This window comes from Numenius arquata, chromosome 18 (assembly GCF_964106895.1).
Source record: "Numenius arquata chromosome 18, bNumArq3.hap1.1, whole genome shotgun sequence".
Taxonomy (NCBI): Eukaryota; Metazoa; Chordata; class Aves; order Charadriiformes; family Scolopacidae; genus Numenius; species Numenius arquata.
In genome coordinates, this window is record NC_133593.1 from 4,546,102 (window position 1) to 4,834,459 (window position 288,358).

The 288,358-nt window shown below is 43.9% G+C and overlaps 4 protein-coding genes across 5 annotated transcripts in view; 2 read left to right on the forward strand and 2 right to left on the reverse strand.

Annotated features, from left to right (window-relative positions):
• Positions 1-13,305: 13,305 nt before the first annotated feature.
• Positions 13,306-16,864, reverse strand: IFT22 (intraflagellar transport 22). 2 transcript variants are annotated; one of them, XM_074160714.1, is made up of 5 exons: positions 16,799-16,864; positions 16,428-16,507; positions 16,216-16,305; positions 15,354-15,556; positions 13,306-14,411 (listed from the first exon to the last, which is right to left on the reverse strand). In XM_074160714.1, exons 1-5 carry the CDS (start codon positions 16,835-16,837, stop codon positions 14,263-14,265), a joined length of 561 nt encoding a protein of 186 aa, XP_074016815.1. In that variant the 5' UTR covers positions 16,838-16,864; the 3' UTR covers positions 13,306-14,262. The 2 variants fall into 2 exon arrangements, with proteins under 2 accessions (XP_074016815.1, XP_074016816.1); XM_074160715.1 differs by lacking the exon at positions 16,216-16,305 and having other exon boundaries at positions 13,309-14,411; positions 16,799-16,837.
• Positions 16,865-32,175: 15,311 nt separating this feature from the next.
• Positions 32,176-202,931, forward strand: COL26A1 (collagen type XXVI alpha 1 chain). The gene is given in 18 exon segments (XM_074160721.1): positions 32,176-32,327; positions 57,990-58,112; positions 68,997-69,100; positions 149,044-149,085; positions 160,640-160,665; positions 160,668-160,758; positions 164,112-164,173; positions 176,172-176,325; positions 179,550-179,594; positions 182,710-182,826; positions 184,026-184,178; positions 188,986-189,078; positions 190,533-190,594; positions 193,002-193,064; positions 196,773-196,817; positions 198,215-198,259; positions 199,296-199,380; positions 202,759-202,931. Coding segments are annotated over 18 exon segments (1,635 nt in total).
• Positions 202,932-211,829: 8,898 nt separating this feature from the next.
• On the forward strand, positions 211,830-227,607 carry LOC141473351 (3 beta-hydroxysteroid dehydrogenase type 7-like). The gene is made up of 6 exons (XM_074160803.1): positions 211,830-212,174; positions 216,664-216,819; positions 219,695-219,803; positions 223,947-224,046; positions 224,870-225,032; positions 226,047-227,607. Exons 1-6 carry the CDS (start codon positions 212,027-212,029, stop codon positions 226,484-226,486), a joined length of 1,116 nt encoding a protein of 371 aa, XP_074016904.1. The 5' UTR covers positions 211,830-212,026; the 3' UTR covers positions 226,487-227,607.
• Positions 227,608-285,714: 58,107 nt separating this feature from the next.
• MYL10 (myosin light chain 10) overlaps positions 285,715-288,358 on the reverse strand; it is a 22,346-nt gene continuing 19,702 nt past the window's right edge. The window contains exons 6-7 of the mRNA XM_074160540.1: positions 287,628-287,676; positions 285,715-286,863 (exon numbers count right to left, since the gene is read on the reverse strand). Of these exons, the coding sequence (XP_074016641.1) occupies positions 286,765-286,863; positions 287,628-287,676 (148 nt within the window). The 3' untranslated portion in view covers positions 285,715-286,764. The remainder of the gene's footprint in view (positions 286,864-287,627; positions 287,677-288,358) is intronic.

A 288,358-nucleotide genomic window follows, 5' to 3' on the forward strand; every position in this document is an offset into this window, starting at 1 on the left:
CTTGAGTGACTCCTGAGCCTTTTCTGAGGGCTCTGCCTGTGTCTGTATGTCCAGTGGTGAACCAACCCAAATACTTGCTAATACCAGTTAAAACCCCATATTTTAGGTCAGTGGGCAGACTGAGATAGTCCGACTGTTTCTTATCAGTGCCATCCCATCCTTACGAATCCTTTTATTGCCTATTTTCCCCAGTTTCTCTTAGGTGGTAGAGCAGTGTCTCTGTTTGCCTCTTTATTTTCCTAAAGTGCCTTTTCCAGAGCTATGTCTGTTAGATGCAGACACACAAAATATTTTCTGTTTCTATAGCACATTTCAGAGAAAGAGTCTTTTAGTAGAGCCAGAAGAGAAGAAATTATTTTAGATTTACAGGGTGGGAAGACCTAGAGAGATAGCCTGATTTGCCTGGAGATACACAAAAGACAGCAATAGAGGGGGGAAAGAAATGAACATGTATCTCCTACCTCCCTATAGCTTTTTTTGCCATAAAGTATGTTTCCTATGCTTATTCGCCACACCTTTAAAAATATCAAGAAGTTTCTGACCTTCTTTGAAAAATAGCTTAGGACAAACATTTATTGTCAAATGAACATTTCTTCGCAGGTAAAAAGATCACATGAACGCATTTTCTATAGAAACTCAATTTGATTCTCTCTGAAATGTTTGCTGCTGAGCTACGCTTTCCTGCCTTACTCTTTCACCATTCGTGCAGCAGTAAGAAGCTCCCTTCTCTGAGACCACAGGAGGTTTCACGTTATGTTGTTAACCTCCTTCAGATCATCTCCTCCATGCACAACCCGAGTTACATTTATATGCAGACGTAATGTCATTCAGCCCACTTTGTCACTTACATCTCTTTTGTTGCTATGGGGAACATTGGTAAGGAACCAATCAGCAAATAAAGTATTTGAGGAGGAATGTGAAAGCCACTATTTGATGGATTTGTGTGTAATAGGCAGTGACATTTTATTTGGCATTTATCCTTACCTAGCTGAGCTTCTTCCCCTGCAGCTTCAGTTACATTCTGTGTAGTCAGAACATGCTCTTCCCATAGGACTTAGAAGCTTAGACATGTAACTGGATCTGACCCTGGGGAATTTTTACAATTCTCCTGAGAAGAGGGAGCTTGCTGGCTTTGAAAGTGCTTTTGCTGGCATGAAAATGCAAAGAGCACCATCCAGCGTCTAATCAGAGTAAATACAGAAAAACCCAATGGCATCGATACAAAGGCATTGCTGCGCATCTCATAGTCCAGCTACACCCGGTGGGGCTGGTGATGATCTACATAAAAAGAGGCTACAGTCAACTATAGAAGGAACTTCGAAGGGAAGATTGGCAAAGTTGTCAGCATTTCAGGAAGACATGAGACGACCTGGAAGATCACGTCTTTTAAAGAATAACTGTATTCTGAATTGAAATTATTGATGATTGACAGAGCAAGACACAAGCAGGAAGAAGTGGAGGGGGCAATAGGCAGGGCTGGTCAAGAAAAGTATGCAAACTAAATCCATGAAGGGAAGGAGCTACGGCAGAGAGAGAAAACTGGGCCAGATCCTTATCCTGTGATCCTTCCCCTTTGCAGGGTGGAATCAGCAATAAGAGGCTAGGAAGTTGCACCGGTGGCTGAGAAAATAAGGGAGAAGTGACTTCAGCTGCCACTGCCCAGTCTCAATGGCATTGTATTGCTTGACAAACATAGGCAGTCCTGGGTTTCAAGAAGGAAAATGATTTGGAAAAAGATTTTGCACAGAAGTGTGCAATAAGTAGTAATTCTTCTTATCCTATCACTAGTACCATATCACTAATATATCCTCCCTAAAATCAGACGTTGGGCTGGCATAAGTTAGAAATGCTGTAATCAAAGACAGCTCCTCTGTTGTGTTCAGTGTTCCCAGCAACAGCTTAGCATGTGTTTGCTCTTACGCTTTTTATATTGGACTTGCAGAGCAGAACTCACTTCTTTGATTGATATTACGCCGTTTTGTTTGTGCCCTGTGGCAGAAGTGCCCAGATGGAGTGGTTTGAATACTGAAAACAGGAGAAACATTTAATGTTCTATGAACCTCTGTTAAAGTTGTCTGAATAGAACATCTGGTATCAAATCTTTGGATAAATCAGTTTCTGCAAGTATTTGGACCTGCTCTGGGTCTGTGCTTTGTTCCAGCTTTACATTCCCTCTCTTGCTTCCCTGTGTCCAGAGCCAATAGAGGATGGTTTATTGCCTGGTGCAACCCATTAAAGTCCCTTTGTTGAGGCTTGGCAATTAGTTGAGCAGAAAGAGTATAAAAATCACTTTGGCATCTGTGGGGTTGAAATGGCAACGCCGACTTGATCTCCCTGAAAGGCTTTTTATCTGTCCGCAAGGTGATGGAGAAAGAAGAAAGAGTGTTATCCAGAGACTTAGGGAAGATACTGCCTGATGCGTCTGCAGAGTGTAACCCTGCTGGAGAGTTTTTGTCTGTATAAAACATCTCTGCCCTCCGTGGGGACCCAGTGTGGATATATCCAGGCAAGACCTCCCTGCCAGGGGAAGTGAGCAGTATCCCACTGCCGGTCCTGCTTTATGTGCAAGAAAAAGTCCTGTGGAGTTGAAGAGTGAGAAGGGGAAATGGGAGCTGTTGTCATGTTGTCTGACTGATGCCATACAACAGATGGAAGTGCCCATTCTTAAGAGATCCGCAGCCACAGCCTTCCAAATCACATTCCGCTGTGGGCACAGTGGGGAAGGGCAGGCTCAGAGGTTTTTCACTTCAATAACTGAGACAGCAGAGGTGAATCAAGGGCTGATGCGTACAGAACACCTAATTTAGAGGTGTTTGACATTAACTCCTTTCACTTAAGGAAGTGTTTCCCCTAAGACAGGCTGAGCGTACAGAGCTCCCATTACCCTTCCTGGGAATGAGGATGCTTGGCTCCGCTCCTGGGCAGATTTTCAGGTGAGTGGTGTCGCAAATCGCCCAAATTTACCTGTGCAGAGGCTCCAACTCCTGGAGCTATGAACCAAGCCATGAAGGAGCATCATATGGGAATCCTTAAATTGTATTCAGAATATTGTGAAGCAACTATGAGTTACATTCCTTTATGATGTCTTGCTATGTTTAAAGGGCTGATTTTATTTTCTTTTGTCTTGTTTTCAGGCTTGATACATCAAGCAAACTTCCGTGGAGTTATTCTTGCCTCACACCAATGGTAAGAGGAAAGAGGAGCAACTTATTCATGTTTAATGTTATTTTGTGCCAGATGTTTTGCTGGTAGAAATCCATAGCTCCACAGGCACCAATTTCTTCAGGATCTGGAATGTCTGGCCCAATTTCTTTCTCCATTCTGGACGGTCTGTGAAGGAAACTGCTTTATTTTGCAATATTGAATATTCATGCTGGGAAGTTATAAGCAAAAACAAAATAATGAGAGACAGGGTCTCTAATAAGCTTCCTGTCACATGAGGCTCTGGTTCTGTTGAAGCAGATGTGGTTGCTGACTTGTTTCCAAAATGTTTGTTGAGTGGTGATTAGATTCTGTCATACTGATGTTATCTCTCTGTGATCTCATTCAATACAAGTAGTTCTGCAAACAGTGAAGTCTTTTTTCCTATGGATTTATATCTTGGATTGTGTTTCGGCATGGATTCTCTGATGTTTAATGGGGATTGAGTTCATTTTAGCCTGTTTCTTCAATGACAGATGAATAATCTGACTTCCTTACTTGGCCATCTACTTTCATAAAGCTTGCAGGAATTAAGTATCTCAAGTATGTCAAGTTTGAGTGGGAATTATGAACCAGTTCCAAAGTATTTGGGGCCAACTCATGTAAACAAACATGAACACGAGTCTCATTTTCAAGTGAGAAAGGTCTCAAAGGTAAGAATCAAATTTTTAATATTTTGTCCTTGTATATTACCTGCTTAATTCCATTCTGTTTATTTGTGATCAATCATACAAGATATGATTTATTTGTAAAGCTGTATGAAATATGGGAATATTTTGCCACATTGAATAGAATTAAAACATCATTAATTTATACTTGTTATGGGCCCCACAAAAGATTTTATTGGGTTTTTATTGTCCTTGCTGGAGCACAGGAAAGAGGTGACATGCATTTTACCTGACGTGTTTGCACAAGCAAGTGCAGAGAAAGAACATACTGTTTTTCCTTTAGAATTAGACCTCCCCAGTTCTGATTTGGAAAAGAAGAAAGGAAACCTAGAATTGAAAGAGACCTTTTGGGTTTCTGAGTCCGGTCTTCTGCTTCTGCAGTGAGTCAAGGCCCCACTCTTTTTCATAAACAGATTGTGCTCTTCAAAAATATGTTCTTTCTTCCTTGTCGTCTTTCCTATCCTCCCAGTTTCCTACTTTAGTTGGGCATTTGCTCCACAATTTCCTTTTTTTGATAAGAAGAAACCTTCTAATTTCCATTGTCAATTAATGCATGTTTGGTCTTGTTCCAGGAATGTCCCTTAGGTTGCTTAGTTCTTTTCTACACCATCTAACTAACCTGAGACTGTGCACGTGTTCTGCTGTGTCAAGTCCGGTAAAGGAGGCAGGAGTTAGTGTTCATAGCCAGCCCTTCACTTATTTCCCTCATACTTCAGCTGTTTAGAGCAAATTCTTCATGCATTTTTCACGATATGTCACATTAAGCAAAGAGAAAGTTCCTGTGGATCGTAGATAATTTGAGAAACTGCTCAAGGGTGCTGGGAAGGTCAGCAGCAATGATCTGTTGCACAGCCTAAGGGGTCATAGCAAAATTAAAGATAACATGAAGAAAGTGAGGAAATCGTAGCCATTTTATCTTGTTTGTGCTAAATAAGAGCCTGAAGTCTTTCCCTGTTCCTTCGATGTTGGTCTTTCAGATGTTGAAAACATCCAGTCAAGGCTTCCTGTGGTTTGACAGGGGTTTCTTGGGGCCTGACCTGGGAAACTGTGAGCTTTCTCGCGTTTCACGTGAAGGGTCAGGGGTCTATACCTTCAGCAGAGCTAATTTTTCTTTCATGTCCTTTTCAATGACAATAAAATTCCATCTTGATTTTATTCATTTTACTCGTATAACATGTCTGATTAACCTTATCATCATCTCTCTGATGAATGACCCTACTAGCCATTTAAACTCTCAGCTTATTTTTCACATTGGAAATGTAATTTTTGGTTCCTCTCAATTAAGAAAGGTTTTATGGCTATTAAAAAACATCAGCAAGATTTAAGAAAAAAAAAATTAAAAAATTAAAAGTGCTTCTTTTCTCCGTGATACATTTTAACTTACAAAGAGTAACGGAAAATGACACCTATCCAATTTTCTGCTTACATCTTGAGAACAGACGTGTAAAACAACTCTGGAAGTCTCTCTCACTATCTTTAATCTTCTGTGAGGTTAATTTAGTATGCTTCATGTAAATGAACAATTAATTTAAAAATGAAAAGCATGAAGAGGGAGGGCAGTAATCCAAGAGGTAGAAGAAGCAGATGAGACAAGAAGGTAGGGAGTAGATCAGACAAAATCTGATGTGTTCAGCTTCACTTGTGCCAAAGTAGAAGGTGGCATCTGTTTATGGTTAAAGAGGAGCTGTCATGTGGAAAAAGAACAAGAGCGAGAGATCAGAGCTCACTCTTCTGTTGCGAAGTAGCCAGATTTCTTCATTATATTTTTATAATGGCAGATTAAGCCCTTGAATCTGAGTTGGATCTCTGGAAGGTCCTAAGAAAGATGGCGATGGAAAGTTTAAACCCCAATTTTGGGACTGTGGAGCTTTTCCTTTAGGAGACCTTGGAACCAGTGTCTGTACATTGAAGTGACCCACATGCCGGTCCTAAGCAGCCACGCTTGGACGCTGCTTCAGATTCTTTAGATGTGAGTGATTTCTGAACAATGCTTATGCTGGTCCCCAAGAAAACATATCAGCAGCCAAAGATAACTGGAGTGGAATCTGGCTAAACTCATCATCTTCCACACTGGTCCCCTTCCTCCTCTGAGCCTCACCCTGTCCCAGGGGTCTGCAAGGGTGTGTGTGGCAGGCGGCCATCACCCAGGAATCTCCCCACACTCTGGCAGATTAAGATTGGGAGGGATCTTTCCTGTTTTCTGGCCCCTTTCAGGACTGACAAAAGGAAGCCAGACACAGTCTGGAACTTGTGCTAAAGTCTTCCAAGTCTTTGTTAACTGGCAGGATGGTGGATTATTGGCCAGTGGTGTCTGGGTGTAAAAGAAAAAGGAAGTCAGATGGAGTCTCAAGAGTCTAACAAGAACTGCAGATGGTTGGGGATGAATGTCCCGACTCATTTCTTTGGAATATTAAACTTTAACAAACGATGTAACGAAGGGCAATCCACAGCCACATAGCATGTGCTCATGTTCACCAGAACAGAAGCACACACGCATTCCTGCTCACCACACAAGTGCTGTTAGTGATCTCTTTGCCGTGTTATTCCACCTTCATACTCAACCTTGATTGTTACCCTGGCTATAAGAACATAGAGTCTGCCTGGTTCTCAGCTTGTTTATCTCACCTTTCCCTTCTTAAGCCATTGACCATTTTCAACCACATCTGATAGAATGAGAGAAGTCTCAAAGTTATGAAATTCCTAAAAAATTCATTACTATAGGTAGCCATTCTGTATAGAGAATAAGGGAGGAAGTCTCATTAAGAGGATAGAAAATCTACACCGGTAAATCCTTAAGACACAAGTCTGTTGGAAACGACTTCAACAGCACTTAGCATGAAGTGTTTGTTTATCTAATACTACTAGGTTTTTCTGGGACTGGCAAATGATTATTTAGTAATGGAAACTGTATGTGTATCTATGTGGCTTCTGTGGGTTCATGTTATAGAAAACTGTAGGAGCGTCTGTAGGGATACAACTGCCTAACTTTGTGTGATAGACCCTGTGTCTTAACAGGACACAGAAATTCCCATTCAGCTGAGAAGGGAGCACAGAGTGTCAACTTTTAGCTTTTTTTGCTAATGTTTTGTAAAATAACCTTTATAGTCTGCAGACTCAGACCTGTGCAGGTCTGTGGGACCTCTAAGATTTATTACACCACTACCATATTTGTACATCTCTTTCCAGTTCCTGAATATGAAAGAAATTAAAGGTCCAAAAGTTCAGCTTTATGTTAATAGATCCAGATATGCCCCAGATATGCCCCAATATTTAACTTCCCTGGACAAAGGAGATGCATCAAGGGTTGGCTTGTCCTGTTACGTTGTGAAGGTGTCAGCATTGTGTACTGCAAAGCTTCATGCAACCTTAGGGAAAAAAAAAAGAAAAAAAAAAAAAGAAAAAAAAGTCAAGTGTATGCTTAATGGAAAACAGATGGCGTTTTCATTAGATATTACTTTTAATGATCTGCTTTAAAAGTAAAGATACACCATTCCAAGCAGAAGAAGGGCCTCCTAATAGCTTTGTTTAGGTCCCAGGGTCATTATCTTAGCTACAGATAGGATCACAAGATCTTTGTATCATTAGGAGTTCCAGTCAAATTTCCCTACCATTATTAGAATTCCAAACACAGCAAAACAATTTTGGGGCCTTAACAATATTTTTCCCTAAGATGTATCTTTATTTAATGATTCAGAGTTATTATTATGGGCCTGGCAGTTGGTTGCTCAGTTTCTGGAGAATTACCATTTAACCTAGGTCAGAATGAAAATCCTGGAATATTCATTGCAGTGCAGACCTTTTGCTTCTTTGAGGGCTTGGTCTTCCCAGTCAACTTTGGTGTGACTCCTCCAAGTGGTCTTACTGGCTGCGAGAGGTGACCCCAGCAGTCTAGAAAGCTTGAAGATCCTTCCTAAAAAGATGAACCCTGCAATCTGTGACTGTAGGTACTAAATCAGCTTTTGACAAGTAAAGAACAATGCAGTCTCAGGGTTTTAGGAATAGATGGTTGCTGCCAAACCACAATAAATGCTTTTGTCTGGAACTCATGGAACAGTAACATAGCAATGGAGGGTGTACCCTTGTCTATTATTCCCTCTGAGCAAATTCTCAGAGACATGTTACCAGGATTCAGATAGATTTCATGGAACTAGTAGAGAAGCAGGCTTTCATTTCCTTACAAAGGGAGGAAGAAACAATGGAACCCAGCAAAACATATGGCATTTTTTTTGTTTCTGTCTGAGAGTTACGCAAGCAAAACCCAGTGCTCATCCTCAGACAGTATTCTCTAAAGTGAGATTCACGTGCGAAAATGACCATTACCTTTCTTCTGTTGCTGACAAAGTTGTTTTACTTCCTCTGCATATGTATAAATACAACCTATGTCCAGCTGGACAGTATGAATCTCCAGCTGGAGAGTATGAATCAGAATCCAAGGTTCTCAAAGTTCGAGGAAGTTTGGAGCTGACGTTCTGGTTCACTGGCACCTCCGTAGAAAATAACTACATAAATAAAAAATACCTGCCTGAATAAAAAAGAAATAAGTCTCTTGTTTTCATAAGAGAGGGACTAGAAAGATCAAGTCCAGTGACACTCCATCACAAACTATTAATTAAGCACTGTACTGAAACCAAGTTGGTTTTTCAGCTCTCTTAGAAACCTTCTTCAGTTTCCAGACTAGAGTTATTACTGACTAGTTTCTTCACATCTATTACTGCACCAAAGCTGTGTTTTAGTTTAGATTATATACAAATAGAATGTGAGCCTGAATATTAGGTTTCTCCTGGTTTTTGTCTCTTTCATGGAAAAAAAAAAAAAGAGCATAAATATCAGGTCACCTTGTGTTCAAGGTCAAATTATTTCCTCTTACAATTCAAGGCAGGAGGAGAATAAGCAAAAGGAGCAGATGATAAGAAAGTGCTTTATATTTAGACCTGCATAACTTAGAATGGGCCAGCCTTTTAGCAACAGCATCCCCGCTGTGATGATTGCTCCTGTTATCTATGTCCAGGTAAATACAGTCAATTTTCTTTCTTTGTGATATATTTGCAGAAATCAAGCATGTGCCCCCTCTCTCTCTTTGTCACTACAGTGAAAAAAACAAACTCTTCTCATACAATTGTTTCCTTCTTCTTCAGCCAGGAACTAACGACGGGCCTGTTTCGCACACGGGAATTACCCCCTGAACTGCCTGGAGTAGTAGTAAATGGTATCTTTTATTCACAAGTGCGACAGTGTCTGTGTGCGCGTGAGGAGCGCTGACTAAAGCTACGTGAGCTGCTGTTAGAGTGTTTCTGGCATCTCGGGAAAGGCAACTTCTCATCAAGGTAAATTGATCTGTTGGGGAATCTTTGCTGCACCACTGACGTGTTCCACCAGTGAGGTATTCCACTGGAGAAGTGGCAAGAGGAAATACTCACAACTGATCTCAAGAGCAAGGCGCTGCTCTTGAGAATTGAGTGGTTTGAGATCTGATTGTAAGAGGTCCTGGATACTTTCTAGAAGTTGCTTCCTAAAGTGTCTGCACATCAGCACCCTACATATTTTAAACTGAGCATGCAAAAACTAGCATGGATGGGCACTCTTAAATGTGGTGGCCTACGTGACTTCCTCGTAGTCACTTGGCAGTTCAAGAATAGAAATAGAAACACAGGGTTTCTTATGTCTATTGTGTCCATTAGAACAATACTGCTGAGAGCAACTGAGACCAAAGGCCTGGCCTTCAAAATATATGACTTGAAAGCTGCATTTTTTTGGTAAGGTCCAAATGTATTTCATTCGGCTTTGCTGCTACTCCCAAAGTTTGGTTGTAAACAAGTATGATTTTTACCCTGGAAGCCACACATCTGGATTGCAGTGCCTGTAACTGTTTTCATCATCACAAGTAGTTATTGGCTTCATAATGTTCTGCGTGTGCAGAAAACAGCTTGTATGAGGTAACCTGAGCAAACTCTGCTTTATAATTGAAGAGCTTAAATGTCTTAAATCACCAATCTGCAAGATAGCCACAGCCATTGACTTTCTATATATGACCCTGAAGTCTTAAAATTCTTTATTTCTGGCCCTGCAGAGTTGTTCTGATTCTAACTGGTCCCTATCAAATTTCCATGCTGACTCTTTGTCCAGAGAGGTGGCTGTCCAAAGAGTGATGTACCTGCTACTTTCATGTGAGGTGAGTGTGGACTTGAGTAGAGCTCACCTATAGCCATAAACCTTTTTGTAGCTGTACGGCAATAAAACTTTGAAAATACTGTCTGTACATCCTAAATACAGTGCTGTAAGATGTCAGGATTATCAATACTTAGTGCCAAGTGACAAAATAATGTTGCACCTGAATAACTTGTGTTTAAGTAACAGGTTGTTTTCTCACCGCACAGTTGGTGTGTCCTGGAGTCTTTGGATTCTGCACTGTGGAGGCTGAATGTATTTGTATTAATTCATATTTCAAATGTTCTATGTCCCTGATTCCGGCCTCAGTTCCCCAAACCATGACAACGCAAGTGATCACAGAAAAGCCACTGGAATAAATAGCCACTGAATTCCAGGAGGGACAAGGAGCAAGAAGAAAGGGCCAGGGAACTTGGAGACTTCCCATTTGTGCCCAGTTCATACAGAGGAGGGTCTAGGGGTACGTGGCTGCTGACGGAATGAGAAGGGGACACAAACTGTTCATTCTAAGGGACCGAGGACACCTAGAGAAGGCTGCCTTTGTTTGGAGAAAGTGACAGACCTTGCTGGTTCTCTGCCTTCCCTTCCACTTCTTGGAAAGGTTATCCAAAAAGCCTTTCCAAACTTCCAGGCATGGTGGTAAGGTCCTCGGTGTGGAAGTGTGAAATAGAGTGCTTTTGCTGCAAATTTGCTGTTATCTTCTGCTCCTAAACTGTTCCTACTCCTAATTAAACCTGTGGCTTGCCAACTGACTTCCCTATAACTTGTGGCTGATGACCTCACGTTCCCAGTTTCCTTTACTGGGCAATTCTTTGCTCTCACAAGCCCAAGCATGGACAGTGCTATAGAACAGTCATTTATTAACCACATCGCTTCAAGCAGATAGGACTGCGCACCCCCCGTCTGGGTAACGCCGTGCTGCGGCGTTGGTTGAAGCTCTGCAGAATTCTGGATAGCTCAGGAAAGGGCAGAGGCAGAGACGTAACGTATGTTCCTCTGGCACCTGGCACTCTCACACCCCTCTTCTAACCGGGTGTCTCTGTTCACCTGTTTCATAAATCATTAATAAATGAGACTTCTCAATACATGCTATCTCTGTATCTTCTCCAGTACTAAGGATTAATTTTGCATGGGTCTCTGCATTTATTCTGCTCTTCAGCAGTCACAGAAATGAATCTCTTGGCTAGATTTTATGAATGATGTTCCACTATGACCTTTCTGGATGATATAAAGTCAAGTCTAGGGATCTGTCTTTGGTTCTGTCTAACAGTATTTTTCTTCTCTAACGAACAATGTGTTGCAGTATTTAGATACCTGTCACTTACATCCTTTTTTGAGTTTAAAGTAAGATTGACATTAACATTTTATATGAAGCAAGGTGATGAATAGGGGAGTTCACTGACTTTTCAACCCTGGAATCACCCAAACACTGGTTTACATTCCAAATAAAATACCTGGTGAGTTTCACACCAGTCTTTGCCAGTGTGTATCACAATGTTGCTGTTGGGAAAAACTGAATTTATTAAGGCAGTATATTTTAAAAATTGGCTCCAGCACCACACAGCTGGCAACAAGGAAAAAATAATCTAAGGCAGCATGTAAAAAACTTGTTCTCTAGTTAGACTGTGAATTTTCCAATAGACCACCCTATGACACTGATTGCTAACATATAAAGCCTGATTGTTTCAAAAGTCATATAAATAAAATGTAGATGTTGAAATGCCAACCTCCCACTATTCGCCTCCAACCTTTTCTTTTCATCTCTTACTGCATATTTTGCTTTTTTCTTTCCTGGTGTCCTTCCTCTCACTGATGGTTTCTTTCAGTCCCTCCCTCTCTTTTCCTTTCAGAACCGGGCAGAACTTTTAGCTTTAATGGCAGAAGAGGAGCCAGCAGACATCGAAGAGGAGCTGGGGCAGAGAATTGTGAGTGCACCAAGCGCCTAAAAGCAGAAAAGGGCAGGTTATTTGTGTGTGCACACAACTTCACATGCCACACGTCTGGCACCACCCTGAGCAAACCAGCACATCCTTGGAATTGTAATTCTCTAAAGTATAAGACGAGCTCCCTGTGGTTTGTTATTTGCAGCCATTAGCTTTACAACTGGGAACTGTTCTAAGATTCTCTTTTAATCTTTCACCTCACATATTTTAAATAAAAAGGGCTTAATAATCAAAAATACCTGAGGAAGTGCAAAACGCAACTGGGATGAAGAGGCTTTCAGACGCTAGCAATGTCTTTGTTGATTTTAAGCACGATGATGTAGAAGTGCTTCAAATAGTTCATGAAAATAATTTGAAAAATTTTCTCCTACCTGAAAACAACAATAAAACTAACTTATTTTGAGCTGCTACAGCCAATGATTGTTCCACCACTACAATGAATCCCATGGAAGGGGACTGACAAAAGGGAGTGCCAGTTTTTTGCCTTGAGACGTGTGAACACTTAGAGGAGGCCGGGAGAAGACCTGAGCCGCTGCTGCCAGCAGCCCGTGACAGCACAGCCCACCCTGACCACTCTCTGCTCTCATGGAGGCTTCCTGGAGCAAACCCTGGAGACAGCCCTGCTTGAAGGCCAGGAGAAAGATGTGTAAACAGCTGGGCAGATTTTTGAGGCATCTCTTCCTGTCATCTTGGTAAACATAGTATTTGCTCAAGGACAGGCTATGAAAATACTAAAAATAGTAGACTAACTAACCTACATCACTGAAAAACCCAAGAAGCTACCACTCCTGTTGTCTTAGCTAAAATAGACCTGTTTTATAACATACCTTCTATAAAGAATGTTTACTAAAAGACAATGTTGGTGAGAGGACGAGGCTGTTTTAATATATATATTTTTGAACCAGCTGCAGCTCAAATGCAGCTGTATGGCATGACTATGTAATGAAACAAAACCTGTAAAATTTAGACAATTCAGACAAAGTTCTGACAAGCCATTGAGCTCAGACTTCACAAGGTGAGCTGCAGTACAAGGGGAAATCGGATGCTTCTCAAGGATTGCTGCAGTTCCTGCTCCCAGTCCCTCTCTCCTTTAAATTATCTTCTGAAAAAAAGGAGCACGTGTCAGTACGGATACATGCTTCTGTTTTTCATTCCTTATTTCTTTGGCTATTTGGGTCAGTGACAAGTTTTTATAAACATCTCTCGTTGGAGCTAATTAGCGTGAAATGTACTACAAATTTATCACTGTTTTCCTTACTAAAAATTAAACAAGGTGATAAGAAGACCACAAAACCATAATTAACTTTCCTGTTAAGAACAAAAAGGATGCATTTAAAAGTGTTTTTATTGCCTTAATACTGCGTGTTACAAAAGAAGTGTCTTCCACAGCAAAACACACTAAGAACAGGGATGAGTGCAAACCAAACAAATCTGAAAGTAAATTATCTATGAAACCACTTATTTCAATGCAACAGGGAACAGTTGATACAAGTTTCAAAACAGCTTTTCCTCCTCTGGAGAATGCAAGACTTTTTTTTTTCCTCTATTGGAGCTCCCAACATGGGTCAAAGTATTGCACTACACTGAGATTTCAATTCTTTTCCTCCCAGAGAGACCTAAACATTGTCCTCTAACATGTTGATTTTGTTGGAACAGAAGAAAAACCTAGTCCTGAGAAAGACTGCAGCCTGCTCTGTGTTGCCAAGGCAATAGCTATGCAATGTGCTCTCTTCAGATGCTGGACAGAAAGATACGGAGAACTTGGAACATGAAAATGTGGATTCCACACCACGACTACTTCTCAGATTTCTATTCCAATCAGTTTGTACTGACTTCCAAAAGCGTAACTCTTCCAGGAACACAGGGAACATAAGCACTTTACTCGGATGCTTCAACAGAACTCCACAAATCCTATGTTCCGTCAGGCTTTCTTCTCTTAGCATCTCTATGGAAAGGGATTCTGAAGTGAAGGATGACCGATACCTTTTTATCTTTTGGTCCACACTAACATACTAACCAATACCTTTCTGTACCTCTGATGCCAAATGAAACCAGAGTGCAGCTAAATCTACCCAAATTCCTGGATATGCCTCCATCTCTATGGCACCACAGTTCATCTGATGTCAGCACTTGTTTTTTTCTGGTTAGGTCATAACTTGTCCATTATTTTCTCTGGAGTGTTTATAGGCTAGCAAATTCTCGTTGTGAGGACCTGTTCGCAGGCTAGTATAGCTTACAAAGGGAAACTAATCCTTTTTCTTCCCTATTCAGTACTTCTTTTGATGTTATGAGATAATTGACATTTCTTCCCTCTCTCTGCTCTCATTTATGAAGGTGATAATACTTTTGAAGTATTTCATAAATTCCATGCGGACATCTTCAGGATCATCTTCTAAGTTAGAATGTATTAGTTTTAGCTTGTTCAGCGGGTAAGCTTTGAAGGTAAATAAAAAATAATTAGGTATATTCCTTTTATAAAAGAAACATTCACAATCAAGGTCATGGGATAGCTCGTGGTGAAGTCAGTTGGAATTCAGTAGCTTCCAACATCTGATACCCCAAGTAACATCTAACACATGAAGAAGAAACGCATCATAGCTTGTTAGCATTACAAACAAACACAACTCAGTGCTAGATTTAATTATTCAAACATTATTATTAAGGCTTAAAGTATTGGGTTTGGTCACACATTCAGTTAGGCAGAATCAAGCAATTCAGCACTGAATTGCAATTTTACTATTGAAGTGATATGACTGATTACTTCAAAATTATAGAACAATATTGTTATGTTAAATATGTATTACAACATTAATACTTACAATGAATATGTATTTGTTTGAACACTGGAACAGGTTGCCCAGAGGGAGTGTGTATAGACATTTGTATAAACAGCCACAAATAATTTTGCAGTATATAAGGTACCTATTACTAATTTTAAGAGGAAGTTCATTAGCCTTTTATTTCAAAGGGCTCCTATTCTTTTGATCGATAAAATGCAGGCTTAAATAGCCTCAAAATTTTCAGGTAACAAAAGATAAAATTCAACATAAGAAACAAACTACTAATGATGATATATGGCTACAGACATCAGGAGTTCTAATTCCTGTCTCAGCTACACACTCACTGTGTGACCTTAGAGAAGACACTCAAACTTTTCTTGCCTTTACTTTCCCTTTTCTGAAATAGGACTATTGCTCACCTTCTAGATGATCTTTGAAATTAATTCTTTCTGGTTTTGCAAAGCACTCTAGTATCCTTTGATTGGCAGATTTAAAAATCTGCCAGATTTGAAAAATGCAAGCCATGAGGTATGAACAATTTTAAAGATAAATAGATCAATAAAAAACTCTTGAGTTAAAGTTTTCCATCTTCTTACCCAAGGATAGATTTTCTGTGTCCCCTGCACTGCCCGGCTTGTGATGTGCAACGAGGAGACACTGACTATCAAGCAGTGGCTGTTGCTGCACGAAACAGGAGTACCACATTTCAATTTCTTTCAGGTGACTGGGAAGCTCAGGATTGAAGATTATTATTACGCCATGAGAGTCCTTCATCAGAGCTGGCCAGCATGTTTCAAACCTTGAAAAACAGGTGTGTGGAAAATAGTAAGATTGATAGCTGGAAAACAAAAACGTGCACTCAGACATCCTCAAGGTTTGTTCTTCCCTCCTCAAGAATACATTTCAGTACTTTTTCATTATTACAACATCAGTAATCTTGACAGTGATATATCATATTCCAAATATTTTGACTTACCTATTATGTTACTTGGTTCCGTGATCTGATGATGATGTAGTATTTGGTTAAACACTTACTTAAACTTTTTCCCTAAAAATTCATCTGTCCAGTTCGCAATTGCATCTTTTGGAATTAAGGCCTAAATCATATATATACATTGTTTGAACTCCACTCACATAATACTTCAAGGAGATAAAGGCAATTACAGACTGGGCCTCTGTCTCCTGTACCTGTAATTTCATTCTAAGAGCTGTGGACTTTACTGTTACACTCAGTCCTTATCCAAAATGAAGTTCATTGTCAGCTGGGATCATGGCAGAGTGTACCTGGTATCAGATGCTTTATAGCAGAAACTATAAAAAAAATAAAATGGGGTAAAGAGGCGGGAATACTCCTTATCTCAAAAAGATCATTGGGTTTAGGCCTTAAGTATGAATATTTTTTGCAGACAGAACTATTATGAATTAAGTAGCCTGGAGGAACTAACGATGCTGGCTTACTTTTGATCACCACTGCAATCCCACAGTTCAAATCGACACCCAGCTCCCTTGCTGTTACCGTTCAAGTTTGGCTTCTCATACTCCAGGATCCTGTGAAAATGAGCAGATATACAATGTGTTGTCGCACACCACAGCCGGAAAGCGGGACTTTCTGAGGGGCAGACAATTGTCAGGGTGTTGGTTCAGTCAGCACGCCAGGAGGTTTTGCTCACCTTACGCCTTGCGTCGGGCTGTAGCTGCCAATCCCTTCTGTGCTCTCCGAAACAAAGTTTGCCAACACCGATTTTCCAGACTGGCATAAAGCGGGAGTGAAAGATACCCATAGGAATTTAATGTGTCTCCACAAAGAGGAGCACGGCGTTTATCCAAGCGCCCTGCTCTCCCTCCAGCTGAGGCCCCTGTGCGTGAGGGCCTGCCCCCCGCCCGCTTCCCCTCCTAGGGAACCCCCCCCAGCCTCCACAGCCGCCTCCTCTACACGGCGATGCCTGAGGCAGGCCGCAGGGACGGTGGGCCTTTGGGAGGTCGGACGTAAATAGGGCCTGGGAGAAGGACAGAGGGACGGCGGCGGGGAGGGGGGGCTCACCTCGCGGGGCCCCACCAGCAGCACCTTCGCCTTCAACATGGCGGGGGAGGCAGCTCCTCCCGCCCGCCCGTTGCTTAGCAACGCGACCGCGCGGCGAGGGCGGGGTGTGTGGGGGGGAACAGGGGAAGGGCGCGCTGCGATTGGCCTTGCCTTCGTCACGTGCTTGTGTGAGGGGGGGAGCGGTGCGCGCGCGGACCCGGCCGCCGTGAGGCGGCGCCCAGCCCGGCCGCTGTCCCGCCGCTCCTCACAGACCGCCGGGCCGGGTATCCCGGTGGCGGGTTTACCCCGGAGACCCTCCTGACAGTGTGGCAGCGGCGGGGTAGGGCCCTTGTGCGCACCCAGGGCTCCCGCACGCTGCCCGCAGTGGGGTTTGCAGCGCCTCTAGGGCCTTAAACTCGAACCGGTGTGCTCTGAGGGGATCCCCGGCTTTTGTGGGAGCAGATCCTCCTGTTTTGGGGGAGAGGTGTCCCCTTGGCCTTTCTGTCCTCTGGAAAGCAGAGTCAGGCTAACAGGTACTTAAAAATCGCACTTAAAAATCCCGCTCTAGTGTCCCTCACTAGCTTGAGAAGTGCTGTCCTTGTCTCAGGTTTCATTGCGATTTTAACTCCAGATTCTACTTGAATGGACAATGAAGCCAGCTCTTGAAGCTTCTTATTAAGGCTTGTTAGGGGAAGCAAGAGGCTTTTTTAAATTGCAGCTTCTAAAGAAAAAACCCCAAACATCTGGCAGACAGATGTGCTGCTTCAGAGCTGTTTAGTGCCCAGGTACAATAGCAGTTTTAGACAAGCTTTCAAATAGGGCCTCTAGGCGCTACCATAATGTAAATGTTTATTACTAGTACTACTAATAAATGTGAACTAGAATTGCTCTGCTCTGACTGAGGGGGTAGAGTCTTTGCTATCGCACTGGAAGTTTATTATTTGCTGTTTCACTCCTTACATAGCGATAGCTTAGGATGGTTCAGTGTGGCAGCGGCATCACATCATTCACACAGTATTTTGAACTTTGGAAATCCCTTTATTTTCAGGTTGGTGGGACAAAGACAATGAAAAAACAGTAGTTACATCTAGCACTGAATTTGATTCTGCTGTAGCAGACTGGGTGTGTATTTTCTGCTTGTGAAGACCCATGTGTGGTTCAGGACAAAACGCAAAATGAACTGGGGCAACTTGTAGTTAATCCTTTCTGCATCTATGTCGTTTCCCACATTTCAGACCTACTAACTTCCAAAGAAAAGACAGAAAGGGTGACCCAGAGAGAAGGAATTAGGACAGCCTCTCTTATTAGCTGGCATGTGTTATTAGCTACCACTAGCACATGAAGAGAAATGTGTTATAAAGGGTCCTATTGTGGACAGCAGCACAGAAGAGGGGGGAAAAAAGGAGTAAGAGGTAACTGAAACTGGGTAAATCTGTTTGTGCAGCTGCCCAGAAAGCAATTAGGATTAATTTTTAGATGAAGTGTCAGATAGGGTCTTTGTGTGTTTATATTAGCCACTGAAGACTAAGGAGAGCACAGCTGACTAAGGCTGCAATTTTTGGATTTAGCCATGTGATTTAGGGTTTGAAATCACTTTAGAAAGTGGGAATTAAGCTTCCAAGGCACTTAGGGTGATGTTTTCAAAGGCATCTAAGTCAAGTACATTTGATGTTATCAGCATCTGCCTTAGGCGTATAGGTACAGTTCTGTTAGTTACTGAGGTACTGTTTGCTGAAAGTACACGCGTAAAAATCAGCAAGGCCATTTTGTTTCACTTATTTAAAACCCTTTGTTAGACTCCAGCAGAGAGAAAACTCCAGCAGTAAGTGAACTACTTCCAGACAATACTGGTAATGGTCTGTAAGTCTTGCATTTATTAGATGGCTGTTTTTCCACCATAATGTTTTGGTAGCAAGCAAAAATGATCATGTCCAGATGATTCTCTGTGGACAGATCCTCCTCCTTCCTCCAAAAGCCAAAAGCAATTGCAGGCTATCAATAATATTTCAGTAAAACTGTTCTTCACTCCAGAAATGTCTATGAGAACTCAAACTGAGACATATTGATTGCTGTATCAAGGCATGTGATGCTTGTTGCCTGAACTGCAGATAAGAGGACCTTGCCTCCAAGTTAGAGGCCCACAGGTTTTACTGGAAGCAGCAGTAAAATGTAGTGCCAGTCACCTTCCAGATAATACTTTAGCACTTGCAAATCATTCAGGCTTTTGGCGAATAGTATTTTAAGTTTGCATTATATTTCATTTAATGTGGCATATAAAAATTTTCCTATGAAAACAACTCAAAAAATCTTTCATAAGATTTTGTGGCTCAGTACTGGTACTTTTTTTAATGTATTGTAACAATGTTTCCAAACTTCGGAAAACATACCCTAGAGCACTCAAATGAAGTTGTGTGTGAAAATAATGCCTGGGTTAGAAGTACAACCACATGGCAAGGCTTACCATGAGAATGAATGCTCTAACTGTTTGTTTTACGGTGCATGACATTTATTGTGTGTGTGTAGAAACAGCTTTCTAGTGGGCACAGGCAGAGACCTGCATTACATCCTCTATTTATACTCGTTCATTTGGGGTTAAGGCATAGAATACAAGAATTGAAAGGAAGAAACACCTATTTTTCTGCACTGAAGCCTGTTATTAAAAATTAAGGAGAAAATCAATATTGTTGTAAACTGGAAGCTTGTTGCTTAAGAAGCTCAGGGAAGGGATATGTCTCTGAGGTTCAAAGCCTAGTTGATTAAGTAAATGATGGAGGTTTGGATGAAGTGTGGCTGTCCTCTGGATAAAGTTTTGGTAGAGCTATGAAAAAGAACTGAACACAACCAGGACATTAAGGTGCATGGACAGGAGTGCAGTGGAGCACTGCTCTTTGTCATGAGTCTGTTTCACTTAAAAGTGGCTACTAAGGAGGGGTAAGCACTCATTTCAGTCTTTCTCCAAACACCTATTCTGGAATCAATAGGAAAAGCTCATGCAAAACCTGCTGCTTGGTTCATGCCGACAGATTGTCAAGGACTACAGCTCTGATTTATCTGTGGTTTCAAAGTCCTTCCTAGGGGAGATGAGTATCTTTATTTCCATTTTACAGATGGGGAAACAAAAGCAGAGAAAGAATAAATGACTTGCCTGAGGAACCCACCTGGCTGACAGCAGATCTAGGATTAATTAAAATGCCTCTCAGTGTCCATGCAGGCTGTGGCCGGTCACCAAGGAAGCAGGGAGGCCAATGTATTTTCCTCACCAGTGGACGTGAACTCAGTGACACCTTAAGTGGCCCAATTCTCCCTATGTACCTTCATCAAAGTCAGCGGAAGTTCCCAAGGGATGAATTTGACTTGCTCCATTTATGCAGCAATGTATAAACAAAACACAAGGAGCAGCTGACTACCTCCACACACCCCCCAAGAAAACACACCAAGGTGCTGTAATTTTTGAGTCACAGTATGTGAATTCAGAAATAGGATTTAATTTCTATGGTTTCAATCTTAAGGTACAACTGCAGATCATGTCTCTGATGGAGGTTGCTTTGCTTATTCTAAAGTGGTTGCTCTGATCCCATTCTGTGGAGCAACAGTAACACCTAGTGGCTAAACATGCCAGTCCATTGCCTGCTTTCTTCCCTTCCCTTCAATAAGTACGAGTTGGAGGGGGCATGGTGTGATTGACAGTTTTGACTTGCAAGGCCAACAGTTAGGATCTCCAGGGATTTGCCATTTTCCTTTCAACCCCCCACCATGTTCTGTTTTCTATTAAAAGTGGTAGATGAAATATGAAACTCTTCCTCCCACCTCCCAACCCCCTTTACTTTTCTGGCTCATGGAGGAGGTTGTTCCAGTCCATCTTGATCTGTAGGTGGGTGGGCTGTGAGTGGCCGAGCCTACTGCTTCCAGCTTGGAGCACTCACATTTCTGTAAGGAATCCAAGCTTTTTTCTTTTTCTTTTTTTCCTTCTTCTTTTTTTTTTTTTTTTTTTTTGTCTAAAAAGGATCAAGCAGATCATCTGAGGGAGGTTGGTGACCTCAGTGCATTTGATAATGTGGTGTTAACTTGCCTGCGTTAAGGCAGACCAAACCGATCTGTTCCAAGAAGTACCATTTCTTAAGATGTGGTATGCAGGATTGTTTGCCATGATCTACTGGGACTGCTAATTCATCAGAGACGGACCCCCTAGAAAAATAGCTTTTGAGAGGAAAGAACCCACAGATGTTTATTGTGTTAGCAGGAGAGCCCTTCAGAGGGTCTTCTTTCCCCCTCACAGGGGAAAGCTTCAATTTTTCCATGGAAAAAAACATTAAGCAAAAGTATTTCTGCTAAAGCTCAGATCATTTGCATTTGTAAATAGAGCCTCAACTCTTTGTGGGAATTATAGTACTGAGACATTATACTCTCATCATATTCATGCTGCCTAATTTTAGGCTTCTGGTTTAGGTATTCTGAATTACCCGTTGGAAGCGTCTATTGAGGAGACTGTCTTCACTGCCTGGTGACAGAACTTGGACTCTTAATTTATGCAGTGGATGCATGGTCTGTTACATATGACATAAACTTGTATCACCACCCACTCAAGAAGCAGTATTGCCTCCATCCACGTCCCCAGCTCTCCATCTAGCTTCCTTCCAGTTACCAGTTTGGAGCTCCCTGAGCCTGTTCACTGCATAACTGCACAAAAACCTGGTGCTAACAGAAAGAAGGTAATGAGGACCAGTGGGGACGTTGCCAGGCAGGACAAGTATGGGACCATTTCTTTCGGCTACTGTAGAGGTGTACACCGAATTAAAGCATTTATATAGTCATACCATTAGTCAGACCTCTTAAATTTGGTGTTCTCAATAAGAGCAGTCAAAGAGAAATACAGCCTGATGGTGAGAAAGGAGAAATGTTGTGCTGGGATGTGTTGGGCACCCTTTACTCTTAGAAGAGAGCATGGAGAACATGGCAGTCTTGTTGGGCTGGGAAAAAAAACCTTTCTTTATGTTTGGTAAAAATGGTTTCATAGGTGGTAGACTAAAAGGTACTGAAACAAGACAATCAAAGGATAACTGTTTTTTGTGATTCACAAGTGGTCATGGAACCTTCTCTATTAGACCCGTATATTTTTTGTTTTGATTATAAAATTTCAAAGTAAGTTTTGTTTCTTACTGACAGCTGTGGTGTCTGCCGCCCCTGTTGGTCTGGAAAGAGCCTGCATTTATTAACATTGTCTGATCTATTTATTCACTCAAGGCCAGATTCTCAATGACTTCATAGAAAGCAAGCAAAAAAGCGTGTATTGTCTTTAGAGGGACTGCCATGTGGTCCTATGGGAGAGGAGATCCTACTAACAAGAATATTTTGTTTTCTCTCATTTTCATCCTCTGATGTGACTTATGCGTTACTTTGGAGTTTATGGCCAAACACGGGAGTTCCTTAACCCCATGGTCCTTCCAGGCACGATGTTTCTGCTAACATCCTGGGCCAAATCATCTGTCTTTTCAGATGTCTCACATTCATTTTCCTTTAACGCTCAATTACCTTTTGGCAGTATGCCATTAGAGACAACAGATTTATACCAGTAATTAGTATGTTTTGAGGAGTCTGGAACAAGACCTCAAATCCTTGCTCCTTTGCTTAGGTACCTGGATACCGTGATGAATGCTTAACACTATGCCCTCAACTTAAAAATCTGCAGCCCTGATAATTTTGCCTCGATTCCCTTTGAAACTTGGGAAAAGTAGTACATTGGTTTCCAATGCTTGACTCACTTGGAAACTCCTCATTTGGAAGGCCCTCCTTAATATCTTACAGCTACAAATATATGGATGTGTGAGACTGCCACTTTGACTGAATGCAGCCACTGCCAACTTGCTGCTATAGAAGACCCTTGCATTTCTGCAGACAGGGGTAGAGTCAGAAGCAGCGTTGTTGTACTATGTATTTTAAACACCATGAGGAATGTCTTGGAAATATAAAAAGCAAAGTAGACTGAATACTGTAAAAGAGTTCATATTAAGTACAGATTGTTGATCATGTAGTATTAAGTGGTTCATTATTTTATTTTCTTCAATAATTTGAAAACTTAAATCTACTTTTGGCTTGGCTAGTGATGCTGTCTTGAGCTGGGTTATAAAAATACTATGCTTCACCTAAGCACAGATTGTTATAGTTTTCATCTTAATTAGCAAGCTCCAGATTTAGATGGATTAATACAATCACTCTTTCTTTCTTTTTGCCATAGAAGTTCAGAAGAATAATCTGTCACTTGTGAGAACATAAAGAATTGGACTGGAAGCATTCCAAACTCTTTACTGTAAGTGTTCAAAGATTTAATGGAGTCCTCAGTCATAAAATCTTTAATTTGAACTAGACCTTTATATTCTCCATTCTTAAATTCACTATTTTTACATCCAGGGGATTTCCTGTTATCCAAGTATGTACGGAGGCCCTTTATTTCCCTCTGTGTGTGTTTTTTAATTCAAATCAAATGTAAATGTCAGTGGTTGATTGCACTTAACCTCCTTAGGTTCATATTTCTTATTTAATTGCATTACATTTTAAGGTTTAAGGCTATATATTTACTGCTGTTAATAGCACACCATATTTTAATGAAGCTGTTATCTTCTGCAAATATATGCAGAACAATGGAGATTGATTATACAGGACCTTTCAAAGAAACTGTATCTCAAAGCCATTTAAAATGAATAAACACAGTGGAGAGTTTCGGTTAATGTAGTTCTTTACCTAACACGGCTTCAAAACTAAGGAAATGAATGGCTGGGTTATCAAGACTGTTTGCTCTCCTCTTCCCCAGCCAGAGACCGCACCTCAGTAGGTCACTAGCCATCACTGCAGCATGCCAGGGCATATGTTACAAGCTGTGGTTGTTCTCAGAGACACTCCAGAATCGCAGCACTGCTTTTTCCAAAGTCCACTCACCTCCTCTCTCAGCTGGCCAGACTCCTTCTCTGCCCGACCTCCAGCTCAGCTCTGTAAATCTATTGTCAGTCAGTTCAGGGAAGGCTCAGAACACAGAAAATAATTATCTAATTTTCTTGAAACATCTAAAAAAAAGGCAAGTATTACCTAGAGATCATGTACAGAAAATCTGGGACAAATCTACTGTGCTCCGCTAGAAAGCCAGCCAGCTCAACACCTGTTTTCAATGCAAAAGAGCGCATCACCCTACAGTTGGGGCACTGCACCGTTTTTTTCACAACAATCTTAGAGTTAAATACTCAAGATGTGAATTGAGCCAAAAAAGGTTTTGCTGTGAGCCACTTCTTTCCAGGCACATAGCAAGGCTGATAGCCCTGTCCTACCATTCCATCACATAGCAAAAATCTCCTCAGTCTGGTCAAAAGCTTTTATTTCTATTTTTGGGCAACAATCAGTTTAAACATTTCATAGTATCTTGTAGACTTATCATTTCCTTTCTGCCAAAAAAAAAGAACAATTTATCTCTCTCTTTAGGTTATGTCTCATCTTGCTCTTATTTTTTTCTTCTCTTCTTTCATTATCTTTACTATTTATACCATATCATTTTTATTCCATTTCTATTATCCTTACAATAGCCATGATACATAACAAAGCACTAAACCCTGTGTTACAAAGGGAGGCACTGAGAGATTGCCTGATGGCTCCAGTAGGTCAGGGAGTTCAACCAGATTCTTTCTGGGTGTAGACTGACAGCCCATGTATCCTTCCTTCCTGAGACCCAGTGGCATGAGAGGTTGTGAGCCAGTGTAATCCCAGAGGATTGTTTGGGGATTGGTTTTGCATCTGTAGAGAGATTGATCTCCCTTAGGCAGAAAAGAAAACAGAGAGAGAAGAAGAGCATTTCTTGTGGGAGAGAGAGATCTGTGTCCTATGCGAGGAGCTGGATATTTGCAAAGTACAATTTAGTACTTCCAGTTTAGGTCACGTAGAAATGGAATTGAGGTGGGGAAGGAAATCTGCATGCAACCAGTTCAAGAAGGTGCTCAAACTAAGCTTGTTTGACAAAACCACCCAGAGGCCCTGGAAAAGGGGTGGATTTTGGATACCAAACCCATTAGATGTGGTATCCATTGGTGACAATAGAGTATACTGTGAACACCTAAGCTAGCATTAGTGGACATGTGCATAGCCAAGAAATACTTGGATCCAATTGCTTTGCAGTGAGTGACTTTAGCCTTTAATGCCTACATTGATTCTTTCGTATTTAGCACCTTAGTTGCCTTTTTATTGCTTCCATGGAGGAATCCGTAAGATTCAAGAAAGGAGATTAGGCAGAGAGCCAACTAAAGAGCAAGACAGTGCCACTGAACAGTGTTGGGGTTTACTTACATGATTGCTCCCCTTAGAATGAATAGAGCAAAATATTCATAAAGGTAAATTGATAAATCTGGAGAATATTCTCTTTAAATAATCCCCAGAGCTCTCAGCTAACGCACAGCTGTAGAAAAAAGACCCCAACAACTGGACAGGATGTTGGGTTGCATTACGGTAAGAACAGAGTATATACCAAAAAGGTGTTACTGTTATTACATGAAACACTGGTGAGTTCTTGTTCAGAGTGCTCTTTTCAGTACTGCTCACTCTACCTAAGAAGGATATGATTAAGGGGATAAAGCAGGGAAAATGAGAATAATACTGTGCCTTTCAGCTCTGAGTTATAAAGCAAGACTGAAGAGTTTGGGTATTATCTTGTTTAAAAAGAGCTCTTGCTGCGATTCAGTCAATGATTTTAAAATAATGAAGGGGATTAATCACATTGAAACAGACAAAGTCTATGAAAACAAGGAGACTCAACTTGAAAAATAGGATCTTGGGAGAAGAATGATGACAGAGAAGGGAGAGGCTCATGAGAATGCTTCAAGAAATATGTAATGTCAGTTATCAGTGGGGTTCACTGAATCTAGATGCACAGTGCTTTAGAGCAGAATAAGGTGAAGATAGAACTGTAAGGAAAATACGGGTATGGCAGTTGGATTGTGGCTGAGTGTTCACCAGTAACACATGGTGAAAGCCATGCTGGAGCAGGCTCTGGGAAACACCTGCAGCAAGGAGGAGACAGAGGGTCCTGCAGCCTGTGTGATAAGGTCCAACACAGGCAAAAATGCTGCAGGAAAGCACTGATTGGCAAGAAGCTTGCTGTGTGAAGACAGGTGGCTGGCAGGTTAAGGAGCTTGTGGAACAAGGTAGAGGAGAGAAGAAGGAGAAAGCATATGGCTGCTATTAATCCACCTTAACTGCAGACAACTAAGGTGAAAATACTGGAGGCAATTTCAGATCTTAGCTGGGCAGAATCATGCTGCGGAGGTGTTGGTCCCTGTACAATGGCTACAGTGCAGGGATTTTCAGCGTGCAGCCCAAAAACTTCTGAAGGACCATAGCCAACTTCTTAGGGGGCCTGTGAAAGCCAGCTAAGAAAAGCAGACTATTGTGGTTAGGCCTCATTGTCATGGCCCACAGGGAAAGTTCTTAGGAGATTTGAAAAAAATCAATAAAAGCTGGAAAAATATGGGTTTGCTGTGTGGAGGAAAGGGGACTCCAGTCTCCCTACTTGCATCCCCCACAGTTCTTCTGTTCCTTGGCTCCAAAGGGTGGGTGGCGCAACCTCTGGGGTGTGCAGGAGCTGGGAAGAGGGTACTTATTTCCATAAATCCTTTCTTATCTGTTTTGTGTGCCTTTATTTGTGTATTTTGTCAAGAACAGGGTGAACCCACTTCCTTTTATGTGACTTGCACAATACAGAAAGGGAACTGAGACTACCATTAATATTGGATTGCTCAAGTCAAGCAACCTGTGTCCATGGGGAAATTGAGAGAAGCAGGAGGATTTCAGAGCAAGAGCCCAAAACTGAGACATTCTTTGGTCATGGAAGTCCTTGCTTCTCTGAGATTCGGAGAGAGTCCATGACTGGACTATTCAGCTAAGCGTTTGGATACCACTGGAGCTGGATATCCTATAGTCAGCGACTCCTTTGAAAATTGCAGCCTCATATCTGATAGCTCCTTCCACTGCATGTTATAAAGCACTTTGTTTTGTTGTAGAAGTTTAAGACCATCTGTGGTTTGGAGAGTTTATAAATTCAGTGTTTACATCCTGTACAGCATCAAGCAAGCAGGCAGTCTTCGGTGACTGAATAATGTTTAATGAACAGTTAATGAACAGGAACATAGTTTGAGGATACAGACATGGAGACAGACCTCCCAATGTTTTCTTTAGTGACCTCGGTGGTGGAAGAAGGAGCGTGCTTATTAAATCTGTAGATGAGGCAAAGCTGGAACTGAATGCAAGAACACTGGAAGGCAGGATTAAAATTTCAAGTGATCTTGACAAATTGGTGATATGATCTGAATAAAATAAGATGAAACTCATTAAGGACAACTGCAGGGCACTATGCTTTGGCAGGAATAATTTTAACTAGCAAATGCAGGATGAGGGCTAGCAGTTGTGCAGAAAAGGTAGAGAATCCCAAGCTAAGCATGGATTAACAATGATGTACAGATGTCAAAAAGGCAAATCCTCAGCAGGGCAGAGGTATTGCACAGAAGTATAGGTTATGGGTACCATAGTATTAGATAAATGCAGACCGGCTGGGAAGTCCAGAGGAGAATACCAAAAAGGATCAGAAGTATGCAACATAGGACCTACAGGGAAAGCCTGATGAAGTTGGGATTGTTTTTCTTCTAGAAGGCAAGGAGAAGTGTTAAAACATTTTAAAAAGTGCTTTGAGGAATTAAAAGCTTGTTCAAAGAGAGGAGAAATAGTTTTCTACAACCATAATAGAGAAAGTAAGACATTAAGAGCTGGAATTGCAACAAACCAGACGGAGGTTGGATGTTAAGAAAAGCTACCAGTGCAGAGTGCAAAGCATTGGAATGTGTTTTCAGAAGAGCAGGGGGAGTTTGTGTCTTGAGGTCTTTCAGAAGAAGGCAGAAAAATTTGTGCCAACAATAATTTATGTATATAGATCCTGCCTTCTAGCAGGGAGAAGAAAGAACTACTAGATAACTTGCAGTCCTTCGGCTACTTGTGAATGTTTCTACTCCAGAGGTTTGAGTGCAATAGACCTGGTGCTATTTGTGCCTTGGCTTTATCACACCTGTGTGAATCCCTGCTTCATTGCATTTTTGGTGAGTCTGATGGATCAAGGTGTGTCCACAAACTCTCTGTGCTTGTGCAGATCTGTGCTTCAGTGCATGTCCAGGTGGGAGAATTTTTGCCTGACATCAAAGGTGACATAAATTATCCTTCCCAGGACACAATAATGTTCAGAGTATGTGGAATTCCACCAGACGTAGTCATTGTCTTGCTGATCTTGATTCATCACATTCTCCACCTGCTGAATTATGTTTCAATCTGAGTTATTTTATCCAGTATTTTACTTTATAGTACCCACACAAGTGCTTCACTCAGACAAAGGTCTCATCTAAGGCCATTGAATTTTGCCAAAGTCATGACTTCTGGATGATTTCTGCTGCTTCATGCAATATCACTGTCTCTCGTGTTTACTCTGTGCTAAGCTGCTTGTGTAAGTGTGATTTTTTTCAGCTCTATTCCCTTTTGAGTTTAGCTGTGATTGATTTATTCCAAGTCAAATTCAGGAAATTTTCACACAGTAGCTACATCCTAGCTTAAAAGAAAAACCACCACAGCCCCCTAATATTTCCAGTTTGGCTCAGGTTTGGTTTGACTCCCCAGTAATAGATGTGTTACTATAACCTTAGTAATATTGTAGTTTAGTTTATAATAGAGATCTTGAACTCTTACTGTTACTAAGCTCATGTCCATCTCTTCTAATTTTCCAAGGCTCCTTGACTGCTTTGTTATATCACAATGAAATAATCTAGGCATTTTAGGAAGCTAGAAGGGATTTATCCAAAGTATTTTTGGTTTTAGATGCTCTTATCAATGACTTCTTTCTAACTTAAAAAGGACACTTCATAATTCTAAAGCTCCACAAGGTTATATCCACTCGAACAAAGCTGCTTTTCCTTTGGTCTCCTAGTACCCATATGAAAAGTGCACTCACAAAATCCAAAGGATGGAATCCCCCTGTGCTTCCGTGTATTGTGGCTTCCCAGTCTGCACGCTGCCTTTACCACCTTGAACTGAGTTGGTGAAATACATCCAAATGATTTATTTAGTCCTGATTGCCTGGGCAAATCTTTAATTAACATTCTTATGCAGAGGCATAAAAAGTGTAGCTTTATAGTTTGAAATAGAGTATGTCTGGTTCATAAGAATAGGACTGTTCAGATTTCAAGGGTTCTCTTCTCAGAGCTAGTCCCTCTGATAAATTGAAAGAATTATGTTTTTGTTGGCCCTCTTTGTTACCTCCATCACCGTGTTTCCAATTTATCAACATAGTTTTGAGAAATTATTAGAATATGTTGCACTCGTAAGCACCGTGGGGAGAAAAAATATTCATTTATTACTGCTATTGTGTTTGATTATATTATGCATATCCAATGGACTAAAATAAAATGTCATCTTTAATTCTCCCCTTACAGTAGACAATATCACCCTTTCTTCTCTCTTTCCAAACACAACTTGGAAGTTAATTCTTCATTTTCATTTTAAATCAGCCATACATAGTAGAAGCAAGTGTGCATCAGGGACAGGGCAGAAGTAATGGGAGCCTGGAGATCTGAGCTCTATTTCTGGCTTTGTCTTTAGCTCTTTGCAGTCTTGAGCAGTCATTTGACCTCTGGTCTCTAGTCTCTCAGTTCATGAAATAGGAAGAATATTAGCTTCCTACAGATGTCTCTAATAATTTGCCAGAATCTTGTCTTGTCTAATCACCTATGTTTAATATCTCCTAGGGTCTTGCAAAGTCAGTGAAGGCTGAAGCAGCAAATTTTGCATGCAACCGAAATTAAAATGTTCTTGGACAGTTAAGACTTGAGGGCTGCAAAGAGCTTCTGAAGAGGCTAACCCAAGTCAGGAGAATGGGTCAGAAAGCAAATGGTGCTGTTTAGTGCCATTAAATACTGATAAACGATCTACCCCAGCTTGTCAGGAGGGGGAATGTAGTGTGTTTGGGACAAGAGGCTGAACCAAGCCCTCAGCACACAGCCTGGAGCTGCCACAAACTGCCAGGGGCGGGGGTCCAGCTGAACCCAATTTGGCTGTGCCCACACAGCTGAGGATGATCACTCAGATTAAAGGGCAGGGGAGTTTCACAGACCTGCCTAGTGTTTTAGGTGTGCTGCAGCTTTGGACTGCTTTCCCAGGAGGAGGGTGAATTTGAGGCAGTTTGTAGCCCTACTGAGAGGGGAGATCAGAGAGTAAGCCTCTTTTTTTGTTACCTTGTCAGCCTGAGCAGAGGTTTCCTGAAGATTGACTCTGAGCAAAATGGCTGAGTGGCTGAACACCCTGGGGTAAGTTGCTAGAGGCTGGGTGTATATTTCGGGGGTGGGAGATGGGAAGGGAAGAAATTTCCCTTGCCTGAGGGTGAAGAGGACACTGAAGAGAAGGGTGCTCGTGCTGACCTGAGCCAAGGCTGGGGACAGAGGGCCATGTTATGTCCCAGTTCCAGGCACTGAGGGATTTTTGTAAATAAATACCAGCTGTTTCTGAGCGGGCTTGGCAGCTCAGTGCTGTTGGTCCAGACTTTTTGAGCTCCCTTTGAGCCCAGAGAGTGTTGATCCATTGCCTGCTCTAGCCATGGGTCTGGGACACCCCAAGGGCAGCTGTGGGGCAACCCTAGGGAGGCTGTGCTGAGCTGCGGTGCAGAGCAGCGTACCCCTGCCTACTTGTGTAATTTGCTCCAGTGATTAATGACAGTGGCTGTTTAAAAACCTGGTGCCTCATTTGCAGTCTAAACTTGTCTGGTTACAGGCTCCAGCCAGGGGCTATTTATCTCTGTGTGCAGGCTCTGGAGGTGGGCACCGTGGGGGAAGGGGTAGGCGCTCACCAGCGGGTGGAGGATGAACCCGGCCATTTTCCCAGTATCTTGTAGGAATTATTTTCCAGCTGCAGAATCTTGCAGGCATCATGTTGCCCCTTAGGGGAAGAGTTCTCTGCCCTTGCAGAGCCCCACAGGGAAGCCCCAGGCCCCAAGGATTCCCCAGCAAGATTTGCTTTTGGTGGTAAATTGGGGCTGTCTTTGGCCGCAAAAACAGTGCAGAGGGGGTACTGTGAGCTTGCAGGATCTGAGGGTAAAAGCTTAGAAACACAATTGTGTCATCTTATCCTCTTAAAAATGGAATCCCGCCTTGTGGTGGTTGGTTGAGTTGCTTGCTGGGTCAGTGATCTGCAGCAGCCCGGGTTCCTCCAGAGCTGGGAAGTGGACACTGAAAGGCCAGCAAATGGGGTCTGTGACACTGTCACCAAATGGGGGATATACAAGGGCTTTAAACTCAAATTCAGCTGCTGCAGAGAATGGGAGTCTTGCTGCTGGCTTCCTTCTCGGGCTACTGCCTTTGCAGAGCACCCGCATCCTTCCATGACTGCAAAAACATTCCTCCTGTCTTTGCCTGGGGTTCACTGTGCAATTCTCCAAGCTCAGGGCCATCCTGGGTGCTTATGTGTGATGCCAAAATGAGCAGGATGCACATCCTGAAGCAGGGATTACTTTTTTCACTGGTTACCTTGCGAATGAAGCATCTTTAACAACTATTTTTCTCCTACTTTATCTGTGTAACTTCTAGAGCGCAAACGTGGCAGCGGGCACCAGCTTTTTGGGTGTTTGGGGTGCGGTTGGTTCCCCTGGAACTGGCTCTTGGTTGATGAGGTGGATGCAGGGCCTGGTGATGTTTCACGTTTGGGACTGGGACTCGGGCACACCGGGTGTGCTCCATGCCTGTGCTCAGAACCGCCTGCTGATGGGGGTAGCTGGACCGCAGGCTGCTGCTGAGCCGGGACTTCCCATGGCGATGCTGCCGGCTCTGCCTGGGTGACAGCGTGCCGCCCCGGTGGGTTTCGTGCCCATGCGGGGCCGTGGCTCGCCTCCCCCGGCCCGGCCCAGGGCCCTTGGTTGCCCGGCCGCCCGCAGCGACGGGGGAGCCCCCTCGCAGCGGGGTCTGCTGCGAGGCCTGGCAAGGGTTAACGCTGAAACCCCACGCCCCCTTTGACGGAGTCGGGCCAACCTCGCCAAATTTGAAAAGGCATCCGGGGCTGAGTGTGCGCCCTGGGCGCAAAGAGCCGCGCTGGCCCCGGACCCCCTGCGCGGGCAGCAGCCGCCGCCGCCGGGGCTCGGCTTGCCGAGGGACGAGGCTTCCCCTTCGGGAGCCGGAGCGGCGGTCCCTGTGTCCCGGGCACCCCTGCCCCGTGGTCCCCGGTCCCAGGGGCATCTCCGCGCCGTGGGATCCCGCCGTGACCCCGGCCGGGGGAGGCACGGTGGGGCCCCGCGCCTGCCGTGCCGTGTAAGAGGCAAAAAGGGGAGGCGGGAGGAAAACCCTGTTCTTGCAAAAATGCAGTTCGCTCTTTTCTTGTCCTGGTACTGCTGCCTGCATGGATGTGCGCTAGGGACTGGCTTCCTCTATCAATTCCCAGCATCAACCCTGCAGCACAACTACCCAGAGCAGAGCTCGGGCTCGCCGGGCAGCGGCTTCGCCAGTCGCCGGTGAGTAAGACCGGGTCCGCCTCCCCGGCCAGGAGGCCGGGCCCCGCCGGTGGCTCCCGAGGGGAGCGAGGGGCACGGCAAAACCGCGGGCAGCGATTCCCGCGGAGGCTGCGAGGGGCTTGCCGGGCTGCTGCCCCTCGGGGAGCCGGGCTGGGGTGCCCCCATCCGAAATGGGGTGGGGGAGGCTCCCTACCTGCCCGCAGCAGCGTCCCTCTCGGCGGCAGGGAGCAACTAGGGAATGAAAGAGCTGAGCTTTGGCAAATGAAACCCGCAAACTCTGCCCTTTCTTGTCTCCCCAGCCCGTCGGGGAGGGGAAGGCAGCTTTACCGGCAGCTTTACCTGCTCCGCGGGGCAGCGTGTCCCTGCGCAGCCAGAGCCGTAAACCTCCTGGACCGGGACGCGGGTGATGCCGGCAGAGGGAACTGTTAGAGCCGTCGGCTGCTAGGAAAACCTTGTTCAGCTTAACAAAGGAAAGACCTTAATTACAGATGTCTATTCAAGAGCTGCAGCTTTTAAATAGCTGTTTAAAACCAAACCTCCCAGTCTTCTCCTCTCCCCACATCCCCCCAACCAATTTCTTATAAACTTAATGTAAATCAGTTTTGATTTACTGTATCTTGCTGCTTCAGTAGAGCAAACAATTTAGGTTTCTCCCCCTCCCTTCTGTTTTCTCTGGGTATTTCTCTAGAGGTGAAACAGCTGTTCAGATGAATGAGCCGCACTGTATAAAGCAAGAGAGTGGCTTAACCTGATTCCAGTTGTTCTTGAATTTCACTTTTTTTTTTTTTTTCCTGAAATTCCCCTAAATGGGGACTTGGGAATTTAATATTCAGGGCTCGTCCATCCTGTCTCTACCTCTTTTCCTCCTCCCCTTGCTAATACCTAGTATGCATGCGTTATGCTGTGGTGGAGGAGGGCTTAGGTTAGCACTGCTTATTTAGGCTAGGAATTGAGATAAGGCATCGACACAGCAGACTTACATCGGCATGTCACAGAAGTACAAGAGTGGGCGCTAGCCTTGTGCCTTGCACGGTTCTCACATATGGTGCATATTTCATATCCAAGTGGGGGTGGTTTTGTTTGCTGGCCTGTCAAACAGGCCTCAGTCTGTAGGGGGTGTGATGTTAAACTACAGTAACTGTCAAAGAGTTTGAAATGGCAGAAAATTATAGGAGAGTAATGGGATAAACCTACCCCAGCTGGATCTGTTCCAAGGTACCCCCTTCCCAAAGCATGAGCTGCAATGAGAACCACATGTCATTTGTCTTACATATCTATTAGCCTGCAGATCTTTGTTCAGAGCTACCACGCTTACATGAGTGCAGACTGTGTCTCCGCTCACCAAAGACCTTCCCCAATTCACACTATTGCATGATTTTCCCATGCCTCAGTTGTTTGGATAGCTGATGCTTTGTCAGGGGAACGTGTCCCTCTCCAAATCTATAAAGTGTTGTATAAAACCATCTAAAGCTGATTTAAACAATGATGTCGGGAAAGCTGGTAGATTATTTTTTGGGTTTTTTTTGTTTGCTTGTTTGGGTTTTTTTTGTCAAATGGAACTTTGCCATGTGAGAATCTCCTATTCTAGTTTAAAGCAGAGGGGGGAAATAAAAAATTGAAGGGTAGGAAAAATCACTGGTGGATGTTTTGAAATAAAAATTCAAGTGTTTAGTCAAATATTACACGTTGAAGCAATCTTTGTATGTTTTAATTTCCCCTTGAGTGGTGGAGTTTTGTTGTTGGCAAATGTCTAACAGCTTCACTTTCTGATGGGAAAATCTGTGTGGGAAAACTTTAACCAGCCACAATGTTAGACCTTTGGGGGGAGCCTCCTGCAGGGTGCAGCTTCAGGTTGGGAGAGTTGTGCTTTTCTGGTTTTAATATGGTGTGGGATAAGAATTCACGCCTTTTGCTCCGAAGTCTGACATTGATCTATGTGGGTGTGAAGCCTTTTCTCAGGGGACTAAGACTGGTATAAACTGTTGTTTACGTTGTTCAGTACCCCTTTTGCCATCTAAACAGGGGATCTTAGTAGCACCTGAATTACATGAAGCAATAGCAGCTCTGTCACAGTGGAGCTTGCTGGCCTCTGCCCTGAAGAGGCTGTGGAGGACACAAGATGGTGGGTAGGTGATTACTGTTAACGATGCTATGTAGCCATTCTTGCTTTCTCTTCTAAAACCTTATCCGTGAGTGCTTTTGCTTTGTCCAGTGACGTCTGACAGTTTTCCTGAGTACCACCATCCATGTATAAGCAGGCCAGACCCCTGAAAGTTACTGCTGTAGTTCCAGATTTTGGTACATTGAGGCACATACTGATATGATGCTCTACAGCTGATATGTTTCCTTGATACAAGAGACACTATATTCCTGCAGTTGTCTTCTTCTGTCCTTGATCAGCAAGTGAAGACATGATTGAGCCGTTTGGGAATCTGCTATCTTTTTTTTTTTTTTTTTAAATAGCTTGTCACAGAAGTTGTATTTCTCTGAGGGGACGGGGGAGGAGAAGTTGCTGGAATCTTTTGTCTTCCACCTAGAAAATAGTTCAAAACTCAATAGCTGATATAGTTCTTGGTATTTATGGTTGCAGGCTGTCTCAGAGATGGGTGCCTAAGGTTCCAAGGGCTGCTGAACACTTTTTCTGCCAGAAAACGAAGGCCCTGAACAGTGTAGAAAGCTTGGAGTTGGGTGGTGGTGGTGGATGGCAATTTGGAGGGAAAAGGAAATTATTCACTTCCACAATTTCATTTAGAAGGATTACTTGTTCTGGTGGAATGTTGCTTGCTTTGTTTCCTTCTTTAAAGTGAAAATTCTAGCTTCTGTTTGGCTTCAGTTGACAGATCTTGGTTATTAGACCAATGACACTTGCAGTCTGTCTTTGCTTGAACTGCCTTGAACTTCTGTAAGGACTGTGCCAGTAATAATGACAGACTCAAGCAGCAGTGTTTGTTGGCATTGTATAGATTGCAGCAGCTTCACGATTTTGTTTGAAATTCACGTTCAGCACATGCATTTCTAACTTGCTACTGTACTTAAGCAATGAGAATCAGAAGTGGGTCTTAACCAAAGCATAAGAATGGAGGGGCTGTCTGCCAAGCAGAAACCGTTGTCCTCCAGAGTTGGACAGGAGAAGCTTTGTGAACTGAGTTAAGGGAAGTTTATTCCCGTGCTGGAACTAGCTTGGTTGTCAAAGAATGCCTGCATCTGTATTAGTTGTCTTTGGAACTGCTGTTCTCCCAGCTTAACTTCTCATCCTATTTTCCTGTAGTTTCCAATTAGTCATGCATCAAGTCCTTATGAACTCAAGTGTGGGAGTTAGAAACTTCTGAGACTAGATACAGTCCTTAGACTGGAAACCTCTTTGGATGTGAGGCGGAAGTAGCTGAAAGAAAAATCCCAAACGTGAACCGGAGAGCAATGTAGGATGGTAACCCTTTCTTACAGTTAGCTTTACAGTAGCATCACAAAAGTCAGCTCAGGTGGATGCAAAGTCCAACTGTGATAGACCTTCAAAACACTTGTACCTCAGCCTAAAAATTTCTTCCTGTGAACGAACATTAGAACCATGATGTTACAAATAACAGGACTGCCCAAGAAGGTGTTCTTATCCAGACTATATCGGTAATTACAAATCAGTTTGGTCACATAGTAAATCCTAGTGCTTGCTACACTAGTGATGTTTCTTGAGGATAGATGTGGAGAGGAAAGGAATATTGGTCAATTGAAATCTAGAAGTGAATCTTTTGGTTGCTAGAGGCAGAGGCTTTGATATGGAAGGCCAGGTGGTTTCATCCATTCCTTATTGCCATGTATACGTATGTGCCTCAGAGCACAGTCCAAGAGAGCGAGACCTAGGTTCCAGTTGTGCCTCTACCAATGGTTTACTCCCTGCTGGAGGGTAAATCACTTTGCCATTGATTCAGTGGAACAATTAAACATGCTCTGTGTGCAACTTTGATGTGGCAAAGATATTTAAACCACCATCAGCTTTCCTGTACTATAGCTTGTATTACTTTCCCCCACTGAAAAACCTGAAGTGTTGATGCTTTCAGATGTTTAGGTGATGCTTGAAATATGTTGTCAATTATTCCTTGAGGCTAGCAGTCCCCTAATAGGTCACTTGGATGGCTGGCTTTCAAGATCAAGAAGTCTGGGTGGACCTGTTATAGGTAGATCTGTTCTTTTCAAGATAGGTGCCCATGTTCTGCCTGGTCCTACAGTTACACATTTGCTAGGATGGAATTTTGCCTCTCCAGCCCCATTTGAAGGGCTCTGCACAACTGCACTGCAATGTAACAACCTCCAGCCTCTTGGGTGAGGTTTTAGTACTTTTAAGTAAGTGTGGGTCTCTTTATGTGAGAGAAGCCTGTTCTTGGTATTAAAAGGTGATCTATAAATTGGTATCCTGATCTATGCAGTATGTCAGAGTGCTTTCAGAACATGTATCTGGAGTTTTCCTGACGGTTGTCTCTTAATTCTCTCTTTACCAGAGAAAGATGATTTGAACCTGATTTCAGCCCCAAATTCTGAACCTCTTGTGGCTTTTAAGCGGGTGGGGAATATAATACTATACATATTGGAGAAATGTGGTTCTTTTTCCATTTACTGACAGAATCTTGCCTTCTGAGTCATTCCCTCCATCGCCTAATAGTCTGCTCATTGCCTGAGGTCTCTGGTTTTAGATGGTTTGCTGTGGACTGTGTGAGGATGTCAAGGAAACAAACTGGGATTTGTGTCATGCTGAGTCCTCTGCACTAATTCCCCTTTGAAGTGCCCTACCCAGGTAACCAAGAGGTCAGAAGGTCTGAAGCTCATCACCAAACCCTTGAACTCTCCGGTGTTTGTTTCCTGGATTCTGCAGCCGTATGATCTTCATCTGACTTTTGGGGTTCAGCGCTGTAGCTTCGCAATGCAATTAAAACAGTGAAGCCAATGGTAGTGTAAGGACCTAGCAAGGCTGGAATGGCTTTGAAATACCAGACGTGACTGTAGTTACTGCAGTAAATCGTATTCATTTAGGAAATCTCCTACTGTCTTGCCTTTCCAGCTGCTTGTGTGAATAATTTCCTCTCATGTAGGTTTCATTTACCAGCTTCAGGAAGGAAAAGGGAGCAGGGAGGCAAAGCAATGGGTGGCAGTGAACTTGTGCTCCCCTTGGATAAATTAACGAATGTGTCTCTTTCAATAACCCTTATTTGTTCATTTTCTCAAAGCTGAGCTTGTTAGTGTGTTAAAATCCTAGTTGAAACATGTCAGGTTAGAAACTTCACAGCTTTGCTTGGGGGGAGCGGTTCTGTGACACTTGGATCGTAGAATATTTACTCACATCTTTGTTTTATTGGGCTGTGTATTGATGAAGGAGGGAAAACGAAGAATGACTTTGAGGTACTGATGAAAGACTGAAAGCACAGAGTGCTCTAGGTCTGCTGGATTAGAATAATGGATCAGCTACTCATGCTCTTTCCTGCATTCAACCTCCAGCATGTTTTGTAAAGCATAGACTACTTCTCCTGTAGAGTAATACTAAAATTAATCCAACCTCAGTTCTGCAATATGTTCAAAGCTCTCACCTCGCTTCTAATTAGAGAGATGTAGACAGTGCTTAAATTTACTTTCACTGAGGCATAATGTTTATTTTGAGGCTTTGAGCATAAAGCTAGCCTTTGCCAGCTTAGGTATCACAAAGACTCTATTAAGGATCATAGATGCAAAAGTTAAAAAAAGCATAATGGAGCATAACTGGTGCCCCTCTGCTGTGCCCTGGTGGGGCCCATCTGGAGCACTGTGTCCAGTTCCGGGCTCCCCAGTTCAAGAAGGACAGTGAACTGCTGGAGAGGGTACAGCAGAGGGCTACAAAGATGATGAGGGGCCTGCCTGGAACATCTCTCTTACGAGGAAAGGCTGAGGGACTTGGGCCTTTTTAGTCTGGAGAAGAGAAGACTGAGGGGGGATCTGATTAACACCTATAAACATTTAAAGGGTGGGTGTCAAGAGGATGGGGCCAGTCTTTTTTTCAGTGGTGCCCAGTGACAGGGCAAGAGGAAATGGGCACAAGCCTGAGCATAAGAAGCTCCATCTAAACATGAGGAGGAACTTCTTTCCTGTGAGGGTGGCAGAGCCCTGGAATAGGCTGCCCAGAGAGGTGGTGGAGTCTCTGTCTCTGGAGACATTAAAAACCTGCCTGGACACATTCCTGTGCAACCTGCTCTGGGTGGACCTGCTTTGGCAGGAGGGGTGGACTGGGTGATCTTCAGAGGTCCCTTCCAACCCCGTATCATTCTGTGATAACTAATTGGGTCACTATCCTGCAATTTTTCAGCTTTTTATGTCCTTGAATAAAACTAAAGCTCCCGCTTAGTGTATTTGTCACAATGTGGCACTGATCTGTGTTACAGTCCTTAATACTACTATAGAAAAGAACAAGGGAGGGAACTGTGATGTTGTTACTTATTGTTGTTGTTCCTTATCTCCTTTTTAGGAAGAAACAATTATTTGTTGACTTGCAATTTATTGCATGGAATAACATGGTTTAGATGTTTTGGCTGGTTTTGACGAGTTTAATTTTTTCCTTCTCTTGGAAGTGAACAGATGTGCAAGTAAGGAGTGTGCTTGGGTGAAAGCGTTGCCTGTAATGTGTAGGCCTGGCTATTTGAAAGTAGTTGAATCTTTTTGAGAAGACCAACAAATTAATTATTTCAGTTTTGAGATTCCTTTTCAGCTTCCAAAGCAGGGAAATTATAGCTCTGGCAAAGGAAAAGAACTCTATCTGTTTAGAAATGGCTTTCACCTGGAGGCCCACACAATGAATGCTGCTGAAGGCAGCTTCATAATGTTTGGAACAGGTCAGTCTCCTCTTCCATATCTGTGTGGCTTATCTGGAAAAGAGAATCTGCCACTTAAAATCATAGTAGTTGATTTTGAAACCTCTTTGAAGTTGAGAAGATATCTGTGAGGTTCTCTTATGTAGGACTCTTCCCTTGACTTCTCGGTGGTCTGCTGCTATTTCTGGTCTGTCCTGTGAGAGCTGACTAAGTCAGTCGTTAGCCAGCCACCTTCCTTTGTGCTGAGCGAACAAACCATCTGTCAAAACTTTAAAGCTAATGTGAGGTACCACTACATAGAAATGCATCTATTCATGTCCAATCTTGACATCAGGTTATGTAGTCAGATGTCTTTTTAATTGGTTCCAACTTTTTCTGCCCCTAGGAACTGGGTGGAAGTGATGTTCTTTGCAGTATTTGGACTAGATATAGGCATTTGTTCACTCAGAACATCTTAGAAATGCTGGTGCAATGAAATAATGAGGCAGGGGAATATCCCTCTGCATGTGGTCGTGTAACCAAGTTGTACTGAGTCCAGTCCCGTTTCTTCTGGGTGTCCCCCTGCCTTTTTTGTGTGTGTCTATGCATTATAAAGGGTAGTTGGTTTTGACTTTGCAGATGGACGAGACTCTTGATTCCTGCTTTCCACTTTTCAATGGAATGAAGAAGTATGTGTGTTGGGAAGAGTGCCTCATAAAGGCAGTGTAGGCAGAGGTGTTTTATGAGAGATACCTCTTTCATGTGAGGACAGTTTTGGGGGTGGACCCTGCAGAAGTGAGGAAGAGGGTGCAGCAAATGCAATTGGAGGACCTAAGTACAAAGGTTACTTGGTCTCCTGTTCAGTGTGAGAAACTGGAACAGGATGGTCCTTACACTGTGTGTGTTGGATGTTAGAGCTGTTTAGGACTAAGAAAAGGCAAAAGCATAGGTGCTAAATGAGCTAAATACTCCTCTTGCCCTGTTGTGATGACCTTGTGAAATGGAGTTGCTCAGCAAAGGCACTGCACAAAACCTTCCCTTCTCTCCTTGGCTTGTTTTGTGCCCAGGGTCAATCAACATCTGCTTTTTCCCTACAGGACTTTGCTTATTTAGCCGTTCAAAAGTGTGGTGCTGGGAGCTCTCAGCTTGGTTTGAAATGCTTCTTCTCATCGCGAAAAGGCTTGGGGCAGATGGGCTGCTGCGGCGGTTGGGATGACATAATGTCTCCGCGCTGAGTCTCCCATTGGCCTGGTGCTGCGGTGCTTGGTGGGGTGTGGTAGCCCTGAACGGAAGGGCAGACATTTCTTTTTTGCTGTGTGCTGCTTAGCCCTTATTAAACTCAGATGTTTCTAACCCCTTCCTCCAGGCTTTCATTATTGCTGTAAACACAGCAGAGCACAGGGAGCTTTTTCAAATCCTCGTTTGAGGCAGCAATGGGTGACAGCTCTACCAACAGCTCTCCAGTGGGCTTGTCTGTGAAGGGGGGTTGGCACGAATTTAACACTCCAACCCAAGGGAGATTCTGCTTGTGTTTTCCCTAAAGAAAATGACTGTTCTTTTTTTTTCTTAATCTAATGCCACTTCTCTTCCTCCTGCCTCAGGTTGCTTGGCTTCCTGGCTTTCTTCTTACCTTGATTCCCTCTTCTGCTTCTGCAGAACTGGTCTGGTTTCTGCCACCCTGCTCAACGTGGGCTGTCTGGCTGCTTGTCTCATCACTGTATCTTGTGGAAACTTTTGAGTTGTTTGTGTTTTCAGGTGGCAAAGATAGTGATACCAGCTAAAATAAAGTTTCTGTTGCTGCGCTAGGGTGACTAAAAAAGGCTCTCCTAGAAGAAAACACCTAGATCTAGCCATCGGCAGCTCTGTATCTCAGCTGTACCTGTTCCAGATTTACTGTGTGGCTCTGACAGAAAGCTGTTTTTCAGCTTTCTGTGAAGGGAGAAGAGAGGAGAGACTGCCATGGTAACAGGATCTTAGATGCTTCCTACCTATAAACCGCACTTAACACAATTCCCCTTCAGGGGAACTTACGAATCCTTGGTATCTCTATATATAAGCCATTAACTTTGAGGTGTAACCAGGCTATTTATAACCTTATACGCGGTTCTCCAAGGACTATATCCTTTGCAAATCTACTTAGGAGTCTCAAATATCTGTCCATTTAATATTATTCTTTTTTTGAGCTGAAAAATTCTTGGCCTGGTGAGGTATTAGAGCTGCTTTGTGCACGCCATCTGACTTGGTGAAAGCTGTGTTCCTGCAAGATCTCTGAAGATCTCTGTGAGATCATCTGTGTGATTTGTTCTCATGACTTTTTTGCATCTGCCTCTAGTCATGGGTGCCTTGTTGTAAATTGAGCTAAAGATTCTGGTTCTGAACTGTCAGGAGCTAAGTCGGATGTTAGGAAGATCATTGCCATTTTGATGCTGTATTTAGTCACTGGATGCTAGATTTTCCTTTTGGAAATCATGGCTGTCCCAAGACATTTGAAGATGAGCTACTGTGTTGCAAGGCTCTTGAAATCTGGTCCCTTGCATCTCTTGCTTAGTTTAAATTATCCTTCAAAAGTTTCTGGTGCATGGGAGGTACAAAGAGCTTTTCTTATTTGGTACTCTACATCCCCAAGCAAACACTGATTTAATTTAATTAATGATCATTGCAGCTTTGAGGTGAGCTTTTTATGCTGCTGTTAATGAACTTAAAGCTAAAATGGCAGTGATCCTGAGAACTGACTTGTCAGCTTGTGTCTGTCACTGGCACTAGCAGTACAGGACAGAGAAAATCTGATATGCTTAAGCTTCAGTATTTCAACATGGCAAACCCCACTAACCTAAACACTGAGGGGGGAGCCGCATTCTTTGCTATGCCTAATCTCTGTATTTTGTTAAACATGCATTCCTGCCAGAACTTTATTGGACAGAACAATAGTGACCAGCTGGGCAAGTGACCCTGGCTTTTCTGGTCGGCAGAGGAATTCAGCATCTGAGGAGTTCAGATTCTCATGTGCAGCTTAAAGTGATCTGGATTTAGTTGCTTTTAATTATCAGCTGGCTGATTCATAAGGCTTTGTTTTCCACCCTTTTTCCCAAAGAAAAGACCATTCCCTTAAATGTTCAGTGTATATTCTATAGAGCAGCACAAAGTCTGGGAACTGAGACTTGCAAGTTGTCTTTTTCTCTTTTCTTTCCCCTAAATAAAATGGGAATAGTAATACTTCCCTTAATGTAAGGGAAGGCTCTGGGGAATGTTTTGTGAGGGTGTGGTTAGATCTTGGAGGGAAAGCTGCAAAATACAAAGTATTGTATATGAATATATGCAGAAGTTTATAATAAATCTATGAATGATAATACTTGGCACTTGTGTAAACTTCTACTCTTACAGAATAGAGGTCATTGTGCTCCCTGTTTAATGCACCTCTCTGAGCCTGGATGACTGAAATTAGTCTTTGGGAGTTAGTCTTTGTCTGACCTGTGCAGAGGAGGATTTAGTTTGAAGGGCAAGCTGAGAGGTGGGAGCAGGAGGTGCTGAGCAGGGCAGGCTGGACAGAACAGCAGCAGAGGATTGGGTGATGGCACAGCCTGTGGTACTTTCCTTTCCCCAACTGCAGTGGGAGGTTTGTGGGAGGCTGAATGTGTAACACACATAGAAATAGCTCTGACCAACGGGGTCAGTGCAAAAATGCCAGCAACAACGGGTGCTACCAAACGGTACCAGCCTTTGAGCAAAGGCAGGTCTGGGCTGTGATGCTGCAAGCTTTCTCCATTCCCATGCAGCGTTTGATGTACAGCAGAGAGCAAAAAGGCAAATTGGCTCTGTAGGATGTTACAGCACTTGGCTTAATGCTGCTGTAAATCAGCGTAACCTGCAGCAAAATATACAGTCTCCCTGCAGTGTATTTCAGGATACAGCACTGAGCCAAATGGTTTAAACTATCACACAGTAAAATGCTGTCCCTTGGGCCATTGTTACTGGAAGTCACTAATGTATATCACAAATGATACAAAAATTTTGGATTACAAAGTTGTAGGAATTCTTAGGCTATAGGCCTGAGGATAAGCTTTGAATGAGTGTGCATTGCAAGCAGAAATAATAGGATCCCATTTTGCCAAGCACCAGAAAAATACTTGAGTCCTGATAGTGTAATTAAAAGTCTGCTAAAACCCTTTCAAGACCTCTGCAACCAAAGCCATTGGAAATTTATTGCAAGCACCACAGCAACATACTCATTTTCTTGGGTAATATCCTTTGAAACAATCAAGCTCTAACCACTTGGCAGGGCCTGACAGACATAATTATTGGCTTCTGAACTAGAAGATTTTCAAAGCAGCTTCTACAAATGACTATAAAACTTTGCTGAAAGCAAACTTTCAGCTCCCGGATACCTTTTTGGAGGAGTTATTGCATAACCTTTGGGAAGATGAGGGTGAAGCTGTATCTGTCTGCGCTGGGTGGGAAGAAAGGAGAGAAGTGGGAATGTGGAAATGATAAGAATCGTCACAACTTGTCTCTTGAGCTGAATGCAACTAGAAACTAGATTGGTTTGTGTTGGACATTTTGGCTGGTGTCCTGGTTGAGCCTGGGAGTTGCCTTGCCCTACCCGTGTCTGCTTATTGATTTGTATTTGAGCATCTCTGTGGCCTGTGGAGGCAAGGCTTGCTTTGCAGGGCACCTCTATAAGCTCTGATGTGTGTGGTTGTGTTTTGGTTTGTTGTTTTGTTTGTTTTTTTTAAAATCAAATGAAAAACCAACACCAAACCCCAGGTCAGCGTTTGACTGGAAACGCACATTCTCCACGTGGCCTGTGGCTCAGATATTGCCAGTAGTAATTGGATAAGTGAATAGGCTGTTCCCATGGACATATCAACAGCGAGGGGAAACGGGTCAGTTGTTCTGTCACTCCCTGCTCTGAGGTTCAGGCAACCTTTCTAATTTGTGCATGTGAGAGTGGTTTCAACTAAAACTTGTACCAAGTTTCTTCTGCTGCAAGAAGTACGTGACATGAGTTTGCCACAGCCATCTAATTTGACGTTCAGTACTGATGCGTTCAGTGACTTGGCTGGTGTGTGGCATCCCTAGATGCTTTCTTAGAAATGGGTCAAGTGAGCGCTGTTGTGATGGCAGCTGCTGTCTTTGCTTGCAGGGTTGGCTGTATTTGGCGTCATCTTTGCTGAGATACCGCGTGTAAAAATTTCTCCAAGCTGCACTGAAAGGTGTAAAGGAAAACTCTCATGTATGTGTGTATGAGGGAGAAAAAACACAAGCAAGTTTTAGCTGTGGTGTGTGAAGGCTGTTTGTGTACATATTTAGCTTAATAATAAACAGTAGACTGTTGCTGAGCAGCTGTGTGTCACTCACAGGCTTACTGGTTTGCCCACAGTAAATAAAGCAACAGTATGCTGTTCTTCCCAAACTGCAAAAAAGGTAGCAGAAATATAAAATAACTGTCACCCATCAATAAAATTCAGGTCACAACTGCTTGTTTTAATCAAACTTTTATCTTCCACGCTCTCCTTTGTATCACTCTTGGTGCCCTGAATGTTCTGGTTTTGAAGAAATCTGTATAAATAGGAGGGAAGAAAAAAACCCAACTATTCTGTCTTTAATAGCTTTGCCTTGAACTTGCCACAAGCTTTTGCAAGTAGTATGTGTCTAAAATGGGATGTGGGTATATCTAGTGTCATTCTCTGCCTTTTTGCATACATAGATTGAGACTCTTCTCACCAATAACTCTAGACATTCCCCACAGAGCGGTGAGGGATGCCTGGGAAGCCTTTGCTTTAGGAGGCTGGATCATTTGTGTGCACCAGTTTGCACCCTCACCAAATTTGTGGTTAAAATACTGTTGTGGAGTTTTCCACTCTGCGTTGGTGGAGACAGCTGAGTTGCCCTGCCCTTTTGTATTGGCAGGTAGTTTTAAACTTCAACAAGACCCAAAAAGCCCTACAACCCCCCTATTTAATGGAGTTTGCTATACTTATAATTCCTCACAGAACAGGGCAGGAATTTTTCTGGCTCGATGTCTGTATCTCTCCTTTGGACCTCCTGCTGTCCCCTCGCTCTTGCTCAGTGCTGCTTTCTCCCCATCCGGTTTCCCATGTGTGTACTCAGGAATGTTTCAAGACAGTGTTATCATTCCGAAGGAATCTACTGTGCGTGCATGGGCTATGGAGGGTTTTTTCGGCTGTTATTACTTGGCCAAATCAAACCCCTTTTCCACCTGGATACCGAAATGTAGATCTCCTCCCTCAAGACCATCTCCCTTCCAAATAGAGGCTTCCAAAGCACTGAGGCGGTTTCTTAGGTTGCTCAAGAATTTTTTAATAATAGAGAAAGGTGTTAGTGTTTCTGTTCACAAGAGAAAGGCCTTCTTTTTTTTTAAGATTTTTTTTTTCTAATGAACAAACTGGATTGCAGCAAGGTTTAAAAGGAGAATAAAAATAATTGTTCTTGGCTAGAAGTAAGGGATGGAGACTGCTTCCAAAACCAGTGAAAGCTTAGGAAGATGTGTTAAAAGCAGAAGAAACTTTAAAGTTGAAAATAGGTAGGTAGAGCACTTTGTTTCTAGATGTCTTTGTACGGCCTATCCATAGACAGATATCAAAGAGTGGGTTCTGTGTGATTGAAACGTAAACCATCCGCTTAAGAGTGAGCTTAAAACTCAAGGCAATACAGAGTGTTGGCCAGCAGGGGCTTGGGACTACTGTGTGCAGAAGAGCTGCTGTACAGTAAATGCTATGTAGTTCGTTTTATGGCATTGGACGGATGCAGTCGGCAGAGTGTAAGAGTGGGAGCCTGGGGAAAGGTGAAAAGGAGGTTGCTGGTGTAGCAGATTGTTGTGTGCCCGTAACTACCGCTTCCGAGCTGTGTTATGTTCACGTGGAGCTTTGAGGGAGGCTCCCACTTTATGCAGGCAACACACTTTGAAAGGGCTCGTGACTGGCAACTGCAAAGTGTTTTAGGGCAATTCGTTACTGCATTTAAATGGGCACTGGGAATGACTGGCTTGAGATGGAGGTGAGGCTGGGAAAGATGTGGTCACCTAACCACCCATGGGTGTGGGTGTTAGTAAACTAGTAATACCCTTTACAACACTAAAGATGACTTTTGTGAGTTTTAGGCTGTGCAAGTAGGAATTTATTAACCTTAAAGCTATTGAGACACCCTCCTGCCTTAGCTCACCGTCTCTGGTCTTTCTCCCAACATGCACTAGAATCAGAAATGACTGTTGTAAAGGGCAAACTCAGCTCTCTGATCACACAACAGATCTCAGTTTTGATGTTTCTACTTCCCTACACATGAAACTCCCATGGGTGTGACTGGAACAATAAGATTATTTTCCAAATTATTTTTTATTGTAGTAACGCCCAGGACAGCCTTGTGCCAGACATGGCAGACATGGAATAAAAACTTTTCAATTTAAATAGCAAATTAACACACAGGCTTTGGGTTTTGTTTTTCAGGCTGATTAACGCTTTGAATACCCAGGCAGAGAGGTTTTGCAGGGCTTTGTTTTTACTGAACTCTGGGGCCTCCTGTGGCTCATCTTAGGGATCTCTGAGCTGGGCAAGTAAAAGACAGCCTGCTTTATTTACTCCATGCAAGACAGCCTGGTATTCAGAATGACCTGACGTATCAGTAGAGCAGTTACTGGACAAAAGTGCTTTGCTCCTGGATTACAGGCATGTTGGTAGGGTACAGCTTTCCCCAAAAAATCTTCCTGGAGCACCAGCAGTAGCCTTGTCTCAGGCCTAATGCAAACGCTGGCTGTTAGGTACCTGAACTTCAGTTGCCTCACTGAAAGCAAGTGGCTAAGCTGACAAATCAGAAAGGGAGAAGAGGAATTGTTGGTCTCAAAGCAAGATAAGTAGATGGATTTGTCTAGACTGGCTTATTATTTCTAATCACCTCCTGCAGCACTGGAAACATTAGAAAGCTGTAGGGTTTTGCATTTGAGGAAAAGCAGTTTCTTTTGCGGTTTCAATGAGGATGTTGTCACATCTGGTGCTTTGTGTAGCAGTCACCTGAAACAGAAGTGACACAGAATAAAGCTGAGCCTGCACATTTATTGCAGCTTCACTCTAGAAAGAGGTCCCCTTGCCTCATGAAATCTAGTTCCTAACAATGATGGGCAACCACATGGTAGATCTTTACTCTAGGAAGGTCTGCTGCATAGTCCCTTGGATACCCGAGCCCACAAACTCCTTTACAAGTTGCTGAACAAATTGAAGACCTAGAGTGAATGAAATGATTGTAATGTGCCAGTAGGGAGGACAGGTGGAAGAAGAGTTCTGGGTTCTGTTAATCTGGCACAGCTATCTGTATGGGTACTGCCAGTTGTATCCTAACACTTGTGAATCTGAAGCTGGTGCTTTCATCTGCTTTTCAATGCATTTTGCGCCCACAGGACACTGCTCTGAGTGTTAAAATAACTCAGGAAAACAAATCTGTATTCCCTTAAAGAGAAAAAAGCGATCTTTTGTCTGTGGGATCTCCTTTTATATATATATACACACACATATATACATATATATGTATTTATAGCTATCAAAAGGTTGTACCTGTCTCCAATGACAGTAATGTCTCTCCTGTTCAGCTCCAGGAAAAATCCAAAATACATGGGATGATTAACATCATACAATTAATAAGCAATGACTTGATGGTGCCATCCTAATTTTTTTTCTTTGATACGCTCAGTGGTCTCCTTTTGACATTGCCTTTTGTTCTTGTTGTAATTTGTGGGTTTTGGTGCCAGTATAATACTAATGAGAAACACTGCTTCATTTAGGCAAAGTCCCTGTGTTCCTATCATGCATGTGGCTTTCATTGCTGCTGGTAAGCACTGTGAGTTTGGCAACAGAGGGCTCAATGTGAGGCACAAAGATGCACGTTGGTCTGTGCAGAGCTCTATAAGCAAAAAAAAAAAAAAAAAAAAAAATATTCAGGAGCAGACCTTGTTCACTCCTTGCAGATGCTGTTGATGCGTGTGGATACAGGCCCTGTAGGGCTAAGTAAGTGATTTGAAGGAGATGCTGAAAACCAGCAGGAGCTTGATTTGTCTGTTTTGGAGGACTCAAATTGTGCAAAGTGTTGTTATGATGTAATGTAGCAAGGGGAATGAAAGACAGCTATGGATAATGACTTTATGGATGGTGGAGGAGACTGTGTAGCCACAACAGGAGCACTAGTAAAGCACAGGATGCTGTTACGGGGATGCTGACATGTTATGCTAGTTTTCTTAATGTTTTTCTCCCACGAAGGTTTTGAGGACAATCAGGCATGTGTCAGTGTCCTGGTTTTCAACTTAAAATTCCACCTCCTGCTAATTCAAATTAGAGTTTAATTCTGAGTAAACTTGCGTTGGAGTAAATTTAGAGGTACAGACTTTGATAAAAAGTAGTCCTGCACTTTAATGAAGATCGGGGCCGCTGTTCTCAACTAAAGCAATTCTAGATCAGATCTTCAGAGGAGGAGGACACATAGTCAAGTGCCAAATGTCATCTTTAAACATGGATGTATTTTGGACAAACAGTTAGTGTTCCAAATCCCAGCTCCATACCTTCAATCAAGGTCCTAAGGATGTTTTTTTTCCTTGACCTCACCCCTCCCTTCAAGGTCAGGCTTTCTAGGAACGAACAAACCAGTACTACGGATGTATTGGCAATATGAAGGTAGGAGACCTACCCACAACCAGGTTATCCAGCTGTGCAAAAATTTAGTTTAGACTCAGGTTTTTCTTTTTGAAAGTCTCTAATTCAAGGAGCTTTTATGTTGCAAAAATTACATACTTGGTTGTAATTGTGTGTGATTTCCATGCTGCATGGATGTTGAATGCCAAATTCCATCAAGTCAGTCTAATTTAACAAAGACAGATTCCGTGGATATTTTGGTACGTTTCCTCTTTCCTCTCTCTGTGAACACTGGAAACCACTGTCTTCTCATTGATTGCGATAAGCTTGGGGGAGGGAGCAGCAAAACAGTTCAGTGCCTAGAAGAATGCCTGTAAAAGCAAAGCACTTCAAAGCAGTCAACTCCCCTTTTATTTCTGAGCACTCAGTCATGGCCTAACTTCTTTCATTTTCACGATGAAGGTAATTATGGTTCAGGTCAACCATATTTATTTTTTGATTCAGTTGGAACATACCACTAGCAAACTGAGAGGAGCTGAGTAGTGGGTATAAATCAGAGGGATTTTGTGCTAGAGAAATACTCCTGGTGCCTTCTCACCCTTTTCCCCTTCTCACCTCTTTCCTCTTATGCATAAACAGATACGTAGGCAAAGAGGTGCGTGTATTGAATGTGATTTATTTCTAACATTACCTGACTGCTCAACCTTGTTTTAAGCCCTCATCTGCCTTTGTTATATTCTGCATTTATATTAGTGCTGATGTACAGGGTGGATCTACTGTACAAATGAATCAAGCGTGTGTAATAGATGAGTGCTATCATCTTCAGAGCCCCTCCTTCATTAGTTACAGCAGTTGGAAGGTGCCTTGTGAATGAGGTGGGGGATTGGAAGAGAAGAGGAATGGTCTCATGGCTGAAGAAGCTGAATGTTGCTCTGGGGAGCTGGATTCCCTCCTTGTCTCTGAAAAATTGCACCCGTGGCTCCATGCTATTTGGCTATTCTGCTTCTAGGCTTTTAATAATTCCAGTAGGGAGAGGTTTTTCCCTTAACCCCAGTAACTTCAATGGCTGCAGAAGGATGAGGCAAAATCTTGTGCAGTTTCCTATGAATTGAAGTGAGTTCAGCCCTCGAGGTAACGCTGTTTGGAAGGTCAACCATGCACACAACAAAGCAAGGAAAGCACAGTCAAATGTGCTTGGCTGCAGAACTTGCTGAAGATTAAAGCTCTTGTGCAGACTGAACTGTGTTTTCCTCCTAAGGTAAAGATTCCTCTAGGACTAAACTCCCTCCAGCAGTCTCTGATAATCCACTTTGTGTGGGAAAACTTAAGACTGTTACTGGTAACTGAGTATTTGAAGTGCACTAAGCACAGAACATATTGCCCCCCTGGGGAAGGGTTATGCTGTTGGGAGGTACCTAGATAAATAGTCCCATCTTTTTCTGCTAGCCAGAACTTTATTTTTATGGCCACTTGTTTCAAACTCTTATGGGGTGGAGGTGGTGTGGTGTGTGCAAAAAGACTGGGGTTCCTTCCAATCTTTGTCTGACCAACATAGTGGAGTGGGAGACCTGGAACTTGTCTTATTCCTGTTCGTGCCTCTGGCTCTCTGCTGCTTCAAATGGCTGCTGCTGTCTGGCTTCAGAAACACCAACAGTCTTCCAGTTTTATTCATTTCCCAAAATGAATGGGCTGTTACAAAGATTTTTCTCCCTTTTTCACAGGAGTCAGGGTAACCTCTATTAGTGACTATGAAGTACTCAGTGGGAGTAAGGCATGCGTAAAACATCAATATTGACAACAAGATTACTGTGGCTTGTTATGTCTTCTGACTTGCAGACCCCTTAAAACTTTGTGATGGAAAAGCAGACTCTGCTTTGAACTGAACTTTGCCATCATAAGCTTGTGTACAGCCATACCCTCGCCCCTGCCAGGTGGTCTTTCATGGGTTCCTTAGCAATGGTCCATCATTCAATAGACCTGAATCAATCCATCAACTCTGAACATTCTAATGTTAAGGAGACTGGGGCTCACAGCTGAATTTTGTAGTTGGCTCTTTGCTGGACAACAAGCTGAATGACAGCCAGCCTTGGATCCTAAAACCTAGTTATCTGGGGAGAGCACAAGTAGGGTCAAGAACAGGAGAAACTTAAGCCCAGCTTGGTTTTTATCTGAGCTTTCCAGTAACATGTGATGGGACTGTTTCCTTTTAAGTGAGGTCACAGCAGTAGAGAGTGATCTGGTCACAGCCAACTGAATTAGCTGGTAAACTTGATCCTGATGAGAGTCAAAGCACATTCAGGGAGGTGTGTATTTGTGAGTAAGAAGGGAATTAATATAGTTATGTAGAGCTGGATGGCTCGGGAAGAGTTACCCCAGAGAGCCTGGCAGTCTTTGAATCTGGATTTCTTGGCATGTAGAGGGCAACTTCTGCTCCTGGCCTCAGTGGAGTATATAAATAACTAACCCCTCCTAATGATGGGCTCCAGCACACAACGTATGGATTGCTGTTCTGGCAAAGCAAGTGGGATGCTGTACTATTTATACAGAGAAAAGGGCACAGTTTGCTTTCATTGAGTCAGAACAGCAACTCTTTCCCAGTGAAAGTCAGCGACCTTCTGATTTTATTGAAATTCCTCTCTAGGATTGCAGGGAAATTGATAGCTCCAGTGAAAAATGTTATGAGGAAACTTGGGGAAATCTATCTAGCTATCAAAACACTCCTACTGTTTTCCGTGCCCTAAATGTTGATCTCTGCTAAGTATAACACACAGTGTGTTATCCTTATAGAAACAAAAAGATAATTCAGTGCAGTTGTTTACACAGCACAAAGCTTTAGGGCAAATCACAAGCATCAGAAATGCCAGCCTTATTGAGAGAGTTCTGTAATATTTATTGGGAGTGGGGAGGGTCAGTTCATACCCAAAAGCATGTGACAGGTGCTGATGAAACAATTCTGCATATAAAGTCTTCTCCCGCACCCCACCTGAAGAGCTTGCTTCTCTCTTGGCCAGTTAAGTCTTGGTGATTTGAGCTTTTGTGTTGTAGTGTGGGGCATGTGCTTTCATTGGAAGTACTAAAACCACACTAAATCTCCATTTTACTTAGCTCTACAAGAGCATAAATGGCTCTGTTCAGAGTCTAACTGGTAGGATTGTTTCAACTGGAAGCAGAGAATTTCATCCTGGTAGGAACGTGGTGTGCTATAAGGCCACGGAGTTGTAGCCATGTCCTTTATTCAGCCAGAAGGTCCTGTGTGTGGTAGGTGTTGCCTGCTGTAGGTCTGTCCTTAACAGGGCACGGCAGCAAGTCACTTTTATGTGTGGAGCTGAACTGTGGTCCCACTGAAAGAAGTGATTAGGCAAGAATGTAGGTGCTTTCATGTTCAAGTTGCACGCTCCTGATTAAACAGGCTACTTGCTGAGTCCTGATCAGTTCAGCCCAGTGGTTTCTGACATGGTTCAGTTTGTGATCACTTGTCCAGTGAAACGAAGCCTACTAACAACCAGTTGGCTTTTCTCTTGCAAACCCCTTAGAAGGCCCTCCAGGGACCCCCAGGAGTTGAAGAAGCTGGGATAAAAGCCAGCAGTCTGGAGTAGGAAAGAAGCAAATGTTGCTTTTGAGGATGGCTCTGGAAGTTTGTTGGGGTGTGAGATTTCTGAGCATTCACAGTGGGGGAATGGTTGGAGGGATCCTTTACATACCCTTTGAGTGGTGGGCTTAGGAAATAGTGCTGTGCAAATCCAGATGGTGAGAAGGCGGGAAGAAGCAGCTTGCTGTCTGTCAATGTCTTCCTCTCCATGAAATGATTTCTGGCTAGCATGACTAAATTAGCTGAGAGGAATTAACCTTTGATATGTGAGCATGTGGCTCTTCTGGACCTTGCAGTATTTTAGCTTGAGTATTTGTTACCTTTCGCTTCTCCACCCTCTGCAGTCCCTTTTCTCTCTCACTGTAGAATGACAGGCTGCACAGACATCCACAATCCCCAGAGGATGAACTGTGCATCTAAGTAAGGCTTCTGATGAGGGGTGCAGCAGGTTCAGAAAGCTGGTGGGGTGCAGAATGTGGCTTCCTGCCTGCTGTCTGCCTACAGAAACAAAATGCAGCTCCGTGTGTAAGTCCAGCTGCCCTTTGATGTCCTCTCAGCCTGCTCCCTTCATGCCCTGGAAAGTTGTGTTTTCTTGTTTCCTCCAGTGTCCAGGTGCCTGAGGCAAGGCATCGCTGCTCTCACTGAGTCAGCAGAGAGCGGGCAACTCCCTCCCAGCGTCTGCTGAGGGAGGCGGGAAGGGTCTCTTTAAGCTCGGAATAGTGGTTTTCAGAGTATCTCCAAATGGAAGCAAACTATTGAATTTGTTGCTCTAGTTAGCCAGAAAGGTCCACTGTAACCTACACAGTAAATACGGTTGGATATCTGCTGGCATCAGCGCTCGTATTCCCTTTGGAACAATGTGTTGTCAGCTGTGATCAAGACGTGAGATCTTGGTCTGTAGCCCTGGACTGAAACTGTCTAAATCGGTAGCTTGCAGGCTGTGGTCTGCAGATCCTCAGTTTTCCATAAAAGTCTTCCAAGAATTAAATAGGGTGTGAGAGGAGGGTGTCTCTTTGGGAACGGCTGGGGAAAATGGACCAAGTGAGACTTGCCTTTCTAAGCAAAGCAGTAGAAGACCAATTTCATGAGACGCTGTGGGGCATCGTGCTAAATATGCTGGTGATGAGCATGCATGAGATCTGACAGACCCAGCCCTAAAGGAGCTGCTATTTGGATCATTTTGTTTCCTTGGTTGGAATATTCTTTTTTTGAATAAGCAGCAATATATTCTCTGCCATCCTGGATGCGTGCCAGTGAAAGTCCTAAACCTTTCTTGCTAGCATCTGTATATAATATAAAGGGTCATTTATAATCTCTGTAAGCCATGATGGGGCCTTTCGTCACGTTGTCTGAAGCCTGCTTGCATTCTGGAGACTGTTCTTGCTGACTTTTGGCTTGCAAAGAGAAATCTTGGGCTGGTTTTGTCTGTCTTCTTTCTGTCATAGTCACTGTGCTATTATATTTACAGGGAGTTCCAAGCTATGTATCCTAGTCCATCTTATAATCAGCTATATTCCTGTCTCTGTCTCACCTGCTTCTATGCCACAGTAAAAAGCCAAACACCTAAAATTTGCATTTGTAGGCAAATTATGCTATTTATTGGAAGCCAAGAGTGTGTTGTTTTGTACCTTTCACTTCTGGGTGGGTGCTTTTGTAACCAAACTCTCCCCTCTCTTGGTAAAGAGGGAAGTAGAGAAATCTGTGTTCATGATGGGTTATCTGAGTATCTTTGGGGTCTGACCATCTTTTTTTTTTTTTTTTTTTTTTTTTTTTTTTTTTGCCCTTGTGATCCACGCTGTGGTGGCTGTGCTTTAGAGAAGACTCTAAGACTGCTGAGGTGATAAGTGTTGTGATACTCTATCACTTTCCTTGCATTCTTGGAGCTCCTGCTAAGGAAGGTGGAAGGTTGTGCCTAGATTTGAGTGAAGGATCTTTTATTTTGCCGTGGGCCATCAGTCCTATTTAGCTTGGCAAATCCAGGTGATGGCTCTAGGCAAGGAAAGCAATGAATGGAAAGCCTCAGGGAAGCTTCTTGCTTCCTGCAATGGCTGCTTCCTTTTATAACAGGTCCCTGAGCAGGTCATCTGAAGAAATGAACATGGGAAAGTGTTGGGTTTCTCCCCTGACTGATGGGCAGCTTCTGTCCTGTGCACTATAGCGTGGGAGCAGCCTTTAACCTCCAACCAGCCTCCTAAGGCTCTGTCACTTGTAACAAGGCCTGTCCAGCACGTCTCACTTCCAAGAAAGGCTTTTCCAAGGCAGAAATGACAACTCGACTGCCAAATTCCTTGGACTTGCGAGGGGATACGTGTACAGCTGCTTCCTAGGACCAGGTAGAGCAAAGGTGCAAGACACCTACTCAGATGACAGCAGTTTTGGACTCGTTTGGAAAGAAAAATCTGTGTGCGTGTCAGCAGCACCCACTGAATGAAAGCCCTGGCAAAACCAGCTTTGTAGGTAGCTTAAAATAATCAACACTTCTTGCCACTTTTGACATAGGCAGCCTGCACAGTGCCACCTGTTTAACTCCAGATCCACAAATGTAGTGCTGGACTTCCAAGCTGGTTGAAAATAATCCTTGACGGAGCAAGGTGACATTAAATCTGGGTCTATGCAAGGGAAAGCTAAAGAGTAAGGGTTAGTTTCCAATTTCTTCTTAGGAGTTGCAATTTGGAGCTGCCATTGTACACTAACCAGAGCAGATTGCCTGCCAGATTCCCTCTGGCAATTGCAGAGTCTGCCTCCAATGCCTGCCTTTCTCTTCTGCATTGTGCAGGGGTGTGCAGTGGTGTTCGTCTTTGTTCACCTTCCCACCTCATTTGCCTTCAGGAACATGAAGCTCTCTAGTTTTCGCATCAGATATGAAGGGTTTTGCTCAGAGTGCAGTTAAATTCTTTGTGTGACACAGAAGTGCTTTGTGTGTACCCAAGAAGTGGGACAGGTTATCTCAGAAGCCCTTCAAAATCAGTGGAATAATCAGTGTAGGATAATCCAGCTCCATACCATGGAAACAGCACTTCTTCCCTGATGATGCTGTGATGGGAGAAGGCCAGAGGGGGACACATACAAGTAACGTAGCCGTTAAAGCATAGCATGTGTATATAAATACTTGATTTACTTGGATTTCATTGATAAGCTGGAAAAATGGTCTTAACATGAGGGGAGGCACTTGAGTCTTTGACAATTATGCTCTGTTTTAAAATGTTCAGTAGCTTTATTCTGAATTTGTTAGTATTCATGTCCCTTCGTGCTCTCTTAGATGTCGCTAGTGTGCGTACTGCTGCTTCGTTCCTCTCCTGTGGTGGGACCAATTCCTTTCCTCATCGCTTGTTAATAAGAAGTTTTGTTTTTTGTAATTTTAGGACATATGCTTCTGCTATTTTCCTGTCAGGTTCTGTATATGTGCAGTTTGTTTTGCTTGACACAAAATGCTTTTGCCTGGAGGCTTGTGTAGAAGTGCTGTCCTTCTGATAGCTGTCACTGTGCTAAAAACATGTTTAAGGTAGATCATACAGAGCTGGGGCTTCCCGAAGCCCTCTTTTACTTGCCCTTTCTCCTGGCTGCTCTTCCTTCCACGCTCAACTGGCTGTTCCCATGGCATGAGGAGATCTTATCCAGCAACACCTGCCTGAACAAACCCTATGACTAAGGCTTGGAGAGCTAAAATGGCTGATTGTACTATCTGCGCATGTGAAATTAAAAAGGAAACTTTACTTTGAATTATCACACTTCCAGTCTTTAGCTCCTGTCCTTGTTTCTTCTGGTTTTGCTCCCTAAACTTTGTGCAGAAGTTGTGTAGAACCTGTTAAAGGATCTGCTGTTATGTGATCTGAAGCTTCATTAATCTTTTCTTTCCCCCTGTTTTGCCCTTTGGTTTGATGATGTAGTTGTTAGTAGAGGTATTTGGGTATTGGGGTGTCTGATCCCTATATATGCACCACAGATCCTTAATAGATCTGAGAGAAGTGGTTCTCTAAGATCTCATCACCAGCCTGGGGTCACCTGAGATGTGACTGCAGTTCACACTTCCTAATCATAGAATGGTTAGAGTTGGAAGGAACCTTAAAGGTCATCTAGTTCTAGCCCCCCTGCCCTGGGCAGGGACACCTCCCACTAGACCAGGTTGCTCAAAGCCCCGTCTGACCTGGCCTTGAACCCCTTCAGGGATGAGGAATCGCAAGCAGGTTTACAGTGAGCAGGAGCAGTATCTGCAGGGAAAGCTGCATGGCTCTACCTTGATGCAGCTGATGGCCTCGATGGCACCGGGCAGAAAGCCACCCAGTCTCTGGGTGCCCCAGTTTACCCATCTGGCCGTAGCCGAAGGTTGAGTGAGTAGCCCGCTGGCCCCAGCTTGCCCATTGTGGTCTGCAGTGCTCGGCTCAGCCGCTGGCAATCGTACCTCCTATTCATGGAAATGAGAGTTATCCAGAGAGCAGGGAGCATCCTGCGGAGGTAGGAGGGGAATCCAAAAAGGAAACAAAATATCAAATGCTCTAAATGGTGAATACTGGAAAAACTAAACTGCTGTGGGGAAGGTGGGTTAGGGAAGGAGGAGATGTACAGGTGCCTGTTTCCACTGTGCAAGCAGTTTGATTTTTGGTAAGCAAGGCTGGGGAGCCACTGTGGTACTTGAAGAAGGGATCAACTGCACTGGGGGCTCTTGCTTTAAGATGTATGAGGAGCTGGGACTCTTCTGTATGTGCAGTGAATGCTTACACAAGCGCTTTGTGTGTTTTGGAGCACATGCTGGTGTCTCCACTTCCCATTAGTGACCCCAGTTCTGATCCCCAGTCAGTAGGAAAGTGGCTCTCAAACCTGTTAACTACACTAAGGTACAAAAGCAAAAATATGAACCGGTGTTTGGCAAATACAAATGGTGCTTGCAAAGGGGAAAATGAAAGTATCCTTTTTCCCCTCTTCAAGCTTGACACTTTCAGAGACGATGGAAAAAGGGTTGTGGGCCCTGATTCCCAGGGCTGACGCTGCGGTTCCTGTCTTCTCATACACCTTACAGTGAGCAGGTCTCTCTCACTCTTGTTTTCTTATAAGACAGTGTAATACACTAATCACTCCCTCGCCTGCATTTTCTTTTGCCCATTTTTAGACTGTAACCTCACCAGGACAGCAATATGACTTGTTCGGCACCCAACTTGTTCGAGCCCTGCTGACAATGAGCTCCACCACACCAAAAAGCAGAATTTTCCAACTCGAATGTTGTTCAGAGTGGCAGGAGGCTGGGGAATGATACCATAATGAGCAGGATGAAATTAAGACCAGTACAATTGGAACTGCCTATCAGGAGATTTGGAACACTTATTTTTTTTCTTTCTTTTTTTTTCTCTCAAGTCCTATTGTTTATGATAACTAACAGAACTAAATTATGAACTATAAAACTCTGGTCTCTGAGGACTAAGCAAGAGGCGTTACTGGATCTCTTGTGGTTCAGGTTGGCAGAAGCAGGGAATCTTTCTGCAGCTATTGGGAGGAGAGGGTGGGGTGAGAAATGAAGACTGCAAGTTAGGCTTGCTATGGCTGGCAGAACAAACAACCCCACCCCCAGATATTTTGTCTGTTTTTACTGCAGGCTGATATATGTTGGTTCAACTTGTTGTCTTACTGGGGCTAACAGTGTCCTTTTTCTCTGCAGGCATTGGTGTCACTATACGGTTACACGGACAGTTTCCTGCCAAGTGCAGAATGGGTCAGAAACGGTGATCCAGCGAGTTTACCAGAGCTGCCGGTGGCCAGGACCTTGTGCCAACTTAGTGAGGTAAAAATCTTTCATGTCTCATGTTGCCCAAATTTTCCTGCACTTCTCATTCAGTTGGTGAGCTTTTAAGTACTGCATAGAGGGTTGAGATCAATGGGTCAATGGGATATCCTGCTTCATGGTGGTGTAACCAAAGAATGCCACTGGTGTCAGCTGCAGAGTAATTACACATGAAGGTAAGTGTAGTATTAAGAACAAACTATGTGGAAGTGTAGCTTAGGTCGTAATGCCTAAGTTTGTACTTCTTCACACAGAAGGCTGCTGCTAGTCAGGTATGAAGCTAAATAAATGTCAAGTCCACCATTGTGCAGTGTGATCCAACAGGGCTAGCAGGGATGCAGGACCAGTGTCACCATGTGGCTTGTTGGTATCAAATCTTCATACTCGGGTCTCTCTTGATCACACACACTGGAAAGCTTTGATCAAATTCCTTGCAGCTGGTGATGGACAAAGTTAACATGCACTGGACCTTTCAGAGTGAAATTTCCTTACAGCACCTCTTATCCTGCATCTCAGTATCCTTGAGAAAGGATGAAAGCACCATGTCCCCTCTCCCCAGATGAGAAACAAAGCCTAGAGACAGTGACTTGTCAAAAACTTGCCCTGAGTCTGCTTTGCCTTTCAGTCATTTATGGTCTTGGGATCCACCTACATTTAAGGAAAAAAAAAACGTGTGAAATAGCTATCCCTAGCTACCACCTTTCAATATTCGAAGTGTCTTTGTATTGTTGAGCTTTGCCTTCTCTGAAAGACATTCTCAGAGCAGAATAGTGTTACCCACCCATCTGGGAATTGGTGGGGAAAAAAGCTATTGTGCTCTAAATTTACACCTAGCTTCTATAACAATTTCCCATGTAAACAAGCCCATAATTTAGCTCACAAAGCTTAGTCATTTTATTGTTATTGTTAAAAAATTCACCCACAGGGCGCTGATTGAGGTCCTCTTGTACTTGATAACCTAGCCAGAATGTGGTTGGACTACCATTTAAATACCCAGAGATCCACCTTCCCAATCTCTTCTTGTGACTCTTCATCTGGAATTCGCATTTTCCATGTGGCAGTTACCACACTTGGTTCTCCAGTTTCTACTTGGCCACTGGTCAGTCTAAGTTTTTTCACTTGTAATATATCTGCTTTGGTGTCTCTTTGGTCTTGTTTTATGCAAGGCTGTGGTTGAAACACTTAATATTTTACGCTGTCATGGCCAAACTTCTGTTGAAGCTTTTTAATTTCCCAGACTTTTTACGCACATAATTGTCATTAGAAACTCGTGAGCTTTCACCTTGTCTCCTAAACTTGCCAAAAATCTTGCTTATTTTTCCTTGTTAACATAACTGTAGTTTCCTAAATACCAAACAATTGATCATGTTACTAGTAAAAATCCTTTTTGTGGGCTCCTGCAGTTATTCATATATGTTGATTTTTACATTGTTAACCCGGAGACTTTAGGAGTAGTGTCTGCTGTTGTGACACTGTTATTCATGGAACATTTTCAGTTTCAAATGTAGTTTGGTTCATTTGCCTGACGAGTCCAATTGTTTGGAGACAATGCAGAATGGCAGCAAACTTCTCAATTTTTCTTTCTATGTGAAAATATCATGGAAAGAAGCTGGGGTTATTGATATTTAAGATCTCAGCTGGTGAAAGCTCAGCTGACAGGAGCTGCATTTCTGGAAGATTATCGCCATGAAGAAACCTATCAGAGAAAATGGAGGATGCTAATGCCCTGTTTCCTTTGCAAGTGGGAGGAAATGCAAGCAAAGCAAATGGCACCCTTTCAAGGAAATGACTGTGCTGTCTGTCCTCTAATCATGCATCGTATGACATTCTTGCATGAAGTGGAGAAAAAGACCCCCACACCTCTCTTTCCCAAGGACCTCCAGAAAGGTGCTGACAAATGCTGGAGCCCACCCAGTTATCAACAAAGGTAAAGCAGGAGTAGCATGAGCTGGTTCCTGATTGTTTCCTGTACTGCCATTGTACAAAAGGGAGAGTCCCAAGAACAAGTAGGAATGAAGTTGAAGCCACTGTGGTCCTGAGAATTGAGTGAGCTGTCGGATAAGTTATCCCCACCCCAGACATCTTTTATAAGTGGTTGCTTGTTTTCAGCAGCACATCTGACTTCTGATAACAGAATGAAAAACAGCCGCTGAAAATGATGGATCTTGTGACACGTAACTACTCTGGGTAATGTTTGGGAACCCTGAGTCATGTTGTATTGTTGGGGTCTTATTTCCTGGGCCTGCACAGCATCTTAGGGATGTTATATTGCCAGCACCTAGGGATGTGTGGATAACTGGCTTTCTCTTGTCTGAGTCAAGTTGAGGTTTTAATTTTATTCTTCTTAGCAATATATTTTCCCCTCTTTCACCAAAATGAATATTGCCTCTTCCGGAAACACCAGTCTTTCTCCTAATCCAGAGGAATCCCATCTCCTGTTTTCAGATGAACACTGCCAAGGATAGCAATGAGAAAGACAGTCCCCAAAGTCACAAGGCAGTTGAGTTCCTCTTCTATTCAGTTCCTTGCAAGTTACACTTGTTTTCCTTATTTTTCTGCTAAGAAACTGGCTTTGAAGGGGCTTGTAAACTTATACCAGTGCCCATGCTGTACAACTTCCATCAACAGGTCTCTAAAAATTCCTACATAAGATGAACAGAGCAGAAAAATCAACTCAGGTGCCCTGCTTTTTTTGCTTGGGAGCTGTCCTGGTTTTCTCGGGAATCTGTTTTTTCTTGTGCTGCGCATACTGTCCGTGGTGCAAAGCAAAGACAACCGCTCTGTGGTTAGGGGAAATGTTACCTCTTCTGTGCTTCAAACTAACCTTTCCCAAAGAGAGAAGGATGGATGTGGCGCGGCAGAACTTGAGCCCGTGGGATTGCCCCTTTGCCACCATGGCTCTTGCTAACAGCAAAGGACACCTCTAGCCGTGTTTAATCTAATATTGCTGCTGCAGGATTGAAGTCCAGAAACACTGCAAGCCCTGGTACCTTGCAAGGTTAAGGGATTCATTTCTCAGGGGGACATCTTAGGTAAGAATATCTTCAGTAGATGCCTTCAACAGGGAAAAGCAGTGTGACTGGTATCAAATCTGATTGTGTCCTGTCCCAACTCTTTGCAAAACACAGGAGAGGGCTTATGCTAACCTCATGGAAGTGGAAGCAAAGAATTCCTTGTGTCATTATATGCCTTCTTTATGTCACTAGTCCTTGAGCACGTTCCTGTAATATGAAGGAGCTTCTCTATTTTTTGACTATGGTCCTTAATGATTGCCTGCTGCATTGCTCTACGTGACATGTCCAGCAAGAATGTTTCACAGGACCAGTGCTTCATTCCCATCAAACAATGTTGTTTCTGTTTCCTCTTTACCTTCTCTGTACCAGCGCCTCTGTCTTTTCAGGTTTTCTGGAAGTCTAGCTTCTGGTGATGTCAGGCTTACTCCAGGTCTGGTAGTGCCTAGAAACATTCATGCTCTCTATATCCGTGTGGTTGTTCAGGTAATGTAAGTATATCTGCTTTCCTTTTGCCAAAAAGACAAACTTAAAGATCTTCTGGTCTTCTCCTGTTCTTCTCTAGTGAGATTTCTGGTGCCTGAGCTTGAAGCAGAGGTACAGCCAGATTCATAAGGTGTTACACTTGACTGTAAGCAATGCAAAAATGTTAATAAGCCATTGGCATGGTTTTGGCTTTATAGTATTTCTCCCAGCTGTGACTCGAAACAGTTTTCATCTCCTTGTTTACAGGGCGTCAGCCATATCTGGGAGACCTTTCATTCTGCCAGCACCCGTTATCAGGCTGCTCACTAGCGAAAGGGACGCCAGCCAAAAAAAAAAGGCATCTCTCACCCTCGTGGTGACAGCTGAGAGGAGCTCTCTGTTAGAGAGACTCTGTATACGAGCAGACATCAGTGTGGCCAGACAAGGATTTAATCCATTTCCTGTCTCCCATTCATTCGTGTTATGCTTCTATCCCTTATTGCACAAACTGCAGCTCAGGGTCAAGCCTTTGACAGAGGAGGATCTGCGAGATCCCCAGCCTAACAGCTTCAGCCGTGTGATGTCCTTGCTGTCTGTTCACTTGCTCTTGGGAAGCTGGCAGCTGTGCTTCTTTTGCAGGAGTGTCGTCATCTTGGCTGGGATGGGATGAGCTTCTCTGTTCTTGCCCTCCACCCCAGACTCTTTATTTAGCTTGGGTGCTGAGTTGCTTTGGAGTAGTCTTGGCTGGAGACTTTCCCTCAGCAGATCTATTCTTGAACTCTCTCCATTTGTGTAGTAAAGGCTTCAGCTTCTGCGCGCCATAGGATATGCCTTTGCTTTGTCACACTACGAAGTGAACAGGCAACTTTCCAGCAGTCTGGCTGAAGCTCCTAGTGTACTTAAAAAAATTGCATGCCATTTATCTGTCTGAAGGAAGGGATAAAGTCTCTCGCTTGGTGAGAGACTGGCAACTTAATCTCAAGGTCTCTGCTGCCTGTATGGCTGCACCCAGCTCTCAGTAAACCTAGGCACCTGAATTGTAACCCTTCTCCTGAGCAATCATTTTTCTGCAGCAGCTGCAGGCCAATGCACGATCCTGTCATGCTTAGGATGCTAAGCCCCTTGAGGCTCACAGAGAAGGGTGGTCTCATAGGCCAGGTGAGGATTTAAGACTCGCATTCGGTTGTTGGAGCTTTTGTGACTTCCTGTGCCCTGGGTCAAGTGATGCCACCTCACCTATGAGACAAGAACAGTACTACTTTTGTCTTACTGTGTTTCATGACTTTCAGAATAGGACAACTTCTTGCTGTACACTAATTGGTCAAAATCACCCTGATTTTGATTAGAGTATTTGTGTATGACTGTTGTGGTGGTCGGTATCTTGGGAAGTGAATGAATGTGAAGAAGAGCCTGGCAGATCATGCACTCTTACAGTCTTCAGAAGACAAATGTTTTCTGCTTCAAACTGCTGTTGCTGTGAAAATCCCTCTCTCTGCTCTGGACCCACGCTGCTTTAGATTGTGGCAGGATATTCTGATCACCTCCTACTTGTTTCATCCTAGAAAAATGAACATTCCCAGCACGGTTGTGTGAGGTTTTTATCCTGCTATTTTTAGCTGTACTCAGTGGTCACATAACTATTTCACTCCAGCCTTTGAGCATCCTGTCTCTGCAGCTCTTTCTGGCTTCAGAGAATCTGGAGCTTCCCCTGGAAACCTATAGCTGTCCTGTGCGGGAATGGGCTCACCTGGTCTCCGTACTTTAGCAAGAGCCATTGGAACCCCAAACATGAAGCTACTCATCTGTCACTTCAAACATCACTCAAAAATGAGGGAGATGGAAGGGGAGAACATTCTTGCAGCACAGCACAACTGGGCTGTGATGCCCTTTCCAACTGCAAGTCATTGCTTCATTTTTTCCCTTTCAGTATTGTAGCTGCTTTGGCTTATCACAAATGCTTTGTGCTTTTGATGATGTTTTTAACATAAGCAGGCTACAGATCTTGCATGGATCATTCTTGCTGTTTGGTGTTTTTGAATGTTGGGTTTTCTTTTTTGTTGTTTGCATTTAAACTGAGCACATTTCTGCTCCCAGAGGGATTTTACAAGCTAGTTTGCAGAATAACAAAGAAGAAATTCTGCGGGCTCATCCATTTTGGTCTTCTCTGCTTTTGAAGACTCTATTGCTACAGGGTCAGTAGGAGAAGTTGGGGATCTGTCACCCAGGAGATTGGCCTGTAGCTGATGTTTCTCCTCAATTTCAGAAGCAGTAATGCCACAGGGAAATCCTTCTCTCTCTTTCTTTCTTTCCAGTCAATTGAATAATAAATCCCAGAGCTTATTCCAGTGCATTAGGGTTGCTATTTGAAGTCCTGTTATACACAAACTGGTTTATGTGTTTAATTCCCTTATTTTTCTCCAAGATACAGAGTCATATGCTTGGACAAAGATGCCTGCTCTCCCATCCACATACGGGGTATAAATGTAGGATGAACAGTGACCCTGGGAACAGGATAGATGGAGGCTCTGGGTGCATAAGGGAATAGAACTGTAGCATAAAGATGTGTCCTCAGGTTTAGGATCAGTGTGGATGACTGTGCTTTGAGAAGGGGACCTGTGTGCTGCTGGCTGGGCACGGGTGGAGGGCCATCTGCTTTGTAGATAGTGCATAGGTGCAGGTGTCCTCAGGCTGCTCATTGAAGGCCTTTTGATCTTGCCCAGACATGCTGTCTGGGCACTCTTCCTCCTTGCTGGTAGAAAAGTGCAGTATTGCTCTGTGATAGCACTGACATCTAATTGTTAATAAAGACAGGAGCTGATGATTAATCTGGCGTGGAAGCATCTGTCTTTGTGTCCTTTGTCTTCTTTGAGGGGGACCAAGAGACCGTCAAGTATTGCTCTGTACAACTTGGGATGGGAGGTGTATAAGTTTCTGTTTTCTGGCTTTTAAGATCTTGATAAGTTGTGCAAACCAGACATGCTCAGAGTTAAACACAATCCTCTTCCTTCTCTTTGGCAAAGGCAGGACATGTACAATGGCCTCCAACACTCCTGCAGCTGCAGGTTTTGGTTTTTGTTCAGTGTCTGCAGGAGCATATTTGAAACTCCTCTGGTTACATTCTTCTCTAGGGAACTACTGCCTTTGTGCTAGGGAAGCTGGAAGGGCTGAGGCTGCAGGAAAAAAGGAGCACAGGTCTGAATCATGGAGTGATGGAGTCATGGTCTCTGCCATGCTTGTGGGTCCAAACATGATGGCAAAGGTACTCCTCCTTCCTGCATCAGCTGTGGCACTGGTTTGAGGTGATATTATCTTGTCTGTGTTCCACAGAGAAGCTACCTGGTGTAATCGGTATCTGGTAGGCTGTAGGAGAATTGTTGTAATTGTCTGTCTGGAGTGGGGATGGTGGTGTTGAGAGCCAAATATGTTCTTCATAGCTTCTCTGAGAAATGGACTCTCTGGGTACACCCACAGGATACTCTTTTCTATGTCAATTCTTGCCCAGCTCTTTTTGCCCTTCCTTCTTTCCAGGGCAGTGAAGTACTTTAAGATTCAGCTACTTAACCTGACATATTTGAAGTCTGATTTCAGACCATCCTGATTTTCTGTGGGGAATTCTAGATCCTTGTCTGTAAATCAGGCGATGGGTATCAAAAATTAGAGGAACTGCAATGAGCTTTGTTCTGATATTCTTTTAATGCAGAGGTAGCACTTATTTATACTAAGATGTATTGTCCCTATTTGAAAGACAATGTGCCAGTTATTATGTACAGGGTTGGACAGGGTTGATATGTGACTTCATTGTCATGACAATAGTAGGTAAAAGAAACCTTGGATTCCTTGGTTTCCAGATTCTTTGCAAGTCAAAAAGGCAAGTTCGTTCCTCTGGTTATCCTGAAACCCAACATGAAGTGATGTTGAAACTTGCAACCTGGAACTTGAATAAAAATGAATAGAAGCCTCTGAAGGTCACCAAGGTCTCCTCAGGCACAAACTGCAATGGCTGAATGAATCACACTAACAAAACCATCTCTTGTGATGTGGAAATGAGTTTCACGCCTTCCCTCTCTTGTGGTCTTCGTGTACAAACAACTTTGTTTGTAAGTGTCAAAGGGCAGGGGAAATCCATGAAGGGGGGGAAGGCATTTCCTGTTTGTGACAGGCTGTCCTGCTTGGGTCATGGCAGAGATCACGCCTTTCTCTTTGACCTGACTTTCGAGGCTCTGATCCGAGAATTGTGACACTCTTTCCGTTCCTTGTGTCATGTCTGGCTGTTGTGTTCAGTGACACTTCCTTGAGAGCAAGGGGAACATATCCTTGTGTGCTGAGGTGTGAGACTTGTTGACTGCCATCCCTCAGTGTGTCCTGACCTCTCCAGTATTTCTACCTTCAAATCGGTTAATTGGTCATCTCGTACTCCTTCCCCAAAATACCAATTTCTGGGCGGTCAACAGCAGTGACCACTAATTGATTTTTTTCTTTTTTTTTTTTTTTTCTGGGTTCTGCCCTCAGTGTTTGACTCCTTAGGACCTTGCCATGAGCCTCAGCAAATGTGTTGGTAAACGATGCCCATCTCTTGCAGTAGAGTGGCAGGCCCTGGTTGTTTGCTTCTCTGTGAAGTGCTTGGAAGCCTTCAGCTGGAGGGGACTATGTCTGCTGCTGAGCACATCCTTTGGCTGTCTGGGAAGCAAAGAGGTGCAGGTTGTAGCTCATCCTAACCTCTTCTCTTACTGTGGTTTTGCAGATTTCTGTGACAGTGTTTGTGGCTTGGGTGACATCCAAAGGAAAAGCCTTCCTATTCTGCTACCAATCCCTTTTTCTGCTTGTTGTGTTTTCCACCCATTTTCATTCTGAGGCTTCTAATCTTCAACAGGTATCTTCTTTTCTTCTCCTTTCCCCATGTTTTTTTTTCCTCTCTTCTTCAATTGCCACACTTTAGGTATCAGACAGTGGTGATGCTTTGCTAAAGGAGTTGGTTTTGTTCCCCTCCTGGAATAGCAGTCAGAAATCTGCATGATGTGATGATATCTGTAACAACAGACCTTGGTGCCATGTCATATGAGTGAGGAAAAATGGTGCTATGAAGATCAGAGCAACTTCAGAGCAAATTGGAGCCAGCAAGCTGGGACCACTTCGCATGCCTGACTGCACAATGCTGAACAGAGCTGCAAATGTCAGGACTCTTCCAGGAAATTCAGGGTGGGTGGTAGGCTGTGACAGCTGAGCTCCACGTTTGTCATGCCCTGAGAAGTCCTCGCTCGTTTGAGGATTAAACTGTAGCTACTTCCCCGACACAGAACTGCTGCCAAGATTCCAGTCTGGCTCAAGCCACTCTCCACACTTCATAATGAAGTTTGAGAGAGCTTTAACATCTTGGTGTTGGCAGAAACATGGTTTTAAAATCACGGTGTGGTTGGAGACTAGCTGGCTCCGGACACTGGTAACAGGGCTGGAGACTTTCACATCAAGGTCAAATCCAGCTGTGGTGTTAGTGACAAAGTCATGAACTTCAGACTGATGGTTTGGGGCTTACGTGTGGAAAGATGTCTCGAGTCCAATGCCAGGACCGGGAGTTGGGAGACTTGGGTTCAGTTCCTGAACTTTGCCAGAGCTTTTCTGAGGGACCCTCAGCAAGACACTTGAAGTCTTCGTGCCTTAGGTGTCTCGGTGAAAAAGCACTGAAAGTCTGCCTACATCAATGTGGTGCCAAGTCCTCACACTCACTTGTGACTGCAAACTCCTGAATATCATTGGATGCAGAAGCGCAAGGAACTAGGTGGGATGAGCTGGCTCTGTCCAGCTCATATTAGACAAGTGCCTGGATCGCAGTTGTCAGTACTAGCAGTAACTGGCTGTGCTTTTTGGCAGCTTGGAGGGTGAGGATGTAATGTTCTCAGGAGGCAGCGTTGCTCTCCCGTCACTGGGCGATGCTGTTCCAAGCGCAGGCAGCCACGTGCTCAGAAGGAAGCTTATGCAGCCCTCTTCTCCGGTGGCTATAGGAGAAGTTGGTTTCTGTGTTTGGCAGCTGGCATAAATAATCAGTAACAGCTCACTGAGAAATTAGTTTCCCAAACACCGCGTTAACCATGACTGAGCTGCTGCCTTCTTTCCAAGGCATACATGGGCAGCCTCTCCTGGCAAGTCTTTGTTACTGCTCTTCAGAATAACAGTACCAATGTCACTGCGGTGCCGGCCTGGATGTGCACCTATGCCTGCTGCCCCTTGGAGGGGTTTGGATGAGACTTATTAAATCTTTAGCTCCCTTCTGGCCTTGTGCCTGGCTGAGCACTGGGCAGTGCTGCCAGCGGAGCGGGCTGGGGCAGCGCTCCGTCTCCTGGCGGCTCTCGGCACTGCGGAAGGAGGCTCTTCCCCGGAGGAGACGCGGGTGCTCAGGGTTTGTGTCTGCCTGGCCTTGAGAGAGAAGCACAAAGCTTCAGCCTGCAACACTGTAATCCCAAAGCTTCAGCCTCTCCCTGTGCCTGCCAAATTCCTTTGGCTGTTAAATAAGGGTAGGAATTTTGAGGGGAGCTTGTAGAGTATGACTTCTGTGTTTGCTTTTAGCTTCATGAATAGCAGCAGTGACTTGTCTGGCTGTATTGTGGGAAAACTCTGATTTGCCAGCTTTGAAGAGCTGCTGTTTTAAAGGAAAAAAGGCATTTATGCAACTGGTTTGCATTGACTTCAGAACTACTGGTGCCTTGTACAGGTCTGCTTGTGTCTGCAGGTAGCCCTTTTGTTTCCAACAGGGTATGGCAGAGTTTGTGCTTGACCTGGGACCCTGGGGGTGCTGGGTGCTGTATGCAGAGCTAACAACGTGTCCTGCAGAACCTCCGCTGTGGTGAGGAAAACTGAGGCACAGATCAGCTAGCTGGAAAAGACTCTGCGCAGATCACTGATGTAATGTTGTATCATGATGATCTTTTGTCATGCTGATGTGTTGATACACCCCAGACCTGCGTGGTGTGGGTGGAAGAAGAGAGGACACTTGATAGATTTATGCAATTCTTGTGAAAGTAATGTTTTGGAAACACTACCAGTATTGAGTGAGGAAAGACTAATGCCAGCCTTTGTCTGATACTGGAGAAATCCACGTGGAGGTAGTGAGGGAAACAAGAATCATCATCTCTGCTACTTGCAATGAGACCCTCACAAAGGATACTGGTGTTATTTGGGAGAGCAATGTGGGGAAAAGCCAGAAGAGTATGAGGGCCTAAGGAGAAAAATAAGGGTTATCGAATAGATTGACACTGTGGTAAACCCTTGCTCTGTTATTGTGTGTCTCCTTTTTCTGCAGCTGGGGGTGGCTGGGTGCTTTGGGGGTATATCCAGGCAGGAAGACATCCCATGAATTAGTAGCAACACCGCCCTTGAGTTAGGTAAGTGCATTCTGCTGACTTCTTGTTTGTGTTAGTTACAGGACTCTCATCAGGCCCACGTACAAAATGTCGTACCGAACTGTGACCACGCTGGAGTGGAGGTGCTGTCCTGGCTTCACGGGGAGCAACTGTGAGGAGGGTAAGTTATCCAGCAAATACACCTGCCCCTAAAGAGCAGCCAGGGGACATGCAGATGGACTGGCTGGGTTGAGTTGGGTTTTACTCCTTAATTTGCTTTACACCTCGCAAACACAGGCACAAATCACCTATTCTCTACACTCCAGTCATTATTTGAGTGCTCATACACAAGCTCCGTCAGGTGGTCTTGGAAAATAGACCAGGCTGAATGCCTGCAAAGAAGCCCGAACAAGGAGTCGGAAAGAAATGAGGAAATGGTTACTCAGGGATGACCTGTTTATGGATGTGCTCATGCTTGGCATCCTCATTGCGCAGTCCTTCAGAAAATGCACTTTCTCCTTGTCACTGTGTTATCTTCCACATCCCCCTGTCATCACCATCAGTTGCTGTAGCTGATGAAAGCTGGTCCCTGAATGGCTGCTTGTAAGAGTTATAACTGTAAGGTCTGGATACAAATAATATCCATGTTTCCAGAGAGCTTTGAATTAAATTGGGCACCTCTGACTTCCCTTCCCGCCCCCTGACCTATTGGTGCAACATTCAGGTTGCACAGTGTACGTGAAAACACAGTTCTGGGTTTGGCATCTGATCTTTCACAGAGGAAAACACGGGGCTCTTTCCAGAGCTGGAAGAAAGAGAAGTCTTTTCCTTTTCTTATCATGATGGACAAAAAGGACACATCTTGCATTTTTCTTCCTGATGTTTTCTGCTTCAACTGTTGCTTCTAGGGCTTTGAAACTAGTCCTTTTTCTCCATTGAGTTTCAGGTTTAGGCACTAAAGCATCTGCTGAATCTGTCATGAGTGTTCATGGTTTATGAATGGGAGAGAAACTAAGCCTTGAGTTTTCTGTTCATTTGCATCAGGTCACACAGCCTGCCCCTGCTGGGTGGTGAAGAGTCATTGCGGGGGGTGTCTGGGGTGTCCAACATCTCTAAAACTCTGCTGTTTCGAGTTGCACCTTGTTTTCTTTGTGCTGCAATCTCCTGGTGCTAATCACACAATTCATGAAAATCTCTAACTAGGAAGTTGTCTCGTTACAGTCACAAAGAATGATGGTTGCAGACAGCAGCTGGCTTCAGGCTCCTGGGGAAACAATAGTTTCCCAGAAGCTCAAGAAAAGTCTTAAAAAGTGGCAGTCACCCTAAATTGCAGTCTGCAGGAGAGTGCTGTGCATTTTAGCAGGCTGCTAAAGGAAGCAAGCCTGGGAAAGAAAAGCTGCTGTGTGCAGCTAGGATTTTTACCTGTCACTGCAGGGGAGAGGGATGCAAAGATTGTGGCAGAACTGTTATTTCTCAAGTAGCCGCGGCTCAGCCTGGCCAGGGACTCGAGGAGCCGGTGTGTGCAGCCCGTTCCTGCCTGTAGGTTTGGACAGGTGTGAATAATTACAGCTTAGTGGTGCTGCTGGTGTAAAGGAGAGAATCCAGCTCCCTCCCGCGGTGCCAGATCTGTCTCAGCAGAGTTCAGTGGAAATAAGAAGCCAACATAAGCTTGTTTGAGAAAGTCAGCAGCAATCTCACAGGAGCAGGTCTGTGGAACGAGGTGACAATTTTATGCAGTCAGTTTTCAAGGTGGAACTGTTCTTTTGGGCTTGGATATGGTCTGTGGAGTGTGAGCAGAAAGCCAGTAGCAAGCCCTCACTTTCATGTGTGAGATTCTTTTTACCTTTTTTTTTTTCTCCCTGAAACATCTGGCACTACTGATAGTCCCGTATTCTTGAAAGAAAGAGGAAAATAAATAAATAAAGACCCCTCTCTAGTAGAGCAGGGTTGTGCCGCTGAATTTCTAGCAGTAATATTGACACTAGTGGGGTATATGGCACCTCAAGCTGTTCAGAGGCATCAATTTTAAAATTGAAGTACTTACTTGCTCCTTATGTTGATCCTTAATGTTAGTGTCACTTGGAATTCTAAGAGGCTGAGAAGAATTCTTTAGGGCTTTTTGGCAACCTGATATGCAGCCTTTTGTACTATGTCCTTTCTGCACTCTCTCCTACTACAAATACAGTTCCTCTGAGAGGGTAGGATGCTTAAATCTGTGTGGGTCTTTTCCGGAAACAGCAGACAAAAGAAGACAGAAAACTAAACTGAAACAAAACAAAAACAGTGCAATTACAAAGCCACAGCGAATTAGCAGGGTAGAACCTCAAAATGCTTTCATCTATTTTTGGTTTTAGTTAGATTTCACCTCAATATTTCATTTCACTTGTATGTGCAGCTGGTGTTTTTGAAGTTGATGTGAGGTGGGTATGATTGAAGGCAGATTGGACCTGCACTATTTTTAACTTGTCTTCTTGCTGTGTTGCAAATGCTCTAATTCTCTGACAGTCACTATTGTTCTCCACTGTCAGCAGAATGGCAGCTACAGTGGCTGTGAGCTTCCACTTCAAGGTGTCTCCTCTTTCCAGAGACTGAAGGAAAAAGTTGTTGGTTTTTTGTTTTCCCCTATGGCCCCTGGAATAGCAAGGTTACATTTTCATGAGTAGGACAGACTAAACCAGGAGATAATAATGGATTGATCAAGCACTTTGGAGAATTGTGTGTGCATGGGCACAGCTGTGGGGTCCCTTCTTCAGACTGGTGGTGGTGTTTGCATCTTCAGACTTGAGAGATCCTATCTATTAATTGCTGCTTTAATCCCCAGTGAGCAGGGCTGATATTTGTTCCTTTTTTGTGCTGTTCTGGAACAGTGTCTTTGGGGGAGCCACTGTAGCTTATCTAGAGGATGGGTTATTTTCACTGGCTGTCCTTTTACGAGGCCTTCCTTGCCCCTTTTTTAATTTGTTTTATTTCTGTTAGCATTTTATGGGGGAACATAAGACGGTGGGAGGGTGAACCAAGTAAACCAAGTCAAAGAGCTTGCAATCATTCAAAGGTTGCAGCACATCTATTTCCGACATACTTCTGGGTTATCTCCCAAATGGCAGGTCAACTTTTCTTTTGTACAGAAATCATCCAGCATGGATCTCTAGCCCCAAAGTATGGCAAACTCCTGATGAGACCGGTTTGCTGTAACACGCCTTCAATGAGAAAACTCCTCGTTGGCAGTAACGTACTGTGCACTGATAGAGCAAGCTGTTAAATGCAATTCGAGTCTTACAAAATGTCTTGACCCTTAGCTAATAAGTTTAGCTTGAGAAAGTAACCACTTAACTGTCACCAGCTGGCAGGCACCTACATCAATGCTGAAGGCTGCACATTGTTTAGATTTAAATTATCTTGGAAATTTAACTCTTGCATTGTAGCTGATAAAGAGCAGCATCGTCTGGAGGAAGCCTAGCTCTAAAAGTAGGTGGAGATTTTGCTACTCAGTGGGCTATTAATTTACTGAGCAGGGCATGGCTGCTTCCAATCTATTTCCTTTTTTAAGTTGACACTGCTTAGGGCTCTCCCCTCTTCCCTTCATTGCTTTTCCCTCACCCAAAGGTATGTCAACATTTGAAAGGTCTCTAATTCTTTTTTTTTTTTGTTAGAACTGTGACCAGCTAATTGATAGTTAAAAATCACCAGTTTTACCAGGGCTTCCTGAAGGGTTTCTTCCAGCTTTCTTGGATGGAGAAAGAGACTTGATGCAAACAAGTCTGGCAAATTTAACTGTCAGTAGATGCTAGTTTTTATTTTTCAGTTTCAGGATTTTTTTGTTTTGTTTAAACTAGAGCCCAAGCCTAGGACAGGAAATGAATCCACTGAGCCACCCAGTCTGCTGACTGCTGATATAAAGAACATATGGACGAGGGCAGTGCAGAGGTGAAGTGGTTTAGCTATTGCAATCATGCATCAAGCTGATTGATTTGAATCCAAGATGATGCTGACATTTCAACTCGGCCTTTTTTTCTATATGGCTGAAAGTTCAAAGCCAAGTGCGGTCTCTTGGGAGAGGAAAAGTGTCCCCAGCAAGTTCAGGGGCTCAGCACTGCCCTAGAGCTCTCCAGCTAGGCGAGGTCTTATTTCACTTTACAAATCTAACATAGATTTCTTTCTTGTTTGTTTGTATTGCTTGGATTTGGGACAGTAGCCAGTATTGTATTTACCCCAGAAGCAGATTGATGCTAGACAGCTTAGCTGTTTGGGCAAGAAGCAGCTCCAAGAGTAACCTCTGCACCTCTAAAGTGATACCGTTGTGATTCCAAGCTTACTTTTTTTTTTTTCTTTCCATAAGAATACAAGTAGGATAGGAAATTTGAGCAGCCTTGTTCAAGTAATGGCTTAATTTGAGAACTTCCTTTTTTTTTTTTCTCTCCTCATTTCAGTTCTCAGAATATTTTTATCTACTTCTAATAACTATTGTTTGCATCTTGTCATCCTGATATTTTTCAAACCTCTTAGATTTCCATGTGTTTCAAAGCAGCATAAGAAAATAAGGGCTTTCCTTCATATGATAGCTTTGTGAACCAGTGTGAACTGCTTGGTCTCAGGAAGAGAGATGCAGAGCAACACTGCCAGGAAAGTCTTAAACAAGCAAATGCAATTGTGATACAGTATTCGATGAGGCCATGAGAATGAACATCAAAACTAGAGATCTGAAAGTTTGAAAGCCCATTAAAGTGCTCTAGAAGGAGGGGTATTCAAAGCGGTGTTGATGGGACCTCACTTCTCCAGGACTTGATTTGCTCCCCTGTGAACCATAAAATGTAGAACTGTCAATCTATGGGAAAATACAGTGTGGAGTAACACTTCCCGTATCACAGTAGTTCCCTTCAGGAGTTGAGTTTGTGTGAGTGTTTTTTCCTTTTGTCAAGTACTTCAGTTCCTCCTGTTTCTTCCTCTTCCTTGTAGCCACTGTTTGGAAGCAGGAGAGCTAAGTCTGTGTCTAACGTACAGCAAGAAGCAGAGCTCTTCGCTGCCACTGAGCATTTTTCATCTTGCCCTTAGAAACTGAGAAAACCTAAGAGAAGGCAGTGGGGGGTCAGAGAGGCATTGCACTAGCTGTTCCTATTGCTGCTAAATCCTGGTACAGTGATGGTTTCCCACTTCAGCAGAGCCTGACTCCTACCGTAATCAAAGCAAAAGCTTCCACTTGAACAGTGAAACTCTCCCAGAGGTGGTTACCTTGGTGCTCTCCGGTTAGCAGGGCAGGTTTATGCTGCGAATGTATTGCGGACTGAGGTACCTTCCCTTCAAGTCTGGATCTAGCACAGGCCTTTGGATGTACGTAAGTCTCTTCTAGAGACTGGCTCAGTAATTCCTGTAGTGAAATGTCTTCGCTCTCATTTTGAGACCTTTGAAACAAAGTCCAACAGTTCCTTATAGCAAACTTACTTCTAAAAATATCTTCTCATTCCAAAGTTTAATGTTTATTAGATAACATGTATTCACATAATTCACTTTATAGACTATTACTTGTAACCTGAATTTCCTAAAAAATTATCTAGTTAGTAAAGCAATTAGTAAGTAGGTAGTAAAATGTGGTAACTAACTCTGTAAACCTACCTTCAAAAAATTTTTCATGAAAAAACATCAAAATATGTTGATCACTCTTGATGGAGTTGCTGATGCATGAATGTGGCTTTTTTGAGTAACAGTGTTTGTGTACCAGTAACGCACAGGTGTTGGGTAGTATATACCCTGATATTTCCTTCTATAGCATATGCCTCCTGCTCTTCCATATGTTACACTTCCATCTGCTTGTGTTTCTGGTGGCCTCTTCAACGTAAGGCAGAATGCCCACCAGAAGTTTCCCAAACGACTCTACGATGTGTCGCCCAATTCCTTTCTGCTCCCATCACCACACTGACCATTCAGCAACCTCTGGCTTCAGGCAGAACATGTGTGTGTCACCCTCGATCAAATGTTCTGAGGAGTTCCTGGAGTGTGTGGTCACTGTTGGAAGAATACACAGCCTGCTGAGAGCGCTTTCTGGCATCGGTGCTGGGTGACTACTTGAACAATTTCTAAATGTTCATCTTCTCTTTCAATACACAGTCAAAAAAAAAAAAAAGCCCTTGTCAAATTTCCAACAACTTTGACGCTGCATTCCAGAGTAGTTTCACTTTTTTTTTGGACGTTTTTAATCTGAACAGGGAGAATTTTATTCAGCGCCTAATGTCAAAATATTTGGAGTGCTAAACATCTGCAGATGTTATCTTAACATAATTAGAAAAGCTGTATGTTGTGCTGTTACACTGTCCCATTTAGTTTTTTTAGCTCCCATCAAATTACTGGTATGTAGAGATTCTTTTTTATTTTGATAAGCTATTTGTTTGTTTTCCCAGATATTTTGGATGCTTTCTGTTTCTGCTGCTGTGTATTTGTGAATTCACAAGTGATAGACCTGCCTATTTATTTGTTTTATTTCTAATTAGGAGTGAATGTAACCTTACCTTGGGTAGGGCTAACACAGGAGCAGGCTGCAAGGTTCTGTGTGCGTCTGCTCTGCCTGGATCACTCTCAACACGCTGGCAGGGTTCTGCCAAGTGCTGTCAAGAGACAAGCATGTGAGGCTTCTTTAATGACTTCTGCCTTGTCTGTAGGTGCTGGTGTAACTAATTGATAGGTGTCTTCTGGGAAGTGGTGGGGTGCAGCAGAAGAAGGTTAGATTTGAGAAGGAAGTCCTCAGTAGTTGACTTGATCTTCTGAGCTCCTACTGCTTTAGTAAAGCAGGTTCTGCCATTACACAGAACAGATGCCAGGTACGGCTCTTCCCTGACTCTGCTACTCGTTTTCATACACTCAAGACAGTTGCATGGAAGATGAAAGCAAAACTGCTTTAGGAAGCAGCAACAGTGGAAGAATCATCATCCTGGAATTGCTGGAAAAACCAAAAATGGTGAATTACTAGAATAGATGGTCTATGAAATTGGGTAGGGTCTTCGTTTTTGCTTGTTAGAGGTGGCATGGGATGGTTCTGCCTTGAAGCTGGGAGTCTCTTGAGATTCTTTTTACCTGCTTCAGTGACAGAGCAAGTAAGCGCTGATGAGTTGGGAAGCAATTTTTTGTAAACAGATCAGATTGTTGCTATTATTAAGAGGCACGTGAAAATAGCCAGAAGATTGGGGGACTTAACTAAGCCATCAATTCCATCCAGGATAAGGGCTTTGGACTGAATGCAGAGCACACTGGAAAGCTCATGCAGCTGTTGCCAGTGCTGTGTCCTCTCCTATTAAAAGAAGGATATGACACCTTATGCTGTCAGTCCTGCAAATGTAGTTAGTACCAAAACAATGAAAAACATTCTCCTGAAAAACTCCACCCTTTTTCTCTTTTCTACAGAGATTCCTGTCAGAGGTGGTAGGGGAAGGGTGGGGTTGTGTTTATAACAAAAGCTGACAATTTTTGGAGTGCACACTACGCTCCCAGTCGCATATGGAAGTGCTAAATGAGAGGAATAATTCCTAGTTGGTGTCCACTGCTCATTTTGATGCCTTTCAAGTGAATTATAGATAACAATGGAAGAAGAATTAAAACCACCCACTGAAGCGGTATCTGAGCTTCCTTGCTGCTGCAATAAATTCTTTGATTTTTTTTTTTTTAATCAGGCATAGGAAATGAGGCCTAGGCCTTTGATATGAAATGCCTACAATTGAGTGGCAATGAAGAGGAGTAGCTTCCTTCACTGAATTTGAAAGGCTATTGCCCATTTTACAAGGTGTTTTGTGTTTAATTTTTGAGCATAATACTTATGAAATTACAGCTTCCTCCTCATAATTTTCCAAGGGCTTAGTTATGAAATGTTTGGACTTAACATTGCTGTCAAACAGTGTTGAATGGGATGGTTCCTTAAGGAAGAACTTGCTGAATTTATTCCAGGAGAATATTTGAGCAGCCAAGTAATGCCTAGTATGCAGAGTGCCATCTCTTTTCTTATGATTGCAGTAATTTACTTTTAATTACCCTGCATTTCTGCCCCTGGCAGCAGTGGAGACTTGTGCAGATGTGAATGTTGGTGAGGGTAAGGGAGAACTGAGCGGAACGCTTCTGGTTTTCATCCCTAGATGAAACCTTCACCTCTAGGTGTGACTCCGGTTTCGGAGTCCTGCTGCCATCACTTATTTCTGTCTTGTCACATACTGGAGGAGAGATGAGAACGTACTTTGCACCACAAGAGTTCTAAGATTCCTGTGCAGAGCTGTTCTAATAACAATTTGTCATTTTGGGAGTGACAGAGGAATATCTCGTATTGCTGAGATTTAAAGACATGAGAGTAAAGGAAATTCCTTACGACAGAAGGCTTCATTGCCAACTTCCCACAGACGGCAGATGGACAGGTCAATGCACTCTTTTTTGCAACGAGTTTTCTAATAACTTTAAACAAAGCTGTTGACAGTGCAAGCTGTTTGCATGTGTAAGTGGTAAGAAGGGTATAAGGTGTTGCACGACAAGGGGGAAAGGCTGAAGAAGACCGTAGAGTATACAGGGAGTGGTGCAGTTGGTAGCAAGCTGAACTGGAGCCAAGCTTTGGGGTGAGGCAGACAGAGATCTTTCTGTTTATTCCTTAGGGAATCTTGCCGCCTCTTTTTTTTTTTTTTTTTTAACTAGGTTTTTCATTAAATGAGTTAATGCAACTGGTAGAACACCGTTTGTGTTTTCTGTGATAGCTAATAACTAACTCCAGTTGTGGGCTGCTCAAAAACATCGATGTTCAGAGTTCACGCAGGTGCAGTACCTGAGCAGGATAAGCCTCATCCCCACAGAAGCTTTCTTCCGGCAGAAGAAGAGATTTACTGGGGACCTAAATCCCCAGTACAAGTGTTACAACTACTCTGGGATGCTTTCCTATGTGGACATGGGATTGCAAGGGATTGGGATGCAGGTGGAATTGGGACTGCAAACCCAGGAGTGGGAGCAGCAGTGGATTTTCCAGATAAGTTTGAGACTGGTTTCATGTTTTGTTGAAGACTTCAAGGTGAAATCAAGATAGGTGTCAAATTCTCATGTTGCTGAATCCTAGGCTTATTCTTACTCTGTTCCTTGTTATTAGAAGGGCAACTAAAGGTGTTCCTCTAAATAATAGTTTCTAGTGGAATTGAATTTCAGTTTAACAGGGAGAAGTGCTAGACTAAAGCATGTTCAATGCATGTCATTCCAACATCATGTCTCCTCTCTGAGCTAGTCAGCAGGATAAAGGCAGCAAAGTTAGTACAGCTCCATTTGGGAAGCTGCAGGAATGTGCATTATATGGAGCAACTTGGAAATACACCATTCACTCAAAAGAAACCCTGTGCTATAATTAGTAAGGGTTCAGCCTGTGTCAGTTCGGGTGGAGGTGTCAGATGGAGTTGTACCAGGGACTGTTCTCAGTCCAGTATGGCTTGATGTTTCATTTTAAAGTTGGTGTAAAGAATGGTGAGAGCCCTCTAATCAGGGATGTGTGTGTTAGAGGCTGAGCAGTCCTGGGAATACATGGTAGACTAGGATTAAAATGCAGTGAAACGTTGATTATGGATTTCTGCCCAACTCTACGATTTAAAGTGAGATTTGGTCAAGGTCAGTCCCAGAGGCAGGAATAATCAAATGCACAAATTTTGAATGGAAGGAGACTCTAAAGGCAGAGGGATCCCAGGGGAGGGAATGGAGTTTGTGGAAGACAGTAGAATGAAGCTCTGCTCTAAACTCAGGAGAAGAAATGCCATCCTGGAGTCTGATGCTACAAATACTCTAACCAGGTGTAAAGTTTACTACTAATGTATCCATGAGACTGCCTGACATGCACCATTTAAAATGTTGTATATGTTTATGGTTAGGGGTGCACGTGTGTGTGTGTGTCAGTGTTTGTCAGGTCAGGTTTCAGCACTTACAGTATTTCAGAACTTGGGGCTCAGATGTGCAACGCCAATTAGGACTAGATTTCCCATGAATCAAGCACTAACAAGGCTGAAGTTACAGTAAGGGGTGTGTTGCATCTGTGAAGGAAAGTGTTTGGCTGGGAAAGGAATATGCCTTTTGTAGTTGATGGGATTTGAATATGTTGTACTGTTCAATAATTTAGATTGGTTAAATTTGCCAGCTAGACTAGTTAGTAGGTACCTATTATATATGCAACTGGAAATAGCATCAGCACAAATGAGCTTTTCTAAAAATAACATAATTAGTAGTCATTAAGGGCTAACTCTTGTTTTTCAAAAACTGGATGTGAAGTAGGTATAGACTCATTCTAATGACTATGTGCATGTGATTACAAAGAGTAGGAAACGTTTAACCAGTTCCTAAAACAAGTGTAGCGTTGCAAGATATCCTGGTTGTGTTCTTGACACTGCAGTCGCTTGTTGGATGGGTCTTTAGCAACTTCACAGTTCCTAAATAAATGCAGGCTGGGAAAAACTTGCTGGTGAGCTTTCTGAAGAAATCAGCTATGATTCTATGTACTATGAACTCGTTTTCAAATAATGTTTGATAAAGGACTTCATCAAGATGTGTGAGAGTGAAACATCACCATTTAATCAGGTTGCACTAGGTCCCCCAACCACCAAAGCAGGAAAGACGTTAAGGAATGACTCTGTGAAAATCCCTGATCATGAAGTTCGTTAAAGACTGATAAACTTTATTATGGACTCATAACATACGCTTCTTGCTCAAGCTCCTGATTTGTCTCCTCCTTGGATAATGCATCCAAATCCACAAGTAACATGCAAGTTTGCATTTCATTTTGAGCCCAGCAGGCATACGGCAATGAGGTTACAAGACCTTTCCAAGTGAGCCTGGAGGGACTTGTTGGCTAGAGTTTGGATTTCTGGCAAGCAGCTTACTCCAGCTCTTTTCTGTAATAAACTCAGGGTTCAGTCCCCGGCCTCTTATAGATACTGAGCACTGTTGCGTGTCTCTGGATAATCAGTCACTAAAAGGCACAGATGTTTCAAGATGCGTAGCAATGGGTGCAGCACATGAGAGAGGCAACATCAGGGTCATACTACAGATGCAACCACATCTCACACGTGTTCTTCCTTCACAGGAAAATTCTTGTAACATTTGCAGTTTTCTGGTTGCTAATACCATCAAATGAATAACGCAAAAACTAATAATGCTTATGACTTTTATTTGCTGTTCATCAAGCCTTGCGATGCTGTGGCTGGCTGATGCCTCTACTGCAGGCCGATCCAATAGAAGAGCACTATAGTGATGAACAGAGTGGGGTGCAGGATTGCCCAAGGCAGCAGCTTAAATTAATTTGGGCAGCAATTCTAACAAAGTCAGAAGGATTATTAAAATATGGGACTAGAAGATGGTCTAGTCCTTACCTGGTTGTGGAGATACTAAGAGATGGTTGAAGAAATTCCTGCATTTTTTCATTTTCTTTTGCTGTAATTGAAATACAGTCCTTGTTACAAAAAATAGGAGAAGAGAACAGAGGCAGTGAGGATCCAGGGTTTGATGTTTAATTTGTTTATAAATGATGACTTTTGTAGCAGTAATGCTAGAGAGGTCTTTGGTATGTATCCACTGTGGAAAACGCAGGGGCCCATGTTGATTGCTATGTGGTCCTTCATTTTTAAAAACCTCGAGGAACGTTCATGGCAGATGGACTTTAAATTAGACTACTTCCTGCTGCCGATGACTGTCAAATGTGTGTCCCCAGATCAAGTGCCAGAGGTCTCTGTTGAAGGTGTCAGGCCTTGTTGTCATGGAAAGAGTGTTTTCTACACCACAAGCTGTAGAAACTGCTGTGGTACCATTGAGACACTGACGGAAATTGTGAAGTATCTTGGTTAATTAGTTCTTCTCCAGTGGCCAATTTAGGTGACAGAAAACGATTGCTGTTGTCAGCCAGTGTTTTTTTAACTTCAATGGTAGAGGCCTGTGCTTAAGTAACAAAGGTTCTGGTTTTCTCTTTACTGGTGGTGAGAGTTGTTAAATCCATATGGCTCGTAGTACTCGCGTAGTGATGGCTCCAAATGCTGCAGCTTGTAGTATTGCTGCAGGGCTTTGCACTGTAAAATATTATAGCCCATTAAATAAGGGGAACAAGCTACTCCTAAACTTGTCTTATTTGATCTTTTCAAACTTAGCCTCAAGTGATTAAGCAAACAGTGGCTTTTCAAGCATTCTCCAGTTGTATTATCTGCTAAACACATCTCCCAGTATGATCTGCCAAAGATGCCTTGAACGCTGTCCTTCTGCTGTGTACTTGCTAGCCCTCGTGGAAACATAAATAAGCAGTTATTTCTATTGCATCTAGGCTGTCTGGGTGGGATGCAGAGGATGGGTGTTGGTTTACGTTTAACATAACATAAACTTGAAGATTCTTGCTTTTGTCTTAATATTAGCACTCGCAGCAAGACAGCAGCTTTTTATTGGCTACACAGGAAAATAAGCCGTTCTCTACACTATGTGAGTAGTTCAAGTTCGTTTATAATATATTGTGTCTGTCCGAAGGCATCACTTCTGCCTTGTGCTTGTCTTAGGGAAGCAGAATGAATACTAGCAGTGGTAGTTAGGATGCTAACCATAAAACTGTAAGCTCGTGACGGAACAATGTAAGTAACAAGATCCTTGATACACTACATGGAGAAATGTGAATGAGCATTTAGATGGCTCTATTAATGGCTAGTGGAGACTTTTTCTAGAATGAGTGTCCTTTCACACTCGGCACTGGTCTCCTAGACCTGGACAATTGTGAATACTATAAACTCTAGGATAGAAACCTTTGCCCTGGAATCTGTTTTTGCTACAAGTTCAGTGTAAAGCTTTAGTCTTTGTTAATTTAAGCAGGAAAGACAGAGTAAAAGTAAGTTTCACTCTTCAGACTCATTAAAAGCTGGCAGGAGAAGAGGACCATATTCCTGAAGTATATCAAGAGCTAATTATTTATCAATCCTTTGTCCTTGGAGTTGTGATGATTCCAAAGTGAGTGGAATCCTTTTTCCAATCCACATGGTTTCATACTTCGTTTATATCTCAAATCAGCAGAAACTCTGATCTTCACCTGGCTTTTTATGGCAGCTTGTAGAACTGTAAATGTGAGTATGCTCTGACAGCAAACCCTAAATCAACCTTTGGTCACTGCAAGCTGGAATGATTTGAAAACCTGTGTAACCTTTTGACCAAACCTGGGCTGATATTCAACATCTTTAACAAGAGCTGAAGCCAGAACAGCCCCGATGACTTCAGATTTTCATTATAAGCCAGCTGTAGACCCTAATGTACATTCAGGTTGGGACAGAGGATATAATGGGTCAGCTGCACCATTTGGGCAGGAATGTGCTTGCTCCCTTGAGAACACCACTGCTCACAAGATCCCACCATTGCTTTTTACTTATCTGGCACTGAAAAGCAGTGGCCGTTTTCTCTTCCTTTTCACCGCTGCTCACGAGTATCAGCGTCTCAGGGCAGTCTTGGCCACCATCTGTCATGGTTTTCCTTTGCTCTCCAGCTCTCACCATGGCGCTGAATGATGTGACACTGTGGGCTGCTTCCTGTGAATAACCAGTGTAGCTCTGCACAAACCCTGCATTACAGTGATGTGCCGGGCTTGCTGGTCCAGGTTTGAGTCCCTGGTGTGTGTGTGTGATCTGTAATGTTCTATGTTAAATCCCTTGTTCTGGCACAGATCCCTGTGTGACTTGATGTTAAATCAATGGGATTGATGCAGGCATGGATGCAATAGCTCTGTGTCTGTATTAACCAGGTGAATAGAAGCTTGCTTCAGTTTGGGTGCAATAATCAGCCTCTTATCTAGCCCTGTTAGTGCAGTACCATGGGCTGTCTCCTGTTTGCTAGTAGCTGAAAGGGTTCCCTGTTTATAAGTGGGTGTTGGAAGAGCTAAGAAGTAATCATCAAGTATTTTCCTGGCTAATACAGATGACAGAGGGGCGAGTTAGACCACTTATGTTTATATATGTAGGAAAAGTAGCATAACAAAACTCTGTGGGACCTGTATGGAAGGGAAAGGTGATTTTTATTTTAAAAGACGTAAATATGTTGATTCTACCCACTCACATTCTTGTAACTGTGAGCACTTGTGTGGTCTGGACTGGCTCACTTGTGTGACACAGAGAAAAAGGGACAGTGTTGTCAAGTCCTATGCCTTTTGAGTCTTTCCTGGCTGGTGATGACAGCTGGATTTTGGACAGTCTTTTATGCCTTTTAGATGTCAACAATAGTTATGATGTATCCTTTTGACTTAGAATTTTGCTTACTTTATCCTCTATAACTCTTATCCAGGGCTGGTGCCCATTGTCTTTGACCTTATTTTGGTTATCTTCAGGGTTATAACTTGTCTATGCATTGAGATAACAGGAAGAGGCATGGTGTGTGCTGTGTGATAGAACCTTCATCTGTATTTCATTCTTAACAATGGTAATGTTTCTGTCAAAAAAAGAAAAAAAAAAAAAAGAGACAACAAAAAACAGTTGGCAGCTGGACTACTGATTGCTGTAGGTCCCTTCCAACCGGGACTATTCTATTCTAAAAATAAATAATTTCCTTGTGTGTGACATAACATGCATCTCAAAAGGCACAGTTATGGACTATGAGTTCCACCCAATGCACCTGCAGATCCAGGTTTCTCTTTAGGATCTGTGGGTTGACTTAGATGTGTCAGCATGGGAGTTTCTCTGTGCTTACTGCCATAAAGATGCGCACTGACGCATCCTCCTGTGTGCTCTGATCTGAGCTCTTGCTCCTCCTTGGCTGGCGCTGGCATCCAGCATCCCCACGCTTACGATGCCAGTAAATAACCAAAACTGACCCCCAAACAAAAACATCATTTAGTGTTCAGGTTGCAGGTTTGTTGTGTGTTTTTTTTGTTTTTTGTTTTTTGTTTTTTTCCCCCTCCATCCTGATGTCTAAATTCCACTCCATTGACGCAATAGAATGCTTCAGGTCACACTCTCCAGGGCAGTGATTGCAACTCCTCATGTGATTAAAGTCACTTGGCCAGCAGCCCTTATCACCACAGGGTTCATTCCTCTAGGAAGAGTGGCTGATGCATGTTAACTACGCTGTGGTTCCAGCTTTTTATAGCCTCGGGATTTATGTCTCCATAGTAAGAGTACGCTGGTATTTGTTGTTATCCCACCTGAGACTCACAAGCTTATTTTACTCTATTTGGATAACTGCTTTATTGTATGGGCATATGGCAGGGCCTAGTGTGGCTGTAGCTGTCAATCTCTGTAGGCAGACAGTAGATGGTTTTATTGCCCTTGCTTATCTGGCTGCCCCTCACTGTTTTAATACGAACCGTACCAAATAAAGCTGCCTGAGAATTGGAGATTATCTATGGTATTCGTCACTTTTAGGAAGGGGAGTTGGTTTAATGTTGGCTTTTAGCATTTGCTAGGCCTTGTCTCCTTGACAGAAAACAACAGACTAAAACGATTACCAAGAACAGCTGCTTAGAAGGGGCTTTGGATATTTTTTCCGCTTTTGCTGACCTGAACCACAGCAATTATAAGTTCTGGTTATTGTAAACTTACCACAGAACACAAGGCATACCTTAAAATGATGTCATGTCTAGACACACAATTCAGGTATAAATTATGGAGAGAAAGTAGCTTGTTCAGTGGTTAAACTGTAAAAATTTAACAAGATATTTCTGTGTCTCTAGCCTTCACTCTTGCATACGTATTTCTTTACCTCTTACCAGGAGAATTCTGTGACTGCCTCTTAATTTTTTTGTGTTGGGAGATGGAATTTCCTCCCTGTTCTCCATTTCATTTCCTATTTCTGCCTCGCTGGGTCTCGAGGGAAGCAGTGTAGCCATCTACTTAGAGCCCAGAAGTAGAGGGGAAGACTCCTGGGTCCAGTCACGACTCAGGCAAGGTCACACGAGGGGTGATACACAGCAACCTTTTCAAAAACTGCCTTGCTATTTTGGGTTACTTTGTTTTATGGGGTAGTAAGGGAAAGAGAACTCCACTGTGGTGCCCAGATGCTTGATTTTCAGAAGTATTTCGCTATTTACAGTCTCAGCAACATCTCTGGAGTCCCTAGTTGGGGTTGCATGGGCCTTAGGTTTAAGGGTAAGTTGGACCCTATTTACAGCAGCCTTGTTGGTTTGGTTTTGCTAGTTGGATTTCTGTCTGGAGCCTTTGCTGCTGCTCTGCATGTGAATGGTGGCATGTTATGGGCAATCTTATACCCGGGGACTAAAACCTCGCAAGCTCAGAGGGTGGTTCTTGCAGGTGCTGCAGAGACCAGGTCATGCAGAAATCACTTGTGTCCTGTCCATCATCAGTTATTTGGGCATGACTCCACTGCTTCCCAGGACGAGTTCCCCTGCTAATGAGAGCCAGGCTACTCTAGTGACTTGTATTAAAATACACAGTTCCCCATAGTTGGCCTGGGCTTAATTTCCTGATGAGATCGGAATTGTTGGCTTACCACCTGGTGTAATCCATACCCTTCAGGTACCTGCTATGAAATGCAGACTTTGGAGATGGAAGAGGCCTGCTAGGTTAACAAGCCGGTGCAGGACTATTCTCTATAGCATATTCTGTTGTGCTTTTCCTGGCCTAATTGCATAGTCCTCAAGTGAAGGAATTTGGCAAGGATATTCTTCCGTTTCAACTGGTATTTGGTCTCAAATTCTCTTAGCTTTTGCAGTCATCTCCATTATAGGATGCTGCAATCTAAAATTTCTTTTCTCTGTCTATGTAGATGCCAGTTGGAGACTCTTTTTCCAGCTCAAGATATTATGCCTTTTCTCACTTGAAGAGCACCCTGCTCTCCCCAAAGACCTGCTCTGCCATCTGTGTGTCCTCCTGAGGGCAAGGCTTCTGCTTCAGGCTAATGACTTTGTCTGAATCTAACTCTTATCATACCTGAGTCTTTCATAATCTTTTTCTAACCCATAATCACATTACTGTGTTTCCTGGAAGCTGCCTACACTGCAGGTCACTGGAGACATCTTTTAATGCTCGGCAAGCAGAGATGGCAACTGAAGGTACAGAAGTTGTTCTGTTCTCGTTGCTGTAGAGACAGTTTTGAGATACATTGAACAACTATTTCACTCCGGTTTCAGTGCATGCAGAGATGCTCTTGTTTCCAAAGGGGCACATGTATCTGTGGTCTCGTTAACCTGAAGCGTCCACAGTGGCAGTTAGTGTGCCGGGAAGGGAAGGTGTTTTTTTGGTGTCCACAAGCTCAAGTGGACAGGTCCGAAGCCTTGATTCACTTCTATGTACCTGGCTTCTTGACAATACATTAATCAAGTCAACTTTCCTGTATGCCATAGAGATGTCAGATCTCTTCTGGAACCGTGACGTTCCTGTTCTGACCTGATGTTTGTGATTAGCAAGTCCCAGTTTGCCCAGGTCCTTTTTGCTGTCCTGCTTTTCAGGATCATAGCAAGACTTGTTTTCATTTGGATGTATTTGCATCAATTGTTTCTGTTGGTCCCTTTGTCCATATCAGCAGGGAATGACCTTTTTGCTTCATTATTTCTCTGCATTTGCACCCTGCTACGCTGTTTGCAAAGCGTTATATGGGAGGTGAATATAGTGAACAGCTCACAAGGTGCCCGGTGTCCTTAGAGCGGTTAATGTGCTCTGCAGATTGTGGTTCGGTGACAAACCTTGTGATACTTATGAATGAACTGCACCACAAATTATTATAACATCTTCAGAGATCAATAAACCAAAGGATTGTGTGCAGCAAGGCCATGAAGTAGATGCTTCCACTGGAATACTTTGTTGTAGTAAGAGTACTCAAGCAATTAAAACTTCCACTGCATCCTTCCAATCCGTTGCACAGGCTGAGGTGGCCTTAGGGACCTTTTTCAGATTTTGATTGAGTGATTGTTTTTGTACATAGCTGTCTGTCTTCTTTTCTTTTTTAATGGGTATTAAATATAGGAGGAGAGTGTTATTACATCTCTAACTGCTCTGTCAGCCAAAGTTTGTCCTCACTCCTGCTTCTAGGATATCCACTTGCAGTGTCCCAGTTTTCTCCTGTTCATGGCTTTTTAGAGGTGCTTTTTCGTTTGTGAGACTCTCGACCAGTTCAAGTACAAACAGATGGGAAGCAGCAGAGATCCAGCTCTGTAGCAGTACCCTGGCCAGGGTCTTAACTCATCTGAAGTGTTTGGTGCTCAGGGACAGGGGCTACAGCCAGGAATTGTGTAGCCTGGGGCAGAATGCTGTAGATTCCTCCATGTATTGTCCCTCACTACCCCTACATCCTTTCTTCTCATCCCATCTCCCCTTTCATCCCATCTTTCCAAGTCTGCAGCCTGGTTTCGTGTTCTTGTTTGCCCAGGTGGAGCCTGCTGCTTTTCCTGCAATATGGAGGTATCCCTCTCCCGGGCTGGACCAAGGGTAGGAAGCTACAGACTCAGCTGGCACTTGTCCCCTCCCTGGAATGACAGGGAGTGGAGGCTGGTGGAGCACAGGAGCTGGAATAGAGTTATGGAGAAAAGGTTGGTGCTTCAGGCAAGAGTCATCTTGGCACCCTGTTCTGTTTTATGGCTTTTAGGAAATGCTCTAGAATGGAGGAGCAGTTTCTTTGGATAACAGATTCTGGTCCTGCTGCTGAGCATGTGTTTTAAAAGCCATCTTCTGTTGTTTCTGGAGTCTCCACTTCAAATGCCCACAGACAAAAGTAAACCTCTTTGAACCCTAATTAGCATAGGACATGGCCCATTAGTGACCATCCTGCCTTGAGGGGCTGGTTTTGAGCCCAGGGTCAATCCGTTGCCTCAGGAGTAAGGCTGCCAGCAAAGCATTGCCCTTGTCCTATCTATCTACCAAGAAGGACGATTCTCCACTGAGACCACCGTGTGTGTTTCTCATGTAGAATTATCACATAACTTTGTCAGGGTCAATGTCAGCCTCCTTCAAACAAGTGTCATAGAGAAGTTTGCAAATCCCGCTGTCCCAGGGAAATTGAACTTGCTCTGAAGAGCTGAAGTGATGCAGGAAGCAAAACTTCGGACTGTTCTGGAATATTGAACTGTGTGGAAGTTGGAGAGTTTTCCCCCTTCTACTCCATGTGGAGTAACTTAGCTTTTTCAGCACCTCAAGGGCATTGACATACATCCAGGGAAGGGAAAGTAGGAGAAATGCAAGAAATGAAAATGTGAACCAGAGCTGCTTAGGCAGAGACCATGGCCGGGATATGAGATTCCCTTTTTGCTTCAGGTTTTATAGGATTTTTATGGGAAAGGGAAGGGATGTGATCTCTGGGGAGCACATACCTATTCTGCAGCTTTCTACTCAGAGATGGCCTTTACCAAGTGTGTGTGTACAGATAATCTCTTAGAAGAAGTAGTTTTGCTTCACATGAAGTTCTTAACTGCATCCCTTTAAGCATCATCACTAGGACTTCTGCAGTGAGGGTTTGGATTAATTTTAGTAGAAATAGTCTTTCTGGAAAGTTTTGTGTGTGTTTTTTTTTTAAAAAAAAAAAAAGTGTGGGTATCTATGGGACTAGCTGCTTCTCACTCATACATTGTGGTTGGGCCAATGTTGGATTGTGAACTAATCATGGACGGTGGAAGTAAAGCAGTGGATGGAGTGCTGCTGATCTTGAAAAGATGGTTGTTTTGGCTAACACAATAACAATTTCTCTTGACATAAGGTTGTAAATATACATAGAAAAAACGTATGTGGCATCTGTGGATATGCTGCTTTTTGTTGCATCTTTGTTCACAGATTTTCATGTTCTTTCTTTGTGTGATGACTGACAACCCACTTGGGCATTTTGTGTCACGTAATTACATGACTCCATAGGGCTATCCTTCTGCTTTTCAAGTAGTGCTCTTTGCCATACCAATAAGTCTGGCTATGGACATTGTGAAGACAGACCGTATCATGTTTGTTTGTTTTTTTTTTTATAATATCTGCTAGTTCCTGAAGTGGAGCTTTGAGTGACTGGTGACAGATCTGCACTAAGTTTGGAAGCAAATGCAAATTATTTCGGAGAAAATCTTTTTCACAGAGCAAGCCTCTGCAGGCTGGGGAGGAAGGATCAGATATACTCACCTAGGTTTTCTCATCTAGCCAGCTTCACATTCCTTTCTCTCCTTCTCTCTTATGCTTCTGTTTCTTTTCTTTTCTTTTCTCCCCCCACCCAAGACTCATTGTTGCTGTTCTTTTATAGGGGTTAAGGCACAGCCTGGGTCAGGAACAGGCAAAGCATACAGCTGTGGGGCAGTGGGTTGATGTGCCCACATGGGCTCCTAATTCCCGGCCTTAGCTGCTGTTCTATGCCCAGTGTGTCTGACAGCAGCTCCCACCAGTGCCATCATCCAAAACTGCTTCTGGGTGTCCTTGTCCACAGGGCCAGGTATTCCCAGCTCCTCTGCGTGTACTCTACAGCTGTTTGCCCCCTTCTTCTGCACTTAATGGGGAATAATCACATCACATCCTAGGCTTCTCTAGGAACTGGAAGAAGGAAAGGGATGTAATTGTTTCCTCTCCTCTCCCTGGCATGTGACACCGCAAACCTCAGATGTAGTGGACAGACTCCTATTCTGTTCGTGTTGTAGGAGAGCAGTGATACCTGGAGAAGGTTCTCCTGCAGCTGATACTAAACTGAATTTCACCTGTGCTGCCGAGAGAGTTGGCGAAGGATTGTCTCCACCTTGTCTGCCACCTTCCTCCAGGTTTCCTGAATTGCAATTCTCCTGTGCTTGCCTTTTCAGTTTGAGGGAAGGGGAGTGAACTGTCATAGCTATCAAATGGAGACTGCACAGTGGTCTGGAGGCTCTGCCTTTAACTATTCTCCAGCTGCTCCTTGTGGAAAGGAACTAGAGGGTAAATCCAGCAGTATCTTCTCTCCTGTCCCTCAACCACCTGAGGAAGGCATCTTCTGTGCATGCTTTCTGCAGCTGCCTTCCCTGGAGGGCTTTATGTAAATGCAGGAGGCCTGTTGGCTTGTGAGAAGGAAAAGTGATACTTTGGAAATTGCAAGGCTCCGGGATTTAACCCTTTAGCTTCTGGAGTTCAAAAGCACTGACTGCTTCAACGTGCTGAGTAGTCCATGCTTTCCAAATGTTCCGCAACTCAGCTATGGGCTTCTGGGCTAGTGCAAGGCACCCCCTTCCCTGGATCCTCAGGATCCTGGCTGTGCAGATGAGAAATCAGCAAGGAACAACCCAGCAAGAAAAGGAGGTGACAGTGAGGGCCCTAACACTGAAAAGGGAAACTCTGGGAGTGGCTCCCCATGCTCCCCACCTTTCCTAAAGCTCAGCAGCACTCATGGAGCTGGAATGGGGGCTGCATTTATCAAATTCCTGTCTGCAACAGCAATGCAGTTGTTTTAGATTAGTGTACAAATAGACATTAGTGTAATACATCTGTTGTTAATCCACATCTTGGTAGAAAAGAGATGCCAACACATCATTTATTAGCCATGTCGATCCTATAATGTCCTTTCTTTTGTCTTTTGAGTATGTAATAGGTTCCAGGATGTCTTTTATTTCATTGTATACCACATTTCCTCTTGTCTAACATAGCAGGACATAATGTGTTCCAGGATGTAATTTATGCCATTTTGGAACTGGACACCACACAATGTATCCTGAACTTTTCTGAAAATCTTTAGTGTTAGCTGTGCTCTGCTCACAGGTTAGTCTCTGCAGAATTGATGGGTAGAAAGAGCAGGAAAACTAGGAGGAAGAAAAGCAATTTATTCTTAGTCCAAGGGAAGGAAAGCAATTTATTCTCAGTCCGGGGTGAGCTAAAAGATCATCAGCAATCTGGATGCTGGTATGGCTGGCTGTAACTCTGGTACCCTTGGCTTGTTTAGATAGTTGGACAAGGGAAGTAGTAGTCCACCTTAAGAGCCTATTCTTGACTGCTTGTATAAGACGACCCTGATAATCTCGGAGGAAGTCCACTTTGAAAAAGAACCAGATGTGATGGATACATCTCTCCTTTTTTTTGTGGAAATTGAGGGCTGCTGTTGGAGTCTGTTTATCTGATTGTATCAAAACTCTGTGCCAGCCCCAGGTGAAAGAATGAAATACCCCTAACGGGCCTTTTCCTGTTCAGTGATGTTAATGGGTTTTGAGAAGCAGATGACATTCACAGGTGCTGAGGGACGCAGGGACACATGGCATGCTGAAAGTCGGGGAGGTTGGCGGGAACTTGCTTGTGGTATAATCATGTGGGGAGGAATTGGCAGTGGCCACTTCTGTGATAGCTTCCACAGGAGTCTATTTCTTCTGCTTTTCTTTGTCTTAGTCGTGAGTTAAAATCCCACCCAGAATAATGGAAACCCAGTCGTACATACCCTCACCACTGCATTAGCCACATGTTGGCTTTGGCCTGTGCCAGTGGAGTTCACTGCGCGGTGCAATAGGACACTGGAGCCATAGACTGGTCCAGGGAGACAGCACAGGATTTCAAATTAGCTTCTTCAGGGAGAAAGAAACACCATAAGCAGGATCTTTGAGTTTTAGGTTAGACCAACAGTTGTCCTAAACCCATGAAAAGGTTTTGAAGAGGAAATATTTTGCCAAAATAAAGTGTTTTCTTCTTTTTTGTTGTTGTTTTCTTTCTTTCATCGCAGGATCTCACAGGAGACAATTTACCTTGCAGTGTCCCAGCTTCCCTGCTTTGTACCCCATTCTGTCTGGTATGTGTCTGGCTTCTGATGCATCAGTCTTGAGGACTGTCAGGGAATAACGACACTATTAGCTGCAGCCCTGAGTTCTTGCTTTATCAGAACTTTTTCTTTAGTGTGTGCTGGTTTTAAGCACATGAATAGTAGAGGGAGTTTGTGAATAGGTTGCTAGGGGTAACCAAGACGTAAGACCAGAGGGAATAATGTTAATAAAATAAATTGCTGACTCGGAGCAGCCTGATAACTCAGACGGGGTGAGTTCTTAGCCTTGACATCATGTTTTCCTCCTTTACTCCCTCTCTGCCCCACATCAGCTGCCTCTCACTTGCAGGCACTTTCATTCATAGGGACATAGTTTCGTTTAAATCCAATACGGTGTCATGCCGTTAGCACACAAGTCTCCTGTGCCAGGATCTCTTGTTTCCAGATCTCTAGAGAAATGAATGTTAAAACTTTTTAAAAGGCAAACTGTTGTAGAAATTACAAGCTCTTATCCCTCTCCAAACAGCTCAGCACTGTTCTTCTGTAAGAGGAGATGCAGCAGGATGTGAAATGGCAAACAGCACAGATGCCAGTCAAGCAATTAGTTTTCTTGTCAAGGCATGGGAATACTGGATAGGAAGGACAGAAAAATGCAGTTATTTGTGTTGTGAATAACAGCCTTGGATCAGTATTGTGCTATAAACACAGAACAGAGTCCCCAACCCAAAGACCTTACTGTCTGCTTTAATTAGATCACAAAATTAAGGCAGCTGTGGGATTATGTTTTTGCATATTGAACAGTCTAAAGATCTTAGTGTCACAGCACACTAACACAGCCAAAATTTCTGCATGGTTCAAAAGATGTTCAGAACTTTTAACCACTATTGAGACCAGTTCTGCTTGCATCTGGGCAAATAAACCTACTGGAGTGCAGCCCAGCAGGTAGATGTTAGTGCTTGAGAAGATCCTTCTCTAAGAATAAGCTTTTTTGTTAACTCTGACTTACGGAGGTGTATGCTTTCCTTTTGAGGCATCTGATCTCAGCCCTTTTCAAAAACTCATTCTTCCTGGCACTTCCTATTGGCAGTTACCTTATTGGCTGGTGCCTGAGGCTGGTAGTTGCTGTGAGGGCCTAGATGGCCACACTTTGTCCTTCTATAAAATGTAAGAGATCTTTAGGAGGAATGGTGTGTGCCTGTATGCAGAGGAGGTAGGAAAAGTGTGATTTACACGCTCTGCAGTTGGGACACTGAGGGATACCATGCCTCAAGTGACTTGCCTGTGGTTAACAAACAGGCGATCTGTAGAAGATACTGGTGCTTCTCAGCTCTGTGCTTTAATCCAGCTTGTATTTTCCTTTCCCAGAACAAAAGTGGCAAATAGCTGAGTGGTGGAAGCTGCTTGGTTCACTTAAAACTATCCCTCCTTTTTCTCCTACACCAAGGCAACTTTGTGTAGTACCACTGGTAGCCCAGCGAAATACACCCGGCCTGGTCTTGCACACCCCTCACTGCATGTTGGGGCAAGTGTTGTCCCAAACACTTGGCCTCTGAGCTAATTGACTTGCCTGGTCCAGGTAAAACTGGCTTGTGGTTCACATCCAGTCCTTGGTTCATCAGTTGTCTGTCCTTGCTATAGTCATCTTTAGAGAAACATACTCTGTTTCAGTGGCTTATAACAGCCAAGTGAGCCACTTCCTAAGCTGTGTGTGCCCCTGTCTCTTCCCTGCAGCCAGAAGGTTGCAATTATTTCCTTGCCCTTTCAGAGAGTTTATGTTGTTTCCACATGCCTTCATATGGTAAAGGAGGCTGTAGTTCTAACAAGCTTGGCTGGAATAATCATTCCTTCTTGGCAAATACTTCCCCTGACTTGAAGCTGTGCCGTGAGACCAAGGAGTCGTCTTTGTCTTTTCCTGTGGGGCGGCAGTGCTGGGTGCTGGTCCCTCAGCTCTGTTCCTCTGTGTCACCGCTGAAGCAGGTATCCATGCACGTGGGAAGGGGAAGGGAGGAAAATACTTTTATTTTGGCTATGCAGCCAGCGTCCCCAGTGCTAGGAAGGTGCTGTTCCCAATGTGATCTCTGAGCTGGTCGGTGCCCATGTGGCTGGTGACATGACTTCCAAGATCACTGTAGGTCTGGGGGAAGGTTCAAAAGAGTGTGTGTAATTAAGCATAGCAAGCATCAATCAGTACAGAGTTGTACAGGCAAATGCAGCATGTAATCATAGAATCATAGAATGGTTAGAGTTGGAAGGGACCTTAAAGATCATCTAGTTCCGATCCCCTGCCCTGGGCAGGGACACCTCCCACCAGACCACATTGCTCAAAGCCCCATCCAGCCTGGCCTTAAACACTTTCAGGGATGGGGCATCCACAACTTCCCTGGGCAACCTGTTCCAGTGCTTCACCATCCTCGCAGTAAAGAATTTCCTCCTAATATCTAATCTAAATCTCCCCTCTTCCAATTTAAAACCATTACCCCTTGTCCTGTCACTACATCTCCTGACAAAGAGTCCCTCTCTAGGTCTCCTGTAGGCTCCCTTCAGATATTGGAAGGCTGCGATGAGGTCTCCCCGGAGCCTTCTCTTCTCCAGGCTGAACAACCCCAGCTCTCAGCCTGTCTTCATAGGGGAGGTGCTCCATCCCTCTGATCATCTTTGTGGCCCTCCACTGGACCCGTTCCAACAGGTCCATGTCCTTCCTGTGTTGAGGACTCCAAAGCTGGACACAGTATTCCAGGTGGGGTCTCACGAGTGCAGAGTAGAGGGGTAGAATCACCTCCTGCGACCTGGGAGGAGGATGTGTCTGTGGGGAAGTGTAGGTGAAGTAGTCAAGACTGGAGACTCTTCAAGTGCCTTGAAGGTTGATTCTCCTCTTGTACTTTCTCAGACGAAGCTGGTGCACTTTCAGGTGCTCTTTAACTTGCACATCCCATGGTCCAGCATGTTGACTTTCGTTCAGTTCCTTCCTACCCCTGGAACTGTTCTGAATTTCCACCAGCAGAGCTGAGGTCAGGCTTAAAGTCGATACAAAACTTGGCGAACTGCGCAGGCAGGAATTGGCTTTGCAGCGGCTGGGTGCGACTGCAGATCTGTGTGTTTCTGCCATTCTGTGTATCTAGTCAGAGAGGAGGTTTAAAGGGGGTTAGAATAAAAGAAGACATGGTGTGATGCGGGATTTTGGCACCACTGAGTTATTTTGCTTAATAGTTTGGAGATGATTTAATCTCTGAGATAATTAAATTGAAGGTGTCGTTTCAAAAGATAACAATGTCTGTATGAGCTCTGTTAGGTTTGGCATAAGCTTCAGCTTGTTTTGTAGGGATTGAGGGATTTTCTTGTATGAAATATGGGGGAGGAAAGGCGGGGCTTGTTTGAGGGTATTTATTTCCACCCTTTCTTGCTATAAAATAAACTGACATAATGCAGAGCAAGAAAGCAGCCCCTGTGACCTCCAGGGAGTGAAAGCAAAATACTCCTCTGGATTTTAATGTAGCTTCTGACAATGAAACCTCTTGGATAAAGTCCTATCTTCATGTGTCTACTCCTGTGACCTGCCAAGGGAGAGAAATTGGTCTGTGAAACAGCCCAGGGGGTTAGGAGGGGGCACACGGCATTGCTAGATCTGCAGGGACTGTTCTTATGGGTGTGTGGTCCCAGTGTCCAGTGCCACTCTATAGGAGCTGCTGGGCTCCCAGAAGGGTGCCATCCTCTCCACTGCCACTTATTTCAGCTCAAAAGTCTTTGTACCTGTAGCCAACATGGTCCGTGACTTGCTCTGTGCCTCTGTTCTGAGGAGAAAGAGCTGTATCTGACTGGCCCCTCTCTGCTAACCCCAGAAGAGAAAGCTCCCTGCCCAGTATTGGACAGAACTCAGTCTGTCTTCCCTGTGGGGACATGCTAATCCTTGTGCGTTGGGTACATGTCTCCTCCAGAGCTACGTGTGATGCGGTGGACTTACCCAGCTGAAGTTTAACATTTAGTGGCCTGTTATGTGACCTACAGGTGGCTGGAACGTGTGTTCCAGAAATTGGGTACCAGCCTGCTCCTACAGACCCTGTTGGATGGGCAGAGGGAGCCAGCCTGTAGTTTTCCCAGCCAAACCCTCTGAGTTGGCAGGGAGCCCTCAGTTACACGCATCAGTGCTCTGCTCCAGCCCTGCCGTGCCCCAAAACCTCCCTGTCACACTGGGGGTGGCAGGGGGGAACCGGGCTGGCAGGGAGTGGATGCCTGATGGCTGGGGCGCCTGCCTGAGTCAGGATCTCCCCAACTGTCCTTAAAGATGCTCCCTCAGCCTGTGCCCTGCTCATCAGTGGACTCCTGCAACGATAGCTTGGTGGCAGATTTCCTTCTCTTTGAACCCCCATAGTTAGTAATATTTTACCTGGTTGCCGGGTGCTGCATTTACTTCTCTTGGTGCCTCATTTAGCACCAGTTTATCACCAGCTGTGTGACCCTCAAAGAAGAAAGGCTGTATGTAATATGTGTATGTCTTTTTTTTTTTTTTTTTACTTCAGCTTTGATGTGGAAAGAAAAGTCACGTCTGGGCATTTGAGTGGTGTGGCTTGTGATATATGCCAGTTTATGTAGAAGTTGGCAGTGAATATTTTTTTTTTTTTTCCCTTACTAGCAGGAGAAGCAAGGGGACTTGGGACCCCCTTCTGGTGAATTACTTAGAAAAACAGCCAACATTTAAAATTACAGGTTTGGAATTGAACTATAAATTCCAGTAAAGTAAAAGATCCATGAATAGTAAGTCTTTAGGCTGAAATATAATTTGTTTGTATGTTTTAAGCAGTATAAAGGAAACAGGATATAATTCCTATTAGTAACGTATATATTTTCCCCAAACAGGGAACCAGCTGTTTAATGGAAAGTTTGTGTTTGCTCCATAAACTTTTTTAACTGTTTGGTTGTTTTGGGATCTTTTTCCAATGGTACACGGAGCTTTAATCTTTCTTTGTTCAGCTGATTGGAAATGTTGCTCTCAGTTTGGGACTGCGTATCCTCTGCAGTGTAGCTCATCTTTCCAGTGTGAGCGTGTCATCGCTTACAACGGATTTGACACAAGATCCAGAAATTAAGTGCAAACTTGTGTATTTGCTCTGATTAGCACCTTGAGAATTATCAAATCAGACTTAAAAAGTGCTTCTCCTGTCTTTGCTAACAGCTTGAATCTGAGCAAACTGTCCTGTGATTTGGAAAAATCTAATGAAACGTGAAACACAAGGAGCTATTTTTACAAGAGGCTTTTTGCATTTCTTGCGTTGTGTTGGACCCACTGTAATTGGTTTGTGTTTGTTTGGTTCTTTTTTGTTGTCTCTGTTTTTCATTGGAGACCATGTGATTTTGTTCATGCCAATACAATTCTGAGTGACCTGGATCACAGTTTTTGGATTTGCTTCTATTTGAGACAGAAATTGCCCCAGATCCCTTCCACAGAAAGGTTTAAGGCATTTTTGGTGCCCTTTGGTGTTTGCCCTTACAGCGAGCGGAGGTGGGCGCCAGCTGAGGAATTTGGAGTTTATCTGATTTTCTTTTATCGTAATCTGTCCCCTCACTGAGATGGTGATGATGACATTGTGGCTGTACCTGCTTATCTCCCAGCAGGTAAGAGTGGAAGGCAAAGGATTACAGAAAACCATTTTCTTTAGAAATTACTCCAGTGTAACGTGTGTGGGCTGGGCTGAAAGGAGATCTCAAAGCGTGCAAACAATTTTTAGGGTGGGGAAGAAAGCTCACTTTTATTTTAAGCTGTCTTCACCAAAGAAAGTACTACCTGGTTTAAAACCTCAATATAGACGGTTTTAGTTCTAACTCAGTTTTTATGTTTAATCCCTTCGTGCATGTGTGAGAGTTGAGGATTTTTATGCGTATTTGAGCCACTGATAGTCTTTTTTTTTTTAAGCCTGAAATCTTTTGAGTTAATGTGATTTCACACCTCGCTTCCGGGACTAAAAGAAACCAATATTGATGTATTTGAAATTCTAACTGTTGAATCTTGTATGAAACCTTGTCTAGATAATCTGCCTTAATTAAAGATTTTAATTTGAAAGAGAATTAATTGAAATGAATTAGGTCATCATATAAACACTTATTCAGCATTGAATTGAACTTAATTTGATATTGTTTGGAAATAACTAAAACTGAATGATGGCCACTTACAACTGAAAAAAAAATAAGTCTACACAGAATCATCAAATGGTTAGAGTTGGAAAGGACCTTGAAGATCAAGTTCCAGCCGCCTGCCCTGGGCAGGGACACCTCCCACCAGACCAGGTTGCTCAAAGCCCCATCCAACCACCTTGAACCCCTCCAGGGATGGGGCAGCCACAGCTTCTCTGGGCAACCTGGGCCAGGGTCTCACCACCCTCCCAGCAAAGAATTTATTCCTAATATCTAATCTAAATCTCCCCTCTTTGAGTTTAAAACCATTCCCCCTTGTCCAATTGCTCCACTCCCTGATCAAGAGTCCCTCCCCATCTCTCCTGTAGGCCCCATAGGGCTGAGTGTGGCGCACCTAATTCCTTTTATAAGGTCAGACTTTAGAGACAGCTTTTCTGAGTAAGGATTAATGTAAGATCAAGTTGTTCAAACATGCTCTGTATTGACACCTGGCACTGCATAAAATATGAAGGTACAGTGTCTGTCCAACAAACACACGTGTACAGTGAATATATGAATGTCCTGGTGTGTTCTCACTGCTCTGAATCAGAAGCAACTCGGCTGAAGGCACTGGGAGAGCATCAGTGTAAAGCTGGTATAAATGGGAACGTGGTGGAGACCTGTAGCTCCCCTGTGAGTCCTGGACTGAGAAGAAAGAGTTAAAGAGCTCCTGTCCAGCCGAGTAAGCGCGGGAGCTGCCATTTGGTGCTGACAGACAGGGAGTCACTTGCTGCCTCCAGCTTCTATCAATTTCCACTCCGTTGTCAGCAGGTTGTAAATAAAATAGCTGCTGCGCTGCTCTTTCCGCTGGCTCTGGGACTGCGGCTGCCTCTGAAGGAGCGTACAGGTCTGATTGATAACGAGGAGGCCTGATTGCGCCTCCAGCCTCATCGGTCAGGGGAAGGGAGACGTCCGGCTCTCGCCCAGCGGCAGCCGGAATGGCTTTGAGAGGCGGGAGAAGGCAGAGGGTAGGAAGTGTTTTGGTTGGGTTGTTGGTTCACCCCGAGGAAATAAACTGCTGTCTGATGCAAACCGGGTTTGATTTTTTGGCAGCTCCAAGAGAGAAATAGGATTAAAAATAAATGGAAGAATTCATCTTTTCAAAAAGAAAAATGGGAGAAGAGGGAAAGGATCCAGCTAGGCATTAAAACTTGAAATCAAGCTTAGAGTTGCTGCCTGCTCCGAGTTCCTCAGAAGACATCTAAAGAGCTAGCTTAGATATTTTTGAATATACTGTGGCCCGGCACTGCTAGTGAGCTATGAAACAGAGGCCCCCGAGTTCTGCTCTGTGGCTCTGCAACCAACTCCTGCCTGCGATGTGGACCAAATTACCCAGGCCAGCTCTTCAAAAGCAGTCAATAATTCTCGGGATGTCTGGTTTGGGAGTTTCCAAATCCAACCAGCTTCTACAGGCTTCTGTTGGTGGTTTGGGGTAGGGAGAGCCTTAAACAACCAACCACCCACCACCCTGCTGCTGCTCAGATGTCCCCAGTGAAGACACCCCAAGTCTGCAGTTCCCCAAGTTCATTTTCCATGCTAGAAGATGTTGACTTTCATATTTGCCTGTCTGTTTATTCATCTGTAAAATAGCAATGTTAAAACCGATTGCTCATCCCCAATAGTTGCTGTAAGGATAAATGATGTTTGCAAAGTTATTTCCTCAAAGGCAACTTAGTTGTGAAGCAGCCTTTGTAACTCTGGTGCCAAGACTTTCATGATGGCCCTTTCTCTATGGGAGGCAAAGCTGCCGTGTGACTATCTGTTTTGAACTTATTTAGAGCCTTTCTTGTCAGGCTCCTGCGAGTCTTGTCCTCTCTGAACATGGGTGTTCCCATTCTCCGGTTTGTTTTTCACATCCGTGCAGTCATCTGGAACAGCCCCGTTCCCAGGGGGAGGCTGTATAGGGAGTATTGAATTGGAGCGGTGCAGTGTTCGTCCCGAGGAAATGGTAACTTGAGGTTACTCCAAAGCAATAACCCCAGGAGGACATTGGCAAAGGGACAGCAGGGACTATGGGTTTGAATGGCAGCCCTGAACCCCAAGTCTCCGCAGCAAGGCAAAGAGGTTCAGCTTATGTTGAGTGGGCATTTTTATTTGCTGCCGTGATAAATACACGGGCTGTTCTTGTCTCCTCCTGCCCAGAGGACAGAGTATTTGGTTCTGTAACTTTAGCTGTTCGGCATCTGGTTTGTTACACCCCTGCTCGAGAAGGGAACTCAGCAGTAAACTTTCCAGGTCTGTCTGCAGTTGATCTGCTTCAGTCCTACTGGCATTTTTGATGGGAATTTTACGACTTCTTTCTTCTAAGTTTGGTACACATTTTGTTTTCTTTGGAGCCAGTGTTGGCTCCTCTTGCCTTTCTTTTGGAAGCTCCAGTGATCAATGCCTTTGGTTGTGGGAACTCTTGCAGAGAAGAGAGTTCTGTCATCATTTATGGGGGTACAGGAAAAACAGATGAAGCAGTGTAATATATGCCAAATATTATCCTCAGAACTGCTCTTATCTGATATCTACAGCTGTACTTGCTTAATGTTAATATGATTTTGCTTAGCTTGACCTTTCTTTGGAGAGAATTTTTTAAAAAAGTGGAGTCCTCTGCAATCAGGCATCTTTGTTCAGCAAATAGAATTATTGGTGTTGGTATCCATATGTGTGATTCACTTTTATTGCAGGATTAGGTCTTTAATACTTATTGTTTGCATTTTCCAAAGTCATCTTCTGGGAAAAGCCATCGGATGGGAAGGAGCTGTTAGGGTTTACAGAAATTAATTGGCTGCTCTTTGCTGGTAGGATGCACCACTTTTATTTTTCATCTGGCATTGCTCTGCCATCTAGCCTGGCAGCTTTAGGTAGGCTCTTGAAAAAGATAGTCATTCCTGGGTAGCCTGAGCCAGAGGGACAGATTCTCCATTTATGTAATTGTCACACCTTTCATGACATTTGTGCTGACTTAAGCTAGGTGACCACCTGCTCCTGAGCCCGTTAAGTCATCTGAGAAATTAGTGCAAGGCTTATTCATCAACCATTGAGTATTTATGCTTATTTTTGGATCTCTTTCATAATAGCGCCTGGACCTCATGAAGGGAGAGCCATATAAATGCCAGGGCAGGTAACTGAAACAAGCAACAGTAAAAGATTTTATATCCCCCCCCTTCCCCCCAGTAACTTCTGTAATCAAACACATTGTCTCCAAAATCAGTTTATGTGCACTCAGCCTTTTAAGGGAATCTGTTGTTCTGTCTGGTAATGCAGACTAACACTTCATCTCTAATTTCTGCTGCAGCACTGTTATGACCCAAGGCAAGACATCCATCCCTCTTGCAAAAGAATTGTAATCCAAGCCCTGACCGTTCATGATAGTGATGATAATACCGGAGCTATTAAAGAGCTTACTGCATGAAGCCAACAGTTGCAATGATGTTTTTAATAGGTGTAAAAGTGCCTTGTTATATTACCTGCCTGCACAAATAAATTTAAATCAGAGTAAGGAGTAGTCTCTTAAACACACCAGCCTAAGATTCAAAAAACTTTTTTTTTTTTTAAGTGAAAAGCTTAAATAATTTCCCCAGAAAGCCAGTTTGTAACATAAGCCTTCCCAGGGAATGATCCAACGTGCAGTCTAATCATTTTATGTGACTATTTAATCTACTGTTTAACAAACAAAAATACTTGCAGTACCATAGCAACTACTGCACAGCTTGGTGCCCTTGGGACAGAGTTCAGCTTCTTGATCCAAAGCAAACCTGCCCACTCTGTACTTTAAGATATCCTTTAAGGCAACCTTGTGGAATCATAAGGAAGACTTTGCAAATTCAGGCAAAAATGGACTCTCTTTTTTTTTTTTTTTTTTGATGTGGATGTTTCATTCATTGGTCCAGATATGCATAAACATGCTCCTTTATTTGGAATAAATAGGCATTCATAATTCTGCAAGGCTTCAAGGACATGAAGGGTTCTAGTCTCTTTCCTGGATGCAGGTGTATTATAGATAGAAATCACTTTATTTGTACATAGAATCTGTGTGTATTGAGTTTCAAAGGAATGCCCAGCTATTGATTCCATATTTAAGGTGTTAAAGTATATTTTCAGCAGGGAAATGGCAAGCAGGCTTCCCTTTCCGTGCTGTAAAAAGATCTCCATGTAGAGAATTGTGTCTTTTGGTGTTGAAACAGGAAGAAACTTCTCGTGCCCCGATTATGGCTGAAAAGCTTTACGAAACTCTGCAGAAATATTTTTCTTGCTGAAAGTCTCTGTCTTGGGACTAAATACTAATGTTCCTGGTTTCCCTTCTGTCTTCTGGATGTTTATTCTCTGCAACTGAGAGTTTTCTGCCCAAGCCTTTCATACGCTTTGCTCTGATGCTGTTGGACTTGCAGTGTGGGGAGGAAACTGTCCTGAACCACAGCACAACTCAAAAATGCAACTTAACCATGGCCACGTTTCACTTCATTGCATTTGCGTTACCTGATGGATGTGCATACCTGGCTGTGTAGCTGTCATGGTAGATAGCATCTGGCCTTCTTTCTGGAAAGTAGCTTTATGCTTAAACTAGAAATAATTCTGAGCCTTCCGTAATTTGTCTTGCATCTAGAGCTGGTCAGGATCTTCCCAACAGAACTGTTTTCTGTAACAAAATGCTGACTCTGCGGGATCTCCTTTTTGTTTTTGTTGTGGGTGACCTGTCAAAACTGTTGACAGGAACCAGACAGGCAAGAGTGATGCTGGTGACCACCCTCCTGGCTGCCTGATCTCTTGATGGGCTCCATGGCTGCTGGTTAATGGGTGGTACCCGATCAAACCAGGGGTGCGCTGGGCAGCTGGGAAGGTGCTGGTGGGGTGGATGCCTGATTCATCGGCTGGCTGCCTGCGGAGCTGTGGGCTCAGGAAGGCCAGGCAGGCTGGAGACATCCCTGGGGATGCATGCGTGTCACTGGAAACACTGCAATAGCGGTGTTTGCCTTTCTCCTGTGGCACAACCAACCAAATATCAGCAATTTGGAATTGTCTTTGAAACCCAAATCCTTCTCTAGCCTTCTTAGCAAGGGAGGCCTGAGTAAGACAAATAAGCTAATTACTGCCACTACCTGCTATTTACTACATGGGACTCTTCTCGTCATGGATTTCTTGATTTAGGCGCCCAACCAGAGAACCTTTTATGCGTTACATCATGGCTTACAGGCAGAAAAAAAGGGAGGCATTTTTTGATAATGCTCCCATGAATGTGCGTTGCCATAAAAGTTTTTGGGTAGTGACAGGATGATCTTCTATATGGTAAATATTTTTCTTTTCCTTCTTTTCTCCTATTTTCTGCTTTTCTTTTTGCCTTCTGTTACTATGTGAACTTCTGTTTCCACTGCCTCCTATCCGGAGTTCACAGCACGAAAGCACACTGTTAGTAAGCTTGCCTGAAAGGAGTGCATTTCTCAGATCCATGTATGTAAAGTTTGAGAACCTTTCTGGTTCAAAAACATAAGTAAAATGTTAAGTTACCACAATCCTAAAACAATATACTGTACTTCATCTAAAAAGAATCTGTTCCACATTGCAAGATCTCTGGGCACTCTATGTAAAATGATACCCTACTAAGAAATATAACTTATTAATGGAAGTTTTGACAGAAGATTTCATTTTGAAAATAGCGTTCCCCAATGCTTTTATAATAATTAGGTTTGAAACAGGGCTGTGCAGACACAATAATTTCTAGGCTGGGTGATCAGATATGCATCTCTCCTATCTATCCTTTTTTCTTTTTCTCTACCCTCAAAAGCCCCCCTCACAATTGGATCTGCCATAGATTTTATATTGGAAAGTCCCAGTATGGTATAACAGAAGAAAAATGGAAGGAAAAAGCATGGGAAAGCTCTCTCCAAGCTTCCTTTGTCTTCTCTTTCCCAAATTATCCTTGTACGTAAAACAACTTAGAATCAAAATTATACTCTCCTTTGCAACCCCAATAAACTGAGATTGAGGCCTTTCTCTGTGTAACTCTGTCTCGCCCTTCTGCCTAATCTGTGCTTTTATACTGGACGTAGCTCATTAATACCTTAATTATGTCAATGCCCTGCCTTGTCATTTCAATTGCCATACCTTAATAGATAAATCTTTACTTGCATACTTTTGGGCTGCATTTGTCTTGTACTTAGGGTTTTCTTTGGATTAATTACTCTGAGCTGTGAATCGATATTTTCCCTTTTATCTCTTAGGATGTGGTGGGAAAGGTTGCTTTTAGTGATATGCTGTGGGATTTCAGTGGACCAGTCTGTCCTGTCTACAGCAAGTCCCCGTCCATCTCCCTTCCTGCCTACAGCAAAGCTGCAGGTGAAGCTTGCAAGCTGGCAGGATCAAGCAAATGAAATCTTGAAACGGTAGAGATTTGGGTTAGATCCTGTGGCCTCTGACTTGAGATTGTGTGTTGACTTTTAGTGTGGCACAAGACTGGTTGTATCCTGGTATGTATCTGGATACCAGTTTAAGATCACTGGAAGAGTTCACAGACCTGGTTTGTTTTTTTTTTTTTTTCCTCTTATGCATTGGTCAGATTCACAGTTCTTCCCCTGCTTACACTGTCTTGGGGGATGTGGCTGTTAAAGCCACTTATAGAGATTTTAGAAGAAATACTCTTAGAAATCTAATAATTGGTACAGGTAACTTCACCAGTTGTGTTGCTTGGGCAAATCAGCTTATGGTGATTTAAAAGCATCGTTCTAGCAGGGGGAAGGAGCTGCTTCAGATTTAGATATTTAGATTTAGATACTATCTACTTGCAGATATTTAAATTGAAAGAGCTTTGATGGTCTCTTTATTTAACGGGTGTAGATCCCATGTAGGCATACTTATTTTGGGTTACATTAAGAGTGTGGATGGATGTCTGTTATTCTCACTGCAGCTTAATGAGTTACAGGTCATTGGTTTAGCAGGCTAGTTGATACCTTGTACCCTCTCTGCTTGTTGCCACCACAAAATACAATCTATTGAATAAAACAAACAGGAGAGTGTGCCGACAAACCGTTGGCCTAAATTCTAGTGCTGAGTAAACATTTTATTAAATTCTGATAAATTAATCTTTTGCCATTTTCCATCCAGACCCCCAGTCAATTACTGGCCTAAACTGCAATGGGGGCATCCACAATTTCCAAACCCACTTTAAATTTTGGTCAGTACTAGCTTTTTGGAGACAATACCAACACTGATGTAGCTGGATGCTCTCCTGCTGGAGAGGTGGGTTTGTGCCCATGGGACCAAACAAAAAAAAAAGAAAAAAAAAAAAGAAAAAAAAAAAAGAAAAAAATATTGTTTCATTGTAGCACCATGAAGTGAGAGCTGTGCACAAGTGTATTGTAGTTTATATAGTTATGTGCTTTCCAGGTGAATTTGTTGTAGATATACTGAAGGCCATCTCATTTTTAAAACAGTTTGCTGGCACAGTGGTTTCTCTTCAAGCCTTTGACATTAGGATTTATCCTGTACTTTGATATGGAGTAGCATTATCTTAATTGTTCTTGGCACGGTCCAAGATAGATGCAGCATTGCAGGCTTCGGGTGGGAGGAGTGAGAGCCTCTGGGGAGAAGAGGGGTGTTTTTCTGTTGTCTGGCTAGTTGATTTAATTGCCTGGAGTTCAGCTGCCTGAGTGGCTGAGTTTTATTGCATGATTTGTGTTTTGAGGTTTGTCAAGAGGCCTAGATCCTTGAATCAGCACGCTTTCTTTTCTTTTTTTCTTTTTGTTTTCAATTTTGAAAAAAAAATCAAACTAAATTATATTGAAAATTTCTGATATTTATTCAGTCTCGGGGCTTCTCCAAATATTAAGCCTGCTAACATCCCAGGCAGCTAGGTAAAAAGCGTGAGTTTGAACCCGTCTATCTTTTCAATGAGTAAGACAGATAAATTAACAGACTTTTTTATGGTCTCTCAAAGATATTGGTCGCAGAGTTGGCAATAGAAACCGAGACCCTTGCTGTAGTCATCAGACCACCCTTCCAACCATGTGCTTATATTTCAGTGCTCGGCCTCTTTGCAAACACTCGCAATTAGTGATCTGTGCTGTTCATGCTATCAGAGACATCTCCATTTAATTTATTATCCTGCAAAAGATCTAAGCTTATACGTAGTTATACCTTGGCTGTGTTCCTTTGTGAATTATTTACGGTAGTATTTTTGGTCTTCAGTCATCCAGTTTTGGCTAAAACTGTTCTTCCTCCAGTTTCCTGCCGTTTATCCTTCATGTACTAAGCCAAATTTCTAGATTGTCCGATTACCACATTTCAGACGTTGTCGTTATCCTCTACCTTGGAAGGAGTAGCTTTATCAAGTAGACATTACTGAAGCTGTAGGTTTGCATGTAGGTAGCAGATGAGAATTTTTAGCCTTTTTTAAAGGGATGGTGTTAGAAGTTATGTATTTGAAAAAAATAAAATCTCTGCTTTTAATAATCCAAGGTTATTTTGTAACATAGGGAGGAGACTTGTTTTTTGAACAATTGCATTTTTGTTATTGATTTTGTTTGCTGTCACTTGAGTTTGTCAGTTGGACAATGAAAAATAGTCCAATTTTAGCCAGATCTTACAGTAAGCACTGCTTTTCACTTCCATCAAGAATAGTTATGTGTGGGAAGGCTGCAAGGGATCAGATATTTTTCTTTATTTACGTTGTTTCCTTTTCAATTCTCATGCTCCAGGACAGTCCTATGATCTTTGCTTTGGCAAGCGAGTATTGCTGATTTCGTAAAACCCAGAGGAACATTTCACCAAGAGTTACAGCTTCTGAACCTCAGAACAAGAGTAAAGGCTTACCTGTGGAAAACTTACATTTGAAGTTGAAGCACAAACTGTGCTATCTTCCCTCTAATTATAATGCTGACTGAAGAGCTGCTGGAAACATAAAAGACTAATGCTTTGCCTGTAGTTGCTTTATAACCAATGCAGCTGTAGAAAATAACCTGGTTTCTTACTGAAGGCAAAGAGGGAGAGAATTGACTCTTCCTATACCTGAGAGATACTTTATGAGTGCAAAAGATGGAGTCCTTGCTAAAAGGGATTTTCTGAGTGTTTTTTACTCTAAATGTAGCTATGATTATGTGGGCAGGATATGAGTGAGTGGATGATAACATTTCAGTAAGGAAAAAAGGAATTTGACTCTGAAGGGGCTATTTTATAGCAGGAGGGAACCAGAGGGGGAGAGTTAGAAGAAATCTGTGTGTATATGTGTGTGCCTGTGTCTTCCTTTCATTTTGCCCAATACCATACAAACTAAACCTATTTAATCTTCCTTGAACCATTGCACAGGTTGTACCTGGGTTCACATAGTACCTCTAGTTTGTCTTTGGCATAGCAGCATTACAGATGCTGGACTATCGTGCAAGTCTTTGTTCATTTTAATAGAGAATGGGAACCTTTCTTCCTGCAGGTTCTCATTTCTCTGCTTTCTCCATTGCTAAGGAAGAGGCTGTGTTTGACAACAAGATCTTTGTTTCATAGGAGTTTATCTGCTCCTAATGTTTATTCTGCACCTGGAGTCAAGATATGTGATTTATGACATTGTGTAATCCCATTCACAGCAATCCACTGGGACAACATAAACAGTGTGGTGGAGCTCCAGGTGGGAAGGACACAGAGCAGGGAGGATCTTTGAAAAACTGGAGAATCCTCTCCTGAAAATACCCTGCAAAACAGAGAAATGTGAGGACGGCCCAATGGCATCAGTCCTGTGGGTTTGGCTCCAAGGATTTTCATCAGCAGTGCCTGTAATAATAGCGAAGAATGTGTCTTGAGAAAATGTTTGACAACCTTTAAATGCCCGGCGTTGTCTAGAATTTCTCTTTGTAGTGTGGTTTTACCTTGAACTATCCTTTTGGGAATAGCTCTTCTCTCTCCTTCTCCCCATCTGTTTAGCTCCTTATCTCTTCTATGCAAAACTGCAGAGCTTGGTCATGTCAAAATAACAATGGAGATTGTGAAGAAGCATGAAAAAAAGCTCTTTAGTGGAGTGGCTATGGCTCCTTGATTACTTCCATTCTGGTTTTGGGCTGTTTATTTTTGCTTTCTTGGGTTAGATGTTTTATGGTTATTAGTATCAATTTTCATCTTGGAGACTTGAATATTTTGGTACCAAATAGTGCTAAACTTCCATTGACATCAAAAGCAATTTTGTTCGGCTAATGACCAAGGAAATCTGGCTCAGTTGCCTTTTGTAATATCTGCAGGTTACTTTGAGAAAGACAAAGCAAGCTGCAGTTTTTATTGCCTTAGATGTCCTCTGCAAACTTGTTCATGGTTGAGCTTATACCAATGATACACCCAAAAAAGGAAAAGGCTTTTTAAAACTTGATGTGCAATAATCCAACTAACCAGATGTGTGGAGAGAAGCTCAACCCTTAAAATGAGACACTTAAAACTTTCAAGGTCAGAGGAATAAAAACTATTGTTTAAATTGTGCATTCTTCCCTGCTTTTGCAGAAACAGCTCTGTGGACCTCTAGTGGTCTAAGGGTTCAGATTTTTACCACTGCTTTTACGTAGGATATAGCCTTAACAAATTTCAGAAGTTGTTTTAAGTTTGTAAACCTGGTCAGTACCTGCAGAACTGCTTTGCTGAAGAACTGCTGGGTTCCGCTTTGGCATTCAAATGTCAAAAGCTGAGCAACATTTGAAAAGCCAACTAAAAAAGTGCTACCCAGCAAAATGGGAAAAATAGTCCACCCAGTCAAAATAAAATGCAGACATAAAGGAACAATCTAAGGTCGGATTTCACCCCAAATTTGGGACCTGTGTTCTCAAAAAAACATCACGCAACATTTATCTCGGACTTGGATTTAATAGAACATTTTTCTTTTTTCCTCTGAAAAACGTTCTACCAAGAGAAAAACTTGGTTTTTCCTCAACCAAGACACGTGTGTGTAATACAAAACATGGGATCCTTTACATCCCAAGCACTCCCACATTTTGCTAGTACATTAAGAACCAGTTCAGTGGAACAGACTGGGAGCCGTCAGCTAGAACAAGCCACCTTTTAGAGGGAGGCAAAATCTGAAACCGTACGGTGTAAAAAATGTGGAAAAAGGAACGCTTTCTCAAATTCTCAAACTTAATGTGAGTGGATCAAAATTATTGCTTGAAGCGATACTTTTTCGATGTCAGAAGGATGTTATCTCTGTTAGGAGACAGTTTGTGAGCCCGGGGAGGGGTTGTGTGCAGGATGGGGAGGAGAGCGGAGGCTGCGCACCGTGCGGATTGCACCTGGGCTCTGCTGTCATGCAGACGGGATGCTGTGAAGACGCGAGGGAAAAGGGGAGCCAATCCTGGTTTATGGTACGCTGTCCCAAGCAGATCATAAAGCAGTGCTATTTTTTTTTTTTTTTTAGATTGCAAGTTAGTCTTCACAAAAGAGCATTGTTTGACCACTTAGTTGTATGTATTCTTTCCTGCATTTGGTTGTCTGCTTTTCTAAAACCAGACTTTATTGCAGTGGTAACTATAGAATACTCAGAGCATCAGAAATTAGATACCTGAAGGGATGATTTTATTTATTTATTTATTTTATATGTGATTAGGCTGTGATGATCCCCACAACAAACTAGAAGGGGAAAAATTCAGGTCATCCTGTGCTTACCCAGCTGCAGCAGACAGAGGAAAATGTAACAGAAACACACACTGCCTGCACCATTCCCAATGTGGAGTCACGGCAAAGGAGAGGACTGTGAAATTGGCCCGAGACCATCGTTTCATTTGGGAATGTGTTCATAGTAGTTATTGTAATTTTTCATAGACCTGATCATGAATTTTCCAGCAGTTCTTTAAAATGAAGCTGCTGTTGGAAATAAAGGTGCGAGTTTTTCAATGTCAAGTCATGCTTCAGAGGATTTGGAAGCAGCACTTGGATTCTGGTTTCCAGTGTTATTTCTTGCAGGTACCAGTTGCTCCACAGAAAATCTTATTTAAATGGAAACAGGATAGGAAGGATGAAGGCACTGAACTCAGTGTCAGGATCTCTTGCAACTTTTTTAACATTGTCAAAGTGTTTGTGTTTTTTCTCTCTAATTCCAAGCTTTCTGATGGATTTGACAGATTATTTTTTTTAAATCACGTGGAAATGATGGGAGGTATTTGAAACAAAGGTGGAGGACCGGCCTCGCTGATGTGCACGGGCATGGCTGTGTTTGCAGCTCTTACCTTTTAGTGTTTTTTGGGCTCAGCTGTTGGGACGAGGGGAAGGAAGCAAAGCAATGCTGCCCCAGAATCGTTTCGGTGCTTATCTCTAGATCACTGCTTGCACAGAGAGCCCCAGACACCAGGTTTCTCTAAGGATCAGATGTCATTCTGGCCAGGGCTGCTGCTGGCTTTCATGAAACCAGCTGTGATGATTGTCGAGTTCTTGAATTTTGCCTTGCAATTAGACGAGTTTACCCTCACCTTTACAGGCAGCGGCTTGATTCTTTTCATCCCAAAGCGCCTGACTTTCCTGTGTAGCCATGACCACTGCTTTTGGATACGACGTTTGGATCCTGGCCCATTTCTAGCTGACTAATTCAGTGTTTGTGATGTGAGGAGGCCACAATTAGTAGGCGAGAGATTGGTGTTGGCGAGAGGAAGATGAGAGAAGGCAAAGAATGATAGGATGCCACTCTGCAACGTCTAAAATGGAAGATAGAGAACTGGTGTGTGAGCTGCGGTCTTTTCCAACAGGAAAGTGGGCCTTTGTCTTATGGGACAATGTTACGGCACAAAGCCATCCTATACGCTTTGAGCGGGGAGCTTAACAAATGAGCTCATTTCTACTGAAACCCTAGCACTCTGAGCATATTACTACCATGGATTAATGTAATTTATTTTTGTCACTGACTGATTCATAGGGTGTTCTCTTGCAATTTGCAAAAGCACCTCGTGAATCATTTAAGCAGGAATTATAAAATTAAATGCTTCTTTCCTCTTCTGACGCTAGCCCTTGGAGCCAGGCTATCTGGGGGAGGTGAGAGGGAAGGGTGTGTGACACTGCACAAAGAGCTGTGTCAGCAGTTTCTCCTTCATTGCTTATTTCCCATCAGAGCTTGGGGGACACTGATGTCAACGAACCCACTAGTTCTGCTTAGTACATTCACGTTGCAGAGAGGGTTGACTTTGAGTTGGTTATAGTGGATGCAGTTCCACATCCATTTTATGTGGCTGTGTCTCTGTTGTGTTTATGATCCGTTGCTACTCGTTGGGTTACAGTCTCTCCTGGGAAACTGAAGACAACTTGCAGCCAAATTTCCCAAACAGGCACCAGTTTTGTACTGTGGGGTTTGGGTGCCAGGCTCTAGCAGATAACCCTGGTCACAGCCATCTCCTTTTGCGGACAGTAGAAATGGGCTGTGAGCACCTCAGCCTGCCCAAACCAGCCAGCCTACGGACAGACAAGTGTTATCTATCCCTTGCATGTGTCTGTCTTCAGAAGTCCCTGTTGACTGCCACCACACTGTCATGTGAAGATCAGGTAAATGCTCCTCCATGAGCTGTTCTCCTTCTTTACCTCTGGAGCCAGTATTTCAGGAACTGTTGGCTCTCGTTCTTCCTTCCTCTTCCTCTTGTGGTCCAGTGCCTGATGCTGTCTGTGCCCTAAAGTATTTCAGTCAGTTGATATTTTTTCCATTGTTACCACCCTGAAATTCTGGTGTGATGTTTTGGAGCTGGGTTAGGTGATGTGCTGAGGATCCCCAGCTACTACTGGCCAGACACACATGGGATTGTCCCAACCCCAAAGAGTCCTTGTTCTATCATCCTTGTTTCGAAAGGTGGATATTTTATTGAATTATCTGAGACCTAAGAGGATGGATACCTTCTAGCAGGTGGTCAATCACAAGAGAGCCAGAAGACTTCTACAGTGAGATGTCAAATATATAGTGTATGAGAGAATTTGATTCACCAGCCAGAAACAGTGAATCTGTTTTACCTTTAGTGTACCTTTTGCAAACATGCTTAGGAGGGTGAAAACATCAGTTGTTGTTTAATTAGAGTATTCCTCTGCAGGTTTTTCTCTTTTTTTTTAAAAAATGACTATACTGTAGCTTTAAAAACTCAGAATATTATAAACATATTGCAAGCATATGCTCTCTATGCAGAAAACCACAAAACAATAAACCTAATGTTGAAAACCACATTAAAACAAGGAAAAATCACTTCGCTAATGTTTTGTTTCATACAATTTTTTAAGACTTGGAATGGAGTTGAGTCCGTTTTCTTGGCTGCTAATCAAAGAGCTGGCATGCTTCACATAGGAAAAATGTAAACTTCGGAGAGCCAAGGTTTTTACTCTCAATGCCCCTTTCAGACAGTGGTTTTTATGGGTTAATAAACGTTAGCCAATACTTGTCTGACAGGGACAATCAGTACATGGGTATCTGAGAGTAGCTGACTTCCCTTTGGGGGACCTGGAATCACTTAGATCTTGTTAGCCCAGTGATTAGGGTTGTTGAGTTTTCAGTGTGTCACCATTTTTGTAACCTGTTAAGGAAATAAACAATATTTACAAAGGGAAATAAATGAATGTGGATTCCTCAGTTAATTGCATTCATGTCTTCCTAAATCAAGATGCTTTATTTGGATTTGCTGGAGGGCTACAATTCTTGTCAAAGGCTGATTGATTTGGACTTTTCTGTGCCTTCATCTGGATCTGATTCCCTCTTGGAAAGTCAACTAACAACAAAAACATCTGATAAAAGGGCTTTTCACTTGGAGCCCTTTACAACTGTAATTGCAAATTATCAGCCTGAATTAAGATAGGGAAAAATTATTAGTAAAAAAGGTACTTGGCTGAATAAGCCCCATACATTGTAATTTTATCTAAGAATCTTATGGCTGCTTTCACATTACATCCTCTGGTTATTCAGAAGCATGCCAATTGGTCTCAAACTCAACTACATGATCTCCTTTGTCCATGTGATCATCTCTGGTTTTAGCCTGTATAAAAACCTTTTGAAGGTTTATAAGACTTCAGGAGGCCAGGGCGCAACGCTGATCACACGTGCTCTGCGCTGGGCTCTCCTCACCTACTGGGTTATCTGCAGCGGGGAGAACTTGCTTGAGTGCGCAAGGGACTGGGAGAGGCCATCGGTGAGTTAGCGGCACAGTTAATGCAGGACAAGGGTATCACAAATGCCATATTGGAAGAAAGCAGTGGTCCCTTTGGCATTTCTCAGTGCCTGATGGAGAATCACCTGGGTACCCAGAAATGTGACAACATGAACCGGGGATTCATAGTGTTGTACGCAGTCACTGATGAAGCAGCCACTTGCTTCTTGCCTGGGAATAGAATAAGAAAGCAAAAGCAAGTCAGAAAGACTCACGCCACTGAAGGTGGTACCAAAAGGTGCTCTGATGCCATAGGCATGGATGCAGTGTGAGAGCAGAGGCTGGTTTAGCTCTTCAGTTTCTTGTGTTAAGAGTTTTCACAGGGGCCAGGCACCTGATTCTAGCGGCACCGCTGGATTTCTGTATAAAGGATCCTTCTTTGAAGGTGTCAAGTCATTTGTTTCATGTTGGAAGTGATCCAGAGGCTGTGAGAACCTTGAACTGAGCAGTCAGTAGGTGTCAGTAGAAACTGAGCCATTTCTCACCCTGTGGGACTGGGCTCTTCCTGTGAATTCACCAGAGCTGACAGTGTATTTGCCAGCACTGGGGGTGTTTCAGGTATTTTCTTAATTATTTGGTGATTCTTTTCCTGGTCAATATTCTGTCTTTTCTGCGTACTCCTAGGCAAACTATATAAGCACAGATTCTTCAGTTTCCTTGGCTTTATTTCCTGGGCACCAAAGCTCTGTGTAGCTCTGCGGCCAGTGTCTGACCTGTTTCTTGACTGGGTTTCCTCGACAGGGTCTGCTGCAGCAACACCTGAAGTACAAGCTGTTCAACGTTTGGGGCTACAGCTTTTGTTCTTGGGTATTGCCACCCTTCTCTCAGATCTCCCGTTGGCTCTTATGATGAGCCTGGATGTAGATACCTTTAGTAAGGTGAATATGTGTAATCTTTATAAACACATGCTGTTCCTCTGCAGCCATGTGGGTCTGGTGGAATTCTGCCTTCCTGTTTTGATTTCTAAACCTGCCTGGGTTTCAGTTTTTGTCATTAGCTGTTCCTGAAGTATTTCCCACTCTTCTGTGGTTAATTTCCAAGACATGCTATGGAGTTCTCGTCGATACTCTCCAGGGCCCTTTGAATCTAGCTGCTCTAAAGGGAAAAAAAAATATCTGTGCACTCCTTTCTCAAGTGCATACCATCTCCTCAAGAGCTCCTCAGATCTGCTGATAAGATCAGAATGCTTCTAAACATCTGATGTATGTAATTATGCCTAGCATGATTTTGAAGATTAGGAACACCACGGTATTTGCTCATGTTGGCTGCTCAGCAAGTCACACCAGGGAGTTCCTCTTCTCCTGACACATGTTCACCCCTGCCTTGCTGTGCCATTAGTGTCATCTCAACCAGCATCTGAGTCATTGGAATTTTGGAATGATCAGACTCCTGGCTTCTGCTTCTGGTTTTTTTTTATTTTATTTTTTTTTTAAAGATGTGTAGCAATATCCCTAAACCATAGCCCAAATTTAGTATCCTGAATCTCTGCCCAAAAATTTGTCAGATGAAAAGTCTTTAAGCCATTTCCTTTCCTCTGTGGGTTCTGTTCTCCCATCTGCGTCTCCAGCAATAGCCATTTGCTGTCCCTCCTTCGGGGAGTCTCTGCAGTTGTAAAGTGGGGCTGCAGGAGGGGATGACGTGTTGTTGCCACCTTTTTTAGAGGATGGAGCCAGGCACCTGGCAGGCTGGTGCTTCTCATCTGCTATCTCACACTGCAAGCATTCATCTTTCATCAAAAATTCCAGAAGACGTTTAGTTGCTTTGATTGAAAATACACTCAAATGGTGTAATCAAGGCAGAAGAATCTACTCACCTCTTCAGGGATCTGTGAGCAGATGCTTGGGTGGGAGGACGGGCTGAACTGTGTCGCTGAGCAGAGTCCAGGGAGGTTGCCTAACCATAAACCAGCCACTGCTGACTGGGAGGGCTTCCAGTGCAAGTATCGCTATGTGCTTTTCCTCTTACACACTTCTGCAGGCAGCAGTGATTGACTGCCCTTGAAGGTGGGATCCTAGGAAAGCTGTGACATGGAGCTGACCGTATTCTTACAGTGATATTTTATATTCGAAGTTCCTTGTGTGGAAGAGATTCTGTTATTTATTGGGACTGGCATCTTGTTTAGCAGGTGGCGATTTGAGCTGTTGCTTATTCCCTCTGATCCACTCACAGTCAATCTAAGCAGCCTTAGCGCAATTCCTGGGCTTTATTTGAGCCCCTCTTTCTTTCTTCACAAGGTAAACCAAACCAAGGGATTGCTGGCACTCAGTTATCCCTTCCTGAATACGTTATTATAACAACTTTTCAGGCAGGACTGCAGGACTTCCTCATGGGTGATACTTTGACAATGTTTGCCTACTTTTCTGCATTTCAGCTCTTTCTCTTCACTATGAACCGGTTTCTTAATCTCATTATAACAAGATTGTCATATTCTTGTGCAGAAGGATAATTTGAGTAACGTTAGGTAACTCAAGGCCCAAAATGTTGGGCCTTACCTGTGTTGCTCCTATACTTCTGTTCAAAGTAGCAGTGCTTTAGGTGTTATATGATGAAAGACTGCAACTGTGGATTGGAGGAGCCGTTGAGTGGCAGCTGCCTGGTGAAAATGTCGCAGTTCCTGTGTGTACTGGTGGTGATTTGAGGTAGACGCAGATCAAGTTTACCAAGCCAACTCAAGTACCTTGAGTTATGAGGATATTCAAAGCTTAATACAGAAGATGTAGTTCAGGTTTGTCTCAAAGTGTACCTTGTGCACCAGATATATAAAGTGTAGTAGATCTTTTCACGGAATCACAGAATTGTCAGAGTTGGAAGAGACCTCTAGAGATCATCTAGTCCAACTCCCCTACTATCGCAGTTTTGGATTGGATTTGTGGTCTTTTTGTGGGGGGTGGGGAAAGTACCTTTCTTTCCAAACTCTCCTTGACCTGTGTCCAAATGTACATCCCGTAGTCCAGATGTTTGAAACAAATACAGCCTATGTTCAAATTGGGCAGGAGGACTGCCTTCTGCCAGTTCTCCCTTCTGCCTGCCCAAGGACAAGGAAATCCCTTGTGCAAGTCTGGACAGTGTATCGCTCCTTCTTCTTATTCCACATTGACTCAGCAGGTTTCAGAGGAAGCCTAGATTTTCATCTGGCATGGAAGGAAAAACAGTTACCTTCCCATCACAGCTCTTTGTAGAAAGGTTCTAAATTACCATCACAGCTGTGTATAATGTCCACAGAAGAACAGGATACATCCTGCCACTGTGCCAGCTCCCCTGCCGGCTGCCCTCAATTCCCGTGTAGATGAATAGGAAGCGAGTAAGTAAGTGACAGCCCGTTGCATGCCGTGACAGATGCTGGAAGCAGCTGGAAGTGCAATATCCCGTGTAACTGCATTGCATGGAAGAACAGCCATCACTTATTCCCTTTTGTATAGTCTGCTTGGGTCACTGTTTGATGTGCAGTGCCTCTTTCATCTGAGACTTGGCAGTCTGTGGTTTCCTGGTTCACTTAGCTCTTTTTCAGAGAGAGACACAAAGATTTTTTTTTTTTTTTTTTTTTTTTCTTTAAGGGGGTGTAGAGAAGTCATTTGCAATCCATAATTTGGTTCTCAATTGAAAGCAGCAAAACTTTCCAGGAAAGGATGAGTCCCCCTTTGGCATGAAAACCAGAGGATTTCGTTGTTTCTGGTTTGTTGCCTGACTTCTCCGAGGTTGCTGACTCTGTGCAGCTCTTAGCAAATTCACTGAGATATAGAAAGACTGAGGACTCCTGAAGATCACACCTTCCTTGTTAATTTAAACTCATCTTACTGGATCACTGGAGAAACTAAACTCTAAGTGGCAGATCTATGTAATCTTTAATGTATCTTGCACCTCACACTGCATTTCCTTTTGATTAATATCAGACAATGATTTAATCAACGCTTTCAGTAACAAGCACACTTCATTCCTGGCTGGAAGTTGTAAATCAGAAACCTCTACGAAAGGATGTAAACAGAAACCTACAGAATTAATTTGTCAGCCAAGAGGTTCTAGTTTGTCACAACTGTTACTCAGCCATGAGGACGTGTTTTTACAATTAGAAAGAAATGCTTACTCCAAGTGGTGTATTACATTAAATAGAAAAAATATGTTGTCAGATTGGAACTCAACCTGGGGTTATGGGGAAAGTAACTAAATAAACCAATGAAGGAGAAAAACTAAAAAAGAATTTTTGTGTGTAAATCAATTCAATGAAATAGTTATCCAAAATATACTGCATGTGTAAGTGAATATAAAACAAATACAAGATAAACTAAATAAAAGGAAAACAAAACCATAATCAAGGTGGTAAGGAATATTAACGTAAATTGCCAAATATATTGAGAATTTTTTCGGGGGGGAAACAGCTGATGAAAAGCACTTTTTAAGGGGTGCTTGCAACTTCTGACATGGTGAGTCTGCTAGTGCTTCGCATAATGGCAGGGGTTTGTGTTGTTTTTATTTATAGGCTCTGTGTGTTTACCAAATTCCCAAATAAAGAAAATTATAAGCTTGCAAGGAAATAGATTAAATTTAATTTAAAGAAGAGATGGAGAGAAAGAAAGAGTTTGAGTTAGATAGAAACAATAGCTAATAATTTGGAGAAAAATGGCCAAAACCAGATACTAGCATAACCCTCTTTAAAACAAACAAACAAAAAACTCAAAAAAAAACCCCACACAAGAAAACCCAGAGAGCTTATAGCAGCTCAATCCTGAGGTGGAAGGGCTCAGGGTCCAGCAAAGTCTCCCTAGGGCTTCCTGGAGATGGGACCAGTGTGGCTGCACCCCACTGCTGCTGGGTGAGCTGCACAGAGACCTGCTGAGCCACAGGGACTAAACCAAAGTCATGAAAAGAAAGAACTATAAGAAATAAAGTCGTTGCCTTGTCAGTGACCTGATTCAGTTAAGTGCTTGGTAACTGGAAATAGTGGAAAACTAACTGATGAACCGTGCAGATAAAGTAATGGCACGTTTGTAAGGCACTGGTTACACTGGGATTCAAACATCTGTTTAAAGCAAGCAGATGAAATCGTTGCAAGATCCCAGCTCAAACTGCAGGGTATAATTTATGTTCCCAGTGTGGTAAAAGTGTAAGCTTTTATTTAAAATGAGCTAAACCCATGCGGAAAAGTTGGGATCCCCCAAAATTTTGTTGTCCACAGTGCAGTAGTCTCCTCAGCTGAGGGGAAATTGCCATATAATTATATCTGAGTGATTAAACCTCTGAATGGTTTGTAATCACTAACCTAAACATGCTTTCAATAACTCTTGTGTATCTGCCTGGTCTGCAGCCTTCTCGGGGGTTCCTTGGTTTGCAACGTTGGGTGCAAACGTGTGTGCGTTCCTGGGATGTGCTGAGAACTGCTGCTTGGAGCACAGCGGCGTGGGCGGTGGGCATTTATGTACATGTGCTCTCCAAGCTTTCAACATTTGGATGCATGTTTTAAACATTTTTTTTGGACCTAAGTGAGCAAAATTAAATGTAGCATTCAATTTGCGATGAGCCGCTGATTTATATAAAACACACACAGATTGCCTGAAGTGGTTGTGGAGCCTCCAGTGTTGGAAATCTTTAAGAACCACTTAGGCAAACATGTCAGGAATGATAAGAGCGGAGCCGATCCTGCTTTGGGACGAGAGGCTGGGCAGATGGCCCTCCTGAGGTCCTGGCCCCACGGCTGGAGGTCAGGGAGGCATTTCAAAATGAAATAAAAAAACAAAACTCAGACCTCTGCAGATCAGTCCTGGCCAAGAAACACGCCCATTATTAGCAAGTACAAAAGAGGAATTTGAGCCACTTGCACTTCATGAGCCTTAAAAAAAAAAAAAAAGAAAAAAAAGTCCTGAAATAGCATCCAGTTGTTTAAGTGACTCAGATTTTTGCTTTGACAGTGTGCTTGGTAAGCTACATTGTTTTGAATGATTTGCTGCTCAGTTCTGTGACATTTATTGCTTTTTGGATGAAAAGGAGAATACTCCCCTAGGTCTGTTTAGAATTTGTTCATCTGTAATTTCCACGTATGTTTCCTTATTTAGCGGTTGGAGTTGGAAGTGTGTGTTGGCATTCCCTCCCTTCAAATTTATTGTGTTACACTCAGAAGAGCTTCGATTCCTCTCTGTTGGGCAATGTGTACAAAAAAGCTTGTTCAGCAGTTGCTAAATAGGTGATAGGTACGTGTGGTTTCCTTCCCTTTAGTTCTCCGTCTTGTCCCCAGCCTTGCTTACAATTGCATTTTGGAGTTGCCTCACTGCACGTTGGGAATGGAGAACTTTGAGAAGTTGCCCCAGAAGGCCTATGCCTGGTGCCAAGGTGGCAGCCTACTTGTGGCCTTCAAGCCACGCATGGTACAAACCCTGTGGAAGTGACTGGTGGAGCCATGGGCTGGCAGTGGGGTGTGCCGGGGAGGGAGCTGCTGGCGAGCCCTAGCTCCCAGCTGCAGGGAATGGAGCCAGCAGGGGCTGGGGAAGAAGTTGATGTCATTGGGTTGACCTGGGAACCACCCATACACATGCCCAGCCCCGCCGTGGACATGTGGGAGATGACTGTCATCTCCCACTTGTGCACCGCTCCTGGAGCACCTCCTCCCTCTTGCTCTCGGAGGTATTGTGGCCGGTGACTTGCTGCTTTCAGCCGTGGGAAGGAGTTGGGATGAGGCTCGCAGGTTCAAGAAGGTCAACGTCTTCTGGTATAACTCTCCCAGTCCCGTTGCTGTTTTTCCGTAGTATTTTGTTGTCTAGACAATCCTCTTTTCTCCAATGCATTTGTGTCAATATTATATGTGTCTTGTGGCACCTGCACTGGAGGTAGGACAAGCAGCTGACCCGGACTCATTCCTGGGGGCGTCAGGAGTGACGTCACCTTTGCAGAAAGGCTTTACTGCAGGTATTTTCAGTCAATTTTGATTTCTAGCTCTGGCTGTCGATGGACTGCAGTGATACCACACTGCAAAAGTAAAGCTATCTGTAGCTTCTCAGGCACAGAGTTTGAGTCTTTTCTTTTTTTATTAGATTTTTTTTTTTTTTCTTAGTTAAAGATTCTTATAAAGGAGAGTTCAGAAGCCAGACTGATATTAACACAGGAGGGATGTTGATTAGATCTTAGTTCAGCTATTAGCATTCACTCTCAGTGCTTGGTCCCCTTGATAAGAAGTGAGAGCAGCGGAAACTGTGCAGATCCCCGTAACAAGACTTGCTTTTGCAGAGAGAAACTGTGGGTAAATAATTCAAGAGTAAGGTACTGTCACTTCAGATTTAGAGTGTGGGCGTATGTGCCCACCTTCCAGCTGGCTTGCTGATTGAGGAAACATCAAAGACCACATAAGCAATAAATTTCGGACAGAGCCTATGGGCTCCAAAAACCTCTACCAGAATCGTGAGCAGAGGTATAAAAGTGCCAACATTCAAGTAATTCTTTCCAAAATGCTGCCAGAAATGATTTAATAATGTTCCACTTGTAGCAGTTCTTCCTCACTGCTGTTCATTTCTGGAGAAAGTCCTAGTGGCGTTTTCCGGACTATACATACATCGATTGAGGTCAGGCTTGAATTTCATCTCTGCCTTGTGTGTTATTCCAGTCTGTTGCGAATCCTCATTCCCCACCCTCTGCAGACTAGTGAAAATTTCCGTTCTGACCATAACGCCGTTAGCATCTTGGGTGTTAGTAACTCATGTAAGCTCTTGTAATTTCCTCTGACCACTGTTTGTCAGAGCAAAAAGCCGGAGCAGGAGGCGGTGGCCCTTTTTCCATGCACTTTGTCAGTGTGTTTTTTCTCCTAGGTGAGGACGTTGCATGGGTCAGCCAGAGGGTCTGGTATTGCTGGAGGCTGTGTGAGATTTTAAGCTACTTTATGCCTATCTGTGTGTATTACTTGCTTGGAGGTAGATCGCTTCTGACTCTCTGTTGAGGTTATTTGCATGAATCCACTGAAGACCTTAACCGTTTTGTTTAAGCTGCTGGGTGGTGACTCAGAAGAGCTGGTGTTTAGTCTTAGGCTTTGCCGCGTGCCTCTGAAATGACCCTCTGTGACGTTCTCTGGTCTGTGATGATGAAGGTGGGAGAGATCCCCCATCTCGTGTGGTTGTGAAATTTCTCGGTGCTGTTTAGACGCCCAGCTCCTGGTTTCAGGTCTGACTTTATTTAGCCATTGCTCAAGGCAAGGGTAGAGCCAGCTGTTCAGGGAGTGGCAGGTGCTTATTATAAACTAACAGAAAAATATATAACTAAGAATATACACTTGATGTATGGGAGTACAGCTTCTCTGCAGTAGTTTGAAGACACTGTAACTCAGTTATTCTCAAGATCCTACTTAGATCATGGTAGGCCACCTGCAAACTTTTGAAATCAAAGTTTAAAGAGTTTATTCCATTGGCCTCGATGTATGTGTGTGTGGTCAATCTCATTGCACGCACACAAGCTAGGTTCCTCCTTTTTCCTTTAGTGTAGCTGATAAAATGACAGTAATAGTGGTTTTAGTTTACAGAAATTCAAACCCTGAAAACCTACTGCAAACAAGAAAAAAAACCCAAGGCTTTGGGTTCCCTCCATCAAGTTTACTGAATGCTGAAGGAGTGGAGATCCGGGAAGGATCCATGTTTGCAGGTTTGTGGTGGGGATCCTTGTTTTCGGGGGAGTTTTGCCATTATGAAAGGATCAAGGAGCTCAAAACTCTCAGCTGTTTCAAGTGTGCTGAGCCTTAGAAATGATGGACATTTGTTCTGAGCAAGCACTAACATTGCCCACGCTGATGGCAGCGGTTGCCAACTTTATGCTCTCCTTTCCGACACTGACACTCTGGGGTCCTCAAATCAAATACTGGAGAAGAACACCAGCGAATGAAACACTCATGGACAAACACTGACTTTGTGCAAGTGCCTGGGCTGTCTCCCCCAGCTTTTCAGCCTCTGCAGGAGGGACTCCTGGCCCCTCTCTTCAGGAGCATCAGCAGGACTCGTGAGCGCCGAGCCTTGTCTAGAAAGGCAACCTTTCTCATCGGAACAGGGGGAAAGGTTTCCCTGAGGGTCTGTTCAGAATGGGAGCTGATAGAGATCCAGAAGGTGATTTCACTTGTATGCCCATTGATCACAGGCAGCCTAGGGAGACCAGACCAAACACAGACACATAGACTGTGTCCCAAGGTTGTGTGATACAAATACTCTTGCTTAGAAGGAGGTGGATTTTTTTAAACTCCTCTTGATTATGTGGTCAGCGTGTTTAATTCCTTTCTCTGCTGCATTATGAAGTGGGATAAAATCTTAGTCTGCCTTGCTTTCAAGGGTATTTCCTGCGTCTCCTTTCCTCCCAAATGCCCCATTTCTTCTTGCCTTATGGTTTGAATATGTTGGAATAGGACTGGGGTGGTGTGTGAAACCACTAATACGCAGCAGCGTTTAGGAGGATCAGGGATCCGTGGTCCAGAATGCAAATATATGCTTTGAAAATATTCCACTGAGTAGGAAAGGAGAGAGGATTAAAGCTTCACTTCCTTTTTATTTTTATGAGCCGAAGTTATTTGTCAGTTGGAAACATGATAAATTAGACAAACATTATTCTTTCCCTCCTCCAGGTTGGATGTTCTGCTTTGCATTTTACAGTGCAATGAATAACTAAGCTTCATTATCACCAAGCTGTCAGCACTGAAAAGCTATTGCAAAGCTCTTTGCCTGGTTAATTGAATTGAGTGTGCCGTGCGCCTAATTCATCGTTCTGTGCATTTGTCATTCCCTGTGTGAATGGCAACAAAAGATGACTTTGGTTGGAACGTTGCTGTTCGCTGGTGTTCACAGTTCTTTTTCAAAGCTTTACCAGCACTGGGTATCTGTGTTGTACAGTCTTGATAATGGTATCATGAAATAAGTACTCCAGGGACCATTTCATCATCTCAATTATGTGATTGAAAGATGTGGGGAGATGCAAAGCCACTGAGGTTAAGAATGCCATGATGTATAAATAGCCTTGGATAAGTGTAAGCATCAAATTGAATGCAGATGGGTTTGTGGACTTTGCGAGCGGCTTGCTTAGGAATGTCTACACCATACACCCAATCATGCATCTATCATGGTAAAACTTCAGTGTTTGTCAGCAGGTCTGAATTATAATAAAAAATATCTAATTCATACATAATCTTTTGCATGAATCACTGAAGCGCTTTACTGCAAAAGATGGCATTGTTGTTCCTGTCTTACATCTAAAAAAACTGTGGCACAGAAAGCCCTGGTTGTAAAGCAGGTTAGGTGGGAGCTGGGGAGAAAACCTGCCTTTGAGGCAGCTCTGTTCCCATGCCTGGGCAAGGATAAAGGTGCTCGGTTTTCTAAGGAGCATCGTGACGTGGAGTTCTCCTTATGGAGCTTCTCCCTGCAGTAGCCGGTATAGAACGTAAGCATCCAGACAGAGGCAGTGAGATCTGCTCAGGGACTTTCCTCGTCTTGGGAATTGGTGCAGGGTCTTTCCCCACTGCCTCCCCCTCTGAATTTGGGTGTGAAAGCCCTCCCTGGCATTCCTGCGTGCTTGGAGACTCCCTGGAACTGCTGCCTCACGCCCTCTGCATTGGCCATTGCTGGGTTCACTGAGTTATGGGTCTGCGGGTGAAGGCCGGGGGATCTAAAGGCACGGCAATGCCTGTGCCTCCGCCTGGCACAAGCAGCATTCCCAGCCTTGCGACAGGATAACGTTCCCCTTAGCCGCACTGGGGAGGAATGGAGTAGTGTGGAGGCAACTTTTTTGGTTTAAGTCTGGATCACTGACTCGTGCCGTGCCGAGGTTTCATTTCTCACCTCAAGATTAAATCTGAGATTTAATCTTTATTTTTGCAGTGACTTAGTCTTCCCAGTGCTTTTGGCAAAACGGTTAGCTTTGATGTTGGTCTTAGCCAGACGCTCTCATGAGAAGAACTGCTGCCCATCCCAAACTTCCCCTGTGGTTCCATTTAGCTAAGGAATTTTTCAGTAGGGTCTTTGAGTTGCCACTTTAAAGTGGTGAGTGTAACCCTGAATTTATAAAGCCTCCAAGTCACCATCAGTCACGCGTTCTTTTAGTACTTGACCACCTTTTCCCAGACTGGAGAAATAAGACAGGGGAGGATGGAGTCAGACTTTGAAATCTCTATAAATGGGCCATGGCCATCTCCAACTTAAATTTGGGGTGAGAGTCACGGCTGTAGAGGGAGAGGTTTGGACTAGACTTTACTGACAGATGCTGCTTCGAGACTAAAGCCTCGAAGACACATACATATTCCTTCTGCAGTCTTGTTTTCAAAGACATATGGGCAACACACCAAGGGGAAGGGCTTTTCATGAGGTTCCAGTCCATCGGAACAGCAGCAAAATTGCTCTTGCTGGGGTTTTAATTTGGCTTGTGAAGAAAAGGGATGTGCTGCAGCAACTGAGGTTGGATATAGAAGCATATGAAATTTGGAGTTGCAGCTCTAAAAATTTAAGGTAATAGCTTTGATGCTTCTCTAAAATGTGTTATTTTTAGGCATCAATAGCAAGAAATGATCCGAGCAAAAGGAACTTGTTGATCTATAGGCAATACAGACTGTATAGATAGGAAATGTTATATGAAAGGAGAGGGGCCCAAAAAAAAAAGGGGTGAAAAAGGAAATGATAGGAAACCAGCAGCGTAGCACTTGGTGAGCGGTTGTTCAGTAATTTAGGGAAGGTTATACCTGTTCTAACTCAGCATTAAAATAAAAATCATGGGGTAGGTTCTGAGTTGTAACATTCCCCTGTGGTTAATAGCAAAGTTTATTCCAACAAGCTAATGTTTTGGTTGTTTTTTTTTAAAGATATCTTTGGTCTCCTAAAGTCAAACTCATAGCTAGTTTAAAGTTTTATGGCTGGCTGAGGTACCAATTTTCATTTTCAGTATATTTCCATACTGTGTAATTTTTATGGCTACACTAGAATTACTGACGTTTGTGCATACTTACCAAGTTATTTAAATATCCTGGTGACTCTTAGCCCAAATCACACACACACGCTCTCCTGGGAAGTGCCTGCTGCTCGCACACAGTTGACTCATGTGGTATATATTGCAGAACAGATTTGAAGTACAAGCTGAGAACAGAGGCCCTATGCTGAGTGACTAAGATAAATTACAAAAGTTATGTTATTTCTTAGCCTACATACAGGAAACTCTGAAGTCAGTGAACCTTAGGAAAGATCAACAAATGCAAGATGCTCTTTGTAATTTTCTTTGTGCGTTGCTTTCAGTGTTTTGTTTCCTTCCAAACCTTTCTGGGTTTGTTTTTTTGCTTTGTGTCCTCACTCTGTGTGAGGACACCCCAAGGCCACCACCAAGCTACCTTGGTGAAAGGCAGTGGGAGATGACAAAAGCTTGGGACGCTTCCTTCATCTTTATCTTAGTGTACTCTGCTGGGATGCAGAAGAGTTTTCTCTAAACCCAGGGAGCAGTCAGCTATAATGAGACGAATAATGAAGGATTCAGTTCGGGTGTGGACAACATCGTAGTGGGAGGCCTAATGAAAAGCTTTTGCTTTTTGAGATGAGCCTGCAGATGTGGGAGGTGGGTACGCCCTCAGAGCTCCATCTGCTGTGAGCCCTGCTCTGTAGCCCGGCTCTCAAACCCAGAATCGGTTTGAGATTCCAGAAGTGTTCAAGGCCAGGCTGGATGGGGCTTTGAGCAACCTGGTCTGGTGGGAGGTGTCCTGCCCGTGGCAGGAAGGTTGGAACTAGATGGTTTTTAAGGTCCCTTCAAACCCAAACCATTCTATGGTAATCAGGATGGGAACAGTTTCTTCTGCAGGGTGAGGCCTCCTGTGATGACCACTGAGCTATAGGTCTGGTAGAAAACCCTGTATAAAGGATTCTGGTCCACTCTGATTTCTGTGGTTATGAAAGAGCCTGCACGTAGTGTCTTCAAAGTGCTGCTGCCCGCTTTCCTTTGCCTGTCATCGGGCCAGGGATTCCTCCCAGAGGGGTGCCTGTGGAGGAAGGTTCCCTTTAAACGGCTTTTCTTTTTCTTTCAAGGTCCACGTTTAGAAAAAGTAAAAAGAAATGCTTGAATGTGTTGTGTTTTTTAAAGGTTCATTTAACATAACTGATCACTAGCTCTTTTGTGTAATTGGTGAACTTCGGATCTCTTGCATGACTTAAATATTAATAAATATTGGAGTGTTTCTGTCAGATCATAACAGTGAAGAGGCATGGGAATCCTTGTTTCTTTATTTAATCATCATATTAAAAAAAACCCAAACTCCAAATTAGTCTTTCTAGCACTGCTAATTAAAAAGCAGGATAAACTTTCATGCTTGTTTTCATGAAAAAGTTAATTTCCTGTACAAATGTCTGAATCTGGAACTTTGCAAAGAAATCCAATTATTAATATCTCAATAAAAGAAATGAGCTGATGTCTAACTAATGACTTTTCAATGCTGCTGGGAACATAGTTCATATTTTTAATTTTATATGATGTCAGCAACCACTTCTGTGGGCAGGCAGTGACTGATACCTGCCACGTATTTATTGTGGGCGAGCCCAGGAACACATCAGAGACCAGCTGGGATTTTCAAAAGAGCCATAAGGGTTTTGACTCCTGGGCACTAAGGAAAAAAAATATGCTTTATGAACTAAGCCCGTCCACAGTGCTTGTTTCCCAGGCTGCCTCGTTTATTCAATAATTTGAGACAGTCTTGGATTAAATTTTCTCTTTCAAGCCCTGTCTGCTGAAGCTACTCGCCAACACTGTCATTTATCAAGGCGCTATATGCTATCCTCGTTTCAATTGCTGCTTCTCTGGAAACCACTGGCTGAGGGCGAGAGCATAAAGGGATAAAAAAAAAAAAGGGAAAAAGAAAGAAAAAAGAAAGAAAAAAAAAAAATAGGGAAGGAATCCCATTAGTTCTTCTTGGAGGCAAGGGAGTCCCTGGCTAATCTGATGAGCCCTTCAGTCCCCAGAAGCCGACCCCTAACCCAGAGTCCTGTCAAAACGAGTTCTTTCCTAATGAAATAGTGAGGGAGGAGTAAATTTACAGCTTGCTCAGGGAGAACAAGAAGCCTTTCTGTGATCGTCTGTGCTGGACTCGCTCTCTCTGTTTCTGATTTTTTTTTTTGTTTTGGATGCATCTCCAAGCAATCATTTAGGATAAACAACATGAGGAGGAAAGCCTGGCCAAGTGGCTGAAATTACTGAACCTTTGAAGACTAAACACACGCAGGATCAATCTCCCCTGTAGCTGTAGCTTTTCCTACTGAAACTGGATCGTTTCTTGCTGCTACAGTAAAATTTTCTGGAAATCCCACAAGGCCTCCCTGACAGACTGGTAATCCCTTACCTGCAGCAAACTGTAATGTGTTTTCCCTCAAACAAACTTTCAGGCCTTCCTTGTTGGGCCGCATTTCTTTTTTCTAACCAGTTTTAGGAAAGGGTATGGATTAGCCTAATAACTTTCTTGCTCTCAGCACTATTCAGCATTACTGTGCCTGAGATTGACTTTCTGCAGCAGCTAAAAGATTTCAACCAGCTGTGTCTCCCCGATACTGGTCAGGTGGGGGTTGGTCTGACCCTTCTCCCTCCAGTTGCTCTCCCTTTGCTCAGTTCTTATTCACCGAGTGCACTCTCTGCCTCCCGAGGCACTGTTCTTCCTCCAGTAACTTATGTCTGTGGTGTTTCCACATTTCCTTCCTGAGCAGGTTCATCCCTCAGCCTTACGGCAAGCTGGGTTTTTTGCTGGATGTTAAATCCTGTGTGTCTCCCCCTCAGTCTGAATCGCTGCACAACATATGTATAAATTTTGAGATTGGGTCACTTTGTGCATAGGCAAAGAGAGGTCTGTTCCAGGCATCATCTGCTGTCTAGAAAGCATTGTCTAAACAGATCAAAGGAAGCGTTGCAATGTTCAGACTTGGCTACATCCCAATCCGTTATGGTCTTCTAGCCCATCCTCCTGGAGCAGCTGCTTGTGGAGCTTCCACCAGGTGCCTACAACGAGGATTTGACACGATGCCACTTGGCACTTGGCCCCTAGCGTTACGGGCTAGAGAAAGCAGCAAAGGCTTACTCCTGCTAGAGCAGACACTTTCCAGGTACTCTTTCCTTGATCCCTCTGTCTGTCTTCTTTATCCCAAAGAGCAGGAAAATCATGATAGAATTAAAATGGGATTAGCTTGCTGCAAAATCCTTAGCAGCTGTCTCCTCGAAAGCTGCACGTTTTAGCAATCCTCCTATCGGGGTCCAAGAGGTCAGTAGTGAGGCACAAGGGTTGCTTTTTGACAAGATAAAGACTCGTCATATCCCTCTCTCCTTTTTCTTTATGTTGGCAACTTCCATGCTCTGATTTCCATAAGAGAATCCTAGGTGGGTTAAACAAGAACCACATCAAGTGTTTCCATTCTTCATAAGTTTGCGATAAAGGACAGAAATTCCTTATCAATTATTCTTGTCTTGAAAGCTAAGGATAGCAGATGGAGAATGAAGACACAGGGAATCATTTTGGTCACATTGGATCAGATCAAATATCCATCTAGCCCCAGTTCTTGTCTCTGACAGTGGCCAGGAGCTGATGCCTATGGAAAAGCGTGAGCAAAAAGGCAAGTGGGTAGTAATACTCCTGACTGCTCTGCTGTCCGCATCCAGCAAGCGATATCTCAGGCGTGTCCTTAGCTGTGAGCTGATTTCTTTCCATTTTGTAGCCCTCAATGGATTTTTCAGTGACTTGGTCCAATCCTTTTTGAATCCATGAAAAATTTGGTCAAATGGCATTCCAGTGCAACACCCGTGGCGAGCTGTTACACGGCTTAACTACACGCTCTATGAAAGAGCAGTTTCCTGCCACTGACTCTATGATCTTGGTCAAGGCATTTTGTTTCCCTGTATGTAAAATGGGGGTTACATGTTCCTGTTTCACAGGGAATTGGGAGGATAATATTTATGGGTTGTTCAGATACTAGGGCTGCGAGATTCATAGAAACATGCATAATAAATTAAGCAATTTGTTCTTAATCTGATTCCTTTCTGGCTTCCAACAGACCAAGCCATAAAACTGTGCTGCCTTTCTTTTAATTCTTTCTAATCGAGTTTCTCTTTATCATAAAGAAAAGAAAAAAAGCATAGAGAAATCTCTGTTGTCTTTATCGTACCTAATGTTTGTGCTGGACTGTCTCGTAATGTGGGTTTTCCAGTGTTTGACTCTGAGATACAGGATGCTATTGTTTCTTTCATGGGATATCATTAATAAAAACTGCAGTGGAATACTAAATGTCAGCTTTGTGAGCAGGGTGCCTGACAGCTGCTAACGAACCCAGCAGACGATACTTCAGTTGAGGTCATCTTCAAGTAATGTGAGCTTTTAGCTCTGAGTCAAAGAGCACTGAGACTCTTTAATGAAAGGCATGGGCCACCTGAGAGTTCCTGGGTTCAGCAAGAATACGCAGTCCTCATCACGTTCAAACACGAGACTCCTCCATACTAGAGTTTAAAAAAAGGTCTGGTGTTTCACTGATTAAAGAGTCTGAACGTGTCTCTTTCCTGTGGCCGGCTCAGGCTGTAACACTTATCTCCAGAAAGAAGAAAAGAAAGAGGAGGAGAAAAATAAATGCCTTCTTGGTGTCGGGTCTCTCCTGGTAGATGGAACATTCGTCAGGGTGGGTGACACTCAGTGAAATGTTTTCAAAATGATTGAGTGCATTCCTGTATTTCAGTGGAGTTTTTATTTAGTTACCAAAAAAACCCCACCAGCTACAAGTTTTCATGCTATGAAACGTGAAGCTGTTGCCCCGTCTGCTCTGTTCAGGCAGAGTAGAAACTCTGAAAGGGCTGATTTATCCATTTATCTGTGCCTTTGGTTTTCTCTAAGAATGAGAAGGCATTCCTGCACCTTTTCATTTGTGACTTTATGGTGCTCTGTGTTTGTGGCAGAAATTAGATCATCTAATTGATTTATAGTCAATCAGGGACTGTAAATCCTTTGCATTCTTCGTGAACAACTTATAGAGGTCTGAGAGTTCACCCCCTGAGCTCTGGTGTAGGCTTCAGCCTGGCCCAGAGCCTCGTTGGCCACAATGTGGGGTTAAAAGTAGTTAAAACCATGGGACTTGCTCTCCTCTGATGTTTCAGATTGCAGAAAGGTGTTAGCCCTTTAGTGGAAATGGGTGGCTGATGAAAGCGGTTCCCAAACCAAAGCGAATGCCTGTGGACTGTGAAATCTGAAATGGAGAGCTCTGATATTGCAGGTGATGGACCAGTTCTGGTCAGGGCTGGGACCCGCGTCTATGGGAGGCATCAGTCTACGAGTGATAGTAACACTACTTTAGCCCAATCGACTGTAATAAGAGGAGGTGGAGGTTTCATCCTGTTTGAGGTGAAGATTTAAGAACGTGATATAAAGGTGATATGAATTGATTATGTCTGTCTGTGTTGCCATTAGTGCATATAATTGCGTTCTGTGAAGCCCTTGTTATCGCTTCGGTTTTGATCACTCCAACAACTAACAGTTTGTTTAGAATTAGGGATAGTCTCTGCTTCTTCCCAGATCTGCTGTTGGAAAACATTGAAGAAGCAAATTATACCCCAACCCCCAGACAATCTCAAACTCATCTCTTTCTGGAAAAAGAAACTCATATGCACTGGTGTACCAGTGAGCATCAGTTTTGGATCCAGCCACACAGATGGGTTTGGTTGCTTTGTGTTCATCCTCCATTACCAGTTGTAGCTTGTGAATTTCCAAGTGAAGCCCAGTTATCATCATCCACACACAAAACCCCATAACCCTTAGTTATTAATTCCCTCTTCCCGCTGACCTGGCTCTCCATAAATCTTAGGCCTGGAATCTTTCTTCTTTTCTTCTCCCCTGCTCCCACCTCTTTCCCTCTTTTTCTCTTTTAAATTAAACACATTCCAGAGAGAGGCCAGGAGCTGTCAGGAAGCTCTGCATTGATGGGGCTTCCTTTGGGATGCTGCAGGCTGATGAGATGCCTGCCCATGCTTCTCCAGCCCGCAGCAATGAGTGAGGGGAGACATCAGCCTGCGGCATCTAGCAGCTTCTGCTCCAGAACCACTTTTGCATTCCTAGTTCACCAGCAGAAAGGCAGTAAGTAGTTGAGGGTCCACATAGGCAACAGTGAAGAACGCTGAAGGTCTAAGGGACCTGCTGTTGCTGCAGTGGCATCTCTCTAGATAGATGCTAAACTGAATTATTTTCTGGTTCACACAAAACCAAAGGGGATCAATTTTATGTGGAATGAAACATCTGAAGGTGTGTATAGGTAAAGCTTTATCTGTGCTGAGGACAGCAGAGCCTTTATTTCTGTTGTCTGTGGGCCCACCATCCAGCTCCGCATGGGGCTCACCTTAGGCACAATAGTGGGGTATTGGTGTCTAAAGTTTAACTCGTCATCCTCTTTAACGTAACGACCTTTTCTTCAGAACCAGTGCTTACCCAGGCATTCTTCATCCCGTGAAGATGCAATTGGTCTAACTTGTGATTCTTGCTCATTTTGGAAGTCATTCTCTTTATTCAGGCAACTTCTCTGATTTAAAAATCTGTATTTTTGCCTCAGATTATGCTATGGATTCTTTCTTATAGTATTGCTTTGTTAAACATAAAACGTTAATGTTTTCCTATTGCCATGTTATTAATTACTCTATTTGTATAAGTTTTCCAGTTTGTATTAGAGTTTGTTCTTTGCTTTCACTGTTCCTAAAACACAGAGCAGAACCTGAACTGAGGTGGAGCCCCGTGGAGCCGTGGATTCAGTGCACCCTTTTGCTTTGCCAGGGAAGCTTTGGTAGCTGCTGCGTGATTCTGTGATGGGTTTGCCAATGTCCCCTGTAGCAGACTCATGCAGAATCTGCATCTTCAGTTGCCTTATGAAAATGTTGCAAAAACCTAGTTCTTTAGCCGTACTAAAATCAAGATATGGGCAAACTCCTATTTTGACTCTGTCCTCAAGGGGCCTGGTATTTCGTCAGAGAAGGAAATTAGATTAGTTTGAGATGATTTGCTCTCGACAGATGTATGTTGGCTGTTAAGTGATTTGATTGTTATCTTCCAGGTGCTTATAAATAGTCTGATTATTTACTGCTTCATTTTTCTGCGTATTGGTGTAAAAGTGGCTGGCTTCTCTTTTCCCTTTTTAAAGATAAGCATCGTACTTCCCCTCTGCCCAGACTCCTGCTCTCACATTGTCCCCCAAAATTTCTTGAACATGTTCACCAGGGGCTCACCAGAACACTCTTTTAAGTGCTCTCAAGATATTGTGGCTCAGGTAATCAGAAACTTAGAAATCATCTTGGTAAGTGAATAATTAACAACATTTTCTCCTTTGGATGATATGTTTGTGAGTGTCACATCGTAAAACCTCTCTGAAAATAGGAAAACCTTGTCATTTTTTAACTTATATCACTACCTTGATCATCCCCAGAAACTTGGCCTCCCAGCTGGGGGACTCTGTATCAATGTGGATTTTTTTTGCCCCTCAGAAGAAAGTATAAAAGAACCTGGGAAACTGGAAAAAGGATCTTAAGGGCACTGATTGAAGCCACCCCAAGTACGGCAAGAGAAAGCCCCGGGGTTATACATATTGGAGGCCCAGCTAAGAAATATCGTAGTGAATCAGCGGATATCCTAGCTATTAATTTTGCACTTCGTGTTTGGGTTTACTGGATTCTTTTTACTGTAGCACTTTAACACAATAACTGGTGTAAAACATTTTAACTTTCTCAAAGAAGTCCAAATACGTTTAACAGATGACTTGATCTTTTGTGCCAGTGAGCGTATGCTTTAGTCTCTGTGCAATTTCCCTTTGAAAGGGTGCCCAGTCCTGCATGATAACAGCTGAAGGCATCCAGTAATTTGATCAAAATTTTCAGACATCTTGAGGGATCTATGGTTCGTCCCACCAAGAAGAACCACTTTTCACCGTTCCCTCACTTCTGCGTCTTAAAAATCTGTACGGAAGAAGGGAAAAAAAAAAAAAACCCCAACCCTTAATTTATATTTAGAAGCTGACTTTTCTCTTTGAATCTCTTTCTGGCTCAGCCAAGCTCGGAGCCCAGGCTGACAGCTGTGAGTTTGTACCATCGATTTCCATGTAAATGTTCCTCAGATAATTACCTGAGGGACCCCGTTTCAAACCACAACGTGTGGCCCGCAGCCAAGGCAATAGAGATCTGGCATTGTGTGGGAAGAAGGGTCAGTGCAAATCAAAAACCAGCCCCATTCCCACATGAAAAGGAAATAAAACCTCCACGTGCAGCCATGTGGAGAAGCTTCTCGTTAGTCCTTTAACTAAACATAACCAAGCAGGAAAAATAATGCTGGCAAGAAAACGCAACTATGTTTATTAGCCATTTGGTGCCCAGCGGGTCTCAAACTCTTCCGCGCTGCATTTTTCATTAATGCTGCGTGGAAACCCTGACTGCCTGTGCGTTTTAAGAGCTGAAAATCTTTTATATGCTGGAGGCATGAATAAAAAGTTGGTAGCAAAGAACATAAAAAAGCAAAGGTTAACATATATCATGTATGGCTGTGAGGTCCGTGGGTGGAAATCCGAAAGCTGGAGTTACGCTACGCTCCCCACACAGTCAATGTAGAAAAATAGGTTCCTCCAGCCTGTAGGAACCAAGCTGGGGGTCTGTCACAGGGTGATGCAAGTCACCCCTTCTTTGCATTGGAGCCTGAAGAGAGGCCAGAGTGACTAGCTTGGGCTTAAATGTCTAACTTTCAGGTGCCTAAATTAGAGCAGGTAAATCCTACCCTAGCACTGTAGGCAGGCACTGATGTCTTGCAGATAGTGCTGTAGAGGAAATACATCTGTCTGGGGGGAATAGGATGTCAGTATGTGCCATCGTGTCCTGCCAAGGTGGTAAAACCAAAGCTGTCAGGAAAGGCTGTGAAGGTCTTGGGGCGCTGAGTGTGTTCTCTTTGTGCAGGACATAAACCCCATCATCTTGTTTCTTTTCCACCAACAAGAGCAAAGGGGTAAACCCAGTTTTCACGGCTGAACTGTTTCAGTAGCTTATTCAACACGTGAATCCTGTGGTCCCAGCCGTAATCTTCCTTGGTGTCACCCCGTCAAGAAATTGCTGAGTTTTGATGTGTGTGGAACGGCTCTTCATTATAGTGGGGACTTGCAGGTGTAGTCACAGAGGTGTGCTCGTGTCCAATGGGCTGCAGGAGGAAAAAAGCTCCAGAAGCATGGCTTTATTTGACCTGGCTCTCAGGTTTACTTGCCATACAGTGTCACTGTTTCCACCCAGGAAAGTCACAGACCCCCACCTCGGTGAGACGCCCTGTGAGGCATCTGCGAATCCGCACAGGGACTGGAAGGCAGGAATTCTTCCCATATAAAAATTCTAGGCAGTGTAATATAAATGGCTATATTTAGGCATTTAAACCACAACTAACTGTGTGCCCCCAGTGTATCAGAGCAAAAGGAGTGTGAGGAAGTAGCAAAGTATTTGTCCCACACAAAGACTAAATATCTGTTATCAGCAATCTCCTTGGCCTCCTTCCTCTGTTGTTTCTTTCCCTCTAGAGGTTTGGCAATTGGATTGATTTGCTGCCTGACTCACTGTCTTAGATTGAGATACTGAGAATTGCTGACAGTATTAATAAAATTAGCATTAGGGAGGATGTTCGAACATTTGCCTTTGACGTTTTCAAGGGAGAGAACTGACATTTAGTCTGAATTAAAAAGTTACTGAATTGCCTTTTTTTTTGTTTTCCCGACCAAAGTCATCGTAGTTTTCGTCTGAAAACATAGTCTGGAATTAAGAATTTTGAATTGCAAGTTTTGGTTGGTCTTTTTGCTGAGAACCTCTGGTTAGTTAAGAAAGCACTAGATATTTAACAGAGTTCTTGGGAGAAGTATTTTCACAAAACTGTGAGATAAATGTAATGCAAGTGTCTGTAGCAGTATTGTTTTATGATAGTGAGGATTATTTTTTTCTATCTTAGGTGACATAGAGGTCAAACTGAAATAATGGTCTTAATGTCAAAATCTAAGGACAGGCAAACATCTAGTTTTTATTTTTCAAGCATGGTTTGCATCATTGCTTTTAAATGCTGTTGCCTGGTCTGTAGGTTACGTGATTAACTTTTACTCCCTGTGGGAAATGACTGAATTCAGGAGACATTTGTTTCATGTCATAACTGCTCTTTGTCTGTACATCCTGCACTCTGTTTTCATGTGGTATGGTTTATCCCAGGTAGAAGCAGGAGGCTTAACTTTGGGTTTGCTCTGGTCTGCAAGAAGATAGCTTTCCAATAGTCATAGTATAAGCAATTTTCAGTAACCCCTAAAATTTTGGTTCAGGTGTTTGTTACTTTCAGATCATACTAACGAGTGTAGCTGCCTAATGTTGCTGCAAGTCTTCTTTAATGTTCCCTTTCTGTAACCCCTGCAGCCACTGCTACCGGTCAGTAAAATGGGAAAGCATTTGAAAGATGTTCCAGGCGTTAACACTTGTTTGAAAATTGCATCCTTTCAAAGGACAGGGTAAAAAACTGCAGTTTTAGGAAGTCCAGCTCTGCTATGGAGCAAGTGCACTGCTGGTGTCGCCTCCCTGTCCTGCCTGTCTCCCTGCCAGCCTGTTCCCTTGGCCACTGGCAATATAAGTTTTTGGGGTTGAAGCTGACATTACTTTGTGTGTGTATCGTTTTGAGGCCATATAGGCAGGCTGTGTGCTGTTATTAGCAGAATTAGTTACTCTTCAGTGGATTTTTATGTAGGGGAATCGCTGTTTGTGCTCAGACAAGAAGGTTGTGCCAGTCGTAGCTGTACATGCATGCGGCTGAATTCCTGCTACCATTAATGAAGGATGAGTGCCAGAATATAAAGAACTTTTCCTTCTCACCTGTTCTTTAGTATTGCTTGTTCTGTCCGACAAAAGGTTGCTATTCTTTTATTCTTTTTTTCCCTTTCACTTTCTCTGACTGTAAAAAGTATAAATTATTTTCGTGCAGAATTTTTGGAAGGTTTTCTCCACCTCCCCTGTTTCCTGAAAAGCTTGCATATGGAGTGAGACACTCATAAGCTTTTCCGAGATAAGAATTTAATTTATTTACGCTTCGTTGTTCCAGGCATGGCCGCAGACTGGTTTGGAAATTTGCTGTTCCAACTTTAACAGGTCACTGCATGGAAAGGAGCAGCTGGATTTTCCTCCAGAGCAGCCGTCAGCTGTTGGAAATCTCTTGATACTTCCCTGGCTTCTCCAGATTCAGCATTAACTTCTCCTTCCTGTAACAGGAATTATGCTACGTGCTGTAGACTCTTTAGCTAGCAGAAGGAGGCAAGCATAGCAAAGGAATATGGCATCGATAGCAGTTTCTGGTGGGGCTGGCAGAGGCCACATCGTTGCTCTGATTCCTTTTCACCTTCATAAGGACAAAGTGTAAGAGAAAAACACTCTCCAACCCCAGTATGTCACAATATTTCTGTGGCTCAAGCAAGTAGGCAATGAGTTCAAAGTCAAGAAATGCAAACTCTTCTGCGTGCTGTTACATTGCTTTTCCTTCTCACCTCTTCCCCTCTTAAAAAGAGCCTCTTCCATTACGTAGCCCAATGTTCCAGTCAGATAGCTGTGGTATGAAGGCAGCAGCCCCATTTCTCATCTCACACTGACTCTATGGCAGCATAATTCTGCTGGCTTCGACGAAGTTAGTCCCGATTTACGCAGTTAGAATGACCCATATGTTAAATCTGTGTGATGACATATGTAGGATATGTAATATAGCCAAGTGACTTTGCCATGAGAACAGTACTTCAGTGTTGCTTGACTTTCTTTAGAATATAATGGTGAAAACATCGTATCGCATTAAGTAGTACTTAATTAACGTAAGCTGTGAGAGAGAGAAATTCAAGGAACTTGCTCCTTTGATCTGGATGTTTTAGTGAGAACTAAGAGGGGAGTAACTGGTGACTTTTTTGAGAAGTTGAGCTGTTGGTTTCCTCCCTTCTAACTCAAAGGTGCTTACTGAGATTTGTCCTTCAACACCAGCTAAAAAAATTTGAAAGCAGGTTTTCTGCTTGATCTTTCACATTCTTTTTATCAGAGCCCTCATCAGAGAGCTTCGTGCTATGAACTTTGCACTCTAACTTGTTGGAATTGAATGTCTCAAAAGGCTGTCGGCAAAGATGTGATACAGAAACTGCAAAATGCAGGAGTTTCCCAAGGCGAACAGCGCTGTAGGCTACTGTCAGCTTACGGTTCTTAAACTTTGCAGCGATTTGATTGATGGACATTTTGCATATAGTCACAATCAATATAGTTTTTTTCATATAACTAAAAGCCATTATGGGAAGAAAAGGGGGAAAAAAACCATAGAATCACCACTGCTGGTTAGCAGAACTTGCAATTTATGACCTGTGAAAAACACGGGGAAATAACTGAAAGTCAGGAGGGAAGAGTTACTAGCCATGACATCATTAACCCAGTTAATACAAAACTTTATGTTTATACGCTTACAATAGGAGACTTGTCTGTTGAGCTGATGGTAGAAGGGGCTGGATCCTGCCTTGGTGTAAATTGGTATGGTTCCACCTTGGACATGCCAAAATATTTGCTGGCCTTTTGTGTGGTTTTGTCTGGGCCAGGAGATCGATCCTCAGTTCATCGAGGTAAGCGTGACCTTCTCCTCTTACCCTTTCTCGTTAAGATGTGAGAGAGAGGATGTAAAATTTGTTGCAAGCCATATAGGTTGCAAGTAGCTTGAAGAAACTAAAGATGAAGTTTCCAGATTCTTTTGATGCGTTGTTGACTGTTTTCAGGCTCTTTGTCTCTTTCCTATATTCTGAACTCTGAGCTGTTCATTAAAAGGGAAGAAAGGAAAAGCAGTTTCCTTTAGTTTAGGCACTTAATCATATTTCTGAGATCCACAGATGCAACCCCCTGAATGGCCTGTTGAATTTGAGACTCTTAGCTCTCCCTGGAGCATATTAGGGGATCATCATTCACACATCCAGCTTCTGTAATGATGAATGGGATTATTAGAGAAAATCCCCTTGTGCATCGGTGAGTCTAAATTCAGGCAGTTCTTTTGCCTATGCATTTAGACTCCAATTCACAAAATAAAACAGCTGGACTAGTACAGACAAGGCCAAGTCGTCTGGGCTGCTGTTTTGCTAGCAAAGCATCATAGCTTGGGCAGCATTTTGTGGTTTATCCGAATCTGAGGTTGTCTTGGTTTATGTGGGGGAAAGTCATCATTAAAAATGTTCTGAAGAACAATTGTTTTTAAAGTTCATGTGTCTGTGGTACAACTTTCCTTCTGAAATTTTTCACAGTGTGTTTAGAGAACCCCATGTCCTGGCCGACGCTAAACATAATTGCACATTAATTGAAAAATGATGAGGGAAGTTGGTAGCCCTCGATAGAATGAAAGGTTCCATGGACATCTGGTGTTAGAAGCATGTATCCAAGGGGTGTGAAATAAGAAAGTGATTGTATGTGTCCCCAGGGAACTGTAACCCTGTCAGTAATACTTTTTGTTCAGGGAATGTAGCAGGGAAGGGTGCCTTCACTTTTCAAAAATGTATGGACAGCATTAGGATTGAGGTAAAGGATTCTCCTACCGACACCATGAGGGAGCGAGGGCTGAGGACACATTGTCTGATGCAAAGGCAGATGTAAATGGAGCGTTTTCTCCCACCCAAATGTAAACGGGAGGTGGCTGGGCAGATATTTCAGCCACTGACTAACTCAAACATCAACCGAGCTTCAGAGATTAAAAAAATGTAATTTACCCTCCTGTAAGCAGAATGAGAATTCCGTATGCATTCCCATCCCATGATTTTGAGTTAATCTTCCACTGGCTTGTGATTTCTGAGGAGCTATAGATTGAATCCAGGCACGCCAGCTAAGTCTAATTTCCGAGTGGGGGGTATTTTTTTTTTTAATTTTTTTTTTCTTTCAAATTCCTTCAATACCGAAGGACAAATGGATTCTCGGGCACTAATTTAAAATACTACTACTAATAATAACAACCTAACGTGTGCTATTTGCCAAAAGTTGAGAATCAGCAATGATGAAAGATGAAACTGCCCCAAGTTTCTTGGCAAAAGAGATGTAGGCAAATATTTCAAAGGTCATTTCAGTTTTGAAATTTACTTCCTTGGAGATTGTGCTGTGGTAACATTTGCCTTCTAGATGTTATCAGAGAAGCACTGGAATTTCATAGTAACTGAAATTAAAGAATTTTAGGATGTAGAGTCTGGCTGTTAAAGATATCCCCTGTCCTGCTGTTCTCATTACCCTTCCTGGTCTTACAGGCGTTTGCTGATCACTCCAGTTCCAGCATTTCTCAGTCAACGCGTCGCTTTGCAAGCTCCAAATGATTTGGTTGTTCCCATTCACTGATAACACTATTGTCCTATTTGTTATCTGTTGGCCCTTCAATAAGCTTTTGTGTCTTTAAATTTAATTAAAAAAAAAAGGCAAGCATAAACCCGACTTTGCTTGCATACTAATTGACTTTGCAAGTTAAATAGTGCTCTGTTATTTAACAGCAATGCTTCAGTAGCACCGAGAGACCGCTCAGACCAGGGCCCTGTTTAAGTGTTGAACAAACTCACAGATACAGCAGGACCTGCCAAATGGCAGCTTCTGCAGCCCTAAACATTCCTTTTTTTGCATGGGAATAATGGAGACCTTGAAGAAGTGCTGCAGTGATAGATTTGGCGAAATGTGCCTTATGTAAGGAACAGTTACTAACAGCTGAAAACTTTTCTCTCCCAGCCTTATTTCTTCTCCCCGTAGCCGGGCTACCCAACTCGTGTTCTCTGAGATCAACTGAGTATCTACCTTGAGGTCTGCTTATTTTTACCCTGCCGCATGGGGCCAGCCTCATGCCACGTGTGCTTGCCCCTGGCGCTGTGTGCCTCCTTCACTGATGGTGTGGGAGCTGCTGTCCCAAAAGGCTGGGAGAGCGAGCTGTGATGTGGAACCAAGGGATTTGTGATGTGATCGGAGCTGGTATTGCTGTTCCAGACTTTGATTGCCTTGCTCTGGTTGGGACTGGAGAGGACTTGTTTGTTTGAATGCAGTGCTGGGTTTTGAAGAGCTTTCTCTATGAAAGGTTGTACACTGTTGTACACAGAACCCCAGGTTCCGGGTAATGTATTGCTTTTTCATGCTGAAACCAGCTTGTAAAGCCTTCGAGTCTGCTATAGCTCAAGGGTAGCAATGTAGGAAAACAAATATCTTCTTTTAAGTTTTCTGTCTACTTTTTGATGCTATCCTAATTTAAATGTTGCATAATACAGTAATTGCAGAGTGTAAACCACTTGTTGCTTTTGGTTACTGGATGAGTTCACCAATTCCAACTTTATCCCCTATTTCTAGTCTTGAATTCTTACCCATAGCATACTGGGTGAGCAGGAAGGCTATAACCCAAGCACTGGTAGGAAATTTATTTGTGCTTTTTCATGTGTGGTTACCCTGAATCTCACTGCCACGCTTGGGAGCAGCAGCATGAGAGCAGCATGTGGTGTGTTCTGCTCTTGTGGTTGGCTGCCCTCTCCTTGGGGTATCTTGGACCTCTGCAAGGGGGAAGTGAAATATCCTTTCATTGGAAAAACAGGGCTTGTGTGAAACCTTTAGCTCGGAGAATGGCCTTTTGTAAGAGGCCATGAAGGGAGATGGCTGCAAGTTGACCTGTTCTCCTACAAGTCATCAAGTGGCTACTCTGATCTCCAAATCAGAAACGCGAGTGCCTGTTTCTCTGAGCAGATGAAAATACCCCAGGGTAGGGTCAGATTTCTAAGAAGTTTCAACACCTACTTACCGTGTTTCTTTCCTTATCTCCCTCCAGCAATTGGAGGTCATGTGGAACACCTTTTTTCATGGAGTCGAGCTGTAGATTGAAAAACCCACTGCAGTAGATTGTGAGCAGGTTTCTGTTTTGCCTTTTCAATTTATATCACTGAAGACAAATTTTATTAGTAAAATCTTGGGCAACTCAGCAGTGGATTTTTAGGCTCTGACTGGGTGCCTGGAGCTGTATTTCTTTGAACTGTCTTTTAGAGGAACTGCAGCTGTATAAATGCATGAAGACTGTGGAAAGAAACTATAAATATGGCTTTATTAAGGTGGGTTTTTAAATCAAAGTGACTTTTTGAAATATTTTAATGAACCTTAAAAACTATTTTCCAGTTCTTTCCAACAGCTATGTTACTTTTCAGCAATGGGGAGGGAGGGGGATGTTATCGAGGGAACTGTGGCCATATGGCAGTGGATGGGGCAGAGCCTCTTCCATGAGACTCTTTAACCTTGACCGGACAGACAACTTAAAATGATCAGGGGTGAACATATCTCTCCTGCTACTAATTTTCATAGTGCAAAATGTCGCTAGGTTTTATAGGGCTAAATGGATACTATTGGGGGTTGAAGAGTGAGGAATTTGTGGGCATTTGGAGACATTTCCTGTTGGTCTGCAGCTTTTTTCAATGGGCAGTGGTGGCTTGTGCCTTACCAGGAATGTGACAAACTCACTCAGTGTATGTTTTCTTGCTAGAAGTTAATTGAAAACAATGATTTAGCAGGTAAAAAATGTGCTAGCATGGCTTGATGATGGTTTAGTGCCTTATATTCCCCTCACGTTCTTGTCACAGATGGTTTAGACTCTATTTGCTTAAGTACACGTGGCGGGTATCTGAAGCACACAAGCCAACTGGTACTTTGAGTTGGCTGTCCTGGGAGTTAAATGTGGGTTCAGTAAGCACCACTGAACTCTTGTTTCCTTAGCAGCTGGGAGCTAATGAAACTGTAGAAGAAACGAGGGCTTTGTATCAGAAAAAGACGCCTCCATTCCAGCTTAAACACAGCTCCATCTCTCTATGTCTCGATGACTCCAAAGTTGGCTTTGGTGAAAACCAAGGAGACAGGGCAGCCGAGAGTGGAGCTAGGGATAGGTGGCGGGGTCTGGCTAGTCATTAGAAAGTCAAGGTTAAATCACTGGCAGTTGTGTCTTGCTTATTCTCTGCCATAAGGGCATGCCTTTGAGGACAACACTCGACAGGGTTCTTTGCTGAAGCCCAAGGCCATAGCGTGAAGGAAATCGTTCAGAAAGCTTCTCAGTAGCAGTCCAAAGAGAGTAAAAATAGCTGTGATGGAAGCAGTTTTCCTCTCGGCACAGACACAAGGGTATGTGCACATGTACATGCATCTGTGTAAATGAATGTGTAGAAGAAAAGGCGCTGGAGTACATCATCCAGAGGTGGTCTGAGCTAGGATTTCCATTCGGCAGGGCCTGGCGTGAAGAGGCTTTGTAGCAACCACAGTGTCCTGTTTCAGGAGGCAGAGGTGTTCCAGATACAATGTAACATCATGGTAAAAATGCCTTTGTTTTTGGCACAAAGGTAACTACCCCCTTTTTTTATTCAAGTGTCACATTTTACCCGCTTGCAGTTTCCTGCTTGTATGTTTTGGCTTTTGACCAGGCCCTCGGGCCATGTGTGCTCATCTGGTTTTGATAAAACATTGCACTTAGACAATACATCTTCTTGGACATTTCTTCCTGTTAGATTCAAGTGTGATACAAAGCAACCAGGACTTGATCAGTAGCAGACACTGTTTTTATCAAGCATTGTTGGATGTTCATTAGCTATGAAAGGATCGTAGAGTAAACTGGCCACATCACAGAGCAGTACAGGTGGGTGCTTCCTCTTCTGAGCCACTCTTTTAGCCGCTTTAGCAAAACCCTAGGATCTAAAGTATGGTGCCCTTCCGAAGTCCATATTCGTGTACTAGGCTGTAACATCAAGTGATTTGGCTGCTATTTATCTTGCTTCTTTTACAGTCTTTTTAGTCTGCTAAGAGAGATCAAATGCTCGTGAGAGATTGAACAGCGGCAGATGAATGAGAGTAGCAATCTCATTAAAGACCATCTCCTTATCCCGACATTTAGGTAGCATTTAATGAACATGAGAATTTGCAATGCAGTAATAGGTTGGATTAAAAAAATGAGTAAAAGTAGCATTTCTCACCATCTGCCCAATGAAGATATGTGACCTCTGTTTACTAGAGTGAGCCTGTCAGCCTCCATAATACACTTAATATCCTTAATATATGCCAGGAAAGGATGTACAACATCCACAGTGATCTAAAACATGAGGAAAGGTATTCATCTCAGTGAAGTTCATCTGCCTGTGCATCTAGCGCTCATTTACACCAGTCATCGAGGCTGCCCCTTGGAAGAGAAGGGAGGTGGTGTAAGAAGAGGGAGAAACAGGGATGTCTCCAAAGGGTTCAGCACCCCTGTGTGATTTGCATGCCTGGACTACGGTGTATTTCCACTGTCACCACATGGTGCAGTGCTGTTAGCGATGCTGAGTGAGCTGGGGCTGGCTGCTATGTCTGTGTGTTAGCAACATCCCACAATTGCCTTAACTCCGGGTTCTGGTGTAGTTCTGCCTGCCAGCACAGCACTGCACGTACCCCAGTCTGCCCAACGAGCTGCTGGTGGGATTACCTGCTCGTTATCTCAGGGTATTCCCATAGGCCTTCCCAGCAGGCTGTATTCTCAGTTCTATCATACTGGTAGGCATGCGGTGTCCAGCTCGCAGCGCTCACAGCAGGAGTGGTTTGCATGTGGGAGCATGGGAGTGCAACGGGTGATGGGTGAAACTCCATGGAACCGATCCAATTAAACTGTTTCTTGTGCTATTGGAAAGGCTGTGTTGCACAGGAAGATAAAAGATACTCAGACTTACAGACCACCATTGTCAGAGGTTTTAGCCTGACCTCAGGGTCTGACAGACATGTTTATCCAGCGTGAGAGAGGCTGGGAGGCACTGCGCAGACCTCTTTGTTCTCAGCTTTTTTATCTCTTTACGTCTCATCTCCCTTCCTTTATCCGGTGGACTGAGATGAAAGTTGCGTGCACCCCTCTGCAAGCTTCCTGATAGATCCAATTAAAATACCTCATTCTTGTAGCGTATGTGAGGGTTGAGCCATTGAACCTATTCAGCTGGAGGGTTACAATCCTGGTGCTTTTTTTTTTCTGTCCTGGTTCTGGGATTCCGGGTATTCAAAACTGAGATTCAACACTTAAACTTTTATGGGAAAGGCTGGTAGGACTTAACATGCCATTCGGTTTTCCGCAAATTTTTGCTCAACATGGAATTGAATCTTACAGTCTTAAATACTATACTCCAGTAAATAAATGTGGTGGAATCCTATTTAATTTGTATGAGTTGCACCCCCTAAAGTCCTCTAGGCTATTTGAACAGATTACAAGCCAAAAAACAGAGCTTTTTTTTCCTAATTTTCCAGCTGTGCAAATCCGTCCTTGGATATTAAAAGACTAGGTCTTGTTATACATTTTCTGTCTCCTGTATCTTGACCAATTGGTAGAATTATCAAAGATCTGTTTCTCAGCGTTGTAACTAACAAGTTTTTTTCATCATATCTTAATCCTCAAAGGCAAGAGAGAACTCTCAAAGTAAGAGTTGACTACGGTTTTCTCAGTGACACTGAAACACATGATATACCCCCGTTTGGTCCACCTCCAGGTCCTGAGATTAGAAGGCAGCTGACAATTTTCATTAATGATATATAGGACGAGGGGACAATCCTGCTTATATTCCCTGTATCGATTGTTCCACTGATTATAATGAGATTTTATTTCTGCTGGTACCATATGTATATGGAACAAGAAGAAATACACAACAGAGGTTCCATTTTTTTTGAAGCGTCACTCATCTGAGCCATCTCTGATTTAAAAAATGAAGTTGCTTTTACAGAAACCATATAAAACCGTTGTCAAGACTTACATGAAATACTGTTGTGTCCTAATAATAACTTCTAGCTGAAAAATCTTGGCATCCTGCAGTTTAGGAAAGGGTTTTAAAATTCACCTTCAGTTTTTGGGCAACAGGCAAAACATGTGGCTCTGTTTAGGAGCTATTTTCGTTAAAGCTTGACAATACAGGATGATAAAATACAGCTGCATTGTTTAAACTTTCAATTTAATTTCTGGGTTGTGTCCAAGTTGTTTCATCAATATGGCGCCATTCATTTCAAAACAAAGCTCTTGGAAGGATCTCCATTACCCCACCATTGATCAAGAGGGTGTTAAAATGTAGAGCCTAATTATGTTCCTGGCCTGTTTGGAATTCCAAAATTGGATTTTTATAACTGTCAAATTTGCAATCAGGGTAACTTTCCATGACAATTAGTCAGAATTATTAAAGCTTTTGTTGCCAGTGAGTTATTACTAATGGTGGTGGTGGTTCACTTTTCAAGGCACTGGAAGTGTCAAAGGCAACATATATCTTATAGAATAGCCATTTGACTACAGCATTGTCTATACTTAACTGCACCCAAATGTCTACTACTGTTACAGTCATTTTTCTCCATCCTCCAGGGCTGAGTTGTTGCCACAAGCTCTGCTGCAAGCTCTGCAGATATAATTAACTACTGGGTTCTGCCTTGTTGCAAAATGGGACTTAGGAAATTGTGACATGAAAAAGTTCATTCTTGAAGGTTTCACCCGAGCTCAGCTCGGTATGGGCAGGTACTCAGAAGGCTATTAATGCTGCTGATCTTGGTCAATTATTGCTTTGAATCTTTCAAATGAGCCAAAAATAAATATCTATACAACCTGTCTGGATGAATGCTATCTCTTCTCAGCCCGACTGATACCTTATTCACAGTTCAAGCACCTACCTGGGGTGTAATCTGGAGTATCTGCTGAACTTGAGACATTTGCCCGGAACTTGAGATGTTTGCCCAGTTAGAACTTCCTTCTTGGTATAGCTCTAAAGAAGTGGGAAAAAAAAAAATATTAAAGGGGGGAAAGAAAAAAAAAAAAAAAGAAAAACATTGCAACAACAAACAAAATCAAATCCAAAGACATATTAAAACTTACTGAGATATCTACCCTATGTTCTTTTTCATTGTAGACCGGTATTTAGCAGACGCGTGGTACTTTAGCCTAATGCTGACACATGAGTGTATGTGCTCACAGAAGAGCAAACAGAGAAAAAGAGAAAAGCTTTCCCTGCCTGTGCGCGACATCTATTTTAGAGGCATCTGTTCAAGATGCAGATGACCTTCTGTTGGCCTGTTGATGTCAACAGATTTTTGTCATCAACTTCAAGCTTTAGCTCGAGCGTTAGGAGCGCTCTCTGGTACTGGCAGACAGTGACCATGGGTTCATCTTTGCATTTAGCTAAATGAACCACTTTCCAGCCACAGTTAAAATCTGCCCTCTTGGCCATACCTGCTGTTCCTCCCACGCTTGCACTGCCCTTTCAGTTCCACTGACTCAAACATCTCTGCAGCCATGTGTTTTAAGGAACTGATCTCCCTGAAAAATAATAAATTAGGGTTTTTTCAGATTGGGTTGGTTTTGAGCTGTCTCTTTCCTGTCTGGTAGACTGTCCATCTATGAGGTGCAGACACGCTCATTCTAAAAACAAAGGTGGCAACTTCTTAAACCAGTTAAGTTTAAGTAGCAGTGCTACCTGGTGTCAAGCTATCACCTCTGTTTTTAACCAGGAAGCCAGAGCCTGCCTTTTTCTTTTTAACACACACCTGGAATGTCTCTGTGTTCACTGACGTGTCTTTACCTGAATTGCTGTGTGATGGTTTTTGACAAAAAGATCTGGAATTTAGCTTTATTGATACAGGATCCAAGTTGTTCAAAACCCTAGTCCTGCAGAAAGTTTGCCCTGGAAGAAAGAAGGGATTGTAATCAATTTTGTTTAATTAAATCAACCTAAACTAATTGTCAGCTAATAAAATAGTGTTGGTCAGCTCATAAAACAGAAATGAAGATTAAAAGAGTAGTTGCCATGAACAGGTGGTAACTCTGTTTCCAAGTTAGACCACATTACTCTCTGGCACAGGATCTCTGAGAATACCTCATATTCTAGTTTTTTAAAAAAATGTTTATGAAACTTATAAAATATAGGGCTCATTTTATAACCAATTTTCTATCTCACCTGCCAAGAGCAGTGGGGGTTGAGCCAGCACAAGGCGGATGCAGAGTTTCAGGCAACTGTCCAGAAATGGATTCCCTGTGCAGGACTGGGGAATACATTTCTACCTTTGACTGGCCTTTCTTTTGCAATTTTTGTGATTTAGTTTTTTCTTTCTTGTTGCTGTTACAGAAAAGACCTTGTAAACATTTTTTTGAATGTCATCGATCGCGACCTGGCACTGTTGTGCGAAGGGAGAAACTTCCTATGCCGCACAGTGGATGCTGTTTAACTCTGGATGGGTCTTGAGTTAGTAACAGGATCCCTCTGGATTTGGCCCTTGGTATTTCTGTTGACTCTGCAGTTCTTGCAGAAGACATAAAACGTTTATCTAATTTTAACTGGAAAGGACTGAACAGGAATCTTTATCTGCTCCTCAAAGCAGAAGAGAAATCGCTGGTTTGTAGTTGCTGTTAATGGTGGAATAATGAAAGAAAATTTATTGCATAATGGTTATTACATTATTCAGTTAATAGTGCAAAACTATGTGATTCTGAGAATTTTATTATGGCTTGCAGTTAGTTTGAATGTTCTGTACTTATGCGAGGCTTTCTGAACCAAAGTTATATCCATTTTCTGTGACCATTCATTCCCAGAAATCTCATGCAGGATGCGCTTGGCTGCTCTTACGTTAAGTCCTCAAACCTGATAAGACAGTGGAAGCCTAAATTAATTCTCATCCACATCCATCCTTCTGTTTCAGAAAGTACAACCTCTGAGACAGAATTTCTTTAAGAAAAAGGGACAAGGCAGGGTTGGTGTCCATTCATGGCAGTTTTCTGTTCATCCACATGTCCCATCCTTGCTCAACGTTATGGAAACAGCTGCTGGGAGTCACACCAGCAGTCAACTCTCTATTTACTTGCCTCGAAGGATGGCTTTAGGAGGAATGTAGCACTGTGACTTGTGGGACTGATCTTTGCCCATTATCTTGGGTGCTTTAAAGCTTGAGGTGATACAGAAGAGCTGGAGGAATATTAAAGCATCAGTCATCCAAATAAATCTGTGTGGGTTTTGGTGAGTGTTTGAGGATCTTAAAGGACTCCAGATTTTGTCCAGATTTGCACCAACATTTCACATTCCTCCCAGTGAGGATGAGTAGGAGGACAATAAGCAATCCTGCTGCTCGGCTTTTTAGGCATATGCGCAAAATCATCTAGGACCCCAAACTAACAGAAACCATATTTAAAGCAATTATCTGATCTTGTTTGTTTGTTTTTAATGTGATGTTTCTAGACAGTGGTACAACAAACACACTCTTGTAACAGTTGTTTGTAGTTAGCATCTTCAAGATGATTTTATGTGTGCTGATCATGACTAATACACATCACTTCAGTGAGACCATCGCCCTCCAGTGCTGTGGGAAATTTTTGGTACTAAGACAATTATTTTCTCAGCTTGTTTAGCATTTTTCTTTTTCCTTTTTTACCCTTCTATGCAAGAAAACACAGATACTGATTTGTTCACATATTGTGCTTTCCAGATGAAAGTGCTTTGTGGTTCACAGACTTAAATAATTAGGTTTTCCCAAGACCTCAGACTGGTTTTCAAAGGCAGTTGGAGTTGTCATCTCTGGTTTTACACTTGGTGATAGAAAAATCTCTAGAAGCAAGGTAATTGGCCCAGCTCACCAGCTGGCCCTGGCAGAGCCGGGGGCAGACACCCCCTCTGAAGTGTACTCTGGTTTTCTAAATATCAGGAGGTGCTGCTGTGGCCATACTGCTAAAGGCCTTCCCCCCCGACCTGATTACTTCTTCTTGTCACAAACTTGTTTTTTAGCACATGCACCAGCTGCTGGGAAGGTGCTGGGTTCTTCTTCCCATGTCTCAACCAAAATGATGGCAGCTGCTCTCCCTCCTTGAACCTGGGACCGTTTTTTCCCTACAGCATGCAGTTGAGGTCATTATCCAAAAAAACCCACCAAACCCAACCAAAAAACCCCAAACCAACCCCAAGTCCCTTTTATGTTCAACCAGAATGGATTGCTGCAGCCTGTTTCATTCAGTAGGCTTTCCTGTGGTTGTATTTCTTGGAAGCATCATCTCCGATGGAGGCACGGGGCTCTTTTACAGGCTTATTTCAGCACTTGGAGCGCGGGAGCGTGTCCGTCGGTGCATGCGTGTCTTGCGGTGGGTGGGAAGGGGGGAAGTTGCTGGCAGGAGCGCAAACGAGCTGAGCGGGGAGAGCGAAGGCGCTTTCATTCCTTACCAAGTTTTGCTCTACAAGCTGAATAAACTTTTTCTCTGCTTGAACCAATGCTGTGCAGGGTGAGGGTTTGACACGTTCCCAGTGATAATTGCCTTGTCTCCCCCCTGCAGGTTCATCTGGCCGCCAGCACGGTTACTTTTCCAACCAGGACCGTAAGTGGGCAACACGAGCATCACGGAAAAGCAGAGCCTAAGAGCGAAGCGGGGTGCACTCCTGGGTGGGGGCTGTGGCAGCCAGGGATGCCCTTTGCTTGTGTGTGTGGAAGCATATGGAAAGGGGGGTCTGCAAGTCTCTGCCTGCTCTTTGCCTCAGTTTCCCCTCAAGTATCTGCAGGGCAAAGAAAAGGGGAGCTGGAAACGCCTCGCTCCTCAGGTTCAGGGAGTTGCCCAGGCAGTGCCCGATGAGCACCTGGGAAGGGCTGTCCTGCTTGTGTTTTTCTCATTTTCCCTTGGCTCGGTGTCTGAGGGGGGATGCCAGGCTCCACAAACCCTGGATCTGTCCCAGGGTGCCTGTTGTGCTCTCCTCCTTGCAATTAAAACTCATCCCCCTCTTTTCCCTGACCTGCTCATGCTCCTCATCAATCTTTGCGGGTGGTATATTGAGAAGAGCCGGAAAGGGGTCGGGGTGATGAGGCGAGTGCTGCAGAGCGCTCAGAGGGACAGTGGCTGTGACCTTGGTTGCAATTGCAGGCTTGCCCAGGAGGAGTGAGGGCAGCCATTGGCATCCAGCAGCCTGGTGTCTCCTCATGTCTGAGTGACACTGTGACACTCACGTTGGAGTCTCTAAACAGCTTTCCCTGAGAAAACTTAAATGCTTTTAAAGGTTGAAAGTGAATGAGAGCTTATTTGCTGCTTGCTAGTGCATGAACTGTATGGCTCCAGACTGATGATAGAAGTGGCTTGAAAGTGCTCTGGTGCATGTGCAAAAGCCCAACCAAGGTTTTAAATTCAACCCTGTATCCCCAAAGATGGTTAATCAATAAGAAGCAGGAATTTATATCGGAGTCTTTGTACCTGATGGCCATGTGCAGGTTTTATGGAAGCTGAAAATCGTGGGACCTTTGAAGCAGCACATATGCTGAGCAGACGAGTTACTCCAAAAGGCTGGTTTTGGGAAAGCAGAGGTATGCAAGGGCATGAAGAGCTCGCGCTGATCTGCCTCTCTCCTCTCCTTGCTGAACACACACTCAGCAGGAAAATAAGCATCCCATAGCGCAAAAGCTCCTATGAAGCCTTAAATTAGGACGAGCGTCTGTCTTTCTGCCCCTACCTCTATTGGAGATGTGCTTCATGCTCTAGCTGCAGTTCATCTCTCTCTGTGTGCTCTGCCCGTGGATGTTACAGAACATGCCTCTGATTCCTCATTAGCTGCGGTTGTTCAGCGTAGAATTGGCCCCTCATCCCAGGCACAGCTGGGGTGGGCGGTAGCCAAGCGGGGCAGAGATGGCAGCCTGGGAAGGATGCAACTCAGATTTGCAGCACTGTGTTCCATGGGTGGGACCCTGAAACTCTGGATGCCCAATACCTATTCCCAGCACTTGCTGCGGAGATCAGAGGGCGTTTGGAGTGCCTAATGACTTCAGGTCCTTCCTTGAAATTCTCGGTTCTTATTGTATCAGGAAAAAATCAATGTCCGAATAGAGAAGTCAGTCCTAGCCCTTCTGGGAGAGAAGGATCCTTCAGTTCTTGTTTCTGTCCTTGTTCTCTTTCATATTCTCTTCCATGGCTGGGGAGGCTATTGCTTGCCTCCCCTCTGTTACTTGGGCATGTCCTGGCACACAAATGCGCTTCTTATCACATTGAACCTGGTATTGGAGCTGCCATGCAGAGGAACTAAATGACATGTCCAAGGACACGTGGGAAAACATTGTATCAGCGGGAATTACATCTAAATCTTCTGCAATCCTTATTATTGGTCCCACCACAGGCCAGTCTTGTTTCTGGATTGTCTTTTTAAAGTGTTGATTTGTTTTCTTGGTCTCTTTCCACTTTATGCTTCAGTTTCTCCCTTGGTGGCTGTGGCCCTTTCAACATCTACTCTGTTCTGTGTCCATAGAGGGCAGGAATAGTCCTGCCCTTGCACATCATGGCCCTCTGAGGAGACAAGATGTTAAATTATTTTAAAATATGTGGCTTATTCCATTGCACACTTTCATGCATCTTTAAGGTTTCATCAAGGCAAAATCTAACTAATATCCTTCTGCTAATCTGACAATGGGGGTTAGAGGACGTTGGCTGGGTTTTTGCAAGGTCTTTTTTGACTGCGCAAGGAATCCTCATTATCAGCAATTTGGCCTAGGATTCATCTAGTTGTCCTATGTTTGAAGACATTTCCTTCTATGGTCTGCTCTTAGTCATTTAGTTTCCAAATGATACACTGATTTCTAGGACACAGGGTAAACTCTTTGGAAGTGTGGGGCCAGACGACAAGGCAGAGCTGTATTGCCGCCGGTGTGGTGGGGCCCTGGGCTCTGAGGTCTGGGTGGGGAGATGACTGTTCTGAAATGAGCCATGAAGCGTGCCAGAGGGATTCCGCAAATTCCCTGGAGACTAGATAACAACATTTGTGCAGTGTAGGGTGTACGTGGCACCACATGACATGAGGACTTGCTCTTCTCCTCTTTAGAAGGAAATATGCCAGAAAAGTAGAGAATGGGTAGACCGAGGGTAGGAGCGCTGTAAAATCAGCTCATTCCAGCTGCAATGTTCATTAACTTTGATATAGGCAGGACCAAGAGGGAATAATGGAGAGCTAAAAATTAGGTCTGTTTTAAGTTGCGATAGAGATCTGGCTACAGATATTTTTCTATCTTTTCAAGCTAAAGAAGTTGAAAATTTTCTAATGCAAGTGCCTGGATTGCTCGAATTTTGTCATGGGCTTTTTCTACCCCTTGGGAATCTGGATCCCAATACCTTGGGAGTGTCGCTCCTGGCATCTGGCCCATTGTCTTGGGCAAGGTGGGAAGGTAATACAGTGCTATGCTTACATACTGGAAGTGCTTCAGTAGTGTGAGTTGCTGCTGTATTTCTAGAAGGCATAGAAAAGGCTGTCTGTTTTCTGTAAGACTGTGACGTTCCTCTGTGGGCTCATAAGTACTACAGCATAGAGAGATCTGCAGATGCTTCTGGCCACACTCAAGCCACTTTCGACCCTACCCAAGGTGGGTGTCTCTGCCTGGTGTTTCCTATTGGCTGTTTCTAAGTATTCAGCCCATCAGAAACTTTAGTTTCAGGGACTAAAGTGGAATTTAAAGTATCTGAATATAGTCCTTTGTGTCAAATCAAATGATTTGTTAAAGCGAGGCCAGATTTGCGGGGAGAATCAATCTTTTTTATTAGATCAACTGATGTGGAAAATGCAGACAAACTTTCAGGCATATTAACCCTTCTTCTGGCCTGCGTTTGTATTACAAGAACGGTGGGACCTGTCTACCAGGGAGACTGTGCTTTAGGATACGCGTTAACACCGACTGTTCCTCAACAGTCTCGGTCTGAACACAGACATAGGTGGCATTCTGGGGCATGCTTGTACACTTTTTGGGGGGAAAGACTTGTCTCCCCCTGTGTTTGGACACTAGATGTTACTGCACAACAAATAATGGGCTCTGCTCTGCAGCTGACTCATTGTGCAAGCCTGGGGCTAATTACTGAATCCCTCCGTGCCTCAATTTCCATCTGTAAAATGTCACAGATGCCCACCATTCATAAATCGCTTTCAGATTTCCAGATGAGGTGCTGTGTAAGTGTAGAATAGCGTTAGTTTATACATATTGTGCTAGAGTATAATATAAACCACATGCAACAGAAGAGCCTCACAGATGTGTCTCTTTCAACTGCAAAAGGCAAGGCCTGGGCTGATGATTTAGCACAGCACTAATTAGGCTAAAATAGGAGATTGCTTTTGTACTGATGCAATTGTCACCATTAAAGTCCTCATTTACCAACGGTTTTTGGAGATAGCCCAGTTATTTCCTATTGAGGAAAACTGTAGCGTCTTGGGTCTCGAAGCACAGCAATTTATAGCAAATGTCGACGTTTTTATAGCATCCCCCACGCTGGCTGTCCTCACACTTCTGGAAGGGGACTGCTCCATTGTTTATTTTGAATGTGCATCTTGCTTGGCCTGTAGCTGCACTTAATGCTTTTTTCCTGCCTGCAACCTTTTGGGCATATCCTAATCTCAAAGCAGAGGCATTTGACAGAGTCGTTTCCATTGCCATTGCCGGGTGTTGCATACACAGGAATCCCCGTTTATCGATAAGAAAGCTGTTCCCGTGGCTGCAAGCAAACGAGTGCCTGGCAGCTGTTCAGCATTAAGTCAGTTCTCAAAGTTTAAAGGATTTGTGGGCTGTGAGGGTTTGGGTTCGGGCAATTAACTTTGGTGAAGTGCTTGAGAGTGTCTTCCAGACACATTTCATGGAGAAGGATGAACTTAAACAGTTAAGAGATTTGATTTCTTTAAGTGCCCTCAAGTTTCCTGATGGTGCTGTTGGGGCTAAACTCTGAGTGTGTATGAAACCTTGGAGCTCCTTTGACTGCAGGAGAATTATGGTTGTCCTTCCAGTTGCAATCTGGCCCTGTGCTCATTTGAAAGTGCCAACGTTATCCCTATTGCCAGCAGCAGCATGTGGCAGCAGGAACTGGTGACTACATTGAGCCTCTGTAGATATCCTCTAGCTGTTTAGTTTTAAAGCCCTGGTCTGAGCTTATTTGCCTGTGTATTGTTGCCTGGTGCTCAGAAGTGATTATTGATGCTGAGCTGTGAGAAGGTGTGGGGTTGGAAGGAATGAAGGTGTCTCTGGAGATATTCAGTTCCTTCTCAGTGTATTGCAGACAAATTGCGCCATTCTGCATTTGTCCATTCTGGACTCACTGGCTGTTCTCCCCGTTCCTCATCAGTGCTCAGAGGGAGGGTCAAAATTCATTGTCAAATCCTCCACAGCTGTAAGAGTAACCTAATATTGGGACTGAGTGCGTGGGGTGACAGGCGTGGGAGAGAAGATTGGCTGACGCCCAGCCTTACCCAATGCTTGCCATGTTCCAGGAGAAATCTCCCCGGATGCTGGGCCCTCAGTCGTGTGTCAAAATTTGCTGTTTAAGGCATTTTTAAGGAAAGTTTCAAAGTGGAGGCAGCTAGAACCAGAAAATGAAGCTCCTCAAACTACCAACAGCATGATGTGTCTTAGGGGACGCTTATACTGCGGTGCTCATTGTTGTGTAGATATTGTCAATCAGAGAAAGCACAATTAGGCAAATTGTGAATAAGGAGGGCTCGGTCCTACCAAAAGTAACGGGATTTCCACATTTGGAAGCATTTGGTGAGTTTTGGGTTAGACCAACAGGATGCGGAAATTCTGGAAAACATTTTGATTATGGATATCCTCTGATTTTTCATTCTAAAATGAGTTAGAAAAGTAGCCTGGTGTAGCTATTATGAAGAGCTAAAAACCTGACACGTGCCTGGCTAAGCCCAAGTGGTTATTTCTTTTACTAATTTTTCTTCATCCAGAAGTTAATAAGGAAATAACAAAAAAGAACAAACAAACAAAACCAAGTCCTTTGCACAGCCCTGTGCTAGCCTCTGATCTGATGCAAGCGTTACCTTGTTCTTCACATTATGGGGACCAGAGGGATACGCCGGGTCTCCTGACTCCCCGGTGTCCTTTGTGTCTCTACTCGCAGCGGCAGAGAAGTGTGGAAGGGATTCCTCTTTCTGCTGCTCAAATCTATAAGGACCATTGCAAGGCTCAGAGGGATTTCGATAAAGGCCAATGAAGGGTAATTAGCAGTATTACATGGAGTAATGATCCTCAAAAGACTGTCTTGTAGCCTTGAACTACTTCACTCCATCTCTCAAGTGCTGAGTGACAGTCCTTAGTCTTGTGCAGAGCAGTGGTGTTGAACGAGGGCTGTGGGGTGCCCTGGGGAGGAGTGAGGTGTGGGAGAACAGACAAACTGTGGTGGGTTGAACCTGAAGCTGAAATGTTGACCTGGGAAATCAAAGCTTTGCAAAAGTGCCCCTGCCACTAATAATAATACTACATAGTATTTTGATGTTCAGGGAGGCAAATTCTTCTGAATTCAGACCATCCTTCTCAGTTGCTTAAACTATTGCTTTCAATATTGGTCTTTCAGCTACTTTTGGTTTTGGCTAAAGGAAGCTAGTGCTAAATGTTCTGGACGAGGAACCACTAGTGCTTGACTGAACATCTGAAATGTAACATGTTTATGGGTTACAGGGACTTTGTGGAGAGAGAAGGCGTCTAAACCTAGAAGATGTCTTTAGTCTTTGCAAGCTGAAGTGTAATAAAACTCAAAGCAGAGGTAGAATTTAATGTCAGAAATCCAAACTGGAAACAAGATGCATATTTTTCATACAATGGTTAACTTTGGATGCAGTTCACTAAAGCAGCCTAGGTTGTCTGGCTCTAGAGTGTCTTTCTGAAAGACATATTCCAGTTAAGCACACGTTGTTTGGCTTGAAACTGTGAGAGATTCTCTGACCTGTGATACGCAGGTGCAGAACCAATATTATAAGAGTCCCTCCAGACTTTACGGTGAGCCTCAATTCCAATGTTCCTTTTGTCCTGTCTGCTTCCTTATTTCATGTTACATTACGCCATATTTTGACTGCATTTTCCCCCTGATTACTTCTCCCAGCAGGGAAAAGCAGTCTCTTCTGTAAGGGATGTGAGACCATCTCAATCAAGATGACCTTCTAAGCGTAGTGGGATTCCCGTGCGTGCTTGGACTGGGGTAGAAGAGTTAGCCGGGTCCCATTGAGTATCGCTCCATTAGGGAATGATAGAGAAATGAGTCTGGTTCAATGCTGGTGGGTATCAGACACTGGATTTTGGCATAGTGAGGACTGGACCAGCTATAGGAGGAGATGGTTTTCCCCCGGCGAAGGATCCCCAGTCCCTGTGGGCTCTGTGCCCTTGGCTTCCTTGGCAAGAAGGTATGTGGGGTCCCTCCTTTTAGTCTGGAGACTCTTAATCCAGCTTGCGTATAGGTCTATCTTGCTGTGAGAGGTTTGTAGATACATATTGTTCATACTACCGATGTGTCTTTATTTTCTGGCTTTTTATTTGCTTTGGTGTGCTTTCCAGCCGTGCAGAGACAGAGTGGTGAAGCAGGGGAGTGAAGGGCTCATGGGAGGGCTGTCTCATACAATATCAGAAGTTCTGAGCACCCACTGTACCACCAGCATTGCTTGGGAGCACCATGTTCAGCAGCTCCACAGACAGCAATGCTTTAACAGACTCAGGCTGGATAGGTGAAATCTTGATTATCCGGGTCATTTCGGTATTCAGGCAACTCTTCTGGGCTACAGCAGTAAAATGTCCTTGGTGTTTCTAAAAATAATATATAATACATTTCTAGCAAAACGTGTCACATCAAGATCCAGCCATTCCCTGCTAAACCCTTACTCTGACAGATGAAGATGGATTGAACACGGATCTCACAACTCGTGGTTGCCTGTGAATAAATGATCATGATCTAATTCCATATGGTAACGGAGCACAGGCCTAACCAGCAGAATCCATCTCTGGCGCTGCAAAAGAGCACAAATCCCCAGGCTGAGAGCAATTATGTATAAAATTAGTTAGTGGTGTGGGAGTGTGCATGTGTGAAATTTTAAATAAAACAATGTGAGTGATGTGAGCTGTTCAAGAATAGACCTGGGTGAATAATGGAGGGGGTTTGGGTCCATTTGCCAAACCGAAAAATTGGAAAGAAAAATGATTTGGGAGAAACTGAAATGGAAATTTTTAGGGTTTTGACACAACTTAATGACTAAAATATGGTTTTGGGTCAACCCAAATTATTTCATTTGACCCGAAGTGAACGTTTCACTTAAGGCTATTTGAATAGTTCGCTTCGTTTTTAATTTAGGTGAATTTTGAAATAAATGCTATTTCAAAACTTAAGACTGAAACATGTCATTAAGAAACTATGAAAATAATTTAAAAAAAATCTAGAGAAAATGTTGCAAAAATTTTTTAAATGGCACCCATTTTTTTATTTGAAACTATGTGCCAAATTTTGTGTGGATTTTCGAATAGTAGCTGTTACTCCCGAAGTGCATTTTGTGGTAAACTTTCTTTTCACTCAGTTTTCCTCAGGTTTTTTTAAAGACACTTCAAAATCACAGAATATCCTGATAATGAAAAAATATTTATTGCCTATCCAGGGGGAGAAAAACACCTTTTCCTGTTCAAGAAGGTAGAAGAAAGTAGACAAGAAAATGAAGTATGAATATTTTACAGGCAGAAAAAGATCAGATAGCAGTTCTCATAAGAAAGGAAATTTGAGCTGCTTTTTAAAGATAAGCCAGTAAAGGGTGATGGTTATTATAATAGAGATATAAGAGAGAGATAGATTACAAATGGAGAAACTTTGGCAGTGATGGGGAACTCCTAGCAGAGATGGTGAATTATCTGTAATAATGGTAAAAAGGCGAAGATATTCTATAGGTGTTCTGTTTCATATTGATAGGCAGCCGAATAACTCACAGTTTACAGGTGAAAATAAAACTTTCCATCCTGCAAAATCCTAATGTGAAAACTGTGGGAGAGAAGAAACTGTCTTTTGTCAATGAGACCATCTTTAAATTTCTCTGGGCCTCCGGTTCCTTATCTGTGAGATGCTTTAATTATGCTAACGGTCATGCTGAGCGGGAATGTTGTGGGGCTTTGTGAGTGGCGGGTTTGAACTTGGGGTTAGAGGAACTGGGTGGTGAAAGCGAGTAGTCTACAGTTTTCAGTAGTTATTGGACCCAGAAGGTGGGCAAAAAGAAAGATGGTTTCTCATCCTCCTTCCTCCTTCCTTCCATGTTTTCTTGTGGGTGAGACCTGGCCTTGCTCAGCCGTCTCCATGCAGCCAGAACAGGGGGACACCATAGGGTGGTGTGTTCTGTGCCACCCACCCTGCACGCCCGTGGGTTACAGCACGTAATGTTTGCAATACAGCGGGCATACAGATTTGGCAGGGGGATTGGACTAGATGATCTCCAGAGGTCCCTTCCAACCCCGTATCATTTTGTGATTCTGTGATTCCCCTGCAATGGACATGCTGACACCTTGGGGACAAGAGGGGGGACCTAAGGAGCTCTCCTTTTTTCAGCTGGGTGCTTTGGGCTCTCTGTCCCAGCATCGCTGCTGTGAGACAACCCGGCCACCTACAGCTCTTCCCTCGCCACTCTCTTTACCAAAAGGTGAAAATTTGGATATCATGCAACAAGTAATATCATGGTAGTAAACTGAGAGACTCTTACAGCTGAGTCTTAATGATCTTACACTAAACAAAACTCGGAGAGCCTCCCCGTACAGAGGAACAACTCTTGCTCCAGCTGAGTGGGTCCTGAGCCGTGGCCAGGGCGTGCGATGTGCCGGTGGGAGTCCTTCCCTCCCGCGGCTCTCCAGACCTTTGATTCCTGTTTGCTCTTCAGACCAGAGGCTACCGGGCGACACACACGTTCCTCCTCTCCACGGTTGCTGTCAGCCCTTTGCCTTTCACGTGCTCAAACCCTGTTACAGAGCTACAGACATAACTGATTCTAAACAAGTACAATTAATAAAGTCTATCTAGCCAACATCTGACTCTCATTAGAGGAAACGTGTTGAAAAAACAGATCCCAGGTTGGCTGTGATTTATGGCTTGGGCCTGCTATCCTTCACAAGCACTGGCGAAAGCTTTTGCAAAGGGCCAGAACATAAACTACTTAGGGAAACTCAGTATCCATGTAAAAAGGCTGGAAGGGTCAAATGAGACAAATTAAAGAAGGGTGGAGATGCAAGTCCAGGCTGGCTGTCCCCTACCGAGGGCCACCTAGGTTGGCACAGGAGATCTGTGTTCATATTTCTGCTGTGGAATTTGACTTGAAATTTCTTCTGTGTGGGAGTCTGAAAGTGTCACTGATTTTTTTTTTTTTTTTTTTTCTGGCTAAACTCTGTGTGTGTGGCAACAAGTGGATGGAGGGGTTAGTGGTCTGGTGGTTTATCTTGTGAGTGTCAAAATATAACATCTCTGGTGTGTAACATCTCAGGTGCTCACCAAGCTGACAGTAGAAGTTAGCTGTGCTTCCTCCTTCCCTCAGGAGTTTTCAGCTTCATCCCTTTCTCCTTGCAAAGAAACGTGGTTGCCTGGACTAATTTAGCTGCCTTCCCTCATGCTCCTCCCGATTTGTTCAGAGACTACTCTGAACTTGTCCTGGAGAAAGCTGTCACTAACTGAGAAAAGGTGGTTTCCTGCTTCCTTTAAAAGACAACATTTTCTTCAGACTGGACCTACCCAAGTTGTGTGTTGTTGCTTTGTACGACAGTGTGCCTCAAACCCTAACAGAGGGTGCCTGGAGACCTGCTCCGAGGAGTTCTGATCACACAGCCGCTGGTGCAGAGCTAAAGCTGTTGGGTTCCCCGTCCTGTAAACGTGGGCTGGTGGCATTGACCTTGACACAGCTCTGATTTGCTCCCCCCACCCTGGGGATAACTGGGTTTGTTCTCTTTGTGCATGTCCATTTCTGAAAAGTGCAATGGAAGCGGTGGACTTTATTAGATGGAAAGAGAAGAGCTGCTAGGCAGGTTTTATCACAGAAATCGAATATACTCATTTATTTCTCTGTGCGCATGTTACATTTGGTAATTTTTCATCCTCTGAACTCGGGTCCTTTATAGAAGAAACATTACACTAAAACTGGATGAAAGGAAAGCAAGGCTCAGAGGAGGAACATGCATTGTTTAGAGTCCCGAGCAGGTTGAAGCATGAGCTGCAAATGCGATTCTTATGTCCCGAAACTTGACTGTGTGCTACGCCCCATTGCATTGCAAGGTTGAAGTTTCTTGTAATGGCAAAATACAGTCTTGAAAAAACTGGCTGCAAAGATTGTATTTGTTTAAACAAAGGCTTTGTGATTCCAGAATTCTCTCCCCTTTCATATGCTATAAACCACCTCCTCTGCCTCCCCTCTGAAATATGAATTTTGGAGTAATCCATCAAGAAAGAGAGAGACAGAGCCTTGATCCCTTGACTTCAGTTGAGCTGTGCAATTTATATCTACAGAGCATCTGGCTGCAGGGAAACCAAAAGCCCTTTTAATATTCTGCAGAGACTCTGGGTACACAAACGAGCGTGGGCTGTCAGAGCTGAGAAATGGGGCAGAGATGCCAAGAGGTTTCTTTGCTGTTTTGCACAAAACTCTGACCTGCGACCCCGTGGTGAAAGTTGGCCTGGTTTTTTTTACTCCCCCCAGTGCCACTGTGATAATTGTGCTGAAATCATTAGAGCCCCATTGGTATAAAGCCATTATCACGCCTTCCTTGTTTGGAGTAAGCAGTTTGAAGACTTGTGGGGTTTTCAGTCTTGAGCAACTGAATTGTACAACTATTTAATCATGAAATTATGCAAACGCTGCTTGAGCCCTGCGAAGCAGGAATGCCAAGTTAGCAAGGCACCCAGAGTCAATCTGTAAGTCCCTTTTTGCAGGAGCACAGCTGGAGCGAGAGCCAGAGGCTTCACAGCCCCATGCCCGTTTGCGAAGCTGCAGCTGGAGGCTCCATCTCAGCCTTTAATTGACGATTGGTGGAAGGTAGCAACCTTTGGATCAGGGTTAAGCCGGTCATTGTTGGCACGGGGTACGCAACTTGCTATTTTCCAGCATGCTGAGTCCACCACATCTCTGATACGTTAGACTTTTCCTTTCCTCCAGTTGCACTGCTTTGCCCACGCAGCCAGAGAGGTGGAATGGGAGGGCAGGAAGGGAGAGGTGTGCTAGGACAGTAACAGCGAGACATTATGGAGACAGACTGGGTGTCACGCGATATGCTGGTACAGTCCCATGTTCATTATCTCAATTATTTATTCTCCCTGCTGGAATATTTCTAAAACAAATCCTACCATGTGTTTTGAGGTTGGGCTTCATAGAGTGAAATCACAACTCCTTTCTTGGAGTCTAGCTGGAAAAATACAAATCTGCCAAATAGGAATATGAGGGAAATAAACTGTGGTTCTGTGTAGCAACAAGTGATGGATTTCTGCAGATAAGGAAAGCGTCTGCTCTGGAGTTCCAGGTCAGAGAGTATGTGTATTTGCCCCAGTGTTATATTTGTTGCATGTGAAATAATGATGTGAGATTCTCAAGCTCATTTCAATAAAGCAGAGTGCTTTCACCCTGACCAGATAACTCAACTTTACTGTCTCAGGCCTTGCAACCAGCAGGCATCAGGATTAGAAGTCAGGGAAGATATTTATTAGCTTGATTTGTCACCATCATCCTCAGGCTTTCTGCAAGGACAGATAATGACCTTGATGCAGCCTGGTCCCCAGTGTGTTGGGAGCAAGCTTTGAAGGTAGAGTCTGTAACCGCAGCACCAAGCATTCGTCTCATTTTGTGTTGGAAAACATCGTCCATCTGTTGGTTAGCTAGACAAAGGTCACGAGGATTTGTTGGTGGGACAACTTGCCTTAGTAAGAAGATCTTCTGCATTAGGATATGCACTTTCTGGATTAGTTAAATGTCTTTTGGGTCCAGGCTAAGACCCTTGGGTGTGGATCTGGGTTTTCAGTTATTTCACGAAGGGAAGGATCAGAGTTCAAATCCAATTTGGACTTGAGTAGTTCTCTTGCTGACCTGGGCTGTGTTTTCCGTGTGTCTCAGCAGGCATCGCTGACAGGGAGATGATATTAGTACAAACCTCACCATGCTGTGGCACTGCTGCTTCCTCCCCACTTCTGTCATTTTGTTCATTTAAATCTACCCTTTTGTGCTGCAAATACACCTGAGAGGACTCTTTGAGACCCTCAAGATCAGCGGGGGCTGCTGGACTGGTGCTGTTCATACACTCTGTCCAGCAGAAGCAATCAGAGTATCCTTCCCCCTGGGAGCTGGTTGATTCTCCCCTGTGCAGAAGGGAGGTACAAGCCCTTTTTCATAAGCAGAGCTCTCCAAAGAGAGCTTAAATGATCAATCCATCTCAAATTATGCACAGAGATGGTTTTCAGACAGTTCAAGTCAGTCTCTCTGAAACCTATGGGGGTTACTAATATGTGCAAGCCAGCAGAAGGGAGAATAGGACTCCATATTTTATTTGCTCTGTAACACATCTGGTACGCCTTTTGGCTCTTGGGAGCACTGGATTTATTCAGTCTTATCTTTCTGTGGGGATGAGCAAGATCAAAAGCGTGAAGCTGGTTACATACAGAATGTAATTCCCTGTTTTACACACCACAGGCAGATCCAGACCAAACAAGCCTCACCCATTTCCTTCCCTGTGGGACAATGCACTTATGGCACTTGTGTATTCATGGGCCACTTCAAGCCAAAAAGTATCACCCAAGATCTATTGCAGAGAATAAAAATAAAGAAACGTTATTTCCTGTTGGGTAAAAGAAAGTCCATGTCAGTATCGACCTGTGAGGAAATCCCTCAATCTAAGTGTTCCTGAACCATCAGATGCTTTGTTTGCAAAACGTTGGATATTGTGAGATGGAAGCTCTATGTCCAGCTCCTTTAGGAAGCTACGCAGCTCCTTGCGGAGGGTCAGTGAGAGAATTTCTTTGGAAAGTTTATGCAATGGGTGATTGGTTGCCGTTAGCACTCAAGCAATCTTCTTAGACTGTAAATCACTAAGGTGGAACAGCCAAGCTTCCCGGCCCTCCGAGCCATGCGCTAAAATCTTTGCATGGCTGAGAGCCATCGGTACATACCATGTGCTTCATAAAACTGGAAAGTGTTTGTGTGTGACGATTGGAGAGATTCCTTGGGGCTCCTTGTGCAAAAGGGGACAAAGCTTGTTAGGGGGAACAACTGAGTTCTAGGTGTCAGGGTGATGTTTAGTCAGGCTAAAACCCAAGTTCTCCCATTCCTTGCCGTAGGTAGGCACTGGCTTTACTCAACAACTGTTGCACCAGTACAACCACAGCCTGAGCTGCACCTGAATGGTCTATTAAGGGGCTCAAGAATTTCAGCCTCAAGAATGTGGAAATATCAGAACTAAATACTCTTGTAGCCACTCAATGAAAGCTGTCTCTGGCCCTTAAGGAGCCCAGAAAAGCACGCAGAGACGTATTTCTCCTCTGTGGGACATGAGATGGCAGTGATTCATTACCTGAATATGGATGGTTTATTCTCTGAAATACTTCATGCTGCAAGTCATTTTCCCTTTTTAAAAAATGCTTCATAAGTCACAATAGGTGAGTGGTCCAGTCTGGAAAGCTTCTCTGAGAGCTGGGAATGGGCAGTTGAACTCGGCTGCAAAGTGCTGGGAAAGTGCCGTGTTGATTAAATCTCTGTTCAGGGCTTTATCCTCCTTCACTCACTTTAACGTTGCTGAAATGAAAACAGAGGCAAAGCAGCAGGCCTTCTGTTTAGATAAGTGATGTCTTTTGTATCAAGCAATGATTTTAAACTGCGCTCAGAGGCCATTATGTTACCGTTTGTTCTTGCTAAGGCATCCTGTCAGGACCCCTTTGGTGGTTGCTGTCTATCTGTTGCTTCTATGCAGCAAAGTGAGATGGAAACCACTTTGTGCTGCGGCTCCGGTCTGCGTCAGCCCTGGGGTCTGTCTTGGATTTTCTGGCTGTCGTTGAGACAGATGATTTGTTCTGGGAGCGGTAACAGGGTCTGGGAGCCCAGGGATGGAGCAGGACTCCACAGAGATGGGCATTTTGTATATTCATTGATTTTCTCGGTATTTGACCAGGACATAGTACAGGAGAGAGCTAACTGGAGGTAGTGGTTGTGCAGCCTGATGTCTGGTGAGGTGACAGCACGTGCCACACCAGCTTGCACCAGTGGCAGAGCAAGTGTCTCTGCTGGTGACGAGAAGTCATGCTGGTTGGCACCGTGAAAAGTGTTACAACTAATTCTTTTCTTCACCTGCCTTCTACCTATCCTTTCCTTCTACCTGTTGGGAACTTGGTTCCCAACTCTGCCCCCTTTGGTGAACTTGGTTTCACACTCTGCCCCCCTAAACATCCCCAAGCAAGGTTCATGTAACATGGCTGTGGCTGTTTCCCTGTGCAATGGATTTTAATACTTATTTTCCCCTGTAACTGATCTTGAATCACTTTTCTGTGTGCCTTGGATCAAAAAGGGACCAGGGTCTGCAGACTGAAAGCCATGGATTAAAATGTAAAGTATGTAGAAATTTTATATCTTTTTTTTTTTTGGTTCTTTCTAGAATGCATGAACTGCACGAGACTAGCGGATATGACCGAGAGGCTGAACACGCTTGAGGCCAAGGTAAGGACCCGCCTTTATTCTTTGGTAAAAATTTCCAAGAGTTGCTGCTGAAAGAGATGTTGAGTTGGCAGCCCTGAAGAGGGGCTTCCGTTTACCATGCTGTGGTGGAGATCCTGCCCCAAGGAATGAGGGCAGTGCTTTTCTGCACGTGGGCATCGCTCACCTCCAGCCTGGCTCCTCCTGCTTCCCGCACATCCTCTCCACTCTGCCATAGAACTGCATCTCCGTCTCCCTTCTTCCCTGCTGTCACAAATGTGCAGCTGCTAATAAATAATAAATAGCTCGTTGCACTCGACTGGAACGCATTGGCTCAGGTTTTGCTCCTTAAACAGAGGGCAGACGGAGCTGTGTGAAAGATCCTCCTGCCTTCAGCTGGTTGATAACGTGGGGATGGAAAGCAGTGATTCCCCTGGCTCAGGAAAGAACTGGAGTCTGATTCTCATCTCTCTCACTAAAAATGCCTTGTAGAAACCTTACCAATGCAGAGTGCAAAGCAGAGGGGTAATGGTATGTAGATTCTTCTAAGAGCAGTTGTTTATTAGCCTGCTCTTCAAGTGCTATCCAGTCCTGCTTTTTTATCCATTTTTCTGAAAGATGAGAGGATTTCATGCGTGGTTTAGTGGAGAGAAATGTTAAGAGGAGACCTTCATGTTGTGGAGGCTTTTTTTCTGCAAATTGTTTTGATTTCTACCTACTTGGATTCGGATAAATTGTTCTAGTCTAGCAACGAAGCAGCTGAATCAGTCGGTCCTCTTTGATCTGTGGTCCCTCCTGTGACAGCCCAATCCTGGCTGTTAGATGTAGTGCTTTGGTCCCTTTAAGGCATTTTGCTGCTGTTATTATTCATTAACTGATGGTTATCAATGACATAAAAGAATTTGGGGAGAAACCTTTGTGGAGGGGGGTGGTGGATGTGTGATGTTTTTGAGGCCAGTGCATGATATTATGGTAATTTGGGAATTGTCTGTGCTGAAATGGAGTGAGCGATGTTGTCTGGAACTTCCTCAAAGCCTTCACAGTTGTATTTCACTACAGGAAAATGAAGGGGTGGGGGAATGAAATTCTGGGGAACAGAATTATTCGAGTGAAAACAACTGTTGTAGTGCAAAGGACAAAGGCGAGCCGGATCGTTTTTCCAAGCAGCGGGACCTGGCAGGTTGGGTGTTCTTTGGCAGTTAGGAGCTGGAGGCGTTTGGAGAGGAGAGAGGGGCTGGTGACTGACCTCTGTGTGTGCAGTCCCGAATCCAAGTAAGACATGGGACCAGCCTCAGAGAGACGTAAATCAGCTTGTGGCCAGCTGTACCTTCCTTTGCTTTCCAGGACTTTCTATATTTGGCTCACTGGAAAATGAAAACCTGACCTCGGAGCGCCCGTGCTCTGCTGCCTTGTGCTGCTCAGCACTTGTGTCGGGTAACAAAGCGTGAGAGGCAACCTCAGCCGGGACCTGGCAGGACTTCAAGGAGGAGAAAGGAGGTCCTACCTACCCAAATCCCCTCAATAACTCTCAGCCCAAGAGTGAAACTGCACCCCGGTCAGTGGGTTTGTCTTACAGAGATGAAACTGGTTTAAATTGGGTGACATTCCCATCACCTGAAAGCAATCTGTTCCCTGGTGTTGGCACCAACTGCTGGCTGCCCATGGTATTTGGGAAGTCCTGCCTGCCTGCCTTGGGCGTGGGACCTCTACTGAAGGCAGGAGCACATTGTCTCCTACTCTAACCTAGGACACTTGTGCAGCACTGGCATTTGTCTCCTCGCTGGCAAACCTGAGGTGCTGTCCTTAGGAAACGCTTCCTATGTTGGCAGCCGTCTGGTTGCAACCTGCTCTTCGTTCAGGAGGGAGCACTGAGTCATCAAAAACCCCAGTGCTGATGGCTGAACGCTTTGTAGTCTTGCTGAGTTTCCAACATGAGGAACAATGAGGTGGGTGCCTCCAAAGTTCAGTGCCAAGACCCTGGAGATGACACTTGAAGGATTTTGGTGCTGCCTCAGACTGTGTTGTTGCTGTAATGGGTTTCCTTCTGACTTCCCTATGCTCCCACAGAGACCCAAGTTGGGAGCAAAGGTCATCAAAAAGGTTTACTTTTATGGAGGGAAATGAGTTATGTCTTTCTATTGTGAAGTACTAAAGACCGTGTCTCTGCAAGGGTGCCTTCTGCAGCACAGCCCAGCAATGTCATTATCAATCTTTTGGCTTCCACTTTGTTTGAAAAGCTGTGGGTGCTGTGCAAAAATTGACTGTAGCAATTAAATGGAGAGTGAAGCAACATTACACAAATGCTTGTGTTGTTCACAAGAGAAATACGCTGATTCACCCTTTTTTTTTAAGGTTAATTTGAGTTCAGTTTGATCTATGTAGCAATGGAATGATCTCAGTTGTTATTCAATAATAGGGAGCACCATTAAAAAGGTGCTTGAATTTTGGAGAAAGATCCGTATTTTGCTGGATGATCTGGATGTGAAGTTGTCTCTCAGCTCTCCAAACTGTCGTCTCATTTCACAGCAGAGCCTGAAGCTGTTCAGAAGGAGACAGGAGTCTTTCTTCCTCTAGGTATGGGCACAAATATCCCTTAGCAGTGTAGGAGACTGATCCCCTCTGATTTTTGCTGTCTTGTTCTGCAAAGGCAGATGTGGAAGTTCATCCTCCCAATGAGCAGAGATGGATTTTCCTGCCACAGTCCTGCTCCTTCTGGAGAAAGCTGAAGTTGAGGAGCTTTGCTGCTTTTGCTCTTTTGAATTTCAGCCCAGCATGACCAAGATGAACTCAGGGAATGGCAATGGGGGAGATCAGGAGCTCAGTGTAGCCAGCCAGCTTCAAGCAGGTCAGGCCATTGACCCCTGCTATAGGGGCTTTGAGGCACGTGGAGCCTGTTCAGACTTGTTATAAATACTGCAAGGTCCAAGGGTGAGAGCAAACATGTGGAAGGTGGAAGGCTACCTCAGAGGCACTGTGGACCTGGGCAGATTGGTGTTGGGTGAGAAGTTTTGCTTTAATAGAGTAGGTTAGGGACAAGTGACAACCAATCTCTTCCTCATACCTCTGCAGTGGGGACAAGGAGCCAAAAGCCTTCCTTGGTTATGTGTGAGGATATGTAAAACGCGTGTTTGTCCTCTAGTGGCTGTGCAGGGCAAGTTAAGGAAACTTAAACTCAGTCACGGAAGAAGAGGCTACAAGACTGTGGTTCCTTCTTTCCCCGCTCTTCTTCTGCAGCCTTTTGTAGCTGTCCCCCTAAAAAATGGGGATATAACCAGAAAAGTTCTCATCTTTCTTATTACAAGGATGAATTGGTTCATCTGACTTGTAAGATCAGCGTCCAAATGAGGTAATAAAAGTAACCCTCTGATTTTTGTAATATGAGAGTTGGATCAGCAAGTGAGAAGCGAGAATAAACATCGAGCAAATGTAATGAAAAATGACTCATTAGGGACCGGTGCTTATATAGCCCTTGGGGAGGAGAGAGACTCTGAGACGTGGCTGAACTGTATGGTGGAACAAGCTCTTCATGTGTCCTATGCTTTCCTTAACGCTGCTCTAAGTTGTCCTTGTGGCTGTAGGAGATGTTTCTGCAGGAAGGGAGGTGAAGGGAGATGGAATCTGTTTCTATCCTCGTCTCTCCTGTTTCAGGTTACCCTGCAGTAACTCGGAGCTGGCCTGTCCCATTTGCTTGATGCCAGACCCGTTTCGGTGCCCGAGATTTGAAAGCTCAATTGATGGCATTGAGCTTGAAATTTATAGGCCATGGGGCCTATAAAATTTATAGGTCAGGGAGGATGGTGTTGAGTCTGGGGTCAAGGACAAGAAAGTGTGCAGGGCAGGAAGAAAGCTGCCCCCCTCCCCGAGCCCTAACGTGCCAAACCCCTTATTTCTTTCCCATGACGTCTTGCTTGACATCACTACAGCACCCCCTGACCCTGCGGGGAGCCTCGCTGGTGGGAGGGCAGAATGAACCCTGCTTTTATTTCACATGAAATGTTTCTCCTTCTGCCAGCACAGCTTGTTAGTGGGAAAGAGCATACGGCCCTTCTTTTCGGAATTTCCTGAGCCTGATGCTGCCCTCCTGTGTCACAGCACTGAGCCGGGACAAACCCCACCGAAGCTCAGGAGAGCTGCAGTGTGAGGAGACCGTGGCACCGCTGCCCACGCAGGCAGTGTTAGCAGGAAACTGGGCAGCTGCATAAAAACTTCTGCTTATTTTGTTCATCCAGTTTATCTGAATAAACTCCACCGTGGAGCTACAGGCAGCGCGATATTAATCCCAGCTTTTGGCTGGAGGGTGAGTGCAGCACTTGATCTGAGTTGATATAACCCAGTCTTATCTCCTGACACCGCTTTTGAGAAGTTCGTGGCATTTCACTTACAGCTTTAATGCAGGGAGATAACATTACATATCTAGTGTCTGATTGATTCATTGTGTGATTGATAAATGACATGCATATTTTTTGCATGAAAACAGTCCGTGTAATGTGATTCCCTGTGCAGAAGATTCTGAAAGGTTTTAAAGAAAATCTTTGTACTGTGCACAGAGTTTGATCAATACCTTGCTATTTATATGAAATCACCCCATTTATTACCCCATAGCACCTTCGCTACCCTGTGTCTTTTGATTATGAAGCACCGTTACTTGGAGTTTTAATGTAATCATTGTATGAAATGTTTCTGTATCTCCCCTTTCTTCCAAGCAGCTACATGAAATACTGGCAGCTGTCTGGGGTCTTTTATGGGGTTTGTCTTTTCTTTCTCTGACAGACAATAAAACAGTTTCCTGCCATAGTGGAGAAATATTTGGAAAATAGAAAATGTTTCATGGTACTGAGAAATTGGGAGGGAAACCCACGTTGCTTGGCTGTGAGGCTGCTGCTGGTCCTATAGAGTGGAACGTGAGCGGTTGCTTGATATTTCAAGGGCTTTCATGGATTTTCCATGTTGTGTATGTGGCTGACACTAGCAGTTATTTATTTTCTTTCTGTTCTGAACGGGAAGGTGGTTTACCTGATCTCTAATCCTAATGACCCTCTGCAGAATCTGCTTCCCCAGCTCTAGTAATGCATTGAATATAAGGAGTATTTGGGCTGTTTCACAGATAGCTGTATAATAACTGAGTGCTTTCTAGTAGCAATAACAAACTTAAATCAATCCCTGTAAAATTTTTAATTTAATGCTGAGTTTCTGTAGGTCAGTTAATGTAATAAATGTCCCTAAGAATAAAATGCAACTTCCTAACTGATTTTTACAAGGGGGAGCCATGAACCAAAAGTGGGTGGGCAAACTGAATTTTCTGTCAGTGTTCACATCTGAACTTTGCATCTGTCTCATTAGCCTTTTTCTTATCAGCGATGATCACGCTTACGATTAGGACACTCGAGGCAGGTTGGGTACTGGCCTTTCTCTCATTTGGGCAGGCGTCCGTGTTTCAGAATGACAGTTAAAATCCTTTCATTCTCCAGTCTAGTAACTGTTGGATCTTATTTCTTATCACTGTTGGATCGAAGGAGCAATCTGTCCCCTAAGACTGTTCCATGTGTTTGGCAAGTGCTGTAAATCATTTGCCAGAACCACAAAAAGGCTTTAAAGACCTCCTTCTCCGCCATCGCCTCCCGCAAAGTCTTTTAGTTACAAGTTTGACATTTTTAGTCAAATAGATTTAATATTTTCTTAAAATAACTTTGAAATTTTCTGTTTTCCTGTGACATACAACTTAATTTGCCAAGCAAATCCTATGTCTGCATTAGGAAGCGCTTTTGGTGTGTTTAATACCTGGAAACATTGTTGAAGAGAAATACTTTTGTAGACAAAGAGTAGGTTTCAGCGAGGGAGGTGTGTGAGGAGCCCAAGGGATGTCAGTGCTGGGATCCTTTGGTAACCTGTGCCCAAACAAGCAAACTTCCAATTCTCAATCAGAAATTCCAGCAGAGCTTCATGAGCAAAGTGTGAACATAAGAGAAAAATTACTTTGGGTCCTTTTCTTCAGCTTGCTCCGAGGCGAGCCAGGAAAGGACCAAGCTCCTTTTCCAGTCGTGCCGCTCTCTTCTTGCAGCTTTTTCCTTCAGAGTCCAGTGGCGGAGGAGAGCACACGGGGCATCTCTGCCTGCTGGAGCCAGCTGACATGAATCTCTCAGCCAGAGCTGAGGCTCCTCACCTGGTGAGAAGCAGAGATCTCAAAGCCGTTGCGGAGAACAGATGTTACTTTGTCACGACTGAGCTCGCCTCGGGCTGGCCTGGCTCCACGTCCGTAGCACTGCTACATCCCCAGCAGGTGACGAGCAATAAATCGGGCAGAGAAGAATGATGTGATTTTTGAGGGTGGAAGGTTATAACTCCGATGTATTTTTATCAGGTGTTTTAAAGTAATGGTGGGGAATCTGATTTCAGTCTGAGTTCCTTTGTGTGGTTCACTCTGCAGTGAGCTCTTAGCACGGCATTGAAGGATTGCTGGATCCTTTCCACGTCTGACTTCTTTCCCTGGCTCTGACACCTCGGGGTGCCAGTGATGGCAGGCTGCATGGGCTCACAGCAGCAGATGTAAATCTCCAATGTGTAGCGATATCAGAGAAGCTCCCCATGTGTCTCAGAGGGCAGTGACCCAGTAAAACCACTGCTGATCCTTCCCTCGCTGCTGCTCTCAACCAAAGCCTTGATGGTCTGATCATCTGCTGAACACCACCTGCGTTTCAGCTAAACAAGTAGGTTAGTCTGTGCTTTTGTGTCTTCTCTGCTCTGATTCCCCCTCAGAAAATACCTGCTGATGAAACAGTCACTTTTTGCACCCTCTTTTTTGGAAATCCTGTAAAACTGTACGAAAAACCAAGTACCTTTGCAGGAAGAGCATGACCTGCGCTACTTGTGGATTGTCAGAAGCCTTTGGTCCACATTTCTGTCCTCCATGCAACAGCTGATGACATAAACCTTACCTTTTGGTCTACATTGGATCACTGCAATGACATCAGCTATTGCTCCCCACATAATTTATCAATATAACAAAAACTCCTCCATGCACTAATTATCTTGTCCCCTTTGGCCAAGGCCTCTAACATGTAATAAGGATGAAGTCACCCAGGTTCTCTCCGGGCACACAGTTCATCAGATTTTAGTGGACACTTACTGAATGTCTTTTGGCTTTTGAAGCCCCGCAGTTGAGTCTGCGTTGGAGCCTTGCATTCACAGGTGTCATATTGCTATAACAGAGATACCATTCTCCATCAGATTTTGTAAAACTCCCTGTTTAGCTCTGTGTGTTGATGAATGATTAAAAAACTCTTATATTTTGCCAAATAATTTGCTATAAAGAAAGATATGTCCAACAAGTTATGCAATTACCATTATTAATCAGCTTGTGTCTTTACAAGATCAAGGGAATCTTATTTTACACTGGAATTTTTAGCTGATGAGCTGGATTCATGCAGTTTCTTTCCCTCCTCTTTAGAGAGGGATGGAGGGGAGTTAATTCTGCAGTGCTTCAAGAGACCAAATATCCCCTGTTTATTAATTAATAATATCCATCTGGATTATGTCAAATGATTCCCCCTGCATTTCCATGGATTTTTATCCAAAGAAAAAGCATTCTGAGCCCTGTTGTATCAATTTTGAAATCTTTGGAAGCCCGGCTGTTCTTTCCTTGTTTCTAGCACCTACAAGTTACAGGACATGAGGAATGCGAGTGGAGGACAGATGATGGGAGGAGGCTGTGCTTGTGAAATCTTCTTTTGATGTGTGGCAACAACCAAAATAGGGTTCTTGAAAGCCACTACAAGCCAAAAAAAGTCCTCTGACACTGAACATCTCAAGAAGATGAAAACCTTCCTCCCGTTTCCATTGTCCCTGGCCTGAGCTTTTGATCTGACGCAAGAAATGTGGTATGTGTCTGAAGTTTAGAAAGTTTATGCTGGCAAATAGAAAAGGGGGAGGTGGGCTGAGTAAGCTGGGACTGAGCTTCAGGCACATAACACTGATGTCCCTGCCGAGGGCCCTACGCATGTGCGGGCCCCACGGTGAGGAGCCAGGCTGTGAGCCACGGGCGAAGAGCCAGCGCCAGATCCTGTACAGAGGTGAGCCCGGCGGCTCTGCGGGACCCAAAAGGCCCAGGGGTGAGTTTTTCAGGCAATAACCTCTGCCGCTGGCATGGCCTGCGAGCTCCTTGGCCAGTGCAGTGTGTCATCCCTCCTGCATTCTCTTTGCGTTCTCATGCCGTCTCCTACTTGGGCCCGTCTCCCGCTGCGGGGCTGGCAGGAGACATGGCCCCAGCTCAGCTCTTCCCAGCGTTCTGACCCAGTTCAGCTGCGTCTGAGAGGTGGGGTCTGGAAACCAGAGACAAGCCCTCATGCTGGTGGGACCTCCGTTGCCAGAGGCTCCAGTTCAGTGTGTCCATTTAGGCTCACATGTGACTTTTTGCTTCCATTTGTGCAAAAAGACAAAAGCCCGAGTGTTTTGCTGAGTTGAGGCCATCCTTCACCTTGTGCGAACTGGGGAGGAAAAGCCTTTGTGTCTTCTGCAGGGATCTGCCCTCCTGACACCACAGGCAACAACCACAAGTGCTGCCCTTCAGGTAGTTCTCTGTACCTGCTCTAGTTGATTGGGTGACTAACATTACCCATGGCATCAAGACATATTTCATTTACGTGGTGGCATTAGGATGCCTCTATTTTCCATTTTTTTCCTAAGAAGCTGTGCGTTGGAAGTCGTGAGAATAACAGAAATGGGTACTATTTTCCATGAGGATTTCCCATCCAAGCCACGTGTTCTTCTTCAGCTGGTGTTAGCCCCTTCTCTACTTCAACCTTATTGACTAGAAAATACCAAGACTTTAATACTGAGACTTTAATACATTGCACATTTTGCTAATTTGCTTCCTGGCTGTGGGCCTCTGTGGTATCATTTTCCAACAGTTTACTCAGAGGGCTAGAAACTTTCTTTTTTTGTTTAATGAAAGTGGGAATTCTCATTGAGTCCCTTGACTACGGCAATGGCAGCCTTAAGAAAAACAGAATGTGACAGAAAATAGATGAATGGCTCCAGTGCTCTTGCAATAATGTGTAAGGACCCTGTTTATGCTATGTGCTGCGCTAGCTTAGGAGAGGACACTCCTTGTTGAAAGAACTGTGTATAGTTTGAGGTTTTGAGTGTGACTAAATCCCTCGTGCCTTTCCTTCTTTAGTTTGGCTCCGTGGATCTCAGGGATGTGAGAGTTCTCTTCTTTCTACTTTATTTCTTTTGGGCACTTCTTCAGTCCTAATCATAAAAACTAGAATTTCTCAGCAATTTCAAGTCTGGAGACTTCCTGACCTCTATCATTTTGTGCCCAGGGAAAATAAACTCGTTACCATGGTTCGAGCCTTAATGACTGCTAAGTATATATAGTCAATTTATAAAAGAGCATACGGGATTATTTTGTGCATGCTTTTAAATCTTTTACAGCGTTTATCAGCAGAGCGCTCATTTAAAACATGTTGTTTTAATGAAAAGGATACCGTTGCCACTGTTTTGTGTTGATTATGTGGTAACACATTTTTATTATCACCCATAAAAATGATTTGGAGCTGTTCCACTCCAGATGCAACCTTCGGCAGGGCTGTGCTAGCGCCGCTTACACCGCCGGGGAGGGCCCCTGCCCCCTGCGGTTTGCTGGTCTCCGACCATCGCTGCTATTGATTTAATAGTACCTCTTCCCACCGCACTCTGGGCTGTGGCAAAATACTGTCCGAGACAGCCCTTATCGGTCCCTTCCTCGCAGCAGGAGCATCCCAGCTCTGCCCTGGCTCCAGCCCCTGTAATTTCCCACCTCCCGGATTAGTTTTGCCTCTGTTGCCGAGTGCCCCTTGGCAACAGCCAGGTGTTCTGCTGGGGAAGTAAGAGGATAATCTAATAATATAAAATGATTCAGAAAAAGATCTTCAATGTACACTTGAGTCCCATGGCAAAGGGAATTAAGCACAATTATGGTCAGGCACGTGTTTGTTGAATTGATAGTGTGTGTCCTTGAAAGTCCTGACAAGTCACTGGGTAAAAGCACAGAACTGCTCGAGACAGACTGAACCAGTTCCTTCCTTGCCTGGCATCAGAGAAGCCTGTTGAGTAAAAGCATTGTGATCTGATTCCTTTTTGCTTTCTTATTACTCAGAAAGCAAGATTCTGGATCCGCGAATAAAGATCCTTGCAATAAAGGAAGAATTTTGCTTGTTTGCAACAGCTGAGGTTCAGTTCCCTTGCACTTAACCCAGCTCCCAGTTCAATTAGTTTCTGATTCGCCCCTGTCAGGCCAGTGCATTCTGCAGGAAGTTCATCATTTCTGGCGCTGCTGCAGTACTGGCTCTCACCGTGTCTTGTAATAAATAAGTGATAAACCTTGTAATAATTGCAAGTTAAAAACAAACAAGCGGAGCCAAGTCACTCTCATTTATAATTGCAGTGTGACTTCATTATGTAAAGACAACGCAGCATGTAAAAGCTGAAACTTCTAGGGATTTAGTGGAAAGTTTGAGCCTTATTCTCTTTTATTTCTCTTATCCCTAAATCAGTATTTGAGTAGGTGGTTTCCAAACAGGAAGAGACAGTGCTGTAAAACCACGGTGTTCTACCTCTCGAACAATTTCGCCGTGTAGCTTTGTGCTTAGAAAGCAGGCTTTGCTGGAGACGCGGGATGCTTGGCTCAAAACTCTTGTTCTGGAAACCTCAGCCCTGCTCCTGCCTGATGGGCATCCTGCCTCCGTCCTGAGCAGGGATGGCTCCGGCTGCCAGGCGAGTGGCAGGGTCACTCTGTGTCCCAGCCATGGCTAATGCCGACCCTCTGGCTGCCCCACCGGGAAGGCGGGTGCTGCACTTGACCTCTGTTTAGCTTCTGACCAGCATTTGGGGTAAAATCCGTTTTTGCAGAGCACGTGGGCTCGGCATTCCAGGCCAATGCTCCCGATGGGTTAGGCTTTTTCAAAAGACATCTGTAGACTGTTTGGTTATGGCACCTTCCTTAGTGCCTGGAAGGTAAGGGGATGAAGCATTTAGCTGAAAATAGAAAATTAATTTTAAAAAAATCCTAATTTTGTAAAAACTTTAATTAAAAATCTTGATTGTAAAGTGCAATAAACCCCCTGGGCTTCACTTTAATGGAGTGTGTCAGTGGGCAGAGTCTACCTGGGTCCTCCATCCCTCTGCTTCTTGTGGATGTTTAGGCTTTTTGCAGCCGTGTTAAAGACTGACTTCCAGTTTCATGGGGGCCACCAGTGGCCGGGGGAGCACAGCTTGATGAACAGCAGCCGAAACCATACAGGGAAAACGGGGTCAGTTTGCCAAGGAGCTTAGGTTGTAAACGGCCCAAATAGCTCAGGGACGCACATTGGGATGTGGAGTTACTTGAAGGTAACGTGTTTACAAGGCATAGAAACAGTTGCGAGTTTTAATAATATCCTATTACTTTTAAGTAGAGCTCTTTGAGGAAATTGCCTGCCTTTTTTTTTTATTATTATTTTCTCCAAAATTACAGCACTTCAGCTCTTTCAAAGCTTCATATTCTCCATCATCTTTAATTTGGTCAGCATTTGTGCTTTGACTTACAACCAGTACTTGTCCTGAGGCACCCCAGTTTGTTGCCCTGGGCACCCAGGGTACAGCCCTTCGCCTTGGACCAGGTCTCAGTAATTTCTGACCTTATGACTCTGGATCTGAACGCGTAACCGAGCAGTGAAATGCTGTGTCCCCTAACACCAGTTCCTGTCCCTGGTTTCATGTTTCTCACTAAGGAGACAATCCCATGTGAGGCTGAGTCCCTCAGGAAGCAGAGAAGCCCTCTCCAAGGAGGGCATGTGCAACTTAACACAGCAGCTTCCTACACTAATTACTGCCACTTTCCAGAAAACTAATAGAGCTTTTAACACCAAAACCCTGCAGTCTGTGATGCAGAGTTATTCACAGCTACTGCTGGCAAGGAGAGGAGTTTTAAGAACTCTTCAGGATTGAGACCGTGTATGAAACCATCCTGCTGACCTTGTTTCCCTTCCCCACGTCCCCTCTCTAGATCCTTCTGCTCGAGGCTGCGGAGCGAAGCCCACCACTGGAGAACAACCTGCCGATCACTGGGACGACAGCCACGTGGTACGATGATTTGCTGCCAGATGCCTTTCCCCTGCTGAATCCCGGGACTGTCCTGAGAAAAACAGTGGGATCCGTTGGTAAGACCTTCCTGCTCTTCACCAAATTGCCTGCCCTACTCACGCCATTCCTGCAGGGTAACTAAAAAGGAGGCCGTGTCAGTCTGCTGTAGTGTTGGAAGCTGCAGGGGAGAGGGCTTGGAGGGAAACACCTGCAACTCCTTCCCTCTGCTCTGTAAAGGAGAAGAGGGTTAGGATTTTCAGGTGGACAATTCCTCTCTTTTGTTTGCTGCCGTGTGTTTGATCCATCGGGGAGCCGTCGGTGGGAGCGGCTGCGCTCGGGCTGACGAGTGACGGGCAGGCGGCCTTGTGTGGCTCGAGTGGCTCCGTGTCTGCTCGTTGCTTTGCACACTCAGCAGCGACACCGTAGCTTTGGTAGTGAGCAAACACTCGCTGCAAGTTGGGATTGTGCTCAGCAGGAAAACCACCCTGTGGAGAGGCATTTTGAGAGCTTTCAGTCTCTTTTAGGGTCAGAATTGGTGTTAGAGACAGGATTCCTGCAAACCAGGGGCTGTTCACTCCAAAGGTTTAATGTTGCCTCTTGTCCCTCCCTCTCTGCTGAGCTGTGAATGCAGAGGTGGTCACACGCCAACACACATGCGGACTCAGGGTTGAGGAAGGAATTCAGTCTTCTCTGATTCCACCTCAGACCATCCTTTCGGTGCAGCAATCTGGGCGCCATTTCCTCAGGGCCCCTTCCCACTGCCCATGCAGGGATGAGGGTCACCCCTTCCCAAAGAGAGGGGCATGTGGCTTTTCTCTCTGTGTCTCTGCCCCTCCTTGAGTTAAGTCAGTGCTGAGCAGGCATGTTCCTGGAAGAAAGCAGCTGGGCTCAGAAACTAACATATTAAGCTCCATTTTGCCAGCCTTACTGGCCCGTTGCTAGCCTTGATTTCTGTTGGCACAAGCATCTACTGAGAGCTGACTTCTGGTCTCGGTACAGTTAGATTTCTGTTGACCTCGGTAGGGCCACTCTGCCTGTGTGTTTCAGTGTACACGTTTTAAGTCCAAAAACTGTGGATTTTAAGGCCTGGATAGATTGAAACATTCCTGAGGAAGCTCCAGAGAGCCATTGGGATCACAGGGGGGCAATTCATACTTGCCTACTGAGCGCCGAATGCCGTGTTTCCCTGTCTGGGAGCGGAGCGGGGAGGTAGAGGACTGGGGTAGGGGTAATTCTTGGTTTTATTAGGAGAAAAAACTTTCCCATGAATAGCTACATCAGTTGCACTCTGCATTATATTTTTTAAATTTACCATAAACACAATGGGCTGTTTTATGATCCCTCTTGTGGCATGAAAAAAAAATACACTTATAAGAAAATCTCCCTCTGAGCCCACTTGGCTAGACAGATCCCCACGCATTGAATTTCCTTGACCTTGGCATTCTCATTTCAAGATCCCCGCGCTCCGCTTCCAAAGCCCCGTCTGTCAGTTGCTTTGCTTGCTCCCAGAGCAGTTCTTTAGTTCTTTATCCTCTATAGGGCCTGCTTTGCTTTTTTCTTCTTTTTTTCTTTTTTTCTTTTTTTTTTTTTTTTTGGGTCAGAGCAGTTTATTATGGCAACCCTTCATGACTGCAGCAGACTTGGAGCAACCAACATAGACCAGATGTCGTCCATGTTTATAATTTGACAGGATGCCACTACATGGAGGGAGGTTCTCTAACAATATGTTCCGCAAAGTATTTTCAGAACCACAGTTCCAGCTGCCAGGAACTGAATTAAAGCAGTTTCCCCCAGTGTCCATTATATGCTCATTCTACCTTCTCCATGTCATTTATTTTTGCTGTTGCAGTATCTCTGCACCTGCACTTTATTGTGCTAAAGTCAATCCAGCAAAAGTACTGATGACACTGTCCCTTCCACTCAAAGTCCCCTCCTCTCAGAGGCTCCATTAACATATTATAACTCCTCTTTCTCAGCAAGGAGCAGCAAATGCCGCTCTCCCAGGCCTTTGGCAGCGCTGCGGAGCAGAACCAATCTCCTGTAGCACAGGCATCAGGCTGACTCCATGGTCCGGTACCCGCACCACCCACCCCTGTGTAAATCCAGGCAGTAGCTAGTGTTCACCTCCAAAAAGCAGGTGATGATGTTGTCTGAGCTGTGGTGAGTCCATCTCATCAGGAGACAGCCGGGTTGTGTGTGCACGTGTTATAGCCCTGCCCGCCTGTACTCCTCGCTCACTGGTACCCTTTATTTCTCTAGCCTTGGTTTATTTAACCTAGCGTGGAATAACAAATCTAGCATAATAACTAGGAACCAGGCATGCACTGTGGACCATTTCAGGTCAGGACAGTGTCTTTCAGTAATTAGAAGTAATCAGTTAAGTTGTTCATTGACATGTGATTGGCTGCTCGAGCCCCTACCAGAGCTCTGGGGGCTTCAAATGCTTGCTTTGCTAAGGAGCTGTGGGAATGTTTCATGGATCTGGGTCCACATTTGGCTTCCTTTCTCCTCCCCTACACGTTTCAATCTACAATTCAAAGCCAGCCAAAAAAACACACTGTGGATTTTGATGAGATGTAGGGAATTTCACGCAGTTGGTTTAGGATGGTGGGGGACTACCCATTTTGCATGATTTCAACACCAAGCTGTGACTTGCTGCTCAAAGCTGGCCCCAGGTTCACTTTACAGAGATTGCAGACCCCAGGAGATCTTTCAACAAGTGTGATATTAGAGTCAGTGCAAGTCAGATTTGAGTGTCCTGAGTGATTTGGGGTTATGGAAAGCCCAGCCTCTCTCCCCCAGAGGTGCTTCTTGTGAAATACTGCCTACTTTGCCCTGATTGTAGTCTCTCAGCCAAGGCAAATCCAAATCCTAGCTTGCATGCCACAAGGTTTCTAAAGCAGATGGACAAAGGGCAAGATGTTGGTGCCTAACACAAGGATGGTTGGTATGGAGTAGATGCTTTGAGTGGTGGGAGTGTTTCTGGATGACCTTACAGCGCTGGGCTGGCTGACGCCTCCGCAGGCTGAGGTCAGGGAAACTCGCTACTGTTTATTAGAGTGGTTATTTCTTCTGTGAGTGACAGGGCTGAGAACAGACAATCATTTAAAAGCAATCAGAGCTGTTGAGACAGCTGCACCGCTGGCCTTTCTGATCAGCTTGTTAATCAACAGGATACATTTTACTGAGTATTAAGAAAATATATATACTCTGGCTGAGCCAGTTGGCAGCGAGAGACCTAATTTTTCATATCTTTTTTCCTTTTTTTTTTTTTTTTTAAAACCCTGACCCTCTTAACTAGAACCCAAAGGACACAGAGGTGCAGAGGAGCAGCTAATTCCACAGGGTAAGTCAATGGTTTCTGGTGTTTCCTCTTTAAAAGCACAAAATGTTGCTGTGCCCACTCCTGTACGTGATATGGCCAAAAAGCAGAAGGGTCCTGTGGCCTGGAGTCCTCGGTGATTTGGAACCTCCCAGATACAGGAGGGTTTCGTCTTTGGGTTTTATCTGATCGTGGGCTGCTCTGGTTAGGGAGGTGAAACACCAGTTTGTTCATCTGTGAGACATTCTGTTCCCCCAGCACACAAAGGATGGAAAGCGCTGCTCGGTGGAGAGGCAGTTCACGTGGCCACAGCCAGCCGGGCATGTGCCCAGAGATGGCAGAAAACACCGTTCTTGTCTGATTGGTATCGCCTGCCAGGGGCACGGGGAGCTGCTGGGGGTGGTCAGGGCATCGTGCTGAGCTCCGTACAAACAGAGAATACCCTGCTCCTGTGCAACGAGGTTGGGGAAGGAAAGGGAGCAGATGGTGTGTTGCAGGTTAATGACAGGGCCAGGAAGAAAATCCAGGTCTCTGGATGTCTGATTTGGTCTCCAGCCGTGGAATACTCACCCTCTGCCTTTTTTTTTTTCCTCATGGCCTTTTTTTCATATTCTTGGAGGATAAATACTTGCCATGGGCTTCAGCTCTCTGCAGCAGAGCTGATTTATGCCGGTTGAAGATTTGGCCTATTCATTTCCCTCCCCCTTCCTCCCTGAATCCTTCCCTCTTTCTTTTCCCTTTTGCACTTGTCTCTTTTAAGCTGGTAACACCATTTGTCACCAGTATGAGCATTTGCCTGACACGTTACTCAGTGCTGCTTCTCCTGGTCTTCCCTTTAGCGCTTTCCACCTTCAGGGCAGTAAGTGCCAGTTTCTTTAAAGCTCAGCTGCAGCGGCGTGATTGAGGATGCCGCCAGCAAATGATTGCTCCTGGTCCGCAGAAGTTCACGGGATTGAGTTATAGAGGTTGAACTGAAGGATTGAGGCTGATTTATACAAGCAAGGAGATGTTTTGACCCGCACTGAGCAGCACAGTGTGTTGCGCTTGCAAAAGAGTGTTTCTGCTGTTTTTCCCTCTGCACTGGAAAGAATTTGCTGCAGTAAAGTTTTGGGTGTGATGGGGGCTTTGGTAGGGGGGAGAAGCTGCTTGCAATGCTGTGAACTAGTGCCCTTGCTCTCAGAAATGGGCTCCTGATCACCCACCTGAGCTTGCCAAGGACAGCATCCACCCTCAGGGGAGGTTTTAGTCCAGATTCATTAAAGGAGCCTCTCTATTCTGCAGGTTGTGTCCTGTGGGTAAGCAAATTGATCCAGATTAAAACCTTGCCTTAATTACTTTTTCAATACTCAAATCAGATCTTTATTGATGACTGAATAGAACGAAAGTACAGGCACACACTCCCACACAAAGCTTTTGAAAATTCCCATTTCTTCAGTCTGCCCAGGTTCACCATGCGTTAGAGATGGATAGATTCCATTTTTGTAAGAAAAACATAATTTGAACATCTCTCCAGAATGGCAAAAAAAAAGAAGAGAGGAAGGATTATCTTTCCAGGGGGTCTAATATTGGGGGATTATTGCTTTTTTTTTCTGAGAAATGCAGAGTTTGGATGAATGTCTGGGGAGACAAGGTTTTGTGTCCCATGTGGGCGGTCCCACACCTAGAGTGGGAACTGGATCCAAATGTGGGAGCTGCCTTGGTTTCTATTATGTAGCCCTGTTCCCCTTGGTACCAGCTGTGAAGTTGTTCGTTGGCCACCTTGTTTCCCTTTTTTCTTCTCTCCCTTTATTCCCATCCATTCTTCTCCACCCCCTACATGCAGCAGGTTCTCCTGGCACTGCTCCTGGGGGGTCCGGTACCTCTGCTGGTACCAGGGAAAGGGACTGGACGTAAGAGTTTATCAAAGCTCAACGTGCGCTCTGCGGGGTTATGGGCATACGTAACACACAGACTGAAACTTGTAATCTGAGTGCGCTGGACTTTGGACTCAGCTCTTCCTCTGGCTTTGGAGCCTGCATCTGCCACTGCTTTCAAATACTCACAGCCCTTTGGTAGCCCAGAAACCAGGGACCTCTGACTCTCTTGGCTCTGGCAGTTAATGCCTTTATTGTAACCATTAACCACCTAATCTGAGTAGACAGACAACTCACCCACCTCTCTAAGGTATTAAAGGCTTCACTGGTGTTTGCACAGTATTTATCTTTCCAAAGCAGCTACTACTTCTGTGAGCCAAAGAGCCAAAAACACACACTGTTTTTTCTGAAAAACACTATAAAATTGCCAAGTGTTGTTATTGCTTTGATAGTCTAAAGAAAACAACCTTAAGATTTTATTTAGTGTCATCAGAAATAGTCGCTTTCAGTTTACAAGTGCTGTCTGCACCTTTCCTGGGTTTACCGGGGGTCTGAGGGCACTTGCCAAGAAGCATCCTGCTGGGCTGTAATTATTGTGTTACTGGTATTTCCAGATGGGTTTGCTCAGCACCCTGTTCATCGATATAAATTAGTACATCTCGTTACTTCAAAAGTGTGGGTGCGTTAATTTCAATTTGGGATGAAAAATGCTTGTGCACAGCATGGTACCCTTGTTAGATGAATGAAACCAGCGGAAAACAGGGAAACATCTTTGATGCAGAATCTCTGGGTGGTGTATATAGATCAGCCGGAGCAAGTGGGAGACAGGGTTTGATTTGCTTTTACAAATGTGTTTTGTGTGTTTTGATACCTCGGGACTACCGTGGAGCTGACTGGTGTGTCTGGATGAAGCTAGAGGGACCAGCCAGACCCTGCCAGAGCCACTCAGACCTCGGGAAGGGGACAGTGTGGGCTCAGTTTAGCTTTGACCAGCACATCCCCTTTGGAGGTGAACATCCTGCTGGCTTTTTGGGGTGGGCCTTGTGCCTGGGGATGTGCTTGTGTCTTTAAAGGCTGGAGGTAAAAGAGAAGAAGGAAGGTCCAGCCTGGCTCTTTTCCCCTAAATACCAGCCAACTCTTGCCACCAGTACCAACTCGTCTGTGCAAAGCTGCGTTTCTCCCCCTTGCATCTTTGAGTCACTCTCCTCTGGTTTCTAGGTTGCTAAAACCTTCTGACCTCAACAGTGTCCTAACCTCCAACTAATTTCCTTTCTGAATAATTTCAGGGCTGCCAGGACAGGTTGGTCCTCCAGGCCCTGTTGGACCAACTGGTCTTCCAGGACCACCAGGGCCAAAAGGAGAGAAAGGACAACCCGGTGAGAGGGGACCAGCAGGGCCACCAGGTAAGTCCTGGAGGAGGGCAGCGCTACCGAGATAGGAGATACTTCACTTTATACAAATTATATGTGACAACAGATCATAAAAAGCTGGACACACACGATGTTGAGCATCTTCAGTTGGTATTGAATCCATTCCAGCGAGTCCCCTGGGCACTGAAATGAGCCAGCAGCTCTCAGAGCCGGCAACCACCTGCACGAGCAATGACAGTCCCTGGGATTTCCCGTGGAGCTGGAGAGAGCTTGGCCCAGAAAGCTGCAGAGCAGGATCACGTTTCCCCATCCTGCTCAGGAGCTGGAAAAAACAGTCTCTGATCTGTCAGCCTTTGAGAAGAGCGTTTGTTCCCTGTTTAACCCTCTCGCTGTGTCCCTGTTTTAACTCCTTTTTTTCTCCACCATTTGTGTCAAGCTGTCAGATGCCAGGATGTCAAACTAACGATGCTTTTGTATGTTAAGGGAAAAGGTTATGAGGCCATTCTTTCAGAGTACACTCCATTCCTGAGCTGGGAAACTTTCTTCATCCCGAAAATGTTCCTAAACCTTTTGATGAAGGCGATACTACACAGTAGGTGCCAGACCTCAGGCTCTGTGCTTTCTATGTGTCTGAAAGGCTGTGCCTTGTAAATCCGAGCTCAGGAAAGATTTGAAACATGGAGCGTGCCTTAAATGTGAGAGCAGACCTGAACTTTTTTTGGCATTTTCTTCCAACCTGTCAATGGCTAAAGTCTGGCCAAGGATGTGTCTGCCTTTTGATTTCTAAGTTTGCAATGAGAGCCTTCCAGCCCCACAGGAAGCAGAATCCATGTGCTGCTGGACTGAACGGGTTTCCGTTGTTCTTTCTGTGCCTTCCTGGCAGAAGGTGACATCCAGGTGTACGTGGAGGGGAAGAGAAAGAGCAGCACTTGATTTCGTGTTGTGCTGCTTTTAGTTTCTTGCTCAGCCTCAAGGATGGGGGAGATTTTACTCTTTCAGGAATTAAGCTGCTCGGCACCTTTGAGCCACATAGGGCTGTCTGCTTTGCAGGGGAAGATGCTAAAAGAAAATAATGGAAAATTGTGAAGCTGTTTCTATTTCCCCCTAAACCCCAAATTCCCACGATTACAGTTCAGGACAGAAATCCTTTGCCTTCTTACTGCCTTTTCACATGGTAGCATCATCGGCATATCTTCAAATGCACTAACACGTTCTCTCCTGCCTCTGCACAGGGTTGTTGGGACCTCAAGGACCAAGAGGACTTCCAGGAGAAACTGGGATCCCAGGTCCCCCAGGTCCTCCAGGGCCACCAGCCACGCCAAGCCTCCCTCTTACTTTCCAACAAGGGGTTCTCTACTCACTCCAGCCCACAGCTGAAAAAGAAAGTAAGTTTCCTCCTCGGTTCTCATGCTTTTTCTGGTACATCTGCAGAGTAGGCAGGCACAGAGCAGCTCAGCTCTTCCTCCCACCTCCAACCAGGCTCTACCAGGGCCCTGCCTTCCCTGGAAGCAGCTGGACAAGCTGCCTCCGTTGTGTGGGTCTCTTGGAAGTTCCTGTTCAAGAAGAAGAACATGAGTTAGAAGCTGGAAGGGTTCACCTCTACGAAATGAGGAACTAAGTCACTGCTCTTCTAAAACCAGTGAGAACAGGGTTTGGGGATTTGCAGTTGTTCTCTGTGCCTGGTTTTCTGGGTTCATTGTAGCTTTGGGCAGGAAACTTGGTGTCCTTTAAGCTTCCATCATGAGTAGCTGCTGTGAAGCGGGTCTCTAGTGAAATGACAGAGCTCAGGCAGCATCACATGAGAGACAAGCGCGCAGAGGAATACAGCAGTGTGGCCGATCAGCTGCTGGTGCAATGAAACTGTGCTGTTGAGAGACCTCTTGGTGCCGCTGTTGCAGTGTTTCGGTGCTCAGGGCTGCTCAGAAATGAGTAAGTACCAAAGGTTTGCAACTCTGAAATTATATAACATAACAAGGACATCTGTGAAATGAGTCTCTTTTCCTGCCCCCGCAGATGCGTCTTCCACCTGCGTTTCTGGTGCATCAACATTATCCCACATCCATGCGAAACACAGAATTATGGACTCAAAAAGTCCAGACCAAGACTGTAATTTATCCCTTCCCTGTAACTGGAGGGTCAGGGTTCTTTGAGCTCATGGTGTTTTAAAAATATATTTATTTGATTTGTGCTGTGCGTGACAAGAATAGGCTTTCTAGGAAAGGCACATCATGCACTTTTATCTGAGTGCTTTCAGGTTTGGGCTTGATTCTTCTGGTCCAATCTTGCATAGCTGGTGTCTAACGATGATAAAGCAGAGCTCAGCTGTATCTGTATGTGGCCTGCAAGCCTCTGCAGCCCCGGCTCTGTCGGGTCTCCCATCTCCTCTTCCCCAGCTCTTCTGCTCACATCCAGCTTCAGAGCTCAGTTGTATTAGTTACAGTCAAGGATCAGTAAGTCTCCCTGTGTCTGACGGTTTTCTAAAGCTCTCCTTTCCCTTCCACCCACTCCGCTCTCCAGATTCCTTTTCCCAAAAGTGAACAGATGTATTTTCAATTTGGGAAGAATTTTAACAGCTCAATTTCATATTCAGTTACTTAGAGCGTACGGGCAGGATGAAATTAATTGTGGTTCAATACTAAGATTCTTACAAAATGTAGATTGAGCTGCTGCGTTCATGAGCCTTATAACAAGCAAGTTTTGCATTACAGTCCCCTCACTGCCTTACGGCATCACACCAAATGGAGACATTCTGCATTTAACCTTTTATTCCAAAGGATCCTTAAGGATGGGTTGGGTACTGCTGCTGCCCCCTCCCTCCAACCACCTTTTAAATTAAACTCTTTCTTGCAAAGTAGTGGAGAAATTAAAAAGTGTATAAAGGCATTGATTACACGGGCTTCCCAGCTGATGTGTGAGAAGGGTGAACTCTGTATTGTGCCGAAATGGGAAGCAGACAAATGAGAGGATAAATATCTGTATTAACTCTGCCCATGCTGGGCAGCAGGAGGCTCCCACGTGGACTTGGGGCCCATGTGTAAATGGTGACTGTTACGTTCTTGGGACAGTCCTGAACCTCTCCCCATATCTGTGGTGGGTTTCATGGTCTGCAGAAGGAGTAGCCAAAATTTTATGACAATTTTTCTCATTTTAAAAACTTTTCTTAATACAAGTCTTACTGTAAGCATAAATGATAAATGCTAATGATAAATGGCAATATCAGGACCATTTTCTTAGAAAACTTACCATTTTGATTATGTGATGGCTGACTTTGCCTACCACATGCTGGTGGAAAGCTGATCCTCTACAACCAATAAAACAGCCTTGTAAATTCTGGGTAGATTTTTTTAAAAATAATTTATTTATTTTGAATGGAGCACATCTGAAAACTATAAACACAAGATTCCAGCTGCTGACAGCAGAGGGAAGCACATTCCTGGTAATGGGCATGTGCACCCATGGAGATGTCAGAAAGCTGTATCAGATTATTATTAGTAGTACAGCGTTTGGTTCCGCCTGAACATGGTTAATGCATGGTCTTTATTAGTTGCAACAAGTTCCTGTTGGCAATGTTTATCAGCAGGCAGAAGCCAAAAATGGGGAGACAAATATTTTCTCACAGTTTCACTGTGCTGTGGGTAAAGAAATTGGGCCCAGTTGTCTCCTTCCAGATCAGGTAGCAGAAAGAAATTAAGACAGGATTACTTCATTTCCATCCTGTCTCAACAAATCAAGTCTATAACGGGGGAATTTATCCCTCGGAAACATTAGATGTAGGCCAGAAGCTAAACTGCTGTGCCCTGCCGTACCCCGCTGCCGAGGCTGCTGCTACGAGGATCCCTTGCTCTCTCTGCCACTTAAAAGTGAGTGGGTGAGGTATGTGTCTAGAGTCAGCTCCGTCCTCTTCCTCATGCTAAAGCTAAGACAGTTTTTAGGGAAAAGAGAAAAGAACACAACTTTCACTCTTGAGGGCTGTGGTTTCTTACATCTCAAAGATTTCAGTTTGCAAAGGGCACGAGACATAACGTTAACCTATTTTGCAGGGAGAGCGAGGGAAACCGAGGCACAGCAGATGTGGCTGTGTGCCCAGCATGTCATTGGTGAAAAGAGCATAGAACAGAGAGTTGCAAAGTGACATTGCAGTGCCTGCTGCCACGCGTAGCCCTTCCCGAGGAAGGGAGAACAGAGCAGAGGAAGTGAAGGGGAAGGAGGAGAGGCAGGGAACGGCCTTTGAGTTAGAAAACCATACCTATTGCTTGCAAAGCTGAGATGCCTGTGCCCCTGAGATGCCTTGCTGCTCTGGCTGGGCAAGTTTCACAGCCTCATTCAGGGCAGTTCTGTGCTCTTACAGGTTTCCCCTTTGCAGGATGTTTGTGCTCTCCCAGAGAACGAAGGTGCTCGTACCTGCCCAGGTCAGACTGGTTGTGCTCTTCCTCTTGGCTTGGCTAGGAGCTGGAAAACAAAATCCAGCCCTTGAGCTCAGCAGAGCCTGGGTCAGCGCAGGAGATGGCTGAGAAGGGATGATTCCTGCCACCATTTTTTGCTGGAGCTATTTTGTGGCTGCTGTAACAGCCTCCAGCTGCAATGAGCCCCAGAATGTCCCCTTGTTTATAAGGAGAAGGGAGTTTATAAGGAGATATGGGTTCTTCCTGCTGCTTTATGGGAATATGAAGAGACTCCCTTAAAAAATGTGAGGGTTGTTTTTTAACACATTTCAATCCCATTTCATTCAGAGTATGTTTCATTCAGAGCTCGTCCTGGAAGGAATCCTTGATCTGAGGGAGTTTTGCCTGGCTGGGCAGCGAGGATGGAGCCGCTCTAGATTTCCTGCATGTCCACACTCCTGCGCTGCAGAGGCCAAGTCAGGAGCTACTCAGCTCAAGGGCTGTTGAGCAGAGCTCTCTTCTGTGTCACAATTATGGAATCACCTTTCATAAATAACTTTGAGTCAAATGTCAGGATTTATGGGAGTAACTCTGTCATCATAATAACGTACCATTTAGCTGGAATGGTTTGTAACCCAAATCTTTATCCCTGGCTTACCTCCAGCAGTAATTAAATCCTGGTTGTTTGCAGCCCATCCTCTCCCCCTCTCAGTGGATGTGCGTTTGATTTGTTGACCACTTGTTCTTTAAAAACAAAAGGCTCTTCAATTGTTAATGCCTTCACTGCTGTTCAATGCTCATTTCCCAATTTCATCTTACTCCCAAGCCGTGATGGATTTTGACATGGTCAAATAAAACTCAAATTAATTGGATTACACACTTCACTTGGGTACCTTTCCTTCAGAACATGAAAACAGTCTCCGTTGTTTTGTTTCAGGGCTGTGAAGAAGGGAAGATGGATGGGGTTAGAAACAATAGTCAAAGAAATACCTGTTTGAATTCAGGCTGTAGGCACGAAATTTGGTTCTCGGAGGGATCTGGGTTAGGTCTTGTGCTGTTCTGCTGCCAGAAAGGCATTGCAGAGATATACTGTCATCCTTGGCAGTTGAAGAGATTTCACAGTTTTCCCTAGAAACTGCTTTAAAACAGCCAGTTTGAAAGTCCTCTCTGTCATTGCCAACGCTCCAGAAGTTGAAAAGGCTTCATAATGTGTCTGCTAACGTTTCTGGAGATTTCGCCTGATGTCCTTTGGGCTGGACTCTGCAAAGTAAATAAACACCCTTTGGATCTTCCTGGTATCACTCGATAGTTACATCAATGCAGCAGTGAGACATCTGCAGTCTTTTACACCTGCAAAGAGTTCCCCTGAACCCTACTGTGAGGAGTTAAAGGGATGGGTGAAAGGAAACATGAGTAAGTTTGAGGTCATGGGCAGGAGGAGATGGACATTACTCCCGCATGGTGGCCTCCAGCTATGGAAAACTGGACTTTTCAGAGGGTTTGCTGTCCCAGTGGCCAGGAGCCAACATCTTCATCCAGGTTAAATGCAACAGGAAATACTTTTTGACAGAAAGGACAACTTTTTTGGGTTTATCGGAGGTGAGATAAGCAGCTCTGCAGGTCTGAGGGAATGCAGCCTGTGCCTTTAGAGAGCAAAGGGCAGTTGCTCCAAGAGCCAAATTTTTCATCCTGAAGCACTGCCTGCCCTTGGCCAGCAACAGGCGCCAAAGGATTTTGGAGAGAAGTCCTGCCTGCTGGGACTGGGCAGCTCTTCTGCAGGGACACTTAACTGCTCTACTCTTTAACACAGATGGAGAACCCCAGCTGGCCTCCACCGTCATAGACACCATCATGGCTGGCCTGCCAGGACCACGGGGAGCCCCGGGCCCCATCGGGCCACCAGGTAATAAACTCAGTTGAGCTGCAAACCTGTAATGATGGGGAAGATGAGCAAAGGAAATTTCTGATGGAGACTGGAGTGGTCTGTGGGGAAAACAAGTGCTCCTCACTGGAAGGGCAATAGAGCAGTGGGTCCAGGAGTTGGAAGGGGGGCAAGAAGTAACCAGGTTTCTTATCTGTTGATAGCGGCAGATTGTTTTACCTTTGGTTTTACCCTTTAAAAATGGGTTGCGCAGTGAAATCCTTTATGAGAGCAGAGTTGTTCTCACTGCTGCTGCCATCCTGTCCTGTCGCTGTAGAGCTCCACTGAGCAGGATCTGGCCAGCTGCTCCGTGAGGTGAATGCAGATTTCCAGACTTGGGAGCTGGTTTGAACTATTCCGGATTTTCACCAGTATAACTGCAAGCAGAATCTGGGATGAAAATTCAGTGGCAAGTCTTTCTCTCTGTGCTGATGGGTGGCTTAAATGATATTATTCCTGTGAACATCAGCACTTCCCTGTATGATGCATATTTAAGAGTGAACTCCCATGAGTTGCAGAAAAGGCTTTTCCTTTCATTATGAGGGCCTTTCATTTATCCTTCAATTCCTTTATTCTTTGACTTAAACATTTGTATGGTGCGTTAATGGTTGAGGCTGATTCAGCTGTACTTTGTGTATAATGTCCACGTTGTTTCACGCCAAGGGTTGTGACAACTAAAGCAGAGAGAAGTATTGCGAAGTTCAGACTAAGCAAATATCCTGTCTCCCATTTGCAGGTATAATTTAACAACCACTGTTGAGATATAATTATTTTTCCGAAAGGAATGAATCTGCGAAGTGACTGCGTAAAACAGGTTGACCTGTTTAGACAGTGTTTAACTGGGCCTGGAAGCAGGCTCTTCTGTGGTACAGACTTTAAAAGAATTTCTTGCCACTGGAGTGAGCCAAGAACAAAAGAGAGCTTTGCTTTGCCACAGCCTCTCCCGCTGGCTGCGTCCAAACCCTGCCTCGTTCACGTTTATCATCATCTTTCTGACAAAACACTAGAGACAGACCGTAGCAGGGTTGTGGACTTCCCTGGCCACCGACGGGATTCTCTTTGTATCAGAAAAAGCAACTGAAGCAACTTGCTCTGATGTAGCTCTTCCGTGCATCTAGTTTAAGTTTTCTCAAAAGTTGTCATTTTAAATAACGGAAATGCAACGTTACTGACATCCTTTCTGCCTATTTTCACCATTTTTTCCCTCCCAGAGCTCTAACATCTTCCCTAGGGCACAGGGGTATACTATATCAGGATGTGGGTGTGCAATATTCCCGTGTGTGACGAAGTGCTCCTGCTCTAGATCTGTGGTTGCTGAACGGCTCTCACCCCTTGAGAGACCAAGCACAACAACGAAAGGAAGTGCCTGTGTCTGGAATTTAGGGTCCTTCCTTCTAAGTCTCCTTAAAATTATCTCAAACGATGATTCCCCCCAGGGCCACCAGGCGCATCAGGACCCAAAGGGCCCCCAGGACCTATTGGAGCCCCTGGATTACAAGTAAGGCGCTTCGGGGCAGAGTCGGGCGTTGGGTGCACATCTTCTCATTGCACAAAGCGGGAGAGTACTTGATAAGTCATAGATCTGATTTTTTTTTTTTTTTTAATCTCCATGAAATTCTGTGATTTTAATACATTTTTTTCTTTCTGAATTGTGTTCAGAGGTTGAAATGTTTGTGCTTTCCAGATTTTCCCTTAATCATAACAACATATCTTGCTGTTGCTGTGTCAAAACATGTCACTGTGGCCTGAGTTGATGCAAAGGATCTGACATGGGCTTTACTAACACAGTGATAGAAAAATACTGCGTTTCCTGTGGAGCACATAAAAAGAACACAAATGCATCAATGGGAATTCACCAATTCACCAAAGTGACTTTGTTACGCCTACTTTTTCATAAATAGCACTTTCTATTAAAGAAAAATATCGCAAATTCCCATTAGTTTGATTATTTATCAATATAAAAATTGTGGAGGGAGGGGAGATAACAATAGAGTGTGATAAACTCACTCAAAAGAATTTATGGTAGAAGAAAGGCAAAGTACTCACATGGATGGAAAAAGCTGGTTAAAGGGAAAGAAGTGAAGGGATGATGAATAGTCAACTGCCAGCTTACTCAAAATAGCGGCTGGCTGATACAAGGTGACTCCAGTTTTGGGGAAGAATATTACTTAATGTGGAGGTAAACTAGTAACATCCAATATTTCAAAGGAATCTAACATGACTAAAGAGATAAAAATGACTGAAGAGCACAGAGAGAGGTTAAGTAGCTCAGCACAGGGATGCAGCTTCGAACCTGATAAGAAGTGGTTTGGAATTGGTCGAATTAGAGAAAGGAGATTTTTACTATGTATTTATTAATCACTTTGAAGAAGCAATGGACAGCAGGTTAGTGAAAGTTTGGCAGTGTAGCAGAATCATTTCAATTAGTGAATGCTCCGGAGGATGGTGAGAAACTCCAGATAGATATGAACACAGTGGGAAGTTTGGCAGCAAAATGACAGATGCAGTTTAACGCGATTAAATATAAGGTAATTCACAATTCCTGAATAGTTCTGTAGTAGAGTCTGGCTTTTTCACATGCAGCACACATTATAATCTCCTGTTTTTTACAACAGATTTGTGGAATTCCATGTTCTTGAGTTGTCCCGATGTAATCACGCACTGAAAGTCATTGTTGAGATCGTTGAGAGCTGTCAAGAGCAAAGGATGCTTATGGACACATAAGCTTTGTTCATGCTGTGTGTCTGACGCAGGGCCAAGTCTGGTTTGTGCCTACCTCGTTTGGCAGTGCTCATTAACCTCCTAAACCAGGCCTGAGTTTCTGAATCTTCTGTCGGTCCCAGGGCAGAGGTAGCTAAGCTGGAGGCCAGGTCACTGTTTGGTGGTGAGCTGGTGGGCCTGACTGCAGGCAAGGACCAACATGTTAATGGTGAGCCTCCCAGCCGAAACTGGGAGAATTCTCCTCTTTTAGACCCATAAAACACTTGTGTCGAGTCCTGTTGGGCCACTTAACAGACGCTGAGTCTCCTCGCAGCTGTGCCTCGAAAGCCCATATCTCTGGACGCTGAGAGGTGGGGGTTTGGGGGGGCTGCTGTGAAGCAGGTTGGCTCAAACCACCAGCGGTCTGGAGCGAAGCACTGGTCTCATTTGTTGTGGTCTCCAAGGCGATGTGCAAGTCATTTGAGGTGGAAAAAAGCATCTTGCATATGGTCATGGGGAGCTGACATGCTGAATATAAACAAACAATATTGTTCTCTCCCTGTCTGGTTTATAGCTGTGGCTTCGCTGGGTGGAAAAGTTAAAGATTTGGATCAATTTCTGCAAAGCAGTTCAATTAGTCGAAATCTGGAGACTATGCCCTTCTTATCCCTTGGTGACTGTTTTATAGATTTATTCAACCCAGGGAGCAAAATTATTAGTACAGATTGAGCTTAATTTGAAAATTGTTTATTAGGGTGAGTGAATAGCTTCAAAATAATTTCCACTGCACAATCCAATTAATTTTCAGGTATGTATGCTTACTCATGCCACCCACTGAGGCAATTATGAAGAGGGGGAATGTAGTGGGGATTTTTAAGCAACCATACTATCTGTGTATTCATTTCTTCTTGGTAACTGAGAACAGGAACTGTCCCGTCATACCGACCCCTTAAAAATGTTACATCAGTAGCCTGCAGTGTGTTAAAAGACCCAAATAGGGGGATATGCAGAAACTATAGGGCTCAGGATATCTGTGAACAGAGCTCCCGTTGTTGTTGCTTGAGGGTAAAAGAGAATCCAGCCCAATTGCTTAATGGGTGTATGAGGTTTTCAGGAGCTGAGGATCACTGGGAAATGTATTCACTACACCTACACAAAAGATGCACAGTAGAAATTAATTCCTTCTTGTTTTCCATCTCTTTCAGGGCTTACCAGGCTCTCCAGGACAACCCGGCCCAAAAGGCTCCAAAGGAGACCGAGGCGAGAGAGTAAGGTTTTACATACACAGGGAGATTCCCAGCAACATCTGGGGTGATGCCTCAGAAATTATACACAGCAAAGGTCTTTCACATTCTGTGGGACTACAGCCATAAACAATTTTAAATTCTAGGTTTTCTGCAAGAACCACGATGATGGTTTACTGTACAGACAAAGGATTTAATTGCTTGCAAAGTCTGGTGTTCCCTAAAGAGATCTGGGTAGCAAATACATGGTGTATAAAGGTTGTGGAGACCAACTTACCTCTGCCAACAAAAGCTCTTTAGCGTGGAGTATTTTGAGTGGTCTGACCAAACTCTTCCTTCTGTGGCAATAAGGCAGTAAAAGCTCATCAGACTTTTCCTGAACCAAAGCCATTCCCCAGGTCAAATGATGTTCTTAATATATTTGGAATGTTGAAATCATGTTCTTAATATGTTTATGTGCTATACCCCAGTCCTTGATGGGTTGTCAAGTGCTAATAACTAAGCATAGAAGGAAGGGCTGTTTGAATGTTATTTCCAAACTGGTGAAGTTTAGGAAATATCAGAGAAAAATGTAACAAGGCTATAAATGTCTGAGATTCCCAGTCCAACATTCAAGCACCAGGAAGGGTTTTTAAGTGGCATTTGGGCCTTCAGCTGCTTCAATTCAGCTTGCTCTCCAAAAGGCCATGGTCTTTGAAATCTCCTCTGACAGACGCTAGGAGTGCAATATCATTTGAGAATGTAGTACGTGATGGCGGATCATTCAGTGATTAGATCTGCAAAATGTAGGAGTGGGCACGGATGGACTGTGGACAATCACTAAAACCCTAGTGTGGAACAGAGTCAAAGAAAGGAAAAAAGATAAGGAGAAAAATATTGACTGGTACCTCTAAAATGATGGACATCTGCAGTGGTGACCGCATTGACGCAGCCTTGTGCCACAGCTGTAGGAAGCAAGTTCCCTTTTCTTCCAAGTGCCACTTTTAACCGTCACGCAGCTGGAGGTGAACATGGAGGTCACCACCTATAAATGGGTGGCTGGGTGGCTGTAGGTGACGTGCTTCCCCCATATGACAGCATCTCCTCTTCATTTCTGCTCACTCGTCCAATCCAAAAGACAGAGGGATGTCTGAAAGAGCTAAGAAAGACAAATGCAAATTGGTTAAACTCCAATTTGATGCCTTCCCAATTTCATGGGAATAACCAGTAACAGACTTAAAGTATGTTCCTCTGTCCAGGCTGTGTGCAAGGAGAGCAAGTCCAGGTGGCTCATTTCATTCTCTCCTGAGGCACTTCATGCCAAGGAGCAGGGGACAGCTGAGGATGGAGCACACGGGCTTTTAAAACGCTCTGAGTATCTTTGCATATTGCTTTGGATGCTTGGTCCCTGTTCTTACCTAAGGAATCACATGCAACTCCCTGAAAGCTTTTAAGCAACTGTTAGAATTCTTTTAAACAGCTTCCTTGTGCAGATCAGCTACTTTGGGCATGTATTGGCTTTACTGGTAGATTAGAGCCTGAGGTATTTCTGGGACTAGAATTTAAGATTCTGATGGAGAGTAAAACCTTAATTGATGAGATTTTAGCACAGGTTACCGAGTACAGCTCATTGCCATTAAATGTTAATTATCAGTTTAAAAAAACAAATAATGCCTGGTATATGGCAAAGTGTCAAGTTTCCATCCAGGAAACTGATAAGAGCTCTCCCTCAATGATTCATTTAACGATTTCATTTAGTTTGTGGTTGACCATATTGCTGCACTGTGTCCATTCAGTACAGACAAATCCTTTGATTTTGTTCCCTTCTTGTTAGATACTCAGTGCTGTAACCTTCCTTCTAGGTTTGGGACAAATGAGATTTTCCAAATATCAGAATGTCTTGCTAAATAGAAAAAATAATTTCTATTTCCCATCCTTCCTCTCTTAGCGTGGAAAGTGAAGCCAATTGCTTTTTCTGGCAGAATTTCTGTAGGATGCTCTGTGCGCTTTTTGTCTGTTGTGAGTGTGGATTTGAATGCTGGTTTTGACAACTACATGCTGCAATTTTGGGTTTGGTGGATACAAATTAGAGCTGGCTTTACACGGAGCGGAGGAGCTGTGCAGCTGCAAAGAAAAGCAGAGGAGGGTTTACAATATCTATTGAGATTCAAGAAAATGTTATTATACATTCTTCCTGCTTAATCTCCGAGAGAACAGCTGTAGAAGAGACCTGAAACAGTCTGAGCGTGTCCCCAGGACGGCACATCTATACGTGTGCTGCTCACGATCAGCCTCTGTTCGTCTTATTCTTATACAGTGCCAGTGAGGGATACACCTCATCGTCTCCAGGCAGCCTTCACAGGTACAGCTAGGGAGGGCCTGGGATACAAGATATTTCTAACATCCAGCATAAATATCCTTTGATCCCCTTTAAGCTGATAACATCCTTTCCTGTTCCCTCTGGACACAGAGAACAGCCTGTTTATGTATTTTTGAGTGCGTTGTTATGTCTCCTCCCCATGATTTGCCGCTTGCCTGTGCTTTTCACAGGCCTTCCTCCCTCCAGTACAGAATCCAAGTATTTCCCTTTGAAGATGCTCAGAGCACCTGACTCATTGGTCCTTCCTCCCAGCGCTCTTCGCCTCGATATGGGCCTTTGCCTGGTGCTGGCCAGCTGCTCGCCGAGCTCTGCACAGCTTCTCCGCAGTAACGTGTTTGTAGATGCCCAAGGCCTGTTGTTTTATACAAAGCTGCAGTTTGATGGACACAAAAATAAAGCGGTGCTCCCTTTCCGGCAAACACTACAAAAAGCTGCCACCTGCTAGGTAGATTTTAGGGGGGAAAAAAGGATGGGTTTGTTTCTGTGGATGTCTAGGGGAGAAGAGTCAGGTTAAATATGTGGCTGTTTCATCAATGGATTTCTAAAGATGCTTTTAAGTTTTGCCTCCTCTTCCCGAAAGCCTGCTTCCTCGTTAAATACTCCATAATTGTTCCCCTCGTCAGGGATTCTGCCCTGTCCGAGCATGCTCCAGGGTGGGAAACCAATGCTGTGGAAGAAAACGGGGGAAAAAGAATGCTTAGTTTGATGGCATTTCATTCCGCCCCAAACCAACACGTACCATTTCAAAATGTTTCTGTTTAAAAAAACAAAACAAAACAAAAGAACAACAACAAAAAAAAACCCCACTGAGAACAATGTGAAAATTAGCACAGCAGGAAAAAGAAACAAACCAAAAAAATATTGTAGGTGTGTTTTGATCAGTAGCTGTTGGGGTTAAGGCAGGGATGTGTGTGGCGCAGGAGGCAGATTAAATCAGTGCTCTGTGGGAGTCCTGGGCTCTGTTTGCTGTCTGGGGCAGCATCAGCCCATCGGTTTTACTAGAGAGAAGAATGCGGTATCTTTGTAAGAAACAAATCTCCAGCCAAATTCCTTCCTGGTATAATGTAACTGACTGCTGTAAAGTTCAAAAAATTGCTAATCGTCTTACTGAGAGGGTACCGAGCTGAGCAGCTCTGTATCAAACCAAATTTCTCCAAAGTGTGATGGGATTTGGAGCTGATACTTGACAGAAAGCCATGGCCCCCTTTTGCTGTCTCTAAGTGATAACGTCAAGGGAGAGGAATTTCTTTTCATATTATCCCAAGTGTAAGGTTTTTCATTAAGCCATCTTAATTCCACTAGTAAAAATTACACTATGTTCTTGTCAAATGGAAAAAAATATCTCCTAATGACACTTACTTTATTTCCAACAGGGGCAAGCAGGTCTGACTGGAGAGAGGGGCATTAAGGGATTTCCTGTAAGTGATGTACTTGCGGGTGTGTGCAGATGGGCTTGGTGCCGGCCTGGCACCATAAATACCACCTGGCTGGGCTGCAGCTGGTTCAACCAGCTCTCTCAGATGCGATGCTCAGGTCGACAGTTTCCAGCTTAGATGTCTGTTCAATAGACAACCTCACCTCAACGTATTCCTCTGCAAATGAAGCATAGTCTTCCTGCACGTTAAGCACAGTCCTGAAATGTGGTGACCAGGAAGGCATCACGCCAACAGAGGAGATGTGTTGTGTTTGCAGATCCCCTCTAGCCCAACCTTGGCAGACAGAAGCCCCCTCCCTGCCTCGCGAGGTTCCTGGCCTTACCAGAGCCCAAGGGCGGGCACTGTCAAACATCCCAAAGTACATCAGCTGCTCTCAACTCCCTCTCACACCTTGGTCTGCCAAGCTGAGCTGGAAACCCTTTCATAAGATTAAGAGATTATTGCCAAGAAATGCTTTCTTGGCAATACCTGAACAGGAGCCGTCTCCACTGGCACGTAGGACTAGGGTGCAAACAAACCGGTGGAGATGAAGGTTGGCTGAAAGTGAGCTAGTGGAGCAGGTTGGGAATTTTTTTTGGCTGGCAGCATCCAGAGAGGTCCTAGGTCCTCTGGGAGGTTTCTCTACTCTCTTAATTCTACCTCATCGTTTTGTAGTATTGACAAAACTTTTTCTTCAGTCCCCCCTCCCGTACCCACCTTTTGTTTTGCAAAGTATCTCAGGGACATCCAACAAGTTTGAGGGGCCCAGGCATTTCCACTCTGTTTTATTTACCAGTTTGTTAGCCTTGATTTATGTTTGGCTTGTGGTTTAATTTCTCCATGTCATCTGTTCTTTGGGAAATGCATGAACTTCCTGGTTAGGAGGGAACATCAGACCAATGTTCACAGCACATATAGGGATCTTTGTTCAAGAAAAGCTTAATGAGCATCTTCAGAGGCAGAAGGTGATGTGACTAATTAATGAAAGGAGAAGGGAGGATTTTATGTTCTAAATCAAAGATGAACACGTGCATGTTTGGGGGAGGGGAGCAGTATTTTAATCTCGGTGTTTTAGCCTAAAATATTGCTCATCAAGAGCTTTGTGAGACGTAAATATAGTCTTGTTGTGGGCCTAGGCCATGGCAACCAGCCCTCCTGCAGCTTGGTCACTCCTGGCCAAGTTAATCAGTGTTAGAAATGGTGATGACCTCCCGGGAAGCTGGTGGGAGCCAGGACAGAGCACTTTGGCCCTTGGCATGAAGTGCCAGAGAGTCAGTTTGTTTTCTGCTGGTGAAACGCTTCTGCCTTTAATTTGCTCCTGTGGAGGGAAGGGATGCAGGTGATCCTGGGCATGGTCCTCACTCACATGAAAACAAATTTCTGTTTCTTGTCTTTTTTAGGGTGAACCAGGCAAGAAGGGTGAGGAAGGTGATAAAGGCACTGATGTGAGCATGTATTTCTACTGGTTTTGCTTTCCTTTTTGTCTCTTTACTGTGCTTCAGTAAAAAAAAAAAAAAAAACACCTCCCTTTGGCAGGCTGGTTTGTGGAGGGCAAGGGTCTTGTGCACAGTCAAAAGTGCAGAGCGAGAGGTTACGTGAACCTTGGGGTTCAACTTAATCATGGTCTTTGAGGTTTCCTTGGCCACATTGTCAGCTGCCCTTCTCACCCTGCTCTCTCAGCACCTCGGTCCCCAATGGCTGTTCTGCCACACAGAGCTGCTACAAGGTAGGGAATTACTCCCCCACTGTCCCTCCCATACGCTCAGGAACAGACTCCCAGAAGAGCTCAACCTGCACGTGCAGAGAGAGCTGGAGTTCTCACATCTTTGCCCTCCCACCCTAAAATACTTCCCAACACCTATCTGTCCCATCAAGCCCGTATCTAAGGCAATAGGGGCAACAAATTACAGCTTGAGTGTACGTGAAAGTATGTGGACAGTCTTCAGGCAGGATGTGGCCCAGGTAGGAGCTCTGGGAGAGGCAGGGTGAAGCCCATCAGGATGGGTTTGTGTGCCACTGTTCCAGGTTATAAGGGAGCAACAAGATGGTGGTAGCCACGCGTCCCAGTTTCCTGGTGTACCAACAAAGAGAGAGCCCAGGTATCTCACCGATGTTCAGAATAAATGTCAGATGAGAGCAAAACCTGTTCTCCGGGTAGTTCAGCATAGTTGTCAGCGTAAGCTGCGCGTGACAAAGGTTTGACAGGAATATACACCCTGGGTTTGGCAGAAGCAGGAACCAAACTGAAAGGCTTGGCTTTGGGTCAGAGGCTCTGCAAACGTGGGGTATAACTAAGGAGATTTTCTTTAAATAGGGATTTCTCCTCCGTTCCTACTTAATCCTTACAGATCATCTCCCCTTTTACATCTTTTCTTTTTCAAACATTCACACTGCATAGTTTGACATTACGGAGGCACCATTATGAACAAGAAGCCTATTCTGCACCATATACTAATGTTAGTTTTCTTTTCCTTCTTGCAGGGGGAAGGTGTTCAACAACTTCGAGAAGCTCTGAAGATTTTAGCTGAGAGGGTATTAATTCTTGAGCACATGATAGGAATTCATGGTAAGCGTTGCTAAGGTGGTTTTTTTCTAGACAACTGGGGTCCCTGTCAGGCAGCTGCTTGATGGTTAAACATCCTCCCAGTCTCCTCCTCCCTGTCTAGTATCTATTAAAGCCAGGTTTTCAAAACTAGGTACCCAACATGACTTAAAGCATGCTCAGAACTGTTGAGGACCTACAGCCTCCACTCACTGTACTGGTTATTCTGGCTTTACAGTAGCAGGTGAAATGACCCCCACAATAATTTTTATTCCAATTCAGAAAGCCAAGTCACGAGCCGCAGCTCAGGCCATGTGGCACAGATCATCTACCAGATTCCCAGGGAGCAGCTCATTCAAGTCTTTAGGGCAGATTGTTTAATCCTGTTAATAGTGTCCTCCAAGGGGCTTTAACACCACTGAGGCCCTTGCCTTGGTGTAGCACTATATTTTACAGAGACAGCCCAAACAGTGCTATGTTACCCTAAAAAACAGTGATTCCTGAACATCTTGTGATTATGATTTACATAAAACCTATTTTCACAATCAGTTATAAAGGAAGTCTCACGTGTTCATTGTTCAGCTGGATTTTAAGTTTTCTGTTGAGGCTATTTGTCATCACTGGTACAGCGTGTGGCATCATCCCTTAATGGGGGTTTTCTTCCCTTAACCAGAGCGTGGGCTTGTGCGATTGTCACAGATCAGGCTTCTCCCTTTGGGGTACTCAAGGATCAATTCTCTCACAGCCTCCAAAAGCTACTGTGCCGAATTCTCCCCTTTCAGAAACACGGTAGAGGCAAAACGTTGTTTGGATCTACTGTCAGCCTGAGAAACAAGCCTGTTCCTTGGCGCTGACCGAGTCCCGTAGCACTTTTCCTTCTTATATTCTCCTTGACACATGGAACCTCGTTCCTGGCCTCGTGTAAATCAAGCTGCTCACACCTTCCTTCAGATTGATATCCACTTTTATTATGAAGTGGCCTCTGAATATTGACTTAGCCTATGAAAACGCTAAATAGCTAAAACGTCCAGCAGTTCCTAAGCAACTGGCTTTAAGTGTATCTATTACTGTGCAGTGAGGCAACGTGCTTTGAGAGCCCACAAGCCCCTTCTGGAGCCAGCACGGTGCTCAAATGAAAATGCCGTTGGGCACTTCAAAGCCAAAGCAGTGTCAGTGTGTGGTGCTAGGTTGTATGGCTGAAGAGGTTTGGGTGTCTGCCCTGCTCTCCAGCCTTCACTGGCCAGGTGTCTTTTAGAGGCCCAACTTCATATTTCCAGAAGCAAGAGGCAGCAGCTTAAGCTTTTTTGGGAAATCATGAATCACGAACCCATGATTTAACCACAGACCTTACCTCTGCATTAATCCTAGTCTTCTTCATATTTTCATTGGATTTGATAGATCAAGGGCAGGAAAAGATGTTTTTATGCTTCTTTGCTTTGAGACGGTGGAGGTACCAGGAAGATGCCCACTAGATTACCCGGGCAGCAATCCATGCCTAGTCGTACGTTCTCCGGGGAAGAGAAAAAGGGGTATTTACAGGACCCAGGACCTGGCCCTCCATTGTCTTTTACTTTGTACCTTCATTTATACTCATATAAAGCAAAAAATCAGCTCTTTGGGAAGCTTGTATAGACATTGGGGCTTGGGCTGGGGGAATTCACACAACTTTGCCCCTGCGGAACTGCCTAGTTTACTTATTTTTTCCATGGTCTGTTTGGCAATACAGCAGCAACAAGACATACACTGCTGTTATTTTGAAACAGTCATTTCGGCAAAACATTTTTACTGACATAAATGTATTTTCTGTTACTGCTTGGGATGGAGACAAGTTATTTTTACCCATGTATACTTCTCTACCAGTGTAACTGCATCAGCAAAATGGATGGTTTTTAATTGTACAGTGTAGTTAAGGCTATGTTTAAACACCTATATTGTATGACTTTAAATAGTTCCTTTTTAATCCAATAACTAAAGATAATTATATTTTTACTCTGTGCTTTTGAGATAGTTGCATTCTTTAACTTAAGACATATTTTAAGCCCTACAAAAATACTGTTTAATAAGAGAACTTGGAAAGTAAGGCATAGGCATTTTTAGCTCGTGCAATTATGTTCATCCCTGTATGTGTATATGGTTTAAAAAAAAAAAACCACCACCAAAAAACCCCAAACAAACCAGAAAAAGACATAAAATAACAAAACCAGAGTTTCCTTGAGCACAGACCTCCCTGTACTGAAAGGCACCACACAGGTTTAAATCACCCAGCACCAACTATCTGGTCATGTTCCCACCGTAGGTGTTAAGGATTTGACCACAGGTTCCTGGGCAGCCCAACTCAGCCCAGTTCAAAGACCCACGCAGAAATGCCAATCGCATGCTCTCATTTTCCAAAGAAACTTCACAATCAGTGTGGTTTCCAAAACCACAGCCACCCAAGCAACAAGGCAAAACACACCAGCAAACAAACCTCTTCTCTGCGATGGGAGGGCAGTTTGAGATCAGCAAACTGCAGGGAGCAGCCCAGCAGAGCACACGAGAGCCCAAATTGTTTGGCAGCGTTTACTTCCAGTGAATGCAGCACAAATCCTCCAGCAGCCAAACGCTCAACCAGAAATGCTGCCTCGTGGGATCAAACCAAGGCTGGGTCTCTGGCTTGGAAGGTTGGGCTCTTGGCAGGGAAACAAGCAAATGTCCATCTCTGAAGGCAAAAGGAAGAAGCAACAGGCATTAAAAATGATGAGGCAGCATCGAGTTATCAGCGTCTGTTGCTGACTGCTGGGAAAATACAAGAGTGGCCGTAGTTAAAAGTATATTTAGCTTCTCGGGGCAGGACACTGTGGGAAGAGGAGTGTGTATTAACACGAAGCTTGCTGGGAGAACGGACAGCTAATATTTATGCCCAGCTTTATTGCTAATTTGGCTGTAGTCTAGGGAGGATCAATTTTTTCCTTCAATCTTTTCACTGCCTCAAAATGTCCCCCTTTACAAGGAGTGAAATGGTACTTAAACCCCCGGGAGCATCACTTCCCAGTGGCCACTTGGCCTCATCCTTCAATAAAAGGAATCTGTGAGCAATGCTGAATAGCAGCTATAGCCCAAGCAAATTTATAATCAGTAAAAGAACAGCACTTTATAAACGAAATTACAAATGGGAACAGGACCTTCTGGGCCATGTGCAGTGGGTACCTACCCCAAAGAGTTTAGACAGAGCAGGGGGAAAAGACCTAATATTGGGAGTAGCGTGATCGCGGCAAACGTGGCTCCGTAATTGCTTGCTGGATGGAGAGACACCAGGAGGGACAACACTTCTTCCAAAGGAGGTATCACTCAGAAGGGCCCATTTACTCTTTCCGTAGCCTCCCCTTTTAAATAGCGCTCTCCCGTGACTTTCTCTCCTTACAGACTCTTTATCTTCCATTGAGCCAGGCTCTGGACAAGACGTGATCCCGGGCTCCCCTCTGCGAACCAGCATCAAGATCAAACGTGGAGGACCCCAGCAGCCACAGGCCTACCAGATCCTCTCTTCACTGCTGGATGACAGTGAAGCCAAAAGGAGAAGCAATCGGATGAAGTAGGAGCATCTGTATGTTCTCTGTGCCTGTTCACCAGTTAAAGATACAGTATCCCAGTGCTTAATTGCAAAGTGCAAATGAAGTGGGTAGGAGCTGCAGTGTTGGCAGCTGGATTTCCTTACCTGGCCAATACTACGCCCTTATTGCAGGGAATGGCTTATCCATAGCTCAGAGAAGGTCTTATGAACATTTTTCTTGATTTTGTTGCTTTGCCTTTGGAATACCAGATGGCAGGTATCCTCAGAAGCTGTCCACAGAAACGACACCTCCTCACTGTGTCTTGAGAGTTTAATCCTCCCCTTGTTTCCTCACTGCCCTTGCAAGTTACTCAGTTGAAGCACTGCTTAAGGGCTGAGACAATCAGTCCCATCTACACTCAAAGCCAAGCCTTGCCCATTGGTATAGCTGGTGGCATCTGCTTTTCATTCATGTGGTGGTGTCATGCTGGCTTCCAGGTGAAGATACGGCTTCCATAGGCTGCTAAAGCATGATCTGCAACGATTTCTTCTAAGTAAAGAACAAATTGGAAAATTCAAAGAGTATTTAAAACTGTTGCTCTGAAAGTTCAGGTTACTCTTTGGACTTCAGCATCAAAATCTTGGCTTTTCATGTTGCTAACTGCATGGGAGTGGCATTATTTCTATTTGTGGTTGACTAAGCAAGGGCTTTCGATGCAAATGTTTCTGGCAACACTGACTTTCCATCTATCTTCAGTGAGATTAGACTGTTTCTGTGAAAATATAGAGCAATTTGTATGAGAGATGATGGAATAGTGCGAGAATTTTCCCATATTGTGTTCAGCTTGTGCATACATCCAGAGATAACTACTTTAAGTGGTAGCAATAACTATTCACAGAAAAGGATATTTTGCAATACTTTCTTAATCCTACATCAATAAGGAAAGATGTTTTCACACTCTTTCATTTTTATCTTGCGAGTAAATCCTTGCCATTTGAATGTGGAGACAGTGCAGTAGCAAACCACAGCCTAAGGAATTAGTCTTGTCAAGAGCTTATCTTGCACTGGGAGTTAAATACAAAGTCATTTTACTTTTTGCAACAACTTGTTATTTTGGGGGAAGTCCCAGCTCCAGGGTTAAGAAGTTGAACCTGCCCTTCAGTGACAAATGAATCACTACACCTGCTGTGCAAACCAAATCAGACAAGTTGATGTCATTCACATAGACAGTGATTTGTGTTAGAAAGGCTGAGACCAATCAACAGAACCAAGGGGACTTTTTTTTTTTTTTTTTTTAATTCCTCGTCCCCCTCGTTCTGACAGTTTTCAAATTCAGCCCAGGACAAAAGTGAGCAAATTGAGTTTGTGTTTATCATTTTATGGCATAGGTCAGGTAAATTGGTCACATTCTATCTGGTTCCTAGTGCGAGATACAGCTAGCTGAGACAGGCAAACTCGTACTGCTACAATACTTCAGTCAAAAGCTGGTGCCAAGACCAATAACTGTGTGGTCCGTGTATTCAGCAACCCTTGTCATCCAAAGTGATTCTCCCTTGTAATCCAAAGTGATCTTCCGAAGGCATGTGGTAACCCTGGAAACAAGGCTTAAAATGAAGGAGCTCTGCCAGCACATTGGCCACACATTAAATTAACTTTCCATATACATAGTAAACATTGTAGATATACAGACTCATCAGAACAGCCAAATCTTTCCTCTGAAGAGTGTTCTATTTTCAGAAATGAACAGGTTATTGGCTGATTCAGGATGACTGAATTCACTATGTTTTTATTTGGCCCTGGTCTTTAGAAATCCAAACAGGTGAACTGGTGTGAGTTGATACTGAGCAAGCACCAGAAACTTGTCCTCCTACAGCAGCTTTTTACTGCTGTTCAGCTACATGATAAACAGCCTTGGTTTAACTGGCTGGGAGGCTGCAAGAAATGCATTTACTTGCCCTGCTTTTGAATCCTCGAGCTGCTTGGTTAATGCCAGCGGTGGAGCTCATTCAGGAGGCAGTCCACGTAGTTCAGGTTGTACTTCCATATGCCCAAGTTTTCCTTCGGATGTTTCAAAGAAACAAGCCTGAAGTGTTAGAAAATTTTGGGGAGTTGAAGGGAAGGTACAACCGGGTGCTCTCTTTCCACAGGACTCCAATGGTTGAAGTGAAGGCAGAGTGTTGCCAAGAGCTGATGCTTCAGGCTCCAGCGTTCCTTTGCCTTCCTGTACTCTAAGTTACAGCTGGAGCCTGAGATAGTCAGAAAACAAGTAAAAATGCCCAAGTCAATAAGGTTACTGACCTCAAGCAGTCATCCTGTATTCGTAATCCTTTTGGGAGAATTAAATAAGGTTTCCTGAACGCATCCTAGTTTCAAACCCAGCACTAACTCTTAATCCAGTGCTAATTCTAATGACAGGATGTATATAAAGCACGCTGAATTAAATCAGTGTCTGGCAACCAGCTCTCAGCCTAAAACCAACCACAAATACAAACAGCTCAGCTTTTCAACATCTAGTGACTGACCAAAGTGCTGTACAGCAGCCCATGTCCCCCTGTTCTATATATTCTTGGAATAATCTTTCCATTTAAGAATTAAATGCACAAAAAAAGATGTTTTCCCCTTTACAGGCTGGTTACTACGTAGGAATTGAGAAGTACTTGATTACCTCTTTGTAATAGGGACCGTCTAGGGATCAATAGGGATCACATGGACACTACAAGACATAGCCGGTGGCTTCCAGGAGAGAATCCCATGTGCCCACCAGTGGGTGTCGGAAAATCAGGCCCTGAACACCAAGGAGAAATCACAGCTCAGTTCTAAACGTGTGCGCTGGGCAGGCTGGTGCTGGCTGGAGTCACTTGCCACGTTAACAAAGCTTCCTCATGGCAATTTCAGGAACCAAACTAAACAAAGCAATCTTTAAAAAGGGAAATGGCAAAATTTTGTTTCACTGGTCCTGTAGCTACGGGGTTGAATTTGGAGACGAGGGAGTACAATAGGGCTGTTTTCACTTCCCTGACGTTCTGGAGCCTTCACACTGAATTAAAAGAGAAATTTTTCTTCCTCCAAGTTTGTCTTCCTGAGTTCAAAGCTATTGCATTAGCCTGATGAGTAGTCTCTTCAAGTCATTCGTATTGACTAAGATTTTTGGATTTTAAATTATTTAAAACAAATTACTGGCAAGATGAAAGGAAATTTAATGGAAGTTGTTTGCAATGAATCCTGCCAAGTCAATTGTCAAAAGACTGGTTAGGTTTGGGTTGCAACCGTTTTAATTACTGACTTTTCCAGACTTCTGTATGAGCTATGTAATTTATTTCTCCCCACACTTCTTGCTTTATTTAGCTACATCTCTCTCATATGCGGTACTGTATCTTTAATTTGGGTGACAGTAGGATTATACCAACTGGACTTTCTCTCTCAGCTGGGGGTTTCATTCCTCTCTACTTACACCAGGGTTGGACCACACTGTTGTGCAGTCCCAGTTTAATTATGTTTTAAAGGTGAACGCAGCCTCACATGCTGACATTAATGGTATTCATGACTAAGCAAACTGCTCCAACCACATTTTCCATCTTAGGCAGGATACTAAGATTCATTTTAGCCAGGGCATATAACGCATCTTGCCATGTCTACGTAACTTAGAGGGTGGATTTATTTTGAATGCGTGCTCATTTAGAATTATATTTTAATTGAAATGTTTAGTGCTTTATCTTACATGCATACTGTGCAATACCGTAGTGTGTTCTTTTCCTTCTTTTCCTAAGATTTTTTTTGGAAATTCTTAATGTTTCTTTGAGCTCCAATGTGTTTTTGACTTGGATCGGTTCTGGTAGTGGTAACGCATTTTCCTTGCCTTGAGCTAACCAGAAGCAGCAGCAGCAGCACATTGCACAACCGAAAATCTTTGCAATTCGTGCACCCTCACGTTCACCAGCAATCTGGTGCTCCTGGGAGGTGCAGAACGCTTCTCTCCAGAGTATCGAATTTGCACTTACTGTAAAGAATTGGTAGCAACCCAGGGAAACGGAAATAAACTAGAGAGAAATTCACCTCACCTGCTCCCACCAAATTCCACAGTGATTTTGCTGTCAATTTTCACAGGAACAGGCCACAGAAATCAGATCCAGCTCTTCAGCTGGCATGGACTGGTGCTGCTTTCAGGGGAGCAGAGCGCAGAGTTTGGTTCTGGGACTGGGGCTCAATCCCAGTCTCTGCAATGAACTATTTTAATGTAGGAACCTGACCACTGCAACAAAGGCGTCTAAAAGACAATCAGCTTCTGGAATTACTGCTCGATACAGTTTATTGGAAATCCATCCTCCTACACGTTTACAGCCTCTTATTTGAGATCACATTCCGTTCTGGTGTAGGGGTTTAAACTACTTGCAGTTTCTGTGATTGCATTGAAACCAAGCAATTCAAAGGTGCTATAATTGCCCACAAAGCACATTCCCATCCATAGAAGGAAATGGTAACTTTTTCACTAGTTATTTTACACAGTATTTTTTTTTTTATTTATATCAGTGTGTTTCGTATGTGTGCAAATGGTCCCGGCTTCTCTCGTTGTAATAACCTTTACAACCATTTGGTCTTTATAGGGCAGCCATACGCAGTATCTTGCAATCATGTAATTGCTTAACTTAGAGCAAGAGTAGATGTCATCTGACACGATGAACTCGTTTATGGCAGGCTCTAATGTTTGTTATAAACACAACCTGTTTGTTCCACCTCTTGCATGGTTACTTATCTGTTTTCATATTGCTATGTTATTGTTCAAAATATCTATTTCTCTTTATTTGCTATGGGTTTTGTTACTGTATATGGAATGTTTTGTATTCAGCATTTTCTTACAGAGCAGAGTGGGAACAGTATTCAAGAACCCACAAATACCAAAGACCTTTCATGTAATGCACTGAGAAATAAACATACTGTAAATGAATAAGTTGTCAGGTGTCCTGTATTTACAAAGTTCAGAGCAAGTTCAAGCAATTCTGCAGCGCTTAAGAGTGTCTATTTAGAGCACAAGTGTTATGAGTGGTGGAGTCGCCATCCCTGGAGGTATTTAAAAGACGGGTAGATGTGGTGCTGAGGGACATGGTTCAGCGGTAACTTGGCAGTGCTGGGTTAACGGCTGGACTTAAAGGTCTCTTCCAACCAAAATGATTCTATGATTCTAAATTAAAATCTGTTACTTGTAACTTGCCTCACTTTCTCCTAAGTTTCCTTACAGCTCAAGGAAGTAGAGTCGGCCAATCTAAGACAGCAACAGCTGCCCGGGCCCCCTCTCCGTGATCCCCTGGTACCTCCTGGGCATCTGCCTCCTCCAGAAGTGGCTGTGTTTGCCCACTTGTGCTTTCTCTGAATTTGCCTCTGGGCTTATGTAGAACCCCTGACTTGTCACCTGATGTGACAATTCAAACTGTTAGCAGAGGATGTGGTTAGGGACTTTTTTTTTTTTTTAAACCTTCCTACTATGGGAACAACTACCTATTTAGATGCTACCAACTACGGATCTGTTTGCAAAGGGAGGCTTTGCTCTATGTAAGCTGTAGGAGAGAACCCGCGCTGTTTCTGTCAGAGACGTGACAGTTCTGGTTTCTGAACTTGTTTTTTTATATGCTATCGAAAACAAGACATATCTGAATCACAGCCAACTTTTTGTTCCCCTCCTGATCAGATTGCACTGCAGATATGCAGATACCAATATCGTAGCACAGTCTAAGTCTTGTAAACACTGGGAACCCGTCCACAGTGTCAAGGCCTCTGCTTCATACAGCTTTTTGCATCCCTGATGAGGACATATTCAAGGTTACTTGATGCCAAACATTCCCATACAGCCCTTCTCTGAGTCTCTCAGGGTGTATTTATCTTGGTTTTTGTGTCCTAACACCTCCAACTCTGATATATTTATCCTTGCAAAAAGTCCTCTGAGGGAAGGCAGTTCTGTTAATCACTACTGTACAGATTAGCAGTTGCTGGATAAAAGGCTAAATTAATTTCTCGGGACGTTTGTGGCTGCACTGGCCTGCCAAGCGCCAAACTAGCATCAGACCCGTGTTGGTTTCTGGGCCATTATGGCCACTGATTGTAATCACAGCAAGGGGAAACAGTGCTTTTCCTAATGCTTAACACAGCACAAGAAAAATCAATGGTAGAGTTGAACAGATTGAACTTCTAGCAGGAGTTGATTAAATATATATATATATATATACACACACAACAAAACACAGTTACTCATTGAATACACTGTGTTAACTCTTCATTAGCCACAAGCTCAGCAAAGTACCAACTTGTTACGCAGCTTTCTTTTTAAAAGAGAGAGAAACATTACCTCTATAGTAAGAATGGCTCCAACAATATTGCTCTCCACATTTCAGCCTGTTGTACACAACCAGGGCAGGGCTACCAGGAGTGTCCTCACCCCGGCACAGCCTGAAGGAGCATCTGTAACCCATGGGCACAGATCAGACACTGGGGACAGGGAAACAGCAAGCCTGGTATGGGAACAAAGTACTCCTCAGCTTCCCAAGCAACACGATGGCCAGAAAGGCAGCTACAATACGTATTATAAAGAAAACGTAAGCAGGGAAATTACATTACCCTATTTATCATTGCTACCTCTTTTAGGATAGTGTGTTTACGGTTCACAAAAACGAGTGACGAGCTGGTTCGAAAATGGATTGGAAATTATTTGACTACTCCAGACTTCAGGAAATAATTTGCCTGGCTTCAAAGAGCGACTGGTAGCTGATCAGGCCCAACATAACTTATCTCTCAGACTATGAGAGAAAACCAGCCATGCCAGAGCGCCCTCCACCCCTTAGGACAGGATTAAGCACCCTTAGCCAAAGCCAATTGCTACTTTTCTTTAATTTTTTTTTTTTCACCTCCACCTGCCGAACTGGATAGCATGCAGCCTTTGCAGCCTAGCAAGGAAAAAGTATATTAGCCACTAGCTGGCAAATGAAAAACAACAGCGCACTGTTTTAAAGGTGATGATAATTAACCATTATAACAAGATGCCAAAGGATGTGTTAAGAGCTTTTACTACTAGACATTTTTCAAATTAAGAGAGGGTTTTCTCTTCCTAGATAAATCTCTGTGTGCGTGTGCATGTATATATTCCCACTCCAAGAAGGATTCATTCAGCAGAGCCATACTAGACAATCGAACTGGCAGAGCTGGTGACGGTAAAGTTGCAGCTGCCCATTCCTGACTCCTGTATTGTCCCCAGCACAGCTCAGCTCTGGCCAGATCTGCCACTATACACCAGTATACAAGTTCACTAGTGATGGGAACAGGAGGCGTGTAGCTTCACACTGGAGGACGGTCACGCTAAACATGCCTCTAGGACACACCATCTTTGTGCAGCGCCCACAGAGGTCTGGGCTACAACAACTGACAACCCAGCCCGTGGGAAAGGGCCGTCCAGGATGGAAAACTTCTGGCATCAAAATTTTGGACTGAGACTGGCCACATACCAAGGCAAGCTGGGGGTGCCCTGCTGATCATGGGCTACTGTGGTAGAAGGGAAAGGCTGAGTCAGAGAGCCCGGAACTGGCCTGGACACAGCACTGGTATGTCTGTGGCAGCACTTGTGTGACTGTGCCAATGAAAACCTGATTTATATATAACTGGATGGAGTTAATGTTTCACTGAATTTCACTGAATTTTTAGAGTTGGAAGGGACCATAAAGATCATTTAGTCCAACTCCCCTGATGAGCAGGATTGCCCAGAGCATGTCAGAGCATGTTACTCAGGACTGCATCCAGGCGGGTCTTGAAAATCTCCAGAGAAGGGGACTCCACACCCTCCCTGGGCAGCCTGTTCCAGGGCTCTGGCACCCTCACCCTGAAGAAGTTTTTTCTCATATTTGAGTGGAACCTCCTATGTTCCAACTTGTGCCCGTTGCCCCTCGTCCTCTCACTGGCAACCACTGAAAAGAGTCTGGCTCCCTCCTCCTTCAACCCACCCTTTAGATACGGTCTAAATAGATAAGGTCTCCCCTCAGCCTTCTCTTCTCCAGGCTAAAGAGTCCCAGCTCTCTCAGCCTTTCTTCATAAGGGAGATGCTCCAATCCTTGAATCATCCTTGTTGCCCTTCGCTGGACTCTTTCCAGTAGTTCCCTATCCCTCTTGAATTGGGGAGCCCAGAACTGGATGCAGTATTCCAGTTGTGGCCTCACCAGTGCAGAGTGGAGGGGGAGAATGACTTCCCTTGACCTACTAGCCACACTCTTCCCTATGCAGCCCAGGATTCCATTGGCCTTCCTGGCTACAAGAGCACACTGCTTGCTCATTGTCATTTTGCTGTCTACCAGGACCCCCAGATCTTTCTCTTCAGAACTTGACTCCAGCAGGTCCACACCTAACCTGTATTGGTGCCTAACATTCTTCTTCCCCAGGTGCAGGACCCTACACTTTTCCCTGTTGAACCTCATGAGGTTCTTCCTTGCCCGTCGCACACAATGGGTGTCTCTGGGTCCCTGTGGTACCACAGCCAGGCTCAGGCATTCGGTGCAGCCGGGGCCCTGTACGGCCGCGTCCTGGCGCGGGAGCTCGGTCTGAGTTCCCACATGGTTCTTCACAGGGGCTTTGGGGCGTTTCGTCGCCATTTCCTCTCCTGAGCCCGAACGGACCGTTCCCCCTCAGACTCTCCCTTTTTGTCCCGCGCACGAGCCCCACACGCTCTGCGCACGAGCCCCACACGCTCTGCGCACGTGCGCCTGCGCGCTAACGTACCCGCCCTTGCGCTCACGTGCGCCCGGCACGCGCTCTGCCCCTGCTGCGGCCGTAGCCGCTTTTAAATTTGCCGCGGCTCGCCCGGCCCGCCCCCAGGAACGTCACCCTCGCGGCTCCCTCGCGAGATTCCCGACTCGCTTCGGGCCTCTCCGCTCTCCTTCGGCTTCTCCGTCTCCGGGAAGCCCCCTCTCCGTCTCCATCTAAATCAAATTTAAAGCCGCAGCACTCACCGCTGCCGCTGTCCACGTGGTCTGCCAGTTCAGCCAGTAACTTTATACGACAGTTAAACTTTAGACTTAGTTCAGAAAACATACTGGCTGAGAGATTAACAGCGCGTGATAGGATCTTGGCAGCAACCTTCTCTCTACTCCTCAACCACAAAAACAACTTCAGAAATGGATAGAGCCCGGGTCTACCTGGTGACAGGAGGATGTGGTTTTATAGGGGAGAAGATCGTAGAGCTCCTGTCTCAACAGGACTACATCAAAGAAGTCAGAGCTTTTGATTCAGTAGCAAGAGAAGAAGTAGAAGAATTCACCACAGGTAAGAAAAGGGCATCGGCTTCTACTCAGCGGCCATAACTAACCCTCCCTTCCAAGACAGCTGGTATTATGTTGGAGATGCCACAGGTACAGGCACGGGGTAGGAACCTGGATTAAATAGAGCACATGAAGGATAACCTCCAGCTCGGAGAGATTTTTCAGCACGGAACTAAATCAAAGCAAAAAGATCCATAGTGTGTAACCCCAGGAGATCTGTCACAGGGAGGATCTAAGCCCCCACTGAGGGATCAGGTGTAAGGAGCAACATGCGCACCGAGTGCTGACGTGCGGAGGGCAGGCTCCACAACCCGTGGGGTTGCAAAGTCGCTATGTTTATTCGGCGCCGGGCAGCACGGGGGGTCGCCCCACCGAAACCGTGCGCGCCCACCGCGGCAGTTAGCTCAGGATTTATACAATCAGACTTTACATATTCAAGAGGCCCCTATATATATCCATGACCTTTCCCCGAAAAGGCGGTCTTTATTACAATGAGTTACGAGAAATCATTTCCATGGTCTCCGCCTTTAACTCCTCCCGGCCGCACATGCGCAGTGTCTCCTGGTGGTCGTGGGCCGGGGTCTCGGGGATGAAGGCCAGGTCTTCCTCGCTGCGTACCTCTCGCTTTTAATGTTAATGTGTTGCTTGGGAAACCAGATGATCGCTCTGTCAGGACAACTGGGTTCCTTCTTTGAATACCAATTGTTCCCTTATCTCCCTGCGAGGCCGATGTGACCACTTTAGGGTTTCAACACATCCCTTCTTTGCCTAAACACCTTGGCGATGGCTTTAGGCTATAGATACACAGTTTAAGCCAAGCAATGGCCCTGCTATTAACCCTTGAGGGTTATTTCCCCTTATCAGTACCTGGCACAGGAACTTGGCTCGCCCGGTTGTCTCTGCTCAACCAGTCTGACTAACAGCAAAGGGACAAAAAAACATGCTCCTGAACTGCTCCAACCAGTTACCAATTCTGAGAAAAACAACCAAAAAAGCCTGGCAATAATAGACTCAAGCTCAGCATCTGCTGCAGATATTGCGAAATAAATTACAGAAATAATGGAGAGAAACCTGTAGCAGCCTTACTGTGCTGTGCATAAAAAAAGGAAGAGGTGAGTCTCAGCAAACGCTCAAAGATATTAAATTAATCCATTTGATCGTATCCTGAGAACTGCCTTCTGCTATTTCACCGGGGTTGGTTACAGTGAGGTATGTTGGGGAAAAGCAACCTGTTTGACTGGATTTGAGAATACCCACCCTAAACGAGCCAACACAGCTCACGGTGCTCTGCATGGCTAATGGTGGGCTAGGACTCCCTCTCTGCCACTGCCCAAACCTTCAACTGCTTCGAATGGGAGAGGAAAAAATGATAAAGAAGATCCTATCTGTTAGGAGATACCAATAGAAAGGAGATACACTTAAAGCAAGTTAGAAGACTCCCAGGGAAATATCACCGTCAGAAATCCTCCCTCGCAGATGAACTCACCAGACTGGTTTCCCCAGGCTTCAGGTAGCCGATTGCCTTAAAAGCACCCATAATTGAAAAAACCAAACCCAAACCTGTTTAAAGCTTAAGGAGCTGCCATAATCTGTGCTCCAGGAGAGGTCCGTGGCCTAACACCACAGCAAATGACAGAAACATGAGGCAGAAGCAGCCCTGAGGGGCCATGCCAACCCCCTGTTGCTTTCTCTCCAAGGCAGAATCAGCTCCCCATGACCGTCCTGAGAGATGTTTTCCTGTCCTGTCCCCAGGCCACCTCGGGGACCCAATTTCTGCACCATCAGGCCATTACTGTTGGTACAGTCGAATCTGCAATTTAAGTCTCTGATTTCTCGTTTTACCTTCCAGATAGAATAGATTAATACTGTCATTTTTTACAACAATCTTCATGATTTAAAAAGCATCACCCCTTCCTACTTCATGCTGGTTTCTCCTTTAGGCTACAACAGGTCTCATGTGCTCCTCTCTGCTGCTCAGCTCACGCTTTCTGTATCTCTGGGCACTGGCATTGCTTTCTTCTGGAAGAGCAGCACCAAGGTTAGGACAGAGTAAAGCTGATGGATTTATTTCTTCTGTCCTGCAACCTATTCTCCTGTTTGTACCTGCCAGTACCATTATGCCTTTTTCACAGCTGCAAGACCCTGTGGACAGGCAATAGCTCCTGAGCTGCCCTGGCCCAGTTTAATTCTCTCATGAAGATCTGCTGCCTCTTCCCTACTGAGCCAAACAACTCCGCTTTGTCCCTATCAAATTTCACCTTTTTGTTTTCCAGGCTCTATTAGTTACGTTCAGCTTGTATTCTAATTCTCCAGCATATTCGAGTCCCGCCCAGTCTAATGATATCTGCTAATCTAATGAACAAATCTGCCAGATTCTTGATGAAAACAATAAAAAAAAAAAAGAAAAAGACTGAAATCCAGCAATAAGCCCTGGAGAGCCCCAGGGCAGCCACCTACCACAGCTGGCAATTCCCTGGGAACTGTAATTCAGCCAGCTTTGTGCTCACCCTAATGTGGCTTACTTAGACCATGTTTTACCAATTCGCTTACGAGAATGACACAGAGTTTCCAAAGCGCTTCTAAAATCAAGATAGATGACATTGACCTGTTCTACAGTATCTGTACAGCCTGTTAACTTGTCATAAGAACAAAGGAGGTTTATCTGACTTGATTTGTTCTTGACAAATCCATGTCAGCTGCTTCTATTCTCCTTATTATCCCACAGGTGCTCACACACATGTTGAAGTGTGTGTTCCTGAATTTCCTGGGGTTGAAATCAAGCTGTTTTGTAATTTCCTGGCTCCTCTTTACCTCCTTTCTAAGCACAGGTGTTTCATTTGCTCTACTCCACTCTTCCAGTGCCTCCTCCAAAAGTTCTCCAAAGCAGCTGGTAAGGGAATAAAGCTGCAGTGACATCCCTCACTTCTTTAGTAGCCCTGGATAAAGCTCATTGGGCGTTACCAATCTGAAAATTTCTCCTACTTGCCTTGTATTCTCACTGGTTTTGGCTGAGCTCTCAACGTTCTCTCGCTGGTCTTAATTGCACCAGCTAATTCCTAAGCACTGTCCTAAGGGGACAGGTGATGCAAAAGAGGCTATTTAACGCTTCAACTGGGTGCTTATGGGCCCTCCCTCACCACTAAGCAGCAGCAAAATCCACACACCCCCCCATGTAGTTGCTAACACCCTGCTCCACCTTCCAGCACTGGCAGAAACCTTCAGTAGGACCATCCTCCTCCAGACAAGTGTATTACCTCTACTCTGTAGGCAATGCCTTCTTTCTTTTCCTACTCTATTCTTGCTGAATCAACTCATGTTTTAAATCAATTTAATATTAGAACCCCTATGAGCTAGTGCACCAAATCTTGGTTATGCTAATTAAGAAATCAGCTTGACCTTTTTTGTAAAACTTCTGCCTCTTCCCATGTGCCATGTTTCTTAGCAGATACTCAGCCAGCTGACCTGCTGTCTTGAATTGTGTTTCTCCTTTGAGTTCACGAGGAAAACCCCTGTTCTTTGACCCCTTTGTCCTGGGGGCGGTTCACTGCAGGTTTCCATACCGTAATACCATAACACTTCCACAGCTGGAGTCACAGACTCTTCCCTGAGCTGCTCATGTGCATGATCCTCCAGAAGTCACTACCCTGATCCCTGGCTGCATGGGGCTCTCCAAGAAGCCACCAGCCTAGGGCAGAAGAGAGCTCTCCTTCCCAAAGCCCCAAGGAGTAGAGCTTCCTAACCCCAACTTCTTGCTGGCCTATTACCAACTACAGAAAAAAAAGTGGGAAAAAAAATCCCACTTAAATGTTACAACACTGTCTCAAAGCAAGAAAATTAGCAGTAGATGCCAACACTAGCTGTGTATGGAGCAGCAATTTTGAGGGAGAAGAAAAGGGGAAAAAGGAGATAGGGGAAAGAAAACCACTTCTGAATGGGTCAAAGGAAGGAATTTCCTATGAAACTTTTACATTACTTTCCTGTCCTATCTGTAGTATTTGCAATTTAAATAAAGCTCTGTGCAATGTCCCTTGAACTCACATGGTGTTACTCCCAGTAAGCTCTAAAAATCTTCCATCTTAAGGAAGTTGTCTGGCACAGTTTCACTCATTCACATGTACTGGAGCAAGTCCTGCAACCAGCTGCAGCGCTGGGCCAACAGCCTCCCATTCCTGCTCAGCACCATCCTTGGGTACATACTAGAGATTTGCCACGACAGTAATGGTTATTTTGGCCCACAGTTGGTGCAAACTGGCAAAGTGCTGTGCTGAATTAAAGCAGATGCAGATCTGGCTTCTTGCGGTTGAAAAAATAGGGATGTATTTTCCCCTGGTGCAATGTATTCAAATGGCACAGTTGCCAGAGTGTGCTTCACTTCAGCTTGCCCTGCAGAGAAGAAAGCTTTCCGAGCAGGATCCTCACTCTGTAAGAAGGTGAGGATGCTGATTTGTACCTTTCACCCCCCCTGCATCTATGGTTATATTCTTTTTCTCCAGCTACCACTCGCGTGACAGTGATGAAAGGAGACATTCGAGACTACAATCTGCTCCTTGCTGCCATGCGAGGAGTTCACGTGGTTATTCACACAGCTGCTATTGTGGACTACAAAAACACCGTGCCCTTCTCGGAAATGCGAACGGTCAACGTTGGGGGTAAGCTCTTTAAAACAAGCAATTAAATACAGCCTGAAATTCACACGCCTTGGTGTAGTCACATGAGAGGCTGCAACAAACATATCCTCTCTTATTTAGAGCTCCCTTGTCCCCTGAATTTCACACGCACCAGTCTGCTATGGGACGAGAAAGGTGCCCAGGACCTTTCCTTTCCAGCGGGGAAGTTTCTGCCTTTGCCCCTCTGTCCTTGCTCAGGGCAGGCCATGCTGCTCCTCTCTGCTGCTAAAGCTTCATCTTAGGAAGTCAAATCTGGACCCAGTTATTATATAGTTATTCTGGCCAAGGGTGTAACTTTCATGAATAGTACTGAGGTGATTCAGAACATGCCTATAGTGGTAAGAAACTGTTTAGTATGTGACAAGGACAGCAATTAAAACTCCTGTTCTAGATAGCTTTCCCAGGGAGAAAAATCTACACTCTATACCAGTGCAAGACTAGACCAGTCGAACTGCATCCACGCTATTTAAGGGGGTGTTGTATTAATTATAGTCAGAGTTCACAACTATTACGTGTCTACAAGCCACACATAGCTGAGAGCTCCACAACACTTTCTTCCTATCACCAAGAGCTGATTTCATGTTAGGTGCAAGATCTGCTTAAAGAAAAATTGTTCATAAATCTAGGAAATAAGCACAGGCTATAAAAATAATGAAATCCCTATTACAGCAGCAATTCCAATGGCACCTCAGGCTGTTAGCTACTAAAATAGTTGTTAACCACAAGGAAGGAATTTTATATATTTTTTATATATATATATATATCTCAAACTCAGTTACTGCTTAGGGCTCCTACTATTTGCTGATGCATTCAAGGGCAACATCTAAATTCCATCCTTCTTTTCATTGCTGTAGTTGCTTTCAAAACCAGATGCTTTTAAGAGCTTGTGTGCATGTGTACTGAGAATATTCAGAGCCTGAGGGTTCCTGCTGTCTTTTAATGGCTTTGCAAGATCTTCCCCTTCATTGTCTGTTTGCTATGAGCAAGGTACTCCAGCGTAGTGAGGTTTGTACAGATAGCAGTGAACACCGGGCAACTCCCCTGTTCAGCAACCCAAACCTCTTGCAGATGTTTGTGATGGTCCCAGAAAACCACACACGCAAAGTTTTTCCCATGTGACTGGTGACTGAGCGCCTCTTGGAGGAGCATGGTTTGAGATGTCTTAACAGGAGCCTTATTTCTGCCTCCCCTTGGATGGCTTCATGTAGACCTCCCTAAAATGAGGCTGCTGCCCTCACTAGGACTTCTCAAAATCTTGAAATTGGGAGATTAGTCTAAAGTTTTCTACCAAAATCATAGCAGGTAAAAGAATAAATACGAACTGTATTTGATACCTGCTGTAGATTTCATGGAGAAAAAAAAATAGGGTCAGGACAGGTCAACTATATAGTCCTCTAGGTGGCTCCTCTGTGTAACTCAGGCCATGGAAATTCATCCAATTACTGCCTTGAGCCCAACAATTTGTGGCTAAATTGGACTATGCCTTTTCAAAAGACTTTTTGCCTAGAATTAAGGACTGCAAGTTAATGGGCTATCTATCATGTCTTTCAGCAAGCCATAACAATGCTGAAGAGTATTAGTGTGGCTATGGTTAATTACCATTTCTGGCAAAAATTTACATCTATCTTCTGCTTTGATTTTCTCTGTTTCAACCACTGGCTGCCAAATCCTGTTACAGTCTTGTTGACTAGATTGAAGAGCCCTCCTCTACAAGAATTATTTTTTCTATCAAGTCACTTAAAGACTTTTTAATCTGCTTTTTGTTAAGATGAATGGATTTTAACTCAGCTGTTTCCAGTGATGTTTCTCAACAGGGATTCTCGGTTAACTTCACATATTGTGATAGGCTCATGGAGAAGTAAATTGATTCTTTTCCACCAGGTTCTTCATATAGATTCATGCCCTCTGAAATTATCCGAAACTCAGGATTTCCTTGATAATTTCAGATTATGCCCTTAACAACCAAGAGAACAGAGAAATTGCAAGCCTTCCCCACGCAAGATCTGCAGCAAGGCTCAAGGGCAGAGCCTGATTAGCCAGGTATAAATAGTACGGAGACTTCCGGAAACCAACCCCAGGAGCAGCTTCCTTTAAGATCTGCCTTATCAGATTTGAAGGCCCTCAGTATCCAACCATAGCTATGCTGTTGTCATTGAGGTTCTCGTAGAATCAACTTCTTTCAAAATCATAACGAATGCAGAAACCATACCTGGAAGACTCATAAATCATTTAAACCCACCCTCTCCCTCCAAAACCCAACCAAACAAAACCCACACATGCTGACCCACAAGTTCAGCCACAGCAACCTTTCTTAAACCAAACCGTGCTTCAGATTCATCTGGATTTCATGTGGACTTGCAAACTATTTTATTTAAAATTCTGCGGCTATCAAGAATCTGTTGCAATGATTTTCACCCTGCAGTCATCCTGCAGAACTTCTGTAGAGCAATATATGCAACTAAAACACCAATCCTTTTGCCAGAAGGCTGCAGTTCACCATTTGACAGTCTGCCCATGAGTCAAAAAAGATGGAAACCATGGAGTTTTGCTCTGCTGAGCTGTTGGCTTTCCTTTTGTTAGCAACTATTAAATCCAAATTAAGTCAATCATCAATAACCGTAAAGGTCAAGTCACATAGTTATAGATGTAAGTGCTGCTCTCATGTTACAAACCATCCATTCCTGTGCAAACATACCTGAGGAACAGCAGCCTCGACCTGTGGCTTTACATCTTCTCAGCCATAAAAAAGATGGATCTGTTCCAAGTCAGAATCCCAAGCCTAGAAACCTCTTTTGATTTGCGCAACAGGAATCAAGGCAAGGTGGTCAATGTTTGACCTTCACAACCTCACTCCCAGGTACTGAAAATGTGTTAAGAGCCTGCTGTGCCCTGAACGTCCCGTACGTTGTCTACACAAGCTCCATTGCTGCGGTGGGACCCAATACCTCATGTGAGCCCATGTTCAGGTAAGGCTAAGCAAATCTCCATTACTCTGGATTTCCAGCTAAACAGCAATGAAACTGCAACGAGGTGGAGATTTTTGCCGTGACTACAAAGGAGAAGATACGTGTTCCCCTTCTTGTTTACTCCTCAACTCTTTCTTGAAAACGCTTCTTTGCAGCTCTTCACTTTCAGGAACCACACCTCTTCCCAACCTAAACTTGACCAGTAATGGATACCACTGACTGAAAGAGTCAGTTAAGATGTATGACCCAACTGCACCTCCAGGCCGTCCCCTGTATGTACCGCCCTGTTCCTCTAAGCCCTCAATCAGTTTCAGATAAGGTCTCAGGTGCTAAAGGCTTGTGATATGGTCAAGTTGTATCCTGCTGTGGGGTCAGTGTTTTTGCTCTCCCCTCACACTGAGTCAATCCAAAGCGCAGGTGATGCTCTTCTGTTACCCACCCACTCTCCCTCCTCTTTTCGGCTCCATAGTGAATTGCTAGCAAGCCTGTACCCAGCTCCCGTTATCAAATGTGGTCAAATGCATGAAGACTACTTTCGCACTATCTCAGAGGAAAGTTAGTTGGCCATGTAGTTTTAGGGCCAGATGCATTTGGTGTGAAGTTGCCCTGCAGTATTCACGTGTAGTTACACTCTCGGGTGACTTGGGTTTGACCTGTAAATTGCACCCTTCTAGCCCTCAAAATCCTTCTTCCTGGCAATATGCTTATGAGACCTAACTCCTGGACTTTTTCACTTCTGAGCATTATGCTCAAGCCATCTCTTCTGTATGTGGCTCTTACGAGACTGACCCACAGACCCAGAAGAAGAAGCAGAGCTTTAGCTTACAGACCTTTGAGATCCAGAACTGACTTTCACAACCAGCTCACACTCCCGCTTAGGACTCAGCACCTGGATACCTTTTGTATTCATGGGGCAACAGTGCTTACACCTTGAGAACTGGACTGATATTTCTGAAGAGCAGGAGCTGAAGTTTTAGGTTAAATCTGAAGTCAAGTAGAGATAGCTGCAGTCTGATATGTACCATTGTAAGGCTCCTTGCTGATTTCAAGCATGGCTGTAGCCACACAGAGTGCTCAAACCATGGAAACTTGTGGGCAAGGGGAATTGGCCTGAAGTCAAGTTTTTTCTCTATAGGCAGCCAGTCTAGACACAGCTGGCTTCAGTCATTTGGCTCTAGAAATTTGAGCCCAGCTAGAAAAAAACGCTTAAGACAACTTTAAATGACCTGCAAGGCTAAATTTCATACTCACAAGTAAGCTATAGCATAACCCAGTTGTTTCAAGAAGTGTTTAAGCACCCAAATCTGTAGAATAAATGTCTGGCTTATGAAAAAAAATCTGTAAGAGCAACAAACCTCAATCCGCTTGGGACCATGAGCACTACAGGGTCTGTGTCACCGAAAAGCTATGGAATTTGGTCATTAGCATAGCTAAATTATTTCTAAAAATGAACGTAGATACAAGCATATCCTCGTTAGTATTTTAGTTCTGTGACTTAAAGAGATAGATGTGAATAGATGTCTTAAATTCTACCCCAAATCTTGCCTGAGAGGACAGTCCTTTGGCTTGTAATGGTGGTACCAACAACTGCAAGCAAAAACCCATCTGGGCTGATGCTCATAGAGCTACACATGAACACCCTCTGCCCACCAACTCCCAGTCCTTCCCCACCACAAATGCAAATAAAACCACCACTTACAGCCTTTAACTCATTTTGCAGAACACACTCGCGTTCTCCCATGATGCTGGGAGAAAGCCTGAGAGCGTGGTCCTCCTTCTCCAATGGTTTTGATTTTAAACTAAGGGAATTACAGAATACAAAATGAGAGAAGGGTCAGACCCCCAGTAAAAAATTACACCACTTGTCCCAGAAGGGAGCCCAGTGAAGACTGGAAAACAGGCACGGCTCTGTTTTCCAGAATGAAAGCACAACTGATGTGGCTTTCCCCTTCCTCCTCTTTTCAGCTCCCCTGTCCCCACCCAATCTGTTCTGCTCTTCTCCCTCACAGTCCATGATCCTGCCTGCCTGCCTTTTTCTTTTTCTCTGTGCCCTTTCTCCATCATTCCTTGTATAATTTTATTTAACTCACTTATACGTGCTTGGGAATTGACACAGACAAAGCATGATTAGTCTCTGGACAGGGTGATGGGTGCAGGGATAATGCTCACACCTCAGCATCCGACAATAATAGAAAATGCCTCTGTCAGTCTCAATCCCTCCGAGACAGCAACCGCTGAGATACCTTCTGACAATGCTGCTCCAGTCTTATTAGCGTTCAGTTATCTGTGATCGTTTTGAAAAGCAAGAGCATTATGCTGAGCTCTTTGTTACTACCAGGCTTCAAAAGGGGTGGGGGAAGGCAAACACGAGCAGAGCTCTGCAGCCCAGGAACCGCAGGCAGGTTTGCCCTTTTGTGAAGCTGCTGCTTTTCAAAAGCTTTGCAAGGCAAAAAAAACATAAATTTGGATTAAAAAAAAAAAAAAAAAGAAAGCAATTAAAACTAGAACTTCTAGATAACCCCGTAATTGTCTTGGACCTCTCCCGGGCTTGCAACAAACCATGCACAATCAATCTTTTGTCTTGCTTGTTTTCTGGTTTGCCTCTTGCTCATCACCTGTAAACACAGGGAAGGGGAGGAGGGCTTTGTGATAAAAGCCGAGGGTACACAGGGAGGCTGTACTTCTGATGCTCCTAATTTATTTCTGTAGCTGTAGCAGGAGAAGGCCCTGATCTCAGCTGGGATATCTGACACACAAGATACTAGACTGCCGAACAGGCAAGAAAAAAGCAACAGCATTATCCACCTTTTACACATTGAGATCCAAGCACGGAAAAGAGAAAGCAAGTTGCCCAAGGTCAACATGGAGCCTGAGTCAGAGCATTCTCTCTCAAGGCCCAGTGTTTGACAAAAACTCTGCTGCAGATTTGCTGCATGAACTCCTCACAGGCCCCTTGACCCTTCCAAGCGGAACATCTGCAAAAGGAGCATGATAATTCTTCATTGCCCTGTGTGGGGGGTACCCTATGCCTGGCAAAGTCTGGTGTTTGCCCAGTGTGAATTTCTCTAGGAGAGCAAAATATACAGCAAATTAATTTTAAAACGTGAAGAAAGTCTCTTGCAGCACACAGCGGGTGCCTATCCATGCTAGTCATCGCAGCAGGGGAGCAAGTGGCCACGTGGTATTCCTGGATGGTCCTTCCCAGTGCTTCATGCAAGGTTTCTTCACTCCCCATCTCCTCCAGAGGCCACTGAATCTGCTTAAGTGACTCCTACAATGGACTAATGTTGATCTAGAACTACTGGGACAAAATGTCTGTGCCCTGGTGGGGAATAGAGCTGCTTTACTGGTTCTCCTTGGAATTATTTCAGGGTGTGTGAGGCCAGTTACATGTTAGATCCATGGGCTTTTCTCCCTGCAGCCGTAAGTTAGGAGGCTGAGGAGCATGTTGCCTTCCTTAGTGGCAACCAAGTGTTCCCAGCATGGCTGCAAGCCCTGCTTGCCCTTTATCATAGGTCCACATCCTTACTCTTCCCCTCAAGCATAATTTGCTAGGGGAGATGAAGGAATAATTCCAGCACAAACCCACTGGTTGCATGTCCTCCAGGAGATCACTAGCAGCTCTACCACATCACTGGTAAATGCCTCCCAACTCTAATCAACTCTGTGAGAAAATTAAGCAGCAGCTTCTCCTTTTGGTTTATGGCTCATGAGAGGTTTTTCTCTACCTCTAATGAAAAAATGAAATAGGATTGCTCTCATTTTCCTGCCCTCCATCTTCTTGTGCTCTTTTCACCTTGTTCAGCCACTTGTGAGTTGCTTAAAAAGGTAACTCCACTGATGTCTAATTTGCCTGCCAGAATATTGTTTACTTCAATGACACTATTAGACAAAAATAAATCCAGGTCTCAGAAATCAAACCACCGCCCTCATGCAAACCTGCCTATGAACGCTTAGAACCATCCAGTATTTCTTAAGGCCTTATTTCTCCCAAACTGCAGCAGGAATCCCAGATTCATATAACTCAGCCAGTGGTAAGTCCCCCGAGAACAGGGACTGCAGAGTAAATCATGCTGTGACAAATGTCTCCAAGCCCTGCGCTCTATTCCATGGTCACTCATCATCTCTCACAATCTATTTCAGGGGAAATGAGGACACCAAATATAATGGGGAAGTGGAGCTGCCTTATGGGAAAACAAAGGCCATGGCAGAAAAACTTGTGTATGAAGCCAATGGAAAAAAGGTACAAAAGAAAATGGTAGCACCCCTGGTATTGGAAGGATGGGTGGATGGAGAGAGATGGTTAGAAAGACCCCACAACTCCTATCAAAGTGTATATCCAACTTGATGCATAAACTACATTGCCAAAGCCTGATATTCCCACACCACCAGGAAGCTGCCAAACTCTCACAAGATCAAAGGGTGCTTTAACTCCACCAGAAGGAATGTGACTTTGGAAAGAGCTGTGTTAAATTAGGGGCCAAGAAACCAGGTTCACCTAGTTCATACTGCATAAAAGTCTAATTTAAGAGTGATATAAGAATCAAAAATACTAGTGTACCCAGAGTCAGTCACCTACCTAAGTCGGTTGGCTAGTCTTTTTAGACTCCCAGTACAGTCAGCAGACAGATGAGTTCTTCTAGAGGATGAAGTAGAATGTAAAAATGAGGCTTGTGTCCTAAATCACTGCCTGGAGCATCTCTCTTTCCTGGTTACAGTTTGAGGCCAGTCAGCTTTCCTGCCTTCCTCTGGTACCTGATTTTGGTTGTTCCAAATGCTCATTTATACATCACAACTGCAGAAGAGTTAACGCCCCTCCTTCCAATATCTCTCAGAGGGCACCACAAGAGTGCAGGTGTGCTATGGAAAAAAAACCCCAAACTGGGCACCTCCTTGCATTTTTAGGGACCCAAACCAGGCCTAAGTGTCCAGAGCACCTCTGCAAATGTTGACTCCTCTAGCCCAATATTCCCAGGTTTTGCATTTTATCTGGCAAACCTAACATTACTGTGGAAGATTTCATCTCCGAATCCATCACTCACTAACATCCCTCCCTGATTTTACAGCTGAGCAACGGTGGTAAACTCACAACCTGCATCATCCGTGCAAACGCAGTGTATGGGGAGAAAGCAACGTTTCTTCAAGAGTTGTATTTGCTTGCCAAAGCTAGGAACGGTGTGTTGAACTACCTGGAGCCTGAAAACACAGAGCGTAATTACATATATGTGGGTGAGTGAATGATTGATCTCTTTGGATGTAGTGCTACCAGGCTGTTTTAGTCACAGGGGATTTTACACGTCAGCTTTAACCATAATCTTCCAAGACAGAGAGATGAGTATGGTGAATAAGCACTAATATTTTTATAACCGTAAAACTTAGACTGGCTAAAATTTTTAAATCAGTTGTTTACATTCCCCTGTTTTTCCTGGGAGGGGTTTTCTTTTTTTTCTTCCCCTTAACATAGGGAAAATGCTGGGGAAAAAAAAAAGTCAGTGGAAAAAAGGATAGAGATCTAATCTTTCTTTTTCTAGGTAAACGTTTCAAGGGACATATCGGGGGAGAGAGAGAAATTCAGGCAATATTTTTTAAATGTTTTTTGTTTGAAAAGACACAATTTCTTCTTTATTAGAAGAAAATAAACTAACACTACTTGTAAAATTCCTTGAAAAAAGGCTGTACTACGCAAGTGATTTTAGCAAGCACAAGAAACTACTCACAAAACCTACAGAAACAGTTTGTTGTGGTGTTGAACGCATTTCAGGGGAGTATAACTCACCATCAAATCATGCAGAGTTTTAGTTATTTCTGTGCAGCACACTTATATGTCTTTTTCCAAAAGTGCAGATAACAGTAGTTTGAAAATGCTGTTAGAGAAGAATCAGGCCTAGATAAATCAAGTGACTTCTTCAAAGGCTCACAGCAGAGCCAGGAATAAAAACCCTCGAGCGCTGCCTCCCATTCATCCTGCTCTCACTACAAAACACTGCCCTTTCGCTTCACATGAACCAGTATCACAAGGCACATTAATTGTCCAGCTCAAAGGGGAGACCAAAGGTTTAAAGGATCTTGGAGGCCTGGATTAACTACTCAGTCTCTCTACAGTGCAGCAGAGTAAGATGATGAGAGCCCTTTCCCTACTTCACAGCACTGAAGCCGGCAGATCCAATGTAGTCATTCTACAGTAAACAGGAAAATTGAGATCCCCCTGAATACCTGTTTTCTCTCCCCCTCTTATTTCTCCAGGGAATGTCGCATGGATGCATGTCCTTGCAGCAAGGAACTTGCAGCTGAAACCAGACTTACTTGCAGGACAAGTGTATTATTCCTATGATGACACTCCAACAAGTAAAGTTTTTATGATAAGGCATGAGCTGTTGTCCTTTATGGACCCCTCAGTGAGACTAGGCTCACACATCCCTTACTGGAAGATGTGGTTAATGATACAATTGTACAGGATAATCAAGGTCATCTTGTACCCTTTCTGGAAGCTACCACCTTTCCTAAATTTGCCTTTACTGAACACGATAGTTACCACCTTCTCCTATGAGACAGACAAAGCCTCCAGGCATTTTGGGTACAAACCCCTCTTCACCTGGGAAGAGAGCAAGCACAGAACTGCACAGTGGTTGAAAGCAGCTGCAGGGAACCTGGAACTCCCCCAACCGCATGGAAAGAAGAACTAAGCAGCATGTTTGGTGTAAGGAGAGAGCTTATCATACCAGCAAGCTCCATCTGAACTTTACAACATAGAATCACAGAATCGCCTAGGTTGGAAGGGACCCTTAAGATCATCTAGTCCAACCTTAAAAAACAAACAAACAAACAAAAAAATCCACCAACACTAAACCATATTCCTGAGCACTATGTCAACTCGTCTTTTGAATATCTCCAGGGATGGTGCCTCAACCACTTCCCTGGGCAGCCCATTCCAAGGCTTGATAACCCTTTCAGTGAGGAAATTTTTCCTAATATCCAACCTGAACCTCCCCCAGCGCAACTTGAGGCCATTTCCTCTTGTCTTGTCGCCTGTGACTTGGGAGAAGAGACCGACCCCCGCCTCTCTACAACCTCCTTTCAGGGAGTTGTAGAGAGCAATAAGGTCTCCCCTCAGCCTCCTCTTCTCTAGACTGAACAACCCCAGCTCCCTCAGCCGCTCCTCATAAGACTTATTCTCCAGATCCCTCACCAGCTTCGTTGCCCTTCTCTGGACATGCTCCAGCACCTCAATGCCTTTTTTGTGGTATGGGGCCCAAAACTTGACACAGTACTCGAGGTGGGGCCTCACCAGTGCCGAGTACAGGGGGAGTACATGCACAGCTCTTTGGCAGAAATTTTGCAAACACTGAGAAATCCTGAGATAGAGAAAGAGCAAAACTCTCCAGCTGCAAAACAAACCCTTGCCTTGCCAATACCACAGATATTTTATGTGTCATGTGAAACACCAGGGTGCATTTGAAAGCATCATCTTGCAGGTACATGCACACAGATGCAGGGCTTCCTGGCCTCACTCATTCCCGTGGTGCCACCACTACACAGGGATCACTCATGGGAACAGGAGAGACGGGTTCAGAGGAGAGATGGTGCACAGCAAACACCTTTTTGATAAAATTAGTTACCCAGTTTTGTTCCCCATCCTGACCGGCCTCCACCTCCTTCCATACTCAGCAAATGGACCTCTCCCCTGCCCTGGCCTTAGGCAGCTGGTGGGATGGCTGTACCTGGCTCATACGCTCAAGGAGTCTTCAGTGATAATTTTGGTGAAGACAAGGAAAGCCCAGCAAGTTCTTGCTCTGTTTGGGGGTTTAATAAAAAGAAAAAAAGAATTCTGTTTTCCAGAGCTACTTTTTTTCAAGATGCTTCCTGTTATTCTTAATGCGTGGAATGTTATATATGTTTTTAAATAGCATCCTTGTAAAAGGGAACTTCCAATCTCTTGCACTAACAATGCGTAGGCTGACTTACTTTCTAATCGTATGGATGGATAACTGATGTCTGCAAGCTTAGAGGTGGAATTCATATAGTTTGTAACTCAAATTCTCTTACCTCGCAGCACTCTAGCAGCAGAGCAAAACAAATTAAAGCCCACATTCAGCTGCCGCACTGGCAGACAGCAACTTCAGTGAAGGCCTTAGGGGCTGTGTTTATGCTAAATAACGTCTGAACTTCAGGAAGAAGAGGTCATTTCAACTCATTTCATGGCACTGGAGCTACACAGTCCATCCAGGAGCAGTATTTCATAGACGGTATTTTCTTAACACAGATGGGTCAGGCACTTCTAGAAGATTCACAACAAAACCGATGATTTCTATCAGATTATCAGCTCCTCTATCTTTAAGACATACACAGAGGCAGGCAAACCTACATTAAGCACAATAGAGATTTCAGTTTTCACTTGAGCTTGGAGGAACGGGATATTTTTTCAATACTGGTTCAAATCTAAAATTAATTCTGTTGGTATCACACTCGCGTTCTGTGAATACATACCCATCTCTTGAGTTTTCCTACAGTAGAAGTGTACACATGCACAAATAAAAGCCTATTTTAATTACAAGTGCCCTAATCCTCCTGGAAAAAAGCAAGTTTTGATTGAAATGATCAAAATTTGCTTCTTGTTAGTCACAGTAATTACCCAGGGAGGAAAGCGAAGCAATTCGGTATGAACTGCCAAGTTAACTTCACTGACATTCACACTCACAAGAGAATTCTTTGAAAAATGAGATTACAAGTCAAAGTCATTTGCTCTGGTAATTCATTAATAATTTCATATGACAAATAAATTCGGGGAAAACTATTGCAATCTGCTCACAGAGAATTTGGGAAGGTGAAGTGTGTAAGTTATCAGTTCTCTACTTTATTTTTCTCCTACCATTTGTGTTGGGAGGTTTTGCTGGGTTTTCTATTTCCCTAAACATTCTCTTTGCATTTTTCTTGCCATTATTCAAATGAGAGATGACAGTTCGCTAAGAATTTGACAAAGAAATAAAAAGCAACTTCTCATCTGCATTGCCACAGTATAACAACATTGACCTCAACAGATTTTAATGCTTTTGAAACCTTGGTTTTATCTTGCCAAAAAAGAGCCACTGGGTGGAGCTGCAAGTCTGTGAGACAGGTACCTTCCCCTCAGGAGTTTGTGTTGCAACCACTTTTGCTTTAGCTGTTTTTTAAAATAATCTAAAGATCTGCCCAGGGAATGGGGCGGGTGGATGGGCTGGGGGTGTCCCACCATCCGGGTTTCTCCTCAGTCTGCGGCATTTGGAGTTTTGGCCTTCCCTCGCCTGGCTGGAGGCAGCCATCGTTTTATCTCCACACAGTCACGTAATCAGAGAGACTGAGGAAATTATTTTTCCACTCCGAACTCATTACAAAAGAATAAAAGTTTGCTTTCTATTTTTAAAAACAGAATTAAATATGGCACTCTGCCCTTTGAGAAAACTTGCCTAAGTATAAGAGCTGATGCTTTCAGTCCCCATCAGAGCCCTTGTGGGCTTTGGAGCTGCTAAAGGTATCAGATGGGACAGCTGTCAAGACCCAGTGCTATCCCAGAGGTCAATGCTTTACAAGTTTTCCTGCTTTCAGAAACCTTGCTGGGAACCTCATCGTGCTTTTGTTCCTGTCCTGCTCATCATCACCTATGATTTTGATGCTTATCAGGACGCAGATGACATGTAGGATAAGGAGCAGGGATTTTTAAAGGTAGTTAAGTGCGGGATTTTTCAAAAGGATTGGAATTAGTCAGCTGCTTAGCTTATTTTATACTTACCCACCTCCCAGGCTTTGACAAAAGCAAGTAGAGGATTCCCTTTCCCTGCTCATGGTAGAAGTGGGGGGAAAAGTTAGACAGAAAAGGCTCTGTGCTGTTCTCCAAAAGGATGAGTAAGCTTCCTTTGGCTGCCCTGCATTTTGGCTCCTCCAAGCTAATGCTGCTGCAGACTTCCTGTTAGATCCTTGATTTTATCAGATTATAACTTGTTTTCTCCTGGCAATGCTTTAATTCTTTCTACTGCACTGGGCTGTCATTGGCTTTTCTTTTCAGGGTCTCAGCCCTATTATGTAACAACAGCAGCAAAAAAGAGAGGAAAAAAAATATTTCAGATCTGTTTCTACTTCTGGAGAGGAGCCTTTGTGCACAATTACTCATCCAAGAGATTCAGCAGGTATAACTGCTTCCCCCAGGGGCTCCATTATATAATTGGATTTCAGCCATACAAATTAAATCCTATCTTACCCCTTAGTTAAGCCAGGCAGTAAGTATTTAATGCTAATATCCCTGACAACTATTGCAGGGAGAAGCAGAGATGAAGCACAGAGGAGACAGATGCATGCATTCTCTACTGGAGGAGTGGGAAGGATGAGCAAGGAGGGCATTCACAGAAAGACACCTGCTATATTTTAAACACGGCTAAACTTCCCCAGCACGAGCCATGGCCTCTGCTGGAGTTGTCCTCTGGGCTGGAACATGGTTCTCCCTTCGTTTTCCATCCTCCAACGTTCCCATGTGTGCACTGAGCGTTCCCCCCCCTACAACACACACACACACTTCAAAGAGCCACATGCCTAACCCTGTTTGAGATTTTATGGAAGTCTCTGTTCTTGTGTAATGTCTGAAGGAAGCAAGTTTAGTAATATTAAAACTCAAGCCAAACACATAAACAAGCAAAGAATCTCCAAATTAAAAAGAAAATCTCCAACCGAGTTACTCATTCATCTGCATTTTCTGTTGCGTTCTGTCTTCTCCTGGCATGTTTCTTTTAGACAAAGCCCTCTGGGCAGAGACCATCTCTTTTGGTGTCTGGTACATCAGTCACATAGTTAGTACATAGTAATAAAGGAAAATAGATTCATGGTAGGAGTTAAACCAGTCAGTCTGGTACTGTAATTGGAACATAATCTTATATTGACAGTATTTAACACAGGATGCAGAGGGAACAGATGGCAGCACGCCAGGCCTCAATCGTTCTGCAAATATTGGAAAGATATTTTCCAAGTCCAGCTCCTGAACCTCATCTCCGATGTCGGAAGCTTTGGCTTCCCCAAACGGGCCTAGATCCACTCACTAATCCTGGTTAAAGCCCAACACACCCATGTGCTCCTGACTCTGCAGACAACCTGGCTGGCAGCACTTCTATTGCTAACTGTCTTACAGACGTTTAAGGAGAGATCTGAAAAAGCATCAAGGGCAAAAGTCTCCGACATCCGTCGGTACAAGCACTCCCAAACCTCTCGACACACTCATGAGCCTTTCCCTCACAGACAGAGATCTCGCCTGTGGCACAAGACACAGACCCTTGTGCACTCTCAGGGTCAGGGATACCCACCAGCGGATCAGCCTCCTGCTTCTTTCTTCTCTAAAATCTTCAGTCAGACAATTAACTCCATGGGGCCATATTAGCAATAAAGAGTTGGTCCTTTCTCAAGCCTAAAACGCTGAGCTAAAGCAGGTGAAAGGAGAGGGGCACATTCATGTCCAAGATGCATCTTATGGGATGGAGTGCAACTGTGTAAGTGCAGACACAAACTCAGCTTTCCAGTGCTCCAGGAGAAGTTACCATGCTTCTTACGTGTGCTAAAGGAAGTTTAAATTGATTTTTCTCTATTTCAGCAATTAATTCCCATTAATCAACTTACTGTACAATGCTGCACTATAATTCACAAGTTTTATGTATTATATGAATAAAATTGCACATATATTTTTATGTGATTTTCATTTAATTGAATTCCAAGGAGATTTATCTGCTGGGTTATTAATAAATCTTAATATGGCCTATAACACTCAATTGATATTTAATTAACCTGCAATAACTGCCTTGTAAAATGTAAATTAAATGCTTTATTTTTCCAGGCATATAACCTTAAATCAAATTCTTTATTCTACCAGCAAAGCAAAAAGGAGTGAGGAAAAAACAAGATTGCGGGCAACCAAACCTTAGACCTGAAAATATTTGATGTTTAAAGAGGTTCAAAATGGAAACTGGATCCACGTTTTGTAATCAGTTCTTCTGCCGAGGAAGTACTTTTCCACTGTCTCCCCACCTTTAAAGATCACAAGAATCTGGGTGGATTTAGATGAAACATCAAAATCTCAAGAGACTTGAAGAGAAATGAGAGGCGCCCATTATTAATAATAAGGTTGCAAATTCCCATAGGTATTGTGGTATTTGGCATTTTTCTTAAAGTCTTGGCTCCTAGAGTCACATTATCAAACAAGAATGTCAATTTTCATTTAAAAATGAAAAAAGGAAAGTTGTTAAAGCCCTTTGATAGGGGAAGAAGTTTGCAAACCTGAACGTCAAAGGCATAAGAACTAAGAGACAAAAATACATAAAATTTGATCCTTATCTTTAAAAGTATCAGAACTTTTTGAGAGACTTGAGATGTTTGAAAACTGGGAGGTGGCAACAAATGATCAAAACAGCCTTTACGAGAAAAGATGAGAACGGTCCAAATTATATTTTAAGATCAAACTGTTCTCCTCCCCCTCCCCTTGCAATTTACATAGATCTACATTAAATACTGCAAACTGCATCAACAACTATTTCTGATTTCAAAACTAGGATAGCTAGCTACCTCTGCAAAGTGATGTGAAAACTTCAGGAGAGTACGTCCATATGAAATTGATAGGCCTATAAAGTTTTACTGCCATAGCATCTAAACTTAGTGTATCTTTCTTTTTTTAATGCATGGAGTGGCCAATCTGTCTTACAATATTTTATTAAATAGGGTATTTCCACCAAAGGACAGTAACCCTTACTGTCTGTAATCTGTCTGCATTAGATCACTTTAAAAGGTATTAAATGAAAATCAAAAGTTAAATGTACCATGGATTTTAAAGGTGTCACAGCATGGAAGAATAAAAATGAAGAGAATGGATTCTGACTTGCAATGAATGAACAGAAATAAATCCAGATCTTCTGTAATGGAAAGCCTGTCCTCCCTCGCTATTCATCCTCTCCAGTCACTCATTCCCCACCCCACTCGCATCAGCCGCAGCCCGGGAGCCCCGCTCAGTCCCACCAAGTGCAGTGATTCTGCCCAGGAGCTTGTGGGGTTGAGGGATCTCTCCGAGGGCTCTGGTGTGCCGTGGAGCAGGAGGGTACGTGATCCTGCCATCCCATAGTGACTCAAGGGCTCGCATGAATTGCATTGCTTAGAAAAGCATTGCTGACTAGCCCGAATTTTGCCACTCTCACACTTTGCAAAGCAGCTTTGCTGCTTCAGAAGAGGAGTACCCAGAGCAGGGAGTCAGCAGATGCAAGTGGCCTCATGCTCGCATTAATTGACTGGAATTTTGCAGACCTGGGTTTAATCCCCAGCTCCAGCACGGACTCACTGGGTAATTTACAGCGGGTTTCTTCCTCTCTCACTCTCTGCATTTTATGATTTTGGCAATTGATCAGAATTAGCCTCCTCTCCTTCTCTTACCTTTCATCTTTTTAATGGAGGAGAACGTATCCTGCAAATGTGCTGCGTCGGATCTGCTGTCAGCCATCGCTTGGGGGGAGCTGAGCCCAGCCTGTGCCTGCAGACCACAGCTCCTTCCCAGCACAGTCGCGTTTTACTCTACTGGATAAACATTGACATGGTAGATTTTTTTCCCCTCTCAAAGTGGGTCTCTAATTGAGCTGGATCTAGCACAGTTCTCATTAAGGACTGACCATGACTGACAGTTTACATTTACTTGGGTAGCGCTTTTTATCCAGCAAAGTCACCTGGGAGCTGCACCAGGAAGAGACACAGGAGTCCCATCTACCCACAGACTGCTCCTAACGACGCTCCTGGGAATTAAACCACAACAAGAGGAACAAATGTAATAGATCAAAAACTGGGGGGCTGCAAGTTCTCAGAAGCGCTTAGGACCTGACAGGCTCCCCACAGAAATTTTACCCCTGAGTTTAATAAAAGCAGAAGTGAGCCAAGTGTAGGACTGCTGGTGGCCCCTGCATGAATAGTTTCTCGGGGATGTAAGAGCAGACCCACCATCACCTGAATGACTTCTCTCTGCCCTGCCCACTTGGACTGTCCACATGAATATCCCACAGTCACACCCATGTCTAGCCCTAGTCACAGAATCACGGAATTGTTAGAGTTGGAAGGGACCTCTAGAGATCCGCTAGTCCAACTCCCCTGCTGAAGCAGGGTTGCCCAGAGCACATCACTCAGGACTGCATCCAGGCGGGTCTTGAAGATCTCCAGAGAAGGGGACCCCACGACCTCCCTGGGCAGCCTGTTCCAGGGCTCTGGCACCCTCACCGTAAAGAAGTTTCTCCTCATATTTAAATGGAACTTCCTATGTTCCAGCTTGTGCCTGTTGCCCTTCGTTCTGTCACTGGGAACCACCAAGAAGAGTCCAGCTCCATCCTCCTGCAACCCACCCTTTAGATACTTGTAAGCATTAATAAGGTCTCCCCTCAGCCTTCTCTTCTCCAGGCTAAAGAGTCTCAGCTGTCTCAGCCCTTCCTAGTCCTAAGTCCCTTTACGACCAAACCACCCTCCTCTTAAATCCCAACTCCTATCTCCTTTACTTTGAGAAACACAACAGGCTAAATATTTCTGACATTTCCAGGATGCTCAAAGTCACCTTTTGTACAGGGCTCTCCCAGCAACAGCCCCAGTGGGAACGGAGGGAATTCACCTGCTTGGCAGATACGGCTGATAGCAAACCTGTTTCACAGCAAGCAACCGAGAAGCAAAGCGTCTCCAGTCCTGCTGCTGCTGATACCGCTGGGAGTAATCCCACTCACTTATACGGAGATAGGTACTGACTATGGGGGATCCTTAACAGAAGACAGACACAGCACTTGCAAGCTCTGCCTTTCTCAAAATTCACATCTGGAAATGAGCAATTGAGCAAGAACCAGCCCCACGAGACACATCTAAATCAGCCCATCTTAATATTGGGCACATGCTCTTAACTCGCACGTTGCTGTGCATTCAAATGATTAATGGTTCAATATAAAACTCACATAGCATTGTACAGTGGTACTGTAGCGCATCACCTAGATCAATACACACGCTTTGCCCCAGGAGAAGAACTGGGATTTTTAAACCAAAGAGAATTAGGTGCCTGATTTCTATTACATTTCAAAGGGATTGAGAAGCTCTGCTCCCTCTCAGAAACCTCACCAAACTGCCTTCCAGGCTGTACACATGCTTGACATGACACCAGATAATGTTTGTGGGCTACAGCATAAATGGGGATTACTGCCTCTGAAAAGGAGGACTTGCTGAAGTGGCTGTGGTTTAAGGAAGGATTTGAAAGGGGAGAGAAGTACAGAGGGAAGCTGTTCTAGACAGTAAGTCACATAAGAGAAGGCTTAAAAACCAAGAGCAGGAGGAAATGAAGGGATCTGAAAAGGAAGGGATTTGGGATAAATGAGAGGAGGAGGAGGAGAAATGTCAGCTAGCAGCAGGATTACACGGGGCAACATGTGAGCTCCTTCAGCCCTTCTTCATGGAGTGATGGGAAAGGAAAGATGCAGCAGGGAGCTTCTGGGCCAGCTGCAGGAGAAAAATGGGTGACCACAGAGTCATGGGGGGAACAGAGGGAATTTGCTGAAGTTACAACTCAGGTTGCTCAAATCAGAGTTACTGATCATGGTAACTTGTTAGAGGCAACTCCAGCAGATACAGGCATCAAAATACAGCCAGTGGGCATGCAAGCAGAGAGTGAGCAGCACAGAGAGAGAAGAGGAATGGTGTGGGAAGAAGCAGGAAGCTGAGAGATGGTACAGCTACACCCCGAAGCGGCGCTGGTGGAGGATAATGGTGTAATGTTCAGTCACCAGACTGAATTAAACAGGACTGGCTCTGTTCATGGATTTTCCTGCACTAGTTTGCACTGGTTATCACAGATAAGCCACATTAATGCAACTCTGTTATGATGTTGGGAAACCTCAATAATGGAAATTAACTGCTCTGTATGGACAGATGAATGGAAGTTACACAACCGCTGCCCTATTTCCAAGAAGCACAGCAATGTTGAGTGGGTGCAATCAAATTTAATAGCTGTTATCAAAATCAAGGAAAAGACCTCCATTCAAAAGGTAACCAGGAGAAAAGCAAGGACTTGGTAGTATTGCACAACCACAACAGCTCTGGACTCACACCAACAACAGTAACTCCACTGCTGGAACAATGTACCAGCGTAGTGATTTGACATGCAGCCAAGGGGCTTACAAAATACTCCAAACAGTTAATGCAAATCCATATTACTAGGTCTATTAGTGGCCTGTCATTGCCTGTCTACAGACCACTATTTTGTGCCAGTAAGCTCTAGATTTCCTTAATCGGTTATCCTTAACTGACATTTCTAGCACTGGTGGGATTCCATAAGGTCCTAAAATCAGGAGGACCAATCTCTTTTCTACCTATTGAATCACCATAATATCAGACTCACCATTTCCGCACCCTCTGGCCTCAGTTTCCTTTGTCATATAATGGGGACAAGGTCTTGTACCTTCACTGTAGCCACAGAACACTTGTGTCCATCTGTTTTCAGACCTGGACATGAGTTGAGTAACTCAAGCAGACCTGTTACTTTGATTTTCTTATTGCTGCGATTAAAACTTTAAACTGATTCTTATAATCTTTCACACAGGTGACAATTTTGTCAAAAAAGCCATTTTTGATCAAAAGCCATTTGCAGCTGGTTTTAAACACGCACTAGACTTTACTGAAACCTGGTGTTTCTGCCCCATTTGCAGACGACTTGGCAAGGAGGACAGGAGGAGGACTGCATTTCCCTTGTCTTGGTTCCCTTGTCTGTTAAAGCGAAACCTAAAATACTCCCCTCCATTTTGGATCAATGTCACATAACCTCATTTCCTCAGCTTAAGAAAAAGCCTTAGATTTTATATGTTGCACTAAAATATGTCAGCACCGTTAGGTTAATAAACAGTGCTAAATCAAAACCAGGCCCCAGTTCGTAGATCATGTGAGCTCTGTCAAACACAGGGAGTGATACCATAGAAGAGATGTAATGGACAGCCTCCTTAGCCTGCTTTTTATGGCTGTGAAAGAGAAAAACCTGGTGTTCAGTCACTTTTCATTCACCAGAGGCTGTCACACAATCTCTCACAGCTTTTTGGGTTATGTTTATTTTTCCTGGGGTTCCCAAGAGCCCTACCTTCTGATCCCCTTGCAAAACCTCCTATGTGACTACCTAAAGGACTAACCCCTGAGTTACAGCCAAAACTTAAAGCTTTTACTGCACATTAGACCAGATCCTTACCTGATAAATCAGAATATCCCCATCAATTTACACCCACAGAGGAAATAATTTTCACAATTCAGAGGAACAAAGGTTTGATTTTCTTCTCCGTGTTGATTTTTCCTACGTGGCGACCCTGTTAAAGCCAAGAAACTTCTCTCCCTCCCATTTGTCAGTAGGACAGCAAAGCAGCTTTTAGAGCCATAATTCAGCACCTATGGCCACCCTGGCCTGGCAGCAGCCACCCCCAGCCTCCCTCGTCGCAACCAGGAGGCCACATTGGAATTCCTATGGGGCTCCCGGTGAAATTAAAGGAATGAATCCCATCAGGCAACTGCCTCCTCAGAGACCGTCCTCGTTTGCAATACCTCCTAACCAGCATCCCCAATTTTAGGGGAAACCAATCAGGAATGTGTCTTAGAGGCTATCACACCTACTCATTCGTTCAGAACTCCCATGCTCCCAATGACCAGCATGAGCAGACACACACAGAGACCCCCAAGCAGACTTTTACTGTCCCTCATACCTGAAACATGACTGATTACAGTCCGCCTTTAGAGATTAATAGTGAAAATGCTCCTCTCTTCACTCACTGCTGGAAAGAAAATGTTTTTGGAAAGCTGCTCATGTCATTTGATAGTGTCCAGTTTTTCCACTGAGAAAAGCAAAACCTGAAACCCACACGATGGTTCAGTTTTTCCCTTGGCAAAACTCAGTAAAACGCTGTTCAGCATATATATATACACACACACCTCTTGCTGCTTCTGAAATCTGTCACAGATTAACATGGTGATGCCAGAGCAAGGCACAACCCAAGGCCACCTGAGTGTTGTTCACAGGGGAATACCGGAGGCCATGGCAGAAATCGCACACAGGCTTTGATCCAGTTTTAAATATTTGCCATGGTCCAGCACGTTAACATCCCTCTGGTGCCCCCATTTCTGGCAGGAGGAGAGGTAGTGCCACCACATTGCAAGAAGTCACTCCTATCACTTACAATGGAAAAATAGCCACTGAAAAAGTTAGTTTAAGTTCAAACTTCTGTCCTCCACTGTAGTCAATGGAGAGAGAAACTGGCACCTAGGGAGGGCTATTCATCCCATCCCAAGATAGCTATCTGAGACAGGCAGGGTGAATAGATGCTACAGGTGCCAGTATCTTTCGACAGGGACTAAAAAAGGAGCCTTGATGATTATCTTGAACCAGACACCTAACTTTTAGGCAGAGTCAGTTAAGGTGAATCTTTGTTGAACCGAAATCAGTAGTGGTTTCGCCTTCAGTGGGGCCAGGTTTTCACCACGGCAATCTGAGTAGATTAGAAAAGAAAAACAGAAAAGGGAAACACATCTATAAGGGAATGAAATATTTATTTCCCCCTATTCACAAAGAGCAATTAAGATATAAAGAGATTAGGGGAATTCTTCACAGACATGAAGTGGGCTTGTATTGAACAAGAAAGGAGGCTTTGGAGTCTGCATGCACAACTTGAGCTATCAGCCACCCTGCCTTGCTCCCAGGAAAAGATTCATGCAAATTTTAGGAGGAAGGAATCGCGGTAGACATGCCATCTGGGAGGATGATGGACAACAAGCTGACTAGGAATAAATAGCAAAATATAATAAATTCCAAACCATGCCAACAGCAACTGTTGTGCTATGAATTAACAGTGCTATTAAATGTTTACGCACACACTTCTGTCAGCACCTGTCAGCATTTATGCAATACATACGTTGGCAAATCTGTATTACGTTATTTCTTGCAACTGATCTGCATTAATACTGCCCGTGCACATGTTCAAGCAAATTGCTACACTTCTTTTTGACCTATCCATGTGCAAAAGGTGCAGCAGTTCACAGTATTTTATGCCTATGCAGCAAATTATGGGTTTACATGCTAGGCAGCAGAGCAAGGCTGGGGATAGGGGGCAGCAAAGGAAAAAGAAAGAGGAGCAGCAAAGAACAAGGGACCTGGAAGGCCCCCGGCCGGGGCAGGAGGATGCTCAAGGACACGGTGGTGGGCTCAGGGCAAACCTGGGTTCACCCCAAACCAGACCAGAGAAGGGGAGGCACACAAAAAACCTTTCCGAGCTGGAAGAAAAGGCTGGCGGGAGGGAACCCCAAAATACAGCCCTACGCTGCAGCCCCAACAGAAAAGAAAAATCATTTGGCCACAGCTCCTGCTGAAATTGTGCTGCAGAGAACAGAGTTATGCTGTAGCGAGTAAGATGGACCACAGTGCTCCCTGCACCCAGGTACTTAAATTAACTTTCCCCCTTTGATTCCTTCTTTTTGCTCTTTCCTCCCTTCCCCCAGCCCTGAGTGCAGTAGCTGGGGTGGAGGAGATAAAAATGTATAATTAAGGGAGTTGCCACTTGCTAAAGCTGGAGACCGCTCCAGCAGAAGACAGGGTTTGTGGTGACAGAGCTAAATCTGGGACCCACCAATTGTTGCTAATGATGAGAGCCTGTGGTTACCGTGCCACCCAGGCTGCATCGGTGGAAAGACGAGCTTGTTATTGCAAAAGGAGCAATTGTGCCCCACCTCTCCTCTCTGCAAGCGGATTTCTGAGGCTTGTAAACGCGGGGTGGTTGCAGGGCTTTGGGACAACTCCACAGACACAGGCAGAGCAGCAGGAACCGAAACAAGGTCCAGCAACATAAGCTGGTGCATGATCTGACCACTGCACATGAACATCTTAGCTCCTTGGCCAGGCTTAATCTAAGCATGGGTCTTAGGCCACGGGGACACGTACTGCAGAGGAGGAAGAGACATATAGTGCCTTCCAGGGCTGCTGCAGGACTTGGGAACTCTTCCTGTTCACTCTCTATCCCTGCGTTTGTGCATGAAGCCCGGGAACTTTTGTCTTTTTACCCTCAATTTATTTGAAGTATCAAAAAAGCAGCCAAAAGAGTCATTTAAAAGAGCAGACCTTCAGAGTTGCTCCTCTTGGCCTGATCAAGAGAAAATTTTCTTGAAACTGAAGCCACAAAAGAATCCAAACCCTGGTGTGAGCTGCAGCAAGACACGGGACACGGGCAGGGTTAGCTGATGTTCCTGGCAGTTGTGCGCCACACAACATCCCATCAAGCTCACCTTGAACTCTTGTGCTGCAAAGGCCATTCGTAATCAGCACAATCAGAAGGCCCACAGAAATCCAAAAATGCCTAAGGATATCGTATTGCGATTTTTCTTTGTGAATTAAACAGGATTCAAAGAGAGCAGGGAGTGAAAGGACTTACCATGGCTGTATTTACCCTCAACCACATTCATTCATCACCCATATTCCTATGTCTTTAAAGCACATGATTTTGATTCAAGCTAAAGAAGGGGTTTATACTTTACATTGGAAGTAACATGACAAGTGATTAGCAGGTCATCAAGAATTAGACTTCTCTTAATAATACTAATAAAAAAGGGAGATATTTTCAATGCAGTTCCTAGGATTAATAACTGCCGTTCTGATAGAGTCAGAATTTCCAGCATGAGCCGTTCCCTCCATAGCCACAGGTGCAGATGGATGAAGCAGCTCAGACAAGCTGAAGTTGATCACATTTTCCATGTAAAAGGGCAGAGTAATTACAACTGATGAGGGTGCTGGAGCCAAAACTCTGGGGCTTCGTAGGGAAAAAAAACAGATTCGTAATCAACAGGGGTAGCCACAGGAGAAGTTTTAAAATCCTAATTTAAAAACACTTAACAGTAGCATGCTATGCTCCTACAATTACTGAGTACTAGGACATTACAGGAGAGGTAATAAGTGTCCCTGGGAAGTGCTGCTATACAGGGCGACTCTTCAGCTTTACTGGGATTTCCAGTGCTCACATGTCTGAAACTCATGTTTTTTCTTCTATTTAAGGAAGGCACAGAGTATTTTAGTGCATCTCCAAGATTAAGTGGAAGAGTGAAGAGGTTGCTGCTTAAGATTCAGTTTTGAGGACTGAAGTCAGCCTGTAGGGATAACAGCTCTATGTCCCCATCCTGGAGTTAGAACACCCTTGCAAAATAGAAACATTAAGTTTAATAATGTGAGTGTGCATTTGTGTCTTTAAATAGCATTTGCTTTGCTGAAAAGGATGCAAAGTTCTTGTCTTGCTGAATAGTAAATGGATGGCACTTAAAAGCTGAATTTCCAAATGAGTTCAGCCCCGTTTGCAGAGCAGCTTTTACCACAGACTGATTTTTGTTTGTCTAAACGAGCGCTAAGATCCTTGGAAATCTTTACTCCTGGTTGTGGGTTCTGTGTACTTTAAAACATGCCCTTGGTCTCTTCTAACACACTGAACCCCGAGGAGAAATACCAGTAGGGTTAGAAACCACCACCAGATATATTTTGAGCTTGATTGCCTGTATTATCTTAACACCCTATTGCTCCAAAACCTCTGAAAACTACATATCTCATCTTTCTATTGTTATTACACCCAAAGGATATGTCTACACCGCAGCGTTGAGATGCCCATGCCAGCTTTCAACAAGCTCGCTCTGGTACTGGAAGCAGGCCTGCTGCAGCAGCACCCAGCACATTTCCTCTGCAGGCTAATTTACCCGGCTGCTCCTGCCCTGGCGGAAGGTGGCTGCAAAAGAAAGCAACGGGATCTTGGCTTGACTCTTCTGGCAACACAGAAATGCAACAGGGCAACCACTCCTGATTAGCTTGCTCCTACACCATCTGTTTTCCAAGGCTACATGGACTTTCTGGCACAGAGACTCCTGTTTGAGGATACGAGCTTGTGTACAACAGTTTACCATAACCAGCAACGCCGAGTTGACACTCCCTCCCTCAGAGACAGCAACAGTTTTGCCTTTTTTTTTTTTTTTTTTTTTGGGTAACCCTTTGCCTATTTTGCATTGCCGGGTACCACGCTGGTATCACACTGTAAGGGGGCAACTGCTGAGATTTCTGCATTCGAGGCAGGTTTGTTGGCACAGAGCGGAGCATTTCGTGGGTAGGAGATGTCACAGCCAAGCAGAGACAGGAAGGAAAAGCTGGTCCCCGAAATCCCAGTCCCCGGTTTCAACAGCCCTTTTTTGCTCTATGGTTAAGAGCATCGCTGAAGCCTCCCCAAGCCACTGGGCGAGGGGAGGGAGGACCGGCAGAGCCTCCAGTGCCCCCCAGGGAGGCTGCACGGCCCCGTCCTCACTCCTTCCTCCCGCCGGCAGCCACCGAGCAGCCCTAACACAATGCAGAACCCAGGCCAAAACCCATAGCCACTCTGTCTGTCTAACTCTGTCTGGCAGTGGTGCAGTACATTATTACCTTCTGTAATTCCCCCAAGTTATTTAGGGCTGTCTCCTTATTATCTCGATATCTTGGCTCCCATAATAATTACAGACCCAGTTTTACAAGGGCAATTTTTTTTTCTTGATTAGTTTCCAGGATTCTGTTGTTGCATCAAAGCTGTGCTAGTTTTTGTGTATTCCTGACAGATGTCTACTGGGGGAATTACAGAACGGGCATGCAAAGAGGAAACCATCTACGGTGAGATTAAGGAAACAAAGAACAGTTCTGTGAATTAAAAAAAAAAAGGCATTTCTCACACACATGAGCATATGCACACACGGCTGGTCAGATGAATGCACACACACTCTGGCACTCGAATTTAGAATCAGAGAATCACCGAATGGTTAGAGTTGGAAGGGACCTTAAAGATCATTGAGTTCCAACCCCCCTGCCCTGGGCAGGGACACCTCCACTAGAGCAGGTTGCTCAAACACCTGGCCTTGAACAGTTCCAGGGATAGGGCATACCCAGCTTCTCTGGGCATTTCTGTTGTTTCTCCCTGCTTTTGCCCATCCAGAGCATGGGATGTTACAGAAGTGCTGTAAGAACATCCTCTCATCAATGCAAGCATAAGGAAGAATTAAACAGAATTTGCTGTATCTAATTTCTTACTATTTCTGCTGAAACTCAGTGTCTGTAGCCAAAGCTCTCAAAGCCCTTTATAAAGGAGCTGGTCATTAATTACACTTTTCACAGAAAGGAACCTTTGGTGAAAGGTAATGAAGTGGCTAGCTAAAAGCAACTTGGGAACCAGTGGCTGGGCTATGAATAAAGCAGAGGTCTGCAGAGTCCTTCCATCATCACCATAAACTCACACAAGTATTTGCTCCTCTCTAAGCCCAGCCTGTGCCACCAAGTCCGCTCTGCATCTGCTACTCCTCTGCTCGCTGTGTGCCTTCAGCTTGCAAGCGTTATTTGGCCAGGAATAAACAACAACAACAAAACACCCTGGTTATTTGTACTACAGTGGTGCCTAAAAAAAAATACTAATTATCTATAACAGAGCAGCGCCTGCAGGGCTCAGGTGAGACTGGCACCCCATTGTGCTAGGTGTTACACAAAACAGATTATAAAAAGATGGTCCCTGCCCTGGAGAGCTTGCAGTCTAATTATGCAAGAGGAGTGGGTGGAAACAAGTTCAGAGAGATAGAGTAACTGATTCAATATCTCCCAAAGCAGAGCGAGCTAACAGTTTCCTGGCCTCTGAACTAGTGCCTAAACCACACAGATTCCCTCAAAACACAAGGGTCTTCATATTGTCTGTTGGCTTCTACCTTGAGGCTCCCAAGCAGTTGACACAGGCAACAGCTTTGTGGCTCCGAAGCGGCCTTGGGAAGCACCTCCAGTCTCTGTTGCTTACACAGAGAGGTCAGGCACCAAGAGGGGGTGTCCAAAGAACAGCCCCGGTGCCACCAGGAACCATACCTGCAATCACCATTTTCAGCGACCCCACTGCACGTTCATCTGCTTCAGCAAAGAGTGCTTGCACGAAAGCATGTTTTTAGCCAATGCCAAAGGCAGATGATGGGACTTCTTGGACAAAGAGCTCAGTCTGGAATGGCAAATCCTGTATATTAAGGGCTGGCGATGAGTAGATCAAACCGTGTGTCAAATAAATCACCCACTCAGTCCAGAACCATACATGAAAATACAATTAGAGATTAGCCCATAGAGTGCATAACTGGCAATACGTCAGCTACAAATCATTTTAAAAGCATGTAGCTGATCTAGCCTCCTTAATTCCTTGAGTTGTTGATTCCAATTATCAGCAGCCAAGTAGCAAAAGGTTTTTTATCCCAGAAGATTTCTTACTTTTGGATACAATAAAAGTCAATTTATTCGATGATTACTAGGACATGGGCAGTTAATAGGTTGCGTCTGTTCTTTCTCCCCTCAGATACTTCAGAGTGGATCCATTAACACATTTACAGACTAGACTTAAACAATAATAGTGCTTCTCCTTCTCTGGGGGTAACCAAACCAACCCACTTTTTGTACAGGGCTCTGGGATGTTTTTTACTATTACAGCTCCAGAGGAATTTACATAATTGGTTATGAATAATTCGTAACTTGTCTAAGAGTCTCCATGTAGCTATCTGATTTACTACAGCTTCCCACTCCAGAACCAGCAGAAGATTTTAATACAGTTTTTAATTGCAAGATCATAATTTAAGCATATCAGTGCTGCCTAATGTAGATGGGACGTGAGACGAACTCTCCACAGCCTCCCGCCGTACCCAGTATCTAGCTGCAGGAGGACTCGCAAGACCCTGGAAAGGCTGCTGAGATCACCTGCAGAGCAGGGAGCAAACACCACTGCCTTCAGTACAGACGTCTTTTCCCCTCCTTTATGTGCTTGTCACCAAATTATTGCTTTTTGCACAGAGGAAGGGAAGAAAAGCCCTCGTGGTTTAAGCATTAGCCTTCTGCTAGGGATGTCTGTGTTCAGTTGATATCTCTGCCCTTTAGTCTGACCACTCTCCTTGGGCAAGGCTGCTGGAACACAGGCAGTCAGTACTCCAGGGATGGCTGGATACACCAGGACCAGTTTATAGGGAAAACAGCCCTTCACCAGGGCTGGGGTGCTGGGGGGAAGTGACAGGCAATGCCAAAGACTTGGATTTTGAAAAAGCAATCTGTGCACTTCAACCGCTTGATGGCAAGTGTTGCTTCTAAGCACTGTCTTTAGGAATTTGTCCCTGTGAGGCAGGCAGGGTAGACATAATAATCTGATTTTGCATAGGTACAGATAAGTCTCTTGCCTGTACAAAAATCAGAGATCAATGCCAGTGACCGAGATGGTATATAGGAGAGCCAGCTTGAAAGCCCGTGAAACGAACCGGGAGAGACCCTGGTTGAAGGAGACCTATGGCCTCTGGGTGAGTGCCTCGGCCGAAGCACTAGGTCCCGGCAGGGTTTTACCATGGTTCAGGTATTCCTCTGGTCTGTGCCCCTGTGGATGCCCTAGTGCCTCGTTGTTGAGACCTTGACCTGGGTCTGGGCAGTTGCCTTTGCCCAGGAACCTCATCTCACAGAACTTACAGGAACCAGCTTTCTTCCAAAACCTCCATCCAGTTTGGAAGAAATCGGCCACCAGCTCCAAAGTCACCGAGCACCACAGACCGACTGCACTGGCTCTGTTTCCTAAGAAAATGGAACTAAAAAAAAGATTCCACATTTTCACTCAGATGGAAGAAAGTATAAAGCACAGGACTACAACAAACTTTCTCTTGTTTCTTCCACTATAAGATGTTATTGCTCCAGCAAATGGAATTTAGGTCTGGGTCACTGAATCAAATCGTTTGCTCCCACAGGAAACCTCTTCATGTAGCCCATTTAATTATTAATATTTCTGCCCCCCAGTTCAACAAAATCATGGAAAGATTCCTAAATTTGTTTAACTTAAAGCAACTGCTAATTTTCAACTGACTCCAACTGGCATTTCACAAGACAAAAGACATGCTGATGTGCCTTACAAAACGCTGGTTTAATAAAAGATGCTGTATCTCTTTCTACAAATTTCACTATGCAAAGGGTAAATAATTGCTTAAACTCAGTCTTTAGTCAAGACAGCATAAACTTCATTGAGGCAAGTCCCCAGTGAGACTTAAGCATATGCCTAAATGCTTCCTCTGAATTGGGGATTCAACAACTAATTTGCCTTTGCCATGATAGGTCCTTCACTGTATTTTTTTTCTTCAGTTACACTTTCTTTTAAAAAAATAATCCCATCAAACTACTAAAAGAGCCACCTCACTTCCTTCAAGTTTCTTCCCAGCATTTATAAAAAAGATGGTTTATTGTCCTGAAACCAAAACCATTACAGCCTGTCAAAACCCTTCTGTAAGGCGGCAGCAAGCTGAATAATACATTTCACATTAAATTACACAACTGTGTCATGGGGCTAACATTAAAGGTAAGTCATTAATAAAAAGAGAAAATAAAGTGGTCCTTAATTATACAAGACATTAAAAGGCTGAGTGTTTTGCTTCTGCGGCACACTCACTTTGTGAGAATAAACGTTTTAAGGCCAGTGTGAACTTTTCTCTGTGGAAATTACAGCTCAAAGATAATCCCTTACACCCGCTAATGCAGCTCATTGCTGTGAGATGTGTCCTTATGCACCTTCTGACTTCTTGGTGCTAGTCCTACAGATGAAGCCAGTTTGCAAACCCTTGGCTTGCTTTTGTTTCGTTATTTATGGGGGACATTTTCAAAAGACTCAGGTGAAAGCACTTAATAGCTAAACCCCATTGATTTTCTGTAAAAATAGGGCATCTTGGTGCTTTTGACAAACATCCAAATACACTTTGGAAATTGGAGCCTAACAGGATAAAGCCAAAGGAGCATAGAGGGAATCCAGGCAACGAAACCTCAGCACCAGTGCCAGGCGCAGCTGTAACAAGGACAGTGGCGGGGAGAGAGGGGCACTTCTGCCTCAGCAGAGGACGAGGGGCACATTGCCCCTTCTGATCCCCAGTCAATCCACACCTGGGAATCCCCACAGCCCTACTTCAGTAAATGAAATTGCATGGGGACAGTGTGTCTTCTGCAAATCTCCGTACGTCATGTTCTCTTTACCTTGCGACTCAAAGCAGAAACTCTTTGGAGCCTGAACTCCTTTAGGAAAACCACAGAATTAAAGCTTTTGGGGACCATCACCGTTTTTGCTTGCAAAATACCTTTTCCCAGCAGAAAAGCAATCCTCTCTTTTCTTTATGTTCCTTCCTGGCTCCTCCTTTACCTTCCAGGTTCCAGAAATACAAAGCTACCGCTTGGAGAATGAGTCCTCTATCATTCCCCATCAACTGAGCCAGCCTTGCCTTATGGCACAGGGCTGAGAGAGGCACCTTTTTCGGCAGCTCACTGGGAACCCCTGGGGTACACCTGCAAGCCTGAGCTAACTAAAGAGCCAACTTTCTCGCAAAAACCATAACATACTTCTGTTTATGGTTTGATGCAAAGCAAGCTATGCACAGCACTCGCCAGGGGTCCACAGTCACCATCATTCAGTAGCTCTGGAATGATAACTAGGAGTGAGCCGAAGTGAAGCTTAGGAAAAGAAGGGTTAGGGGTGCACAGGAATATCCCTTTGGTGCCCGTACTAAGGATAACCCTTCTCTACCCACAGAACCAGGGTTAAGTGGAATAACTTTGTATTAGCCTGCTTTTGAGGACTTGAGTCAGGTAGGCTGTGGATCCTTCCCCTGAGGGGGTGGGAGGTGGAGTCCGAGTTCTCCAACAGAAACAAATTAGAAGGAAAATTTCCAAGGAAACATGAGAGGCTGTGAAAAGTGTTGGTTTGTGTGGAAAATTTTTGCCCTATTTTTCCTGAAAAATTAAATGCCCAAAAACAAAAGTATTTTGGCCAAACGCCTGAGTTTTTCAGTATTTGAATTTCTGAACTGTAAAGAAAGAACTTTTCTTGGGAATTGTAGATTAAAAAAAAAAAAAAAACTGAAATGAATTTCCTTTTAGTGTTCATTTAAATTGTCTGCTTTATTATGGTACTAATTCTGGCTTTTTTCTTTTTTTTAAAGAAACCAACTATTCAGCATTGCAGTTGTACCAATATTCAGAAGACCTCTGTGTTGTGGATACAGCCTTTCATCAAGCAGACTAAAGTTTTCCACAAAGCTTCAGTGCTGGGGAGCCATCAGCTAAGGCTTTGCCTCGTGTAGCCAAATTGGCCAGGAATTAGTTTATAAAGAAAACATCAGGGATTTAACCACATGCATGTCCCAAATCACACATCTACAATCTAATCAAGTGGTTTTCTTTCTGAAAATGCCAATAGAATATTTGCTACCCATTAAAGGTTGCTAATAAAATTTACAAGATAAAATGAGATTCTTCCCATGGAGCACAGTATCTGCCCCCACTTTGCACTTCCCGTGCTTCAGCAGCACAGTAGAACAAGATGCACAGGGTATATTGAAATTAGTTTGCAAACTGGAGGGGTGCTTTAGTGATTTCCTCGTGCAAAGGCACCCTCTCTCTGGTGCCTACTAAATCATCCTTGCCAAACGTTATTTACCCCTGAAGCTAACACAAATACTTTGAAGAGCAAGTCTTAGCATACCAAGTGTTAAATATTTCACATATGCAGGGGTAGCCTTCACATTAAAAGATGTCTACTTTACCTCGGGGTAATTAACACATTTGAACTGTCCTGGGGTTGGGGGGGGGGGGGGGAAGGCAAGCATAGAACCAAACCAAAACAGAAAAAAACCTCAACACCCAGTAACGACCAGACACCTGAAGTTAAGCGTGAAGTACGTTCATCAGTGTTAGCCCCAGGAGAAGATAGAGGGCTGGTTTTGGTGGATGTGCCTTGCAGTAAAAGCCTGGGCTAACCTTTATTATTAACCTTTATAAGCTTTGCTGAGGTCACAAATAGTCACCCCCTGGGTAAGGAGAAGAAAAAAAAAAAAAAAAGAATAGAATAAAGGTAAGAACCTTAAGGAGTGTGGCCGCATCCCCCCGTGTACAAAACAGCAACAGACACACACCCCAAGGGAGCCAGCAGGGATGAACAGGGCCAGCCACTGCGGGGTACGGCAGAGCAGCACCTTCATCCGTTCCTTTTCCAGTCGCACATCGTGAAAACGAGCTTGTGCCAACTCATCTGCCGTGCTCGGTTATTCCGCCTGCCCGCCTGCCCCCCTCGGCAGCACGCTCCCTGTTCCTCGGGAGCAATCCACCAGGTGAAAGGAGCACATTTTTTAGGGAGTCCCCTGCTGAAATACCAACAGTGTGTTCTGGCTGCGTTTCAGATTAACTTCCTTTCTACCTCTCACCCCCAGCCTTTGAAACGCTGAGGAATGATTCACTTGCAGACACTGTTGTATTTCCATTATTATTAAACACATATTCCTGTCTGTCCGCAGAGCGGTACAGGAGTTACTGCAAGTACACACACACCCCAAGACACCCACACACTTCGGCAGGAGACACCTTTACTAGGAGGCACATGGACTGGATGTGGCAGAGGGTGGGGACAGTGGCAATTACTCAGAATAACAGGCTGTGAGCCTTGGGCTTTCAAGTGGAGCAACTTTGCATTAGTGCAGCATTTTCCATCATGGCTGAGAAGGAAATCAGTTGGGAAACCAAATAAATCATCGAAGCCCCATCTGAACAGCCTGAACGCAGCTCTTGGGGCAGGACTTCCACCCAGTAGATGAGGATCTCCTGGAGTCTCTGGTGCTGCTGGGTCTGCAAAGCAGCTTTGGAGCCCACCGTGGTGCCGAGCGATCAGCAGGGCATCGCTGGAGCCTCGGTGACGAGTGGCTGATCAATGGGGCAGCACTACTGCCTGTATCGCTGCCAGGCAGTTACCGGAGCTGCACTCGGCAGTATTACTGCAAGCCGCTCCGTGGAGCGGCGCTAGTATTTGTATTGCTGCCATTTCATCAGGAAAGTGGCACTGGAGTCTGTCTCCCTGACAGCTGATCAATGAGGAGGAATATAATAATCATAATGTGGTGTTTTACAGGATATGGGCCTTTAACCCAAAGACCTCAAATGCCTTTTCAGACGTTCATTAAGCCACAAATTCCACATGCATGGAGACAGTCACAAATACCCAGATCACCAAGGTACTGAAAACTCATCTTTGTTCTTGTCGTATAGATGGGTGATCCGAGATGCCATGGCCAGGTTAAGTGCCCTGGTTTAATTCCCAGTGATACTAAGGGTAGGATGAAAACAGGTCCTCAATACAGAAAGGCTAAACTAGGACGGGTTCTCCAAAAAGCTTTCCAGAAAACCCAGCTAGAAATATCACAATGAAAGCCAAGACGTGCTGAAAATGAGAACACACCTGACCCCAGGCTTGCAGGTCATTGTTCTTAAATCCTGAGAAGTCAATGACAGCCTTCAGCGCACACAAAACAAATGTGGAATGCCTTGGTGAACGCCAGCACCACCAGTGCCTCAGCAGGTCCACGGTCTCACCTTATCTCTGTTCCCTCACCAGAAAAGTATCCTTCATTTTCAAAAGTGGAATGTAATTCTAGTGTCTAAACTCCCCATGCTCTCCTCTGATCTCAAACCCTACACATGGATTCAAGGTCAGCCTCAGCACACTGAGACAGTGCTGCGCCCTCCAAATCTTTCATGGTGCTTTTTCCAGCAAATCTGTCAAAGAGCTCGGCTAAGGTATTATTTTCCTGAGCTTCCAATTCAGCATCACCCTTCCTAGGCAAGCTGCTCAGCTCAACAATTCTTGTTTCAAAGTTATAGAGGCCGAGCCTAGCTAATCTTTCTTTATAATTCATTCCCCAAATCCCTGAATAACTTTGGTTGCCCTACACTGCCCCTTCTGCATTCTCAACCGTGCGACACGCTTCCCATAATAAGGTAACTAAAACCGCACACAATAGCCTACGTGTTTTATTTCACGTTCCCCACTGGTTAATGCTGAATGCTTCCATACAGTATATCCACACGCTCCACACTTAATGCTTCAATATATATATATAGTGCAATAACCTCGTTGCTTTTACTTTACAGCTGCCAATTTGCGCAGATGGCCGTAGTGTGTTAGTCACCACCAACACTCCCCTCCTCCTCCTCCCACCAGTCTTGTTCTCAGTCAGCGTTTCACATGGCATTTCCTTTCAAGGTAGCTATGGCTATTTTTGGCCCGAGAGTTCCTGGTATATTAAACGCAATGAGCCACATCCTCAGCTGGTGTAAATCTGCACAGCCCTAATTCAGTCCGTGGCGCTGTGCCAATTCACAGGAGTGGAAAGAGTCCCATAAATCAGTTATCAGACCAATACATTAAAGCAGCTTATTTAAACTGCTTCTGCTTTGTTTTTTATTTATTTACAGATAAGCCACAGCATGTAAGGATGATGATCCTGCACCACAAAGCCCACAAAGTACAGCCTGACTGACTGGGGATAAGGACAGACAGACAGGTCAGCTCAATTCACCATTGCACCACTAGAGTTAAGCACTACTCTGATATTAGTGAAAAAACTTCTCTGTTTGCTCTCCTTTTGCCTGAACAGCGATTTATTTCAAGCCCAGAACAAGCGAAGACCATTTTTATCTATAAGCAAAACAAAAGCGTAGCTAAAATTGACCCTTGCCACACCTCCCCATCCTGAACTGTTTCCTGGCTGTGACATCCTCTATTTTCTGTCCAAATGCCAATTTTTAACCAGTCTTGACCCTGACTTTTCAAAGCAAAGTTTCTCGCAAAGTCTTCCCAAACCCTTGACAATCTGGCTCAGCAGCAGCTCCAGGTACCATGGCTACCGCCTAGAGACACGGGAGAGGAGCAAGGCACAAGGGAAAAAACCAACCCATTAGACTCTTGCCTCAGTTCTTTAATGTTTTGAGGTGAATGATTTAGGCTGTAAGAAAAAGCCTCCTGACAACAAGATCTATTAGTGTATGGAATAATCTTCCAAGGGAAGTGATGGAAACATTGCTGCTTGGCACACAGCTAGTGTTTGTCCAGACTAGTTTTTAAATATACAATCCTGAGTTGGCAGAGGAAAAGTCTAGTTGAGGTAGTTGCTCTTATCTATCTCCATATTCCAGGATAAATCAGGTCATCTCCTTTGTTCTAGTCTAAAAATTGAGGAATGCACTTAAAACAATTCATGCAGTTTTAATCAGCTATGATCTCCCTTTTATGATCCACATGGGTTGTATCTTATTAAATTAGATATATCTAGCCGTTTCTTTTTAATCATCAAGTTTTTCTAATATAAGGCAGCAGCACTGTCTAGCACAGCTGGCATGAACCGGGGCTGTGAGCACCTTCAGGTCTCTCTTTGGCTATACCCCAGGTTCCCAGGCAAGTAAATAAACTCCTCACCTAAATAAAATAAAATAATTCCCTAATTTGTTTTTGTCACTCAGAGAGCCTGGGACTGACTTTCAGAGGTCAGAAGCGTTCACGGCTCTGGTCAGAGTCACTAGTGGAGGGGAGCTGGGGTGAATTTATGAAAGAGAAGGACTCAAAGGAATTTAGATAGCACAGCACGTCGTGTGGTATAAAATCATGAATAAACACCCATACTGCAGGATGAATTAAGACTGAAAAGCACCGCATCCTGAAACAGAGACTGGGAATTTTAACCTCAGTGTTATTTTGCAAGCGTAAATGATAGTTATAGTGCTCAAAACTGGACAGCAAGACCAAGTCCTGCAGACCCCTGACTGATAGCTACAGAATTTTGCTTTCAGAAAGATCAGTAGCCCCCTTCGCAAAAAAAAAGGTAAAAAGGAACATATGATATTAGCAAATTATTTTCTGCTGGAATGCGAGGTATTCCTTCCAGTGCTCCCAGTCCAGCATCTCTCCCTCCCTCAGCTCAGGAATCACACACAGTAAAGGCAATGACTGGAGGCCCCTTGAATGCTGTTGGTACGTCACTGGACAGAACACACAAGCAGCACGAGAAAACAGCACATTTCTGCCCTTTGCCCTCCCAAGGACTTTGCGTGTGATCCAAGGCACGACAAATGACCATAACACAAAAAAGAATGCTGACGTGTGTGTAGATATGATTTTCTTTGTTTTGTACAGCAACCAGCACTGCGAGGCCCAGCTCCTGAACGAGGCCTCTCAGGAAGGATTTGTACCCATCGCCCTTAAGTGCAAACAAATCTCAATATAACAAATCATTAACTTGTTTGGCTGCCCTTAAAAACATTTGCCCCTAACAGAGGAAACGTCAGGTAGAAGGCTCTATGAGATTTTGTCCATTTCTTATACTCTTTAAATTATTCCTTGAATTCACTGGAAAGAACTTTTTTAGCAGCACAAAATAGTTTGAAAGGCAATAAATATCCATTCAGATGAATGTAAAAAATGATATATAAGATACAGAGCAGCCACTCCAGCAAGCATAAATTTAGCCGTATTTTTCTTTCCGAGGCCTCTATATCAGATCTTATCTCCTGTATGAGACTAGTTTTCTTTCCCTCAACTCCCAAACACTCATCTATTGTTTTGAAAATTAAAAGCCTGACAGCAGAACAGGACGTCCTTTTAAGAACGCCCGATACTAGAAAGTCACAGTAACTCTGGTATTGCTTAAGATTCAAACCCCTGTTACGTAGTTCAGAGTCTGCACCGTTACTCAGGATGTTGTACAAAACAGAGTATGCTAAATTTGACTAATATGACTAAGGAAAGTGTAGCGGGTCAGAATACAGGCAAGATGCAATGGATCTAATAGGGCACAGTCACATTTGGGGCCACTGAATACTTTTCTCAAGCAGGAATGAAGAATTGAACACATATTTTTTTTGAGTAGTTATTTTGTAATCTGCTCCTAATGTTGGTATGGCTTTGTGAGCTGCTTATAAATATGATGGCAATGGGACTTCATCAAACATAATAAAGCAGATGAAAATCTTTTTGGTTATTAATCTACTCCACTCCGTAGCTGCTTCCTCTGCAAAATAACTTAATTCCTGACTTTATATTCAAAAGCACAAATCTACTAGTCTCATTGCTGCAGAAGTATTCACTGGTGTTTGCAAGCATTGCCTATTCAGATTTTGTATCTGGAGCACTATTATATTTAGCAAAAGTAGCTTGACCCCTAAAGGTATACATATGGATCTTAAAGTTCTCTGGAAAGCCAAAGCTATTGGGGGCTTCCTGAACTACTTGTTATCGCTTTGAAGCATCTGGCTCGTGGTCAGCTGTTTCATGTTACTAACTTCTACATTTGTTTCTGAAGAAATTAGCACAGCTTCCTTCAATGCTACATTCTGCAGCGGTTTTGGTTTTGATTGTAACATCTCGTTGTTCATCTTGAAATCAAAGTCATTTATGGAAGCTGCAGAATTTTAATGTTCCTCAGACTCAAAAGCATTTGTTTAACCACCACCAGACAAGGAGATGAGTAAGAGAGACTGTCTGCTCTTGATTTAGTGGGACCAGATTTTTAGAAGAGCTCAGCAACCAGTGTATGTCTTCAATACATTAAGTTCTTTGGACAGCCTGGGTATTTATTACAGTGCTTAAATGAGAACAACTCTCATGAAAACCATGACCTTAGCGAACTGGACAGTTAATACACACTATACATTCCTATATTTCCATCTGAGGGAGGGGATTTATTCGTAACTTCAACCTGCAATTTAAAAGAGCTTTTGATTCTCATTATTTCTGCATCTGTTTTATTGTTCACCCAAAAGGGCCTGTCTACACGATTATTGAGCTATGAACTGCGTTTAAGAATCACCGCCTAGTACAAAATGATATGCAGGACAAAAACAAAGAGACAGTATCTTCTTAGGTTACTTTTGTTTAAGCCCTACACAGAGAACAGAATAGATTAAAGCAGTGGGAAAATAAGAGATCGAGTCTTGTGATGTGGCATAGGGTGCTCCTTCCAGCCAACCGCACTTCATTTTTCTCCACTGATGCTTCCAAGTGGTTTTCTAGGATACCCCTGAGCAGAACTCATTGTAATAACTGGAGGAAATAAATTAAAGGAGAATTACCGCAAGGTTCATCTAAGAGAAGTTTTGATAAACAACACTTCCAGGCTGAGATATTCAGTGCAGCCTGAGGAATGTGGACTTTCCCACTCCTGTGGAACTGAATGGGAAACTGTACCTCTGAGACAAGCTGGGAAGTGGCTGCCACAACCACCAAAAGCAATTCTGGATTCAGGTGCAATCAGAGATCAAGAAGTACCCTTAAACTGAAAAAATTCTGACAAAGAAAAAGGTGAAACAAAAAGCATTTGACCTATCCAGCTGGCATCACTGCCAGACTTAGTCTCAGCAAGCAAACTCTTGAGTGAGCTGCAATCTCTGCGCTCCCAGCCCCAGTCAAGAAAATTGCACAATCTTCAGATAGAGGAGACAGAAAAATCGGCAACAGTGGAATCACAGCCAAATGCCACCATGGACACAGAGAGATGTCACACACACACACAAGACAGAACAGAAGCTTATAAAAATCCAGGCAAATTAAATATTATCATATTGCTTCTGTCTAGAGTCTCCCCAGGCAGAGCCCCCTCTTAGCACAAAAACAATGCTCAGGGGTGAGCTATCCAAGTCCTTTCCAGACCAAGGTTTAGGCAAACCTTAATTGGTACGTGGGCTTTAGGCTGGCTCTCCGCACGGACAAAACATTTTCCACTTGAAATGGTTTTGAAACCACCACCGACACCTATGCAGCCACAGACACATCAGGTACTTCTGTATCTTTAAAAAGCAGCACACACACCTGGCACCCTGAACCCAGATTCTACCTCATTTGTACCCATGGGATGCTGGTGAAGTCATCTTGATTGCACAGGATAAACGAAGGTTGAAGTTGGCCTGTTTAAATTAGGATTTTTTTTTTTTAAACCTGTATATTCTTCCTATTGCTAAATCTTTTACAGAGGCTACTAAGGCAGAGAGCTGCTGAGCTAATCCTCTTTGACTCCCTGCCATCCTGGCAGGTACAGCAAAGCCTAAGGTAAAGTGGAGCATCAAAAGGAAAATTAATGTCTTCTAACAGCAATTAGAGGAAATTATTTAGATATAAATCTTGTTTTATATCTTCTCATACTTGTTTTTCAATCTTTCCCCTTTGATTTTTTTTTCCTTTCAGGCTTTTCAGAAAGAAACATTTAAAATCCCTCCTGTAAACCAGTGGCATAATTAGCTGCATGTTACACCTGGTATTTTACTCTTCTACAGAGTAATTCCTTTGAGCTTTCTTTTTTACTAAGCCCTGAGGTCTCCTGAAACTGAATCTACTTGTTCTCTCATCTGCTGGCTGACAGGAGATTGAGGGGAACCAAAACCCAGGCAGGGACTGCAGGATGCCCTCCCATTGCCCATCAGACGCCCCCCCAGGCCACCCCAGTGGGTGACCAGAGGTGCCAGGCACGGCCAAGGGCCTTCGATGGCAGGCAAATGCACCTCCCGGTCGCCCACACTTGGCCTGTGCCACGAAGCAATGCATGTAACCTAATTGTATTCTGATAACATCAAACAAAGTCTCTCTGATCCAGCACCTGGCAAGCCGCCATCTTATCTGGGGTCCGATCTGACAAGCTCGCCGATTGATCAAATCATTATCTGGTAGTGTAGGTGTGTCGTCTAACACGAGCCAAATTTCTTCAGCTGCTTCTTTCTCCTTTCTAGAGAGGTTACAAGGCTCCAGCAGGCTCCTTGCCCCCAGAGTACCTGACTGATGGCTTCAGTAGCATCTTAGTAGCATCTTTTACAAACACAGAGTGGCTTGTGTTCACCCAAGGAGGGCTACACGTTTGGCTTCCCAACTATAGAAGAGTTACTTTGCCCATAGTGTTATCATAGAAGACTTGCAAAAACAAGAAAGAAAAAAGTGAGCTCTTCTCAGTGCACAGATTCCAGAGCAATCTATGTTTCCAGAGACAGCCAGGCACAGCTCAAACTACTGACCCTTCCAGTTTTGCCACATCCTCTAAGCTGAATTCATGTTATGCAGAAAGTGGCACTAAGAACCTTCGGGCTCCCTTTCCACCTCCCTGTTCCTACTCATGGGATGACCCATGGGTAAAAATCTCAATTATTGCACCTCTGCAAACCTGACCTCCACATACAACCTCTCCTCTGACCTAGGCAGAAGGACATGCCTTCTCCTGGAAATATATCCCTGTTACCACTCACAAAGGACAAGACCTCACTTTTACGCTTCCCTCATACAGCACCAGGCTTCTTAAACTCTTTGCAATTTGGGGACAAGATGTTCCTCTCAGCAGGGACATCCAACTACTACTGCTTTTGAGAAGGCTGAATTGGCCATTTGTCTGGAGCTGAACAACTACACCTAAACTGACCAAGATGAGAAGACTGGAGATACCCAAGCTACACAGGAGCTACAAGGCCCACACAGACTACAGATCCTAGCAGGCAACCCTTCACCTTGAGCAGCTTTGCTTTTGTTCTCATCCCAAGAGGCTCGGTAGAGCATGGTGGGGTCCAGTGGGATGGCCATTTTTCAGACAAAAAAGGGTGGCAGTTGGCCACACGACAGAACTGTGCAAGCACCACCACAAGCTTAATGACAAGCGAAGCCATTCAGTTTCTGGCATATCCCCCTCATCTAATCAGTCCCAAAGGAACGAAGATAACATAGGTGGATGTTTTTCCTAACAGTTCTTTTCCTCCTTTTGTAATCTTCAATCTCTGAGTTAAAGAAAGGGCTTGGCAGGGGCAGGAGATGGTATCCTCATTTTAGCACCACCAATTTGGGTCAGCATTTCATCTGGCCACCTCATGGCACTTCCTGGAGTCCTATTTCAAAGTAAGCTATCCAAGGTAATTTATTTGGTTTATATGCTTTATTTTAGCCACATAAATCATGAAACAAAGTCCATAGGGAACAGGCACTCTATACTTATCATAATATGTAACTTAGTTCCCCAGAGACTGAGTATGTACAGAACAGCTAATAAATGGTTCAAAAAAAACTGGATCATTAAATCTTGTTTTATATCTTCTTGTTTCCATCAAAGTGTGCAGGAGTGGAAATTCTCTTTCTAAGACAGGCTCCTTCTTTTCAGCCAACTGGGAATAGAGCCAGCTGAAAAGAGAGAACCCCACATACAGCACTGACAGCTGTGCACAAAATTCATGAGCTCAAGAGACAGACTGCTGCAGAGACAGGTGTCCGAGATCTAAGTTTAGCTTGAAAGATTAAAACAGCATCTACAAAGAATGCATTTATTCTAATCCTCTCTGTGCTAGAAACTACACATGCATCACTGATGTACACATCCTGGAAACATTTGAGATATGTCTTTCTTCTGTAGGATTTCATCCTATTGTGTTCAGGGATAAAATAGGTTAGTGTTAAGACCACAGAAATGCACAAACCCAGCAGAGAGAGATGTTCCTGCTGTCTGAGGAAGGGTTGCAAGCGGTCAGGGTCTATGGTTACAGAGGAGGTAGGATTCAGGCTTGCGCGGTGGCTGCCCACCCTGGCAGCAAGCAACCCCACCCCAGATGTTCTCAACACAATGAGGATGTCTTATGTAAATAAGAGCTGGGAGGCAGATCAGGTGTGGCTCCTGCAAGACAAATGTGCTTGGGAATTATGTATGATTCCATGTTTAGCTACCCTGGTATAAATCCAGACTAATTCTTTTGATCTTAAAGCAGCGCTCCTCTAAATATACATTAAATGGAAGAACATATCCACTATTCCTCAGAAGAGCCAAAGGTACAGGAGGACTCAGTCTTTGCACCTCCCCAGTGTAGCTCCGGGTTTGAGAGAGGCTCTTATCCCCTCGCTGGCATAACTGGGTGAAGAATCAATTTCCTCATAACAAACCACAGATATAGCACAGCAGATTTTGATGCCTTAAGCTTGTAGTCTCTAAATTAGAGACAGCCTGGGAAGGCAGGAGACCCAGTTTTTAGATTCACAAGGAACTAAAGGATGAATCACTCAGTTATTTACTATCATGTGATATAGGGAGTTGCATATATAATTGTCTATCAATAAAGGTAGAAATTATCATATGTTAATACAAAGAGAATTTGACAATCTGGAGGACATCAAAGCGATGAAGTCAACAACAAGACAGGCTTAATGAACTTCACCTCCTTCACTCAATAAAACAAGGGGCAGGTGCTCACCTTTGGAAAGCTACAGAGCAAAATTCCTGGGTTGATAATAAAAGATTTACAAATTCTTTCCCCTCTGTGATACAGAACATATTGAACCATAATGCTGGAATTTTTAGAACAATGTTCACTCCCAGAGAAACAAGAATAACAGAGGGCAGGGTATTTTAAAAGGGCAGAGTCACTGTTTAAGCACAGAATTGCTCTATATATCGCATTTCCACAGATTCAAGAATATTCCCCAGGTTTGTTCAGGCAATGGAATTTCACTGTCATGAAAATTTGCAAATACTTGTTTAATTCAGCACTTTCACAGGGAGACGGCATATCATTTCTAAGATCTCATAGCAAAGCTGCTCCTAAGGCTATCACAGAGATTACTTAGTTGGCGCCAACCGGCACAGAATTATAATACACGGCTGGAACTGCCATGCAATTCTTGCAAGCAGAATAATCTCTACCCTTGCATCATCAGCTCTACTAAGCAGGAGGTCATGTGATGGGTGCTCCAGACAATGTGGGGGAGGACAGAAGGATGTTTTTAATTTATGTATTTAACATATCTGTAATGGGCACCTGAGAACTGAAGCCGCAGAGTAACTTTTCTGCAGCCTCTGGGAATACCTCCTTGGGGAATTGGCTGGATGAAGAGGAGATGCAGAGGAGAGGAACAGGGCACAACTGCAGCCAGTAGATAAACCCACCTACGGGTGGCCACAACCACATAGAACCGCTGAGTTTATAATTTTGAACATCCCCACAGCATGCAGAAAAACCTCTTCTCACTGAGGAAGAGCTCCACCATATCCACTTCACCCATCACTTGAAATTTGCTCATGTTCTGCCACTCCAGCATCCAGACACCTAGTAAATAATAACGAGCATTGCCCCTGTAAAACACCTGTGGTAGGGAAGCACTGGCTGTCCCCGCTGCACAGAGAAGGACATGGGGTGCACAAACTAAGCATCTTGCCTCAGACTTCCCCAGTACAAGCATGGCAGACTTCCAGCACATCGTGCTTTCACAGCAGGATCAGCTTTCCATGCTGAAGAATGGTTTGGAGGGGGGAACTCCATGGGCTGCACGTCAAAGCCTCCTCCTAGGGCTTTCCCACAAGCAGATGGCAAACTGACTCCCAGTTAGCAACTCATCACAAAATGAAAAACATCTTCCCCTTCCCTTCTCATTTGGGGCAGGCTCATGTGTTAACTGTTTAGCTTTGTTTACAGGCTCCTTGGGGTTGGGCCTTTGGTTTTTTGCAGATTCTTGCCCCCCATACAATAGCAGACACCAAGAAAAAAAAGAAGAAGAATGATAAACCCCCCCCCCCCATCAGTCCAACACTGAAATTCATGAACATTGCTCGGGTTTCTGACGACCCAAGCATTTTGGCTTTGTTGAGATTCCTCAGTACTTCACAGCTGCTTCTTCCCTCTCCCTGGCTTGCCCCCAGGATCTCAGGCATCCACAGCCTCACCACAGCTTCAGAACATAACAGACCCAGGAGGGGTCCCATAGCTTCACAGCAGCAAGACCCTCCAAGAAGTGGTTTCCTCAGAAGTACAAGATTAAAATGTAAGGGATAGGAGCACTAATATTTATTTGAAAGGGAGAAAAACAGCCTGGGTAGCAAATCTAACAACTTTGTCCCAGAGTTCCACCCCCAGAGTCACTCCACATCAAGAGCAAATGGTTGTTTCTTCCTTCCAGGGCTGGGGACACCATTACCATACTGCTCCACCCATCCCATGTCAACACAGGAAACGCGGACCCAATCTAGCCACCAGACTCATTCTTTTCTCCTCCTACTCAGTAGCACATTACAAGGCCACTAAATTAAAAGGAATGCTCTTTAATTCTTCAGCTTTCAACCCTTCCCTTCCTTCCCAAGCTTCTTTATAGATTTCAAACCAGTTTGACAATATACAGTTCTTTTGGTGTACGTGTGGGTTTTGGAGCAATATTTAACAACTAAATTAGATGTACGTGTAAAATATACACAAGGGTTTCTAGATATTAGGTGGGGTGTTATTACATAAAGGTAAGAACAAAGCCCATTTATATTACAGTACGCAAAACCAGCATACAGATTTGTGCACAGGTACACTGGTTATAAGTGAACTAATAGCTCAGGCATTTTATACGGCATTATTCATGACTTTCATATTAAGCCATCCGTATTCTTTTAAATTCCATTTTATGTTACCCATATTATTTTTAATCCGTGCCATTTACAAGGCCTTAGTGGAAGAGGTCTGCAGTTATGTGGCGGTGAAGCCTCTGTAGCGTGGCCACAGACGTGTGTGGTGCAGGGCTGCTCCATTATGCCAAGCAGCCAGCCGTAAGCGTATGCTCTAACTACGAGATCATCATTGCTTCAGACAAAGCATCGTGCAGCGTTAGCTCAGTGTCCTCATTGTTTGTCTGTGCTCCTTGCAAGTAAGAAGTAGCTCACTGGCCAGAGGCCAGCGCTCTTCAAACCAATCTGCAAATGGCCTAATCAGAGCTGCGATCTGTTCTGTATACTCAATTTGTTGAGTCACATCAATTTGTTGAGTTTCCTCTCCCATTAGAAATACATGCAAGTGCCGTTTTCTAAACATATTAACTCTCTTCAGGCTATTTTGTTGTGTAAACAGAAAGACAAGTGACTAGGCACTGCAGTCAAGAAACTGATGTTCACCGTGGCCTAAACTCTTTACAACTTCACCAGTTTTATCTGTCTTTCTTTTCGTTATATCATTTTGAGAATTATCCTGTGCCCTCTTTCTTAGACAACTCCAGCTTAATTGCAGTAGAAAATAAAACAATATACCAGGCAGGGGAAGGATGCTCTTCCGTTAAATAGAAAAAGTTGCACCTTTCTCAGCCATACTCAAAGACCCACCCAATACCCAGAACGCCAACGGGATTAACCTTGAGGTTGCCAAAGCCACAGTTTAGCAGTGGTCCCACCACAATCCTGGGACTTTTGCTCAATTACAGATCCAAGGTCTTCCCACCACTACTGGTCCTCCAACCTTATGCTGCCCTGAACCATGTCTGGAGCCAGCATGGGATCAAGGCACAGAAGCCAACCCACAACAATCCCACCATTCCCGCTTCTCACCACTCCTCCCCAGGTCTGCTTCTCCCTGCTGCCCATAGGGAAAGGCAAGCTGGCCTCAAAACAAGTCCTAGGAGGGCCCAACTTGCAAATTAGGAGGGCAATATAACTGGCTTTGCTGCAGGCTGCCAGAAACAACACAGACAGACTGTTTAAGGTAACTTCAAGGTCAACATCAAGTACTGCTGTAGACATACCGTTTCTCTTGAATTTTCTCCCAGTATCTTCTGTCAGTCTCTCCCCATCACTTCCGTGAAGTACAGTCATCTTGATTGCTGTTGTCCATCCCAGAACTGGCTCATTTTGGATAAGGCTCTATACACTGTTTGTGAAGCAAACCATAAAATAGGATTATTCATAGGCTGCTGCTTTGCAGGATGTTTTCCATGCCACCATGCACAGCTTGTACAAAGGTAAAGATTTTCAGCTTTCTTCCCTCTGTACAGTAAAAACTGAAGGCCAATATTTGTTCCTTTTTGTGTTATAAGATCACAAGTAAGCTGCCAATCATCTGGCCAAGAGGGTTATGCAAGAGTCAGGTTTACAGTAAAGTTGTACAAATTTTATAGCACCACAAACACTTTAACTACCATGATGCTTAAAACTCAAGAGCATTTGGAGAACAAGGAGAGTTATTCAAGCTCCACACCATTTTGGCTGCATGTTTTCCAGGTGTATGATTTCACCACATGGAAAAACACAGCTATTGCCAAAGTGAACTCATAAAAACCTTTGATGAGTAAAGTTTGGATAAGCACAAATCATTTGAACCGACAGTTGGTCCAATTCTCAAAGGGGTTTGGCAGACATAATATAATTCGTGGTTTCACACACAGGCCATTTTTCCCCTCCCTCACCCCCCCCAAGTCTTCACAAATTCGGAAGATGTTGTTCTAGAAGGTGCATTGGGTTGGGTTTGCTGTGTTTTTCTTTTCCCCCCGAAGGGTTAGGCACCACACTATTGCAACTCAAAGCCATTTGGGGCTGTGAGTAAGCTAGCAAACAGGTTTTCCAGAGCTGTGTTTGGATAGTTGCATGATCTGCCTAATAGACATTAAAAAAAAAAAAAAAAAAAAAGAGAAAAAAATTAAACTCTAGGTCTCTCACCACCCATTTGCTAGCAGGCAGGTAATATAAGGCAAATGCTTTAACAATCTCTTCCTCTGACACATTTGGACATGTTATTTCAAGATGTGTGGCGTCATTTAAGGCTGTGCCATGAGATAACACAGTATTTACATCTCTGGGCTGGGAGCAATATTGCTACAGCTTTTAGACATTATTGACATAATATTTTCTTTGATAAACAATCTATCAGGAAATTGTCAAGTTCACAACTGAGGTAATGCCAGGGACTAAGCAATTCTACACGGTCGAAGAGGCAACTAGAAATAACATAAGAGAGCATAAACACAATGAAGATGACTCCTGTTCCAAATGGCTTTTGTTAAGCCCTGCTATGGAAAAAAGCATTCATTTACAGCTCATGCGGTCTCTTCTCTATCCAAATGGGTAGATCAGACAGACACCAGAGGTCTTCCTGATTAACGTCTCCATAAGCAAGAGCAAAACTTGCTTGCAACTCCAGAGCTGGACGGGAAACTCTCATCCCTTTAAATAGAAAATTTGAGATTTACCAGTAATTAGTAAGTTTTGGATACTTGGATGTAGTTGAGCTGTAAGAAACCTGGATTTTGCACTACACAATGCAAATGAGGAACAGCTAGAGATTAGACATTTAATTTCTATAACATTGTTGATAGTTCTCAGTAGACTTTATGCACCTCATCTTCAACAAGTTGCTACATCATCTTACACTTGGGTGAACGGACTTACAGCAAATTAGTAAGGCTTTTTACCCATTTTTCATTTTATGAATTTTTCCACATTCAGAAAAATTCGTGAACTGATGCGTGCCATTTGTAACTTCCTCATGTACATACCAAATCTAAAATACTCAAATTGCTTAAGAAGAGCAGACATGTGAGGTGCCTCTGTCCCTTGCTCTGACATATAAAAGAGAATCAGCTGCAGCTCCACAGCACAGATTTTTTTTAATTCAGTCTCCATGCAAGCTTTGCCATATTTCCTTATATGCTCTTCCAATGAATGCTCCTGCAAATTCACTGGATGGAATAATCAGGGTAAGCACATGCAAAGCGAGAGGCAAACTGAATCACCTTTTTGTTTGCTTTATTTGAAATTTTTAGTATTTGCACAATTTGTCATAATCCTCCCCTTCTTTACCCTCATAAATAAATCACATTTCCTCCTACAGGAATTCCATGGATGTGACAGAATTTGCCCTCATGCAAGCAAGAGGCAAAAAGGAAACAGAAGTACGCACAAGAATCTCAAAATATCACCATCTTCTCATGTCTGCCTACAGCCAGGTCCAGTTTTCCAAAGCAACCACATATATAATGGTGTTACAATTGCCCTTCTCTTTCAAAACACCCCTATCGCTTGGGCAGTTTGGGGTCTCAAGTGCACCAGTTTAACATGTACATTAACTCCCGTGCCTCAGCTGGTGAAGCTGCAAATGAGCTGGGGCTTTCCCTCCTTTCCATAGGACTCAACACTGACATACTCCCCTTGACTTCAGTCAAGCCCCTAAGTCGTAACATGCTTCCACGCTCAGCTTCTTGGGTTGTTTTTAAGTGATCAAGCTCACACAAGCCTAACGATTCCCTTCAGTTTTACAAGCATATTCATGTTTGCTGTCAAACGCATGAGTTAGTTTTCTGCAGGCTATTGCAAGAGAGCAACCATTAATTACTGCAACTGCACAAAATGCCTTTTTATTTAGAAATGCATTTCAAAATGTTTTCAGTGATTATACCATCCCTCTCCCCAACTAGGTAGTCAATGGTAAACTGTTTATCTACTCTGAATTTGTAGGTTGATGTATTTTGAAGGTTGGTGTATTTTGGTTTCCTACAGGGTAATATTTCCTCTGCCCTTCCCTTTCCCCTATGTGCAAACTGATTTTTACCTTTTTTTTTTTTTTTATTCTGTGCCTTTAGGGACTTAATGGAAGATTTCCAAACACAATGAAGTGTCTTAAAGGGTAACAGAAATGCACATTTACTCATTATTGAAGCTTTACAACACAATTTGCTTCAGTGGAGAGAAGCTCAAAAATATGGCTTCCAGTGAGAGCCCTTGGGAAAAGCGCTTCCCTTCCCGTACTCAGGATGGCACCAGAGCTGATTGCTCACGAGTTCAGTTTGCAGTCAGATACCTCACAACTGCAGCTTGCAGAAAAGCCTCGGCATTATTAAATGCTGCTTAACATGATACACACCTTTGATAATCCAACTTTTATTTAGTTGTCTAAATTGAGTCCTGAACTCCTTCCAAAACCAAGGTTCTGCCTCTCTCAGAAGAGACCCCAACCCTCCAGCTTTTTAGCAAAAGCAAAAGTATTTCAGGAAATAGAAATGCAAGTTGCAGATCATTCATTTCCTTTATGAAATGAAATTAATATATATTATTATTATACTTTATTAGTAATATATGTTATTATATATTATTATACACATTATATTACATTTTTATCATTACATTCAAATATAATATATTAATAGAGATTATATAATATTTTTAATACATATGAGAGAAAAATTCTACAGTCCCCCAGTAAGTTATCCTTTCCAATGAGCCCCATGCTTACACTCATGCAGCTATTTCTTTGGGCATCAGCGGGGACTGTCAAAAGGACTTTTCCCAACATGGTAAATAATTACAGGCTCAATCCTTGAATGACACCAGATTTCACAGATTTAGAAGCTACATAAAATCATATTTCTCTAATTAGCTATTAATCAAGCACCAGTGAGTAAACATTTAAACAGCTGAGACCAGATCCCCTTTTTAGAAAATTGCTTCCACTGATAATTAGTGTTGTAAACTTTTCCTATTGTCCTTTTGCAAGGAGAAAATATTGTTGTTATTGACAACAACTAAAGAAAACTTCACCTTTTCACCTCCGGGTTAAACACAGGCAATAAAGCACCCTTTATTTTAGCTTAAAAAAAAAAAAGAGGCTCAAAACTCTCCCGTTTTGAGTCTGAAGACTGGTTACTGGGCAACAGAGACACCATCCCACCGCTGCTTAGAAGATGAAGGTTGAAGATGGCCTGGGAATGGCCGCTGTGAGATGTCAGGCCTCCTACATACTCTGCTGCCCCACACATTTCTAAATACACACTACTTTAGGCAAATCTCTTGCTCTGGTAACTTATAGAAGTTCACAGCTCTCACGGATCCCTCAGAGATGTACTACTGCTGCAGAAGTCATAATAACACCTTACATAGCAACAGGCAAAGCAAAACAGCTAACTCTCTTCAACACACGCTATCACTAATAACCCTGTACCTTTGGCTCACCAAAGGGTTTGAAGCAAGACCATACTGTACAGTTTCTTTCAATTTCACTTTTTGTTGGTTTGTATGAAATCCTCAACTCTTACAGCACACATACCGACTTCCTGGGTTTCATTTCCATCCAGTTATTTGTCTTTTTATTTATGAATTAAAGTATCCTCAACCAGAAGGTGTTGTCCAGATTAGAAGCAGGCAGAGTTTCTCAGCTGAAACTTTTATCCCTGACCAAAGAAAACAGGCATATTTAGGTCAACAAAAACATTGCAAATTTATGTTGGATTTGTCACTTCAGCTGAAAAAATAAAAGTCATCAGCCTGAAAGTGCTTACACATTTTCAAACTGAAATTAATAAATTAATTTCAATTAACAAGAAAATATTATGGGCACTTTAATGAAAGGAAGCATTATGCATCGAGTCAAACAAAATATTTTATTCAACCTGAACCGACCCCCTTCTTTGGTCCTTTCACAAGTATCATCATCCTCTCCTGAATCTGGGGGGCTTATTAATAAACATTCTCCTTGCAGCTTTTTGGAGCAGACTGTTCAGCTTGTTTTGTTCCCTGCAGCATTTCAGCTCCTCCCTGCCTCTTCCAGGACAATTTGTGCCTACCAGTATTGAGACTACTGTTACTTAGAAACCAGAAGGATTCTTGCTGGAGAGAAAACTCTCCCATTTGCTGGTAAGATCAGGGACAACCCAACAGGTTATAAGCCTGGGTAATACAGCACTCCTGCAGAAGGCGGTTTTTGCCCATGCCCAGCCTGCTGGGACAGGAGCCCGTGAACACACACGCTCCTCAGCCAAGAACTTTTTGGCTCATTCCATCCAAGCAAACGTTCCTTAACTTTTCAAAAATAAAAAAAACCCAAACCCCAAACCAAAACGGTCAGATCCCCCTTGGCCACTGTCACCCAAGGGTCAGAAACTACTTAAAATATATAGATGGATCTGAAGGAGTCTAATGGTCTGTAATGACAGATACAGGGACCCTCCAGCTGGATGTCACAAAAATTAGAGCAGGCACTTTACAAGGAGATGTGGGAAGAGGGATCCCTTCACTGATTCTTCAACCAGAGATCTAGCTAATTACCTGCCAGATGGATGCTAACATGCTGCTCAGAGGGGCTTGTTGCATTGAGAAGGGGTGTTTAACATATCCTCCCCAAATACCCAGGACTGATTAGCTGCCAGTCCTTCACCTTTGATTTCACATCAGGCTGAAGATGCCCAGCTCCCAGCTAGGATGTAATACTGACCATTTCAGCAATGCTCGGGGACATTTCTGCTCAGTGATTTGCTCTCTTAGCAGCAAGGGACTGGCCAGTCTGCTCAGCTGGGCTCCCTGGCTTCATCAGGGCCCCCTCACAACTGCAGCCCTTGACTATTGAACCTTCCTTTAGTAGCCCCATTCTCCTGCACACCATAAAATGCAGCCTCTCCTTGCTGGCACAGGCTCCAGACTTGGATACACAACAGAGAGGGACATGTGTTTGAGGAGGTTTGGCCCACAATGATTCAAGGAGGGAGAGGACAGACTTATGTCCATTCACAAGCCTTTTCGGCCTGTAACCCATGAAAAAAAAAAAACAACACAGGGCATTATTTGCTCCCAGTGCTTCTCTGTACCTCTCCACCTAGCTCCTGCCTCTCCAGCAGAACAGGTTGCGATTGCTTTCTTGGAAAGAGCTGGAAGATGCACATCCCTTTTCTGCATTCTGCAGCAACCATCTTTGAAAGAAAGCAAGCCCCATTTTGGAACCATTAAATACATAGACTGTTAAAGATGTTCAGAACCGCATGAATGGTTTCTTTAAGGTTTGTGACCCTCCAGGAGTATTCTCCAGAAACAGACCCTACAACAGAGACCTGGCAGCATGGCAGATGTGATCAGACCGGCCGCGGTATAGTCACCCTTGCAGGGGCATAACAGGAGCCCAGAGAAATGCCTGCATGTCCAGCACAGCCTGGGACAAGATTACTTGCAAATCTCATCTGCATATCCCTGCTCAAGAAAGCCTCTTCATCAGGGAGGAAGAAAACAGGCAGAGAGAAATTTGTATACAAGTATCTTACCACTTCCTCCAGTCCTCCTTATAACCAACCCATTATCTCACAGCCACTGCTGCCGTGCAAGGCTGAATCACACCCTGGCTTGTAGGATTACAAGAGATCACACGTGAATGTAGAAAAAAACCCTCCTGATCTGAATAAGCACCTCACTCTTTCACCAAGACATGATTTGGACTGGCAAATTTTGCCCTGTTAAACTGAGCAACATCACAAATTACAGTGTGCAAACATTAATTGAGACCACACCCTGGAAGAGTGACGGGAATTGATGTGCAGCAGCGTGACAGAGCCGGACAGTGGCAACAAGACAACGATTTCCATCACACGAAAGCTGCAAATCGGAGTTTAACCTGTCTAACCAGCCCCTCTACATCACATCAAGGACAAATCTGCTACCACCCTGGAATCTGTGCTCTCAGGTCTGCGTTCCTAGGTTGACAGCATTTAACATGTGTCTCAGGTGGAGCCAGCAAAAGCTCTTGTAAAATTGATCTTGGCCTTCATGCATAGGCCTAAGGTGGTAATTCACCTGGATGATTTGCAAATAGGAGGTTTGAGGGCTGGGGTGGTGGAATGAAATTTGCTTCATCAGATTCTGCAGGTGATCAAATTCAGATCCCTGTGCACAGTCTGCACGGACCCAGGGAAATCAGTGGAATCACTTACGATTTGGGACGGAATTTGTTTGAGGACAATAAATAGTACTGTTTCTGGAAGCAGCAAGTTTTCCTGGAATTCTACATAAAGTCTAACTTTCCAAACAGGTGCTGCAAGACACAGGAAAAGCAACACGGGAAAACTAGCATGTGGTCTCTCTCATAGGGATAGGATACAATACCCAGAAATAGAGAGATGGATAATAGCCCTACTATAGGACAAAAACCACTTCAGCCACTGCTCATCATTCACACCGAGAGACCCTCCTTTAGCAAGGTATTGCTGACTAAACAGAGACATTGAAACACCAGCATCTAAGGAGGGGCCAGTCTGGCTCAATGGTTCCTGATCTACTGTTGACCCAGAGCTTAACTAATTAACCCATTTCCTCTTAAAGTGTTCTCAAATGCCACTTGGCCATGTCACTCTACACCGAGGAACTCTGAAGCAGACTAATTACACTGGCAAATGTTTGACTGAAAATTACACTCAAACGATGTAGACTGCAAGAGGTTACCTCCCTCCCAGTACAAAAGGCCTGATTCAGGACTCTGGGGCAGCTCCCCTTTAAAGTTAGTATAATTCTGCAAGTCCAGGAAGCGAGGTAATAAAGAAAAAAAAAAAAAAAAAAAAAAGCTTATTTTTGGCACACAGGCCAGATTCATTTTGCTTGCAGTCTCCCTCTGATGCTGATGCAGCCCAAACATGGCTGATGAGCCTGTTACAGCCTCGACTGGCTCAGATGTGGGCAGGAGAAGGAAAACGCCAGCGTTATTCTCCACTGGTGACAACAGCCCAGAGGCACAGCTCAGTGAGAATTTTAAGTAGCTAAAATGCTAAGCATCGAAGCGAGATTCTGTCCCAAAACTTCCTGTGGGTTACATTTGCACCTCAGTTTCTCTACCTGTAAAATAATAATTACCCAACACACCAGTTCTTGTAGGACTTAATTAGCACTTGTCAACCTCTTAGAGCTCCTCAAGGGAAGAGGAGCTATGCACCACAAAGTACTAATTAATGGAAGAATCCTTTGGAACAAAGTATACGATTCTGTTGTTGTCAGATCTAATAGAGTCATAAAAAAAACAGGGCTGGAAGGGATATCAAGATGTAACCTAGGCTGTTCCCCTGCCCTGAGGCATGATCAAGTATATCTAAATCACTCTTGATAGATGAATACCCCTAAATCTTGGGATGCTCAAGCTGCGGATTAAAATAGATAAAGATGGACTCATATTACATGCACGTTGCACTCTTTGGCTCTCCTGAACACAGATAAATACTCCCTCACATGTGGCACATGGGGCCTCTCAAGAGCTCTCTGCACTGGCCTGAAAGAGGCTTTACTGCGCCCGCAGAGGAAGTGTGCCGTGAGATCTACCGATCTTTCCAACTCGTTATTATTACAGCTCATGCAATAAAAAGGCCCATTGTAGCATACAGTCCCCAAATCTCAAAATCGGAATTAATGAGACACGCAAAATGTGAAAAAGACCTCCAAATGGGGAATGAAGCAGAGAGGTGTTAAAGGATATACTCATGGTTATGCAGGACTTCAGCAAGAACCAGAAATTTGGTGCAGATCACCCAAGTCTCACACATGGCTGAATTGCAAGACTTCCCTTCCGTAATACCTTTGTATCATTTTTATTATGTTTTCCCCACTTCCCTACCTCCTTTCCAACCCCAAGGGTCCATCTAAAGCACAGTTTGGCCTAACATATAATTCAGATGTGGCTACTGAAGCATTGCACAGCCTTAAGTTTAAGATTCCTTTTTTTTTTTTAACTGAAATTAGACAGGTCAGACCTGGAACATTAGCTACACAAAGATTTTAAGAGGGTGGGTTTTTTTTTTTTTTTTTAAATGCTTTAATTGTAAAAATGTGTCAATTCAAGTAGTCTTTCCAAGACATACACCCAAAGTACAGTAGGAGATACCTTTTATTTGATTAACTTCATACAGGAAAGCTTTTGAAACTTATACTTTCTTCATCAGACTAGTGGATAAAAGCTAAGCCAGGCAACTGATACAGCACTTCAGAAGTTTATTAAATTAACCAATTAAACTGAGGCAGTATACAATATACAGAGGCCAAGGCAAACAATAGAAGGTGAAACACACTCCTGGGGCTGAAACGATAGTGTTGTGTCAGCATTTCCATTATGAAGCTACTTCAGAGTTATTGTGGGAGGTGTGGAATAAAAAAAAAAAAAAAAACACAACCTTAAACCACTGAATTCAGTCATTCTAAGGGATTCCCAAACATGCCCAGGCGGATGGAAGAACAAGACGCAAACCAGTTTTTCACTAATTTTGTCACTTGACTTAGAAAGCAGGTTTGGCCTGGAGAAACAGGCTGGCACGTTACACAGGAAACAAAGAAAGGCTGGTTCTCTGGAGCTGCACAGTGGCCAGCATAAGGCAGCCCTGTGCTTGGTTGCTTGAAAACTCAACCGTAATGAAGATGATTAATCAAGTACAGCGTGTTAGCATGTTTGTATGGGCTGAGGCACAGAGCTTACTCAGTAACAGAAGGTCTTTGCAGAAAGGCTGGCATCTTGCATAGCATCTTGCCCTCAATCACAGCGTCCCTACACGGTGGTGTAACACAAATTGTAAAGCAAGACAAATCAGAAATGCAGCAAAGCTGTTTGTATCGGCAGAGGTGAACCACAGAAGGGTACCTGACTCAAAGATTTGTCATCTCTTGAGTGCTAAACAAGAACCAAAGTGAATACTTTTCACAGGAGGGAGAAATCAAGTGTGACCTGAACTCCCCCAAAATTTTGGGTGCTCAGCATCAGCTTCAGATCCCAATTTTGAAGGTTGCTCCTTCATGTACAAACAGTGCAGTTTCTTTGGGTAACAGAGATTCAGTGGTTTCACATCACATTTTGCAGCACATGGAAACCTTTTCATGAGGTGCAAACCTTTTCACGCAGCCCTAGAATAACTCATTGAAGGGGGAAAAAAAAAAAAAAGAAAAAAGAGACCAATAATGGAAACATTGACACAACATTTACTGTAACAGCACGATCAGCAGCAACTATAATTCTCCTTCAGAAAGTTACACCCACAATGCTTTCTTTGGCCTGTTATGTCTTGTATATTGCCTTGGTCTAAACTGGTTAATTTAATAAGCTTCAGAAATATTTAGTTGCCTGGCTCAAAAAGTTGGACACGACTTAAAACCGGGTAGCCTGGTTTGTGACCACAAGTTGTTCTTGGGATGGCCTGTCCACGGTTCAGCACAGCATCCCAGCTCTGCTCCGCTCTAAGGGCAGCTCCGCCACGCTCCATTTCCTCTCTGGAAACAAACCCAGTTCAGTTCCCAGCTACACAGAGCAGCCACACGGCTCTGGATATGAAAGCAGCTCGACAAACGAAGGTTAAATTGAATTAGCTAAACCCACTTAGCATTTCAGCTCGGTGACAGAGTTTAAGAGAGGCTGGGGAGCGCTGGGAAAGCACAGGGTGTTTTAGAAGAGACAGGATGCCATGGCGAGTAAGGACCAGCCTGGGACCCAGGAGACCCGCTGCTATTCCTGCCTTTGCCAGTGACCAACCACGTGACCCTGAAGACGCCACTCCACTTCATGTGTTTTTCTTTCCCCTCTTACCATTTTTCTGCTTTGATTATGAAGTTTTCCAAGCGCTTGCATCATCCTGTTTGTACAAAAATACACATTTGCATAACATCTCACACAACAAGGCCCTGATCACAGCTGGGGCTTCTAGACACAAGAGCTATAAAGAAAAATATTAGCACATTCAATGTGTTTAAATGCCCATTATGGGTATTTTGTAACCAACATTTCTTCATTAAAGATTCTACTCTGTTGTTTTGCCAAATGACACAGGATCGAGGAAGGTCCTGTGTGGAAGATGTTGGCTGATGCCATTCCTTGCAGGCAGAAACCGAGGGGCATCTTGGAGATGGAAAGGGGATGGACTATCTTGTAGGCTAACAGTGAAAATCTAGAACAGCTGCATAGCTCTGACAACGTGCAAAGACATTTTTCTATCCCAGCTCCAGTTTCACCATCTTTCTTCACAAGGTGCTAGTGCCTTCAAACCCAAATTCATGGGTTTGGCCTCACGTGGACACATAACTCAGCCCTAATCAAACACAGTCTAATCAAAGACTGTGATCAACAGAACGTCTTTTGGATCATTCCCAAAGTTAACATTATCTCTACCCAATGTGTCTCCCTTTATGCTCATCACCAAAATGGTGAATAGCAAATGAAGAGATAAAAGAAATTAAGACATGTAGTGACCAATCTTCCACACCCCAGGTTTGCAGCTAACAACTGTCTAACCAGAAAGCTGCAAAAGAGGCATCTGAGCCAGCAATAGCATCAGCAGGAGCTGAGCTGGAGCCTCAAGTTCTGGCAGTAGCAGTGGCAGTGCCCCAAGAACAATACTTAGAAGGAGTAAGGCCAGTGGCAGCAGCCCCTCAGGCTGCCCAACAGCTTGGATCCCCATTTCTTTCACTGGGGAAAGTGCAAGACTTCTGGATGCACCCAGAATTCTGGCCTTGCATCCTGCAGGAAGGAGGAAAACCACCTGTAACCTTGATCCCCTTCCAAAGCACCACAGATCTCCTAAAAGCAGAGGCAGGAGAATGAGACCAGCAGCACATGCTGTTTAACAGTGGGTAAGAAACAGCATCAGCAAAGATGTTGCTTTCCTACACCCATTCCCAAAGCTTGGATTTTTGACACTGGTCCTGTGAACTTAACATACAACCTGGGTTTGTACAAGGCGATTCCACACAGCCCAAGAAACAACAATAGATATACAAGTTATCATCACCTACTGTGTAATTTCTGCGGGTCTTGAAGAGTCCTTCTGCAAAGCACCCACCGGTACGGTGCCAAGAATTCTAACATAGTACCAGGACTAATCCAAAGAGAATGAGATGGGCAAGTGCAAAGCAACTTGACTTGTTCAAGAGTTCATTAAGCCAGTGACAGACTTGGGCTTTCTCAGTCTTCACTTGGTGTCCTACATCCCACGGCTCACTGCCAGACAGCACCATTCAACTGAGAGAGTCAGCACTGACCAACTCCCAAGAAGCTCAATGGAAATCCTGCCACAATTCTGCAAAACTCGCCATTTCGGTTCTTGCCAGCCAAAGCTGTCACATTTCCTACACGAGTGTCATAGCACAACTGCTGCATTAATAGCACTCACTCTCAGAGAGCTGGAGTTGTAACACATAATACACTGCGCAACACACAGGTACTCCAGCCATCTGGAATAAACCCTTTCATGTTGAACGTTCCTTCTCTACTAGCTCCAGCTGAACTTAGATGTTCTCTTCTTCACCTCAGTACCTGGGTTTGTGTTCGTTTGGGTTTTTTAATTTATTTTTCTATTTTGGAATTCTTAAAATTAAAATGCAAGGGTTTGCCCCTTTAAAGGGGAAAAGAGACTGCAATGAGTAAAACACCCTCTCCCTTTAACGATCTGCTGCACAGCCAGCTGGGACAAAGTTGGGTATGATGTCAGATTCCTGGTGCTTTAACACAACAGGGCTGTTTCCCCTAAGTATTTCTCTAACTAAGCAGAGCTCAAAGGTTTCCTTCTCCAGCAAACACCTGAGCAGAAATGACTCACTCACTGTGGCGGCAACTGGCACAGACCTCTCAGCCCTAGTGCCAAACCTGCATATATTGTTGAAATACTGAGAGGGGAATTTTCCTTCCGAGACTCCCAAAAAGCTTTGTCCATCTATATTTTGCATAAAAAGTAGCTTTATGCCTGTTTTTGTCAAAGGAGGTGAGAGATGGGTCAGAGTAAAGCATATTTGTAAGACCAGCCCTACAGTAAAGTCATTTTTTCAAGCTCATGAAACATTATAATGCATCTATCTCTAATCAAATCACTTTTTATTTTTTCTGCCTGAGTTCCTTCAAAAATAATGCATATATGATCATGGTGTGCATGAGCATGCATCTCTAATAACTTTTGAATGAGTTGCTGCTTTCAGCTCAATTTGATAGAGAGACGGGAGTTTCAGAACTGTCACATTGCTACAAGTTTCAGGAAAATAGGCAACTGGATAGAAAAGAGAGATCTAGAGGCTGGAAAGCTGCAGCCTGAGTTCACTCAGTGCCGGGCACCAGAAAGTGATATTGTAGAGGCACTGACACATGGAATAACCTCAATGGAAGGTTACAATCAGCCATGAGATAGAAAGCCACGGGACAGCAAGTACTGCCTGAATATTTATTTTGAAGGACATAGTTACAAAAGTCACCAATCAGAAAATGAATGACCTTCAAGATACTGCACTCGGAAGAGCAGACAAGACAGGTAAGTACTTCAAAAGGAAGCCTACAAGCAAAAGTACTATTAATTTTAACTTAATCCTGGGCTGGACACTCCGATTACACCCATGTAATCATTAATTTCAGAAGAGTGACTTCTGATATACCCCACAGTAAACCCCAGATCATACAAATCCACTCTTTATTGCCTGAGTAGTGCCATTTAAAATCAATAGGATTACTCATAGTGGTAAAGTTAAGCACCTGTGAAAGTGTTTGCAAAGGTTGAGGCCTAAGGCCTGGTCTAGGCACAGCTTTTGTACTTGAAGAACTGGTTCACTTAGAGGTTTGTTTTGTTTTTGGTTTTATTTTTAAAGAAAACAACAGAATAATTAAAGCCATACAACCACTTTAAAGTGGACACGTTTTTATTACTATAATGGGAACTTCCAACAGCACAGCCATTCCCAGGTCAGCTACACTGCTCTGACTGCACTCACCCCAGAGGGGGTTGTGTCAAGGCTGTTAAAAGCAGCCCCAGCTTTTGCACCTTGAGCAGCTCAAGAAGGAGATGCCAGCCCACTACATTCACTCAAAGCTCTCCAGGTGACTCATCCACAAAAAAACACCTGATGGAACAAGCAACACAGGCAAACCCATGTTTGAAGAACATCTGGTCTGGAGTGTGTCAAAAAGGAGGATTATTCCCCCCACCCCCCCAGTTTTCTTCCTATCCTGTGTGTGTGCACCCACATGGGGAAAGAAAAAAAACCCAAACACCCCCACACCTAAAAAACTTTAGAGCTCAGAATTTTCATGCGTGCAGAATTAAGGAAGATGAAAAAGGTCAGCATCACCTTACAAGACAACAAAAAGGAGCGGCCGTTCTAAGGAAAACACCCCAGACTTTAGGAGATGCTGGGAGGGAGAGCGGGTGGAACAGTGAACTAACATGTTTGGATTGCTAAGAGGTTAAAAAAATTGTCACACTTTCAAAGAAGAAAAAGACAAAAGACATTAAGAGTAAACAGGAAATTTGGGAAATCTATTTCACTCAAAGTAGCAAACATCTGGAATGAATTGTCAAGAACTTAAGACCATCAAAGCAAAGTATTAATGAGGTTATGAGGCAGCTAGACTGGAGGAGGAGACTGAAGAACACAGTGACAAAAGAGAGAGGTGGAGCCCAGATAAACCTAGAGGCAACAGGCCCATTAGCCTAAAGGGCTTTGTTTCTGTCTCTGCCCAATATTTCCTTATCTTCTTATTGCTCCAAGGTTAAAATGTTGGGTTGGGGTTTTTTCTGCTGCTTTTTGGTTTATGGAAAGGAAACAATACTTTTCTCTTTTTTTCCCTAGGAATTCCATGCTGGCATCTGTAACACGGTGCTTCATTGTTGAGCCTCCAAATTTCCAAGTTTAACTCAGAAAAGTACAAGAAAACTGAATACACTATAGTCCTTCCACCACGTAGAGCTTTCTGAAGTCTGGAGTCCTCAATCCTCCTTTTCACACTTCAAATTAAGAATAATTCTTACTTTTGTTACAGAATGTTTCTTAAAGAAAAAGCTCATCCCTTGAATCAAAAGGATTTAGTAAACATCTCCATGGATTCAAGAGCTGTTTTTTAAAAGACTCTTTGTTTTAAAGTAATTCAAACCAGGCTAAACAACACCTTTAAAGATGACAAAAAACCAGTAGGCATAAATGAATAAAGAGTCTAAGAAGGAAATACTTAGCATGACTTACCCCTTAATATCCAGATCCCTCTCTAGAAGGGATAATCAGAAAGCTATGTTGGCCCTTATTCAAAAGAAGAGAACGGTCTTCCATCTCTGCCTGCACTGTTATTAACTATATTTGTTACATTCATGGTCATTAACATCCTTTAAAAGATGATCTTGTGATTTCATTTTCCACCTCCCGTTATTGAGCAATGGAATATTCATAAAACAGTAGACGGAAACTACTCAGAAGAAAAAGAAGAGAAAGCCTCCAAGTTCCCATCTCTGCCAGTTAAATTAAAGTAAACCAAGGATTCAACATGAAATTGATTCAGGAGCAGCAGTATGTATGCACACACATTAAAAAGCACACTGGGGGGGATATAGAATAATAAAACATGCGCTTGCCTGTCCTCTGCTCTAATAACCACATGCAAACTTCAGCCAAGCCTGACAGAGTGGGAGAGGTTTCAAAGATATGAAGTTCCTGTGGGTTTCACAGTATAGGCAGCTGGGTAAAGGATGAAGATGCGCTTAAGAGCCCCACCGAAGTAAAGTGCTTATTAGACATAAGAGAATCCACACCAGCCTTCATTACTTGTCTAATAGCACAGGGCCCGCTCATGCTGTTTGTTATCAGCCAAGCACCCACATCTAAGGAGCCAAAGTTTTATTGGGAACATCTGCTCTCACCTTTGCAAAAGGCAGCTGAAGCTCGGCTTCAACCTCAACCACTTCTCCACTAGCTGCTTCCAAATCCCAAGATGTTCCCCCTGTCTCACCTTTCTGGCCCAAGAGGAGCCAACAGGGCTGTCGTGGGCCACAGCGGGGGCTGACTGGCACTTCCTCACAGAGAGCCCTGTGCTGCCCCACAGCACTGGGGTTTTTCTTTTTAACCCAAAGAAATACACCTTGGTACTTGCAAGGAGCAATGTGTTACATCAGAAGAGTTTTGAATAACTGGATACATTCGAGTTACCCAAATTCATTGGTGAATTTAGCTACCAACTAAGATAGTGGTTACGACAGGAGGGGTGTCTCCTTTAGGAGGCAGTTCAGACCTAGTTCCTTACTTCAGAGGTCTGAAGTGTCCTCTGGGCCATCCCTTGCTAGACTGACTATAAAGAAAGCACCAAGACCCCTATTCCTCACTTCAGCACTTCAACAAGAGGCCACAAATACCCACAGCAGTTAAACAGGCCAAGGGCTCATATTTTTCTCCAAGTTCTAACATGGAGAATCACTGACAGAGGGGCTTCAAGGCACTCGGATCCATTTTTCTCTGCTACTTTTACCTTGCCATTAAAACATAACCAGATGGAGCCATCTGGAAAAAAAAAAAAAAAAAAAAAAAAAAAAGGATTAAAAGTTTGCTCCGTCAGCCAGGTATGCGGACAGGCAACCCGGCCAGACCCTGCCAGTGGGAGCACACTGCCCAGCGCCATGGCCCCCAGGGCTTAACCGATACCAGCAGCCACAAAACACAGGAGATCTTTAATACTAAAAGCAGGTGATTGTTTTTTCAGTGACTGAGGGGTGCTTTAATGAGCACACGGTGTTGTAGTGGCTGGAAAAAGGTGATAAGCTTTATGTGTTATATGAAAAGCCAAGGGGTTACTGTATATAATCAGACACAGCTGACTAAACAGGGCACTGAAAGTCATTCACAGCCAAGGTAAGACAAAACAAAACAAGAAAAGCCCCACAACCTCCCCATCCCGCCTCCCCCAAAGAACCGGTTCCCCAGGCATAAACCCCAGGTTGATACGAGGCCTCAAACACCCTCATTAATATGCTGCTTGGAAAAAACCACCGGCTTACCTTGGCATGCCGGGGCCTCGCCTCCATGCTGGCTGTGGGGGAACCAGGCTGTGTGTGGGTCTAGAGCAGTCTCCACGACTGAACCCAGCAGCCTCTCCTCCTGCCCTTCCTCTGGAGATGGTTCCTGGGGGCCGAGTGGAGCTAGTGTTAATTCCCCACACCTGTGGGGCTGGAGGAGCTCTCAGAGCCGCCCTCCTGGCCCCACACAGGTGAGGGAAGGTTCCAGGTGTCAGCCATGCTCAGGGAAGGGCCCCAAGGAGCAAGCCTCACCTCACGGGGAAGGCAAGGCCCTGCCGCCATTTGCAGAGTGGGGCCGTGGCTGAGGGAAAGCTCTGCTCCTCGTGCCCAGCCGTGTCCATGCCACGAGAGGCTAGCAAGCTTGCGTGTTTAACTCAGGAACAAAACTAAACTCCTCCATCTTTTCCAGGAAAAAGAGGGCAGCACACAGCGTTCCAGCATTACCTGCCTGCTGCTGTTTGCACAAACTTGGGTGAACTGTAACACCAATTTGAAAAGAAATCACTAATAATTCCTTAAGGCTTTTCGCAATTCCAGACAAAATACGGATACTCGTACTGCTTCAGCACTTGATTCACACCAGTATTATTTTTCCAAGCATTAAATTCTGTCACAGCCTTTACACCCTCAGCCCAGTTGGGAGGGCAGAGATCCTTGCTGAAACTAGCTAATTTCTCTTCTACAAATAACTTTCTGGCTGCTATTTAAACTGCATCTTTTTTACACGTGATAGCTTAAAGGCAGTAGCTTACCAGTAAATTTGTGGAGATTTATCTTTTTGTGGCCTGTTGGAAGCCCCTGGCCCCATTCTCTCTGCTAATGAACCTTCTACTCATCACAGCTGTGGTGGCACCTGCAGCTACCAAACCTTAAAGGGACAAGGCAGGAGAGGTGCAGTTACCTGCCATCCTCTCCCCTTTTCCGTAAAGCGACTTCTTTCTGAACGATGTGAGCCTGTGACACACTGAGCAACACCAGCTTTCAGCGCGGTGTGTGGAGGTTTGTGCAGGAGGCCAAACCCCATACAATTCAGGAGTCAAAAGGCTTTCAGCAACACCACCCAAGTCCGCCGAAGGAGAACCAGTTTCACCCTTTCCCAAGCATGGAGTGGGATGTGGTTTATCTGTGCTGCACAGGTATATGCAAACTGGCTGCTGCTTGAGCTTGGTGAGTAGCATTCACAGCTACCCAAATAACCACACTTTGACTCCAGAGATGGCTTTTTTTATGATCTCTGGTACTAAAAAAGAGAAGCTGTAACACCTGTAGTGAATACCTGACCAAGCCCATCAGGAGATTGTTGGGAATCAGCATGCAGGACCAGCATCTGAACCAGCGATGTAGCCAATGGCTACTCGTCAACAGAAGACCTGGCTGATCCTAACTCTACCTACTTGCGCTGTGACCTCAGCCAAGACGGTCCATAGAATCATAGAATTGTCTGGGTTGGAAGGGACCCTTAAGATCATCTAGTCCAACCATCAACCTAACACTCACAAAAACCACCACTAAACCATGTCTCTAAGCACCATGTCAACCCATCTTTTAAATATCTCCAGGGATGGTGCCTCAACCACTTCCCTGGGCAGCCCATTCCAAGGCTTAATAACCCTTTCCGTGTAAAGATTTTTCCTAATATCCAATCTGAACCTCCCCTGGTGCAACTTGAGGCCGTTTCCTCTTGTCCTATCGCCTGTGACTTGGGAGTAGAGACTCACCCCTGCCTCTCTACAACCTCCTTTCAGGGAGTTGTAGAGGGCGAGAAGGTCTCCCCTCAGCCTCCTTTTCTCCAGGCTGAACACCCCCAGCTCCCTCAGCCGCTCCTCACAAGACTTGTGCTCCAGACCCCTCACCAGCTCCGCTGCCCTTCTCTGGACCCGCTCCAGCACCTCAATGTCTTTTTTTTCTTTCAGTCCTCTGGCTGCTTGGATTTCCCTTCCCATAAGGTCTTGCCCTATGAAAGGGCAGCTACTGTCTTCTAATCATTGTAACACAAAATTCCTGCCTGGCCCAGCATCTGAGCTCTGTATTCCTGCTGAAGCAGCTGACCAAACACTAAGCTTGCTAGTATATGTTGCAAAAAAAAATGATGTTCCTCAGGTCAAAAGACACATTAAGCAATCATTTAAATTGAAAGGGACAGTAACAAATGGCAATATTTCCCCGGATAAGAACTCAAGGAGGTAGTGCCACGCTTGACCTTAAATACCTGAGTTAGCTTCCGAGGCCCCTGCTTCATAATTAGTCGAGTCAGACAGATGCTTGCAGAGGCTGAATCAGAGGAGAGATGAACTTAAGTGCCCTGAAATGCCTATTCAAGGACCTCTCTCTCTTCAATCACTGAAGAGAAGTCCTGCAGAGATAAGCCTCCTTGAATATACACTAGATTTAAGTGGCCAAAGTTAAGTCAATTCACATGAGAATCCCCCAAGTTATCCAACTCTAACAAAAATTTCCGGGTTTCACATCAAAAAACTGTTCTTTCAAATACTGCATAGATGTGCTTCAAGGATCCGAAGCCTGGCTTCTTGAATATGAAACCCCTCTTATGCCTTCCTAAGTCTTGAGTTTGGAAAAGGGCATAAGAGCATGATGAAAGACAAGGGACGTCAGGCGCTGGAGCTCTACAGAGGGTTCTGCACAGCATCAACACGCCCAGAAGTGTTCCTTCACAAGCTGTGACCCCCAGCCCTGTAATCAGAGCTGTGGGAGTTGGAGCCTTTTCTGGTGCAAGCCATGGGCTTACCTTTAGGAATCCAAGATTTAGTCTTGCGTGTAAACCAGCTTTGCTGAGGTTGGTTTTCCCCCATTCATAGTGGGAAATCCATTCTCACTGGGTATAAGCATTATCACAGAATGACTTAGAGAGATATGCCTGTCTCTGGTTCATGGATAACATCTTGCTGATGACCACCTGAATTTAAACAGACTGATGGGGAAATGAAGCAAGGCCCACAGGTGAGAAACTCTTTCGGTATAGTTGCCTACAGGCAGGTTAAAGACCAGTGACCTAGAGTACAGTTAAAAAACATGTCCAACGTGAACTATCACTGCTAAAATCAGAAGGCATTGCAAGGATGACAAGGGAGAGGAAGAGGAGGAGGAGAAGACTGTCTTAGGGTCAGATACTCTTCAATATTAACAATCTGGAGGGCAAAACAGAACATTTATGCAAAATTTGTGGATGATGGACAGTAAGCTAAGGCAACTTATGTGGAGTCTGGAGGACAGGGACAGAATTCAGAACAGCCTTGAATTGAAGGGGAGATAGAAAATCAACAAGAAGGAATTAGAGATCAGTGGAGATCATTACACATTAGAAGAAAAGCACCAGTAAAATTCAGAGAGTAACTGGTTAGGCTGTAGTTCCCCAGGAAAGGATCTGAGGTTCAAAGTGCTGCACAGACTGATCATATGTCAACCCAGTAAAAGGCAAGTGTCGTTGGGGCTGTATTAATGGTGCTGCTGTATGTAACATCACAGCATCACAGATTTATTGAAGCTAGAAGGCGCCTCTGGAGATAGCCTAGACCAAACCTCCCTCTCAGAGCAGCATCGGCTACAGCAAGTTTCCCAGGTTGGGTTTGGGATATCTCCAGTGATGGAGACTCCACAACTTATCTGGGCAAACCATTCCAATATTTGACCACCATCACAGTGAAAAAGTTTAAATGTAATTGCCCATATTTCAATTTATGCACGTTGCCTTTCATCCTGTCAATGGACAGCACTGGGAAGAATATGGATTTGTTGTACCCAGTCCCATCATCCAGGTCATTAATCAAAATGTTAAACAGTATTGGCATTGTATTTTCACACAGAAAACTCATACTTCAGACAATCTGCACCTTTTTAACAGGAGTGCAAATTCAAGGTATGTCCTTAGATAACCTGTGCTGGCACATTACCAAGGTAACAGAGGCAGAGGGGAATCAGATGTAAGGAAGTTTCTGGGACAGACAGAACAGGCTACAGGGGGATCAGAAGGAAGCAGTTACTGAGAGAGAGAGAGGTCTGGAATAAACTTTTACCCACATTGCCTAGAAACATACATAACCTTCACTGCTGCTGAATCACGGGGGTTTTTTGCTTTGTTTGTTTTTTTACAGATAACCAACCCCTGAAATAATTATTCCATTCTGGCTGGTGCTGGAATTTTGTATCCAAGTTGGCATACCATGTTTTAAGAAAAATATGCACAAATTTAAGGTAATCCTAAAGAGAGCAAGAAGAATTAGAAGTGTAGAAAAGATCGCCGAGAGGAAAAGTTGGAAAAAGAATGTTGGAAAAAGGAAAACTAAACAATCTTTCAGTGTGCTAACACTCATTACAAAGAGGATGCAAAGGATGAAACTGGCTCAATTTGCAGACAGATTTAGGTTAGATGGTAGGGTGAAAAACGCATAAATATAAGGCTAGCCTTGGACTTGAGGCTACCTAGAAAGTTTAGACAGGTCAGAAAAACATTTCTAACAACGATCCTGCCTCCAAGCAGAACAACAAGCTGGGGGAAACTCATGAGAACCTTTCTCTGCCTTTTATGACAGTCTATTTCAAACGCTGCTCTACCCATTCACAAGGTTTCAGAAAGGTTTACAGGATTAAACATTTGAGAGTTAATAAAACACATTATCAACATTCTGTTTCTTTGGTTTTTCCCATCCAAATAGTAATTGTTTGTGAAAGGGCTGACACTAAAGAGCAACTGCCAGGGTTCATGCAAGTCCAATTCCCATCTGATCATTTTAATGATGCTTGCTGAGAATCTGTTTTTGTGGAATTAACCTCAGCTCTTTGTTGCCTTTAGTTACTTGAATCTGCATCCAATGCCCATAAGCACAGCTCTACGTCCCCAAATGAAAATGGAGATTGAAATGAAACTGGGATTGATACAGATTCCTACAACAAGCCTGTAACATTGTCATTATATTTATCTGAACATTTGTCCTTCCTCCTTATAGAAGGGGAGGGTTACAGCTCCAAATTCTCTTGCATGATGGTCCAAGAGCCCAAGGTGCAGAAGTCCAAATGACCAACAAGCTTGGTGGTGTAGCCCAACCCAAAGATCTCTTCAAGCACTCTGCAACAGGCACGTCTGCTGCACTGCCCTTGAAGTGCAGTAATTCTGGGGCAATAGACAGGGGGAAAAAAAGGGAGAAATGGGCTTTGAACAAACAGAAAAGTGCACTAATGAGGAAGGAGCAACAGAACTGAAAAAATCTGAAGAGCAAGTTTTCTTCTCAGTCAGTATCTGGTGTGTGTGTATAAGCTCTCATGCTGACCTGAGGGAAGAAGGGACAGGGTGCAGCGAGGAGAAAGGGAGAATGTGGAACCGCTCAGACCAGAGTTCCATCAGCCTAAAATGCCACAGACCTGCCCTTGGAGAAGTCACGTAACTAGGCAGTAACAGGTGTAAAAGGACCCATCAAAAAATGTGTATGCTTTGATGGAAAAATGTGACCTCATCTTTCAAGAGTGTTATCCTCAAAGATTTTTGCCTACCAGCTTGCATGAGGAAAAATTAACCTCTCTAGATTGAAGGTTAAAGATAAGCCTGTATGCCATTTTGTCTAGTCTTCAGTCTCATTGTGAAATCTTTAAACAGTGCAAAACCCATAAGCAACGTCTGATATCTGATGCCTGAGTGACTTTAGCTCATATTAGTGGAACAGCCAGTACTCATTTGCTTGGGTATGCGATTTTGTGGAGCTCATACAGGTAGTACTAGACTTTGCATGTGTGCTTGTAACATACAAGAGCATTTTCCAGATCCACCACTCCAGCAATTTCCAAATGAAGTCTGTAAATGAAACATTCGTTTTGCAGCCCTCTCCCATAAGCAGCTCCATTCTTTGCTGGTAACTTGTCTGGATCTGCATAAGAGCCTAAAGCAGAAGCTTATGAATCATTTTTTCTATTGTGCCACCAAAAATCCTCTACCGCCATAACCTCCCATTGCCTATTGACAACCTCATCCCATAAGCAGTGGTCATACACCTATGAAGAAAAACACTTTCTGGAGAGAAAAGAGCCATCGTGTGAAGCAGAGGTAAGAACTGTGCTTGTGCAGGAAAGCTCAGCTTCTGGTGAATAAACCACGAGGTGGAAAAAAGAGATCATGTGGACTCTTGCATTGCATGAGGGTTTACTAGTCCCCAGAGCCCAGTCAAGCTGCACACCTTGTTGGGGGGGACAGGTCTGGGTGACCATGCAATAGTTCCAAATGTTACAGGAACCTATGGCAAGAAGTGCTAAAGCCCTCTCCACGTCTTCAGCAGGACTGATGCAAGAAAGGGCTTTTCTGTTTGTCCTAGCTGTGTCTACTAATATTTTTAAGAGAGATAATTGCTGGTAGATACAACTGGGAGCTGTCTACTTATCCTAGAAAAACATTGCTGTTACAGGAATATGCTCAGTGCTTCCAGACACAGGGGCACGGGGTGAGATTCATTATGCCAACTTTGTGTCTGCTAAGAGCCTTCTCATTCCAGTTGTTCCGTACTTCTGAAATGCACAGGGTGTAGCGTTTTGCTGGAACAACAGAAAATGCAGGTGAGGATGAATGTCACATCCCCGAGTCGTGCAGATGCTAAAGCTTTTTAGTGTAATTTCTGCCCCTCCTGATGGGGGCAGGATTTGACACCTTGCCCTTACGTTGTCCTTCTACAAAGATTAAGATGGTAACAGAAAAGAAGTGGCTTGTTACTTCCTCTCAATGTCTGTGGGACTGTGGTGCCAACAAGACTGATGCAAAAGGAAACCATTTTTATTAGTTGTTAAAACAGCAGAAGCTTGTTTTACTTTGGCTGCAACCTCCTCCTGACTCCCACGCAGGAAGTATTCATGCAATATTCCACATAGGCAGAATATGTCCAATTCCTAGAAGTCCAGATACAAGAAATTGTAGCCCATTTTAGAAACTACGCTGATCTTGGATTATAAAAGTGAGAGGTAGTTTGCTTTTATCTGTAACCCTGGGCTACAGTTCCTGAGTTCTTTTCTTGCCTTTGTCCCTAGGCTTTTGACAATCTTTGGCAAAACACATCCTTCCAGCGCGTGCCTCACCTATAAAACAAGGCTAATGACCACCGGGTGGAAGACGAGGCGTTATTGTTATTTCATGGACAAGCTCCTCCGCATAATAAAGGTACTTCTGAAGAGGGAAATTTGTTATTGCTGGTTTCTAAGTATGCCTAGGTAAATTTTACTATGAGAAAAATAGCCACTATTCCACTATTTCTGTGCCTTTGCACCAAAGCAAACGAGTCAAGTGGCTTATGAAACTGGCCACATCACTGAGACGGAGAGGGCATATTGCATATTCACAAGAGCTTAAGATTGTTTTATTTACACTTTCATTGCTAGGGGCTGTGAAATGGAACAGAATTCTATTTACCAAATACTCTTCCTAGTGCAGTGAGTTAGAGGATTTCTCAATTAACACATGGAGCTTATGTATAAAAGAGAAGAGGTTAAGCAACACTACAGTGCCCAATGGACCATCTGGTGAACATTAGGATTGTCAATAAATCACGAAAGCACCAGTTCATCAAGAAAATTCCATTTCAAACCACTGACAGAAAAAAAAAAGGATGGGAAAAAACTCGCAAAATTGGTATTTTCATCTTTTATAAAAACAGGAGCATTAAATAACTTTAATCTAATTTCAATTGTTTTATTGGTTCTCTTCTGATGACCACATGGCTTCACATACTGAATGTTTAGCCCTTTGTCTTGCACACAAAACCATTATGAAATAACTTGGTGCATTATGACAGCAGAAGCTCCTCTCTTCCCTCTTAGTCCTTCTCCTCACCATGGGTGATAACGTAACAGAGGTTCTTATAGTCAAGATTACCAGAGACATCTGGAGGGAAAGCAGCAAACATCTGGTTGATCTGCCAAGCAAAGGGGAGATAAGTATTACAAACGTAGGACTGTGGGACAGCAACATGTAGTGCTTTTCATTTTCAACCCAGTTCAGCTCCCTTCTGCCTTGATCCATTAACCACTATGGAAAATATTGCCTTACCTTCAGTAAAATAGAAATAGGAATTAGGACACAACCAGTTAATACAGTCCTGCTAGAATCCCAACAAGGTCCCTACCGAAAAGAGCTCTCTCTGAGATCCAGGTGAGCCCTGGCCAAATAATGTACTACAGTCTGCAGTCCATTCTGTTCTTGCCATGAACCAATTGCATTCAATCTTCTCTTCTGAAAATAAAGTCCCTCTAAATTCCTCCCAGCCAGCAGAATCGATGTTCAGTCTCACACAAACCACAAAGTCAGTACCTCATTTCAGAACTCATTTCAGATTTCAAACAAAATAACTCCCACAGAAATGGAAACCAGATCACAGTCCCCACCCAAAGCCACTTGAACTCTAGTAAATTCATTGCCCAGCTCTCCATAGGAAAGAACAGCAAGAGATAGGCCACGCTTACACTTGGACGGGAGTCCAAAGAATCAGTTTGACTTTGATTAAGCCATGGAGCTATTCAGAAGAGATGCTTTGAATTGTTCCTAATTGCTAGAGCTGGCATCGGCCTTCTCTCAGTCTGGATTTCAGCTGAATTCATGCATTTAAAGAGAGGCAAATACTTATTGCTGAATAGTAGCTGGAGACAGATCCCTATTTTGAGTAAAGGAGAAGGTCCTTACCTCTTCTTGACTGAACCGGTCTGCCTGTGTCATGAGCATTTCTTTGATGCTGTTCAAATAAAACGAAATAACCTGATTAGAGGGTGATAATGGCACATGACAATTCAGATGGCAAGATCCCTCCTGAAGACGCATGAAAGAAAATCTGTGTGACCGCATAAATTAGAGCTGTTAATCCTTACATGATATTGTAAGAGATTTTCTGTGGGCACCCATCAGTGTCGATGCCTCGCTCTGCCAACTTATTTTGCTTTTGTGACATTTTATAGAGGTTTAAAATTGTTTAAGGTTATTACTCTAATTGAAATACAGCAATTTTGTATGCTCATCTTAACCTAAAATGGTAGGTTTTCTCACTTGCTGTTTAAAGTTTGGATCACTTAACAAAACCAAAAGAGAGAATATTTTCTGCAAAATCTGAGGATGAAAGGAACAGAGCATGAAATGAGAGAGAGGACTTGAAAGAGAACTCCAACAGCTACCCCGAAACATCATCTGAGAATCCCTTTATTTGCATGCAGTCATTCCCAGAGGAGACTGTGAAACTGCATGAGACCTGTTGTATTTCACGGTACAATGTCTTGATCTGGAGTTACAGCACTGTAACAAGGAGCTTATCCCACACACAATCTGCATCCTCTGCAATTACATCAAAGAGAATATTTTGGGGACAGACTCTCAGCTGATTTACCCTCTGTTTTCCAACCCATTGTGGGAAGTCAGTCGAGCAC

Coding starts and splice junctions, on each gene's coding strand:
- IFT22 (XM_074160714.1), bottom strand. CDS start 16,837: ATGTTGAAGGCGAAGGTGCTGCTGGTGGGGCCCCGCGAG. Junction 16,306..16,427: donor AGCCCGACGCAAGGCGTAAG/GTGAGCAAAACC, acceptor TCATTTTCACAG/GATCCTGGAGTATGAGAAGC. Junction 14,412..15,353: donor CACAGAAAATCTATCCTTGG/GTAAGAAGATGG, acceptor TTACCTTCAAAG/CTTACCCGCTGAACAAGCTA.
- LOC141473351 (XM_074160803.1), top strand. CDS start 212,027: ATGGATAGAGCCCGGGTCTACCTGGTGACAGGAGGATGTGGTTTTATA. Junction 219,804..223,946: donor TCATGTGAGCCCATGTTCAG/GTAAGGCTAAGC, acceptor AATCTATTTCAG/GGGAAATGAGGACACCAAAT. Junction 224,047..224,869: donor ATGAAGCCAATGGAAAAAAG/GTACAAAAGAAA, acceptor CTGATTTTACAG/CTGAGCAACGGTGGTAAACT.